This window comes from Ovis aries, chromosome 14 (genome assembly GCF_016772045.2).
Source record: "Ovis aries strain OAR_USU_Benz2616 breed Rambouillet chromosome 14, ARS-UI_Ramb_v3.0, whole genome shotgun sequence".
Taxonomy (NCBI): domain Eukaryota; kingdom Metazoa; phylum Chordata; class Mammalia; order Artiodactyla; family Bovidae; genus Ovis; species Ovis aries.
The window spans coordinates 64,410,592-64,693,488 of record NC_056067.1 but is presented as its reverse complement, the minus strand read 5'-3'; the positions used below and the strand labels follow the sequence as shown (position 1 = coordinate 64,693,488).

Sequence of the window (282,897 nt, the reverse complement as noted above, 5' to 3'; positions counted from 1 at the left end):
CCAGTCTTCTTGCCTGGAGAATCCCATGGACAGAGGAGCCTGGTTGCTACAGTCCAGGAGGTCTCAAAAAGTCAGAGGCCACTGAGCATGCCCTCACACACACACAGGAAGGAAACGGAAATCAACCATCCTCTGTAACATAGACAGGACTGAATTACAGATTACTATGGCTAGGCTCCTGAAAACCAAACAAAAACAGACAGACAAAACCACACATGCGTGATTTGTTCTCCCTGGAGGTCTGAAAATCTCATATCTGCAGAGGCTGGGCAAACACATCCAGTGAAGTATTTAGTGAATTATTTAGTGAATTAGTGAGTCCAGCCAGCTGACAGAATAGGGAGTGATGGGGGCTCTGGAAACGGAATCTGTTGGAATGAGGTGGCCGCTCCAAGCTCTCGCCAACTGTGGTGGTGGACCAAGCATTGCCAGATTCCCTGATACTTTTCAAGAGAACCTGGATTCCAGGTGGTGGTGGTTTGAATTTCTTGACTTGGCAGTTAATTCAGATATAAAGGGCTTCTCAGCTGGCGCTGGTGGTGAAGAGCCTGGCTGACAATGCAGGAAGACAAGAGAGGCTTGGGTTCAGTCCCTGGGTTGGGAAGATCCTAACCAGCCAGAGGGAAGAAGAAGCGGAAATGGCACTGTGCATGTCAAATGCCCCCCTCCACGGTTCAATCCTAGCCCAGCCGTGCCCCAGCTGTGTGACATTAGGCAAGTTGCTTGACCTCTCTGTGCTTTGGCTTCTGTATCTGAAACATGTCGGAATAACAATGTCCCCTCACCCACCATAGAATCATCATGAGGACTGAGTAAAGTTAGTACAGCTGTAACTGTGGGAAGTGCCTGGCATGTGGAACACTGTGTCTCTCACTGTTTTCTCCAAATGGGTGTGTCTGTGTTTCTCAGAACTGCGTGGTAAGACCTCTGCATGGATATAAAAAACAATACCACAAACATCGTAATCGGGGACTTCCCTGGGGGTCCAGTGGTTAAGAATCCGCCTGCCAATGCAGGGGACCCCTGCATTGGGTTCGATCCCTGGTCTGGGAAGATTCCACATGTTGTGGGGCAGCTGAGCCTGTGTGCGCCACGACTGCTGAGCCTGTATGCTGTAAACAAGCCTGTGCACCCTGGAGCCCGTGCTCTGCAACAAGAGTGAGTTGAGTGTGGATGAAGTCACTCAGTTGTGTCCGACTCTATGACCCCGTGACTGTAGCCTGCCACGCTCGTCCGTCCATGGGATGTTCCAGGCAAGAGTACTGCAGTGGGGCGCCATTGCCTTCTCCACTGCAACAAGAGAAGCTACCGCCATGAGAAAGCCACGTGTTGCAACCCTAGAGTAGCCCCCGTTCGCTGCAACTAGAGAAGGCCTGTGAGCAGCAAGAAAGACCCAGGGCAGCCAAAAGTAAATACATAACTTAAGAAACGTCATAATCTGAAGCAGTGGAGGGGAGCAGGCACCCTGGATTTGAGCCATTGGCCAATGCGAGACTTCAGCTTGGCTGCTGAGTGGCATGGAAGCGTCGCTTCAAGGGTAGAATGAGATTTTAGGAACTGCCTCTCCACAAGTGCTACCCACAGTATTTCCACCCCACCGTCTCATAGCTCTGGCTTACATGCCTCCACTCACGGTGATCTCACTTAGAGCAGTGGTTCTCAGACAAGGATGATCATGCCCCCCAAAGAAGGGGTCTGTGGCACCATCTGAGGACATTTTTGAGTAGAGACAGGACATTGGTGAACATCCTGCAATGCACAGGACCACCACCACAGCAAGACGGATCCGGCTCCCTAGCAACAGCAGCTTGACCAGGCTTACCACTTCGACTTCTCAGTCTTGAGTCCCTGATACTATGTCAGCAGAATGATAACTAGGATTTAAATATCGTTTCCTAAGACTTCCCTTTCCAATGCAAGGGGTGCAGGTTCGATCCCTGGTTGGTCAGATAAAATCCCACATGCCTTGTGGCCAAAAAGACCCCATAAAACAGAACCAATATTGTAAAAAAAAAAAAAATTCAATAAAAACTTTTAAAATGGTCCATATTTTTTAAAGTCTTTTTTAAAAGTTTTTTTAAATAATAAATTTATTTATTTTAATTGGAGGCTAATTGCTTTACAACATTGTATTGGTTTTGCCATGCATTGACTGAATCCACCACGGGTATACACGTGTTCCCCATCCTGAACCCCTCTCCCTCCTCCCTCCCCATCCCATCCCTCTGTGTCATCCCAGTGCACCAGCCCTAAGCACCCTGTCTCATGCATTGAACCTGGACTGGCAATCTGTTTCATATATGATAATGTACATGTTTCAATGCCATTCTCCCAAACCATCCCACCCTCGCCCTCTCCCACAGAGTCTAAAGACTGTTCTATACATCTGTGTCTCTTTTGCTGTCTCTCATACAGGGTTATTGTTACCATCTTTCTAAATTCCATATATATGTGTTAGTATACTGTATTGGTGTTTTTCTTTCTGGCTTACTTCTCTCTGTGTAATAGGCTCCAGTTTCATCCACCTCATTAGAACTGGTTCAAATGTATTCTTTTTAATGGCTGAGTAATATTCCATTGTGTATATGTACCACAGCTTTCTTATCCATTCGTCTGCTGATGGACATCTAGGTTGTTTCCATATCCTGGCTATTATAAACAGTGCTGCGATGAACATTGGGATAAACGTGTCTCTTTCAATTCTGGTTTCCTCGGTGTGTATGCCCAGCAGTGGGATTGCTGGGTCATATGGCAGTTCTATTTCCAGTTTTTTAAGGAATCTCCACACTGTTCTCCATAGTGGCTGTGCTAGTTTGCATTCCCACCAACAGTGTAAGAGGGTTCCATTTTCTCCACACCCTCTCCAGCATTTATTGCTTGTAGACTTTTGGATAGCAGCCATTCTAACTGGCATGAAATGGTACCTCATTGTAGTTTTGATTCACATTTCTCTGATAATGAGTGATGTTGAACATCTTTTCATGTGTGTGTTAGCCATCTGTATGACTTCTTTGGAGAAATGTCTGTTTAGTTCTTTGGCCCATTTTTTGATTGGGTCGTTTATTTTTCTGGAATTGAGCTGCATGAGCTGCTTGTATATTTTTGAGATTAATTCTTTGTCAGTTGCTTTGTTTGCTATTATTTTCTCCCATTCTGAAGGCTGTCTTTTCACCTTGATTATAGTTTCCTTTGTTGTGCAAAAGCTTTTAAGTTTAATTAGGTCCCATTTGTTTGTTTGTGCTTTTATTTCCAATATTCTGGGAGGTGGGTCATAGAGGATCCTGCTGTGATTTATGTTGGAGAGTGTTTTGCCTATGTTTTCCTCCAGGAGTTTTATAGTTTCTGGTCTTACATTTAGATCTTTAATCCATTTTGAGTTTATTTTTGTGTGTGGTGTTAGAAAGTGTTCTAGTTTCATTCTTTTACAAGTGGGTGACCAGTTTTCCTGGAACCACTTGTTAAAGAGATTGTCTTTACTCCATTGTATATTCTTGCCTCCTTTGTCAAAGATAAGGTGTCCATAGGTGCATAGATTTATCTCTGGGCTTTCTAGTTTGTTCCATTGATCTATATTTCTGTCTTTGTGCCAGTACCATACTGTCTTGATGACTGTGGCTTTGTAGTAGAGCCTGAAGTCAGCAGGTTGATTCCTCCAGTTCCATTCTTCTTTCTCAAGATTGCTTTGGCTCTTCGAGGTTTTTTGTATTTCCATACAAATTGTGAAATTATTTGTTCTAGTTTTGTGAAAAATACCTTTGGTAGCTTGATAGGGATTGCATTGAATCTATGGATTGCTTTGGGTAGTATATTCATTTTCACTATATTGATTCTTCTGATCTATGAACATGGTATATTTCTCTATTTATTTCTGTCATCTTTGATATCTTTCACCAGTGTTTTATAGTTTTCTATATGTAGGTCTTTTGTTTCTTTAGGTAGATATATTCCTAAGTATTTTATTATTTTCATTGCAATGGTGAATGGAATTGTTTCCTTAACTTCTCTTTCTGTTTTCTCATTGTTAGTGTATAGGAATGCAAGGGATTTGTGTGTTGATTTTATATCCTGAAACTTTACTATATTCATTGATTAGCTCTAGTAATTTTCTGGTAGAGTCTTTAGGGTTTTCTATGTAGAGGCAAATCTTTAAAAATAAGTATTGCTTCCTGAGAGACAGATACCAACCCAAGTGAGCGGTTTTGCATGTGACACAGTTAGTCCTCCTAACCACCCCAGGAGGCAGGTGCCATTTTATCATCCCCCCTTTCACAGATAGAAAAACTGAGGCACAGAGGTTAAACAATTTGCCGAGGTCTCATAGATGGTGCTGAAGAAGACTCTTGAGAGTCCCCTGGACAGCAAGGAGACCAAACCAGTCAATCCTAAAGGAAATCAATCCTGAATATTCACTGGGAGGACTGATGCTGAAGCTGAAGCTCCAATACTTTGGTCACCTGATGCGAAGAACTGACTCACTGAAAAAGACCTTGATTCTGGGAAGGATTGAGGGCAGGAGGAAAAGGGGATGACAGAGGATGAGATGGTTGGATGGCATCACTGACTCACTAGACACGAGTTTGAGCAAACTCCGGGAGTTGGTGATGGGCAGGGAGGCCTGGTGTGCTGCAGTCCATGGGGTCACAAAGAGTTGGACACGACTTAGCGACCGAACAACAGTGTAGAGAGTAAGTGGCAGTGGTGCAGTTCAAACCAGCTGACTATCCCTTATAACCACAGGTTCTAATCATTCTGCTGCCTCCAGTCACCCCAGGTATGAGATGCAACCCACTCAGAAACTTGGAGCAGCCTGACCTACCTAGCTGGGTGTCCTGACGGCTCCCCCCTGGGCATCAGGTGAGGCCGAGCCTCTTCTGGGTGCAGAGCTGGGCTGGTGGGAGGCCAGTTCTTCCAAGGGGATGAGGTGATAGAGAGGCGAGATGAATCCTGGCTCTGGGGTGGAGCCTGCGTTATGGAGCTGCGGGCACAGAAAGCAGGGGGGTGGGCCAGTGTTGTGGACTTATGTCGGCATGTGCTCTGGGACGCAGCACCTCCTGTTGCCTGTTTCCCGTTCGTCTTGGGAATTCATCCATCACCACCTCTGGGGACTTTCTGCCCCACAGGGGATGAGAATGAGGCTCTTTGACAAGTAGGGCATCAGTCATGCCTCCTGGTTACAAACCTTTCTAGAATGTTCTGGTAATATCAAAAGCCATGATAGTTAATGTTATTGAATACTATTAATACTGGTTATTATCAAGAATAATTTTTCTGCAATGTGCTTTTTTTTTTTTTTTTTTGCTTATCATGCTTTGGAGATATTCCCATTGAATAAACATGGATCACACAAAAACACGTCTTTCTTTTTGACTGCTGCATAGTACCCCATACTATGAACGAAAAGTCAGTGTAGTCATCCCTATGTTGGTGGACTTTAAGGTTGTTTTCAACACTTTTTTTTTTTTTGCCAAGATGAAGAACACTGCTGTTAGCATTCTTGTACTTTTCTCAGACATCTTACGTTTTTCAGAAAATCTTTTTTAAAAAAAAACTTTTTATTTTATATTGGCATATAGTCAAATGACAACGTTGTGACAGTTTTAGGTGAACAGCGAAGGGACTCAGTGATGAATATATATGTGTATCCATTCTCCTCCAAAACTCCACATGCATTCAGGCTGACACATAACACTGAGCAGAATTCCCTGTGCTATACAGTAGGTCCTTGTTGGTTATTCACTTTAAATGTAACCATGTGTGCATGTCCATCCCAGATTCCCAATCTGTCCCTCCCCCCACACGCAGTAACCGTAAGTTCGTTCTCTGAGTCTATGAGTCTCTTTCTGTTTTGCAGTTCACTTCATTTGTATAATTTCTTTTTAGATTCCACATGGAAGGGATATCACAGGAGATCTCGGTTTCTCTGTTTGACTTACTCCACTCAGTATGATCATCTCTAGGTCCAACCATGTTGCTGCAGATGGCACTATTTCTTTCTAGTGGCTGAGGGATATTCCACTGTATGTGTGTACCACATCTTTTTATCCATCCCTCTGTCAGTGAACATTTAGGTTGCTTCCATGTCTTGGCTATTGTAAAAATTGCTGCAGTGAACCCTGGGGTGCACGTGTCCTTTGGGGCCATGTTTTTCTCCAGATATATGCCCAGGAGTGGGATTGCAGGGTCATGTTAAATCTTTTAAAGTCATTTTGTTCATGAAGGTTTCTAAGTTCTCACCAAACACACAAAAATATAATTGTGAGAGATGATGGAGGTGTTAACGGACCTTGTTGTTATCACTTTGTAATGCATATGTATATACCTGATACACCTATATCACATATGCACATATGTGTACCAAATTACTATACGGTATACCTTTACATCACGAGCCAGATAATCATGATGGTGTGATCACTCATCTAGAGCCGGACATCCTGGAATGTGAAGTCAAGTGGACCTTAGAAAGCATCACTATGAACAAAGCTAGTGGAGGTGATGGAATTCCAGTTGAGCTATTTCAAATCCTGAAAGATGATGCTGTGAAAGTGCTGCACTCAATATGCCAGCAAATTTGGAAAACTCGGCAGTGGCCACAGCACTGGAAAAGGTAAATTTTCATTCCAATTCCAAAGAAAGCCAGTGCCAAAGAATGCTCAAACTACCGCACCATTGCACTCATCTCACATGCTAGTAAAGTAATGCTCAAAATTCTCCAAGCCAGGCTTCAGCAGTACGTGAACCGTGAACTTCCTGATGTTCAAGCTAGTTTTAGAAAAGGCAGAGGAGCCAGAGATCAAATTGCCAACATCCGCTGGATCATCGAAAAAGCAAGAGAGTTCCAGAAAAACATCTATTTCTGCTTTATTGACTATGCCAAAGCCTTTGACTGTGTGGATCACAATAAACTGTGGAAAATTCTGACAGAGATGGGAATACCAGACCACCTAACCTGCCTCTTGAGACATCTGTATGTAGGTCAGGGAGCAACAGTTAGAACTGGACATGGAACAACAGACTGGTTCCAAATAGGAAAAGGAGTACGTCAAGGCTGTATATTGTCACCCTGCTTATTTAACTTCTATGCAGAGGACATCATGAGAAACGCTGGGCTGGAAGAAACACAAGTTGAAAGCAAGATTGCCGGGAGAAATATCAATAACCTCAGGTATGCAGATGACACCACCCTTATGGCAGAAAGTGAAGAGGAACTAAAAAGCCTCTTGATGAAAGTGAAAGAGGAGAGTGAAAAAGTTGGCTTAAAGCTCAACATTCAGAAAATGAAGATCATGGCATATGGTCCCATCACTTCATGGGAAGTAGATGGGGAAAAAGTAGAAACAGTGTCAGACTTAATTTTGTGGGGCTCCAAAATCACCGCAGATGGTGACTGCAGCCATGAAATTAAAAGATGCTTACTCCTTGGAAGGAAAGTTATGACCAACCTAGATAGTATATTCAAAAGCAGAGACATTACTTTGCCGACTAAGGTCCATCTAGTCAAGGCTATGGTTTTCCAGTGGTCATGTATGGATGTGAGAGTTGGAGTGTGAAGAAGGCTGAGTGCCGAAGAATTGATGCTTGTGAACTGTGGTGTTGGAGAAGACTCTTGAGAGTCCTTGGACTGCAAGGAGATCCAACCAGTCCATTCTGAAGGAGATCAGCCCTGGGATTTCTTTGGAAGGAATGATGCTGAAGCTGAAATTCCAGTACTTTGGCCACCTCATGCCAAGAGTTGACTCATTGGAAAAGACCCTGATGCTGGGAGGGATTGGGGGCAGGAGGAGAAGGGGACGACAGAGGATGAGATGGCTGGATGGCATCACCGACTGGATGGACATGAGTCTGAGTGAACTCTGGGAGATGGTGACGGACAGGGAGGCCTGGCATGCTGCGATTCATGGGGTCACAAAGAGTCGGACACGACTGAGCGACTGAACTGAACTGAACTGAACTGAATGTTACATGTCAATTATATTGCAGGGTCTAGACATCCATCTATATCTCTCTCTATATATGGGAGTTTGTGGGAAGCTCCGTTACAACAGGAGAACTTGGTCCCCTTTGTCCAAGGCTCAGTGATGTAGTATCACCCTGAAACGAATGTCTCTGATTTCAGACTGCCTCCTGCAACAGAATCTTTGGTAACAAAGTGCCTGTGAAGCACAATTGTTCACTCATACATTCTCATGGACAAGTGGAGAGTGGGACATTTCTCTTTTGAAAACCAGCTTTCTTAGCTTTAAAAAACATGTTTAACTCCCATATCAACGTATTAAATTACTCAGCTATAAAAAGGAACACATTTGAATCAGTTATAATGAGGTAGATGAGCCTAGAGCCTATTATACAGTGTGAAGTAAGTCAGAAAGAGAAAAACAAATATTGTATATTAACGTGTGAAGTGAAGTGAAGTCGCTCAGTCGTGTCCGACTCTTTGCGACCCCATAGACTGCAGCCTGCCAGGCTCTTCTGTCCATAGGATTTTCCAGGCAATAATACTGGGGTGGATTGCCATTTCCTTCTCTAGGGGATCTTCCCAACCATATATATATATATATATATATGGGTCAGGCTTACCTGGTCCAGATGGTAAAGAGTCTGCCAGTAATGCAGGAGACCTGGGTTCGATCCCTGGGTGGGGAAGATCCCCTGGAGAAAGAGAATGGCAACCCACTGCAGTATTCTTGCCTGGAAAATCCCATGGACGGAGGAACCTGGTGGGCTACAGTCCATGGGGTCACAAAGAGTCAACCACGACTGAGCAACTAACACTGGCTCACCTTCTGAAGAGGGGGCATGTTTGGTCATATTTATACATATATATGTGTGTGTATATATATATATATATATATAGAGAGAGAGAGAGAGAGAGAGAGAGACAGAGAGAGAGACAGAGAGAGTCTAGAGAGATGGTCCTGATGAACCTATTTGCAGGACAACAAAGGAGACACAGACACAGTGAGCAGACCTGTGGGCGCAGTGGGGAAAGGAGCGGGCGGGACGATTGAGAGAGGAGCACGGAAGCTTGGGCACAGAAGTGAAATAGACAGCCAGTGAGGATTAGCTGTGTGAAGCAGGGAGCTCGACCCAGTGCTCCGTGATGACCTAGAGGGGTGGGATGTGGAGGGACGTGGGAGGGAGCTTCAAGGGGGAGGGCACGCGCGCGCGCGTGTGTGTGTGTGTGTGTGTGTGTGTGCATATGTCTGATTCATGTTAGTGTACGGCAGAAACCAAAACAACACTGTAAAGCAATCATCCGCCAAGTAAAAATTTGAAAGATATCGAGTTAGAGGAGATCTTATGGCAGCTGTTAGACGTGCAAGTGGAAGCCTGAGTCGGAGAGGGGCTGCGCGGCCCTGGGAGTTAGAGGGGAGGCCCTGGCTTGAGGCATACATTCTCGGGAGCCGTCAACATCTGAATGTCAGTTACAGCCACGGGTCTGGGGTCCTCACTCGGGAATTCATTTCCATTAGAGAGTGCACACCTTCAGCCTTGTTGTTTGAGCTGCATATTAAGTTCAGTGTCTACAGAGAGGTGATGTCACTCGGTTAAGAACACACAATAGAGGCTGATTCCAACGGACCTCAACCAACCTCCCTCTGCCAATCCTGGTGTCCAGTGAGACTGCGCTCGCGTGCTAACGTGAGTTGTAAATTCCGTCCGCCCCAAGTCAATTTAGCTCCTCATAACCACCTATCGTTTTACTGCTAAGAAAAGCCTCACGTAGTTTAAACCGGGGGGTCCCCAAGGATGAGAGCTCTGCTCACAGGCCCAGCGCTGGGAGAGGTCCCTGCATCCAGCCATGCGGGGCTGTGTCTGCAGCAGGAAGAGCCAGATGGGACTGCGGTAATTGGCCTCCATCTCACCTCTGGTGGCCGCTGAGGACCAGGGCCTCTGAGCTCGTTAGGAACAGAGGCGAGCAGAGAAGGGCCTGGGAGTTGCGAAGAAACTTTTTGATTTGTTGAGCTTGTTAGCAGAGAAGCTGAGGACTTGGCAGGCGCGTCTGCCCCAGGGGCAGCAGCTCTGCCTTTGTGTGAGAAAACACATCTCAGAGTTCGTGGACAGGAAGAGATCTCCCCCAACATGGCCCAGTGCTGCGGCTTTTTAATCAGAGATATTTAGTCTTTACAAGAAGTGATTCCCTTTGTAAAATGGACCCGTGGGTGAAGATGGAGTCTTGACTGTCTGGTTCCCTCTTTGCATCTTTCGCCACACACCCGATGAAAACTTGTTGAATGACAGTGCCTGAAATGCAGAACTTATTTCTTTTAACTTTTTTTTACGCAGCACAAACTGATTTATTTCTATAATATCCTAGAAATATTTTGTAGTATCTGCGTAGATACGGTTTTCAGTATTTCATGACAAATTACATTATTACAATTATCTATATCTATTGGTTCGATGTAGAACCTTCATGTATAACTTTTTTACCTTTTTATTTTATATTGGAGCACAGCTGATTAACAATGTTGTGATAGTTTCAGGAGAACAGCAAAGGGACCCAGCTGTACATATACGCGTGTCTATTCCCCCAACTCCCCTCCCATCCAGGCTCCTGCAGGACGCTGAGCAGAGTTCCGTGTGCTCTACAGTGGGGCCCTGTTGGCTAGCATTTTGAATACAGCCGCGTGTACGTGTCCATCCCGAGCCCCCTGACGGTCCCTTCCCCCCACCCTTCTCCCCTGGGAACTCTCAGTCTGTCCTCTAGGTCTGTGGGTCTGCTTCTGTTCTGTAATTAAGTTTCTGGAATGGTCTTACTCGTTTCTTTGCTGCAGCAGTTCTCAGTGAGCGGTGCCTCTGCTCCCCAGAGAACTCGGCAGTGTCGAGAGATGTTCTTTGTTGCCGCAGCTGGAAAGAGGGGTTGCTCCTGACCTCTAATGGGCAGAGACCAGGGCGGCCGCTCAACATCCTGCAACGCACAGGACAGCCCCACCACAACAAGAAATGACCCCACGGAGAATGTCAGTAGTGCTGAAGCTGAGAAGCTCTTGTTAGCTTGTCTGCATTCACCTCCCTCCATTGGAGAGTAAGGCCCAGGACTTTTGGCTCACCTGTTTGCTGATGCAGCTCCAGCAAGCAGAACCTCGTCTGAGAGAGCAGATGAGCCACTAACATTTACTGGATGGAATGAGTGATGATAACCTCTGCCCACCTGCTTCATGGCTTCACCCTCGCTTCTCCGCCTTCCAGACGTTCGCTGAGCGTTTACTCAAAGCAGGCCCTGGCAGTGCACTGGGCACCTCTGATGAGCTCGCCATGGCCTCTGCCCCGAAAAAGTCCTCTCTCTAGCAGGAACGACCTGACCCACACCCACCACACACGAGCTCTTTATTGGTAACAAGTGGCGTATCTCCTTTCAGAGAAGTGGAACTGGAGATAAAAATGCACCGCGTCCTGTGTCTCCAGGCATGATGCAACAAATATGCAGCGTCATTGCCAAAAATATATAACCCGAATCTGACAAAATTGATGAGATTCTTCAAAAAATAGACGAAATTCCTTAAAAACGAAATATTGCAGTCATGTTGTGGTATAGCGGAAACCAACACAACATTATAAGGCAATTACCCTTCACTTAAGAATACATTTTAATGTTATCTGCCAGCCTGATATCAGGGTGATGGGGAGGGGAGTTTGGGGGAGAATGGGTACGTGTATATGTATGGCTGAGTCCCCTCGCTGTTCACCCTGAACTATCACAACATTGTTAATCACCTATACCCCAACACAAAATAAAAAGTTTAACGTTTGAAATATATATATATATTTAAAAACATCATTTCTGTATTCACTCAACCAACAATCTATAAAACTACCTTGTAACTTAAAAAAAAAAATTACAAAACAAAAGCCATCTTAGATTCAGTTGAGTTCAGTTCAGTCGCTCAGTCGTGTCCGACTCTTTGAGACCCCATGAATCGCAGCACGCCAGGCCTCCCTGTCCATCACCAACTCCCGGAGTTCACTCAGACTCACGTCCATCGAGTCGGTGATGCCATCCAGCCATCTTATCCTCGGTCGTCCCCTTCTCCTCCTGCCCCCAATCCCTCCCAGCATCAGAGTGTTTTCCAATGAGTCAACTCTTTGCATGAGGTGCCCAAAGTACTGGAGCTTCAGCTTTAGCATCATTCCTTCCAAAGAAATCCCAGGGCTGGTCTCCTTCAGAATGGACTGGTTAGATCTCCTTGCAGTCCAAGGGACTCTCAAGAGTCTTCTCCAACACCACAGTTCAAAAGCATCAACTCTTTGGCGCTCAGCCTTCTTCACAGTCCAACTCTCACATCCATACATGACCACAGGAAAAACCATAGCCTTGACTAGACAGACCTTAGTCGGCAAAATAACGTCTCTGCTTTTGAATTTACTATCTAGGTTGGTCATAACTTTCCTTCCAAGGAGTAAGCGTCTTTTAATTTCATGGCTGCAGTCACCATCTGCGGTGACTTTGGAGCCCCCCAAAATAAAGTCTGACACTATTTCCACTGTATCCACTGTTTCCCATCTATTTCCCATGAAGTGATGGGACCAGATGCCATGATCTTCGTTTTCTGAATGTTGAGCTTTAAGCCAACTTTCTCACTCTCCTCTTTCACTTTCATCAAGAGGCTTTTTAGCTCCTCTTCACTTTCTGCCATAAGGGTGGTGTCATCTGCATATCTGAGGTTACTGATATTTCTCCCGGCAATCTTGATTCCAGCTTGTGCTTCTTCCAGCCCAGCGTTTCTCATGATGTACTCTGCATAGAAGTTAAATAAGCAGGGTGACAATATACAGCCTTGATGTACTCCTTGTCCTATTTGGAACCAGTCTGTTGTTCCATGTCCAGTTCTAACTTAAACCAAATTAACATGACAGTTGAATGCGATGTGGATCCTTGATCCTATTCTCGGTATTTCATTTTAAAAAATAGGTACAAAAACATGGGAACAACCAAAGAAATTTTAATATGGTATTAAAATAATACCACATTAGATGGTTGAACTGTGTAAATGTTAAGAAAGACGAGTGTGGTTATGAAAGAGGATGCCCTTGTTCTTGGGAGATGCCCACTGAAGTGTTTAAGAGCGAAGAGTCATGATACCTGCCACAATTTTCTGTTGGTTTACCAAAAGGGGACTGTGCCTGGAAGTGGAGTCTCTGGATCGTGGCGCTTCTGACGTTTGGACCGGGATGATTCTTGTCGCAGGGACTGTCTGTGCATTGTAGGGTATCCGGCTGTATCCCTGGCCTCCACCCACGAGAAGCAGGTCACACACTCCCCAACTTGTGAAGATAAAAACTGTTTCTTAAAGTTGTCAAGTGCCCTCCTACACGGTGGAGGGGACCCCATAGGGATCAACCTCAGCCAATCCGAATCAGAGAGACGTGGCTTCAGGCCAGAGTCAACTGAGGACCAGTGCTATGAAAGAAGGTAAAGAAAATGCAGGAAAGTGCTAACAGCTGGCAAACCGGTGAGAGCTGGACAGGTGCTTGTTGAACAATTCTTGCGATGTGTTTGCAAGTTCAAACCTTTTAAATAGCTAAAGCATTGGTTAAGAGAAGTCTTGACTGAGGGTCAGCCCCTGATATTGGTTACCATCCTGAGGCAAATGTTTACTACAACACTCCCATTTGATCATGACACACTTCCACTCTCCTCTGCCTTAGGGATGACGTTTAAACTTGGAGTCAAGCCTCCCAGGCCCTCATTGCTGGGTCCTATTTATCCCCCACTTCAGCCCTATCTTCCTTCCTGAAACTGTTCTGCTCCTCTCTGGCTAATTGTCACTTAAAACCCGATCCCTTATGACCCAGCAATCCCACTACTGGGCATACACACCGAGGAAACCAGAACTGAAAGACACACGTGTATCCCAATGTTCATTGCAGCACTGTTTAGAATAGCCAGGACATGGAAGCAACCTAGATGTCCCTCAGCGGATGAATGGATAAGAAAGCTGTGGTACATATACACAATGGAGTATTACTCAGCCATTAAAAAGAATACATTTGAACCACTTCTAATGAGGTGGATGAAACTGGAGCCTATTATACAGAGTGAAGTAAGCCAGAAAGAAAAACACCAATACAGTATACTAACGCATATATATGGAATTTAGAAAGATGGTAACGATAACCCTGTATGCGAGACAGCAAAGAGACACAGATGTATAGAACAGTCTTTGGACTCTGTGGGAGAGGGCGAGGGTGGGATGATTGGGAAGAATGGCATTGAAACATGTATAATATCATATATGAAATGAATCGCCAGTCCAGGTTCAATGCAGGATACAGGATGCTTGGGGCTGGTGCACTGGGATGACCCACAGGGATGGTACGGGGAGGGAGGTGGGGGGGGGGTTCAGGATGGGGAACACGTGTATACCTGTGGTGGATTCATGTTGATGTATTGCAAAACCAATACAATATTATAAAGTAATTAGCCTCCAATTAAAATAAATAAAATTATATTTTAAAAAAAGAATACAAAAATAAATAAAACCCAATCCAACTGAGATATCCTCTGGAGGACTATACGCAAGTTTCCCACGATGAGTCATTAATGAAACCTTCTCGAGGCCCCCCACTCCACCCCTCCCTGTACCGTTTAATTCATGTTATACAGCAGATGGCTCGTCTTCCCCTTCTCGGGGGCTCCGCAAAGATTTCTCTTCTGCTGTTCACGACTCTGTCCTGAAGGGGGCGACAGAGGATGAGGTGGTTGGATGGCGTCATTGACTCAGTGCATGTCTGATAGTTGTCTGTGGTTGTTTAGGTCTCAGGCTTGGGGAACAAAACCAGTGACCCTACATTTTCTGGCTTTCACAGGTGGTCATTCCAAGAAGTACGTTGGCATACTTAGGACATGTAAAGGGCTTCTCAGGTGGCACTAGCAGCAAAGAACCTGCCTGCCAATGCAGGAGACATAAGAGACGTGGGTTCGATCCCTGGGTCAGGAAGATCCCCTGCGATCCCTGGGTCAGGAAGGTCCCCTGCAGGAGGGCATGGCAACCCACTCCAGTATTTTTTTGTTTTACTGAGGAGATATGCATCTTTTCTGGCTATTTTGAGTCTTTGCTGCCGTGTGGGGAATTCTCTCCAGCTGCGGTGTACAGGCCCCTCGCTGTGGCGGCCTCCCCAGCTGTGGGGCACAGAGTTCCAGGCACATGGGTTCAGCAGGTTCAGCTCAAGGGCCCCAGAGGGCAGGCTCTGTGCCTATGGCACATGGGCACAGCTGCTCCGCAGCACGTGGGACCCTCCTGGATCAGGGATAGAGCCAGCGGCCCCTGCAGTGCAAGGCGGACTCCCAACCACTGGACCCCCAAGGAAGTCCCCCGCTCTAGTACTCCTGCCTGGAGAACCCCACGGACAGGGGAGCCTGGTGGGCTATGGTCCATAGGATCAAAAAGAGTCAGACACGACTGAAGCGACATGGCAGGGATGCAGGGTGGCCTGTAAAGTGTGCCCACATACAAACCATGTAAGTTCTCACTCTCACAGTTTATCCATTCACTTACTGTTGCTGCTGTTCTGAATTTTTGTCATTCTAACAGGTGTGTATCTTGTTGTTTTAATGTGTATTTCCTTAAGACATATGATGTGGAGGATATCTTCATATGCTTATTTGGCATCTGAATGTCTTTGGTGAGATGTCTATTAAGCTCTTTTGCCTAGTTTTAAAATTGGGTGATGGTTTTCCTTATGGTTGAGGATGATGTGTTCGTTGTATATTTTGGATAGCAGTCCGGTACCAGCGGTGTCTTTTGAGGTATTCCCTTCCAGTCTGTGCCTTTTCTTATTCTATGACTCAGGCCACTTAAAAAAAATTATTTATTTGGCTGTGATAGGTCTTAGTTAAAGCATTCGAGATCTTTAGTTCTCTGATAAGGAATCAAACCCGGGCCCCCTGCATTGCGAGTGAGTAGTCACAGCCACTGGACCACAGGGGAGTCCCCAACTTATACCACTTTTAAGAGACATCTGACTTCTTGTAGCTGAATGCATTCGTACGGAGACAAGGAAGTATACTATGTAGGTGAGATATCCTACCGTGGCACCCTGTCCTCCTTTGGCCAGTGGGTGGCCAATTCCTTGTTCCTTCTTCTGCCTCAAGGATGCAAAATGTTCGAACTCAAGTCATTGGAAACATTCCTGAAGAGAGTCATTCAGTCTTGGGGTCCTTGGAGTTGCCGCCATTCTGTGTTTTCTGAGATATAATGATTTGGCTTTTCCATAGATTCGACCAGGCACCTCATAGACTTCCAATAGATTCAATACTTTTGCTGAAGTTAGATTAAGCAATTTACTAATTCCATCAACAACTCTTTATCTAGTGCCTACTGTGTGTCTTGAGAGTCCCTTGGATTGCAAGGAGATCCAACCAGTCCATTCTTTTTTTTTTTTTTTTAATATTTCATTGTATTTACTTTTCTTTCTTTCTTTCTTTCTTTTTTTTTTTTTTTTTACTTTATTTTAATTTACAATACTGTATTGGTTTTGCCACAACCAGTCCATTCTAAAGGTGATCAGCCCTGGGTGTTCTTTGGAAGGAATGATGCGAAAGCTGAAACTCCAGTACTTTTGGCCACCTCATGCGAAGAGTTGACTCATTGGAAAAGACTCTGATGCTGGGAGGGATTGAGGGCAGGAGGAAAAGGGGACGACCGAGGATGAGATGGCTGGATGGCATCACCGACTCGATGGACGTGAGTTTGAGTGAACTCCGGGAGTTGGTGATGGACAGGGAGGCCTGGCGTGCTGTGATTCATGGGGTCGCAGAGTCATACATGACTGAGCGACTGAACTGAGCTGTGTGCTAGGCACCGTTCTAAGCATTCGGTATACAGTAGTGAATGACATAAACCAAAGCCCTGTCCTCACGGAGCTTATTACACTATGATGGAAAAGTCAGACAATAAGCATGAAGTACGTGCAGGCTCAATGGTGTTCAGTGCAATGGAGGATGTGGTTGGCTTCAGGCATAGCTGAATCCAGCAGCTGCAGCAATGCTAGACTCTAAAACCTGGCAAGGGGATAGGGAATGCCTGGGTGTTTTGCCTGTCTGTTAGCCATGAAATCAAAAGATGCTTGCTCCTTGAAAGAAAAGCTATGACGAACCTAGACACTGTATTCAAAAGCAAAGATATCACTTTGCCAACAAAGTCTGATAGTCAAAGCAATGGTTTTTCCAGTAGTCATGTACAGATGTGAGAACTAGACCATAAAGAAAGCTGAGCGCCAAAGAACTGATGCTTCTGAACTGTGCTGTTGGAGAAAGCTCTTGAGAGTCCCTTGGACTGCAAGGAGATCCAACCAGTCCATCCTAAAGGAGATCAGTCCTGAATATTCATTGGAAGAACTGATGCTGAACCGGAAGCTCCAATGTTTTGGCCACCTGATGCAAAGAGCCAACTCATTGGAAAAGACCCTGATGCTGGGAAAGATTGAGGGCAGGAGGAGAAGGGGCAGCAGAGGATGAGATGGCTGGATGGCATCACCGACTCAGTGGACGTGAGGTTGAGCAAGCTCCAGGAAACAGTGAAGGAGGGGAGCCTGGCGTGCTGCCGTCCATGGGGTCGCAAAGAGTCAGACACGACTGAGTGACTGAACAGCAGCAACAAGAAGCACAGGTTGGGGAAGGGCTGAGAGTCCAAAGAATGCAGGATGGCCCAAGGGACCTGACGCTATATACTGAGTGGCGAAGGACCCAAGGGGCTGAGTCCTGGTGGTTTCCACACAGACAGCAACGGCAAGGGTGAGAGTGTTGGGCCGAGAGGAAAAGGGGGAGGACTTGGAAGGAGTATGTAGAGTTCAGGGGCCCCTCCAGACTTCTGCCAATTGAAGTGTGGAGGCCTGGGCTTCCTTTGCTCCCGACAGAGTCGATTTCTGTTGCTTAAAATCAAAGACTTCTAACTCACACACCACACACCACCCCTATGCTGTGCCAGGTTCTGCTAGACACAGAACTCAGAGAAAAATTAGGCACAGACCAGTTCCCAGAAAACTCCCAGCCTGTACGGGCAGCTAGACAGTAAGAAGTGCCCTGCAGTTTACAGGCACCCACTGGCATCCCAGGTAAAGGATCCGCCTGCAGTGCAGGAGACTCGGGTTCCATCCCTGGGAGGGGAAGACTCCCTGGAGGAGGGCATGGCAGCCCACTCCAGTCTTCCGGTCTGGAGAATTCTATGGACAGAGGAGCCTGGCGGGCTACAGTCCACAGGGTCGCAGAGAGTCGGACACAACTGAGGGACTAACACTTTCACTTCACTGTCAGGGGAGGTCAAGTTTTTATTTTTCCAGTTCAGTTCAGTCACTCAGTTGTGTCTGACTTTTTGCAGCACCATTGCCTGCAGCACGCCAGGCGTCCCTGTAAATCACCGGCTCCCGGAGTTTACCCAAACTCATGTCCATTGAGTCGATGATGCCATCCAACCACCTCATCCTATGTTGTTCTCTTCTCCTCCTGCCTTCAATCTTTCTCAGCATCAGGGTATTTTCAAATGAATTAACTCTTCTTATCAGGAGGCCAAAGTATTGGAGTTTCAGATTCAACATCAGTCCTTCCAATGAATATTCAGGACTGATCTCCTTTAGGATGGACTGGTTGGATCTCCTTGCAGTCAAGGGACTCTCAAGAGTCTTCTCCAACACCACAGTTCAAAAGCATCAATTCTTCGGTGCTCAGCCTTCTTTATAGTCCATCTCACATCCATACAGTTCAGTTAAGTTCAGTTCAGTTGCTCAGTCATGTCCAACTCTTTGCAACCCCATGAATCGCAGCACGCCAGGCCTCCCTGTTCATCACCAACTCCCGGAGTTCACTCAGTCACGTCCATCGAGTCCGTGATGCCATCCAGCCATCTAATCCTCGGTCGTCCCCTTCTCCTCCTGCCCCCAATCCCTCCCAGCATCAGAGTCTTTTCCAATGAGTCAACTCTTCGCATGAAGTGGCCAAAGTACTGGAATTTCAGCTTTAGCATCATTCCTTCCAAAGAAATACCAGGGCTGATCTCCTTTAGAATGGACTGGTTGGATCTCCTTGCAGTCCAAGGACTCTCAAGAGTCTTCTCCAACACCACAGTTCAAAAGCATCAATTCTCCGGTGCTCAGCCTTCTTCACAGTCCAACTCTCACATCCATACATGACCGCATGAAAAACCATAGCCTTGACTAGACAGACCTTTGTTGGCAAAGTAATGTCTCTGCTTTTGAATATGCTGTCTAGGTTGGTCATAACTTTCCTTCCAAGGAGTAAGCATCTCTTAATTTCATGGCTGCAGTCACCAATTGCAGTGATTTTGGAGCCCCCCAGAATAAAGTCTGACACTGTTTCCCCACCTATATCCAATGAACTGATGGGACCAGATGCCATAATCTTAGTCTTCTGAATATTGAGCTTTAAGCCAACTTTTTCACTCTCCTCTTTCACTTTCATCAAGAGGCTCTGTACTTCGTCTTCGCTTTCTGCCATAAGGGTAGTGGTATCTGCATACCTGAGGTTATTGATATTTCTCCTGGCAATCTTGATTCCAGCTTGTGCTTCTTCCAGCCCAGCGTTTCTCATGATGTACTCTGCATAGAAGTTAAATAAGCAGGGTGACAATATACAGCCTTGACGTACTCCTTTTCCTATTTGGAACCAGTCTGTTGTTCCATGTCCAGTTCTAACTGTTGCTTCCTCACCTGCATATAGGTTGCTCAAGAGACAGGTCAGGTGGTCTGGTATTCCCATCTCTCTCAGAATTTTCCACAGTTTATTGTGATCCACACAGTCAAAGGCTTTGGCATAGTCAATAAAGCAGAAATAGATGTTTTTCTGGAACTCTCTTGCTTTTTCGATGATCCAGCGGATGTTGGCAATTTGATCTCTGGCTCCTCTGCCTTTTCTAAAACTAGCTTGAACATCAGGAAGTTCACGGTTCACATATTGCTGAAGCCTGGCTTGGAGAATTTTTAACATTACTTTACTAGCATATGAGATGAGTGCAGTTGTGCGGTAGTTTGAGCATTCTTTGGCATTGGCTTTCTTTGGAATTGGAATGAAAACTGGCCTTTTCCAGTGCTGTGGCCACTGCTGAGTTTTCCAAATTTGCTGGCATTTTGAGTGCAGCACTTTCACAGCATCATCTTTCAGGATTTGAAATAGCTCAACTGGAATTCCATCACCTCCACTAGCTTTGTTCGTAGTGATGCTTTCTAAGGCCCACTTGACTTCACATTCCAGGATGTCTGGCTCTAGGTGAGTGATCACACCATCGTGATTACCTTGGTCGTGAAGATCTTTTTTGTATAGTTCTTCTGTGTATTCTTGCCACCTCTTCTTAATATCTTCTGCTTCTGTTAGGTCCATACCATTTCTGTCCTTTATCGGGCCCATCTTTGCATGAAATGTTCCCTTGGTATCTCTAATTTTCTTAAAGAGATCTCTAGTCTTTCCCATTCTGTTGTTTTCCTCTATTTCTTTGCATTGATCGCTGAGGATGGCTTTCTTATCTCTCCTTGCTGTTCTTTGGAACTCTGCATTCAGATACTTATATCTTTCCTTTTCTCCTTTGCTTTTCGCCTCTCTTCTTTTCACAGCTATTTGTAAGGCCTCCCCACACAGCCATTTTGCTTTTTTGCATTTCTTTTCCATGGGGATGGTCTTGATCCCTGTCTCCTGTACAATGTCATGAACCTCAGTCCATAGTTCATCAGGCACTCTATCTATCAGATCTAGGCCCTTAAATCTATTTCTCACTTCCACTGTATAATCATAAGGGATTTGATTTAGGTCATACCTGAATGGTCTAGTGGTTTCCTACTTTCTTCAATTTAAGTCTGAATTTGGCAACAAGGAGTTCATGGTCTGAGCCACAGTCCACTCCCGGTCTTGTTTTTGTTGACTGTATAGAGCTTCTCCATCTTTGGCTGCAAGGAATATAATCAGTCTGGTTTCTGTGTTGACCATCTGGTGATGTCCATGTGTACAGTCTTACCTTGTGTTGTTGGAAGAGGGTGTTTGCTATGACCAGTGAGTTCTCTTGGCAAAACTCTATTAGCCTTTGCCCTGCTCATTCCGTATTCCAAGGCAAAATTTGCCTGTTACTCCAGGTGTTTCTCGACTTCCTACTTTTGCATTCCAGTCCCCTGTAATGAAAAGGACATCTTTTTGGGTGTTAGTTCTAAAAGGGCTTGTAGGTCTTCATAGAACCGTTCAACTTCAGCTTCTTCAGCATTACTGGTTGGGGCATAGACTTGGATTACTGTGATATTGAATGGTTTGCCTTGGAGACGAACAGAGATCATTCTGTCGTTTTTGAGATTGCATCCAAGTACTGCATTTCGGACTCTTTTGTCGACCATGATGGCTACTCCATTTCTTCTGAGGGATTCCTGCCTGCAGTAGTAGATATAATGGTCATCTGAGTTAAATTCACCCATTCCAGTCCATTTTAGTTCGCTGGTTCCTAGAATGTCGACGTTCACCCTTGCCATCTCTTGTTTGACCACTTCCAATTTACCTTGATTCATGGACGTCACATTCCAGGTTCCTATGCAATGTTGCTCTTTACAGCATCGGACCTTGCTTCTGTCACCAGTCATATCCACAGCTGGGTATTGTTTTTGCTTTGGCTCCATCCCTTCATTCTTTCTGGAGTTATTTCTCCACTGATCTCCAGTAGCATATTGGGCACCTACCGACCTGGGGAGTTCCTCTTTCAGTATCCTATCATTTTGCCTTTTCATACTGTTCATGGGGTTCTCAGTATTGCAGTGGTTTGCCATCCCCTTCTCCAGTGGACCACATTCTGTCAGACCTCTCCACCATTACCTGCCCGTCTTGGGTGGCCCCACAGGACATGGCTTAGTTTCACTGAGTTAGACAAGGCTGTGGTCCATGTGATAAGACTGACTAGTTTTTTGTGATTATGGTCTCAGTGTGTCTGCCCTCTGATGCCCTCTCGCAACACCTACCATCTTACTTGGGTTTCTCTTACCTTGGACGTGGGGTATCTCTTCACGGCTGCTCCATCAAAACACAGCCACTGCTCCTTACCTTGGACAAGGGGTATGTCCTCACCGCTGCCTCTCCTGACCTTGAACGTGGAGTAGCTCCTCTCAGCCCTCCTGCACCCGCGCAGCCACCGCTTCTTGGACGCTCCACCACATCCATACATGACCACTGGAAAAACCATAGCCTTGATTAGATGGACCTTTGTTGGCAAAGTAATGTCTCTGCTTTTTAATATGCTGTCTAGATTGGTCATAACTTTCCTTCCAAGGATTAAGTGTCTTTTAATTTCATGGCTGCAGTCACCATCTGCAGTGATTTTGGAGCCCCAAAAAATAAAGTCTGACACTGTTTCCTCTGTTTCCCCGTCTATTTGCCATGAAGTGATGGGACCAGATGCCATGATTTTAGTTTTCTGAATGTTGAGCTTTATGCCAACTTTTTCACTCTCTTCTTCCACTTTCATCAAGAAGCTCTTTAGTTCTTCTTCACTTTCTGCCATATGGTTTCATAAGATTCAAACTTCTTATAAAAAGAAAATATTGGAAACTCCCTGGCAGTCTAGTGGTTAGGACTTGGCACTCTCATTGCCTTGGGCCTGAGTTCAATCCCTGGTCAGGGAGCTAAGATTTTGTAAGCTGTGGGCACGGCCCCACAACCCCCCCGCCCCCCGCCAAAAAAAAATTGCTTCATAATTGGAAGAATTAAAAGCTTCAAGTATTTTTGATACTTCTCCAACCTTTTTATATTGGTAGAAAATTCATACCAAGCCCTCAACTGTTAAAGCACAAGGGTATCACCTCGGTCTTCCCAGGTGGTGCTTGTGGGGAAGAGCCCACCTGTCAGTGCAGCAGATGTAAGAGACACAGGTTGGATCCCTGGGTCGGGAAGATCCCCTGGAGGAGGGAAACCCGCTCCAGTATTCTCGCCTGGACAATCCCAGGGACAGAGGAGCCTGGTGGGCTACAGTCCACGGGGTCGTAAAAATCAGACCTGAGAGTCAGACATGACTTAGCGACTAGCCACCACCACCAACGTCACTGAACTGTATGCTTATAACCTGGCTCAAATGGTAAATTATGTTAGGCATATTTTGCCAATTGAAATTCCATTAAGGAAAGAAAAGGGATGACTGGGGTCAGTGATAAAGGAGGCTAGTGGTAGATTTCCCAAATAATTCAGCCTCAAAAGGCGACTCAGAGGACATCCCTGGTGCTCCAGCAGTTGAGAACCCACGCTTTCATTGCAGAGGGTGCAGGTTCAACCCCTAGTTGGGAAGCTAAGCTCCTGCATGCTGCGAAGTGTGGTCAGACCAAACCAACATGAACAAACCAAAAAGAGAAGACTCGTATTTCTGCAGGAGGAAAGGAAACGGGAGAGTATTCCAAGTAAATGGATCAGAATAAGCCAAGATAACAGTTATGAAAGGAAACTAGGTGTTCCAGGCCTGAGGAGGCGTCCCAGACTATGGAAAGAGACGTATCTAGTTATGGGGACTTGTGCAGGGTCATAGCCTGGGCACATATAACGTAGGCTAAAATATGCTGAGAAATCCTAAGTTTATACAGAAGACAAAGAGGAGAGTGCTTAAAAGAATCTTACATGTGACCTACTGTGTGCCTGCCTTGCATAAAAAGTGTCTCATGACTTGTGCTGAGTGAAGGCAATCTTAGAAGTCTTTCTCAACCTTTAATTCAGTTACTACATTTTAAAGAAAATCTGCTGTAGTGTTTTTTTTAAGTGTTAGTCTCTCAATCATGTCTGACTCTTTGTGAAGCCAAAGGCTGTATAGCCCACCAGGCTCATCTGTCCATGGAATTCTCCAGACAAAAATACAGGAGTGGGTTGCCATTTCCTTCTCCAGGGGATCCTACCGACCCAGGGATCGAACCTGGTTCTCCTGCATTGGCAGGCAGATTCTTTACCTTCTGAGCCACCAAGGAAGCCCGAATTCCCCTACAAGTCCCCATTACTAGCCGAGTCTCCTTCCTTTCCACTTTGCCGAGCTCTGGTCCTCATCTAGATCCGTGCCTACCTCTACTACAGACCTTCGACAGAAGTGGAATCTGTTGGTTTTTGTGTTCCCGGCATACAGGTCACGTTCTAGCACACAGTAGGCTATGAATGCTTACTGATATGGCCTAAAGACGGATTGCAAATTAGGGGTGCTTTTGCCTACTTATCTCAAGTCCAGTTGAAATTTAGAGGGAAAAAAAAACAAACGTTCCCATCGGTTCTGTAATTCCACAGAGATCAGGGAAGGGAGGTGTCAGAGAGCCTCAGCTCTGGTTTAAGATGTTTTCCCTGCTGGTCGGCAGGGAGGACAAAGGCACCCTGTCAGTGTCTAGACACACGCAGTTTGGAGGATGCGGTGGGTCATGGTGTGCGGTGGGTCTGCTGGGAACTCCTGCTCAGGACCGAGGTCAGCTCCCCTCGCACTGGCGTGAATTCAAGGAGATGCCCTTGCCTTCTGATTGCTGAGCCCTCTGGCCCCTTCCTGAAAATCCTGTCCCCAAGTGGATGCTCCGGCCACCTCGTCACTGCGGCAGAGACACCAAGGAAGGAAGGGGACTCCACTGCGCGCCTTCTGACAGACTCATCTTGCTCGAGATTTTCAGGTAAGGGTGCTGGGGATTTCGTTTGCTGGGGAACAAAGTGAAGGAAATGTGAAGAAGGTAAGACAGGAAATGGTGCATGCAGGCCACTGCTCCGTGTCAGGGGCTTTGCTGAGTGGCTCCCCTGAATTATCTCCGTAAATTCTCTAAATAATCCTAGGATATACTTATAAAGAAGAATAAAGAGGCTCTTGATGAGAGTGAAAGAGGAGAGTGAAAAAGCTGGCTTAAAACTCAACATTCAAAAAACTAAGATCGTGGCATCTAGTCCCATCACTTCATTGCAAGGATATGGGGGGAAAGTGGAAATGGTGACAGACTGTTTTCTTGGGCTCCAAAATCACTGCAGATGGTGACTGCAGCCATGAAATGAAAAGACGCTTGCTCCTTTGAAGGAGAGCTATGACCAACGGAGACAGCATATTAAAAAGCAGAGACGTTACTTTGCCAACAAAGGTCCGTCTAGTCAAGGCTATGGTTTTTCCAGTGGTCATGTATGGATGTGAGAGTTGGACCATAAGGAAGGCTGTGTGTGTTAGTCATTCAGTCATGTCCAACTCTTTCTGACCCAATGGGCTGTAGCCCACCAGGCTCCCCCTGTCCATGGGATTTTCCAGGCAAGAATGCTAGAGTGGTTATCCCTTTCCTCCTCCAGAGGAATCTTCCCGACCCAGGGACTGAAACTGGGTTTCCTGCATTGCAGGCGGAGCTTTATTATCTGAGCTACTGGGTGCCAAAAAAAAAAAAACTGATGCTTTTGAACTGTGGTGTTGGAGAAATCCCTTGAGAGTCCTTTGGACTGCAAAGAGATCCAACCAGTCCATCCTAAAGGAGATCAGTCCAGAATATTCATTGGAAGGACTGATGCTGAAGCTGAATCTCCAGTACTTCAGCCACCTGATATGAAGAGCCAGCTCATTTGAAAAGACCCTGATGGTGGGAAAGATTGAAGGCAAAAGGAGAAAGTGGGTGACAGAGGATGAGATGGTTGGATGGCATCACCCACTCAACGGACATGAGTTTGAGCAAGCTCTGGGAGATAGTGAATGACAGAGAAGCCTGGAATGCTGCAGTCCATGAGGCTGCAAAGAGGCAGACATAACTTAGCAACTGAACAACCACAAACTTATAATAAATATGGTTCCTGTTTTATGAACGGAGAAACTGAAGTTCAGTAAGTAAAAATGCTTGATGTGATCCCAGTAAGTATAGAGAATTTGGAGCTGGACCTCAGGTCCACGTGATTCTGAAGCCTGATTTATTTCTGTTGTACCAAGATGTCACTCAGGCATGCTGGAAAAGGAACAGCTGGGCTGGGAGCTGAGAATCAGGGCTGAAGTTCCCACAAAGCTAAGTGACTTGGGTCCACGTCTGGTCACAGCTTTATGTCTCTGCTGGAGCTGTTCCTTCTCCCTGGGTTGCCCATCACTGTATCTGTTTTCTAACTTTCAGAACCCTTCAGGGCTCAGTTAAAATGTCAGAGGTTTCCCCAGCCCTTCCTCGTGCAAACAGATACCCCTTAATCAAATTTCTGCCCTCTCTTGCTGTGTGCACGAGTGCTTCCTCTGTGAGATGGGTTACATGAAGAAGCCAGGCCTGAAATCCGGTTTGGACAGGTTCAAGCACATGCGAGTCATTTCACGCGGAGAAGCGGCAGAGTCTAGAGGAGTGATCTCTGGCTGCAGGACTAGAGAGACCCAGGTGTGACCCTGAGCAGTCTCTTCACCACACAGCGCATAACACTTCACTCGCAGAATGGCCGCAGCCCGTGTTGATGGAATAACGTGCATCTGTGGAAATTGTTATTAATAATCATCAGGTATTATCCATTAATTATTATTATTCATTCATTCACTCAATCATTATTCATTAGTAATAATTAATGAGAGATGATACCTATATTTGGATGGTGTACTATTTATTTAGTTTTAATTTTTTGGGGGGGCCACACTGTATGCGGGATTTTAGTTCCCTGACCAGGGATCAAAGCCACACCCCCTTGCAGTGGAAGCATGCATGGACCACTGGACCACCAAGAAAGCCCCTGGCATACTGTTTAATATTAACAGATAACACTGGTCGTGTGCCCTGTGTCAGAGCCTTGATACACGGCAACCCTATGAGTACTCTGTAAGTACTAAAATTATCTCCAACTTGCATATGAGGTTTTACAAGAACCTATAGCTTGTCTAAATCTCACAGCTATTCAGTCATTGTCGTTCAGTTGCTAAGTCATGTCCAACTCTTTGCGACCAAATGGACACAGCTATTTAACGGAAGGTTGAATGTTCAGATCCAGGTCTATCTGACTTTAGTTAACGATGCAGATATTAGATCATCTGAGATGAAGCTAATTACATATATCTTCTTTTTTTCCCTTGAAAGTCTATTGAGGGTAGGACAGGTTAGGTAACTTGCCCAAGTTTAGCCAATAAGGGATACTTAGATGGAAAGCTGGGCTTCCCTGGTGGCTTAGCGTGAAAGAATCTGCCTGCGGTGCAGGAGACCTGGGTCCGAACCCTGGGTCGGGAAGATCCCTGCAGGAGGAAAAGGGCAATCCACTCCAGTATTCTGGGAAATCCCATGGACAGAGGAGCCTGGCGGGTATAGTCCACGGGATCACAAGGAGCTGGACACTACTGAGTGACTAACACACGCGCGCGCTCACACGCAGAGAGAACTCCTACTAGACAGGCCGCGCCTGTTCGTCTTCACGCCCACTCTGTACTGGGCGGAGCACGTGTCGATGCTCCCGAAACGTTTCCGGGATGACATGAGCAGACAAGGCGGGAATCCTGACTCAGGGTGTGTATTCTTCTGCCCACACTGTGTCAACTCCCTTCCAAATCAACAACCACCAGAACCTGAAGACACAGTCACCGAGGCCGAGATCAGGTGCTCCCAGCCACCACCCCCATCCTGGGCTTCTGCACCTCCTAGAAGATGTGGTGCCCTTAAATCCACCCTTGATCCGTCACACATTAAATAAACACGTACTGAGTACCTATAATGTACCGGGCGACGTGATCTTTTGCCAGGTCTCCAGGGTAGAGTTCTGAGTGAAATAGACCTAGCTCCTTCCCCCAGGCTTGCAACCCAGTTGGAGAGACACTGAATAACTGAACAAGCATACAAGTAATTTAAAATGATAACAGTTGGTTTGTAATATGTGGATAGAAAATAAAGACACACAGTTTGATAGAGAATTTTTTAAGGAAGGGTTATCTGGACTTCCCTGGTGGCTCAGACGGTAAAGCGTCTGCCTACAATGTGGAAGACCTGGGTTCAATCCTTGGGTCTGGAAGATCTCCAGGAGAAGGAAATGGCAACCCACTCCAGTATTCTTGCCTGGAAAATTCCATGGACAGAGAAGCCTGGTAGTCTACAGTCCATGGGGTCGCAAAGAGTCGGACACGACTGAGTGACTTCACTTTCCTTTCTTTTCCTATCTGAAGACAAGACATTGAAACATTATGCCAAAGATGTCTAGGATTCCCAGAAATGGGAAAAGCAAGAAGGGGGAGAAAGTATCCCAGACAAAAGGGACTACATGTGGGAATTCTTCAAGGCTGGCGGGACCTTGCAACATTTGAGGAAATGGAAGTGTCCCTGTAGGGCTTTGATAGATGGAAGAAGAGGAACCAGGACGTGAGTTAAAACTGATACAGCCACTGGGAGAACAGTATGGCGTTTCCTTAAAAAGCTAAAACTAGAGCTCCCATATGACCCAGCAATCCCACTCCTGGGCATACACCCAGAGGAAAACCTAATTCAGGATATGTGTGCACCCCCCCCCCCCCGCAGTGTCCATTGGAGCAACAGGCGCCACAGGGAAGCAGGCCAAGTGTCTGTCGACGGGGGATGGGTGAAGAAGGTGAGGCGCGCACGTGCAGATGGAATCGCACTCGGTCGTGACAAGCAGTGAGACAGGGCCACTTGTGGCGATGGGCCTAGAGACTGCTGCGCAGAGTGCAGCAAGCAGGACGGGAACAACAAGTATCGCATATTAACATGCGGACGTGGGATATAGGGAAGTGGCGCAGATGATCGTATTTGCAAAGCAGAAATAGAGACAGGCATAGAGCACAAACCTGTGCACCCCAAAGGGACGTGGAGTGGCGGGGCGGGAGGAATTGGGAGGCTGGGGCTGACACACGTCCACTGTTGGTACTGTGTGTGAGACAGACAAGCGAGGAGGACCCACTGTGTAGCGCAGGGAACTCCATCAGTGCTCTGCGGTGAGCTGACTGGGAGGGACGTCCAAGAGGAGGGAGGGTCTGTACACGCATGGCTGATTCACTTTGTTGGACGGTAGAAACTAACACGGCACTGTAAGGCGAGTCTACTCCAATAAAAGATTGATTTTGAAAAAGCCCTCTCCACCGCACCCCCTCCCCCCCCAAAAAACCCTGAAGCAACTGGCAAAGTTTGATGCGGAACATGAGGTTTATTCTAAGAATAACGGGGGAGAGATGAAAAGCTTTAAGCAGAGGAGCGACCCCAGAGACTGTGTTTCAAAGGCTCCATGAGCTACTTCTTGGAGGATTGTAGCAGCAAGAGTGGGATCAGGGAGGCCAGAGAAGAGGGTGTCTCATTTACACAAGTGGCGTGATGGCTTGGATCTGGCTGAGGCAAGGTGTACAGAGACACGTTTGTGAACTACTTTGCAGTGTGTTTGCGCTTAGATGGAGAGGTCCCTGGAGCTGGGCAACATGACGAGGGTCCAGGAATTCGTCTTGCTGGGCTTGTCCACGAGCCCAGAAACAAGGGGAGTCCTGTTTGCCGCCTTCCTGACCCTCTACCTGCTGACCCTCCTGGAGAACGCCCTCATCGTCTTCCTCGTCTGCAGCCACAGCGAGCTCCACAAGCCCATGTACTTCTTCCTGGGCAACCTGAGCTGCCTGGAGATGTGCTACGTGTCCGTGACCATGCCCAGCCTGCTCGAGGGGCTGTGGACGGGACCCTGCCACGTGCCCTTCCCAGCCTGCATGACCCAGCTCTTCTTCTTCATCGCCCTCATCTGCACAGAGTGTACCCTGCTGGCCTCCATGGCCTGTGACCGCTACGTGGCCATCTGCCGCCCACTGCACTACCCGCTGCTCATGCGGCCCCAGGTCTGCCTGGGCTTGGCCGGGACTTCGTGGCTTGGTGGGCTGCTGGTCTCGGTGGTCAAGACAGTGTGCATCGCCAGCCTGTCCTACTGTGGCCCCAATGTCCTCAACCACTTCTTCTGTGATGTCTCCCCACTTCTCAACCTGTCCTGCACCCACGTGGCCCTGACTGAGCTGGTGGACTTCCTCTCGGCCATCGTCATCCTCTGGGGCTCCCTGCTGGTGGCCACAGCCTCCTACGTGGCCATTGCCAGGGCTGTGCTCCGCATGCCTTCGGCCGCCGCCCGGCTCAAGGCCTTCTCCACCTGCGCCTCCCACCTGGTGGTGGTGGGCATCTTCTACTCGGCCACTCTCTTCATCTACGCCCGCCCCAGCCGCATGGAAGCCATGGACCTCAACAAGGTGCTGTCGGTCATCTACACGGTGGCCACGCCCATGTGCAACCCGGTCATCTACTGCCTGCGGAACAGGGAGGTCCAGGCAGCTTTCCGTAGAACTCTGCGTGGGTCCCGAGGCTGAGCAGCTAGGGGCACGGTGGAGAACTCGAGTTGTCAGCACTTGGTATTCACCCAGCATGCCCTTCGTCCTTTGAAAATGTGTGACTCAGTGCTATCTAGCACATTCGCAGCGTTGCGCAGCCAATACCATTATCTGACTCCAGGCGTTTCCGTCACCACCAAGACAAGAGGTGGATAAAGAAGATGTGGTGCAGGCGTGCCACGGGGTATTAGCCAGCCACGGAAAGGAACCAAACCAGGTCATTTGTCGTGATCTGGACGAGCCGAGAGTGTCGTACAGAGCGAAGTGAATCAGAAGAAGAGAAACAAATGTTGTGCATTAAGGCATGCATATGGAATCTAGGAAATGACGAACCTATTTCCAGCGGAGGAAGAGAGATGCAGACGTAGAGGACGGACTTGTGGGCACAGCGGGGCAAAGGGGAGGGTGGGATGAACGGAGAGAGCAGCGTGGACGTATACACAGCATCCTGAGCAGGACAGGTGCTGGTGCGGATGTGCTGTGTGGCGCAGGGAGCTCAGCTCCGTGCTCTGTGAGGACCTGGTGGAGCGGGATGCGAGGCGAGAGGCTCACGAGGGAGGTGATACGTGCGTACACTGGCTGATTCACACTGCTGTACAGCGGAAACTAACACAGCTTTGTAAAGCAATGATATTCCAATTTTTTAAACAAGAAATCTGTACACACCGGAAGTCACTCCCAATTCCCTATTCCACCCCCCAGCCCTAAGAAACCATTCATCTTTCTCTCTGTATGGACTTGCCTGATTAGACATTTTGCATAACTGAGATCAGATAACATGTGGACTTTTAAATGTGGCTTCTTTCATTTAGCGCAATGTTTTCGAGGTTTGCCGTGTTGCAGCACACTTGAGTACCTTATTCCTTTCTGGGGTTGCGTGATATCCCATCGTATTTAGTTTGCCCATTCCTCAGTTCAAAGACACTTGAGTTGTTTTCACTTTTTAGCTGTTAGGGATAGTGCTGCTGTAAACACTTTTATACCACCCTTTCTGTGGAAACACATTTTCTTTTCTCTTGGGAATATGCCCAGGAGTGGAGTTGCTGGGTTATATACTAATACTAGGAGCTTCCCAGGCGGTGCTAGTGGTAAAGAACCTGCTTGCCAGTGCAGGAAACCTAAGAGACATGGGGTCAATCCCTGGGCTGGAGATCCCCTGGAGGCGGAAGCGGCAACCACTCCAGCGTTCTTGCCTGGGAAATCCCATGGACAGAGGAGCCTGGTGGGCTACAGTCTATAGGATCACAAAGATTCAGACACAAATGAAGCAACTTAGCACGCAGCACACTTGCTAATGCTATACATGACTTTGTAAAGAACTGTCAACTCTTCAAAGGACCGATATTCTACTTTCAAAACATATGTATGTCAGGGAAAGCAGGGCGGTTATAAATGGCAATTTATAGATGAGATCATGCAAATGACCAATGAATCTGATACATCTTAATACTCAGCAAACACGCTAGTTATGAGGCTTTACCATCACTGTAGCAGGGCAGGAAAGATTCAGGAGGCTGTTAACACCTGAAGCTGAGCTGCGGTTGGGGTGTCCTTGGTGGCTCACATGGTAAAGGATCTGCCTACAGTGCGAGAGACCTGGGTTCCATCTCTGGGTTGGAAAAATCCCCTAGAGAAGGGAATGGCAACCCAATCCAGTATTCTAACTTGGAGAATTCCATGGGATTCCAGAGGAGCCTGGGATCCATGGAGGGTCGCAGAGTCAGACACGACTGAGCAACTAACAGCTGAGGTGGCTTTGAAACGCGGTAATTGCTGAAACCCTCGTGGAGAACAAACTGATATTTGAATTTTGCCTACACTTTGATGCAGAATCTCCGCTTCTGCAGATTTCTCACAGGAAGATTACACTGACCTATAAAGATACACATATGAAAATGATTCCGGTAGCATTCCAGATTAAAGTGCCAGGGATTAAGTGATTTGGTCTAGGACTGGCCACTCACATCATCCCACCCAGGCAGAAAGAGCCTGGAGGACAGAGGGCTGGAAATTTTGGCAAACAGAATCCAAGGCTATTCAAAATTCAGAGCATGAAGATAAAAACGGTAACAGCTATGTCAAAGTGCACGTGAATTCAAAATTTGATAAGTATTAGCAAATTGCTTTCCAGAAACAAAACTTCAGTCTACATGCCCACAGCTGTCTGGGAGGGTAACTTGCCCCCACGTCCAACACTGCGTTTTCTCAGAGGATTTCCTTTTAATGTTCTGTGAGCATATTAAAAGATGTTCCGCTACCAGCTTTCATGCCACTACTTTGGGTTTCATTTCTTTAGTAGAGTTGGAGGCGGAACATTATTCCACAGTTTATGGGCCATCTCTGCTGCCTTTTGAGGGATGAATTATTGAGTGGTAGGCTGCAGTCCATGGGGTCTCGAAGAGTCGGACACAACTGAGCGACTTCACTTTCACTTTTCACTTTCATGCACTGGAGAAGGAAATGGCAACCACAGTCCAGTGTTCTTGCCTGGAGAATCCCAGGGACGGTGGAGCCTGGAGGGCTGTCGTCTATGGGGTCGCACAGGGTCAGACACGACTGACGCGACTTAGCAGCAGCAGCATTGGGTTATTTGTGCACAGACAGTTTAGAACAGGTGACAGTGTAGGTCAACTTTTCAAAAATGTTTTCTTTAATGGCTGCTCCAGGTCTTGGCTGCAGCATGTGGGATCTAGTTCCCTGACCAGGGTTTCAACCCACGCCCCTTACATCGGGAGCATTGAGTCTTATCCACTGGACCACCAGAGAAAGCCCTGTAGTAGGTCAGGTTCGCCCATATCTTTCCCTTTCTTCTCCAGGATAAATTCCCAAAGTAGAGTTAATTAATGCAAGGCCATCCAGACTCTCAAGACTTTTTGTTATTTATTAGTAAACTGCCTTTCTAAAGCATACCGACATGAACTCTCACAAACCACACAAGAACATGATCAATTCTCTTGAGGCTCTGTCAGCATGAATTTTTATTCCTTAAAAATAAAAATATGCTAGTATGATGAGTAGGTCATTCTACAGAAGTTCATTCTTGGAATTTCTGTTTTCACTTATAATAGGCTTATTTTTTCAATTATAAAGGTAATCCTAGAAAATTGCAAAATATTCAAATGTATAAAATAGAAAATGCAAGTGCTCTGAGGCCTCTCGCCTGAAAACACACTAATGACTGGCAAACACCTTTTCGGACCCCTTTCTAGACACCCTCTAAGCCCCCGCGAGTGTGTTCAGTTGCGTCTGACTCTTTCGCAACCCCATGGACTGCAGCCCGCCGAGCTCCCCTGTCCGTGGGATTTCCCAGGCAAGAACACTGGAGTGGGTTTCCCGTTCCTTCTGCAAGGGATCTTCCCGATCCAGGGATTGCACCCACATCTCCTGTGCCTTCTGCACTGGCAGGCAGGCTCTCACCACTGAGGCCCTTTTTCTAGGCATTATTGTTTTGTTCAGCTGCTAAGTTATATCTGGCTCTTTGTGACCCCAGGGACTGCAGCACACCAGGCTTCCCTGTCCTTCACCATGTCCCAGAGAGTGCTCAAACTCATGTCCACTGAGTCAGTGACGCCATTCAGCCATCTCACCCTCTGCCACCCCCTTCTCCTCGTGCCTTCACTCTTTCCCCGCATCAGGGTCTTTTCCAGTGAGTCCACACTTCACATCAGATGGCCAAAGTATTGGAGCTTCAGCTTCAGCATCAGTCCTTCCAATGAATATGCAGGGTTGATTTCCTTTAGGATGGACTGGTTGGATCTCCTTGCAGTCCAAGGGACTCTCAAGAGTCTTCTCCAACACCACATTTCAAAAGCAACAATTCTTTGGCACTCAGCCTTCTTTATGGACCAACTTTCTAGGCAAATATTAACTTAAATAACTACTACAATTAGTCTACTTATTATTATTGTTTTACAAATCTTTGACATACTTTTATATTGCTTCTTTCATGTTTAACTCAACAACATACCATCTCCCCATGACAGTGTCTGGTTTAATCTCTTTAATGAATGCATGTGACTTCACACTGTATATATAACATCCTGGGCTTCCCTGGTAGCTCAGCTGGTAAAGAGTCTGCCTGCAGTGCAGGAGACCCTGGTTCGATTCCCGGGTCAGGAAGATCTCCTGGAGAAGGGACAGGCTACTCACCCCAGTATTCATGGGCTTTCCTGGGGGCTCAAACAGTAAAAAATCTACCTGCAATGTGGGAGACCTGGGTTTGATCCCTAGATTGGGAAGATCCCCTGGAGGCATGGCAACCCGCTCCAGTATTACTGTCTGAAGAATCCCCATGGACAGAGGAGCCTGGCAGGCTACAGTCCATGGGGTCGCAGAGAGCTGGACATGACTGAGCGACTAAACACAGCACAGCAGAGCATATAATGTAAGATTTAAATAATTCCATGTTGGTGGGCATTTGCATTATTTGCAAAATTTTTGAATAAAATAATGTTTATTCCAAATTTCACAACGTAACAATAAAAACTTGTACTTAAGTTTAAATATTACACAATTTTTTTTCAGTAGGCAAGGAGTAAATTTCCATTTCTTGGATTACTGGAGAGGATGTACATTTGAGGGGTAGGTTATCAGCCACCTACATGTTTCCTTCAAGAATCTGCTTGTTCATGACAATTTTCATTTTGTTTTTCTCTCGAGTCTTCATATGTTTCTCCTTTATTTAAAGAATCCTTGTATGCTATATTGCAAATACTTCCCTCTGGGTTTCTATTTGGCTTTGGAAGTTGCGTGTGTGTGTGTGTATGTGTGTGTGTGTGTGTGTGTGTGTGTGTTTTGGCAGTGCAAGTTTTCAAGTCAGGAGCGGGAGATGTCAGTTCTTGCTGAGGAGCCCTTGCGGGAATGGAGGGTTCTCCACAGGGCCGCATGGACCCCCCTGTTCCGCAGGCAGTAGACCACTGGGCTGCAGGCGGACGTGACCACCGTGTAGATGACCGACAGCAGCTTGTGGAGGTCAGTGGACTCGACGCGGCTGGGGCAGGAATACATGAAGAGGGCCACCGAGTAGAAGATGCCCACCACCACCAGGTGGGAGGCGCAGGTGGAGAAGGCCTTGCGCCGGGCAGCGGCTGAAGGCATGGGGACCACTGTCACCCCGATGGCCGAGTAGGAAGCCACGGCGACCAGCAACGTCCCACAGAAGGTGACGATGGCCGAGAGGAAGTCCACCAGCTCAGTCAGGGCCACATGGGTGCAGGACAGGTTGAGCAGTGGGGAGACGTCACAGAAGAAGTGGTTGAGGACGTTGGGGCCACAGTAGGACAGGCTGGCGATGCACACTGTCTTGACCACCGAGACCAGCAGCCCACCAAGCCACGAAGTCCCGGCCAAGCCCAGGCAGACCTGGGGCCGCATGAGCAGCGGGTAGTGCAGTGGGCGGCAGATGGCCACGTAGCGGTCACAGGCCATGGAGGCCAGCAGGGTACACTCTGTGCAGATGAGGGCGATGAAGAAGAAGAGCTGGGTCATGCAGGCTGGGAAGGGCACGTGGCAGGGTCCCGTCCACAGCCCCGCGAGCAGGCTGGGCATGGTCACGGACACGTAGCACATCTCCAGGCAGCTCAGGTTGCCCAGGAAGAAGTACATGGGCTTGTGGAGCTCGGTGTGGCTGCAGACGAGGAAGACGATGAGGGCGTTCTCCAGGAGGGTCAGCAGGTAGAGGGTCAGGAAGATGGCAAACACCATGACCCTCACGCCTTGCCTGGCAGACAGACCCAGCAGGATAAACTCTTGCACTCCGGACACATTGCCCAAATACAGAGCCCTCTCCATCTAAGTAAGGAAGAAACAGGCTCTTAGAGGCCGTAATCCATCAGAAATAAATTGGCCAGCAAGGAAGAGCATATGCCGTTAGGGGCTGTTGAGGCAAAGCTGCTTTGCTGGAGCCTGACCGTTGTCAGGAGCACAGCAAGGAGCAACTGGGAAACTGCAAAACTGGAAACAGGACGCTTAACACTGTACTTGCTACATCTGTAATCATAGAGGACACTCGTCCTGAATAAGCCTGTGTTATGTCATCTGTAAAATGGAGGTCAAAGCTATGGGACCCACAAAATCTTTGGTCCTTACGGATAACATGGAAGTAGATGAGAAAGAGCTTTTTAACGCAAGGCACAATTATCCCTTTACATTTGATGACCTTAAGTGGTGTTTTCTGGATTGGATTTCTTTCTTTTTGTTTTGAAAAATGTCCCAGGACCCCAGAAGTTGTCTGCACTATTTTCGGTAAAGGAAGACTCACAATTCCTTAATGTGAGACACTTCCTTCTCTAAAGTGGGTTGGATTTCTAGAGGAAATTTTTATTAGACAGAAGGTCCAGCAGTTTATTAGAGGTCACTGTTTATTAGAGAGAAGGTCCAGCAGTAATGGTTTCTTTTTTAAAAAAGGACCCATGGGATGGACTTCCCTGGTGGGCGAGTGGTTAAGAATGCGCCTGCCAAGGCAGGCGGGTTTGATCCCTGGTCTGGGAAGATTCCACATGCCCCCAGGCACCTAAGCCCATGGGCTGAAGCCTGCATGCCCTCGAGCGTGTGCGCTACGACACGGAAGCCACCGCGATGAGAAACCCGTGTCCTACAACTAGGCCGTAGCTCGCCACAGCTGCAGAAAGGCCCGCAGAGCAACAAAGACTCAGAGTGGCCAGACAGGAATTTAAAAAAGACCAATGGTGAGCTTTTCCCTGAATACGTCTAAAGAAGATCCCTTCCAGAAAGAGAGTGTCTCTCTTTCTAAGGAAAGAAACTAAATACGTGTGCTGAGAATCGCTTAGGCACTCCTCCACTGTGGCATTTTTTTGAACACATGGAGATCAATGGACTTTCATGACCCTTCACAAACAGGCATTATTCTACCAGTTCATATGCATAACTGAAACCCATAGGCAGTGTAACTTGCGCAACAGGATGGAGTTACAGAAATAAGGGGTCTTCGCCTCTACCATTAGTATTAGGAATTCACTTAGAGTTTTAGGTGACTGAGATATAGAGACGGTGTTATTTGGACTTATTTCTGACATCACTTATCATATGTTTGAAAAAAGTGTGAAAGTGTTAGTCACTCAGTTGCGTCTGACTCTTTGCTGCTCCATGGACTGCAGCCTGCCAGCCTCCTCTGTCAATGGAATTTTTTCCAGGCAAGAATACTGGAGTGGGTGCCATTCCCTCTGCCAGGGGATTTTCCTGACCCAGGAATCAAACCCAGGTCTCCTGCCTTGTAGGCGGATTCTTTACCGTCTGAGCCACCAGGGAACCCTATTCTTTGTATTCAGGAGCAAATATTGATTAAGTGTTTACTATACATGAGGGGCATGGAATCAACCAGTGAGCGTGTTCAAATTCTCATTCTAGGTAGTGAGGAGTAGAGGAGGCCCACAGGAGACAAATACAGAGTTTCAGCAGCTCCGTGCCAAGGAGAAAGCAAAGCAGAACGGTCCGCACGGTCTGAAGGAGATTATTTTAGGACAGGCAGTTGGAGGAAACTTCTTTGGGGTGGGTAGAGACGTCTGAGCTTGTTTCTGACTAATGGGAAAGGATGAGGGAGCATTGAGCTGGCAGAAGAGTGTTCGAAGTGGAACGAGAAAAAGCAGTTGCCAAAAACTTAGGTCAGGAAGGAGTTCAGGGTCTTCAAGGAAAAAAAGACAAGCCAGTGTGGCTGAAAGATAGAGAAGGAAGAGGAAGGGGAAGAAAACAGATTTCTCCCATCCATACGAGCAAAACCTGCTTCCCTGTAGCTTCGTCTCTCCCCAAGTCTTTCTAAGCGACTCGCAGTGTCCCCATGTCTGTGCTAAACGCTCCCAGTGAGGAGCTTCCTGGTGGCCCAGTGGTAAAGGTGTCTCCTCCCAACGCGAGGGGTGTGGGTTTGATCACTGGCCGGGGAGGTAAGATCCCACACGCCTCACAGCCAAAAAAACCAGAGCCTGAAACAGAAGCAGTATTGTAACACATTCCATAAAGACATTAAAATGGTCCCCATCAAAAAAAAAAAAAAAAAAACCTTTAAAAAATTCCCAATGAAAATTGTTTCAGAGGTAATCAGAATAGCAGAATGGAGTAAAACCCAGAAACACACCAAGCGTACATATAAACTTGATTGATGACGTAACTTTATTGCAGATAAGTGAGGAAAAGGATGTACTTGGCAAGAAATGGCTCTCAAACAATTAGTGTTTGGAAACTCAACTGGTGCTGTGTGACAACCTAGAGGGGTGGGCTGGGCTGGGAGGAAGGTTCCGGAGGAAGGGGGCGTACGTATACCTGTGGCTGATTGATGCTGGTGTGCAGCAAACCAACGCAACACTGTAAAGCAATTCACCTTCAGTTAAAACAAATACGTGTTTTTTAAAAAAGAAAAAGAGATTGGAACCCTGCATCACACGACACGTAAAAAATCCGTTTCAGGTGAGCTAAAAACACACATGTGAAGTGCGAACCTCTGAGATTTTAGAAAACAATGCAGCAGCGGGCCTTTACGACATCGCGTGGCAGCCACTCAGTCGTGTCCGACTCTTTGTGACCCCACGGACTGTAGCCCACCAGGCTCCTCTGTCCGTGGGATTCTCCAGGCAAGAACACTGGAGTGGGGTGCCATTCCCTTCTCCAGGGGATCTTCCCAAGCCAGAAATCGAACCCTGGTCTCCTGCATCGCAGGTAGAGTCTTTACCGTTTGAGCTACAAGGAGATCTCTTTTATGACACTGGGGGTTTAGACTACGATAAGAAGACAGTCAAAAACCTTACACTTTAAAATTTTTAAAAATTAGCAGCATTGAAAAATTCTGACCACCACAGACTATTAGAGGAAAATTCACAAGCTGGAAAAAATATACTTGCAGTATACGTAAGTGAGAAGGAAATGCCAGCTCACGCCAGTGTTCTTGCCTGGAGAATCCCAAGGAGAGAGGAGCCTGGTGGGCTACAGCCCATGGGTCACGAAGAGCTGGACATGACTGAGTGACTGATACCTTCACCGTCCTGCATAAGTTAGGACGGATCCTTGTGTAGGATATACAGAGAAATTGGTCAGTTAATATGCAAAGAAGTTTTTTAGCAGAAAATTGAGCAAAAGTTCTGAATGTATACCTCGCCAAAAAATATTAGTCACTCAAAACATAAAAAATATGCTCACCTGATTAGGAACCAAAGAAACAGAAATTAAAACCAAAATTAGGTACCACTTCATACCTGTGGAATTGGGAAAACTACAAACTTCTGAAAATATTAAGATTAACAATGAAAACTTACATATGCTGCCTCTGGGAGTCTGAATTGGTCTGATAGCTTCAGAAAACAATTTGTCATTATCAAGTAAATGTTAAGACATGACTATGCCCCAGAAATTCTGTTTCCAAGCATATATATATTTCCAGAGTAATGTTCATAGCAGCACAATTTTACTAGCAAAAAAAGAGAATGTAAACATTCCAAGTACCCAATAATAGAATTGAAAAGTGAATTGTGGTCTCTTTCTATAAAGGAGTGCGTGTGTGCGACGGTGTCCGACTCTTTGCGACCCCGTGGACTGTATCCTGCCAGGCTCCTCTGTCCATGGGATTTTCCAGGCAAGGACACTGGAGTGGGTTGCCATGCCCTCCTCCAGGGGATCTTCCCAGCCCAGGGCTCGAACTCATATCTCCTTATGCCTCTTGCACTGGCGGGCGGGCTCCTTACCCCTAGCGTCTCCTGAGAAGCCCCATGAAGGAGCATGATGTTGGATGTGCTGCTGATTCCCTGAGTGAAAGGACTCACTGCTTTGTCATTTTTATGCTCTACTCCTGGGTTGCATAGTTTCTTTTGCATCTACTCACTATTTATACGAAAGTCACGCAGAAAAAAGACCTTCTACTTGTGTTAAAATTCATGTGACTATACACCAAAATACCAGTTTTATGTATGTTAATTTTCACTGGAGCATGATTGCTTTACAATGCTGTGACCGTTTCTGCCGTACAACAGTGTGAACCAGTCGTCAGCGTACACACACGCTCCGCCCGGGGCCTCCTCCACCCCAGCCCCGTCCCGCCCGTGTCCCTGTGGCGCTCAGCGCCGGCCGCCAGCTGCCTGCTTTGCGCGTGGTAGTGTTAGCTCCCTCAGTGCTCCTCTCTCAGCCCCTCCCACCCTCTCCTGCCCCGCCGTGTCCACAAGCCTGCTCTCTCTGCGTCTCCACTGCTGCCTGCTGATAGGTTCATCAGCCATCTTTCTAGATTCCATATATATGCCTTAACATACGGTATTTGTTTTCTAATTTTGCCTAACTGTAAGGCTCTTAATCTCTCCAAGCCTGATTTACCTGTTGCTGCTGCTGTCGAGTGGCTCAGTTGTGTCCGACTCTTTCGACCCCATGGACCATAGCCCGCCAGGCTCCTCTGTCCATGGATTCCTCAAATAAGAATACTGGAGTGGGTTGCCATTCCCTTCTCCAGGGGAGCTTCCCGACCCAGGAACTGAACCCAGGTCTCCTGTGTTGCGGGTGGATTCTTTACCACTGAGCCACCTGGGAAGCCCCCAGCCTGCCTATTACTTAGGATAATAATACCTGCATCAGGAATGAAAGACATGCTGTATGATGTAGCTTTCATTTATCACCTGTCTGTGAAGCAATCTAGGTGCAGCATAATCTAGTGGTTTTACCATGGCCCGCAACAAGAAATACGTTTCACATGGTGCAACTCAAGTCAAAATCACAAACACAGACAGAGAGAAAGGGAGGGAAATTTAGCAGAAAACGCTTAGCCGTACTTTGAGTCCCTAGAGATTTTCTCTTGTGCTCTGTGCCATGCGTTTATTGCTAGCGTCAACCTAATACACTTACTTCGTGAGCCTCAGTAAATATACTGTTGTTCAGGTTAACAGAAGGGCGTTGGAATTAGAATCTCGGTGTAGCCCAGGCTCTCTGTGACTCAAGCTCTCTCTGACAAAAGCTCTGATGGTCTGAGCCTCATGTCTTTATCTTCAGTAGGGGGATAATAACCCTGACTCCTTCAGGCTGCCATGAGGATTAAGTCCAAAATAGTCTCCGAGGCACCCAGCCAGTGTCTTGCACCCCAAAGGAATCTTATTAAGGGGAAAGACTGTTTCTTCTGGTAGCAGGCTACTGTCCGTGGGATCCCAGAGCTGGCCGAGACTTGGCCACTGTTGTCGCTGTTGTTACTGTTGTTCAGCCCCCTGGACTGCAACCCCTCAGGCCCCTTGGTCCATGGGACTTCCGAGGCAAGAATGCTGGAGTGGGTTGCCATTTCTTTCTCTGGGGATCTTCCCAACCCTGGGATCCAACCCACGTCTCCTGCCCTGGCAGGCAGGTTCTTTACCTCTGAGCCACCTGGGAAGCCGCTATGCCTTTGACTCCCCGTCAAGTAGGTCTACTATCCATTCCTGGAATGAAGGGTGCATATTTGGAGGAAGTACTATCAATGTATTGTTTTTTTATTGTTTTTATTTTCCCCTTTTGTGCAATCAAATAAAATAGACTTAGAAGTAGTGTGTTCACAATTCTAGCAGAGCATTTTTTCATGAGTAGTAAGACCATCAGTCCACATTAAGCTGCAGTTGATAAGCAAGAATTGTTTACATTAGAGGATAATTGCTTTACAGTGTGGCGGTGGCCTCTGCAGTGTATCACCTAGAGTCAGTCCCAATTTTGTGTATATACACATATCTCCTCTCCCTCCTAAGCCTCTCTACTGCCCAAGAAATATTTGTGACAGGACTTCCCTGGTCCAGTGACTAAGACTCCAAGCTTCCAACAAAGGGGGCAGAAGTTTGTCCCCAGTTGGGGAACTAACATGCATTGCAGCCAAGAAAACCCAAAACATAAAGCAGAGGCAATATTCCATCAGATTCGATAAACACTTTAAAATGGTCCACATTTAAAAAATCTTCAAAATAAATAAATATTTGTATAGTTTCCAGTTGCTGCTGGTACAAACACTGTGGTCTGAAGAAGTCATCCACAAACAAGTGTCTCCTCTGGACTTGATTTTTTTTTTACTTAAAAAAATTAATTTATAATTGGAGGCTAATTACTTACAATATTGCAGTGGTTTTGCCATACATTTACATGAATCAGCCATGGGTGTACATGTGTTCCCCATCCTGAGCACCCCTCCCACCTCCCTCCCCATCCCATCCCTCAGGGTCATCCCAGTGCAACAGCCCTGAGTACCCTGTCTCATGCATCAAACCTGGTCTGGTGATCTATTTCACATAGGGTAATATACATGTTTCAATGCTATTCTCCCCAATCATCCCACCCTCGCCTTCTCCCACAGAGTCCAAAAGTCTGTTCTTTATATCTGTGTCTCTTTTGCTGTCTCGCATATAGAGTCATCGTTACCATCTTTCTAAATTCCATATATATGTGTTAATATACTGTACTGGTGTTTTTCTTTCTGACTTACTTCACTCTGTATAAGGCTCCAGTTTCATCTACCTCATTAGAACTGATTCAAATGCATTCTTTTTAATAGCTGAGTAATATCCCATTGTGTGTATGTACCACAGCTTTCTTATCCATTCATCTGACGATGGACATCTAGGTTGCTTCCATGTCTGGACTCCATTTATACAAAATTCTAGCACAGGTAAGAACTAATCAATGATTAAAAAAAAAAGTCAAAGTGATTACCTCTGGCAGAACTAACAGGAAAGGGGCACAAGGGACCTTTTTTGGGGGAAAATGCCCTTTATATTGATGGAGGTGGTGATATACACATTCGTCAAAAAAAAAAGATATTGACTTGAACATTTAATATTTGTGCATATCACTGTACATAAATTTTATATACAGACAACTGAAAACAAATATTAAGCACTAGTTACTAGAGTTGCTTTTCAAAGAGGTACGGGTTAGAAGTCAGTTAATTCCTCTGCTCCAGACTGCAAAATAATATCATTGTTCTTAGGAAATAAACACTAAAGCATATATAAGTAAAAGGGCACAATGTCTCTAAACCACGTTCAAATCATTGTCAAAGAAGTAAATGGAGGTGATGGGGGGAAAGAGGGGGTAAGCAAATGGAGGAATATACAATATGTGGCAACACCACATCAGATATGTCAGAGTGTTAAGCACCCTTGCAACTTTTCTGTAAGTCTGAAATGATATCAAAATAATGGTCCACAAACAAAAAATGAATGAAACCCATAGCTGTTTGTCATGATTTTCATTTAGCATATATATCTCAAAGATATATCAAAGATATATCTTTGCACATCAAAGATAAAAATCTATCTCTTGGGACTCCTTGGTAGTCCAGAGGTTAAGACTCTGTCTTCCAATGCAGTGGCCACAGGTTGGATCCCTGGTGAGGGCACTAAGGTCCCACCTACTGCAGAGTGCGGTCAAAAAAAATTTTTTTAAGAGAATATTGAAAACCCGTTTCTATTCATTTTACAGCCCAGTGTTCGCTTCAGATGAATGTAGTAGAATGTATTTTATCCATTCACTTTTGATGGACACTTAAGTTGTTTCTGTTTTTTTATGACAAAGATGTAAAGAACGCCATTGTATGTATTATCTGTTTCTACGTGTCGGAACACACCGAAAGACTGGGGAAATAGTTGTCAGTATTCTAGGAATAAGCTGATGGAGCTGTTAAACCTGCATTTCTCCCCTTGCTAGTCAATTTCAGTATCTAGTCGTGTGAGTTGCCAGTCAATTACAGCTCATCTTTGATGGCCTGCTTTCTTGTGGACATTGCTCCCTTTTCAAAGGGTAATTCAGAGTTTGCTATTGACTGCTACAATAGTCAATCCATAGCAATCAGTATATATTGACAAGTATATATTGATTGCTCGTGTCTACCAGGTGGGAAATCTATTTCTCCAGCATTTTACTTGCCTTTGATATTATAGCATTTGGAATCATGAAACATTTAAATTAAAACATGTTGTTGTTCAGTCCCTAAATTTGTTGGACTCTTTGAGACCCCACGGACTATAGCCCCCCAGGTTCCTCTGTCCTCCACTATCTTTCAGAGCTTGCTCAAATTCACGTCCATTGAGTGGGCGATGCTAGCTATCCATCTCCTCCTCTGGAGCCCCCTTCTCCTTTTGCCTGCAATCTTTCCCAGCCTCAGGGTCCTTTCCAGTGAGTCCACACTTCGCATCAGATGGTCAAAGTATTGGAGCTTCAGCTTCAGCTCCAGTCCTTCCAGTGAATTTTCAGGGTTGATTTCCTTTAGGATGGACTGGTTGGATCTCCTTGCAGTCCAAGGGACTGTCAGATGATACCACTCTAAGGGCAGAAAGTGAGGAGAACTAAAGAGCCTCTTGATGAGAGTGATAGAGGAGAGTGAAAGAGCTTTCTTTATTCAGGACATGAGGAGGGGTCTAACTTCCCAAGACCAGGATCAAGTCCAGCGGAGAGTTCTGAACAGGGCCGCGTGGACCTCTCTGTTCCGCAGGCAGTAGATGACCGGGTTGCACATGGGCGTGGCCACCGTGTAGATGACCGACAGCACCTTGTTGAGGTCCATGGATCTGATGCGGCTGGGGCGGCAGTAGATGAAGAGGGCTGCTGAGTAGAAGATGCCCACCACCACCAGGTGGGAGGCGCAGGTGGAGAAGGCCTTGCGCCGGGCGGCGGCTGAAGGCATGCGGAGCACCGTCGCCCCGATGGCCGAGTAGGAGGCCAGGGCGACCAGCAGCGTCCCGCAGAAGATGACGATGGCCGAGAGGAAGTCCACCAGCTCAGTCAGGGCCACGTGGGTGCAGGACAGGTTGAGCAGTGGGGAGACATCACAGAAAAATTGGTTGAGGATGTTGGGGCCACAGTACGACAGGCTGGCGATGCACGCTGTCTTGACCACCGAGACCAGCAGCCCACCAAGCCACGAAGTCCCGGCCAAGCCCAGGCAGACCTGGGGCCGCATGAGCAGCGGGTAGTGCAGTGGGCGGCAGATGGCCACGTAGCGGTCACAGGCCATGGAGGCCAGCAGGGTACACTCTGTGCAGATGAGGGCGATGAAGAAGAAGAGCTGGGTCATGCAGGCTGGGAAGGGCATGTGGCAGGGTCCCGTCCACAGCCCCGCGAGCAGGCTGGGCATGGTCACGGACACGTAGCACATCTCCAGGCAGCTCAGGTTGCCCAGGAAGAAGTACATGGGCTTGTGGAGCTCGCTGTGGCTGCAGACGAGGAAGACGATGAGGGCGTTCTCCAGGAGGGTCAGCAGGTAGAGGGTCAGGAAGACGGCAAACAGGACTTCCCTTGTTTCTGGGCTCGTGGACAAGCCCAGCAAGACGAATTCCTGGACCCTCGTCATGTTGCCCAGCTCCAGGGACCTCTCCATCTGCAGAGAGACAAAGTTTGTGGACATTCTGTTTTCTGCTTTCTGCAGAGGCACAATAGTAAAAAAAAAAAAAAAAAAAAATTAAAAAAAATAGATACACATGTTAGGAAGACGTTCACAGAGTGTCGGTGCCCTAGTGAACTGGCTGCCCAACTTCTCTTGGAAATTGACTGTTACAGAGAAAGACACTTTAGATCCATGAAAGCAGACATCTTGGGTACTCTGCTCTGTCGTGACTCTAGGTCCTAACACAAACTATGCCAACTGAAAACTGCAAAAATAACACTTGCCTCCAGTTGCTTGCATGCTAAGTCACTTCGGTCCTGACTGATTCTTTGCTACCCTATGGACGGCAGCCCACCAGACTCCTCTGTCCTTGGGATTCTCCAGGCAAGAATAAATACTGGAGTGGGTTGCCATTTCCTCCTCCAGGGGGCCTTCCCGACCCAGGGATCGAACCTGAATCCCCTGCAGATCCTGCATTGCAGGCAGATTCTTTACCACTGAGCCACCAGCAAAGCCAGTTAGGTTGTTACAATAAATTCAGTGAAGCAATTGAGAGCAAATTGGTGTATCAAATAAATTAGATTTTTTGTCATTTCTATCCCGAAAAAAAAATTCTCTCCAAATTAATTTTTCCATTCTCTTTACACACTGAACAGGAATTTGTTGCTATTGTTTAGTCACTAAGTCATGTCCAACTCTTCTGTGACCCCATAGACTGCAGCCCGCCAGGCTCCTCTGTCCATGGGATTCTCCAGGCAAGAATACTGGAGTGGGTTACCATTACCTTCTCCAGGGAATCTTCCAGACCCAGGGATTGAACTCATGTCTCCTACGCTGGCAGGCGGATTCTTTACCACTGAGCCACCAGGGAAACCCACACAGGAATTTAGAAGTATTCTAAATAAAAATCCAAGACAGTCAGTTCCCTCTTTCTGTAAAAATATCCCTCTACCTTTAATGTGATTTTATTTTATAGATTATATGACTCTCAATTACAGTGTTTAAGAAGGACAAAGGGGCAGCTTCCTGTCTGAATCACAGAAGGATTCCCACAAAAATGAATTGGCTTTTCAGCAGAAGGTGGAAAATGTAAGCTCTGTATTCAGTCAGTGATCATATGCAGACATGTGCAACACTTCCCCACCATTATACTTAAGGCACTTGAGGCTCACAGAGCAAACTACTGACATGAACTGGGGCACGCAGTCTAATCATGGAAACATCTATAGTTCCACCGAGCCCTTACTACAAGCCAGTACACTGCCAGAAACCATAGTTGTATTCTTCGTTCTGAAAGGCTGCCGCTGAAAGCTGTGTGTTATGCCAGGATTCGTGACTTCCGGAGGAGAGGATTGTGATCTGGGGTCAGAGCCGAGGCTTGACTACTTGGAGATTTTTGTGTGGCAAAGTTTTATTGAAGTATAACAGACAAAGGGAAAGCTTCTGAAACAGACATCAGAAGCGGACAGAAAGAGTGCCCGCTTGCTCGTTTTTAACAAAGCAGTTTATGTCTGTTGGCAAGCTTCTAATCAGGTGAAAGAAGCACCTCAAGGCTGAGGGCGTCTCACCAGGCCCCTCTCCCACAATATGCATTTTTGAGATGGAATGGCACGAGGTGTGTCATCCCTGGCCATAAGACAATTGACATGAGTACTGGTTTGTTGAGCTATTATCAGCCCAAGGTTTGAGAAAAGAAAAAAATAGCAGTCTCAGGCGGAGCCACTTTCATCAGCAGAAAAGGGGAAAAACATCTGCCCCTTGCAGTTTATTTCCTCCTGCTGCTTGGGGACCTCTGGCCTTCCTGCCTGTTACCCGCTCAGCTCTATGCCAGAATGCACGTGTGAGACCCAGACAGGTCAAAGCATTGCCCCAAGACCACACAGCCAGGGAGTGACAGCACCAGGGTCAGTCACAGCTGAGACAGACTTTGGTGCTGAATCACTTTATGTCAAACTGTCAGCCAGTCATTTAATCTTTTATTCCCTGATGGCTCATGGGTAAGGAATCTGCCTGCCAATGCGGAAGACGCAGGAGATGCTGGTTCTGTCACTGGGTCAGGAAGATCCCCTGGAGAAGGAAATGGCAACCCTCTCTAGTATTCTTGCCTGGAGAATCCCACGGACAGAGAAGCCTGGCAGGCTACAGTCCAAAGGGCTGCGAAGAGTCAGACGCCGCAGGGTGACGAAGCACACACACACGGCAACACGGACAATCAGTTATGCAGTGAAAATCATTGCGGCTAAAATGCTTGGGGGGGGGCAAAGATGTCCACAGCCAAGACGCTTCAGGAAAGTTTCTGGACACACTTTAAACCAGGCTCAGAGAACACGAAGAACAGAAAGAGATGAGGATGGATCGTGGGCCAAGGACTGGTCCACATGGAGCCCTGGCCGTATAAGAGCTTTGCAGTCATTTGCCACATGAACAATGCAGCAAAGATCGGAGTGTTTCCAAAGTCTCTGCTTTAACAGCATCCCAGGCACTGTGCTAGGAATTTTTCATGTTATTTTATTCATTTGCCTCAAAGAACCTGTGAGAACTGCTCTCATTATCTTATCTTTCAAGGGGGATCACTGAACTTCAGGGAGTGAAAGTGACTTGCCTAAAGTCATACGACCAACAAGGGAAAAGGAAAAAACTATAATATTTGTAATCCATGCACTCTATCCATGCGTCCTGGTTATTATAAACACTTAATGCTCATATTCCAGTTGGCACACAGTTGGTTACAACTGTAAATGTAGTAGCCAACATGATTGCTATATATTAAGCTCTTTCTATGTGCCAGGCAGCGGGCTCAGTGCTGCTCACAGCCTAAGTGGCAACAATTCTAATTTATTTGGTATTGCAATTTGCCATGAATTGCTTCACTTAATTTGTTCTAACAACCTAAGACTGAAATAACATCACCGACTCAATGGACATGAGTTTGAGCAAACTCCAGGGGATACTGAAGGGCAGGGAGCAGTCCATGGGATCACAAAGAGCCGGACACGACTTAGCGACTGAACAACAATGACGACACTGAGAAATTTCAGTGACTGAAAGTTACTTAATCCTTTAGCCTCCTTTCCCGTATCTGTAACACAGAGATTCCCTTAGAATTAATCAATTCCGCATAACAGTAGCTACTGTATACCTGATCTCTTGGGATGGTAAAGCATGGTGGTTGAAAACCACCTCAGAGCCAGACAGATGTGACTCTGAGGATATCTCTCCCTTACTAGATGGATTTTCTTCAAGAAGCTGCTTGACCTACTTGCCCAGAGAAGCCATGTCTGGTAGAACACGTCCATGCACTCTACAGAGACAGGTATAAATTATAGAGTTGGTACGAGGTACACCTTGGGTGTTCTATAAAGGAGCACGTCCTTCCATGGTTCCTTGTCCGAATCCATAAGGAGTTTGTTCCCTCACCTGATGGCTTAAAGACAGAAGGTACAGATCCCTTCTTGCTGATGCTGTACCCGAAGGAGGCTCTGGTGTTCAGGCAGGTTGGGCTCCTGCCCAGAGGAGGAGATGCCAACGAACAGAGGAATGACCTTTCAGTCCAGCTTGGAAGGATTTGCTCCTGGTCTTCAGCGAGGCACCCACCCCAACCAACCACCCCACCCTCGTTTCTCTCCGTTGTTCTAGATGGTCTGACTTGCTAAGGTGACTGCCCTCACAGCGAGAAGGAGGCGGGCTTAAGCTGGCGCTCTTGACCTCAGAGACTTCCCCGATCTCTGTGGATTCAGAGAAGAGGAATCTTTGTTTTTATATAACGTTTCAGAGGCTTAAGGGGAGGAGAGGACTTCCCAGGTGGCGCTGGTGGTAAAGAAGCCACCTGCTAGCATAGGAGATGTAAGAGACTCGGGTTAGATACCTGGGTCGGGAAGATCCCCTCAAGGATGGCATGGCAACCCCCTCCAGTATTCTTGCCTGGAGAACCCCATGGACAGAGGAACCTGGGGGCTACAGTCCATGGAATCGCAGGGGCAGACATGACTGGAGAGACTTAGTGCACACACACAAGAGGAGAGTCAGCCTCAGACCTGCCCTTAGTTGAGGCCATCGCGCATTCACAGATCCCTTCCCAAACGCCTAGCCCTGCGCCTGGATCCTGGAGAATAAAGATGGGTGAGAAGGGCGTCCCTGGCTGTGCAGTGGTTAAGACTCCGCCATCCAATGCAGGGAGCATGGGTTCCATTCCTCGTCTGGAAGCTAAGGTCCCTCACGCCATTGGATGCAGCCAAAAATTTTTAGAAAACAAAGATGAATGAGAAACTGCTCCTGCCTTCATTGAATCAATCCTAGGGTGCACGTTAGCATGGAAACACATGTTCACAACTTGCTCTGAGAAGCACCAAGGCATCTGAAGAGCAGAGAAAATGGTCTTCTGGTTCAACATACACTCGTAAACTTAAAAGTTAATTTTAAAAAATACAGAAGTATTTCACACTATATTTTATTTTTAACAACATATATATATGAACCAAATATCCATGTCAAAACATACAAATTGATTTCTTTTTAACAGCCTAATGCTTATCTTACAATGAATGTACTTATTTTTAATCTATGCACTGTATGGACATGTAGGCTGTGTCCTATTGCAAGCAAAGATCCAAGGAATGTCCTTGTACATATCTATTTCTACTTGTGGGGACATATAGACACATTTAGGAAATAAATATTCATCAATATTCCCTTAATAAAACTGATGAGATGGTTAAATTTACTTTCCTGGCTTACTCATAAAGTGAAGCATCTTGTCATGAGGGTCACCAGCCCTTATCAGTCATCTCTGATGATCTGCTTTCTTATAGACAATGTTCACATTTCTCTTGGGTAGCTACGATTCTGTTATGGATTGCTTCAAACTCGTATATATATTAAGGCTTCCTGGATAGCTTTAATATATATTAACAGTATAGAATCTGCCTGTAATGCAGGAGACCTGGATGTGATCCCTGGGTCAGGAAGCTCCCGTGGAGAAAGAAATGGCAACCCACTCCAGTATTCTTGCCTGGAGAATTCCATGGACAGAGAAGCCTGTCCAGGGGCTACACTCCGTGGGGTCACAAAGAGTCAGAGATGACTGAGCAGCTAACACTTTCACTTTCTTTGTGAGAAATAATGAGAAGTGAGAAATGTATTCCTTCAGTATGTAACTTTTTTTTTTCAATATCCCTTAAGTAAGTGTTTCAAGTTATGAGAAAATGTAAATTAGGAGGTATGGGGTTAATGTCCCAAGACCAGGATCAAGTCCAGTGGAGAGTTCTGAACAGGGCCTCGTGGACCTCTCTGTTCCGCAGGCAGTAGATGACCGGATTGCACATGGGCGTGGCCACCGTGTAGATGACCGACAGCACCTTGTTGAGGTCCATGGATCTGATGCGGCTGGGGCGGCAGTAGATGAAGAGGGCTGCCGAGTAGAAGATGCCCACCACCACCAGGTGGGAGGCGCAGGTGGAGAAGGCCTTGCGCCGGGTGGCAGCTGAAGGCATGCGGAGCACCGTCACCCCGATGGCCGAGTAGGAGGCCAGGGCGACCAGCAGCGTCCCGCAGAAGATGACGATGGCCGAGAGGAAGTCCACCAGCTCAGTCAGGGCCACGTGGGTGCAGGACAGGTTGAGCAGTGGGGAGACATCACAGAAAAATTGGTTGAGGACGTTGGGGCCACAGTAGGACAGGCTGGCGATGCATGTTGTCTTGGCTACTGAGACCAGCAGCCCACCAAGCCACGAAGTCCCGGCCAAGCCCAGGCAGACCTGGGGCCGCATGAGCAGCGGGTAGTGCAGTGGGCGGCAGATGGCCACGTAGCGGTCATAGGCCATGGAGGCCAGGAGGGTACACTCTGTGCAGATGAGGGCGATGAAGAAGAAGAGCTGGGTCATGCAGGCTGGGAAGGGCACGTGGCAGGGTCCCGTCCACAGCCCCGCGAGCAGGCTGGGCATGGTCACGGACACGTAGCACATCTCCAGGCAGCTCAGGTTGCCCAGGAAGAAGTACATGGGCTTGTGGAGCTCGGTGTGGCTGCAGACGAGGAAGACGATGAGGGCGTTCTCCAGGAGGGTCAGCAGGTAGAGGGTCAGGAAGACGGCAAACAGGACTTCCCTTGTTTCTGGGCTCGTGGACAAGCCCAGCAAGACGAATTCCTGGACCCTCGTCATGTTGCCCAACTCCAGGGATATCTCCATCTGTGGAGATAGCAAGTTTATCAACATCCTGAATTCCTGCAAAGACACGTAGTATGCAATATTGGGAATATGTTCCCAGTGTATTGGGAACTCAGACACTGGCAAACCCAAATTCTCTTGGAAATGGGTGTTATGAAGAGAGATGCTGTAGATTTGTGAACCAGAAAGCAGACTTAGAAGGAACACACCTCAACATAATAAAAGCCACATGTGATAAACCCACCGAAGACATTATCCTCAGTGGTGAAAACCTGAAAGCATTTCTCCTAAAGTCAGGAACAACAAGGGTGCCCACTTTCACCGCTACTATTCAACATAGTTTTGGAAGTTTTAGCCACAGCAATCAGAGAAGAAAGAGAAATAAAAGGAATCCAGATTGGAAAAGAAGTAAAACTCACTGTTTGCAGATGACATGATCCTCTGCATAGAAAACCGTAAAGACACCACCAGAAAATTACTGGAGCTAATCAATTAATATAGTAAACTTGCAGGATATAAAATTAGTACACAGAAATCCCTTGCATTCCTATACATTAACAGTGAGAAAACAGAAAGAGAAATTAAGGAAATAATTCCATTCACCATTGCTACAAAAAGGATAAAATACTTAGGAATAAATGTACCTAAAGAAACGAAAGACCTATATATAGAAAACTATAAAACACTGGTGAAAAAAATCAAAGATGACACAAATGATGGAGGACTATACCATGTTCATGGATCAGAAGAATCAATATAGTGAAAATGAATATACTACCCAAAGCAATCTATAGATTCAATGCAATCCCTATCAAGCTACCAATGTTATTTTTCACAGAACTAGAACAAATGATTTCACAATTTGTATGGAAATACAAAAAAACCTCGAATAGCCAAAGCAATCTTGAGAAAGAAGAATGGAACTGGAGGAATCAAACTGCCTGACTTCAGACTATACTACAAAGCTACAGTCATCAGGACAGTATGGTACTGGCACAAAGACAGAAATATAGATCAACGGAACAAAATAGAAAGCCCAGAGAAAAATCCAGGCACCTATAGACACCTTATCTTTGACAAAGGAGGTGAGAATATACAATGGAGAAAAGACAATCTCTTTAACAAGTGGTTCCGGGAAAACTGGTCAACCACTTGTAAAAGAATGAAACTAGAGCACTTTCTAACACCATATACAAAAATAAACTCAAAATGGATTAAATATCTAAATGTAAGACCAGAAATTATAAAACTCCTAGAGGAAAACATAGGCAAAACACTCTCCAACATAAATCACAGCAGGATCCTCTATGCCCACCTCCCAGAATATTGGAAATAAAAGCAAAAATAAACAAATAGGACCTAATTAAACTTAAAAGCTTTTGCACAACAAAGGAAACTATAATCAAGGTGAAAAGACAGCCTTCAGAATGGGAGAAAATAATAGCAAACAAAGCAACTGACAAAGAATTAATCTAAAAATGTACAAGCAGCTCATGCAGCTCAATTCCAGAAAAATAAACGACCCAATCAAAAAATGGGCCAAAGAACTAAACAGACATTTCTCCAAAGAAGACATACAGATGGCTAACACACACATGAAAAGATGTTCAACATCACTCATTATCAGAGAAATGTGAATCAAAACTACAATGAGATACCATGTCATGCTGGTCAGAATGGCTGCTATCCAAAAGTCTACAAACAATAAATGCTGGAGAGGGTGTGGAGAAAATGGAACCCTCTTACACTGTTGGTGGGAATGCAAACTAGCACAGCCACTATGGAGAACAGTGTGGAGATTCCTTAAAAAACTGGAGATAGAACTGCCATATGACCCAGCAATCCCACTGCTGAGCATACACACCAAGGAAACCAGAACTGAAAGAGACACGTGTACCCCAATGTTCATTGCAGCACCGTTTACAATAACCAGGACATGGAAGCAACCTAGATGTCCATCAGCAGATGAATGGATGAGAAAGCTGTAGTACATATAGACAATGGGAATATTACTCAGCTATTAAAAAGAACACATTTGAATCAGTTCTAATGAGGTGGATGAGACTGGAACCTATTATACAGAGTGAAGTAAGTCAGAAAGAAAAATACCAAAGCAGTATATTAACGCATATATATGGAGTTTAGAAAGATGGTAATGATGACCCTGTATGCAAGATAGCAAAAGAGATAAACAGATGTAAAGAACAGACTTTTGGACTCTGTGAGAGAAGGTGAGGGTGGGATGATCTGAGAGAATAGCATTGAGACATGTATATTATCATATATGAAACAGATCGCCAGTCCAGGTTTGATGCATGAGACAGGGTGCTCAGGGCTGGTGCACTGGGATAACCCTGAGGGATGGGATGGGGAGGGAGGTGGGGCAGGGGTTCAGAATGGCGAACACATGTACACCCATGGCTGATTCATGTCAACAGATGGCAAAAACCACTAGAATGTTGTAAAGTAATTAGCCTCCAATTAAAATAAATAAATCAATTTAAAAAATAAAATACTCTTTCCACCTTAAAAAAAAAGTCTACCAACAGTAAACAGTGGAGAAGTTTCGGGGAAAATGAATTCTCCTCTATTGATGCTGGCAATGTAAATTAACAGCCAGAACAGAGGACAGCATGGAGATTTCTTAAACAAGGGAAAAGTGAATAAAATTACGTCTCTCCCTAACCTTATACAGAAAAGAAACTCCAACTATATTAAAGAGCTAAATGGAGGAATGGATACTCTAAACTTCTTGAGGAAAATATGGTCAGAACAGGTTTTAAAATCAATCACAGCAACTTCTTGGTTTCACTCTTAGAAAAATGAAAAATAACAAAACTCAACAAAAGTAACCTCAAAAGATTTTGCACAGCAAGGGAAATTCTAAATGAAAGGAAAAGACAACCCTCAAATGGGGAAAAATGGTTATGATAAAATTTAAGAACAATTTATTCATCTCGAAACAAACAAATAGTTCAGCTTAGTATCATAAACCAATCAACTCAATAGAAAAACAGGCCAGAGATCTAAATAGACCTTTGTCTTAAAAAGGCATCCAAATGGCCACAAAGCCCATGAAAGATGCTCAGTCTCACTGTTAGAGAAATGCGGCGTTTCAGCTTACACTGTTCAGAATGGCCACCCTCCGAAAGATCTGCAAAGATTCAGTGCTGCCGAGGGTGAGGGGAACAGGGAATCTGCCTGCAGTGTGGGCGGGGAGGGAAATGGGCGGGTGCAGCCAGGAAGGAAAACAGTATGGGGACTCCTTAAGACAGTGAATGTAGAGCCACCATGTGATCTGGCAAGCCCACCCCTGCCTTAGATCCAGAGAAAAGCATAATGGAAAATGATCCTGGCAGCTCTATTTTCAAGGCAGCACTGCTGACAATATTTAATAGACAGCATCACCCAAAGTGTCCCTCAATAGAAAAATGAAGAATGACCAGTCCATCTACACACAGCCTTAGAAAACCCACTTATGATAATTAAAATAAAAGGCAGGGAAGGGAGACATTAAGAGGTTGGGATTGACACATACACACTATCTATTATCAAAGATAATCCAAAAGGACCTACTGAATAGCCCAAGGAAGTCTACTGAACACACTGAGAGAACCTATATGGGAAAAGACCCTGAAAAGAACAGAACAGATATACATCTGTGAGAACTGAATCAAGTTCCTATAAACCCCAAACAAACAGAACAACAGAAATCAAGTTTACTCCAAAGGGGAAAAAAAACTAAATCACTAAAAAAAAAAAAAAACACGTGGCACAAGAACTGAAAACATCTCTTAACTGGGCTCTTCATATTCACCAGCCAGGAGGGCAGAGGGAGAAAACAGTTGTCCTCAACAAAGATCCTCGGGTAGCGCCTGGAGAAAGATTCAAAACTGGGCAGACGGTAAAAGGCCACTTTGGAGAGGTCAGTTTTACTCACACTGCTTAAAAAAATTAGCAGAAAAATTTCACCTCCTGAAATCTTAAGAGAAATACAAATGAAAATTATAATGAGGCATCACCTCCCTCCGACCACCAACCAGAAACACTAAATACAGAGTCACTACCTGTCCAACCAGCCCACTCCTTGCCTTAGATCCCAAGAAAATCTTAATTTTAAATGAAACTTGCACCCCTATTTCCAGGGCAGCACTACTGACAATGTCCACAGTATCAGCCAATTTTAGCTGAAAATGACACCTAAAAGCTGAAGCCTCAAAACCTCTGTCTCCAGACTGAGCAGTCCCCATGGCTTGGTTTTCTAAATTTATCTGGTTCCTTAGTCTCCCTGCTGGCTCAGATGGTAAAGTATCTGCCTGCAGTGCAGGAGACCGGGGTTTGATCCCTGGGTCAGGAAGATCCCCTGGAGGAGGAAGTGGCAACCCACTCCAGGATTTTTGCCTGGAGAATTCCATGGACAGGGAAGCCTGGCAGACTACAGACAATGAGGATCGCACAAAGTCAGACGTGCCTGAGCAGCTAACACTTTCAAGAATACACGAGTGAAGAAGAAAGATACAGTCCGTATCTGCAGTGTGCTGACTTGTGAGAAAAATAGATAATGAAGAAAAAAGCCAATAAAAGGCAAGGCCATTTTGAAGGGATTAAGGTTGTGGTGAAGCGCATGAAGGGCCCTGAGATAAGGCACTGGGGATTATAAAAGCTAAAATGGTCGACGGTGTAACACATGAGCTGAGAGAGCCCCACATGGGGAAAGATCGGGACGGCATTCTGAGCAAAGGAACCGCAATTGCAAATGTGAAGGATCTCATGTCCTTCAACCCCTTGCCGTGGACCAAGCCTTCCCAGCCCTTCTCCACAGTGACCACTGTTTTTCACGACACTAAGTGATCCCGTCCACAGAAGACGGTGTGCAAGGAGCCACTTGGCCATTCTCTCTTGGACCAACACCAGCCAGATGATGTTCAAAACTGCAGCTGCCATGTTTGGTCCCAAGCCCTTATGTGGTCTGACCACCGTCACTTCAGTGTTCTTACCTGAGATCAGAGGCAGTCTCTCTCCACTCTCATTAGTGATAGGCATTGTATTTTACCATTTACTCTTATAAGATAATACATCTCAAGGTTAAAAAATTCAAGTCAATGTCACTGTAACTGCTGACACCTTGTCCTTAGAGCTCTTTTGAGGCGAGTACCTGACCAGTCTCCTGGGGGATCCTCCAGAAATAGACCTTGCTTCGGTTTTGTTGTCCTTGTTTGGCTGTGCTAGGTCTTTGCTGTGGCATGCAGGCTTCTCTTGCTGTGGAGCTTGGGCTTCCTGGCCCCGAGTCATGCGAGATCTTAGTTTCCCAACCAGGAACTGAACCCACGTCCCCTACGTTGGAAAGCAGATTCTTTACCACTGGACCACCGGAGAGGTCCCAAGAAATAGATCTTGTCATCACCATCATTTGTAGGTGCGTGGGCCCCATAAACATGAAGAGCAACATACGAGACATACGTTCTGCATCCTGAATGTTCGCTAATAACATGTCTTGAAGCTGATTCTGTATCAGCATGGAGCTGACCTCATCCCTTGAAAAGCTGCAGGACAGTTTCTGGTGTGGCGGCATCGTAACCACCAGTTCCACAGGAGGTATCTTCCAAGCTGTCCCAAGACATCGTGAAGATCCTGATGAGAGCAGGTCTGATCTGTCTGTTCAGTCCTCAGATCCCAGCACAGCGTCTGGGGGTGACGCCTGTGGTGTGATGAAGATGAATGAACCCACAGAGAATGCTAACAGGTAGCTTGAGTGCAAAGACGACAGTGCGTTTGGGCTTCACCCTCTAGGTAACGTGCATGCGGGGAGAAGAAACCTCTGGTGGAGGTTTTGGGTTTATTTAGCAAACACTGGGGCTTCCCTGATGGCGCGGCAGTAAAGAACCTGCCTGCAGATGCAGAAGATGCGGGTTTGATCCCTGCTCTGGGAAGATCCCACCTGCCACAGAGCAACTAAACAAACGTCCCAGGGATGGAACCTGTGCTCTAGAGCCCGGGAACTGCAGACTACCGAAGCCCCAGCACCCTCGGGCCCATGCTCTGTGACAGGAGAAGCCTTGCAGTGAGAAGCCGTGCACCGCACCTAGAGAGTAGCCCCCGCTCGTCGCAACTCCAGGAAGTCCGAGCGCAGCACCAAAGAGCCAGCACAGCCGAACTTAAAGGATGAACTGTTTAAGAAACGCCGATGCTGATGGACACGGTCCCGCATTTATTGAGTGCCACCTGTATGCCAGCCCCAGCAGCTGGAACATCCGAGTGTTAACTCGTGTATTCTTCACAAAGCCCCGCAGGATTGAGAACTTCTAACAGTACCTGATGGGAAAAGATTGCATCGGGCCCTAGAAGGGAATGGGTCTATTTCAGTGGGCTTCAGAGTTATAGGTGGAAACAGACTTTACTAAGCAAAGTCTGAATTCCAAGATAACTTCCGAGAATTAGATGGCGGGCAGGTAATGTGGCTACATTAGTTCTGACTATGAGGGATGCGACCCTAGAAGACACTGTTTGAACAGAGACGTAGAGGGTGCGAGGATCCGCGCGTGCACAGAGCCGAGGGGAGCAGCCCTCCGGGCAGAAAGGACAGCGAGTGCCAAGAGCCTAGGACGAGAGAGATGTCTGTTATCACGGGGCCTGAGGAGGTCTCTGAAGCTGGGCTCAGTGGGCAAATATTCTACAGGGATGTAAGGTACAGAGCTCAAAGTTTCACATGTATGTAGACCTAACTTATGTCAGTCAGGGTACATCTGGCAATCTTAGCGGCTGGACAAGGATTCCGTAGCCATCATGAAGGTTACAATTAGCTGGGTTGTGGTGGTTGATTGCGGATGTATCACGCCCATTTATTCACACTTCCTGTAGCTCTTATGTTTATGCTCAACAAATGTTGTTGTTGAGTCGCTCAGTCACATACAACTGTTTTGGGACCCCATGGACTGTAGCCCCCCAGGCTCCTCTGTCCATGAGATTCTCCAGGCAAGAATACTGGAGTGGGTAGCCATTCTCTTCTCCAGGGCATCTACCTGACCCAGCGATCAAACCCACGTCTCCTACATTGTAGGCAGATTCTTTACCACTGAGCCGCCTGAGAAGCCCACGCTCAATGAATAGCACTGTTTATAATTGTTCATAGAGCCATTAGGCTTCATAAATTGTACGTGCGTGTGCAATCTGTTTGTCTAGGAAGAAAACACATTGAAATATAACTGGAAGCACATTTGAGGCTATTTGCATTAACTCTTTTTAGGAAGAGTTCAGAGTATATTAAGACACTGACATTTAGAATGCATGAGTTTCCATGTAAGAAGCTTCATCTTTGTCTCCTGAGGCTTCTGTTTATCTCTGAAGACAACAGAAATGTTGCATTTGCTAACTGAATCTACTAAAGGAATATCATGTCTTCAGGGTAACTCAGACTTATAAGTTGTGGTGATTATCAACAAAATAAACGAATCCACTTTAGACCACGACAAAGAGGAGCAGAAGATGAGGGTGGAGAGGCAGGGAAGGAGCGGTCAGCATGAAACCTTAGGAAATCAGGCTTTCACAGTCGTCTGTCATGAGTGACCCTGCAGCAGCGGTCAGTCATCCTCCCTAACCTAGGACTTCAGGTTGACCACGCCCACGGATGCTTTATAGGAAAACTATAAACACGCCTGACAGAGCCTCACGTTAGTATCCTGAATCCCGGAACTAGGGTATTCAGAGGTGATCCCATCCCCCACATATTTTTATTCATGAATTGTTTTTCACATCTATGCTAGTTTTGAGGGAAACAACGTTGAATAAGAACTCACTCTCAGAAGAATTCAGGCCACAGTGTTTTCTGCCTCCATTGCCTCCTTGCGTATTCTACCTAACCTCTTCAAGCCTGTTTTATGTTATTCAAATTAAAAGTAACCACTGACCCCCTTGGACAATATAATGTCTATGCTGTAGAAAAAGGAGCAGTACTGTGTGGCCGTTAAGCTTGGCCTCAGAGTTTAAACCCAGAACTGTTTCAAATTCTATTGTCCTGAAGGAAACTTGGACTTTCTCTCATTGGAAAGCTCTTTTTCTACTTTTTTAGCCATGCCACATGGCACGTGGGATCTTAGTGCCCCAACCAGGGATCAAACCCAGGCCCCCTACAGTGGAAGTGTGTTGTCTTAACCACTGGACCACCAAGGACATCACATAAAACTGACTCTTGACTGGTAGACATTTTTTGATTTCTTTTTTTTTTTTTTTTTTTACTTTTTGCTATGTATTGGGGTAGAGTCGATTAACAGGGTTGTAGTCTCAGGTGAACAGCAAAGAGACTCAACCATACAAATATATGTATCTATTCTCCCCCCAAAAAGCCCCTTCCCTCTTGATAGGATTTCATTCCGCTTCACTTTATGAATATTTATTAAGTAAAGGCTTTGTGCAGAGAAGCAGTGCAGCATGAGTGGCAGACGTAAGGACAGGAATGAACCTGGGTTTTAGCCTCAAAGCGTTTGAGAAATTTCCATCATGTAACTCTAGACATGTCGCTTCATCCATTAACCCCGCCTCTGTAATGTGGGAGCTATGGTCTCTCCCTTATCATCAATACATTATATACGCTAGTAGACACTACATGCAAGGCCTCTGGGGATGGCAGCACATGGTGGTAGGAGCCAGGACTTTGAAGTCAGACAGACATGAGTAACAAGATATCTCTTGGTCTCTGCTGGTGGCTCAGTGGTAAAGAATCCGCCTGTCAGTGCCGGAGACAGGGGTTCGATCCCCGGTCCGGGAAGTTCCCACGTGCCGTGGGGCAGCTAAGCCCATGAGCCACAGCTACGGAGCCTGTGCTCAGCGCCCCAGAACCGCAGTGAGAGAAGCCTGGGCGCCGTGACTAGAGGGTGGCCCCCGCTCGCCACAGCCAGGGGAAAAGCCCTCCAAGCAGTGGAGACCCAGCACGGCCAAAAAGAGACAGGGAAACCCAGGACATCTCTCTATACTAATGGTCTCGTCTTCAACAAGCCAGCGGACCCGTCTGTGCCTTGTGAATTAATATGCGGTATGGAGGTAGCCCCTGAGCGAGGGTTACATCAGTTAACACGTCTTAAGTATCTCAAGTCAGTACCTGGTACAGCTTGGGTGTTCTACAAGAGAAAGTTTCTTTCCGGGATCTCTTCTCCTCACCCCCAAAGGATCGCATGGGGTCTCTTCACTTGATGGCTGAAGGATAAAGAGGTCCAGACTCCTTCTTGCTGATGCTGAACCTGGAGGAGGCTCTGGTTCCAGGCGGACCGGGCTCCTGCCCAGAGGAGGAGACGCCGGGACTGGAGGAAGTGCTGCTCAGGCCATCACAGGAGGACCTGGTCCTCAGCAAGGCACCCACCGCTTCCGCCCTTGCTTGTCTCTGCAGGTCTGGCTGCTCTGAGCTGCTGGCACGGTGAGAGGGAGGCAGGCTTAACCTGGAGCTCTGGACCGCAGAGACCTTCCACGGTCTCGGTGGATTTGGAGGAGACACAGAGTGGAGAATGCTTTTTACAGACGCTCCGAGAGGCTTGAAGGGAGGAGGAGCAAAGGAGAGTCAGCCTCAGAGCCTCCATGAGTCCAGGCCGCTGGGCCCAGACTCACGTCTTCCCAGATGCCAGTCCCTTTGCTTAGATCCTGGGGTGCAGAGACGAGAGAGAAGCTCTTCCTTCTATAAAACTAGAGCCCATCAATGGTCGTCTACGAGCTGAAAACTTCTCTGATATGCCTATTTATATTTTTTAAAATCCCTTTTAAACTGATACTTTAGTTTTTATTTATTGATTTTGGCCACACCGAGAAGCATGAGGGATCTTAGTCCCCAGACCAGGGATCAAATCCCGGCCCCAGGTGGTGGGAGCAAGGGGTCCTAACCACTGGGCTTCTAGCAAGTTCCCCATATTTTAATAAAATTCTTAATGAGCTTGAGAGAAGAAATAAAGTAACTCACATGTTAGTTATTGGAAATGAAATCAGTAAATAAGGTCACTAAAAGAGACCAAACATCAACCCAAAGTGGGTTCAGTGAAAAGGGAATTTATTGGTTCAGTAAGAGGAATTCCCAAGGGTGGAACAGCCTCCAGGCATGCCTGGACCCCGAAACTCAACAAAGTCAGTAGCTCCGCAGCTTTCTCCTCCCTGCCATTGATTCTGACTTTCTTTGCATTGAGTTCATCATCAAGAAGGGACTCGCCCATTAAAGAGTAGGTAGTGGCTGACATCTTCAAGCTTACAGCTTTTTGAAAATGTTTTATTGATGTTTTTCATACTTTTCTAAAATTAATTTCTTTTAGTTAGAGGATGATTACTTGGCAATATTCTGATGGTTTTTGCTGTACATGGGTCGTACATCCACATGGGTCGGCCACGGGCATGCATGTGTCCCCTCCCTCCTGAGCCCCCTCCCACCGCCCTCCCCGCCCCATCTCTCCAGCCTGTCACGGAGCGCGGGCTCTGGGTTCCCCGCATCATGCATCAAACTCCCCCTGGCTGGCTATCTTACATATAGTCTGTACATGCTTCAGCGTTCCTCTCTCAAACCGTCCCACCCTCTCCTTCTCCCACTGTGTCCGAAAGTCTGATCTTTATGTCTGTGTTCCCTTTGCTGCCCTGCAGGTAGGACCATCGGTAATTCTTTAAAAACAAATTATTGGGGTGTGTGCGTGTGTGTGTGTGCGCGCACGCTTGGGCTTCCCACGTGCTGCTAGTGATAAAGCACTCACCTGCCAATGCGGGAGACACAGGAGACTCGGATTCAATGCCTGGGTCAGGGAGATTCCCTGGAGGAGGGCATGGCAACGCAGTCCAGTGTTCTTGCCTGGAGAATCTTATGGACAGAGACACCTGGCGGGATACAGTCCACAGGGTTGCAAAGAGTTGCACACGACCAAAGCCACTTAGCACACAGGCACGAGTGTGTGCTGAGTCGTGTCCAACTCTCTGTCAAAACTCGACCCCATGGACTGGAGCCCGACAGGCTCCTGTATCCATGGGATTCTCCAGGCGAGAACGCTGGGGTGGGTCGCCATTTCCTCCTCCAGGGCATCTTCCTGACCCAGGGACTGAAGCCTCATCTCTTGCGCTGGCAAGTGGGTCCCTTACTGGGGTGGGGCTGGTGTGCTGTGTCAGCAATCCTGACTTGGTTTCAGGTGTGCCGCCAAGTGAGTCAATTATACACGTCCATAGACCCACTCTTTCAGGGATTCCTTCCCCACCTAGGCCGTTAGAGTGTTGAGTAGAGGTCCCCGTGCTCTACGGTGGGAAGGAACTTATTAGTTCTCATTAGTTACACAAACTTACATCTTCACCCTCCAAGTCTCTGAGTAAAGAGGAGTTTGAATAAAAGTCTCACTGTCGGGCTCTCCTGCACAATGTCAGGAACCTCCGTCCATAGTTCATCAGGCACTCTGTCTATCAGATCTAGTCCCTTAAATCCATTTCTCACTTCCACTGTATAATCACAAGGGATTTGATCTAGGTCATACCTGAATGGTCTAGTGGTTTTCCCCACTTTCTTCAATTTAAGTCTGAATTTGGCAATAAGGAGTTCATGATCTGAGCCCCAGTCAGCTCCCAGTCTTCTTTTTGCTGACTGTATAGAGCTTCTCCACCTTTGGCTGCAAAGAATATAATCAAAGAATATAAGAAGTGAAGCGAAAAGCAAAAGAGAAAAGGAAAGATATACCCATTTGAATGCAGAGTTCCGAAGAATAGCAAGAAGAGATAAGAAAGCCTTCCTCAGTGATCAGTGAAAAGAAATAGAGGAAAACAATAGAATGGGAAAGACTAGAGATCTCTTCAAGACAATTAGAGATACCAAGGGAACATTTCATGCAAAGATGGGCTCGATAAAGGACGGAAATGGTATGGACCTAACAGAAGCAGAAGATATTAAGCAGAAGATATTAAGAAGAGGTGGCAAGAATACACAGAAGAACTGTACAAAAAGATCTTCACAACCAAGGTAATCACGATGGTGTGATCACTCACCTAGAGCCAGACATCCTGGAATGTGAACAAAGCTAGTGGAGGTGATGGAATTCCAGTTGAGCTGTTTCAAATCCTGAAAGATGATGCTGTGAAAGTGCTGCACTCAATATGCCAGCAAATTTGGAAAACTCAGCAGTGGCCACAGGACTGGAAAAGGCCAGTTTTCATTCCAATCCCAAAGAAAGGGGGGGCTCCAAAATCACCGCAGATGGTGACTGCAGCCATGAAATTAAAAGAGGCTTACTCCTTGGAAGACAAGTTATGACCAACCTAGATAGCATATTCAAAAGCAGAGACATTACTTTGCCAACAAATGTCCATCTAGTTAAGGCTATGGTTTTTCCAGTGGTCATGTATGGATGTGAGAGTTGGACCATAAAGAAAGCTGAGCACAGAAGAGTTGATGCTTTTGAACTGTGGTGTTGGAGAAGACTCTTGAGAGTCCCTTGGACTGCAAGGAGATCCAACCAGTCCACCCTAAAGGAGATCAGTCCTGGGTGTTCATTGGAAGGACTGATGCTGAAGCTGAAACTCCAGTACTTTGGCCACCTGATACGAAGAGCTGACTCATTGGATAAGACCCTGATGCTGGGAAAGACTGAAGGCAGGAGAAGGGGACGACAGAGGATGAGATGGCTGGATGGCATCACCGACTCGATGGGCATGAGTTTGAGTAAACTCCAGGACTTGGTGATGGACAGGGAGGCCTGGCGTGCTGCAGTCCGTGGGACTGCAAAGAGTCAGACTCGAGTGAGCGACTGAACTGAACTGAACTGTGGGGCTCTCTGAAGTAGATTCTAATGCTCCCAGTTCCTCACTCTTCCCTATATCGAGGTTATTTGTCCAAGTAACTTCACTGTGTTCCCCCATGAATCTGACTTTGGCAATGGTACCTGCAAGGAGATCACACCAGTCAATCCTAAAGGAAATCAATCCTCACTGTTCATTGGAAGGAGTGATGCTGAAGCTGAAGCTCCAATACTTTGGCCACCTGATGCGAGGAACCTACTCTTTGGAAAAGACCCTGATGCTGGGAAAGATTGAAGGCAGGGGGAGAAGAGGCTGACAGAGGACGAGATGCTTGGATGGCATCACCAACTCGATGGACACGAATCTGAGCAAATCCTGGGAGACAGTGGAGGACAGAGGAGCCTGGCGTGCTACGGTCCACGGGGTCACAAAGAGTGGGACACAACTTAGCAACCGAACAACAATGTGACCTTAGCAACGCTTTGAAATTCCATCCCCCAGTTGGGACCTTCTCACTCAGCTACTGAAATGAGAAAACTCATGCTTGAGCTAGTCTTCTGGTCCTAGAATATGGATGGAAAGCGTAAAGCAGTGTCTCTAACAAGCCACACCCACTCAGTCAGCACTCATTCGTTTGCACAAGCAAGCGTAACCAAGACCAGAAGAACCATTCAAATAACCCCACAAGACATTAGCTAACCCCCCAGCTGACTGAAGACTCTTGAGGACAAATGACTGTTTTAAGACACTACATTTTTAGGGTGGTTTGTTACACAGCAGTTTTGTGCCAGTCACTGACTGATACACTCTAGTTGACCCAAATTAGTTTCATTTGCCCACCACTAGCAAATATCGTGAGCACTCGGTCATGTGTCTTTTCTTGGACAGAAAGGTGAAATCAGCACCGTTATGACTTTGAGGAAAAGTCACACTTCCCAGAAAAAAAAAAAAATCAGAGTGCAACACATATCTGTACACAGATTGTCAGCAAAGTCAGACATCGACAATTCCTGACTCTGAAATGTGGCCCTGAAAAGGTCACTCCTGGAATCTAGACCCCTGGTAAGGACAGCACACTCGCCCCAGGGCAGCCTTCACCTCCTTGTTCCGAAGGCTGTAGATGAGGACATGTGGTCACCAGGGTGGAGGAACGGGACACCACTTGCTTGCTCTCTGGGGAGCAGCTGGCCCTGGGTCGTGGGTGGATGACCCCTGTCGTGCCGTGAGACAGAACTGCTGCAACGAGGTGGGAGGCACACGTGGACAGGGCCGCTGGCCTCGGAGCACCGTGGCCAGAATCTTGGTGGCGGATGCGTCTATCAGAAAGCAGGGAACTGTGGTGACCAGCACTGCGGCCACCAGTGCATCGTCCTGGAAGACTCTGGCGTCTGCACACCCCGGGCTCCGCAGACGGGCCGTCACAGCGGGAGTGGACACCGGGGGCTCGCTGAGGGGGAGCCGACAGCTGGATGGTGAGGACCAGCGAGGCGGGGACTCCGGCCAGCCAGCAGGCAGAGCCGTGGGCCTGCGATGGCCCCAGAGTGCGGGTGCCTGCAGACAGCCGCGCAGCACCCCCAGGCCACAGGGGGCAGGAGGCCCTCGCCCAAGACACAGGACAGCACTGGAGCAGCTACAGGGCACCGCCACGGGGGACACGCCACCCCGGGCCGCAGCAGGGCCGCAGCAGCCGGGGTGTGACGTCCAGCAGAGGCAGGTCTCCAGCAGGGCCGGCTGGCGCAGCAAGAAGGACCAGGGTGCCCGCAGGGCGGGGAGCACAGGTGCCCAGCAGTGTGAGCAGGGACGCAAGTGGGGAGAGCGCGGCGAGCAGCAGGGCCAGCGTGGGCACGTGAACAGAGCCCGGCAGGGTGATGTTGCTGGCACCGCCCTGGTTGGCACGGTGGTCATGGGGTGGGTGGGGAGGGGGAGCCCAGGCGGCTGGCACGGACCCAGGGGAATGAAGGGGCCCGGGGGGAGTGGAAGAGGTGAGGAAAAACTGTAGTCCCTTCAGTCGTGTCCGCCTCTCTGCGACCCAGTGGGCTGTAGCCCGCCAGGCTCCTCCGTCCATGGGATTCTCCAGGCAAGAATCCCAGAGTGGGTTGCCATTTCCACCTCTGGGGGATCGTCCCCACCCAGGGATCGAACCTGCATCTCTTATGTCTCCTGCATTGGCAGGGGGGTTCTTTACCACTGGTGCCAACTGGGAAACCCAGGGAGAGGGTCCTACTAAAGGGGAAATCTGACTAGACAGGTTAGTAGACAGAACAGGGTCGGCTGTTTTGTTGTTATTGAGATTCAATCCTTTTGTTTTAATAACAGACTCCTACCTCTTTTATATTCGTTTTTAAAGATAATATAATGGATCAAACTTCCAAATTGTACATTTGAGCCAAACTGAAATTTTTTTGCTTAAGGTGACAGTAAGTTTTATTGTTCTCTATGAGCTGACATCCCGGGTGTTGTTAGAATTTCAAAGCATTCTGCGACTTCAAAGAGGTCAGACTGGTAAACTGGATGCTCGCACTCCCACAAGCAGGCCCCGCCTTGCAGGCTCGGTGAATGTAGGGTGAGACCCAAGGGCCTTACCTGGCTGGCCTGGGTGCACACCTCTCGGACTCTGCACCCCTGAGCTCCACCCTCAGTGCCTGGTCGGGCTTCAGGGCCTTTGCACGGCTGTCCTGCCAGTGAAACACCCTTCCCCTGGTGCGTGCACCGTGCGTCCATGCTAAGTCCTTTCAGTCGTGTCCGACTCTGCAACCCCATGGACTGTAGCCCGCAGGCTCCTCTGTCCACGGGCGTCTCCAGGCAAGAATCCTGGAGTGGGTTGCCATGCCCTCCGCCAGGGGATCTTCCGCACCCAGGGACAGAACCCGCCTCTCTCCTCGCCTGCACTGGCAGAGGGGTTCTTTACCGCGAGCGCCACCTGGTGTTCGCACCGCTGCCTCCCTTGTACAGGGTGCTTGTGAAGCGGTTCGTGGCCGCCTCTCCAGCACCACCTCCCTCTGGTCTTGTTCTCTAAGTCCAGCTTCAGAGACTTCATGAGCCAGGAACTTACCTTTCCTGCTCACCTCAGGGCCGTTGCACTTGCTCTTCCCTCCGTTTGAGGCACTGCTCCCTTTTTTTGTTATTTGTTTTTACTTTGTTTTATTTTCCGTGCTGCACAGCCATGCAAGACCTTAGTTCCCCTACCAGGGATCGAACCTGTGCAGAAGCTGGGAGTCCTAACCCCTGGGTGGCCATGGAAGTCCCTGGGTCAGTCTTTTATCCTATGTCAAGGGGCAGCGAACTGTGGCCCTTTGCCCACTGTCTACTGTCCTCAAGACAAAAAAAAAAAATGATCTTCACATTATTAAATGATTGGAAACAAAATTAGAACAAGAGTAATAGTTTGTGAACGGTGAGCATTTATATCAAATCCAAATTTCGACATCCCTAAAGAGCTTTTAAAGGGGGCAACAGAAGATGAGATAGTCGGATGGCATCACTGATGGACATGAGTTTGAGCAAACTCTGGGAGATGGTGACGAACACGGAAGCCTGGTGCCGCAGGCCATGGGGTCGCAAAGAGTCCGACGGCCTAGCGACCCAATTACATCAGAGTTTTTGGCGAACACAGTCCTATTCACCCGTGGGTCGTCTGTGGCTTCCAGGCACTGATGGCAGAGCTGAGCAGTAGCAACAGAGAACAGACAGCTGGCAAGGCTGCAAATGTTTCCTCTCTGGCCCTCTATAAATGTTGGTGGGCCCCTGACCTGTGCCCAGCGGGTCCCTCGAGGCTGAACGCACCAAAACGCGCAGAGATTAGGAGGGACGGAGCGGCGGCGCGCAAGATCACAGAGCCTCGCGTCGGAGCGAGGAGGGGGCTCCCGGCTCGGTGTCCGTGTCCCCGGGGTCGGCCCCGCGCAGTGCCCGGCCCCCGGAGCCCGGCCAGGGCAGAGCGGGCCGCCGCGTGGACCTCGCGGTTCCGAAGGCTGTCGATGAGCTGGTTCAGGACGGGCGTGACGACGAGACAGAGAACAGCCACCCGCTCGGGGCGCTCGGCGGGGCGCGCGGGAGCCCTGGGGCGCGCGGCCAGGTGGGCACCGCGCGGGTACAACGCCTGGAGGCGGCTCTGGACGGAGGGCAGGCGGCCCACGGCCGCCGGGATCGAGGCGCAGGAGGCGAGGACGAAGGCCAAAGGGCCCGCGGGGATGGGCGCGCGCAGGCCGGAGACCAGCATGCGGCCGGCCGCGGAGTCGCGCCCGCGGTCCTCGGCGCGGCGGGCAGCGCGCAGAAGCAGCGGCCCACCGGGCGCCGCCCGGGGCAGACGCGCCATCCCGGCCGGAGGGGGGCCTCGCAGCGGCCCGGGGAGAGGCCCACGCGGAGCTGCGCCCCGCCGCGCCCGGGGGCAGGGCGGCCGGCCGGCCCGCACGTGCGCCCGAGCCTGCGGGAGCCCGGCGCTCACCCCGGCCGCCGCCGGCCGCGCCAGGCGGGCGGGCGGCCCACGGGCCGGTGCGGCCGCTGGTCCGGGCCGATGAGCCCCAGCAGGGCGCCGCCGCCCAGCGCCGCGGCCCGGCAGGCCGCCAGGAGTGCGGTGCGAAGTCCGAGGCCCCCGCCTGGTTCCCGGCGGCCGGGCCCACCCTGGGGGAGGCCCGGGACCGCAAGGCTCCCCGCGGCGCCCGGAGGGGCTGAGGCGCTGGGCGCCGGGCTCTGCCTTTCCGCCGCCGCACTCCTCTCCCGCCCCGACCGCTCCCCTGCTCTTTCTGGCGCTGACTGCCCACCGCATCTCCCGCTGCGGGTCCTCTCCCGATCGCTGGCTTCCCCCCTCGCTCTCTCCTCTTCCTTCCCGCCTTGACTTCTCTCCGTTTCTCTGCCCTCCCCTGTCTTCCGGCTCCCCGGATTTATTCATCTCTCTGCCTCTCTCCTGCGCAAGCCTTATAAGAACGAGGGCTGACAGTCACGTTTAAGAAGGTGACCCGCACGTGTCGCCCCCCTTTCTCTCCCGCACGCACAGTCGCCGCTCTTCTCGACTTCCTTCTCTCCCTGCGGGCCTCTCCGTCTCCCGGGCTCTGCCGGCACCCTCATTCCTTCCCCTCCGTCTTCCTCGGTTTCTCTCCCCTTCCTCTCTCATCATCCTTCCAGACTTTTCCTCTGGCTCCGCCCCCCTCTGTAGGAGCAGCTGAGGTCCCGCCATGGTGGAGGCAGCGAAGCCCAGAACTCTTCCTCCTCCTCCAGCACCAGGGCAGGGAATGGTCGGGCCCGGGGTGGATAGTGAGCAGAGGAGACAGCTGGCCCGTCTCTCCTGCAGGACGTCGGCAACTCTCACGCCCTGCAGAGGAGGCGGATCCTTGCCCTAACTGTCTGGGGACTGAGCGTTGGAGGCAGGGAGCACAGCAAGGGCAAAGCTCCCAGAGGCAGAAATGCGCTTGTTGGGCCGCTTGGTGGGCGGAACAGACAGGATACTGGTGGCTGAGTGTTGTCAGTAGAGGGAAGGGCGACGGGAACCCAGATGGAAGGTGGGCCCGGGAGGGATGACCAGACCATGCACAGAGGCGACCAGTGCGCGCAAGACCTAAGGCAGCTGGAGAAGAGTTGCGTGACCCCCTGGGCTGTAGCCCGCCAGGCTCCTCTGTCCATGGGATTTTTCAGGCAAGAGCACTGGAGTGGGTTGCCCTTCCTTTCTCCAGGGAATGGCCCCCGCCCAGGGACAGAAACTGGGTCTCCTGCACTGCAGGCAGATTCTTTACCAGCTGAGCCACAAGGGAAGTCCAGTATACGTGCTGCTGCTGCTGCTGCTGAGTCGCTTCACTCGTGTCCGACTCTGTGCGACCCCGTAGACGGCAGCCCACCAGGCTCCCCCGTCCCTGGGATTCTCCGGGCGAGAACACTGGAGTGGGTTGCCATTTCCTTCTCCAGTGCGTGAAAGTGAAGTCGCTTCAGTCGTGTCCGACTCTGTGCAACCCCACAGATGGCAGCCCACCAGGCTCCTCCGTCCATGGGATTGTCCAGGCAAGAGCACTGGAGTGGGCTGCCATCGACTACCGTGTGTCAAATAGACAGCTAGTGGGACGTTGCTGTACGGCACAGGGGCTCAGCTCGGTGCTCTGTGATGACTTAGAGGCGTGGGAGGAGGTTCAAGAGGGAGGGGACGCATGTATACCTGTGGCTGCTTTGCGTTGTTGCACGGCAGAAACTAACGCAACGCTGTAAAGCGATTGTGTGTGCTTAGTCGCTCAGTCGTGTCCGACTCTGTGCGACCCCTGGACTGCAGCCCGCCAGGCTCCTCTGTCCCTGGGATTCTCCAGGCAAGAAGACTGAGTGGGTTGCCATTTCCTCCTCCAGGGGATCTTTACCGTCTGAGCCACCAGGGAAGCCCGAAGCCATTATACTCCAATTCAAAAAGAGAAGAAAGAAACCCTGTTCTCCAAGCAGTCCCAAATTTTGGAAGGGAACTTGGTACTTTAGACTTACTGTGTTTTTAGGCGTTTGGGAGTCCAAAAAAAGAAAAGACTGTTTCAAACAGGCAGTCGTGTACCTGATTCTGGAGTTTGGGAAAGTTAACTAGTGGAGACTGAGGCTCGAGACGGTCAGACGCCCTCACATCTGACGACCTGCTGAAGCCGTAGGTGCAGTGCGTCCTGCAGGAGAGGCGCGTGCCGGCGTGTGTGCCTCCGGTGTCGTGAGAGGCTTCACAGAGGGGACGCTGCCCGCCAGCGCTGCCCTCCCGCACACACTCACACCGTTTTGCGTATCAGGGTCTCTGGAGCACAAAGCCCCGTGCTGCCGACCTGTGAGTCCCCCAAACTCTGCAGCCTCCCACACACCCCACTCCTTCCTCCTGAGGCAGCATTGCAGCTCCAAGTCCCCACCGCAGGGCAGGCCTCCGGTTCCTAGGACCAAGGATGGCCCGTGCGTCTGGGTTCCTGGTGCCCGAGCTCAGACGCTGAGGAAGGTGGCCAGACGTCCAGACCGGCCTCCTCGCAGGAAGAATTAAAGCGCGCTGACTAGCTCCTCAGAGAACCTGGTCGCCTGAGACTGGAGGAAGCACAGACTCGCTGTGCCCAGCCACTGGGCAGGGCTCTGGGCAGCACCCTTGACCCCCATAGCCCCCTTGGTACTGGCCATCGCTCCCGATGCTTCCGGGGGAGACCTCAGCACAAGAGCACCGGCTCCCCTGGGCTCTGTGGGGAACCCCGCCTGCCCTCCCTGGAGGTGAGGATGGAAGGCAAAGGGGTGTGGAGGAGCTGTGCTTATTTCTTTGTCTTTTGTAATCCACCCCCTCCTTGCTCAGCTCTCTAAATACCTCTCAGACCGTTTCTGCAGACGTCCCCGTCTCCCTACCCCTGGGCCCCGATCAGTTCAGTTTCTCACCCTCCTCTGTCTATCTCTGCCTTTTTCACTTCGTCGTTCTCTGTTGCCGTCTCTGCAAAGTCTCTACCGGTCTCCCGGCCACTTCCTTCCTGCCTTTCACTCCGTTTCATTTCTCGTCGTCTCTCTGATGCATGTGGTCAATGCCTGCCTCTCTGTGGGTGTCTTCTACCCCCCGGCTCTCTCCAGCATCCTCCGTGTGCTTGTCCCTTTCTCTCCTAGAATTTCCTTCCTTCTGAACGTGCTGGCCTTCCGTTCTCTGACCTTCTCTCCCACTGTATCTTCTCTTCCTCCCATGTCGTCCTCTGTTTTCCTTTTCCCAGCCTTCAAAATAATATGATATTTTCTCAGAGTTGCCAAAGCCAATTTTGTAGGCACGCTTTGCATCCAGGAACTGTTCTAAATTGGGGAGACGAGCACGTGAATGTTGTAAAAAGCCACCGCCGTACCCACAGGCACACCCTAAACACCCATAATGCATGGTGAATTCAGGAATCAGAGATGCTGGGTTTGGGGAGGAAACGAGGACTCGTAGCTGCATTCTCTCTGCCCTGTTGCTCCAGAACCAGCTCGGGGCCTGTCACGTGGCCTGTGCTTAGTGACTGTTGAGGCTGGAATAAGGCCATAAGCGGACTTCACGTGTGGCTGAAGTCACAGCATGTCCCCAGTTGGGACCTTTTCTCTTTTTTTATAAAAACAATGGGTCCTGACTTCACTTTATTCCATAAATATGTTTCAAGGTCCCCTTGGCACAAGTCGGTTAGCATCGCCCGCCTCCCTTAGCTGTCATGGAATCCACAATCTCAATGTCGTTTCCTCGCCAGGGACAGATTTTAGTCAATGGCGGGGCTGGGCAGATAACGGGACGAGATTTGACCAGAGAAATATTTGCCTGCGTTACGGGTGTGATGTGTTCATCTTCACTACAGAGCTTATAGCTTATGGACAAAGAAACAAAACAGTAACGTGGAGAGTTAGAGACACATCAGTGGTTAAATATGCCAGCTATGACCATGAATTTCACAGCCCTTTACAAAATGGGGGAAGTGACACCGCCGGCCTAGGGGACGAGTCAGCCAGGTCAGGCTAGAAGGAGACCACAGGCAGCGGGCGACTGGCCGCCCGCCTTTTCCTCGCATTGCGCAGCAGGGGGTCACATCGGGGGTGCTGCTCCCCGTCTTGCTAAGTACCCAGTACTTAGCACCGGTCTCAGGTCGCGGGTCTCGGGGCTAGTCGCTGTCAAATTTCCGCTTTTACCAAATGGGGCCACAAGAGCAAGTACCAGAGAGGAGGGGGCGACGCTGGGAAAATCTCCGCTAGGTCCGGTGCACAGTCTTCCGGGGTAGGCCAGACAGCGAGCTGACTTCTCCCTCCCCGGGTCGCTTCCCAGGGATGCGTGTGCGAGGAGAAAGCTGGCAGAAGCAGAAGAACGTTTCCTGCACGCGGAGCAAACTTCCTTCCGTCGCCCAGAAAAGCAGCGGGTCCTTGCAGCCCCGTGTTCCTCTCCTGTTTCACAACCACCGAACGCGCAGGTCTCCCTAATGAGCTCTCTGTGGCCGTCTCTCTGACACTCAGGGCGTGGATAACCGAGGCAAACAAGCGCGAAGCGTTTGGGTCTGCTTCAGCCGTGACTAACAGAGTCCTTGGTCTCTGACTCAGAACCTGATGTCTTTTGAGGGGGAGGCCCTGCCGCACAGCATGTGGGATCTCTGTTCCCCAGACCAGGGACCGAACCGCCGCCCCGGCATTGGAAGCACGGAGTCTCAGCCACCCCCGGACCCCTGAGAAGTCCCGCCTCGTGTTTGTTTTCCAGCATCCATTTAATAGACTAGTTTGTAAGTGGGTCAAATCCAAACCTTTCGCACTTCCTTTTTTTAAAAAAATGTCTTGGCATATGGTTGATTTAAACTGCTGCGGGAGTTTCCGGTGCACAGTCTTTCGTAGGCACGCTTTAGTTCATTTTCAGGCTCTCCTCTCCTACAGGTTATCACAGAATGTTGGTAGAGGGCCTGTTCTAGGATAGGTCCTTGCTGGTCATCTGTCTCATATATAGTGGTGTGCGTAAGTTAATCCCACCTTCCTGATTTATCCCTGCCCTTCCCACACTGTTCTCGACAGAGACAGTGTCCAGGCTGTACAAGCGGGCAGGGACCACGAGGGCGGTAACCCCAGTGCCTCTGAAATACACACGTCACTTTCAGCTTCTGGAGGGAGGCGCTGAGGCAGCTGATGAGGCTGGGGTCAGTCTTGCTGGGGGCGGGCCGCTGGGCCCTGAAAGTAGCTGTGGGAGTAGGTCAGCACGGGATGAGACCACCTGTTCACCCCTCCTCCCTCCAGCCACTCAGAATTTCTGGGACAGTCCCTTTCTCATCCACACCACACACACACACACACACACACGCACACGCACACATGGAACCTAGGCTCTATCCTTTGTACTGCTTAACTGGGTCTTGGGTTCCCTGGTAACTCAGTGGGAAATGATCCGCCCACCAATGCAGGAGGCTTGGGTTCCACCTGTGGGTCGGGAAGATCCCCTGGAGGAGGGCTTGGCAAGCCACTCAAGTGTTCCTGCCTGGAGAATCCCACGGACAGAGGAGCCTGGCGGGCTACAGTCCGTGGGGTCGTAGAGTCGGAAATGACTTAAGGACTAACCAACAATTGCCTCCTGCTTCACTTCCTCAGAGGAAATAGTAGGAAATAGAGGAAATGATTGCTTTTTAAAAATAAGTTTGGTGTGTTTGAGCTTGTGTGTACGTGTGTGTGTGTAACACACCATCCATAGAATTATTGCAAGACAGAGTCCACAGCCTAGATTAAGCGATCCATTGTATTGACTTATTTCCTCTCCCTTCGACGCCGCATCTCAGAGGTCAGGCCTTTCCCCGGACTGTCCCGAGGCCCCTTCAGGTCGTTGTTGCACAGGCTGCAGATGAGGGCCTCACCGTGGGGATGAGGACACCACGGGCCGTGGAGATGACCTGGTCTTGGTCGCGGATGGTCCTGGTTTGGGGCATCACGTCCATGGAGATGGCCGTGCTGGGGAGCAGAGCCACCACCTCGAGGTGTGACCCCCCCCGTGGGGAACACCTGCGTCTGCAGCACGGCCACGGGGATCATCCCAGAGGAGGCCGCGACGGGCAGAAGGAGCCCGCAAGTTCGGACACTGGTGCCCAGCACGGGCGGCTCGTCGGTCAGAGCAGGCATGCTTCGGCAGGGCCGGGCGCTCACATGAGAAGCAATGACGCCAAGGGCGGGGTCGTCACGGGGACCACGGTCCATAGGAAGGCTGCGGTCCATGGGGTCCCGGCCAACAGGGCGACACCCACGGCCACAGCGCAGTCACCGGCCACGGTGGCCAGCGGGAGGCACGCCACAAGCCCCAGACACAGCCCCGCGGCCACCTGGCCAAGCGCTGTCCTGGAGAGGTGACGGGGACGGCCACCCAGCGCCTCGCCAGACCCGGGGCACTCTGGACGCGGAGGCACACGTGTCCAGGAAGGGCAGGTTGCTGAGGAAGAAGCACACGGGCGTGTGGATGAGGCTGGTAGCCGACCAGCGTAGGACGAGGCTGTCCCCGAGGAGGGTGACCACGCAGGTCCAGAGGAGCGGGCAGCGGGAGACGGTCTGCGCTTGTGGGCGCCGGGACAGCCCGAGCAGGCCGAAGGGGGCCTCGCCCACGCTGTTCAGGATGTCCGTGCTCCTTCTGAAACCCCGGGTGGGTGGGAGAGTGCGGTCAGCTTGGTGAGTCGTTCAGACCCTGACAGCTTCCTATAAACATGGCTTGACTCTTTGAAGGCACCAGCCCTAGGGGTTCCTTGGCACCGCGGCTCAGATCACTATTCCTGTGCCCCTGCGTTGCTAAATGTTGCTTAATGTAATAGGTGAGGGGAAATGGAAACAGAGACAGACTTTATTTTCTTGGGCTCCAAAATCACTGCAGATGGTGACTGCAGCCACAAAATTAAAAGACGCTTACTCCTTGAAAGGAAAGCTATGACCAACCTAGACAGCGTATTAAAAGCAGAGATGTCACTAGACAAAGACCTGTCTAGTCAAAGCTATGATTTCTCCAGTAGTCATGTATGGATGTGAGAGTTGGACTGTAAAGAAGGCTGAGTGCTCAAAAATTGATTCTTATGAATTGTGGTGTTGAAGACTCTTGAGAGTCCCCTGGACTGCCAGAAGATCAAACCAGTCCATCCTAAAGGAAATCAGTCCTGGGTGTTCATTGGAAGGACTGATGCTGAAACTGAAACTTCAATACTTGGGCCACCTGATGCAAAGAGCTGACTCATTTGAAAAGACCCCGATGCTGGGAAAGATTGAAGGTGGGAGGAGAAGGGGACGACAGAGGATGAGATGGTTGGATGGCATCCTTTACCCAATGGACATGAGTTTGAGCAAGCTCTGGGAGTTGGTGATGGACAGGGAGGCCTGGCGTGCTGCAGTCCATGGGGTCCCAAAGAGTCGAACACGACCGAGAGACTGAAAAACAACAAGGTTTGTCATAGCTTTTCTTCCAAGGAGCAAGCGTCTGTTAATTTCATAGCTGCAGTCATATTAGTCTATACTTTGTGCCATCCCAGTGAAAATCCCAAGAGGGTGTGCGTGTGTGTGAAGCTAGGCAAGCCAAATCTAACAGTTACGTCGGAAGATAAAGGACCTGCTCTAGTGGAAAGCAATGCTTATCTCGAAGCTACAGAAATTAAATTAGAATTAAAGTGTCAATTAAAATAAACATTTTAATTTCAATTAAATTAAAACTTAAAATTAAACTGTTAATTAAATGAAAAGCTTCAATTAAAATTAAAATGTCAATTAAACTAAAATTAAGGAAATCTGGCCGATGAGCTAGCAAAGATAGCAAAGAACTGAGCCAACACTCAAACGTTTATTTAATTTATAGGGAAAAACAGCACTGCAGGGACGTGAAGAAAGTAAAGGCATTTCAATAAATGGCCTTAGACCGATTCTCCGCTATTAGGAGAGAATGTGAAATTTTCTCGAGCCCAAATAATCCTTAAAATTATGTTCCCTCTATATATAAACAAAATCTAAACTAACACAACATAGTAAGTCAACTGTATGCCAAGAAAATTTAAACGGCAAAAGACAAAAAGTAAGAAGGAAAAGTAGATTCAAAACCAATAAAACTCATAGAAGATAGTGAGCAGACACATTTCCCTGAGGTCTGTTTAGACTGCTAAACCAGAGCCGTTGTTCTGACTACATTAAAACTAAGCACTCTGTTAATCGAACACACACAGGACGAAAGGGATGGAATATCAGGCTATAATGTGGGAAATGACCTGCAACACCTATCTTTGAACATATGCTCAAGTCTTAAACATGGAAATAACTTCTATGAAGCCGAAAGAAGAGGAAAAAATGTCAGAAGAAAACGTTGGGGAAGAAACTTACACTAGCCCATCGGAAAGAAGAATATTGAACTGCCATTCAGTAGATGAAAAAGAATCCACCAACTGGTTAGCAATCAGGAAAATGCAAAAGAAAAACACAATGAGATAGGACTGCGAACCCGCGTATACGGCCGGCAGCAGACAGAGCCTCCTGCCACGCTTTCCAGTGGAAGATGCATGGGAATACCCATCCACTATTGCTGAGGCCGTCACAATAAATTTGGCAGAATCCACTGAAGTTGAACATACACAGATTCATGGCAAAGCAGTTCCACTCTGGCGTGTGTATTTGACGGTGATGCACTGAGCACCCAGACATGTGTAAGAATCTCTAGCAGTGTCAAACCGGAAACCACACGGATGCCCATTAACATCCAAATATAGGGAAAACTTAACACCCGCAAAAAAAAAAAATGAAAAAAGAAAAATATAACATTCTGGAGATAAAATTTCACCGTAAACAAAATGGACCTAAATTAAAAAAAAAAAAAAACCAACCCTATTAAAATGACCAAATGAGAACTTCCCTGGTGATCCAGTGGCTAAGACTGAGCTCCCAGTGCAGGGGAGCGCCGGTTCGATCCCCAGTCAAGGACCTAGATCCCACGTGCCACAACTTAAGATCCTGCGTGCCACAACTAACACTCCTGTGCAGCCAAATACATAAATAAATACTTTTAAAAATGACACCCACATGCACCAACGTAGTTCAGTCTCTCAAATGTGTTAAACAAGATGCGTGAATGCGTGCTAAATCCCTTCAGCCACGTCTGCCTCTTTGGGACCCCACGGACTGTAGCCCACCAGGCTCCTCTGTCCATGGGATTCTCCAGGCAAGAACACTGGAGCGGGTTGCTGTGCCCTCCTCCAGGGGATCTTCCCGACCTGGGGATGGAACCCATGTCTCTTACGTCTCCGGTATCGGCAGGTGGGTTCTTTACCACTGGGAAGCACCAGACGGGAAGTCCCTTTGACCATGATTTCCAGGACCGTGTAGCACATGAATTAATATATGTAAAGTCCAACCACAGCCAAAGCAAAATGATACTGTCAGACATCAGTACTGTATCAACACTCCTGTCTAGAGGAGGGCCAGAGGGTGGTGAGGAAAGGAAACAAGAAAAAAAAATCTTTGGGAATAACAAAAGTTATGCTTTTACTAAGAAGGGGGTATGGTTATCTGTGATTACTGTTGAATTTTACTGTATTGTAAAATCTTGGCCTGTGTACTTTTCTACATGCGTTACATTTCACAATAGGGAGAAAAAATATTGTTTTTCATGGAAAAACTTTTTCACGATTCAAGGGCGCCATCTAGTGGTCATAGAGGTACTTTATGAACTCAGTGAGTGAGTTGCTCAGTCCTGTCCGCCTCTTTGTGACCCCATGGACTGTAGCCAGGCTCCTCTGTCCATGGAATTCTCCAGGCCAGGATGCTGGAGTGGGCTGCCATTTCCTCCTCCAGGGGATCTTCCCAACCCAGGGACTGAACCCGGGTCTCCTGCATTGCAGGCAGATTCTTTGCCGTCTGAGCCACCGTCCCAGCCTGCATGAACTCAGAGGCATTCCCTTAAATCGAAACAGAAAATAAGTGAGATACTTTTGTCACTGAGTATTGTCCAGTTAAAATCAAATCAAAAAAGCACAACAGGAAAGTCTCGAGTTAATTTTTATTTGGGTTAAAATGAGGACTGCAACCCAGGAGACAGCACCTCAGGTAGCCCTGAGAAACTGCTCAGAGGTGGGGGTAAGGTCAGTACAGGTGTGGTTTTGGTGGAGGGGGAACACATGCAATCAGGCAGACGTTTTCCCAGAAGGCTTCCGCTAGTCTGATGAGGCTTTCTGTTAGTTACGAGGAGCAGAGCTTAGCACTTCTCTAGGTACGAGGACGTGCAAGAACTGGGCTCGTAAACTCAGCTCCTGAGTGCACCTAACTATCTGAAGGCCTGTCCGGCCAGTTTTTCCCAGGGCGCAGAGCGCCTCGTTTCTCCCCCTCACCCTGCACTCCTTTCGGGGGCTGCTGAAGGTCAGCAGCTGCAGCAGCACCCGATTCAATCCTTGCGGAGGTGGGAGGCGAGCGCCCACGGCAAGTGCTGATCTGTATTGATAGCTGACAGTGGAAAACCACAAGACGCCTGTGCATGGAGATTACGTCTAACGCGAAGCGAGCTCGTTCTGTGCAGGCTCGGGCAGCAACAGCCACCCCGGGAATGCCTGTAGGGAATTTCACCTTGAAACTCACCCCAGCTACAGAGGAGGGTTAGGGATCCCTGACCTGAGGGCTTCCCCGGTAAAGAACCTGCCTGGCCGTGCAGGAGACGCAAGAGACGCAGGTTCGGTCCCTGGGTCGGGAAGATCCCCTGGAGAAGGACGTGGAAACCCTCTCCAGTATTCTTGCCTGGAGAATCCCATGCACAGAGGAGCCTGGTGGGCTACAGTCCATAAGGTCGCAGAGAGTCGGACACGCCTGAAGCGACATAGCGTGGCGTGAGCTGCAGGAGAGGGGACTGATCTAACTACCGCCCCCCACCACCACCAAGAAATAAATCGCTGTGTACATTCTTTCTCTTGATTTCTGAATTCCTTTCTCTGATTGAGTGGCACTTCCGGCTGCAGGTTACCATGGCAACAAGGACCTTCCATCCTCTTAAAGCCGTCTCTGATCCACTTGTCTGATAGCCTGGGAAAGGCGAAATTATAGAGACGGCAACCAGATTGGCTGTTGACAGGGGCTGGGGGACGAGGCAGGAAGCGATTATAAAAGCGGGAAACAGGAGGGCTTGAGGGTGGTGGAACCCTTCTGCACCTTGATTGTGGTGGTGACAGTGGTATTGAATGAACCTATGTGGGTGTTAAATATAGTAACAGCGAATAAAGTCAACATTTTTAGAAAGTGCTGGCCCCAACACTGGCAGGAAAAAAAGCCTGAATGAGAACAAAAAATAGTTCTTGCTACGTGTTGTCAAAGGATAAAAAGCACGATTACCAAGCCTTGTACACCATATAACCTCTTTGCATGCGTGCTAAGTCACTTCATTTGTGTCCGACTCTTCACAACACCATGGACCGTACCTGCCAGGCTCCTCTCTCCATGGGATTTCCCAGACAAGAATACCGGAGTGGGTTGCCATTCCCATCTCCATATAATCTCTTTACATGCCGAGAATACATATTTGGGAGGGGAATATACCAATGGTTCCCAAACTGTGCACCAAGGCACCTGGCTATTTCATTTTGTTTTGTAATTAATTTTTATTGGAGTGCAGTTGCTTTACGGGGTTGTGGTCATTTCTGCGATACAGCAAAGTGAGTCGGCCATACCTGGACACATCGGTGCATCCTCTCTCTTTCGGACTGCCCTCCCCTTGGATCACCGCAGCGCGGTAAGCAGCGTTCTGTGCTGCACAGTAGGTCCTCCTTAGTTACCGGGTTTATACATAGGGGGTGTGTGCGTCAATTCCAAGCTCCCGGTTCATCCCAGCCCGCCTTCCCCCCTTGGTATCCATTCTCTATGCCTGTGTCTCTCTTTCTGCTTTGCCAATAGGATTATCTTTATCACTTTTCACCCAGATATTTTAAATCTGAGAGACACACGGCAATATTCAACATCTGTCTGACACCCCAGGAGCTCCCAGTTCCAGCGGATCACATTTTCAACAGCCGCTCTCTCTACATTCCCTTCTCTGACAGAAGATCTTTGTGAGGCTCGGTTGTCAGTAATTGCTGTAAAGAAGCAAGTGGCCTGTAAAAATCACCTTGGAGTAGGAAATTCGGGGGATGGGGAGACGGTCCAGTCTGACGCCCAGGCCTGAGAACTTGGGCAGTGCCCAACACGCACACACAGCCCGTTACTAAGTAAGCGTCATGGTTGCGGGGTGAAGGAAATCTCCCTGACCTTTGGAGGGCCTGATCTCCCCCCAGCGATCTCGTCCAGCAAAGGGCCTCAGCTGCTTGTCCTCAGGTCACCTCCTAGACCTTGACGAGCCCTTCTCTCCACAACTTGAGCCCCCAGACCTTTGACCCCACTGGTGCCCCAGCTGCACTGGTCCCTCCACTGTTTAAAAGAGTTTTATTGAAGTACAATTACTTTACAATGTTGGGTTAATTTCTGCTGTACAACAGCATGTTCACCTGAGACGATCACAGCATGGCCTGTTAAACAGCTATACCCTGATACAAAATAAAAAGTTTTAAAATAAAAAAGCCTAGGAAAGGTTTGGGATGAAGAAACCCCAGTTTCTATTCTGTATTTTCTATAATTATGAATGTGTTTATAATGCGATATAAATATATATGGGCTTCCCACGTGGTACAGTGCTAAAGAATATGCCTGCCAACGTATGAGATGCAAGATTGGCAGGCGTGACCCCTGGGTCGGGAAGATCCCTTGGAGGAGGAAATGGCAACCCACTCCAGTATTCTTGCCTAGAGAATCCCCTGGACAGAGGAGCCTGGCGGGCTACAGTCCACGTATGGGGTCACAAAGAGTCAGACTTAGGGACTAGACAACAATAGCCTGGTAAATTAACACTGTCACTTTTCTGTTACGCTAATATGTTAGGAGGAGTAAGTACTTAAGACATCTGGCTTTTTCTCCCGAAGGCGTCACAAATTTAATTCATTTGCTCCTCTCCACAAGCTAATTTGCCCATTTCGCAGACGAGGCACAGATCAGTCGCTCAGTTGTGTCCGACTCTTTGTGACCCCATGGACTGCAGCACTCCAAGCTTCCCTGTCCATCACCAACGCCCAGAGCTTGCTCAGACTCAGGCATCATCGAGTCCGTGATGCCATCCAGCCTCTCATCCTCTGTCGTCCCCTTCTCCTCCTGCCCCCAACCCCTCCCTTGCAGTCCAAGGGACTCTCAAGAGTCTTCCCCAGCACCACAGTTCAAACGCATCAATTCTTCGGCGCTCAGCCTTCTTCACAGTCCAACTCTCACATCCATACATGACCGCAGGAAAAACCATAGCCTTGACTAGATGGACCTTTGTTGGTAAAGTAATGTCTGCTTTTGAATATGCTATCTAGGTTGGTCATAACTTTCCTTCCAAGGAGTAAGCATCTTTTAATTTCATGGCTGCAATCACCAACAGCAGTGATTTTGGAGCCCCCCAAAATAAAGTCTGACACTGTTTCCCCATCTATTTCCCATGAAGTGATGGGACCAGATGCCATGATGTTCGTTTTCTGAATGTTGAGCTTTAAGCCAACTTTTTCACTCTCCTCTTTCACTTTCATCAAGAGGCTTTTAGTTCCTCTTCACTTTCTGCCTCCCAAGGAGCAAGAGTCTTTTAATTTCATGGCTGCAGTCACCATCTGTGATACTAGGCACAAGGAGGTTAAATAACTTGCCCCAGGACGGTCAGCTAGGAGGTAGTGGAATCAGGATTTGAACCCGGGTCCCACCCAAGGCAAGTGCGTGGACGTGGACTCCAAACCACCAGGCGCCGCGGCAGCTTCATCATCACCCAGTCAACCCCGCGCTGCGAGGGTTAGAGACAACATCGCGTCGGTACCAGTCCCCCCGTCGGCATGACAACCTTTATCTCCTCTCCCACCCCACACGCTTGGACCCAGGCCCTGGGAAGGAGGGGCGACAGGAACGTGGTGAGTTTTGAAGATCGTATCCCTTTTCTTACAAATCTGAGTTCGGAAAAACGTGCCCATTTCAAGTGTATTCCTTGCTCTTCCACGAGCCCCCTTTGCAAGGATTATTCCCGGGGCGGGGTGCTAACATCGCATCTCTTGGCCTAAGGGGCAGAGGACCCCAATCTAGCTTAGAGTGACTTCTTTGCCTCTCCTCCCCTAGCCCTTGACCTCAGAGCCTTCCACGGAAATCTTTTATCCTTCCTAAATCTGGGGGGAAAAGAAAACGGTTTCGCTTGAGCGGATTTAGTCTTCTTTCTGCGGAGCCACAGCGCCCTCAAGTGTTCACGAAGGCTTGGCGCCACCTCTTTTGAGAAACGCGTGTAGGTGTGTCTAGGTAGTGTCTCCGCAGGGGCTTGAGAACAAACCGTATTCACCCTGGCCTACGTTTGGCTTGTTTTCCTTTATTTTTTTTTTAATTTTAAGGCTTATTGATGACTTTTCTAACTATCCTGAGGGCTGACTGATCTCATCTCTCTTTCTCCTTCAGTTCTCTGCACACTCCTCACCCACTTTCCCTGGGAGAATTCCTGGGATGGTTACTTTCAGCTTGGCCAGGCTCTGGTGCCCAGCGACTGGCTCAGACTCATGTCTCTGTGAAGTTATTCGGTAGCTGTGGTCAACAGCTAACGTCAGTCTGCTTTCTTCCCCCGCCATTCCGCACAGCTTGTGGGATCTCAGTCCCACCACCAGGGTTCGGATCCGTGCCCCCTTGCAGTGGCCGTGCAGAGCCTTAGCCACTGGCCCTCCAGGGAAGCCCCTTGGGGAGAGTCCTTCAGGCCAGCAGCACCCTGAATCACCTGGCCGACCCCTTCGGCCTCGTCTCTGGGCCCTGCCTCTGTCTCAGTCAGTTTATTGCCCATAAACTGCCGTGTATAATGAGTCACCCCTCCACTCAGGGCCTCTCAGTCGTGTCTGACCCTTTGTGACCCCGTGAACTGCAGCACGCCAGGCTTCCCTGTCCTTCACCATCTCCCAGATTTGCTCAGACTCATGTCCATCAAGTTGGTGCTGCCATCCAGCCATGCCGTCCTCTGTCGCCCCCTTCTCCTCCTGCCTTCAATCTTTCCCAGCATCGGGCTTTTCCAGTGAGTCATTTGTTCACATCAGTGGCTTGCTTCTGGTTTATGCAGTTCCCACTGAAGCCGTAAAGCACACCACACAAGAAACGCTGCTGTTCTGAGTCCAGCATGTTGTGAGGAGGCCCAAGCGGGCCACATGGAGGTGTCGGACCAGTCCCAACAGCCACGACGTGGCGAAGAGCCAGGCCCCAGACGTCTGGGCCAACCAAGTCAGCCCCAGCCGCCCCAGCCCTTCACATGCGCCCCCTCCAAGCGTCCATGGGGGTGGAGAGGCTGCCCTCCCTTCGTGGCCTGCCCCACTGTCTACTCATAGGCTGATGACAAGCATGGAATAATGAGCATAAGAAAATGTTTTTCTTCATGATACTTCCACACCGTGTGCTTGAAGAGAAAGGTCCTTTCTTGTATTGGATTAATTCCAACTTTTTTTTTAAACAGGGGATTGGGGGGAAGTTTTTTGGCGATTAGAAAAAAATGCTTGTCTTCTGAGCTCTCTCCCATAAACCTGTATGGTTTATGGAATGTGTAAGAGGGGTTTTTTAAATCTTCAAATGTAAAATTAAACCAGAAAAAAAAAAAAAAAAAGACTTGGTGGCTTAAGAGAACAATCCTTTAATCTCATGCTCCCAAGTCTGTAGGCTGGAGAGAGGTTCTGCTCCTTGAGGCCCAGGCTGGGAGGGGCACTGGCCATATTCTTACCATACGGAGCTGGAAGGTTCCAGAAGGACAGGGAAAACCCACAATGCCTGTGGAGGTCTACATACGAAATAAAAAATTGAAGGGTAAAGACAGCATGTCCAGCAGAGACAGGGAAGGTGGAAGGCATAAAATAGGAGTATGGGCTTAAGAAACACAAATTACTACGTATAAAATAAGCTACAAGCACATATTGTGCTAAATACAAAATATAGCTAATATTTTATACTAACTATAAATGGAGTGTAACCTTTAAAAATCGTGAATCGCCATGCTGTATACCTGAAACTTATAATAATGTACAGCGACTATACTTCAGTTTAATAATACAAGCAGGTGTTAAACGGTTTAACAGGCAGCCTTGGGAGAACAGAAAGTAATATGGTGCCTCACAGGGCTTTGCGATTCCGGTGACATACATTTATCGTGTCATACATGATTGTACGTTCACACGTTTCTCTGCCTTCCCAACTATCTAAAATTGAGCTTGTGCCCATTTCTCTAATAGCCAAGTGAATGATTTACGAAGGCTCACCCTATGAAGAGAATAATTCAGGAAGTCTAATTCTATGGAGAAGCACTTCACGGTAACGGCAGGCCAATAATGGCTCCTATTTCAAGTCCTCCGCTATAATCATCCGCCAACGTCAGCGAGTTTTCCACTTTCTCTGGTCTCAGCTGGAACTACAGCAATCGTCTGAGACAAATGACTTCCACTGCTTAATGGTGAACTGTGGCATGCAAACCACAGTGCTGTGTGACCTGGGGTGACTGACTTAGCCTCTCTGATCCTCAGTCTTTTGAGGCTCTGCGGACTCCGCCCCCGGCCCCGCCCTCCTCGGGCTCCCGGAGAGGCTGGCTGAGCGTCTTCTTTCCACAGCGTGCAGACGCTGGGCCTTCTGGGAGTTGTAGTTTCGGTGACGCCGGCACGGGGGGCCTCAGTCGCTGTGTGGGCGCAGAGCGGCGCCTTCTGGGAGTTGTAGTTCTTGGGAGCCCCAAACGGGCCGCAGGTCTCCCGGCGCGCGTGCACACAGCGGGTCGGCCCGGCGCTTGGGCCCGACTGTGGAGGCTGCTGCCTTGCTTCGTGAGGCCTGCATGTCCGCGCCACCGCGGGACGAGGGGCCGCACGGGGTCCGCGGGGACCAGGTAGGGCCAGAGACGGTGGAGAAACTGACTCGAACCCGCCACGCTTGGCGGGAGCCGCCGAGGCCTTCGAAGCTGGTCCCGAGGCGAGGGCGCCGGGGTGCGGTGTGCGCACGCGCGGGTGTCGTGCGCGTGCCCGTCGTGCGCGTGCCCCTCTGTCTGTGTGTCCCCGGTACGTCCTCCCCCGCCCCGCGTGCCACTCGGGGCAGCTTGTCTCGGTGCAGACGTGTTCTGCAGGTGTCACCGTGCGTGTGAGCGCCTGTCACACCAGAACTTTGTGCCCGTGCACCTGTGCGCGTGACTTCGTGAGTCCGTCCCCAAGGGTCACCGTCGGTTGGCACGTGCCTGACCCTCGGGGCCTTTGCCCGAAAATTCGAGCACGTGGGGACGTCTGTCTTTGTGTGACTTGGAGCATGTGTGGAATGTGTTCTCCTGGGTAGGTGTGAGGTATATAATTCCACAGTTCTGGGTCTGCACCTGTGTGGGAAGGCTCCGCAGGTGCGTCTGCCAGCCTGGAGCCAGATGGTCTGTGTGTGCCCGAGCGTGCCTGCGTGTGGAGGGCCGTGCCTGGGGTGTTTATGAGAGACCTCAGGAGCGTGGAGTTGTGTGTGTGTGCCCGTGGGGGAGACCTTGCACGCCTGTGACTCGGCCTGTGTGAAGCTCTGCCCACCACGTGACTGCATGTGATGGGTGTGCCACTGTGGGCGGTTGGGCAGCTGCCACGTGTGACTTACCGTGTGTGTAGCCGTGTGTGTGCGTGGGCAGGCGTGACCGCAGGTGCACTTGGAGTTGTGCACGTGTGTGAGATGGCCAGCCTTCTTGTCACCCACAGCATATGGGAGTGTAAGGGCTTCCGAGTGCCCAGGGAGGGATGCTGTTAACCACCTCCCTCCCCCAGTACGGTCACGTGCCACCCCTGTGTGTGTCTGTGGGTGATGTGACTGCCTCTGAGCGTGTCTGTGTCTCCCCTTTTGCCTGTTTGTGTACCTGCCCGGCCCAGGTCCACCCCGCCCTGACTCCACCTACCGTCCCCACACGCACACGGCGGGGACACCCTGTGACCGGTGTCTGCCCAGGCATCTGCCTTCACGTCCCTGCTGCTTTCTTGCACAGACATCAGCTGGACCCACGCGGGAGGCGCGTGCAGCTGGGACATGCGCCACAGCCCAAGAGACGTGGACGGGACCCAGTGCTCCCAAACCCACGAGGTGGGTACCACTACCTGCTCTGGGGACCCAGCCAGGCCCTGCTCAAGCCTGGGGGCTGCCAGAGGGGTGACCCCACACTGGGACTGGCCCAGCCTGGGTCCCGCGGCAGAGCTCTCACCCTGCACGAAGACCCTGCGTCACCTGCCCTCACCGCATTGTACCGAGTCTCCCTGCTCTCTGCCCGGGTCACGCTTCTGCCCTCGCCCCGCGCTCAGCCCCTTTACTTGTCCTCTGACATCCTGGTTGTGGTCCCACCGTAGACCCTTTGTACTTGGCGGTGCTCACAGCCCAGAATGCTCACGCCGTCACTTCCTCAGTGAGGCCTGCACTGGGGGAAGAGCCTTCCAGGCAGCTGGAACGGCCAGTGAAAAGGCCCTGTGGCAGGAGCATGCCCGGAGTCGTTTGTGGAACAAGGAGGAGGCCTTTGGCTGGAGAAGGGCAAGCTCAGAGCAGGGGAGGGTGGGGTAGAGGCTGAAGTTGGGCAGCTGCTGTGCGGCCATGGAGAGGAGTGAGGCTTTCATGGAGCCATTGGTGACTTTAAGTGGAGGGGGGAGAGGAAGGGGGAAAAGCTCTGGAGCCCTGGCATCGCCACTTCCAGCAGCCTCACTGTGGAATAAAGAGCTAATACGTGGCAAGAGCTTAAAGCAGCAGGCCCCAGCCTTTTTGGCACCAGGGACCAGTTTCATGGAAGACAGTTTCCAGGGAGGCTCAGGCCCAGGGGGCAGACACACGACTGTCTGGATCCACGGCCTTTCAGGGAAGGGTGTGTTCAGGGGGTGATGCCATCACCTCCAGCATGGCCCCCCACTCACCCGCTCCCCCGCAGGGGGCTGCCCCCAGTGGCAGATACTGATCGCTGTACACGCGTGAGCACGTTTGCACACACGAGTGAGGGCTTAGGTATACATTTTGCGTGGACGCAGTTGAATCCCTAGCAGCAGGGTTTAGAGACTTGGTTGCCGCACCTGGCGGGTATGGGGGTGCTCCTGGCTTCGGAGAGTTGTGTCCAGGGATCCTGTTCAATGTCCTGTTGAACAGACGCACAAGGTGGCCCCAGGACACCGGTCTGACCCAGGCGGCCGGTAGACAGCCCCCGCGCAGACCCTTTCCCAGCCCGAGACAGACCAGTTTGGTTCTCCGTTGTTTCCTTTCCTTCCTTCCTTCTCTCTCCCGCTTCTCCTCCCCTACTTTTCCCATAACAAAGGTGTGAAATCGAGGCAGCAGCTCGGCAAGCCGGGATGGAAGCACTCCTGGAGGGCGCCGCTCCCCAGAGCTCCAAGTTGGGAGAAACCCCCAAACCCGAGGGCGGGTCCAAGGCCGGGCCAGAGAAGGCAGAAGCCTGTTTGAAGCAGGAGGCCCGCAAGGAAGACCCCACTGGGGACGGGGTGCCCGAGCAGGGTGAGCTCGCCGCCGGAACCCCCGAGACCCGCTGCAGCCCCCCGACTCCCCAGGCCGACCACCGGCCCCGGAGGCGCGGCGCTCCAAGAAAGCGCAGGACCCTGAAGAAGGCAGCCGCCAGCACGGAGCCGGAGCCGGAGGAGGTGGCGGAGCGAGGGGGCGGTGGCCCCAGCAAGCCGTGGAAGTGTGGGGACTGCGGCAAGGCCTTCCGCTACTGCTCGGCCTTCACGCTGCACCAGAGGACGCACACCGGCGAGAAGCCTTTCCCCTGTGCGGACTGTGGCCGCGCCTTCAGCCAGAGTGCGCACCTGGCGCAGCACCGGCGTGTGCACACGGGCGAGCGGCCCTACGCCTGTGCCGAGTGCGGCAAGGCCTTCAGCCAGGGCTCCTATCTGGCGGCGCACGGGCGCGTGCACACGGGCGAGCGGCCCCACCGCTGCGCCGACTGCGGCAAGGCCTTCGCGCGCCCCACGCACCTGGCGCAGCACCGGCGCGTGCACACGGGCGAGCGGCCCTTCGCCTGCGGCCAGTGCGCCAAGGCCTTCCGCAGCCGCTCGTCGCTGCGGGAGCACCAGCGCATCCACACGGGCGAGAAGCCCTTCGCCTGCGCGCGCTGCGACAAGGCCTTCCGCTTCTCCTCGGCGCTGCTCCGCCACCAGCGCACGCACACGGCCCAGCGGCCCTACACGTGCGGCCAGTGCGCCAAGGCCTTCACGCAGGCCGCGCACCTGGCGCAGCACCGCGGCGTGCACACGGGCGAGAAGCCCTTCGCCTGCGCCGAGTGCGGCGCGCGCTTCAGCCAGAGCGCCTCGCTCACCGAGCACCGGCGCATCCACACGGGCGAGAAGCCCTTCGCCTGCGCGCAGTGCGGCAAGGCCTTCACGCAGGTGTCGCACCTGAGCCGCCACCGGCGCACGCACACCGGCGAGCGGCCCTACGCGTGCGGGGCCTGCGGCCGCGCCTTCAGCAACCGCTCGCAGCTGGTGCAGCACCGCCTGGCGCACACGGGCGCGCGGCCCTACAAGTGCCCGGAGTGCGGCGCCGCCTTCGGCCACGCGTCCTCCCTGCTCGAGCACCAGAAGGTGCACACGGGCGAGAAGCCCTTCCGCTGCGGCGACTGCGGCCGCGCCTTCAGCCACGGCTCGTCGCTGACGCTGCACCGGCGGACGCACACGGGCGAGCGGCCCTACGCCTGCCCCGAGTGCGGCAAGGCCTTCAGCAACCGCGCCTATCTGGTCCAGCACCACATCGTGCACACCGGCGAGAAGCCCTACGAGTGCGGCGGCTGCGGCAAGGCCTTCAGCTTCTCCTCCGCGCTCATCCGGCACCAGAAGACGCATGCCGCGGGCAAGAAGGCGGGGGCACCGCTCGGCCCCGCGGCCGCCGCTGCCTCCACACCCGAGCTCCCGGCGGGAGGAGGACCCTGCTGACGTGACAGCGGGGAGCCTGCAGACACTTCGGTGCTGGTGGTGGCTGCTGTTCAGCCTCTCAGTCTCGCCCACCTCTGGGCGACCCCGTGGACTGCAGCATGCCAGGCTTCCCTGTCCTTCAGTATCTCCCGGAGGTCACAAACTCAAGTCCACTGAGTCGGTGATGCTGTCTAACCATGTGATCCTCATCCTGTGTACATGGTACAACACATAACCTTGGTGGACCAGCCCAAGCACGAAGGCTGAGGTCTACGGGGACCTCCTATAGGTGGGGGCTCACTGAACCTTCGCTACCTCGTGCTCAGGCCCTTGGTGCTGGCCAGGAGACACACCACCACCCTGGTGATGCACTTGCGGAAACCGAGGCTCTGAGAGGCTCCGTGAGGTTCCCTCCTCACTCGAGGCTGACATCACAGTGCCAGGATCAAGCCCACATCTGCCAGTCTCCCTGGTTCAAAATCAGAGAGAGAATTGTGTGTGTGTGTTGGGGGAGGGGGTCACTCCGTCGTGTCCGACTCTTTGCGATCCCATGGAGCCTGCGAGGATCCACTGTCCATGGGAGTTTTCAGGCAAGAATACTGGAGTGGGTTGCCATTTCCTCCTCCAGGGGATCTTCCCGACGACCCAGGGATCAAACCCCCAACTCCTGCATTGCAGGCGGATGCTTTACAACTGAGCCACCAGGGAAGCCCATAAAAAGGTCAGCTAACTCAGATAATGATAAATGTTATGGACAGGATTTTAAAAGATATGGGGAAGTCATTCTGCCTTATACGTGAGTTAATTTTAATTTTACGCTAACTAAAATCCTCCAATAATTTGGCCACCTGATGTGAAGAACTGAGTCATTGGAAAAGACCCTGATGCTGGGAAAGATTGAAGGCTGGAGAAAAAGGGGATGAGATGGCTGGATGGCATCACTGACTCAATGGACGTGAGTTTGAGCAAGCGCTGGGAGTTGGTGATGGACAGGGAAGTCTGGCCTGGTGCACGTGGGTTCGCAAAGAGTCTGACATGACTGAGTGACTGAACTGAACTAAAATAGCTTGTTTGTGGCCTATCAAACACGCATTGTACATCTGCTTTAATTAGAAAAGGGCACATGGACCAGAAGTGATGCTTGTGCTGCTTCCCTTCCTGGGATGCCAGTGCTGGTACTCCGTCCATAATACTTCCTTCCCAGGTGCCAAGGCCAACTGCCGAGGCATCGTGTATGCATGGCGGTCCGTTTGTTTTGAAAACTTGAAGAAACCTATCCCTGACCTGTTTAACGTTTTGTTCCTACAATACGTAAAACTGTTGAAAACGATGCTTCTCTGGAGCAATTTCTCAGAATGATCTGGGAGGCTGTCTTCTGGGCTGTAGTGCTCAGTTTGACTCAAATAAAACTCTTTTCTATTTTTATTATACAGTATTCATCTATTATTTTCATTGACAGGGAATTGGTGGTATTTACAAGGCTGGGCATATCACTCCCGGGGGATGGCAAGCGAATGAAAGAAAGGAGCCAACCCAGAGAGAAGTTTGGGGAAAGACTGCTTGGACCCGCCGGCCGCTGAGGCCTGGCATTTGGAGGAGGGGGCTGACAGATGAGGGAGACTCCTTGTAACAGGAGAGGGGACCCGCCTGAGGTCAAGGGGGAATGCAGACCGGACACCCCATCACAATCATGTCTCGACCCTGCCCGGGCCCAGTACTGCCCGTCTGTTTGCGCGTCCCCCAGTTCTGATGGGTGGCACCCCGCAAGGACCGCGCCGCCTGTCCTGCCCACCGTATCATTTTCCGATCCCCGCGGCCCCGCCCCTCGCCGCAGGCTCCACCCCTCTGCAACTGCGCCTGCGCGCTCCGAGGCCGGCACGACTCCCAGAAGCCCTTGGGGTACGCTTCTGTCTTGGAGGCAGCCTGTACCCCGCCAGCCCCGATGCTTGTGGGGGCCGCCGCGGGCCGGAAGGGCCGGGAGCGGCTGACCTGGGGCGGGGCTGCCGGGCCCTGGCCTCGCCGCTGCCCGAGCGACCCTTGGCGCCTCCGCGCCGCCGGCCGGGACTCCGTTTCCCAGAGGGCGCCGCGGCGGTGGACACGCCCCTTCCGGCGGCGGCGCGCGGCCCGGCTCCCAGCGGGCCCGGCGGGGCGGTGGGCTCGGCTGCCGGCGGCGCGCGGGGCGGGGCGGGGCGGGCCGGCGGCCGGGCGCGCTCGGCGCCGACATGCGGGGGGCGGTGAGCGCGGCGCCCCGCGGGCTGGGGTCGCCGCCGCGGCGAGGCGCCCCCCGCACCAAGGCCAGGACGGGCCGAGGCCGGAGCGCGGGGACCCCGGTCGCCTTCGCCCGCCCGGCCCGGGGAAGGCCGCGCTCAAGGAGTGGCCCCACGTCTAAGGGCCGGCGAGGAGCGGCGACCGCGGGACCTGAGGACAGAGGTGGGGGTGGCGAGCGGACGGGACGAACCCATCCTGTCAGGGTGAGGGGAGCGTGGGGTCTGGGGCAGAAGCCTTCCTGGGGCCCGGGTGCTGGTGAATGGCGTCCCTGGGCTGAGGGGGGTGAGGGGACGGGCAGCCAAAGCTTGGAAACAGCCTGAGAGCGTCGGTCGGGGTCGCCCTCGCCGGGCACCCCTCTGTTCGGTGCTCCCAGAAACCCGCCTCCGCACCGTGGTTGCCCCTCGAGGCTAGTGACCTTATTCCGGCTGCCCCTTCAAAATTGGCCCCTGGCCGCTCATCCTGGAGCGTTTGATTCTCCACCTGTTGAATCCGTTTCGTATTTGTGGCCGTTGTTTAAGACGCGGCAGGAAGGGAGCCAGATGGAGACCTGGCCTCTAGCTGCTGCTTTCTCTTCCCCCAGCTCTGCCTTCCAGGGACACGGCCGCCCTCCGGGAGAGGAGGCCCCAGCAGGAGGCGGCCGGGACAGGAATTGAACGGCAAGCCACGTCCCAGGTGAGGGGGCGTTCCCTCTTCTCCTCTCTGAAAGGCAAGCTTGCCTTTCAGGGCTTAATGACGCTTATTTTCTTTTAGAAGTTTTCAGTGTAAGAGACCTGTCGGGGGAGCTGGTTCCCATTTGCCCACATTCTGGTGAGTGGTGGGCTACAGGGGCAGCCCAGGGCCTCCCCCCCTGCTTCCTCTCCATGTCTTCCTCTGTTTGTCCGTCACTGAAGGACTGAGTCAGCCCTTCCCTAGAGCAGAAAGGTGCTGCTCAGCACAGACAGGACAGCCCCTTGTGTTGAACCTGGTTTGTCTGATGTTGTCTTTGAGCCAGCCCCTGGAGAGACAGATGGCTGAGCCCTGGCCCCTGCCCTCTGGGAGCTCACAGCCTGTTAGTGGAAAGTCGTGGAAGCATACAAGGTTCTGAATGTGAGTTCTAGCATGGTGAGAGTGGGCTGGAGGAACTCTCGGCATCTCGGCACCTGTCGGGGAAGGGTAGGGAGGTGATCTCTGAGCCCCATTCAGTATTTTTCTTTGGCTGTGCTTGGGTCTTCATTGCAGCGTATGGACTTTGTGTGGTTACACTGCAAGAGCTTCTCCTGGTGGCACGCGGCTCTCCAGTTGCTTAGCTGCCCTGCGGCATGTGGGATCTTTGTTCCCCGACCAGGGATCGAACCTGCGTCTCCTGCACTGCTAGGCCGATTCTTAAGCACTGGATCACCAGGGAAGTCCCAGGCCTCCTGTTTTGCAGGAAGAGGAGAGGTTTGGCAGACAGAGGAGGGAAGGGCAGCCCTGGTGCAGTGTGTAAGGCCGCCTTTTCCCCACTTGGTTGTGTTGCTTCTCAGAATGTTGATAAATTGTCTCTGTCCGCTGTGTGTCCTGCGTGTCCTCACCAGCTCATCCATGTGTGAGCCAGGGTCAGTCGCCCACTGGGCTCCATCCACGTTGCCAAAGGCAGCCCTCGGGTCTTGGTCTTTCTTGACTGTTGCTGGCACCTGAGGTCGTTCAGGGTTGGCAGGCTGTCACTGTGAAGGGCCAGGTAGTAAATATTTGGGGCTCTGCAGGCTGTGAGGTCTCTGCTGCAGCTGCTCCCCTCTGCCTTCTAGAAGCAGTCAGGGAGCATACCTAAGTGATTGGGCGGGGCATTGTTCCAGTGAAACCTGATTGACAGAAACGGGTAGCGGCCACCCCTGAAAGAGCTCACGGGGCGCGCCCCCCTTCCTGACTCCGCTGCCGCAGCTCTTCATCATCCTGAGCTGCAGCTGTCGCTGGGCCTCCGGGCCCTGTACTAGGCTCTCTGTTCTTGTCTGTCTGCCCGCCTTCCCCTGTTTTCGCCTGTATGGACCAGCCACACGCCAGCTTCTCCAGGTCCACCTTTCCGGCCCAGTCCTCTCTCTGCGCCCCAGGCCTCGGTGTCCAGCCGCGTGTCCAGTAGGGAGCTCACAGCGGACGCATCCAGCCCCAGGCGCCTGGGGTCCTCCCGTGAACCAGCCCCTGCCCGCATCTTGTCTCTGCCCGGCTGCGGCAGTTTCCTACCCCAGTTCCTCAGGCCAAAGCTGGCGTCAGTCCTTGTCTCCGCTGCTGGCCTCACCTCCCGTATTTGGCCCATTGGCAGATCCTGTCAGCGCTGTTTCCACGGTGTGCCCACAAGCTGACAGCTGTCACCGCCTCCGCACCGCCGCCTCGGTCCTCATTATCTTACCGCTGGCCGCCTCCGCTCGTGCCCCCGTGGTCCCTGCCCAGCGCCGCAGCCAGAGAAGTTTCTGCGGCCGAGGTCTGCTCAGACGCTCGTGTGGCTTCCCCTTCTCGGGGCTGAAGGGCTCCCCGCCACCCGGCCCCACCTCTGACGTGGACCGCACGCCCCCGTCACGCACTTTGCCTTCCAAAAGTTGCCTTCTCCTTTCCCTGCGCTATCTACAACTTCAGAGCCTCCCACCCGAATTCCTCACATCCCTCTTCCCTGCTTTACTTGTTAAAGACTCTTAGCACTTTTCAGCATTCCATATACTTAATTTACGTGCTTTTCTCTTGCCTGATCCTCTTACCACAAAGTACATTTGACACAGGCAGGAGTTTTCGGTGGCTTTGCCCCAGTGCCTGATGCAGCAAACACATGGCGGGTGAATATGTGAACGGAGTCTGACTGAAGTGCTCTTGGGAGCCAGAGTTTCACTATTTAATACAGCGTCACAACGGTCATGCTGAGAATGTGCGGTGTCTCCGATTTTTTCCCGTGAGCATGTTCCCAGAAGTTTTCTTACCTTGTGGATTAAGTTCACCAAACCTACATGAAAGCAAAATACTTTAAAAATTATATGTGGGTGAAAGAGCAGTATGGACTCAAAAGCTAGAATTCTAGTTTTTACTTTTTTACTAAAAAAAAAAAGTAAATGTCACCAAAATAATTTATTACAAGCTTTTCATTTGTGCACTTGAAAAATTACCTGAATTGAATTGAACAACAACAGCAACAACAACAAAACCCTGTTTACTGTATTTTTTCCTGTATTATTTTCTATTCATCTTTCCCTGTAAAATGTTAGCACAGTATTTTTCTGTGAGGATAAGCTTGCTCTGTAGTTTTTATTTCTTTGTTTTTGAAGCCCATCTCATCTTTATTATGACAGTGCTAAGGCACCAGGTCACATTCTTCTATGAGGCACAGATTCTATAGCTGTGTCTTTCCTCAGTCACAGGTGGGACTCTGTGACACCGCTTTGAAAATCTACACATCTCAAGAGAAATGAGGACAGGACCTGCACATTCTCACTGTGTCCTCACACGGAGGAAGGGGCTGGGGAGCTCTCTGGGGCCTCTTGTAGAAGGACACTCATCCCATTCATGGGCAGGCGTTGGTGGGTGGTTTCCCACAGTCCCTGTCTCCAAATAATACCATCACACGGGGTGTTGGGATCTCAGCATGTGATGGGTAGGGGGACAGAAACATTCAGAGAAGTAACCAAAGTCGATAGTTCAGTGTACGAGGAGCTGTCTGTAGAAATTGGGAAAACAGCTTCCAAGGATGTGGACTCACTCTGACATGGGGCCGCTCTGGAATACGGGGTTAGAGAGGTGGGGAAGGGGCGTTTCTCATCAAGGAAAAACATGAAGCCAGAAAAACCCAGCTGCCAAGTGCAAGAAAATATTTGAACTTGTATTCTTCTCCTTCAGGGCCCCACAAGTTCCAGTTTTACCAACGTAGTGACAGATGCTAGAAAAACAGGCAACGTTTCCTCTGGCTCCAGCTTGAAAGTTACTGTAAAGGTGCAGTAGTATACGCGTCTGTAGTGTATACAGCGTGTGCTGTATAAAGATACAGTAATTTGTATACAGTTGATATGCTACGTATGCTGTATATGTTTTGCTTCATTTGGTAAGGAATATCTGAAAGCTGTTTGAATTTTGGGGGAAATAAAGCCTGAGGCTTGCCAGCCAAGGAGCAGGAAGACTTAGAATGGAAGCTGGGAATCTGCAAAAACCCGTCTTTTAGAACTGGGTCAGAAAAGAAGCAGAAAAGTAGCCCCTGTCTGAGCACCTGTGCCTTTGAACGCAGTTGAAAATATCTGCCCAAAAATATCTGCATTGAAATGTTTTGTTCAGTAGTTTGTTTCTAAACCACTTTATTGAGGCAAGATTGACGCGTAGCTGCACATTTTTAACATGTACGACTCAGTGAATATGAGGATAAATACACACTCCCAGCCCTTGTGACCCGTCTACACAGTTCGGTTAAAGACGTCTTCAAAGTCTGTGCGAGCTAAGGTACATGTGACTGTATGCTGTTCAGCAGATACCGAACTTCCCCGGGGCTCTCTGCGCCCAGTGAAACGGTGTCAGTCTTTAAGTGGGAAGGCGGGGCCTTGGTCAGCGTCCACAGTGCTTCTGAAGCACCTCACATGCTGAGTGCCATGCTCATGACGTGGGTCACGTGGGTTTATTTCCCCATTCCTTTTTCTCTTTTTTTCCCCCAGAGAGGAAAGAGGACTTGTTATTACCTGCAGGAAGTCGGAAACACTGGGGATTCTTCCCAGAGCATGTCTCTGTGTCCCCATTCTTGTGTTGATCCAGACCACTTGACTGTCCTCACAGTAGAAAAGGCTCTGGTACCGGTTGTGCATGGGACAACTGAGCCTCCCTTGTTCATTGTTTGAATTGATCTCCTGTGTCTCACTTGTGTACCCCCGTCACCTGCACGAAATTGCCACTTCTCCAAGGGTAGGGGCCCTCTCTCTCTCTTCTTTGAAGTTTATGACTGAATGAGGCCCAATCATTAACTGGACTTCCACATTATCAGACATTACTCTCTACACATAAAATCTAGCCAACATGGAGAGGAAGTAACTCTTAGCCCCTCTGTTAGTCTGCGAGGGCTGCCGCAACAGAACTCCGCAGGGTGGGCAGCTTCAGCGACACAGTGATTTTTCACAGTTCTGGGGGCCAGAAGTCCGAGACCGAGGGGTCAGCAGAGGTGCTTTCCCCCGAGGTCTCCCTCTGTGCCCACCACCCCTGGTTGCTTCCTCCTCTTACGAGAGCGGGGTCTCCTCTCTGAAGTCCAGCCACAGTTGGGGTATGGGGCCTGGGGGGGCCGTGAGCTCTGGTCCAGCGCGCCCGCGGTCGTGTCGCCCCAGAGCCCACTGACGTTCGGCGACGTGGCGGTGGAGTTCTCCGGGGAGGAGTGGGCCTGGCTGGACTCGGCCCAGAGGAGCCTGCACCGGAGCGTGATGCTGGAGAACTACAGGAACCTGGCCTCGCTGGGTAAGGGCCAGCTGGCCGCCCCGCCCCGCCCGCCCCCAGGACCGACCTGTGCGTGACCGCTCGCCCCGTCTTACTCATTTAGGGCTTTGCCTGTCTAAGCCCGAGATGATCTCGTCGTTGGAACAGAGGAAGGAACCCTGGGCTGTAAAGAGAAAGTCGACTGGTGGCGAGTGCGCAGGTGAGCATTGGGGGCGGGGCGGGGGGAGGAACCCACAGCTCCGCGCCCTCAGACGCCTGGGACCACCACCAGACTTCGGAAGTGCCCCCCCCCCCCCCCCCCCCCCGCGAGGGAAAATCAAAGAATCGCGGCCTGGGCTTTGTACGTTTCCTTTTCCCTGCCTCTTCTCTCCATCTGCGCTCCCCTCCCTCCACACACCACCCTGGTCTGCTCTCTGGACCTCATCTGTCTCCAGCTCCTCTGACCTTCCGTCACTCAGGCTTACACAGGCATCTCTGCTCTTCACGAGGCTGATGCTGGTGTAGTTCTGTCTTATTTCCCTTTGATGAAATGACTGGCACTCAGGGTCTTCCTCTGACTGATTTGCCCTGTGTCAGCTTTGAGGGAGGCCGCAGGTGCTGGCTGGGAAGCCGAGGGGGAGCCCTCAGAGAAGTCACCCTCCCGGGGGCGAGACAACACGTCTCTGCACAGAAATGCAATAGAAAGGGCTGTCTCACGTGTGACAAGTGTAAATAGGGACTCGCGGGAGAAAAAGGTTCATTCTCAGTTTCACGCCAGGGGAACAAGGCTGGAGCATAGAGCCTCGAGGAGAAAGGTGAAAAGGAGAGGACAGGTCGGTAGGTCTGGAGGCGATCTGGGCTGGGCCGTGATCCGTCTGGGATCCGGGTGGACGTCTGTGTGCAGACCAGCCATGCAGGCAGGCGACTGGCTCTCAGGAGAGGACTCTGATCCTGATCCGATGTTCGTGCAGGTGTTGTGCTGGTGTTTAAACCACAGGGAGTGCAGAGATTTCAGTCACAGCGTTATTTCCGGGACATCAGGTTAATCACAAGGACTCAGAAGTACAGATTCCTCATGGTGGCTCCCATAATAGGAAATGACTATCGTCCCTAAAGAGTTGAGAATCTTGTAAGACCCCTTTGTTCAAACCATACTTCGGAGGAAAGTTTATATCCATAGAACAGTTATCAACTGCACCAACTCCCATGGTTCATCATACTCCCAAGGTCATTGTACACCCAGGAGAACTGGAACGGTGTTTTGGGGGAAAGTTTTCCTCTTATCTTCGAACTCGGTGGCTTTCTCTGAGCTGGTTTCCTGAGACAGAACTGGCCTTTTCCCCTTCTGCTGATGCTTTCTCTCTTTCTCATCTAGAATCTCTAGTTGATGTTGAAGACTGGCACATACAGCCAGGATCTGAACATTGGTTAGTTAGCATCATCATCATCTTTTTTAAAGTTTACATTGTAAACGTAATGTAAACAAGCGGAGCAAGCGAAGAAACCTTTGCTAAATAGAATGGAGAAAGATTCACAGAGAGACTTAATAAGCATTTCCTTCTGTGGCCTCTGCCCGCTCTTTGTTCCGGCCACATTTCATCTTCGATTTAAATCTCTGTGAACTCTCTCATCTCCTGCACTTGGATCTCTTTCTCTAGTCTCCTGCCAAAAATATAACATGCAGCACTCGCTCAACACCTAGGTGTGAAAACTCGCATTGTGTGTGGTAGTATTAAAGCCACACAAGTTTGGGATCAGAAGGCCAACGGGTTGTGTAGAAAGCTTTCAAAACGATATGTATTTTCTGAGAATCTTTTTCCATCTGGTTCCATTTGGGAAAATGTCTTCATACTAACATGTAGTAAAAGAGATACCTTCTTAAAACTATCCTTTAGACTCGCAGACTCTGCTGAAGACCCAGGAGTTGCCTTCAGAGAAGAACTTAAGTGAAGAGGCGTTGTCCCAGGAGCAGCGCACGGAGAGACCCCCAGAGCGCGCTGTTCTCGGGGAAGGCTGGGCTTACGCCGCTGTGTGTGAGGGGCAGTCGGTGAGTCGGGCACCAACAGAAAACTGGCAGGAGGCAGGGTTTGCGGGGTTCCAGAGGCTTCTGTGCTTCAGCAGGACAGAGCAGGTGGGAGACACAGTCTCCTTCACAAAGATGCAGCTTCAGAGAGTGATCTTGTCTACAGCAAGTGTGGGCGGATTTCCATTTGAATGCAGGACTTCTTACACAGTGTTCCCCCGCAAGAGAGAGCAGCTGCAGTCAGACACACGCGAGGGGGAGCACTGCGTCCCAGCGAGTCGTAGAGACGTGTTTAAATCTGGGTCCTTCCACATGTCTTGGGTGTGAGAGAGCTCTGAGCAGGATCTCAGCCCTTCCTTGTCATCAGAGATTTCATACCAGAGGAAAACCCTCTGCAGGATTAAGTGAACCCCGTGTGTCAGATGTGGGGAAGCCTCCAGTGAGCTCTAGAAAGTCCGCACGCTGTGGACAGTCACTCTGCACCATGTTGCAAGTTCTCCGTGGAGGAAACAGTTTCCCCGATGTTTCAGTCCTCCCCCCGCTGCCTCCCGCAGACAAATGACATAAGCGGCTCCATCGTTACATGACAGGGATCACTCAGAACTAGTGAGAATTCCGTACCCAGTGCCTCTCATGGCGTGTGGACATGGCCATCCCAGAGCCGTCTCAGGGTCATGAACACTGCTCGGTGGAAATGCGTGTCTGCCATTGCAGGGCTTGGTGGCCGTCACGGCTGTGGCCACAGACGTCTCGCAGCAGCCAGACCCCGCTGGGCAGAGTTTCTGTAGGAGCATGGTGTGGGCGGACCGCCATCCGGGGACAGGAGGTAAGGCCCTTCCTCTCCCAGACCTGACTCTTCAGGAGCCCCCGTGCCTGTTCCTCGGTTGTGAATTGTGTGTGTTGGGGGTGCCGGGCAAGGGGAGCCGCCTTCTAAAGTGTGGCTTGAAATCTTACTCCTGCTTCGCAAGAGTGTGATGTTTACAGAGTTGAAAGTTTACAGACGAGAAAGTGGGACAGCTTTCTCCGTCATAGATGCTCTTCACTTTTCCTCCTGGGACTTGCTGGAGTGAGACACTCCTCTATCCAAGCCAGGGAGCTGGTTGTCCATCCGAGAACGCCCAGGGTGTGACAGAGCTCCTGTCTTTTCCTGTGTGCAGGACACTGTGCGTCTCAGCCAGACCTGGTCTCTTTGCTGGAGCGCAGGAAGGCGCCTTGGACGGTGGATGGAGAGCTGGTCAGAGCCCCGTGCTCAGGTGAGCCGGGCGGCCGGGTGGAGACGCCCCTGCGGGGCGGGGGGCCCATGCTTCTGGGGCTTGTTTGATAGCCCTTGTTTCCATCCATGAACACGGTTAGGTCTTCTATCCAAGAACACAGGATGTCTTTCCGTTTATCTAGGTCGTCTTCACCTTACTCATCAACACTGGTAGTTTCCAGTTTACAGTCTAGCAGCTTTTTAGGTAACTTTATTCCTAAATAATTTATTCTTTCAGTGCTGTATTTCAAGGAATTATTTTCACAGTTCCTTTTCAGACTGTTCATTCCTAGTGTCTGGAAATGCAGCTGATTTTTGTGTGTTGATCCTGTATTCTGCAGTTCTGGTGACTTGATATATTAGCCCTCATACTCTTCTTATGGATGGTGTAGGGTTTTCTATATAGGAGATCACATCGTCTGCAAATACAGTTTTATCTCTTCCTTTCTAACTTGGATGCCTTTTATTCCTGTGTCTTCTCACTCTGGCTGGAACTTCCCAGGCATCCTTGTCTTGTCACCAACCTAAGAAGAAAAGTCTTCAGTGTTTATCTGGCATTTTTAAAAGAGCTTGTATTTTCCCTTTTTTAAGATCTTCTTTTCCCAGACAACTGACTCTCTGCATCATCTCTCTCCCCAGCACAACTTTTATCTCCATATATTTATTGCAATATAACTGCTTGCACAATTTTTGGTTCGTGCTAAGTGATTTAGCAAAAGGATTTCAGGTATATTCACTCTGTCCTGCAAGTTTATAGTCTGAGATAAGACCTGTACTTATTCTGAGGTATGTTAGAGGTAATTAGATATAATGTCAGCACTCACTGTTTCTATAAAAGCAGTCTCTGCAGAATGACAAGTTACATCGCAAGGCCTTCTCGGTTAATAAAGGGCCAGAGAGCAATGGAGGGTTCTGTCTGGCTGGCAGCAGCAGACAGGTCGATGTAAAGTGGTTTCTACCTGAGTGCCAGGCTCCCGCCATCAGCAGACTCTGCTGCAATTAATCAAATGAGACACAGTTGACAGAAACACCATTTCTGGTTGTGCAGGGGCCGCCAGGGTTTCAGGCTTCCGAATGAATACTCAGCAATAAAGAGTCCACTTGCAATGCAGGAGACAAAGGTTTGATCCCTGGCTTGGGAAGATCCCCTGGAGTAGGGAATGGCAACCCACTCCAGTAATCGTGCCTGGAGAATCCCACGGAGAGAGGAGCCTGGTGAGCCCCAGTCCACGGGGTCGCAAAGAGCCTGACCCAACTGAGTGACTATAACACAGCAACGAATGTTACAGAAAGGCTGACGTTCTGTGTTAGGCCCACTCCTGGGACCAGCGCCAGGGACGCGATGATGCCCCGGTGTCGATGCTGCACAGCCAGGGGTGAGGGGACGGGGGTCGTCGCCTGCATTTACGTGGCGTGACTGCGGAACAGTTCTCCAGCTCCTCATGCTTCTGACATGGAACCGGTTCAACAGATGCTGACTTTATTTAAACTTTCTCTCTTGGCTTCTGCTGGGTCCCTGTACGAATCTGGTCTGGAGTCATCTTGCATATTAGAGACTGCACGTCCCCTGTGTCAGAGGGGCACCGTCTATGGTTTCTTGAGGGTCTCATTCAGCACTGAGTGCACTTGCCCGTGTGTCAGAGGAGCATGGTTTATTGGATCTATCAGGGTTTCATTCGGCAGTGAGTCCACTTTCCCTTGTGACAGAGGTAAAGTCATGCTCAACATTCTCCAAGCCAGGCTTCAGCAATACGTGAACCGTGAACTCCCTGATGTTCAAGCTGGTTTTAGAAAAGGCAGAGGAACCAGAGATCAAATTGCCAATATCTGCTGGATAATGGAAAAAGCAAGAGAGTTCCAGAAAACATCTATTTCTGCTTTACTGACTATGCCAAAGCCTTAGACTGTGTGGATCACAAGAAACTGTGGAAAATTCTGAAAGAGATGGGAATACCAGACCACCTAACCTGCCTCTTGAGAAATCTGTATGCAGGTCAGGAAGCAACAGTTAGAACTAGGCATGGAACAACAGACTGGTTCCAAATAGGAAAAGGAGTACGTCAAGGCTGTATATTTTCACCCTGCTTATTTAACTCATATGCAGAGTACATCATGAGAAACGCTGGACTGGAAGAAACACAAGCTGGAATCAAGATTGCCAGGAGAAATATCAATAACCTTAGATATGCAGATGACACCACCCTTATGGCACAAAGTAAAGAGGAACTGAAAAGCCTGTTGATGAAAGTGAAAGAGAGTGGAAAAGTTGGCTTAAAGCTCAACATTCAGAAAACAAAGATCATGGCATCTGGTCCCATCATTTCATGGGAAATAGATGGGGAAACGGTGGAAACAGTGTCAGACTTTATTTTTGGGGGCTCCAAAATCACTGCAGATGGTGACTGCAGCCATGAAATTAAAAGATGCTTACTCCTTGGAAGAAAAGTTATGACCAACCTAGATAGCATATTCAAAAGCAGAGACATTACTTTGCCAACAAAGCTCCGTCGAGTCAAGGCTATTGTTTTTCCTGTGGTCATGTATGGATGTGAGAGTTGGACTGTGAAGAAGGCTGAGCGCCGAAGAATTGATGCGTTTGAACTGTGGTGTTGGAGAAGACTCTTGAGGGTCCCTTGGACTGCAAGAAGATCCAACCAGTCCATTCTGAAGGAGATCAACGCTGGGATGTCTTTGGAAGGAATGATGTTAAAGCTGAAGCTTCCAGTACTTTGGCCACCTCATGCGAAGAGTTGACTCATTGCAAAAGACTCAACTGGGAGAGATTGGGGGCAGCAGGAGAAAGGGACGACCCAGGATGAGATGGCTGGATGGCATCACGGACTCGATGGACGTGAGCCTGAATGAACTCCAGGAGATGGTGATGGACAGGGAGGCCTGGCGTATTCGATTCATGGGGTCACAAAGTGTCAGGCACGACTGAGCGATTGACGTGAACTGAACTGTGAGAGAGGTGCACAGTTTATTGGGTTCATCAGGGTTTCATTCACGAGTGAGTCCACTTTGCCGAGTGTCAGAGGTGCACAGTTTATTGATTTCATGAGTGTTTCATTCAGCAGTGTGCTTCCTTCCCGAGTGTCAGAGTTGCACAGTTTATTGATTTTATCAGGGTTTCATTCAGCAGTGAGTTCACTTTCCCGAGAGTGAGAGGTGCACAGTTAATTGTTTTCATCAGGGTTTCATTGAACAGTGAGTTCACTTTCCTGAGTGTCGGAGGTGCACAGTTTATTGATTTGAGCAGGGTTTCATTCAGCAGTGAGTTCACTTTCCCGATTGTCACAGGCGCACAGTTTATTGATTTCATCAGGGTTTCATTGAGCAGTGAGCTAATTTTCCCGAGTGTGAGAGGTGCACAGTTTATTGATTTCATCAGGACTTCATTGAGCCGTGAGTTCAGTTTCCTGAGCGGCAGAGGTGCACACATTATTGATTTCATCAGGGTTTCTTTCTCCGGTGAGTTCACTTTCCCAAGTGTCAGAAGTTCACAGTTTATTGTTTTCATCAGGGTTTCATTGAGCAGTGAGTTCACTTTCCCGGTGTGAGAGGTACACAGTTTATTGATTCCATCAGCTTTTCATTGAGCAGTGAGTTCACTTTCCCCAGTGTCAGAGGTGCACAGTTTATTGATTTCTTCAGGGTTTCATTCTCTGGTGAGTTCCCTTTCCCGAGCGTCAGAGGTGCACAGTTTATTGAATTAATCAGGGTTTAATTCACCAATGAGTTCACTTTCCTGAATGTCAGAGGTGCCCAGTTTACTGATTTCATCAGGGTTTTCGATTCAGCACTGAGTACACTTTCCTGAATGTGTGTGCTGCACAGTTTACTGTTTTCATCAGGATTTCATTAAGCAGTGTGTTCACTTCCCCGAGTGTCAGAGGTGCACATTTTATTGATTTCATCACAGTTTCTTTCAGCTGTGAGCTCTCTTTCCTGACTGTCAGAGGTGCACAGTTTATTGCTTGCATTCCAGGTTTGATGGAGCAGTGAGTTAACTTTTCTGAGTATCGAGCTGCAGACTTTATTGCTTTCAGTCATGGTTTCCATCAGCAGTGAGTTTACTTTCCTGCGTGTCAGAGGTACACACTTTATTGATTCATTCTGCGTTTCTTTGAGCAGTGAGTTCACTTTCTAAAGTATCAGAGTTGCTCAGTTTATTCATTTCAAACAGGGTTTCGTTCAGCAGTGAGTTCACTTTCCCGAGTGTCAGAGGTGCACAGTTTATTGATTCTTAAGGGTTTCTCTTTCCGGTGAGTTCACTTACCCGATTTTCCGAGGTGCACAGTATATTCATTTCATCAGGGTTTCGTTCAGCAGTGACTTCACTTTCCCGAGTGTCGGAGGTGTACGGTTCATTGATTCTGAAGGGTTTCATTCTCCGGTGAGTTCACTTTCCTGAGTGTTAGAGGTGCACAGTGTATTGATTCTTCAGTGTTTCATTGAGCAGTGAGTTCACTTTCCCCAGTGTCAGAGGTCCACAGTTTATTGATTCCATCAGGGTTTCATGCAGCAGTGAGTTCACTTTCCCAAGGGTCAGCGTTGCACACTTTATTGATTTCATTCAGGGTTTCATTCAGCAGTGAGTTCACCTTCCCAAGGGTCAGCGTTGCACAGTTTATTGATTTCATTCAGGGTTTCGTTCAGCAGTGAGTTCACTATCCCGCGTGTTAGAGGTGTACAGTTGATTGTTTCCTCACGGTTTCCTTCAGCAGTGAGTTCACTTTCTCGAGTGTCAGAGGTGCACAGCTTATTGATTTCATTCAGGGTTTCGTTCGGCAGTGAGTTCAGTTTCCCGAGGTTCAGAGGTGCACAGTTTATTAATTTATCAGGGTATCATTCAGCAATGAGTTCACGTTCCCGAGTGTCAGAGGTGCACCGTTTATTGCTTCGATCACGGTTTCATTCAGCAGTGAGTTCACTTTCCGGAGTGTCAGAGGTGCACAGCTTATTGATTTCCTCAGGGTTGCCTTCTCCGGTGAGTTCCCTTTCCCGAGCGTCAGAGGTGCACAGTTTATTGATTCCATCAGGGTTCGGTTCGGCAGTGAGTTCACATGCCCGAGTGTCAGAGGTGCGCAGTTTATCGTTTTCATCAGGGTTTCGTTCAACAATGAGTTCGCTTTCCCGCGTGTCAGAGTTGCACAGTTTGTTGATTTCATCAGGGTGTCTTTCTCCGGTGAGTTCACTTTCCCGATTGTCAGAGGTGCACAGTTTCATTCAGAGGTGAGTTCCCTTTCCCAAGTGTCAGACTTGCACAGTTGATTGATTTCATCTCGGTTTCATTCGGCAGTGAGTTCACATTCCCGAGTGTCAGAGGTGCACAGTTTATCGTTTTCATCCGGGTTTCTTTCAGCAGTGAGTTCACGTTCTCGAGTGTCAGAGGTGCACACTTTATTGATTTCCTCGCGGTTTCGTTCAGCAGTGAGTTCACTCTCCCGAGTGTCAGAGGTGCACAGTTTACTGGTTCCGTTACAGTTTCATTTAGCAGTGAGTTCACTTTCTCTCGTGTCAGAGGTGCACACTTTATTGATTTCATCAGGGTTTCTGTCTCCGGTGACTTAACTTTCCCGAGTGTCAGAGGTGCACAGTGTGGTGTTTTCATCTGGGCTTCATTGAGCCGTGAGTTCACTTTCCTGATGGCAGAGGTGCACGGTTTCTTGATTTCCTCAGGGTTCCATTCATCAGTGAGCTCACTTTCCCGAGCGTGAGAGGTGCACAGTTTATGTTTTCATCACGGTTTCATTCAGCTGTGAGTTCACTTTCCCGAGCGTGAGAGGTGCACAGTTCATTGTTTCATCAGAGTTTCATTCTGCGGCGAGTTCACTGTCCGGACTGTGAGAGGTGCACAGTTTATTCTTTCCTCACGGTTTCTTTTTCCGGTGAGTTCACTTACCCGATTTTCCGAGGTGCACAGTATATTGATTCCATCAGGGTTTCATGCAGCAGTGAGTTCACTTTCCCAAGGGTCAGCGTTGCACAGTTTATTGATTTCATTCAGGGTTTCGTTCAGCAGTGAGTTCACTATCCCGAGTGTGAGAGGTGTACAGTTGATTGTTTCCTCACGGTTTCCTTCAGCAGTGAGTTCACTTTCCGCGTGTCAGAGTTACCCAGTTTATTGATGTCATCTCTGTTTCATTCAGCAGTGAGTTCACTTTCCGGAGTGTCAGAGGTGCACAGCTTATTGATTTCTTCAGGGTTGCAGTCTCCGGTGAGTTCCCTTTCCCGAGCGTCAGAGGTGCACAGTTTATTGATTCCCTCAGGGTTCGATGCGGCAGTGAGTTCACATTCCCGAGTGTCAGAGGTGCACAGTTTATCGTTTTCATCCGGGTTTCTTTCAGCAGTGAGTTCCCTTTCCCGAGTGTGAGAGGTTCCCATTTTCCTGATTTCATCCGGGTTTGTGATTCAGCACTGAGTACACTGTCTTGATTGTGTGTGCTGCTCAGTTGATGGTTTCATCATGGGTTCATTGAGCAGTGAGTTCACTTTCCTGAGTGTCAGAGGTGCACACTTGATTGATGTCTTCAGGTTTTCTTTCAGCAGTGAGTTCCCTTTCCCGCGTGTCAGAATTGCACAGTTTATTGATGTCATCAGGGTTTCTCTCTCTGGTGAGTTCAGTTTCCCGCGTGTCAGAGTGGCACTGTTCATTGATTTCGTCAGGGTGTCTTTCTCCGGTGAGTTCACTTTCCCGATTGTCAGAGGTGCACAGTTTCATTCAGAGGTGAGTTCACTTTCCCAGGTGTCAGAGTTGCACAGTTGATTGATTTCATTCCCGGTTTCGTTCAGCAATGAGTTCACTTTCCCGTGTGTCAGAGGTACCCCGTGTACTGATTTGATCAGGGTTTTTGTTTCCGCTTTGAGTACACTTTCCTGAGTGTGTGTGCTGCACAGTTTATTGTTTTCATCAGGGTTTCATTGAGCAGTGAGTTCACTTTTCTGAGTGTCAGACGTGCACACTTTATTGATTTCTTTAGGGTTTCTTTCAGCAGTGAGTTCACTTTCTCGAGTGTCAGAGGTGCACAGCTTATTGATTTCATTCAGGGTTTCGTTCGGCAGTGAGTTCAGTTTCCCGAGTGTCAGAGGTGCACAGTTTATTAATTTATCAGGGTATCATTCAGCAATGAGTTCACGTTCCCGAGTGTCAGAGGTGCACCGTTTATTGCTTCAATCACGGTTTCATTCAGCAGTGAGTTCACTTTCCGGAGTGTCAGAGGTGCACAGCTTATTGATTTCCTCAGGGTTGCCTTCTCCGGTGAGTTCCCTTTCCCGAGCGTCAGAGGTGCACAGTTTATTGATTCCATCAGGGTTCGGTTCGGCAGTGAGTTCACATGCCCGAGTGTCAGAGGTGCGCAGTTTATCGTTTTCATCAGGGTTTCGTTCAACAATGAGTTCGCTTTCCCGCGTGTCAGATTTGCACAGTTTGTTGATTTCGTCAGGGTGTCTTTCTCCGGTGAGTTCACTTTCCCGATTGTCAGAGGTGCACAGTTTCATTCAGAGGTGAGTTCCCTTTCCCAAGTGTCAGACTTGCACAGTTGATTGATTTCATCTCGGTTTCATTCGGCAGTGAGTTCACATTCCCGAGTGTCAGAGGTGCACAGTTTATCGTTTTCATCCGGGTTTCTTTCAGCAGTGAGTTCACGTTCTCGAGTGTCAGAGGTGCACACTTTATTGATTTCCTCGCGGTTTCGTTCAGCAGTGAGTTCACTCTCCCGCGTGTCAGAGGTGCACAGTTTACTGGTTCCGTTACAGTTTCATTTAGCAGTGAGTTCACTTTCTCTCGTGTCAGAGGTGCACACTTTATTGATTTCATCAGGGTTTCTGTCTCCGGTGACTTAACTTTCCCGAGTGTCAGAGGTGCACAGTGTGGTGTTTTCATCTGGGCTTCATTGAGCCGTGAGTTCACTTTCCTGATGGCAGAGGTGCACGGTTTCTTGATTTCCTCAGGGTTCCATTCATCAGTGAGCTCACTTTCCCGAGCGTGAGAGGTGCACAGTTTATGTTTTCATCACGGTTTCATTCAGCTGTGAGTTCACTTTCCCGAGCGTGAGAGGTGCACAGTTCATTGTTTCATCAGAGTTTCATTCTGCGGCGAGTTCACTGTCCGGACTGTGAGAGGTGCACAGTTTATTCTTTCCTCACGGTTTCTTTTCCGGTGAGTTCACTTACCCGATTTTCCGAGGTGCACAGTATATTGATTCCATCAGGGTTTCATGCAGCAGTGAGTTCACTTTCCCAAGGGTCAGCGTTGCACAGTTTATTGATTTCATTCAGGGTTTCGTTCAGCAGTGAGTTCACTATCCCGAGTGTGAGAGGTGTACAGTTGATTGTTTCCTCACGGTTTCCTTCAGCAGTGAGTTCACTTTCCCGCGTGTCAGAGTTACCCAGTTTATTGATGTCATCTCTGTTTCATTCAGCAGTGAGTTCACTTTCCGGAGTGTCAGAGGTGCACAGCTTATTGATTTCTTCAGGGTTGCAGTCTCCGGTGAGTTCCCTTTCCGAGCGTCAGAGGTGCACAGTTTATTGATTCCCTCAGGGTTCGATGCGGCAGTGAGTTCACATTCCCGAGTGTCAGAGGTGCACAGTTTATCGTTTTCATCCGGGTTTCTTTCAGCAGTGAGTTCCCTTTCCCGAGTGTGAGAGGTTCCCATTTTCCTGATTTCATCCGGGTTTGTGATTCAGCACTGAGTACACTGTCTTGATTGTGTGTGCTGCTCAGTTGATGGTTTCATCATGGGTTCATTGAGCAGTGAGTTCACTTTCCTGAGTGTCAGAGGTGCACACTTGATTGATGTCTTCAGGTTTTCTTTCAGCAGTGAGTTCCCTTTCCCGCGTGTCAGAATTGCACAGTTTATTGATGTCATCAGGGTTTCTCTCTCTGGTGAGTTCAGTTTCCCGCGTGTCAGAGTGGCACTGTTCATTGATTTCGTCAGGGTGTCTTTCTCCGGTGAGTTCACTTTCCCGATTGTCAGAGGTGCACAGTTTCATTCAGAGGTGAGTTCACTTTCCCAGGTGTCAGAGTTGCACAGTTGATTGATTTCATTCCCGGTTTCGTTCAGCAATGAGTTCACTTTCCGTGTGTCAGAGGTACCCCGTGTACTGATTTGATCAGGGTTTTGTTTCCGCTTTGAGTACACTTTCCTGAGTGTGTGTGCTGCACAGTTTATTGTTTTCATCAGGGTTTCATTGAGCAGTGAGTTCACTTTTCTGAGTGTCAGACGTGCACACTTTATTGATTTCTTTAGGGTTTCTTTCAGCAGTGAGTTCACTTTCTCGAGTGTCAGAGGTGCACAGCTTATTGATTTCATTCAGGGTTTCGTTCAGCAGTGAGTTCAGTTTCCCGAGTGTCAGAGGTGCACAGTTTATTAATTTATCAGGGTATCATTCAGCAATGAGTTCACGTTCCCGAGTGTCAGAGGTGCACCGTTTATTGCTTCGATCACGGTTTCATTCAGCAGTGAGTTCACTTTCCGGAGTGTCAGAGGTGCACAGCTTATTGATTTCCTCAGGGTTGCCTTCTCCGGTGAGTTCCCTTTCCCGAGCGTCAGAGGTGCACAGTTTATTGATTCCATCAGGGTTCGGTTCGGCAGTGAGTTCACATGCCCGAGTGTCAGAGGTGCGCAGTTTATCGTTTTCATCAGGGTTTCGTTCAACAATGAGTTCGCTTTCCCGCGTGTCAGATTTGCACAGTTTGTTGATTTCGTCAGGGTGTCTTTTCTCCGGTGAGTTCACTTTCCCGATTGTCAGAGGTGCACAGTTTCATTCAGAGGTGAGTTCCCTTTCCCAAGTGTCAGACTTGCACAGTTGATTGATTTCATCTCGGTTTCATTCGGCAGTGAGTTCACATTCCCGAGTGTCAGAGGTGCACAGTTTATCGTTTTCATCCGGGTTTCTTTCAGCAGTGAGTTCACGTTCTCGAGTGTCAGAGGTGCACACTTTATTGATTTCCCTCGCGGTTTCGTTCAGCAGTGAGTTCACTCTCCCGAGTGTCAGAGGTGCACAGTTTACTGGTTCCGTTACAGTTTCATTTAGCAGTGAGTTCACTTTCTCTCGTGTCAGAGGTGCACACTTTATTGATTTCATCAGGGTTTCTGTCTCCGGTGACTTAACTTTCCCGAGTGTCAGAGGTGCACAGTGTGGTGTTTTCATCTGGGCTTCATTGAGCCGTGAGTTCACTTTCCTGATGGCAGAGGTGCACGGTTTCTTGATTTCCTCAGGGTTCCATTCATCAGTGAGCTCACTTTCCCGAGCGTGAGAGGTGCACAGTTTATGTTTTCATCACGGTTTCATTCAGCTGTGAGTTCACTTTCCCGAGCGTGAGAGGTGCACAGTTCATTGTTTCATCAGAGTTTCATTCTGCGGCGAGTTCACTGTCCGGACTGTGAGAGGTGCACAGTTTATTCTTTCCTCACGGTTTCTTTTTCCGGTGAGTTCACTTACCCGATTTTCCGAGGTGCACAGTATATTGATTCCATCAGGGTTTCATGCAGCAGTGAGTTCACTTTCCCAAGGGTCAGCGTTGCACAGTTTATTGATTTCCTTCAGGGTTTCGTTCAGCAGTGAGTTCACTATCCCGAGTGTGAGAGGTGTACAGTTGATTGTTTCCTCACGGTTTCCTTCAGCAGTGAGTTCACTTTCCCGCGTGTCAGAGTTACCCAGTTTATTGATGTCATCTCTGTTTCATTCAGCAGTGAGTTCACTTTCCGGAGTGTCAGAGGTGCACAGCTTATTGATTTCTTCAGGGTTGCAGTCTCCGGTGAGTTCCCTTTCCCGAGCGTCAGAGGTGCACAGTTTATTGATTCCCTCAGGGTTCGATGCGGCAGTGAGTTCACATTCCCGAGTGTCAGAGGTGCACAGTTTATCGTTTTCATCCGGGTTTCTTTCAGCAGTGAGTTCCCTTTCCCGAGTGTGAGAGGTTCCCATTTTCCTGATTTCATCCGGGTTTGTGATTCAGCACTGAGTACACTGTCTTGATTGTGTGTGCTGCTCAGTTGATGGTTTCATCATGGGTTCATTGAGCAGTGAGTTCACTTTCCTGAGTGTCAGAGGTGCACACTTGATTGATGTCTTCAGGTTTTCTTTCAGCAGTGAGTTCCCTTTCCGCGTGTCAGAATTGCACAGTTTATTGATGTCATCAGGGTTTCTCTCTCTGGTGAGTTCAGTTTCCGCGTGTCAGAGTGGCACTGTTCATTGATTTCGTCAGGGTGTCTTTCTCCGGTGAGTTCACTTTCCCGATTGTCAGAGGTGCACAGTTTCATTCAGAGGTGAGTTCACTTTCCCAGGTGTCAGAGTTGCACAGTTGATTGATTTCATTCCCGGTTTCGTTCAGCAATGAGTTCACTTTCCCGTGTGTCAGAGGTACCCCGTGTACTGATTTGATCAGGGTTTTTGTTTCCGCTTTGAGTACACTTTCCTGAGTGTGTGTGCTGCACAGTTTATTGTTTTCATCAGGGTTTCATTGAGCAGTGAGTTCACTTTTCTGAGTGTCAGACGTGCACACTTTATTGATTTCTTTAGGGTTTCTTTCAGCAGTGAGTTCACTTTCTCGAGTGTCAGAGGTGCACAGCTTATTGATTTCATTCAGGGTTTCGTTCGGCAGTGAGTTCAGTTTCCCGAGTGTCAGAGGTGCACAGTTTATTAATTTATCAGGGTATCATTCAGCAATGAGTTCACGTTCCCGAGTGTCAGAGGTGCACCGTTTATTGCTTCGATCACGGTTTCATTCAGCAGTGAGTTCACTTTCCGGAGTGTCAGAGGTGCACAGCTTATTGATTTCCTCAGGGTTGCCTTCTCCGGTGAGTTCCCTTTCCCGAGCGTCAGAGGTGCACAGTTTATTGATTCCATCAGGGTTCGGTTCGGCAGTGAGTTCACATGCCCGAGTGTCAGAGGTGCGCAGTTTATCGTTTTCATCAGGGTTTCGTTCAACAATGAGTTCGCTTTCCGCGTGTCAGATTTGCACAGTTTGTTGATTTCGTCAGGGTGTCTTTCTCCGGTGAGTTCACTTTCCCGATTGTCAGAGGTGCACAGTTTCATTCAGAGGTGAGTTCCCTTTCCCAAGTGTCAGACTTGCACAGTTGATTGATTTCATCTCGGTTTCATTCGGCAGTGAGTTCACATTCCCGAGTGTCAGAGGTGCACAGTTTATCGTTTTCATCCGGGTTTCTTTCAGCAGTGAGTTCACGTTCTCGAGTGTCAGAGGTGCACACTTTATTGATTTCCTCGCGGTTTCGTTCAGCAGTGAGTTCACTCTCCCGCGTGTCAGAGGTGCACAGTTTACTGGTTCCGTTACAGTTTCATTTAGCAGTGAGTTCACTTTCTCTCGTGTCAGAGGTGCACACTTTATTGATTTCATCAGGGTTTCTGTCTCCGGTGACTTAACTTTCCCGAGTGTCAGAGGTGCACAGTGTGGTGTTTTCATCTGGGCTTCATTGAGCCGTGAGTTCACTTTCCTGATGGCAGAGGTGCACGGTTTCTTGATTTCCTCAGGGTTCCATTCATCAGTGAGCTCACTTTCCCGAGCGTGAGAGGTGCACAGTTTATGTTTTCATCACGGTTTCATTCAGCTGTGAGTTCACTTTCCCGAGCGTGAGAGGTGCACAGTTCATTGTTTCATCAGAGTTTCATTCTGCGGCGAGTTCACTGTCCGGACTGTGAGAGGTGCACAGTTTATTCTTTCTTCACGGTTTCTTTTTCCGGTGAGTTCACTTACCCGATTTTCCGAGGTGCACAGTATATTGATTCCATCAGGGTTTCATGCAGCAGTGAGTTCACTTTCCCAAGGGTCAGCGTTGCACAGTTTATTGATTTCATTCAGGGTTTCGTTCAGCAGTGAGTTCACTATCCCGAGTGTGAGAGGTGTACAGTTGATTGTTTCCTCACGGTTTCCTTCAGCAGTGAGTTCACTTTCCCGCGTGTCAGAGTTACCCAGTTTATTGATGTCATCTCTGTTTCATTCAGCAGTGAGTTCACTTTCCGGAGTGTCAGAGGTGCACAGCTTATTGATTTCTTCAGGGTTGCAGTCTCCGGTGAGTTCCCTTTCCCGAGCGTCAGAGGTGCACAGTTTATTGATTCCCTCAGGGTTCGATGCGGCAGTGAGTTCACATTCCCGAGTGTCAGAGGTGCACAGTTTATCGTTTTCATCCGGGTTTCTTTCAGCAGTGAGTTCCCTTTCCCGAGTGTGAGAGGTTCCCATTTTCCTGATTTCATCCGGGTTTGTGATTCAGCACTGAGTACACTGTCTTGATTGTGTGTGCTGCTCAGTTGATGGTTTCATCATGGGTTCATTGAGCAGTGAGTTCACTTTCCTGAGTGTCAGAGGTGCACACTTGATTGATGTCTTCAGGTTTTCTTTCAGCAGTGAGTTCCCTTTCCGCGTGTCAGAATTGCACAGTTTATTGATGTCATCAGGGTTTCTCTCTCTGGTGAGTTCAGTTTCCCGCGTGTCAGAGTGGCACTGTTCATTGATTTCGTCAGGGTGTCTTTCTCCGGTGAGTTCACTTTCCCGATTGTCAGAGGTGCACAGTTTCATTCAGAGGTGAGTTCACTTTCCCAGGTGTCAGAGTTGCACAGTTGATTGATTTCATTCCCGGTTTCGTTCAGCAATGAGTTCACTTTCCCGTGTGTCAGAGGTACCCCGTGTACTGATTTGATCAGGGTTTTTGTTTCCGCTTTGAGTACACTTTCCTGAGTGTGTGTGCTGCACAGTTTATTGTTTTCATCAGGGTTTCATTGAGCAGTGAGTTCACTTTTCTGAGTGTCAGACGTGCACACTTTATTGATTTCTTTAGGGTTTCTTTCAGCAGTGAGTTCACTTTCTCGAGTGTCAGAGGTGCACAGCTTATTGATTTCATTCAGGGTTTCGTTCAGCAGTGAGTTCAGTTTCCCGAGTGTCAGAGGTGCACAGTTTATTAATTTATCAGGGTATCATTCAGCAATGAGTTCACGTTCCCGAGTGTCAGAGGTGCACCGTTTATTGCTTCGATCACGGTTTCATTCAGCAGTGAGTTCACTTTCCGGAGTGTCAGAGGTGCACAGCTTATTGATTTCCTCAGGGTTGCCTTCTCCGGTGAGTTCCCTTTCCCGAGCGTCAGAGGTGCACAGTTTATTGATTCCATCAGGGTTCGGTTCGGCAGTGAGTTCACATGCCCGAGTGTCAGAGGTGCGCAGTTTATCGTTTTCATCAGGGTTTCGTTCAACAATGAGTTCGCTTTCCGCGTGTCAGATTTGCACAGTTTGTTGATTTCGTCAGGGTGTCTTTCTCCGGTGAGTTCACTTTCCCGATTGTCAGAGGTGCACAGTTTCATTCAGAGGTGAGTTCCCTTTCCCAAGTGTCAGACTTGCACAGTTGATTGATTTCATCTCGGTTTCATTCGGCAGTGAGTTCACATTCCCGAGTGTCAGAGGTGCACAGTTTATCGTTTTCATCCGGGTTTCTTTCAGCAGTGAGTTCACGTTCTCGAGTGTCAGAGGTGCACACTTTATTGATTTCCCTCGCGGTTTCGTTCAGCAGTGAGTTCACTCTCCCGAGTGTCAGAGGTGCACAGTTTACTGGTTCCGTTACAGTTTCATTTAGCAGTGAGTTCACTTTCTCTCGTGTCAGAGGTGCACACTTTATTGATTTCATCAGGGTTTCTGTCTCCGGTGACTTAACTTTCCCGAGTGTCAGAGGTGCACAGTGTGGTGTTTTCATCTGGGCTTCATTGAGCCGTGAGTTCACTTTCCTGATGGCAGAGGTGCACGGTTTCTTGATTTCCTCAGGGTTCCATTCATCAGTGAGCTCACTTTCCCGAGCGTGAGAGGTGCACAGTTTATGTTTTCATCACGGTTTCATTCAGCTGTGAGTTCACTTTCCCGAGCGTGAGAGGTGCACAGTTCATTGTTTCATCAGAGTTTCATTCTGCGGCGAGTTCACTGTCCGGACTGTGAGAGGTGCACAGTTTATTCTTTCCTCACGGTTTCTTTTTCCGGTGAGTTCACTTACCCGATTTTCCGAGGTGCACAGTATATTGATTCCATCAGGGTTTCATGCAGCAGTGAGTTCACTTTCCCAAGGGTCAGCGTTGCACACTTTATTGATTTCATTCAGGGTTTCATGCAGCAGTGAGTTCACTATCCCGAGTGTGAGAGGTGTACAGTTGATTGTTTCCTCACGGTTTCCTTCAGCAGTGAGTTCACTTTCCCGCGTGTCAGAGTTACCCAGTTTATTGATGTCATCTCTGTTTCATTCAGCAGTGAGTTCACTTTCCGGAGTGTCAGAGGTGCACAGCTTATTGATTTCTTCAGGGTTGCAGTCTCCGGTGAGTTCCCTTTCCCGAGCGTCAGAGGTGCACAGTTTATTGATTCCCTCAGGGTTCGATGCGGCAGTGAGTTCACATTCCCGAGTGTCAGAGGTGCACAGTTTATCGTTTTCATCCGGGTTTCTTTCAGCAGTGAGTTCCCTTTCCCGAGTGTGAGAAGTTCCCATTTTCCTGATTTCATCCGGGTTTGTGATTCAGCACTGAGTACACTGTCTTGATTGTGTGTGCTGCTCAGTTGATGGTTTCATCATGGTTTCATTGAGCAGTGAGTTCACTTTCCTGAGTGTCAGAGGTGCACACTTGATTGATGTCTTCAGGTTTTCTTTCAGCAGTGAGTTCCCTTTCCGCGTGTCAGAATTGCACAGTTTATTGATGTCATCAGGGTTTCTCTCTGGTGAGTTCAGTTTCCCCCGTGTCAGAGTGGCACTGTTCATTGATTTCGTCAGGGTGTCTTTCTCCGGTGAGTTCACTTTCCCGATTGTCAGAGGTGCACAGTTTCATTCAGAGGTGAGTTCACTTTCCCAGGTGTCAGAGTTGCACAGTTGATTGATTTCATTCCCGGTTTCGTTCAGCAATGAGTTCACTTTCCCGTGTGTCAGAGGTACCCCGTGTACTCACTTGATCAGGGTTTTTGTTTCCGCTTTGAGTACACTTTCCTGAGTGTGTGTGCTGCACAGTTTATTGTTTTCATCAGGGTTTCATTGAGCAGTGAGTTCACTTTTCTGAGTGTCAGACGTGCACACTTTATTGATTTCTTTAGGGTTTCCTTCAGCAGTGAGTTCACTTTCTCGAGTGTCAGAGGTGCACAGCTTATTGATTTCATTCAGGGTTTCGTTCAGCAGTGAGTTCAGTTTCCCGAGTGTCAGAGGTGCACAGTTTATTAATTTATCAGGGTATCATTCAGCAAGGAGTTCACGTTCCCGAGTGTCAGAGGTGCACCGTTTATTGCTTCGATCACGGTTTCATTCAGCAGTGAGTTCACTTTCCGGAGTGTCAGAGGTGCACAGCTTATTGATTTCCTCAGGGTTGCCTTCTCCGGTGAGTTCCCTTTCCCGAGCGTCAGAGGTGCACAGTTTATTGATTCCATCAGGGTTCGGTTCGGCAGTGAGTTCACATGCCCGAGTGTCAGAGGTGCGCAGTTTATCGTTTTCATCAGGGTTTCGTTCAACAATGAGTTCGCTTTCCCGCGTGTCAGATTTGCACAGTTTGTTGATTTCGTCAGGGTGTCTTTCTCCGGTGAGTTCACTTTCCCGATTGTCAGAGGTGCACAGTTTCATTCAGAGGTGAGTTCCCTTTCCCAAGTGTCAGACTTGCACAGTTGATTGATTTCATCTCGGTTTCATTCGGCAGTGAGTTCACATTCCCGAGTGTCAGAGGTGCACAGTTTATCGTTTTCATCCGGGTTTCTTTCAGCAGTGAGTTCACGTTCTCGAGTGTCAGAGGTGCACACTTTATTGATTTCCTCGCGGTTTCGTTCAGCAGTGAGTTCACTCTCCCGCGTGTCAGAGGTGCACAGTTTACTGGTTCCGTTACAGTTTCATTTAGCAGTGAGTTCACTTTCTCTCGTGTCAGAGGTGCACACTTTATTGATTTCATCAGGGTTTCTGTCTCCGGTGACTTAACTTTCCCGAGTGTCAGAGGTGCACAGTGTGGTGTTTTCATCTGGGCTTCATTGAGCCGTGAGTTCACTTTCCTGATGGCAGAGGTGCACGGTTTCTTGATTTCCTCAGGGTTCCATTCATCAGTGAGCTCACTTTCCCGAGCGTGAGAGGTGCACAGTTTATGTTTTCATCACGGTTTCATTCAGCTGTGAGTTCACTTTCCCGAGCGTGAGAGGTGCACAGTTCATTGTTTCATCAGAGTTTCATTCTGCGGCGAGTTCGCTGTCCGGACTGTGAGAGGTGCACAGTTTATTCTTTCCTCACGGTTTCTTTTTCCGGTGAGTTCACTTACCCGATTTTCCGAGGTGCACAGTATATTGATTCCATCAGGGTTTCATGCAGCAGTGAGTTCACTTTCCCAAGGGTCAGCGTTGCACAGTTTATTGATTTCATTCAGGGTTTCGTTCAGCAGTGAGTTCACTATCCCGAGTGTGAGAGGTGTACAGTTGATTGTTTCCTCACGGTTTCCTTCAGCAGTGAGTTCACTTTCCCGCGTGTCAGAGTTACCCAGTTTATTGATGTCATCTCTGTTTCATTCAGCAGTGAGTTCACTTTCCGGAGTGTCAGAGGTGCACAGCTTATTGATTTCTTCAGGGTTGCAGTCTCCGGTGAGTTCCCTTTCCCGAGCGTCAGAGGTGCACAGTTTATTGATTCCCTCAGGGTTCGATGCGGCAGTGAGTTCACATTCCCGAGTGTCAGAGGTGCACAGTTTATCGTTTTCATCCGGGTTTCTTTCAGCAGTGAGTTCCCTTTCCCGAGTGTGAGAGGTTCCCATTTTCCTGATTTCATCCGGGTTTGTGATTCAGCGCTGAGTACACTGTCTTGATTGTGTGTGCTGCTCAGTTGATGGTTTCATCATGGTTTCATTGAGCAGTGAGTTCACTTTCCTGAGTGTCAGAGGTGCACACTTGATTGATGTCTTCAGGTTTTCTTTCAGCAGTGAGTTCCCTTTCCCGCGTGTCAGAATTGCACAGTTTATTGATGTCATCAGGGTTTCTCTCTCTGGTGAGTTCAGTTTCCCGCGTGTCAGAGTGGCACTGTTCATTGATTTCGTCAGGGTGTCTTTCTCCGGTGAGTTCACTTTCCCGATTGTCAGAGGTGCACAGTTTCATTCAGAGGTGAGTTCACTTTCCCAGGTGTCAGAGTTGCACAGTTGATTGATTTCATTCCCGGTTTCGTTCAGCAATGAGTTCACTTTCCCGTGTGTCAGAGGTACCCCGTGTACTCACTTGATCAGGGTTTTTGTTTCCGCTTTGAGTACACTTTCCTGAGTGTGTGTGCTGCACAGTTTATTGTTTTCATCAGGGTTTCATTGAGCAGTGAGTTCACTTTTCTGAGTGTCAGACGTGCACACTTTATTGATTTCTTTAGGGTTTCCTTCAGCAGTGAGTTCACTTTCTCGAGTGTCAGAGGTGCACAGCTTATTGATTTCATTCAGGGTTTCGTTCAGCAGTGAGTTCAGTTTCCCGAGGTTCAGAGGTGCACAGTTTATTAATTTATCAGGGTATCATTCAGCAATGAGTTCACGTTCCGAGTGTCAGAGGTGCACCGTTTATTGCTTCGATCACGGTTTCATTCAGCAGTGAGTTCACTTTCCGGAGTGTCAGAGGTGCACAGCTTATTGATTTCCTCAGGGTTGCCTTCTCCGGTGAGTTCCCTTTCCCGAGCGTCAGAGGTGCACAGTTTATTGATTCCATCAGGGTTCGGTTCGGCAGTGAGTTCACATGCCCGAGTGTCAGAGGTGCGCAGTTTATCGTTTTCATCAGGGTTTCGTTCAACAATGAGTTCGCTTTCCCGCGTGTCAGAGTTGCACAGTTTGTTGATTTCATCAGGGTGTCTTTCTCCGGTGAGTTCACTTTCCCGATTGTCAGAGGTGCACAGTTTCATTCAGAGGTGAGTTCCCTTTCCCAAGTGTCAGACTTGCACAGTTGATTGATTTCATCTCGGTTTCATTCGGCAGTGAGTTCACATTCCCGAGTGTCAGAGGTGCACAGTTTATCGTTTTCATCCGGGTTTCTTTCAGCAGTGAGTTCACGTTCTCGAGTGTCAGAGGTGCACACTTTATTGATTTCCCTCACGGTTTCGTTCAGCAGTGAGTTCACTCTCCCGAGTGTCAGAGGTGCACAGTTTACTGGTTCCGTTACAGTTTCATTTAGCAGTGAGTTCACTTTCTCTCGTGTCAGAGGTGCACACTTTATTGATTTCATCAGGGTTTCTGTCTCCGGTGACTTAACTTTCCCGAGTGTCAGAGGTGCACAGTGTGGTGTTTTCATCTGGGCTTCATTGAGCCGTGAGTTCACTTTCCTGATGGCAGAGGTGCACGGTTTCTTGATTTCCTCAGGGTTCCATTCATCAGTGAGCTCACTTTCCCGAGCGTGAGAGGTGCACAGTTTATGTTTTCATCACGGTTTCATTCAGCTGTGAGTTCACTTTCCCGAGCGTGAGAGGTGCACAGTTCATTGTTTCATCAGAGTTTCATTCTGCGGCGAGTTCACTGTCCGGACTGTGAGAGGTGCACAGTTTATTCTTTCCTCACGGTTTCTTTTTCCGGTGAGTTCACTTACCCGATTTTCCGAGGTGCACAGTATATTGATTCCATCAGGGTTTCATGCAGCAGTGAGTTCACTTTCCCAAGGGTCAGCGTTGCACAGTTTATTGATTTCATTCAGGGTTTCGTTCAGCAGTGAGTTCACTATCCCGAGTGTGAGAGGTGTACAGTTGATTGTTTCCTCACGGTTTCCTTCAGCAGGGAGTTCACTTTCCCGCGTGTCAGAGTTACCCAGTTTATTGATGTCATCTCTGTTTCATTCAGCAGTGAGTTCACTTTCCGGAGTGTCAGAGGTGCACAGCTTATTGATTTCTTCAGGGTTGCAGTCTCCGGTGAGTTCCCTTTCCCGAGCGTCAGAGGTGCACAGTTTATTGATTCCCTCAGGGTTCGATGCGGCAGTGAGTTCACATTCCCGAGTGTCAGAGGTGCACAGTTTATCGTTTTCATCCGGGTTTCTTTCAGCAGTGAGTTCCCTTTCCCGAGTGTGAGAGGTTCCCATTTTCCTGATTTCATCCGGGTTTGTGATTCAGCGCTGAGTACACTGTCTTGATTGTGTGTGCTGCTCAGTTGATGGTTTCATCATGGTTTCATTGAGCAGTGAGTTCACTTTCCTGAGTGTCAGAGGTGCACACTTGATTGATGTCTTCAGGTTTTCTTTCAGCAGTGAGTTCCCTTTCCCGCGTGTCAGAATTGCACAGTTTATTGATGTCATCAGGGTTTCTCTCTCTGGTGAGTTCAGTTTCCCGCGTGTCAGAGTGGCACTGTTCATTGATTTCGTCAGGGTGTCTTTCTCCGGTGAGTTCACTTTCCCGATTGTCAGAGGTGCACAGTTTCATTCAGAGGTGAGTTCACTTTCCCAGGTGTCAGAGTTGCACCGTTGATTGATTTCATTCCCGGTTTCGTTCAGCAATGAGTTCACTTTCCCGTGTGTCAGAGGTACCCCGTGTACTCACTTGATCAGGGTTTTTGTTTCCGCTTTGAGTACACTTTCCTGAGTGTGTGTGCTGCACAGTTTATTGTTTTCATCAGGGTTTCATTGAGCAGTGAGTTCACTTTTCTGAGTGTCAGACGTGCACACTTTATTGATTTCTTTAGGGTTTCCTTCAGCAGTGAGTTCACTTTCTCGAGTGTCAGAGGTGCACAGCTTATTGATTTCATTCAGGGTTTCGTTCAGCAGTGAGTTCAGTTTCCCGAGGTTCAGAGGTGCACAGTTTATTAATTTATCAGGGTATCATTCAGCAATGAGTTCACGTTCCGAGTGTCAGAGGTGCACCGTTTATTGCTTCGATCACGGTTTCATTCAGCAGTGAGTTCACTTTCCGGAGTGTCAGAGGTGCACAGCTTATTGATTTCCTCAGGGTTGCCTTCTCCGGTGAGTTCCCTTTCCCGAGCGTCAGAGGTGCACAGTTTATTGATTCCATCAGGGTTCGGTTCGGCAGTGAGTTCACATGCCCGAGTGTCAGAGGTGCGCAGTTTATCGTTTTCATCAGGGTTTCGTTCAACAATGAGTTCGCTTTCCCGCGTGTCAGAGTTGCACAGTTTGTTGATTTCATCAGGGTGTCTTTCTCCGGTGAGTTCACTTTCCCGATTGTCAGAGGTGCACAGTTTCATTCAGAGGTGAGTTCCCTTTCCCAAGTGTCAGACTTGCACAGTTGATTGATTTCATCTCGGTTTCATTCGGCAGTGAGTTCACATTCCCGAGTGTCAGAGGTGCACAGTTTATCGTTTTCATCCGGGTTTCTTTCAGCAGTGAGTTCACGTTCTCGAGTGTCAGAGGTGCACACTTTATTGATTTCCCTCGCGGTTTCGTTCAGCAGTGAGTTCACTCTCCCGAGTGTCAGAGGTGCACAGTTTACTGGTTCCGTTACAGTTTCATTTAGCAGTGAGTTCACTTTCTCTCGTGTCAGAGGTGCACACTTTATTGATTTCATCAGGGTTTCTGTCTCCGGTGACTTAACTTTCCCGAGTGTCAGAGGTGCACAGTGTGGTGTTTTCATCTGGGCTTCATTGAGCCGTGAGTTCACTTTCCTGATGGCAGAGGTGCACGGTTTCTTGATTTCCTCAGGGTTCCATTCATCAGTGAGCTCACTTTCCCGAGCGTGAGAGGTGCACAGTTTATGTTTTCATCACGGTTTCATTCAGCTGTGAGTTCACTTTCCCGAGCGTGAGAGGTGCACAGTTCATTGTTTCATCAGAGTTTCATTCTGCGGCGAGTTCACTGTCCGGACTGTGAGAGGTGCACAGTTTATTCTTTCCTCACGGTTTCTTTTTCCGGTGAGTTCACTTACCCGATTTTCCGAGGTGCACAGTATATTGATTCCATCAGGGTTTCATGCAGCAGTGAGTTCACTTTCCCAAGGGTCAGCGTTGCACAGTTTATTGATTTCATTCAGGGTTTCGTTCAGCAGTGAGTTCACTATCCCGAGTGTGAGAGGTGTACAGTTGATTGTTTCCTCACGGTTTCCTTCAGCAGGAGTTCACTTTCCCGCGTGTCAGAGTTACCCAGTTTATTGATGTCATCTCTGTTTCATTCAGCAGTGAGTTCACTTTCCGGAGTGTCAGAGGTGCACAGCTTATTGATTTCTTCAGGGTTGCAGTCTCCGGTGAGTTCCCTTTCCCGAGCGTCAGAGGTGCACAGTTTATTGATTCCCTCAGGGTTCGATGCGGCAGTGAGTTCACATTCCCGAGTGTCAGAGGTGCACAGTTTATCGTTTTCATCCGGGTTTCTTTCAGCAGTGAGTTCCCTTTCCCGAGTGTGAGAGGTTCCCATTTTCCTGATTTCATCCGGGTTTGTGATTCAGCGCTGAGTACACTGTCTTGATTGTGTGTGCTGCTCAGTTGATGGTTTCATCATGGTTTCATTGAGCAGTGAGTTCACTTTCCTGAGTGTCAGAGGTGCACACTTGATTGATGTCTTCAGGTTTTCTTTCAGCAGTGAGTTCCCTTTCCCGCGTGTCAGAATTGCACAGTTTATTGATGTCATCAGGGTTTCTCTCTCTGGTGAGTTCAGTTTCCCGCGTGTCAGAGTGGCACTGTTCATTGATTTCGTCAGGGTGTCTTTCTCCGGTGAGTTCACTTTCCCGATTGTCAGAGGTGCACAGTTTCATTCAGAGGTGAGTTCACTTTCCCAGGTGTCAGAGTTGCACCGTTGATTGATTTCATTCCCGGTTTCGTTCAGCAATGAGTTCACTTTCCCGTGTGTCAGAGGTACCCGTGTACTCACTTGATCAGGGTTTTTGTTTCCGCTTTGAGTACACTTTCCTGAGTGTGTGTGCTGCACAGTTTATTGTTTTCATCAGGGTTTCATTGAGCAGTGAGTTCACTTTTCTGAGTGTCAGACGTGCACACTTTATTGATTTCTTTAGGGTTTCCTTCAGCAGTGAGTTCACTTTCTCGAGTGTCAGAGGTGCACAGGTTATTGATTTCATTCAGGGTTTCGTTCAGCAGTGAGTTCAGTTTCCCGAGGTTCAGAGGTGCACAGTTTATTAATTTATCAGGGTATCATTCAGCAATGAGTTCACGTTCCCGAGTGTCAGAGGTGCACCGTTTATTGCTTCGATCACGGTTTCATTCAGCAGTGAGTTCACTTTCCGGAGTGTCAGAGGTGCACAGCTTATTGATTTCCTCAGGGTTGCCTTCTCCGGTGAGTTCCCTTTCCCGAGCGTCAGAGGTGCACAGTTTATTGATTCCATCAGGGTTCGGTTCGGCAGTGAGTTCACATGCCCGAGTGTCAGAGGTGCGCAGTTTATCGTTTTCATCAGGGTTTCGTTCAACAATGAGTTCGCTTTCCCGCGTGTCAGAGTTGCACAGTTTGTTGATTTCATCAGGGTGTCTTTCTCCGGTGAGTTCACTTTCCCGATTGTCAGAGGTGCACAGTTTCATTCAGAGGTGAGTTCCCTTTCCCAAGTGTCAGACTTGCACAGTTGATTGATTTCATCTCGGTTTCATTCGGCAGTGAGTTCACATTCCCGAGTGTCAGAGGTGCACAGTTTATCGTTTTCATCCGGGTTTCTTTCAGCAGTGAGTTCACGTTCTCGAGTGTCAGAGGTGCACACTTTATTGATTTCCCTCGCGGTTTCGTTCAGCAGTGAGTTCACTCTCCCGAGTGTCAGAGGTGCACAGTTTACTGGTTCCGTTACAGTTTCATTTAGCAGTGAGTTCACTTTCTCTCGTGTCAGAGGTGCACACTTTATTGATTTCATCAGGGTTTCTGTCTCCGGTGACTTAACTTTCCCGAGTGTCAGAGGTGCACAGTGTGGTGTTTTCATCTGGGCTTCATTGAGCCGTGAGTTCACTTTCCTGATGGCAGAGGTGCACGGTTTCTTGATTTCCTCAGGGTTCCATTCATCAGTGAGCTCACTTTCCCGAGCGTGAGAGGTGCACAGTTTATGTTTTCATCACGGTTTCATTCAGCTGTGAGTTCACTTTCCCGAGCGTGAGAGGTGCACAGTTCATTGTTTCATCAGAGTTTCATTCTGCGGCGAGTTCACTGTCCGGACTGTGAGAGGTGCACAGTTTATTCTTTCCTCACGGTTTCTTTTTCCGGTGAGTTCACTTACCCGATTTTCCGAGGTGCACAGTATATTGATTCCATCAGGGTTTCATGCAGCAGTGAGTTCACTTTCCCAAGGGTCAGCGTTGCACAGTTTATTGATTTCATTCAGGGTTTCGTTCAGCAGTGAGTTCACTATCCCGAGTGTGAGAGGTGTACAGTTGATTGTTTCCTCACGGTTTCCTTCAGCAGGAGTTCACTTTCCCGCGTGTCAGAGTTACCCAGTTTATTGATGTCATCTCTGTTTCATTCAGCAGTGAGTTCACTTTCCGGAGTGTCAGAGGTGCACAGCTTATTGATTTCTTCAGGGTTGCAGTCTCCGGTGAGTTCCCTTTCCCGAGCGTCAGAGGTGCACAGTTTATTGATTCCCTCAGGGTTCGATGCGGCAGTGAGTTCACATTCCCGAGTGTCAGAGGTGCACAGTTTATCGTTTTCATCCGGGTTTCTTTCAGCAGTGAGTTCCCTTTCCCGAGTGTGAGAGGTTCCCATTTTCCTGATTTCATCCGGGTTTGTGATTCAGCGCTGAGTACACTGTCTTGATTGTGTGTGCTGCTCAGTTGATGGTTTATCATGGTTTCATTGAGCAGTGAGTTCACTTTCCTGAGTGTCAGAGGTGCACACTTGATTGATGTCTTCAGGTTTTCTTTCAGCAGTGAGTTCCCTTTCCCGCGTGTCAGAATTGCACAGTTTATTGATGTCATCAGGGTTTCTCTCTCTGGTGAGTTCAGTTTCCCGCGTGTCAGAGTGGCACTGTTCATTGATTTCGTCAGGGTGTCTTTCTCCGGTGAGTTCACTTTCCCGATTGTCAGAGGTGCACAGTTTCATTCAGAGGTGAGTTCACTTTCCCAGGTGTCAGAGTTGCACAGTTGATTGATTTCATTCCCGGTTTCGTTCAGCAATGAGTTCACTTTCCCGTGTGTCAGAGGTACCCCGTGTACTCACTTGATCAGGGTTTTGTTTCCGCTTTGAGTACACTTTCCTGAGTGTGTGTGCTGCACAGTTTATTGTTTTCATCAGGGTTTCATTGAGCAGTGAGTTCACTTTTCTGAGTGTCAGACGTGCACACTTTATTGATTTCTTTAGGGTTTCCTTCAGCAGTGAGTTCACTTTCTCGAGTGTCAGAGGTGCACAGCTTATTGATTTCATTCAGGGTTTCGTTCAGCAGTGAGTTCAGTTTCCCGAGGTTCAGAGGTGCACAGTTTATTAATTTATCAGGGTATCATTCAGCAATGAGTTCACGTTCCCGAGTGTCAGAGGTGCACCGTTTATTGCTTCGATCACGGTTTCATTCAGCAGTGAGTTCACTTTCCGGAGTGTCAGAGGTGCACAGCTTATTGATTTCCTCAGGGTTGCCTTCTCCGGTGAGTTCCCTTTCCCGAGCGTCAGAGGTGCACAGTTTATTGATTCCATCAGGGTTCGGTTCGGCAGTGAGTTCACATGCCCGAGTGTCAGAGGTGCGCAGTTTATCGTTTTCATCAGGGTTTCGTTCAACAATGAGTTCGCTTTCCCGCGTGTCAGAGTTGCACAGTTTGTTGATTTCATCAGGGTGTCTTTCTCCGGTGAGTTCACTTTCCCGATTGTCAGAGGTGCACAGTTTCATTCAGAGGTGAGTTCCCTTTCCCAAGTGTCAGACTTGCACAGTTGATTGATTTCATCTCGGTTTCATTCGGCAGTGAGTTCACATTCCCGAGTGTCAGAGGTGCACAGTTTATCGTTTTCATCCGGGTTTCTTTCAGCAGTGAGTTCACGTTCTCGAGTGTCAGAGGTGCACACTTTATTGATTTCCCTCGCGGTTTCGTTCAGCAGTGAGTTCACTCTCCCGAGTGTCAGAGGTGCACAGTTTACTGGTTCCGTTACAGTTTCATTTAGCAGTGAGTTCACTTTCTCTCGTGTCAGAGGTGCACACTTTATTGATTTCATCAGGGTTTCTGTCTCCGGTGACTTAACTTTCCCGAGTGTCAGAGGTGCACAGTGTGGTGTTTTCATCTGGGCTTCATTAAGCCGTGAGTTCACTTTCCTGATGGCAGAGGTGCACGGTTTCTTGATTTCCTCAGGGTTCCATTCATCAGTGAGCTCACTTTCCCGAGCGTGAGAGGTGCACAGTTTATGTTTTCATCACGGTTTCATTCAGCTGTGAGTTCACTTTCCCGAGCGTGAGAGGTGCACAGTTCATTGTTTCATCAGAGTTTCATTCTGCGGCGAGTTCACTGTCCGGACTGTGAGAGGTGCACAGTTTATTCTTTCCTCACGGTTTCTTTTTCCGGTGAGTTCACTTACCCGATTTTCCGAGGTGCACAGTATATTGATTCCATCAGGGTTTCATGCAGCAGTGAGTTCACTTTCCCAAGGGTCAGCGTTGCACAGTTTATTGATTTCATTCAGGGTTTCGTTCAGCAGTGAGTTCACTATCCCGAGTGTGAGAGGTGTACAGTTGATTGTTTCCTCACGGTTTCCTTCAGCAGGAGTTCACTTTCCCGCGTGTCAGAGTTACCCAGTTTATTGATGTCATCTCTGTTTCATTCAGCAGTGAGTTCACTTTCCGGAGTGTCAGAGGTGCACAGCTTATTGATTTCTTCAGGGTTGCAGTCTCCGGTGAGTTCCCTTTCCCGAGCGTCAGAGGTGCACAGTTTATTGATTCCCTCAGGGTTCGATGCGGCAGTGAGTTCACATTCCCGAGTGTCAGAGGTGCACAGTTTATCGTTTTCATCCGGGTTTCTTTCAGCAGTGAGTTCCCTTTCCCGAGTGTGAGAGGTTCCCATTTTCCTGATTTCATCCGGGTTTGTGATTCAGCGCTGAGTACACTGTCTTGATTGTGTGTGCTGCTCAGTTGATGGTTTCATCCTGGGTTCATTGAGCAGTGAGTTCACTTTCCTGAGTGTCAGAGGTGCACACTTGATTGATGTCTTCAGGTTTTCTTTCAGCAGTGAGTTCCCTTTCCCGCGTGTCAGAATTGCACAGTTTATTGATGTCATCAGGGTTTCTCTCTCTGGTGAGTTCAGTTTCCCGCGTGTCAGAGTGGCACTGTTCATTGATTTCGTCAGGGTGTCTTTCTCCGGTGAGTTCACTTTCCCGATTGTCAGAGGTGCACAGTTTCATTCAGAGGTGAGTTCACTTTCCCAGGTGTCAGAGTTGCACAGTTGATTGATTTCATTCCCGGTTTCGTTCAGCAATGAGTTCACTTTCCCGTGTGTCAGAGGTACCCGTGTACTCACTTGATCAGGGTTTTTGTTTCCGCTTTGAGTACACTTTCCTGAGTGTGTGTGCTGCACAGTTTATTGTTTTCATCAGGGTTTCATTGAGCAGTGAGTTCACTTTTCTGAGTGTCAGACGTGCACACTTTATTGATTTCTTTAGGGTTTCCTTCAGCAGTGAGTTCACTTTCTCGAGTGTCAGAGGTGCACAGCTTATTGATTTCATTCAGGGTTTCGTTCAGCAGTGAGTTCAGTTTCCCGAGGTTCAGAGGTGCACAGTTTATTAATTTATCAGGGTATCATTCAGCAATGAGTTCACGTTCCCGAGTGTCAGAGGTGCACCGTTTATTGCTTCGATCACGGTTTCATTCAGCAGTGAGTTCACTTTCCGGAGTGTCAGAGGTGCACAGCTTATTGATTTCCTCAGGGTTGCCTTCTCCGGTGAGTTCCCTTTCCCGAGCGTCAGAGGTGCACAGTTTATTGATTCCATCAGGGTTCGGTTCGGCAGTGAGTTCACATGCCCGAGTGTCAGAGGTGCGCAGTTTATCGTTTTCATCAGGGTTTCGTTCAACAATGAGTTCGCTTTCCCGCGTGTCAGAGTTGCACAGTTTGTTGATTTCATCAGGGTGTCTTTCTCCGGTGAGTTCACTTTCCCGATTGTCAGAGGTGCACAGTTTCATTCAGAGGTGAGTTCCCTTTCCCAAGTGTCAGACTTGCACAGTTGATTGATTTCATCTCGGTTTCATTCGGCAGTGAGTTCACATTCCCGAGTGTCAGAGGTGCACAGTTTATCGTTTTCATCCGGGTTTCTTTCAGCAGTGAGTTCACGTTCTCGAGTGTCAGAGGTGCACACTTTATTGATTTCCCTCGCGGTTTCGTTCAGCAGTGAGTTCACTCTCCCGAGTGTCAGAGGTGCACAGTTTACTGGTTCCGTTACAGTTTCATTTAGCAGTGAGTTCACTTTCTCTCGTGTCAGAGGTGCACACTTTATTGATTTCATCAGGGTTTCTGTCTCCGGTGACTTAACTTTCCCGAGTGTCAGAGGTGCACAGTGTGGTGTTTTCATCTGGGCTTCATTGAGCCGTGAGTTCACTTTCCTGATGGCAGAGGTGCACGGTTTCTTGATTTCCTCAGGGTTCCATTCATCAGTGAGCTCACTTTCCCGAGCGTGAGAGGTGCACAGTTTATGTTTTCATCACGGTTTCATTCAGCTGTGAGTTCACTTTCCCGAGCGTGAGAGGTGCACAGTTCATTGTTTCATCAGAGTTTCATTCTGCGGCGAGTTCACTGTCCGGACTGTGAGAGGTGCACAGTTTATTCTTTCCTCACGGTTTCTTTTTCCGGTGAGTTCACTTACCCGATTTTCCGAGGTGCACAGTATATTGATTCCATCAGGGTTTCATGCAGCAGTGAGTTCACTTTCCCAAGGGTCAGCGTTGCACAGTTTATTGATTTCATTCAGGGTTTCGTTCAGCAGTGAGTTCACTATCCCGAGTGTGAGAGGTGTACAGTTGATTGTTTCCTCACGGTTTCCTTCAGCAGGGAGTTCACTTTCCCGCGTGTCAGAGTTACCCAGTTTATTGATGTCATCTCTGTTTCATTCAGCAGTGAGTTCACTTTCCGGAGTGTCAGAGGTGCACAGCTTATTGATTTCTTCAGGGTTGCAGTCTCCGGTGAGTTCCCTTTCCCGAGCGTCAGAGGTGCACAGTTTATTGATTCCCTCAGGGTTCGATGCGGCAGTGAGTTCACATTCCCGAGTGTCAGAGGTGCACAGTTTATCGTTTTCATCCGGGTTTCTTTCAGCAGTGAGTTCCCTTTCCCGAGTGTGAGAGGTTCCCATTTTCCTGATTTCATCCGGGTTTGTGATTCAGCGCTGAGTACACTGTCTTGATTGTGTGTGCTGCTCAGTTGATGGTTTCATCCTGGGTTCATTGAGCAGTGAGTTCACTTTCCTGAGTGTCAGAGGTGCACACTTGATTGATGTCTTCAGGTTTTCTTTCAGCAGTGAGTTCCCTTTCCCGCGTGTCAGAATTGCACAGTTTATTGATGTCATCAGGGTTTCTCTCTCTGGTGAGTTCAGTTTCCCGCGTGTCAGAGTGGCACTGTTCATTGATTTCGTCAGGGTGTCTTTCTCCGGTGAGTTCACTTTCCCGATTGTCAGAGGTGCACAGTTTCATTCAGAGGTGAGTTCACTTTCCCAGGTGTCAGAGTTGCACCGTTGATTGATTTCATTCCCGGTTTCGTTCAGCAATGAGTTCACTTTCCCGTGTGTCAGAGGTACCCCGTGTACTCACTTGATCAGGGTTTTTGTTTCCGCTTTGAGTACACTTTCCTGAGTGTGTGTGCTGCACAGTTTATTGTTTTCATCAGGGTTTCATTGAGCAGTGAGTTCACTTTTCTGAGTGTCAGACGTGCACACTTTATTGATTTCTTTAGGGTTTCCTTCAGCAGTGAGTTCACTTTCTCGAGTGTCAGAGGTGCACAGCTTATTGATTTCATTCAGGGTTTCGTTCAGCAGTGAGTTCAGTTTCCCGAGGTTCAGAGGTGCACAGTTTATTAATTTATCAGGGTATCATTCAGCAATGAGTTCACGTTCCCGAGTGTCAGAGGTGCACCGTTTATTGCTTCGATCACGGTTTCATTCAGCAGTGAGTTCACTTTCCGGAGTGTCAGAGGTGCACAGCTTATTGATTTCCTCAGGGTTGCCTTCTCCGGTGAGTTCCCTTTCCCGAGCGTCAGAGGTGCACAGTTTATTGATTCCATCAGGGTTCGGTTCGGCAGTGAGTTCACATGCCCGAGTGTCAGAGGTGCGCAGTTTATCGTTTTCATCAGGGTTTCGTTCAACAATGAGTTCGCTTTCCCGCGTGTCAGAGTTGCACAGTTTGTTGATTTCATCAGGGTGTCTTTCTCCGGTGAGTTCACTTTCCCGATTGTCAGAGGTGCACAGTTTCATTCAGAGGTGAGTTCCCTTTCCCAAGTGTCAGACTTGCACAGTTGATTGATTTCATCTCGGTTTCATTCGGCAGTGAGTTCACATTCCCGAGTGTCAGAGGTGCACAGTTTATCGTTTTCATCCGGGTTTCTTTCAGCAGTGAGTTCACGTTCTCGAGTGTCAGAGGTGCACACTTTATTGATTTCCCTCGCGGTTTCGTTCAGCAGTGAGTTCACTCTCCCGAGTGTCAGAGGTGCACAGTTTACTGGTTCCGTTACAGTTTCATTTAGCAGTGAGTTCACTTTCTCTCGTGTCAGAGGTGCACACTTTATTGATTTCATCAGGGTTTCTGTCTCCGGTGACTTAACTTTCCCGAGTGTCAGAGGTGCACAGTGTGGTGTTTTCATCTGGGCTTCATTGAGCCGTGAGTTCACTTTCCTGATGGCAGAGGTGCACGGTTTCTTGATTTCCTCAGGGTTCCATTCATCAGTGAGCTCACTTTCCCGAGCGTGAGAGGTGCACAGTTTATGTTTTCATCACGGTTTCATTCAGCTGTGAGTTCACTTTCCCGAGCGTGAGAGGTGCACAGTTCATTGTTTCATCAGAGTTTCATTCTGCGGCGAGTTCACTGTCCGGACTGTGAGAGGTGCACAGTTTATTCTTTCCTCACGGTTTCTTTTTCCGGTGAGTTCACTTACCCGATTTTCCGAGGTGCACAGTATATTGATTCCATCAGGGTTTCATGCAGCAGTGAGTTCACTTTCCCAAGGGTCAGCGTTGCACAGTTTATTGATTTCATTCAGGGTTTCGTTCAGCAGTGAGTTCACTATCCCGAGTGTGAGAGGTGTACAGTTGATTGTTTCCTCACGGTTTCCTTCAGCAGTGAGTTCACTTTCCCGCGTGTCAGAGTTACCCAGTTTATTGATGTCATCTCTGTTTCATTCAGCAGTGAGTTCACTTTCCGGAGTGTCAGAGGTGCACAGCTTATTGATTTCTTCAGGGTTGCAGTCTCCGGTGAGTTCCCTTTCCCGAGCGTCAGAGGTGCACAGTTTATTGATTCCCTCAGGGTTCGATGCGGCAGTGAGTTCACATTCCCGAGTGTCAGAGGTGCACAGTTTATCGTTTTCATCCGGGTTTCTTTCAGCAGTGAGTTCCCTTTCCCGAGTGTGAGAGGTTCCCATTTTCCTGATTTCATCCGGGTTTGTGATTCAGCGCTGAGTACACTGTCTTGATTGTGTGTGCTGCTCAGTTGATGGTTTCATCATGGTTTCATTGAGCAGTGAGTTCACTTTCCTGAGTGTCAGAGGTGCACACTTGATTGATGTCTTCAGGTTTTCTTTCAGCAGTGAGTTCCCTTTCCCGCGTGTCAGAATTGCACAGTTTATTGATGTCATCAGGGTTTCTCTCTCTGGTGAGTTCAGTTTCCCGCGTGTCAGAGTGGCACTGTTCATTGATTTCGTCAGGGTGTCTTTCTCCGGTGAGTTCACTTTCCCGATTGTCAGAGGTGCACAGTTTCATTCAGAGGTGAGTTCACTTTCCCAGGTGTCAGAGTTGCACCGTTGATTGATTTCATTCCCGGTTTCGTTCAGCAATGAGTTCACTTTCCCGTGTGTCAGAGGTACCCCGTGTACTCACTTGATCAGGGTTTTTGTTTCCGCTTTGAGTACACTTTCCTGAGTGTGTGTGCTGCACAGTTTATTGTTTTCATCAGGGTTTCATTGAGCAGTGAGTTCACTTTTCTGAGTGTCAGACGTGCACACTTTATTGATTTCTTTAGGGTTTCCTTCAGCAGTGAGTTCACTTTCTCGAGTGTCAGAGGTGCACAGCTTATTGATTTCATTCAGGGTTTCGTTCAGCAGTGAGTTCAGTTTCCCGAGGTTCAGAGGTGCACAGTTTATTAATTTATCAGGGTATCATTCAGCAATGAGTTCACGTTCCCGAGTGTCAGAGGTGCACCGTTTATTGCTTCGATCACGGTTTCATTCAGCAGTGAGTTCACTTTCCGGAGTGTCAGAGGTGCACAGCTTATTGATTTCCTCAGGGTTGCCTTCTCCGGTGAGTTCCCTTTCCCGAGCGTCAGAGGTGCACAGTTTATTGATTCCATCAGGGTTCGGTTCGGCAGTGAGTTCACATGCCCGAGTGTCAGAGGTGCGCAGTTTATCGTTTTCATCAGGGTTTCGTTCAACAATGAGTTCGCTTTCCCGCGTGTCAGAGTTGCACAGTTTGTTGATTTCATCAGGGTGTCTTTCTCCGGTGAGTTCACTTTCCCGATTGTCAGAGGTGCACAGTTTCATTCAGAGGTGAGTTCCCTTTCCCAAGTGTCAGACTTGCACAGTTGATTGATTTCATCTCGGTTTCATTCGGCAGTGAGTTCACATTCCCGAGTGTCAGAGGTGCACAGTTTATCGTTTTCATCCGGGTTTCTTTCAGCAGTGAGTTCACGTTCTCGAGTGTCAGAGGTGCACACTTTATTGATTTCCCTCGCGGTTTCGTTCAGCAGTGAGTTCACTCTCCCGAGTGTCAGAGGTGCACAGTTTACTGGTTCCGTTACAGTTTCATTTAGCAGTGAGTTCACTTTCTCTCGTGTCAGAGGTGCACACTTTATTGATTTCATCAGGGTTTCTGTCTCCGGTGACTTAACTTTCCCGAGTGTCAGAGGTGCACAGTGTGGTGTTTTCATCTGGGCTTCATTAAGCCGTGAGTTCACTTTCCTGATGGCAGAGGTGCACGGTTTCTTGATTTCCTCAGGGTTCCATTCATCAGTGAGCTCACTTTCCCGAGCGTGAGAGGTGCACAGTTTATGTTTTCATCACGGTTTCATTCAGCTGTGAGTTCACTTTCCCGAGCGTGAGAGGTGCACAGTTCATTGTTTCATCAGAGTTTCATTCTGCGGCGAGTTCACTGTCCGGACTGTGAGAGGTGCACAGTTTATTCTTTCCTCACGGTTTCTTTTTCCGGTGAGTTCACTTACCCGATTTTCCGAGGTGCACAGTATATTGATTCCATCAGGGTTTCATGCAGCAGTGAGTTCACTTTCCCAAGGGTCAGCGTTGCACAGTTTATTGATTTCATTCAGGGTTTCGTTCAGCAGTGAGTTCACTATCCCGAGTGTGAGAGGTGTACAGTTGATTGTTTCCTCACGGTTTCCTTCAGCAGGGAGTTCACTTTCCCGCGTGTCAGAGTTACCCAGTTTATTGATGTCATCTCTGTTTCATTCAGCAGTGAGTTCACTTTCCGGAGTGTCAGAGGTGCACAGCTTATTGATTTCTTCAGGGTTGCAGTCTCCGGTGAGTTCCCTTTCCCGAGCGTCAGAGGTGCACAGTTTATTGATTCCCTCAGGGTTCGATGCGGCAGTGAGTTCACATTCCCGAGTGTCAGAGGTGCACAGTTTATCGTTTTCATCCGGGTTTCTTTCAGCAGTGAGTTCCCTTTCCCGAGTGTGAGAGGTTCCCATTTTCCTGATTTCATCCGGGTTTGTGATTCAGCGCTGAGTACACTGTCTTGATTGTGTGTGCTGCTCAGTTGATGGTTTCATCCTGGGTTCATTGAGCAGTGAGTTCACTTTCCTGAGTGTCAGAGGTGCACACTTGATTGATGTCTTCAGGTTTTCTTTCAGCAGTGAGTTCCCTTTCCCGCGTGTCAGAATTGCACAGTTTATTGATGTCATCAGGGTTTCTCTCTCTGGTGAGTTCAGTTTCCCGCGTGTCAGAGTGGCACTGTTCATTGATTTCGTCAGGGTGTCTTTCTCCGGTGAGTTCACTTTCCCGATTGTCAGAGGTGCACAGTTTCATTCAGAGGTGAGTTCACTTTCCCAGGTGTCAGAGTTGCACAGTTGATTGATTTCATTCCCGGTTTCGTTCAGCAATGAGTTCACTTTCCCGTGTGTCAGAGGTACCCCGTGTACTCACTTGATCAGGGTTTTTGTTTCCGCTTTGAGTACACTTTCCTGAGTGTGTGTGCTGCACAGTTTATTGTTTTCATCAGGGTTTCATTGAGCAGTGAGTTCACTTTTCTGAGTGTCAGACGTGCACACTTTATTGATTTCTTTAGGGTTTCCTTCAGCAGTGAGTTCACTTTCTCGAGTGTCAGAGGTGCACAGCTTATTGATTTCATTCAGGGTTTCGTTCAGCAGTGAGTTCAGTTTCCCGAGGTTCAGAGGTGCACAGTTTATTAATTTATCAGGGTATCATTCAGCAATGAGTTCACGTTCCCGAGTGTCAGAGGTGCACCGTTTATTGCTTCGATCACGGTTTCATTCAGCAGTGAGTTCACTTTCCGGAGTGTCAGAGGTGCACAGCTTATTGATTTCCTCAGGGTTGCCTTCTCCGGTGAGTTCCCTTTCCCGAGCGTCAGAGGTGCACAGTTTATTGATTCCATCAGGGTTCGGTTCGGCAGTGAGTTCACATGCCCGAGTGTCAGAGGTGCGCAGTTTATCGTTTTCATCAGGGTTTCGTTCAACAATGAGTTCGCTTTCCCGCGTGTCAGAGTTGCACAGTTTGTTGATTTCATCAGGGTGTCTTTCTCCGGTGAGTTCACTTTCCCGATTGTCAGAGGTGCACAGTTTCATTCAGAGGTGAGTTCCCTTTCCCAAGTGTCAGACTTGCACAGTTGATTGATTTCATCTCGGTTTCATTCGGCAGTGAGTTCACATTCCCGAGTGTCAGAGGTGCACAGTTTATCGTTTTCATCCGGGTTTCTTTCAGCAGTGAGTTCACGTTCTCGAGTGTCAGAGGTGCACACTTTATTGATTTCCCTCGCGGTTTCGTTCAGCAGTGAGTTCACTCTCCCGAGTGTCAGAGGTGCACAGTTTACTGGTTCCGTTACAGTTTCATTTAGCAGTGAGTTCACTTTCTCTCGTGTCAGAGGTGCACACTTTATTGATTTCATCAGGGTTTCTGTCTCCGGTGACTTAACTTTCCCGAGTGTCAGAGGTGCACAGTGTGGTGTTTTCATCTGGGCTTCATTGAGCCGTGAGTTCACTTTCCTGATGGCAGAGGTGCACGGTTTCTTGATTTCCTCAGGGTTCCATTCATCAGTGAGCTCACTTTCCCGAGCGTGAGAGGTGCACAGTTTATGTTTTCATCACGGTTTCATTCAGCTGTGAGTTCACTTTCCCGAGCGTGAGAGGTGCACAGTTCATTGTTTCATCAGAGTTTCATTCTGCGGCGAGTTCACTGTCCGGACTGTGAGAGGTGCACAGTTTATTCTTTCCTCACGGTTTCTTTTTCCGGTGAGTTCACTTACCCGATTTTCCGAGGTGCACAGTATATTGATTCCATCAGGGTTTCATGCAGCAGTGAGTTCACTTTCCCAAGGGTCAGCGTTGCACAGTTTATTGATTTCATTCAGGGTTTCGTTCAGCAGTGAGTTCACTATCCCGAGTGTGAGAGGTGTACAGTTGATTGTTTCCTCACGGTTTCCTTCAGCAGGGAGTTCACTTTCCCGCGTGTCAGAGTTACCCAGTTTATTGATGTCATCTCTGTTTCATTCAGCAGTGAGTTCACTTTCCGGAGTGTCAGAGGTGCACAGCTTATTGATTTCTTCAGGGTTGCAGTCTCCGGTGAGTTCCCTTTCCCGAGCGTCAGAGGTGCACAGTTTATTGATTCCCTCAGGGTTCGATGCGGCAGTGAGTTCACATTCCCGAGTGTCAGAGGTGCACAGTTTATCGTTTTCATCCGGGTTTCTTTCAGCAGTGAGTTCCCTTTCCCGAGTGTGAGAGGTTCCCATTTTCCTGATTTCATCCGGGTTTGTGATTCAGCGCTGAGTACACTGTCTTGATTGTGTGTGCTGCTCAGTTGATGGTTTCATCATGGTTTCATTGAGCAGTGAGTTCACTTTCCTGAGTGTCAGAGGTGCACACTTGATTGATGTCTTCAGGTTTTCTTTCAGCAGTGAGTTCCCTTTCCCGCGTGTCAGAATTGCACAGTTTATTGATGTCATCAGGGTTTCTCTCTCTGGTGAGTTCAGTTTCCCGCGTGTCAGAGTGGCACTGTTCATTGATTTCGTCAGGGTGTCTTTCTCCGGTGAGTTCACTTTCCCGATTGTCAGAGGTGCACAGTTTCATTCAGAGGTGAGTTCACTTTCCCAGGTGTCAGAGTTGCACAGTTGATTGATTTCATTCCCGGTTTCGTTCAGCAATGAGTTCACTTTCCCGTGTGTCAGAGGTACCCCGTGTACTCACTTGATCAGGGTTTTGTTTCCGCTTTGAGTACACTTTCCTGAGTGTGTGTGCTGCACAGTTTATTGTTTTCATCAGGGTTTCATTGAGCAGTGAGTTCACTTTTCTGAGTGTCAGACGTGCACACTTTATTGATTTCTTTAGGGTTTCCTTCAGCAGTGAGTTCACTTTCTCGAGTGTCAGAGGTGCACAGCTTATTGATTTCATTCAGGGTTTCGTTCAGCAGTGAGTTCAGTTTCCCGAGGTTCAGAGGTGCACAGTTTATTAATTTATCAGGGTATCATTCAGCAATGAGTTCACGTTCCCGAGTGTCAGAGGTGCACCGTTTATTGCTTCGATCACGGTTTCATTCAGCAGTGAGTTCACTTTCCGGAGTGTCAGAGGTGCACAGCTTATTGATTTCCTCAGGGTTGCCTTCTCCGGTGAGTTCCCTTTCCCGAGCGTCAGAGGTGCACAGTTTATTGATTCCATCAGGGTTCGGTTCGGCAGTGAGTTCACATGCCCGAGTGTCAGAGGTGCGCAGTTTATCGTTTTCATCAGGGTTTCGTTCAACAATGAGTTCGCTTTCCCGCGTGTCAGAGTTGCACAGTTTGTTGATTTCATCAGGGTGTCTTTCTCCGGTGAGTTCACTTTCCCGATTGTCAGAGGTGCACAGTTTCATTCAGAGGTGAGTTCCCTTTCCCAAGTGTCAGACTTGCACAGTTGATTGATTTCATCTCGGTTTCATTCGGCAGTGAGTTCACATTCCCGAGTGTCAGAGGTGCACAGTTTATCGTTTTCATCCGGGTTTCTTTCAGCAGTGAGTTCACGTTCTCGAGTGTCAGAGGTGCACACTTTATTGATTTCCCTCGCGGTTTCGTTCAGCAGTGAGTTCACTCTCCCGAGTGTCAGAGGTGCACAGTTTACTGGTTCCGTTACAGTTTCATTTAGCAGTGAGTTCACTTTCTCTCGTGTCAGAGGTGCACACTTTATTGATTTCATCAGGGTTTCTGTCTCCGGTGACTTAACTTTCCCGAGTGTCAGAGGTGCACAGTGTGGTGTTTTCATCTGGGCTTCATTGAGCCGTGAGTTCACTTTCCTGATGGCAGAGGTGCACGGTTTCTTGATTTCCTCAGGGTTCCATTCATCAGTGAGCTCACTTTCCCGAGCGTGAGAGGTGCACAGTTTATGTTTTCATCACGGTTTCATTCAGCTGTGAGTTCACTTTCCCGAGCGTGAGAGGTGCACAGTTCATTGTTTCATCAGAGTTTCATTCTGCGGCGAGTTCACTGTCCGGACTGTGAGAGGTGCACAGTTTATTCTTTCCTCACGGTTTCTTTTTCCGGTGAGTTCACTTACCCGATTTTCCGAGGTGCACAGTATATTGATTCCATCAGGGTTTCATGCAGCAGTGAGTTCACTTTCCCAAGGGTCAGCGTTGCACAGTTTATTGATTTCATTCAGGGTTTCGTTCAGCAGTGAGTTCACTATCCCGAGTGTGAGAGGTGTACAGTTGATTGTTTCCTCACGGTTTCCTTCAGCAGGGAGTTCACTTTCCCGCGTGTCAGAGTTACCCAGTTTATTGATGTCATCTCTGTTTCATTCAGCAGTGAGTTCACTTTCCGGAGTGTCAGAGGTGCACAGCTTATTGATTTCTTCAGGGTTGCAGTCTCCGGTGAGTTCCCTTTCCCGAGCGTCAGAGGTGCACAGTTTATTGATTCCCTCAGGGTTCGATGCGGCAGTGAGTTCACATTCCCGAGTGTCAGAGGTGCACAGTTTATCGTTTTCATCCGGGTTTCTTTCAGCAGTGAGTTCCCTTTCCCGAGTGTGAGAGGTTCCCATTTTCCTGATTTCATCCGGGTTTGTGATTCAGCGCTGAGTACACTGTCTTGATTGTGTGTGCTGCTCAGTTGATGGTTTCATCATGGTTTCATTGAGCAGTGAGTTCACTTTCCTGAGTGTCAGAGGTGCACACTTGATTGATGTCTTCAGGTTTTCTTTCAGCAGTGAGTTCCCTTTCCGCGTGTCAGAATTGCACAGTTTATTGATGTCATCAGGGTTTCTCTCTCTGGTGAGTTCAGTTTCCCGCGTGTCAGAGTGGCACTGTTCATTGATTTCGTCAGGGTGTCTTTCTCCGGTGAGTTCACTTTCCCGATTGTCAGAGGTGCACAGTTTCATTCAGAGGTGAGTTCACTTTCCCAGGTGTCAGAGTTGCACCGTTGATTGATTTCATTCCCGGTTTCGTTCAGCAATGAGTTCACTTTCCCGTGTGTCAGAGGTACCCCGTGTACTCACTTGATCAGGGTTTTGTTTCCGCTTTGAGTACACTTTCCTGAGTGTGTGTGCTGCACAGTTTATTGTTTTCATCAGGGTTTCATTGAGCAGTGAGTTCACTTTTCTGAGTGTCAGACGTGCACACTTTATTGATTTCTTTAGGGTTTCCTTCAGCAGTGAGTTCACTTTCTCGAGTGTCAGAGGTGCACAGCTTATTGATTTCATTCAGGGTTTCGTTCAGCAGTGAGTTCAGTTTCCCGAGGTTCAGAGGTGCACAGTTTATTAATTTATCAGGGTATCATTCAGCAATGAGTTCACGTTCCCGAGTGTCAGAGGTGCACCGTTTATTGCTTCGATCACGGTTTCATTCAGCAGTGAGTTCACTTTCCGGAGTGTCAGAGGTGCACAGCTTATTGATTTCCTCAGGGTTGCCTTCTCCGGTGAGTTCCCTTTCCCGAGCGTCAGAGGTGCACAGTTTATTGATTCCATCAGGGTTCGGTTCGGCAGTGAGTTCACATGCCCGAGTGTCAGAGGTGCGCAGTTTATCGTTTTCATCAGGGTTTCGTTCAACAATGAGTTCGCTTTCCCGCGTGTCAGAGTTGCACAGTTTGTTGATTTCATCAGGGTGTCTTTCTCCGGTGAGTTCACTTTCCCGATTGTCAGAGGTGCACAGTTTCATTCAGAGGTGAGTTCCCTTTCCCAAGTGTCAGACTTGCACAGTTGATTGATTTCATCTCGGTTTCATTCGGCAGTGAGTTCACATTCCCGAGTGTCAGAGGTGCACAGTTTATCGTTTTCATCCAGGTTTCTTTCAGCAGTGAGTTCACGTTCTCGAGTGTCAGAGGTGCACACTTTATTGATTTCCTCGCGGTTTCGTTCAGCAGTGAGTTCACTCTCCCGAGTGTCAGAGGTGCACAGTTTACTGGTTCCGTTACAGTTTCATTTAGCAGTGAGTTCACTTTCTCTCGTGTCAGAGGTGCACACTTTATTGATTTCATCAGGGTTTCTGTCTCCGGTGACTTAACTTTCCCGAGTGTCAGAGGTGCACAGTGTGGTGTTTTCATCTGGGCTTCATTGAGCCGTGAGTTCACTTTCCTGATGGCAGAGGTGCACGGTTTCTTGATTTCCTCAGGGTTCCATTCATCAGTGAGCTCACTTTCCCGAGCGTGAGAGGTGCACAGTTTATGTTTTCATCACGGTTTCATTCAGCTGTGAGTTCACTTTCCCGAGCGTGAGAGGTGCACAGTTCATTGTTTCATCAGAGTTTCATTCTGCGGCGAGTTCACTGTCCGGACTGTGAGAGGTGCACAGTTTATTCTTTCCTCACGGTTTCTTTTTCCGGTGAGTTCACTTACCCGATTTTCCGAGGTGCACAGTATATTGATTCCATCAGGGTTTCATGCAGCAGTGAGTTCACTTTCCCAAGGGTCAGCGTTGCACAGTTTATTGATTTCATTCAGGGTTTCGTTCAGCAGTGAGTTCACTATCCCGAGTGTGAGAGGTGTACAGTTGATTGTTTCCTCACGGTTTCCTTCAGCAGGGAGTTCACTTTCCCGCGTGTCAGAGTTACCCAGTTTATTGATGTCATCTCTGTTTCATTCAGCAGTGAGTTCACTTTCCGGAGTGTCAGAGGTGCACAGCTTATTGATTTCTTCAGGGTTGCAGTCTCCGGTGAGTTCCCCTTTCCCGAGCGTCAGAGGTGCACAGTTTATTGATTCCCTCAGGGTTCGATGCGGCAGTGAGTTCACATTCCCGAGTGTCAGAGGTGCACAGTTTATCGTTTTCATCCGGGTTTCTTTCAGCAGTGAGTTCCCTTTCCCGAGTGTGAGAGGTTCCCATTTTCCTGATTTCATCCGGGTTTGTGATTCAGCGCTGAGTACACTGTCTTGATTGTGTGTGCTGCTCAGTTGATGGTTTCATCCTGGGTTCATTGAGCAGTGAGTTCACTTTCCTGAGTGTCAGAGGTGCACACTTGATTGATGTCTTCAGGTTTTCTTTCAGCAGTGAGTTCCCTTTCCCGCGTGTCAGAATTGCACAGTTTATTGATGTCATCAGGGTTTCTCTCTCTGGTGAGTTCAGTTTCCCGCGTGTCAGAGTGGCACTGTTCATTGATTTCGTCAGGGTGTCTTTCTCCGGTGAGTTCACTTTCCCGATTGTCAGAGGTGCACAGTTTCATTCAGAGGTGAGTTCACTTTCCCAGGTGTCAGAGTTGCACAGTTGATTGATTTCATTCCCGGTTTCGTTCAGCAATGAGTTCACTTTCCCGTGTGTCAGAGGTACCCGTGTACTCACTTGATCAGGGTTTTTGTTTCCGCTTTGAGTACACTTTCCTGAGTGTGTGTGCTGCACAGTTTATTGTTTTCATCAGGGTTTCATTGAGCAGTGAGTTCACTTTTCTGAGTGTCAGACGTGCACACTTTATTGATTTCTTTAGGGTTTCCTTCAGCAGTGAGTTCACTTTCTCGAGTGTCAGAGGTGCACAGCTTATTGATTTCATTCAGGGTTTCGTTCAGCAGTGAGTTCAGTTTCCCGAGGTTCAGAGGTGCACAGTTTATTAATTTATCAGGGTATCATTCAGCAATGAGTTCACGTTCCCGAGTGTCAGAGGTGCACCGTTTATTGCTTCGATCACGGTTTCATTCAGCAGTGAGTTCACTTTCCGGAGTGTCAGAGGTGCACAGCTTATTGATTTCCTCAGGGTTGCCTTCTCCGGTGAGTTCCCTTTCCCGAGCGTCAGAGGTGCACAGTTTATTGATTCCATCAGGGTTCGGTTCGGCAGTGAGTTCACATGCCCGAGTGTCAGAGGTGCGCAGTTTATCGTTTTCATCAGGGTTTCGTTCAACAATGAGTTCGCTTTCCCGCGTGTCAGAGTTGCACAGTTTGTTGATTTCATCAGGGTGTCTTTCTCCGGTGAGTTCACTTTCCCGATTGTCAGAGGTGCACAGTTTCATTCAGAGGTGAGTTCCCTTTCCCAAGTGTCAGACTTGCACAGTTGATTGATTTCATCTCGGTTTCATTCGGCAGTGAGTTCACATTCCCGAGTGTCAGAGGTGCACAGTTTATCGTTTTCATCCGGGTTTCTTTCAGCAGTGAGTTCACGTTCTCGAGTGTCAGAGGTGCACACTTTATTGATTTCCCTCGCGGTTTCGTTCAGCAGTGAGTTCACTCTCCCGAGTGTCAGAGGTGCACAGTTTACTGGTTCCGTTACAGTTTCATTTAGCAGTGAGTTCACTTTCTCTCGTGTCAGAGGTGCACACTTTATTGATTTCATCAGGGTTTCTGTCTCCGGTGACTTAACTTTCCCGAGTGTCAGAGGTGCACAGTGTGGTGTTTTCATCTGGGCTTCATTGAGCCGTGAGTTCACTTTCCTGATGGCAGAGGTGCACGGTTTCTTGATTTCCTCAGGGTTCCATTCATCAGTGAGCTCACTTTCCCGAGCGTGAGAGGTGCACAGTTTATGTTTTCATCACGGTTTCATTCAGCTGTGAGTTCACTTTCCCGAGCGTGAGAGGTGCACAGTTCATTGTTTCATCAGAGTTTCATTCTGCGGCGAGTTCACTGTCCGGACTGTGAGAGGTGCACAGTTTATTCTTTCCTCACGGTTTCTTTTTCCGGTGAGTTCACTTACCCGATTTTCCGAGGTGCACAGTATATTGATTCCATCAGGGTTTCATGCAGCAGTGAGTTCACTTTCCCAAGGGTCAGCGTTGCACAGTTTATTGATTTCATTCAGGGTTTCGTTCAGCAGTGAGTTCACTATCCCGAGTGTGAGAGGTGTACAGTTGATTGTTTCCTCACGGTTTCCTTCAGCAGTGAGTTCACTTTCCCGCGTGTCAGAGTTACCCAGTTTATTGATGTCATCTCTGTTTCATTCAGCAGTGAGTTCACTTTCCGGAGTGTCAGAGGTGCACAGCTTATTGATTTCTTCAGGGTTGCAGTCTCCGGTGAGTTCCCTTTCCGAGTGTCAGAGGTGCACAGTTTATTGATTCCCTCAGGGTTTCGATGCGGCAGTGAGTTCACATTCCCGAGTGTCAGAGGTGCACAGTTTATCGTTTTCATCCGGGTTTCTTTCAGCAGTGAGTTCCCTTTCCCGAGTGTGAGAGGTTCCCATTTTCCTGATTTCATCCGGGTTTTGTGATTCAGCGCTGAGTACACTGTCTTGATTGTGTGTGCTGCTCAGTTGATGGTTTCATCATGGGTTCATTGAGCAGTGAGTTCACTTTCCTGAGTGTCAGAGGTGCACACTTGATTGATTTCTTCAGGTTTTCTTTCAGCAGTGAGTTCCCTTTCCGCGTGTCAGTATTGCACAGTTTATTGATCTCATCAGGGTTTTCTCTCTCTGGTGAGTTCAGTTTCCCGCGTGTCAGAGTGGCACTGTTCATTGATTTCGTCAGGGTGTCTTTCTCCGGTGAGTTCACTTTCCCGATTGTCAGAGGTGCACAGTTTCATTCAGAGGTGAGTTCACTTTCCCAGGTGTCAGAGTTGCACAGTTGATTGATTTCATTCCCGGTTTCGTTCAGCAATGAGTTCACTTTCCCGTGTGTCAGAGGTACCCCGTGTACTCACTTGATCAGGGTTTTTGTTTCCGCTTTGAGTACACTTTCCTGAGTGTGTGTGCTGCACAGTTTATTGTTTTCATCAGGGTTTCATTGAGCAGTGAGTTCACTTTTCTGAGTGTCAGACGTGCACACTTTATTGATTTCTTTAGGGTTTCCTTTCAGCAGTGAGTTCACTTTCTCGAGTGTCAGAGGTGCACAGCTTATTGATTTCATTCAGGGTTTCGTTCAGCAGTGAGTTCAGTTTCCCGAGGTTCAGAGGTGCACAGTTTATTAATTTATCAGGGTATCATTCAGCAATGAGTTCACGTTCCCAGTGTCAGAGGTGCACCGTTTATTGCTTCGATCACGGTTTCATTCAGCAGTGAGTTCACTTTCTGGAGTGTCAGAGGTGCACAGCTTATTGATTTCCTCAGGGTTGCCTTCTCCGGTGAGTTTCCTTTCCCGAGCGTCAGAGGTGCACAGTTTATTGATTCCATCAGGGTTCGGTTCGGCAGTGAGTTCACATGCCCGAGTGTCAGAGGTGCGCAGTTTATCGTTTTCATCAGGGTTTCGTTCAACAATGAGTTCGCTTTCCCGCGTGTCAGAGTTGCACAGTTTGTTGATTTCATCAGGGTGTCTTTCTCCGGTGAGTTCACTTTCCCGATTGTCAGAGGTGCACAGTTTCATTCAGAGGTGAGTTCCCTTTCCCAAGTGTCAGACTTGCACAGTTGATTGATTTCATCTCGGTTTCATTCGGCAGTGAGTTCACATTCCCGAGTGTCAGAGGTGCACAGTTTATCGTTTTCATCCGGGTTTCTTTCAGCAGTGAGTTCACGTTCTCGAGTGTCAGAGGTGCACACTTTATTGATTTCCCTCGCGGTTTCGTTCAGCAGTGAGTTCACTCTCCCGAGTGTCAGAGGTGCACAGTTTACTGGTTCCGTTACAGTTTCATTTAGCAGTGAGTTCACTTTCTCTCGTGTCAGAGGTGCACACTTTATTGATTTCATCAGGGTTTCTGTCTCCGGTGACTTAACTTTCCCGAGTGTCAGAGGTGCACAGTGTGGTGTTTTCATCTGGGCTTCATTGAGCCGTGAGTTCACTTTCCTGATGGCAGAGGTGCACGGTTTCTTGATTTCCTCAGGGTTCCATTCATCAGTGAGCTCACTTTCCCGAGCGTGAGAGGTGCACAGTTTATGTTTTCATCACGGTTTCATTCAGCTGTGAGTTCACTTTCCCGAGCGTGAGAGGTGCACAGTTCATTGTTTCATCAGAGTTTCATTCTGCGGCGAGTTCACTGTCCGGACTGTGAGAGGTGCACAGTTTATTCTTTCCTCACGGTTTCTTTTTCCGGTGAGTTCACTTACCCGATTTTCCGAGGTGCACAGTATATTGATTCCATCAGGGTTTCATGCAGCAGTGAGTTCACTTTCCCAAGGGTCAGCGTTGCACAGTTTATTGATTTCATTCAGGGTTTCGTTCAGCAGTGAGTTCACTATCCCGAGTGTGAGAGGTGTACAGTTGATTGTTTCCTCACGGTTTCCTTCAGCAGTGAGTTCACTTTCCCGCGTGTCAGAGTTACCCAGTTTATTGATGTCATCTCTGTTTCATTCAGCAGTGAGTTCACTTTCCGGAGTGTCAGAGGTGCACAGCTTATTGATTTCTTCAGGGTTGCAGTCTCCGGTGAGTTCCCTTTCCCGAGCGTCAGAGGTGCACAGTTTATTGATTCCCTCAGGGTTCGATGCGGCAGTGAGTTCACATTCCCGAGTGTCAGAGGTGCACAGTTTATCGTTTTCATCCGGGTTTCTTTCAGCAGTGAGTTCCCTTTCCGAGTGTGAGAGGTTCCCATTTTCCTGATTTCATCCGGGTTTGTGATTCAGCGCTGAGTACACTGTCTTGATTGTGTGTGCTGCTCAGTTGATGGTTTCATCATGGTTTCATTGAGCAGTGAGTTCACTTTCCTGAGTGTCAGAGGTGCACACTTGATTGATGTCTTCAGGTTTTCTTTCAGCAGTGAGTTCCCTTTCCGCGTGTCAGAATTGCACAGTTTATTGATGTCATCAGGGTTTCTCTCTCTGGTGAGTTCAGTTTCCCGCGTGTCAGAGTGGCACTGTTCATTGATTTCGTCAGGGTGTCTTTCTCCGGTGAGTTCACTTTCCCGATTGTCAGAGGTGCACAGTTTCATTCAGAGGTGAGTTCACTTTCCCAGGTGTCAGAGTTGCACCGTTGATTGATTTCATTCCCGGTTTCGTTCAGCAATGAGTTCACTTTCCCGTGTGTCAGAGGTACCCCGTGTACTCACTTGATCAGGGTTTTTGTTTCCGCTTTGAGTACACTTTCCTGAGTGTGTGTGCTGCACAGTTTATTGTTTTCATCAGGGTTTCATTGAGCAGTGAGTTCACTTTTCTGAGTGTCAGACGTGCACACTTTATTGATTTCTTTAGGGTTTCTTTCAGCAGTGAGTTCACTTTCTCGAGTGTCAGAGGTGCACAGCTTATTGATTTCATTCAGGGTTTCGTTCAGCAGTGAGTTCAGTTTCCCGAGTGTCAGAGGTGCACCGTTTATTGCTTCGATCACGGTTTCATTCAGCAGTGAGTTCACTTTCTGGAGTGTCAGAGGTGCACAGCTTATTGATTTCCTCAGGGTTGCCTTCTCCGGTGAGTTCCCTTTCCCGAGCGTCAGAGGTGCACAGTTTATTGATTCCATCAGGGTTCGGTTCGGCAGTGAGTTCACATGCCCGAGTGTCAGAGGTGCGCAGTTTATCGTTTTCATCAGGGTTTCGTTCAACAATGAGTTCGCTTTCCGCGTGTCAGAGTTGCACAGTTTGTTGATTTCATCAGGGTGTCTTTCTCCGGTGAGTTCACTTTCCCGATTGTCAGAGGTGCACAGTTTCATTCAGAGGTGAGTTCCCTTTCCCAAGTGTCAGACTTGCACAGTTGATTGATTTCATCTCGGTTTCATTCGGCAGTGAGTTCACATTCCCGAGTGTCAGAGGTGCACAGTTTATCGTTTTCATCCGGGTTTCTTTCAGCAGTGAGTTCACGTTCTCGAGTGTCAGAGGTGCACACTTTATTGATTTCCCTCGAGGTTTCATTCAGCAGTGAGTTCACTCTCCCGAGTGTCAGAGGTGCACAGTTTACTGGTTCCGTTACAGTTTCATTTAGCAGTGAGTTCACTTTCTCTCGTGTCAGAGGTGCACACTTTATTGATTTCATCAGGGTTTCTGTCTCCGGTGACTTAACTTTCCCGAGTGTCAGAGGTGCACAGTGTGGTGTTTTCATCTGGGCTTCATTGAGCCGTGAGTTCACTTTCCTGATGGCAGAGGTGCACGGTTTCTTGATTTCCTCAGGGTTCCATTCATCAGTGAGCTCACTTTCCCGAGCGTGAGAGGTGCAGAGTTCATTGTTTCATCAGAGTTTCATTCTGCGGCGAGTTCACTGTCCGGACTGTGAGAGGTGCACAGTTCATTGTTTCATCAGAGTTTCATTCTGCGTGAGTTCACTGTCCGGACTGTGAGTGCACAGTTTATTCTTTCCTCACGGTTTCTTTTTCCGGTGAGTTCACTTACCCGATTTTCAAGGTGCACAGTATATTGATTCCATCAGGGTTTCATGCAGCAGTGAGTTCACCTTCCCAAGGGTCAGTGTTGCACAGTTTATTGATTTCATTCAGGGTTTCGTTCAGCAGTGAGTTCACTATCCCGAGTGTGAGAGGTGTACAGTTGATTGTTTCCTCACGGTTTCCTTCAGCAGTGAGTTCACTTTCCCGCGTGTCAGAGTTACCCAGTTTATTGATGTCATCTCTGTTTCATTCAGCAGTGAGTTCACTTTCCGGAGTGTCAGAGGTGCACAGCTTATTGATTTCTTCAGGGTTGCAGTCTCCGGTGAGTTCCCTTTCCGAGCGTCAGAGGTGCACAGTTTATTGATTCCCTCAGGGTTCGATGCGGCAGTGAGTTCACATTCCCGAGTGTCAGAGGTGCACAGTTTATCGTTTTCATCCGGGTTTCTTTCAGCAGTGAGTTCCCTTTCGCGAGTGTGAGAAGTTCCCATTTTCCTGATTTCATCCGGGTTTGTGATTCAGCGCTGAGTACACTGTCTTGATTGTGTGTGCTGCTCAGTTGATGGTTTCATCCTGGGTTCATTGAGCAGTGAGTTCACTTTCCTGAGTGTCAGAGGTGCACACTTGATTGATGTCTTCAGGTTTTCTTTCAGCAGTGAGTTCCCTTTCCGCGTGTCAGAATTGCACAGTTTATTGATGTCATCAGGGTTTCTCTCTCTGGTGAGTTCAGTTTCCCGCGTGTCAGAGTGGCACTGTTCATTGATTTCGTCAGGGTGTCTTTCTCCGGTGAGTTCACTTTCCCGATTGTCAGAGGTGCACAGTTTCATTCAGAGGTGAGTTCACTTTCCCAGGTGTCAGAGTTGCACAGTTGATTGATTTCATTCCCGGTTTCGTTCAGCAATGAGTTCACTTTCCCGTGTGTCAGAGGTACCCCGTGTACTGATTTGATCAGGGTTTTTGTTTCCGCTTTGAGTACACTTTCCTGAGTGTGTGTGCTGCACAGTTTATTGTTTTCATCAGGGTTTCATTGAGCAGTGAGTTCACTTTTCTGAGTGTCAGACGTGCACACTTTATTGATTTCTTTAGGGTTTCCTTCAGCAGTGAGTTCACTTTCTCGAGTGTCAGAGGTGCACAGCTTATTGATTTCATTCAGGGTTTCGTTCAGCAGTGAGTTCAGTTTCCCGAGGTTCAGAGGTGCACAGTTTATTAATTTATCAGGGTATCATTCAGCAATGAGTTCACGTTCCCCGAGTGTCAGAGGTGCACCGTTTATTGCTTCGATCACGGTTTCATTCAGCAGTGAGTTCACTTTCCGGAGTGTCAGAGGTGCACAGCTTATTGATTTCCTCAGGGTTGCCTTCTCCGGTGAGTTCCCTTTCCCGAGCGTCAGAGGTGCACAGTTTATTGATTCCATCAGGGTTCGGTTCGGCAGTGAGTTCACATGCCCGAGTGTCAGAGGTGCGCAGTTTATCGTTTTCATCAGGGTTTCGTTCAACAATGAGTTCGCTTTCCCGCGTGTCAGAGTTGCACAGTTTGTTGATTTCATCAGGGTGTCTTTCTCCGGTGAGTTCACTTTCCCGATTGTCAGAGGTGCACAGTTTCATTCAGAGGTGAGTTCCCTTTCCCAAGTGTCAGACTTGCACAGTTGATTGATTTCATCTCGGTTTCATTCGGCAGTGAGTTCACATTCCCGAGTGTCAGAGGTGCACAGTTTATCGTTTTCATCCGGGTTTCTTTCAGCAGTGAGTTCACGTTCTCGAGTGTCAGAGGTGCACACTTTATTGATTTCCCTCGCGGTTTCGTTCAGCAGTGAGTTCACTCTCCCGAGTGTCAGAGGTGCACAGTTTACTGGTTCCGTTACAGTTTCATTTAGCAGTGAGTTCACTTTCTCTCGTGTCAGAGGTGCACACTTTATTGATTTCATCAGGGTTTCTGTCTCCGGTGACTTAACTTTCCCGAGTGTCAGAGGTGCACAGTGTGGTGTTTTCATCTGGGCTTCATTGAGCCGTGAGTTCACTTTCCTGATGGCAGAGGTGCACGGTTTCTTGATTTCCTCAGGGTTCCATTCATCAGTGAGCTCACTTTCCCGAGCGTGAGAGGTGCACAGTTTATGTTTTCATCACGGTTTCATTCAGCTGTGAGTTCACTTTCCCGAGCGTGAGAGGTGCACAGTTCATTGTTTCATCAGAGTTTCATTCTGCGGCGAGTTCACTGTCCGGACTGTGAGAGGTGCACAGTTTATTCTTTCCTCACGGTTTCTTTTTCCGGTGAGTTCACTTACCCGATTTTCCGAGGTGCACAGTATATTGATTCCATCAGGGTTTCATTCAGCAGTGAGTTCACTTTCCCAAGGGTCAGCGTTGCACAGTTTATTGATTTCGTTCAGGGTTTTGTTGAGCAGTGAGTTCACTTTCCCGCGTGTCAGAGTTACCCAGTTTATTGATGTCATCTCTGTTTCATTCAGCAGTGAGTTCACTTTCCGGAGTGTCAGAGGTGCACAGCTTATTGATTTCTTCAGGGTTGCAGTCTCCGGTGAGTTCCCTTTCCCGAGCGTCAGAGGTGCACAGTTTATTGATTCCCTCAGGGTTCGATGCGGCAGTGAGTTCACATTCCCGAGTGTCAGAGGTGCACAGTTTATCGTTTTCATCCGGGTTTCTTTCAGCAGTGAGTTCCCTTTCGCGAGTGTGAGAAGTTCCCATTTTCCTGATTTCATCCGGGTTTGTGATTCAGCGCTGAGTACACTGTCTTGATTGTGTGTGCTGCTCAGTTGATGGTTTCATCATGGGTTCATTGAGCAGTGAGTTCACTTTCCTGAGTGTCAGAGGTGCACACTTGATTGATGTCTTCAGGTTTTCTTTCAGCAGTGAGTTCCCTTTCCCGAGTGTCAGAATTGCACAGTTTATTGATGTCATCAGGGTTTCTCTCTCTGGTGAGTTCAGTTTCCCGCGTGTCAGAGTGGCACTGTTCATTGATTTCGTCAGGGTGTCTTTCTCTGGTGAGTTCCCTTTCCCGATTGTCAGAGGTGCACAGTTTCATTCAGAGGTGAGTTCACTTTCCCAGGTGTCAGAGTTGCACAGTTGATTGATTTCATTCCCGGTTTCGTTCAGCAATGAGTTCACTTTCCCGTGTGTCAGAGGTACCCCGTGTACTCACTTGATCAGGGTTTTGTTTCCGCTTTGAGTACACTTTCCTGAGTGTGTGTGCTGCACAGTTTATTGTTTTCATCAGGGTTTCATTGAGCAGTGAGTTCACTTTTCTGAGTGTCAGACGTGCACACTTTATTGATTTCTTTAGGGTTTCCTTCAGCAGTGAGTTCACTTTCTCGAGTGTCAGAGGTGCACAGCTTATTGATTTCATTCAGGGTTTCGTTCAGCAGTGAGTTCAGTTTCCCGAGGTTCAGAGGTGCACAGTTTATTAATTTATCAGGGTATCATTCAGCAATGAGTTCACGTTCCCGAGTGTCAGAGGTGCACCGTTTATTGCTTCGATCACGGTTTCATTCAGCAGTGAGTTCACTTTCCGGAGTGTCAGAGGTGCACAGCTTATTGATTTCCTCAGGGTTGCCTTCTCCGGTGAGTTCCCTTTCCCGAGCGTCAGAGGTGCACAGTTTATTGATTCCATCAGGGTTCGGTTCGGCAGTGAGTTCACATGCCCGAGTGTCAGAGGTGCGCAGTTTATCGTTTTCATCAGGGTTTCGTTCAACAATGAGTTCGCTTTCCCGCGTGTCAGAGTTGCACAGTTTGTTGATTTCATCAGGGTGTCTTTCTCCGGTGAGTTCACTTTCCCGATTGTCAGAGGTGCACAGTTTCATTCAGAGGTGAGTTCCCTTTCCCAAGTGTCAGACTTGCACAGTTGATTGATTTCATCTCGGTTTCATTCGGCAGTGAGTTCACATTCCCGAGTGTCAGAGGTGCACAGTTTATCGTTTTCATCCGGGTTTCTTTCAGCAGTGAGTTCACGTTCTCGAGTGTCAGAGGTGCACACTTTATTGATTTCCCTCGCGGTTTCGTTCAGCAGTGAGTTCACTCTCCCGAGTGTCAGAGGTGCACAGTTTACTGGTTCCGTTACAGTTTCATTTAGCAGTGAGTTCACTTTCTCTCGTGTCAGAGGTGCACACTTTATTGATTTCATCAGGGTTTCTGTCTCCGGTGACTTAACTTTCCCGAGTGTCAGAGGTGCACAGTGTGGTGTTTTCATCTGGGCTTCATTGAGCCGTGAGTTCACTTTCCTGATGGCAGAGGTGCACGGTTTCTTGATTTCCTCAGGGTTCCATTCATCAGTGAGCTCACTTTCCCGAGCGTGAGAGGTGCACAGTTTATGTTTTCATCACGGTTTCATTCAGCTGTGAGTTCACTTTCCCGAGCGTGAGAGGTGCACAGTTCATTGTTTCATCAGAGTTTCATTCTGCGGCGAGTTCACTGTCCGGACTGTGAGAGGTGCACAGTTTATTCTTTCCTCACGGTTTCTTTTTCCAGTGAGTTCACTTACCCGATTTTCCGAGGTGCACAGTATATTGATTCCATCAGGGTTTCATGCAGCAGTGAGTTCACTTTCCCAAGGGTCAGCGTTGCGCAGTTTATTGATTTCATTCAGGGTTTCGTTCAGCAGTGAGTTCACTATCCCGAGTGTGAGAGGTGTACAGTTGATTGTTTCCTCACGGTTTCCTTCAGCAGTGAGTTCACTTTCCCGCGTGTCAGAGTTACCCAGTTTATTGATGTCATCTCTGTTTCATTCAGCAGTGAGTTCACTTTCCGGAGTGTCAGAGGTGCACAGCTTATTGATTTCTTCAGGGTTGCAGTCTCCGGTGAGTTCCCTTTCCCGAGCGTCAGAGGTGCACAGTTTATTGATTCCCTCAGGGTTCGATGCGGCAGTGAGTTCACATTCCCGAGTGTCAGGGGTGCACAGTTTATCGTTTTCATCCGGGTTTCTTTCAGCAGTGAGTTCCCTTTCCCGAGTGTGAGAGGTTCCCATTTTCCTGATTTCATCCGGGTTTGTGATTCAGCGCTGAGTACACTGTCTTGATTGTGTGTGCTGCTCAGTTGATGGTTTCATCCTGGGTTCATTGAGCAGTGAGTTCACTTTCCTGAGTGTCAGAGGTGCACACTTGATTGATGTCTTCAGGTTTTCTTTCAGCAGTGAGTTCCCTTTCCCGCGTGTCAGAATTGCACAGTTTATTGATGTCATCAGGGTTTCTCTCTCTGGTGAGTTCAGTTTCCCGCGTGTCAGAGTGGCACTGTTCATTGATTTCGTCAGGGTGTCTTTCTCCGGTGAGTTCACTTTCCCGATTGTCAGAGGTGCACAGTTTCATTCAGAGGTGAGTTCACTTTCCCAGGTGTCAGAGTTGCACAGTTGATTGATTTCATTCCCGGTTTCGTTCAGCAATGAGTTCACTTTCCCGTGTGTCAGAGGTACCCCGTGTACTCACTTGATCAGGGTTTTTGTTTCCGCTTTGAGTACACTTTCCTGAGTGTGTGTGCTGCACAGTTTATTGTTTTCATCAGGGTTTCATTGAGCAGTGAGTTCACTTTTCTGAGTGTCAGACGTGCACACTTTATTGATTTCTTTAGGGTTTCTTTCAGCAGTGAGTTCACTTTCTCGAGTGTCAGAGGTGCACAGCTTATTGATTTCATTCAGGGTTTCGTTCAGCAGTGAGTTCAGTTTCCCGAGGTTCAGAGGTGCACAGTTTATTAATTTATCAGGGTATCATTCAGCAATGAGTTCACGTTCCCGAGTGTCAGAGGTGCACCGTTTATTGCTTCGATCACGGTTTCATTCAGCAGTGAGTTCACTTTCCGGAGTGTCAGAGGTGCACAGCTTATTGATTTCCTCAGGGTTGCCTTCTCCGGTGAGTTCCCTTTCCGAGCGTCAGAGGTGCACAGTTTATTGATTCCATCAGGGTTCGGTTCGGCAGTGAGTTCACATGCCCGAGTGTCAGAGGTGCGCAGTTTATCGTTTTCATCAGGGTTTCGTTCAACAATGAGTTCGCTTTCCCGCGTGTCAGAGTTGCACAGTTTGTTGATTTCATCAGGGTGTCTTTCTCCGGTGAGTTCACTTTCCCGATTGTCAGAGGTGCACAGTTTCATTCAGAGGTGAGTTCCCTTTCCCAAGTGTCAGACTTGCACAGTTGATTGATTTCATCTCGGTTTCATTCGGCAGTGAGTTCACATTCCCGAGTGTCAGAGGTGCACAGTTTATCGTTTTCATCCGGGTTTCTTTCAGCAGTGAGTTCACGTTCTCGAGTGTCAGAGGTGCACACTTTATTGATTTCCCTCGCGGTTTCGTTCAGCAGTGAGTTCACTCTCCCGAGTGTCAGAGGTGCACAGTTTACTGGTTCCGTTACAGTTTCATTTAGCAGTGAGTTCACTTTCTCTCGTGTCAGAGGTGCACACTTTATTGATTTCATCAGGGTTTCTGTCTCCGGTGACTTAACTTTCCCGAGTGTCAGAGGTGCACAGTGTGGTGTTTTCATCTGGGCTTCATTGAGCCGTGAGTTCACTTTCCTGATGGCAGAGGTGCACGGTTTCTTGATTTCCTCAGGGTTCCATTCATCAGTGAGCTCACTTTCCCGAGCGTGAGAGGTGCACAGTTTATGTTTTCATCACGGTTTCATTCAGCTGTGAGTTCACTTTCCCGAGCGTGAGAGGTGCACAGTTCATTGTTTCATCAGAGTTTCATTCTGCGGCGAGTTCACTGTCCGGACTGTGAGAGGTGCACAGTTTATTCTTTCCTCACGGTTTCTTTTTCCGGTGAGTTCACTTACCCGATTTTCCGAGGTGCACAGTATATTGATTCCATCAGGGTTTCATGCAGCAGTGAGTTCACTTTCCCAAGGGTCAGCGTTGCACAGTTTATTGATTTCCTTCAGGGTTTCGTTCAGCAGTGAGTTCACTATCCCGAGTGTGAGAGGTGTACAGTTGATTGTTTCCTCACGGTTTCCTTCAGCAGTGAGTTCACTTTCCCGCGTGTCAGAGTTACCCAGTTTATTGATGTCATCTCTGTTTCATTCAGCAGTGAGTTCACTTTCCGGAGTGTCAGAGGTGCACAGCTTATTGATTTCTTCAGGGTTGCAGTCTCCGGTGAGTTCCCTTTCCCGAGCGTCAGAGGTGCACAGTTTATTGATTCCCTCAGGGTTCGATGCGGCAGTGAGTTCACATTCCCGAGTGTCAGAGGTGCACAGTTTATCGTTTTCATCCGGGTTTCTTTCAGCAGTGAGTTCCCTTTCCCGAGTGTGAGAGGTTCCCATTTTCCTGATTTCATCCGGGTTTGTGATTCAGCGCTGAGTACACTGTCTTGATTGTGTGTGCTGCTCAGTTGATGGTTTCATCCTGGGTTCATTGAGCAGTGAGTTCACTTTCCTGAGTGTCAGAGGTGCACACTTGATTGATGTCTTCAGGTTTTCTTTCAGCAGTGAGTTCCCTTTCCCGCGTGTCAGAATTGCACAGTTTATTGATGTCATCAGGGTTTCTCTCTCTGGTGAGTTCAGTTTCCCGCGTGTCAGAGTGGCACTGTTCATTGATTTCGTCAGGGTGTCTTTCTCCGGTGAGTTCACTTTCCCGATTGTCAGAGGTGCACAGTTTCATTCAGAGGTGAGTTCACTTTCCCAGGTGTCAGAGTTGCACCGTTGATTGATTTCATTCCCGGTTTCGTTCAGCAATGAGTTCACTTTCCCGTGTGTCAGAGGTACCCGTGTACTCACTTGATCAGGGTTTTTGTTTCCGCTTTGAGTACACTTTCCTGAGTGTGTGTGCTGCACAGTTTATTGTTTTCATCAGGGTTTCATTGAGCAGTGAGTTCACTTTTCTGAGTGTCAGACGTGCACACTTTATTGATTTCTTTAGGGTTTCCTTCAGCAGTGAGTTCACTTTCTCGAGTGTCAGAGGTGCACAGCTTATTGATTTCATTCAGGGTTTCGTTCAGCAGTGAGTTCAGTTTCCCGAGGTTCAGAGGTGCACAGTTTATTAATTTATCAGGGTATCATTCAGCAATGAGTTCACGTTCCCGAGTGTCAGAGGTGCACCGTTTATTGCTTCGATCACGGTTTCATTCAGCAGTGAGTTCACTTTCCGGAGTGTCAGAGGTGCACAGCTTATTGATTTCCTCAGGGTTGCCTTCTCCGGTGAGTTCCCTTTCCCGAGCGTCAGAGGTGCACAGTTTATTGATTCCATCAGGGTTTTCGGTTCGGCAGTGAGTTCACATGCCCGAGTGTCAGAGGTGCGCAGTTTATCGTTTTCATCAGGGTTTCGTTCAACAATGAGTTCGCTTTCCCGCGTGTCAGAGTTGCACAGTTTGTTGATTTCATCAGGGTGTCTTTCTCCGGTGAGTTCACTTTCCCGATTGTCAGAGGTGCACAGTTTCATTCAGAGGTGAGTTCCCTTTCCCAAGTGTCAGACTTGCACAGTTGATTGATTTCATCTCGGTTTCATTCGGCAGTGAGTTCACATTCCCGAGTGTCACAGGTGCACAGTTTATCGTTTTCATCCGGGTTTCTTTCAGCAGTGAGTTCACGTTCTCGAGTGTCAGAGGTGCACACTTTATTGATTTCCCTCGGTTTCGTTCAGCAGTGAGTTCACTCTCCCGAGTGTCAGAGGTGCACAGTTTACTGGTTCCGTTACAGTTTCATTTAGCAGTGAGTTCACTTTCTCTCGTGTCAGAGGTGCACACTTTATTGATTTCATCAGGGTTTCTGTCTCCGGTGACTTAACTTTCCCGAGTGTCAGAGGTGCACAGTGTGGTGTTTTCATCTGGGCTTCATTGAGCCGTGAGTTCACTTTCCTGATGGCAGAGGTGCACGGTTTCTTGATTTCCTCAGGGTTCCATTCATCAGTGAGCTCACTTTCCCGAGCGTGAGAGGTGCACAGTTTATGTTTTCATCACGGTTTCATTCAGCTGTGAGTTCACTTTCCCGAGCGTGAGAGGTGCACAGTTCATTGTTTCATCAGAGTTTCATTCTGCGGCGAGTTCACTGTCCGGACTGTGAGAGGTGCACAGTTTATTCTTTCCTCACGGTTTCTTTTTCCGGTGAGTTCACTTACCCGATTTTCCGAGGTGCACAGTATATTGATTCCATCAGGGTTTCATGCAGCAGTGAGTTCACTTTCCCAAGGGTCAGCGTTGCACAGTTTATTGATTTCCTTCAGGGTTTCGTTCAGCAGTGAGTTCACTATCCCGAGTGTGAGAGGTGTACAGTTGATTGTTTCCTCACGGTTTCCTTCAGCAGTGAGTTCACTTTCCCGCGTGTCAGAGTTACCCAGTTTATTGATGTCATCTCTGTTTCATTCAGCAGTGAGTTCACTTTCCGGAGTGTCAGAGGTGCACAGCTTATTGATTTCTTCAGGGTTGCAGTCTCCGGTGAGTTCCCTTTCCGAGCGTCAGAGGTGCACAGTTTATTGATTCCCTCAGGGTTCGATGCGGCAGTGAGTTCACATTCCCGAGTGTCAGAGGTGCACAGTTTATCGTTTTCATCCGGGTTTCTTTCAGCAGTGAGTTCCCTTTCCCGAGTGTGAGAGGTTCCCATTTTCCTGATTTCATCCGGGTTTGTGATTCAGCGCTGAGTACACTGTCTTGATTGTGTGTGCTGCTCAGTTGATGGTTTCATCCTGGGTTCATTGAGCAGTGAGTTCACTTTCCTGAGTGTCAGAGGTGCACACTTGATTGATGTCTTCAGGTTTTCTTTCAGCAGTGAGTTCCCTTTCCCGCGTGTCAGAATTGCACAGTTTATTGATGTCATCAGGGTTTCTCTCTCTGGTGAGTTCAGTTTCCCGCGTGTCAGAGTGGCACTGTTCATTGATTTCGTCAGGGTGTCTTTCTCCGGTGAGTTCACTTTCCCGATTGTCAGAGGTGCACAGTTTCATTCAGAGGTGAGTTCACTTTCCCAGGTGTCAGAGTTGCACCGTTGATTGATTTCATTCCCGGTTTCGTTCAGCAATGAGTTCACTTTCCCGTGTGTCAGAGGTACCCGTGTACTCACTTGATCAGGGTTTTTGTTTCCGCTTTGAGTACACTTTCCTGAGTGTGTGTGCTGCACAGTTTATTGTTTTCATCAGGGTTTCATTGAGCAGTGAGTTCACTTTTCTGAGTGTCAGACGTGCACACTTTATTGATTTCTTTAGGGTTTCCTTCAGCAGTGAGTTCACTTTCTCGAGTGTCAGAGGTGCACAGCTTATTGATTTCATTCAGGGTTTCGTTCAGCAGTGAGTTCAGTTTCCCGAGGTTCAGAGGTGCACAGTTTATTAATTTATCAGGGTATCATTCAGCAATGAGTTCCACGTTCCCGAGTGTCAGAGGTGCACCGTTTATTGCTTCGATCACGGTTTCATTCAGCAGTGAGTTCACTTTCCGGAGTGTCAGAGGTGCACAGCTTATTGATTTCCTCAGGGTTGCCTTCTCCGGTGAGTTCCCTTTCCCGAGCGTCAGAGGTGCACAGTTTATTGATTCCATCAGGGTTCGGTTCGGCAGTGAGTTCACATGCCCGAGTGTCAGAGGTGCGCAGTTTATCGTTTTCATCAGGGTTTCGTTCAACAATGAGTTCGCTTTCCCGCGTGTCAGAGTTGCACAGTTTGTTGATTTCATCAGGGTGTCTTTCTCCGGTGAGTTCACTTTCCCGATTGTCAGAGGTGCACAGTTTCATTCAGAGGTGAGTTCCCTTTCCCAAGTGTCAGACTTGCACAGTTGATTGATTTCATCTCGGTTTCATTCGGCAGTGAGTTCACATTCCCGAGTGTCAGAGGTGCACAGTTTATCGTTTTCATCCGGGTTTCTTTCAGCAGTGAGTTCACGTTCTCGAGTGTCAGAGGTGCACACTTTATTGATTTCCCTCGCGGTTTCGTTCAGCAGTGAGTTCACTCTCCCGAGTGTCAGAGGTGCACAGTTTACTGGTTCCGTTACAGTTTCATTTAGCAGTGAGTTCACTTTCTCTCGTGTCAGAGGTGCACACTTTATTGATTTCATCAGGGTTTCTGTCTCCGGTGACTTAACTTTCCCGAGTGTCAGAGGTGCACAGTGTGGTGTTTTCATCTGGGCTTCATTGAGCCGTGAGTTCACTTTCCTGATGGCAGAGGTGCACGGTTTCTTGATTTCCTCAGGGTTCCATTCATCAGTGAGCTCACTTTCCCGAGCGTGAGAGGTGCACAGTTTATGTTTTCATCACGGTTTCATTCAGCTGTGAGTTCACTTTCCCGAGCGTGAGAGGTGCACAGTTCATTGTTTCATCAGAGTTTCATTCTGCGGCGAGTTCACTGTCCGGACTGTGAGAGGTGCACAGTTTATTCTTTCCTCACGGTTTCTTTTTCCGGTGAGTTCACTTACCCGATTTTCCGAGGTGCACAGTATATTGATTCCATCAGGGTTTCATGCAGCAGTGAGTTCACCTTCCCAAGGGTCAGCGTTGCACAGTTTATTGATTTCATTCAGGGTTTCGTTCAGCAGTGAGTTCACTATCCCGAGTGTGAGAGGTGTACAGTTGATTGTTTCCTCACGGTTTCCTTCAGCAGTGAGTTCACTTTCCGCGTGTCAGAGTTACCCAGTTTATTGATGTCATCTCTGTTTCATTCAGCAGTGAGTTCACTTTCCGGAGTGTCAGAGGTGCACAGCTTATTGATTTCTTCAGGGTTGCAGTCTCCGGTGAGTTCCCTTTCCCGAGCGTCAGAGGTGCACAGTTTATTGATTCCCTCAGGGTTCGATGCGGCAGTGAGTTCACATTCCCGAGTGTCAGAGGTGCACAGTTTATCGTTTTCATCCGGGTTTCTTTCAGCAGTGAGTTCCCTTTCCGAGTGTGAGAGGTTCCCATTTTCCTGATTTCATCCGGGTTTTGTGATTCAGCGCTGAGTACACTGTCTTGATTGTGTGTGCTGCTCAGTTGATGGTTTCATCCTGGGTTCATTGAGCAGTGAGTTCACTTTCCTGAGTGTCAGAGGTGCACACTTGATTGATGTCTTCAGGTTTTCTTTCAGCAGTGAGTTCCCTTTCCGCGTGTCAGAATTGCACAGTTTATTGATGTCATCAGGGTTTCTCTCTGGTGAGTTCAGTTTCCGCGTGTCAGAGTGGCACTGTTCATTGATTTCGTCAGGTGTCTTTCTCCGGTGAGTTCACTTTCCCGATTGTCAGAGGTGCACAGTTTCATTCAGAGGTGAGTTCACTTTCCCAGGTGTCAGAGTTGCACAGTTGATTGATTTCATTCCCGGTTTCGTTCAGCAATGAGTTCACTTTCCCGTGTGTCAGAGGTACCCCGTGTACTCACTTGATCAGGGTTTTGTTTCCGCTTTGAGTACACTTTCCTGAGTGTGTGTGCTGCACAGTTTATTGTTTTCATCAGGGTTTCATTGAGCAGTGAGTTCACTTTTCTGAGTGTCAGACGTGCACACTTTATTGATTTCTTTAGGGTTTCCTTCAGCAGTGAGTTCACTTTCTCGAGTGTCAGAGGTGCACAGCTTATTGATTTCATTCAGGGTTTCGTTCAGCAGTGAGTTCAGTTTCCGAGGTTCAGAGGTGCACAGTTTATTAATTTATCAGGGTATCATTCAGCAATGAGTTCACGTTCCCGAGTGTCAGAGGTGCACCGTTTATTGCTTCGATCACGGTTTCATTCAGCAGTGAGTTCACTTTCCGGAGTGTCAGAGGTGCACAGCTTATTGATTTCCTCAGGGTTGCCTTCTCCGGTGAGTTCCCTTTCCCGAGCGTCAGAGGTGCACAGTTTATTGATTCCATCAGGGTTCGGTTCGGCAGTGAGTTCACATGCCCGAGTGTCAGAGGTGCGCAGTTTATCGTTTTCATCAGGGTTTCGTTCAACAATGAGTTCGCTTTCCCGCGTGTCAGAGTTGCACAGTTTGTTGATTTCATCAGGGTGTCTTTCTCCGGTGAGTTCACTTTCCCGATTGTCAGAGGTGCACAGTTTCATTCAGAGGTGAGTTCCCTTTCCCAAGTGTCAGACTTGCACAGTTGATTGATTTCATCTCGGTTTCATTCGGCAGTGAGTTCACATTCCCGAGTGTCAGAGGTGCACAGTTTATCGTTTTCATCCGGGTTTCTTTCAGCAGTGAGTTCACGTTCTCGAGTGTCAGAGGTGCACACTTTATTGATTTCCCTCGCGGTTTCGTTCAGCAGTGAGTTCACTCTCCCGAGTGTCAGAGGTGCACAGTTTACTGGTTCCGTTACAGTTTCATTTAGCAGTGAGTTCACTTTCTCTCGTGTCAGAGGTGCACACTTTATTGATTTCATCAGGGTTTCTGTCTCCGGTGACTTAACTTTCCCGAGTGTCAGAGGTGCACAGTGTGGTGTTTTCATCTGGGCTTCATTGAGCCGTGAGTTCACTTTCCTGATGGCAGAGGTGCACGGTTTCTTGATTTCCTCAGGGTTCCATTCATCAGTGAGCTCACTTTCCCGAGCGTGAGAGGTGCACAGTTTATGTTTTCATCACGGTTTCATTCAGCTGTGAGTTCACTTTCCCGAGCGTGAGAGGTGCACAGTTCATTGTTTCATCAGAGTTTCATTCTGCGAGTTCACTGTCCGGACTGTGAGAGGTGCACAGTTTATTCTTTCCTCACGGTTTCTTTCCGGTGAGTTCACTTACCCGATTTTCCGAGGTGCACAGTATATTGATTCCATCAGGGTTTCATGCAGCAGTGAGTTCACTTTCCCAAGGGTCAGCGTTGCACAGTTTATTGATTTCCTTCAGGGTTTCGTTCAGCAGTGAGTTCACTATCCCGAGTGTGAGAGGTGTACAGTTGATTGTTTCCTCACGGTTTCCTTCAGCAGTGAGTTCACTTTCCCGCGTGTCAGAGTTACCCAGTTTATTGATGTCATCTCTGTTTCATTCAGCAGTGAGTTCACTTTCCGGAGTGTCAGAGGTGCACAGCTTATTGATTTCTTCAGGGTTGCAGTCTCCGGTGAGTTCCCTTTCCCGAGCGTCAGAGGTGCACAGTTTATTGATTCCCTCAGGGTTCGATGCGGCAGTGAGTTCACATTCCCGAGTGTCAGAGGTGCACAGTTTATCGTTTTCATCCGGGTTTCTTTCAGCAGTGAGTTCCCTTTCCCGAGTGTGAGAGGTTCCCATTTTCCTGATTTCATCCGGGTTTGTGATTCAGCGCTGAGTACACTGTCTTGATTGTGTGTGCTGCTCAGTTGATGGTTTCATCCTGGGTTCATTGAGCAGTGAGTTCACTTTCCTGAGTGTCAGAGGTGCACACTTGATTGATGTCTTCAGGTTTTCTTTCAGCAGTGAGTTCCCTTTCCGCGTGTCAGAATTGCACAGTTTATTGATGTCATCAGGGTTTCTCTCTCTGGTGAGTTCAGTTTCCGCGTGTCAGAGTGGCACTGTTCATTGATTTCGTCAGGGTGTCTTTCTCCGGTGAGTTCACTTTCCCGATTGTCAGAGGTGCACAGTTTCATTCAGAGGTGAGTTCACTTTCCCAGGTGTCAGAGTTGCACCGTTGATTGATTTCATTCCCGGTTTCGTTCAGCAATGAGTTCACTTTCCCGTGTGTCAGAGGTACCCCGTGTACTCACTTGATCAGGGTTTTGTTTCCGCTTTGAGTACACTTTCCTGAGTGTGTGTGCTGCACAGTTTATTGTTTTCATCAGGGTTTCATTGAGCAGTGAGTTCACTTTTCTGAGTGTCAGACGTGCACACTTTATTGATTTCTTTAGGGTTTCCTTCAGCAGTGAGTTCACTTTCTCGAGTGTCAGAGGTGCACAGCTTATTGATTTCATTCAGGGTTTCGTTCAGCAGTGAGTTCAGTTTCCCGAGGTTCAGAGGTGCACAGTTTATTAATTTATCAGGGTATCATTCAGCAATGAGTTCACGTTCCCGAGTGTCAGAGGTGCACCGTTTATTGCTTCGATCACGGTTTCATTCAGCAGTGAGTTCACTTTCCGGAGTGTCAGAGGTGCACAGCTTATTGATTTCCTCAGGGTTGCCTTCTCCGGTGAGTTCCCTTTCCCGAGCGTCAGAGGTGCACAGTTTATTGATTCCATCAGGGTTTTCGGTTCGGCAGTGAGTTCACATGCCCGAGTGTCAGAGGTGCGCAGTTTATCGTTTTCATCAGGGTTTCGTTCAACAATGAGTTCGCTTTCCCGCGTGTCAGAGTTGCACAGTTTGTTGATTTCATCAGGGTGTCTTTCTCCGGTGAGTTCACTTTCCCGATTGTCAGAGGTGCACAGTTTCATTCAGAGGTGAGTTCCCTTTCCCAATGTCAGACTTGCACAGTTGATTGATTTCATCTCGGTTTCATTCGGCAGTGAGTTCACATTCCCGAGTGTCACAGGTGCACAGTTTATCGTTTTCATCCGGGTTTCTTTCAGCAGTGAGTTCACGTTCTCGAGTGTCAGAGGTGCACACTTTATTGATTTCCCTCGCGGTTTCGTTCAGCAGTGAGTTCACTCTCCCGAGTGTCAGAGGTGCACAGTTTACTGGTTCCGTTACAGTTTCATTTAGCAGTGAGTTCACTTTCTCTCGTGTCAGAGGTGCACACTTTATTGATTTCATCAGGGTTTCTGTCTCCGGTGACTTAACTTTCCCGAGTGTCAGAGGTGCACAGTGTGGTGTTTTCATCTGGGCTTCATTGAGCCGTGAGTTCACTTTCCTGATGGCAGAGGTGCACGGTTTCTTGATTTCCTCAGGGTTCCATTCATCAGTGAGCTCACTTTCCCGAGCGTGAGAGGTGCACAGTTTATGTTTTCATCACGGTTTCATTCAGCTGTGAGTTCACTTTCCCGAGCGTGAGAGGTGCACAGTTCATTGTTTCATCAGAGTTTCATTCTGCGGCGAGTTCACTGTCCGGACTGTGAGAGGTGCACAGTTTATTCTTTCCTCACGGTTTCTTTTTCCGGTGAGTTCACTTACCCGATTTTCCGAGGTGCACAGTATATTGATTCCATCAGGGTTTCATGCAGCAGTGAGTTCACCTTCCCAAGGGTCAGCGTTGCACAGTTTATTGATTTCATTCAGGGTTTCGTTCAGCAGTGAGTTCACTATCCCGAGTGTGAGAGGTGTACAGTTGATTGTTTCCTCACGGTTTCCTTCAGCAGTGAGTTCACTTTCCCGCGTGTCAGAGTTACCCAGTTTATTGATGTCATCTCTGTTTCATTCAGCAGTGAGTTCACTTTCCGGAGTGTCAGAGGTGCACAGCTTATTGATTTCTTCAGGGTTGCAGTCTCCGGTGAGTTCCCTTTCCCGAGCGTCAGAGGTGCACAGTTTATTGATTCCCTCAGGGTTCGATGCGGCAGTGAGTTCACATTCCGAGTGTCAGAGGTGCACAGTTTATCGTTTTCATCCGGGTTTCTTTCAGCAGTGAGTTCCCTTTCCCGAGTGTGAGAGGTTCCCATTTTCCTGATTTCATCCGGGTTTGTGATTCAGCGCTGAGTACACTGTCTTGATTGTGTGTGCTGCTCAGTTGATGGTTTCATCCTGGGTTCATTGAGCAGTGAGTTCACTTTCCTGAGTGTCAGAGGTGCACACTTGATTGATGTCTTCAGGTTTTCTTTCAGCAGTGAGTTCCCTTTCCCGCGTGTCAGAATTGCACAGTTTATTGATGTCATCAGGGTTTCTCTCTGGTGAGTTCAGTTTCCCGCGTGTCAGAGTGGCACTGTTCATTGATTTCGTCAGGGTGTCTTTCTCCGGTGAGTTCACTTTCCCGATTGTCAGAGGTGCACAGTTTCATTCAGAGGTGAGTTCACTTTCCCAGGTGTCAGAGTTGCACAGTTGATTGATTTCATTCCCGGTTTCGTTCAGCAATGAGTTCACTTTCCGTGTGTCAGAGGTACCCCGTGTACTCACTTGATCAGGGTTTTTGTTTCCGCTTTGAGTACACTTTCCTGAGTGTGTGTGCTGCACAGTTTATTGTTTTCATCAGGGTTTCATTGAGCAGTGAGTTCACTTTTCTGAGTGTCAGACGTGCACACTTTATTGATTTCTTTAGGGTTTCCTTCAGCAGTGAGTTCACTTTCTCGAGTGTCAGAGGTGCACAGCTTATTGATTTCATTCAGGGTTTCGTTCAGCAGTGAGTTCAGTTTCCCGAGGTTCAGAGGTGCACAGTTTATTAATTTATCAGGGTATCATTCAGCAATGAGTTCACGTTCCCGAGTGTCAGAGGTGCACCGTTTATTGCTTCGATCACGGTTTCATTCAGCAGTGAGTTCACTTTCCGGAGTGTCAGAGGTGCACAGCTTATTGATTTCCTCAGGGTTGCCTTCTCCGGTGAGTTCCCTTTCCCGAGCGTCAGAGGTGCACAGTTTATTGATTCCATCAGGGTTCGGTTCGGCAGTGAGTTCACATGCCCGAGTGTCAGAGGTGCGCAGTTTATCGTTTTCATCAGGGTTTCGTTCAACAATGAGTTCGCTTTCCCGCGTGTCAGAGTTGCACAGTTTGTTGATTTCATCAGGGTGTCTTTCTCCGGTGAGTTCACTTTCCCGATTGTCAGAGGTGCACAGTTTCATTCAGAGGTGAGTTCCCTTTCCCAAGTGTCAGACTTGCACAGTTGATTGATTTCATCTCGGTTTCATTCGGCAGTGAGTTCACATTCCCGAGTGTCAGAGGTGCACAGTTTATCGTTTTCATCCGGGTTTCTTTCAGCAGTGAGTTCACGTTCTCGAGTGTCAGAGGTGCACACTTTATTGATTTCCTCGCGGTTTCGTTCAGCAGTGAGTTCACTCTCCCGAGTGTCAGAGGTGCACAGTTTACTGGTTCCGTTACAGTTTCATTTAGCAGTGAGTTCACTTTCTCTCGTGTCAGAGGTGCACACTTTATTGATTTCATCAGGGTTTCTGTCTCCGGTGACTTAACTTTCCCGAGTGTCAGAGGTGCACAGTGTGGTGTTTTCATCTGGGCTTCATTGAGCCGTGAGTTCACTTTCCTGATGGCAGAGGTGCACGGTTTCTTGATTTCCTCAGGGTTCCATTCATCAGTGAGCTCACTTTCCCGAGCGTGAGAGGTGCACAGTTTATGTTTTCATCACGGTTTCATTCAGCTGTGAGTTCACTTTCCCGAGCGTGAGAGGTGCACAGTTCATTGTTTCATCAGAGTTTCATTCTGCGGCGAGTTCACTGTCCGGACTGTGAGAGGTGCACAGTTTATTCTTTCCTCACGGTTTCTTTTTCCGGTGAGTTCACTTACCCGATTTTCCGAGGTGCACAGTATATTGATTCCATCAGGGTTTCATGCAGCAGTGAGTTCACCTTCCCAAGGGTCAGCGTTGCACAGTTTATTGATTTCCTTCAGGGTTTCGTTCAGCAGTGAGTTCACTATCCCGAGTGTGAGAGGTGTACAGTTGATTGTTTCCTCACGGTTTCCTTCAGCAGTGAGTTCACTTTCCCGCGTGTCAGAGTTACCCAGTTTATTGATGTCATCTCTGTTTCATTCAGCAGTGAGTTCACTTTCCGGAGTGTCAGAGGTGCACAGCTTATTGATTTCTTCAGGGTTGCAGTCTCCGGTGAGTTCCCTTTCCCGAGCGTCAGAGGTGCACAATTTATTGATTCCCTCAGGGTTCGATGCGGCAGTGAGTTCACATTCCCGAGTGTCAGAGGTGCACAGTTTATCGTTTTCATCCGGGTTTCTTTCAGCAGTGAGTTCCCTTTCCCGAGTGTGAGAGGTTCCCATTTTCCTGATTTCATCCGGGTTTGTGATTCAGCGCTGAGTACACTGTCTTGATTGTGTGTGCTGCTCAGTTGATGGTTTCATCATGGTTTCATTGAGCAGTGAGTTCACTTTCCTGAGTGTCAGAGGTGCACACTTGATTGATGTCTTCAGGTTTTCTTTCAGCAGTGAGTTCCCTTTCCCGCGTGTCAGAATTGCACAGTTTATTGATGTCATCAGGGTTTCTCTCTCTGGTGAGTTCAGTTTCCCGCGTGTCAGAGTGGCACTGTTCATTGATTTCGTCAGGGTGTCTTTCTCCAGTGAGTTCACTTTCCCGATTGTCAGAGGTGCACAGTTTCATTCAGAGGTGAGTTCACTTTCCCAGGTGTCAGAGTTGCACAGTTGATTGATTTCATTCCCGGTTTCGTTCAGCAATGAGTTCACTTTCCCGTGTGTCAGAGGTACCCGTGTACTCACTTGATCAGGGTTTTTGTTTCCGCTTTGAGTACACTTTCCTGAGTGTGTGTGCTGCACAGTTTATTGTTTTCATCAGGGTTTCATTGAGCAGTGAGTTCACTTTTCTGAGTGTCAGACGTGCACACTTTATTGATTTCTTTAGGGTTTCCTTCAGCAGTGAGTTCACTTTCTCGAGTGTCAGAGGTGCACAGCTTATTGATTTCATTCAGGGTTTCGTTCAGCAGTGAGTTCAGTTTCCCGAGGTTCAGAGGTGCACAGTTTATTAATTTATCAGGGTATCATTCAGCAATGAGTTCACGTTCCCGAGTGTCAGAGGTGCACCGTTTATTGCTTCGATCACGGTTTCATTCAGCAGTGAGTTCACTTTCCGGAGTGTCAGAGGTGCACAGCTTATTGATTTCCTCAGGGTTGCCTTCTCCGGTGAGTTCCCTTTCCCGAGCGTCAGAGGTGCACAGTTTATTGATTCCATCAGGGTTCGGTTCGGCAGTGAGTTCACATGCCCGAGTGTCAGAGGTGCGCAGTTTATCGTTTTCATCAGGGTTTCGTTCAACAATGAGTTCGCTTTCCCGCGTGTCAGAGTTGCACAGTTTGTTGATTTCATCAGGGTGTCTTTCTCCGGTGAGTTCACTTTCCCGATTGTCAGAGGTGCACAGTTTCATTCAGAGGTGAGTTCCCTTTCCCAAGTGTCAGACTTGCACAGTTGATTGATTTCATCTCGGTTTCATTCGGCAGTGAGTTCACATTCCCGAGTGTCAGAGGTGCACAGTTTATCGTTTTCATCCGGGTTTCTTTCAGCAGTGAGTTCACGTTCTCGAGTGTCAGAGGTGCACACTTTATTGATTTCCTCGCGGTTTCGTTCAGCAGTGAGTTCACTCTCCCGAGTGTCAGAGGTGCACAGTTTACTGGTTCCGTTACAGTTTCATTTAGCAGTGAGTTCACTTTCTCTCGTGTCAGAGGTGCACACTTTATTGATTTCATCAGGGTTTCTGTCTCCGGTGACTTAACTTTCCCGAGTGTCAGAGGTGCACAGTGTGGTGTTTTCATCTGGGCTTCATTGAGCCGTGAGTTCACTTTCCTGATGGCAGAGGTGCACGGTTTCTTGATTTCCTCAGGGTTCCATTCATCAGTGAGCTCACTTTCCCGAGCGTGAGAGGTGCACAGTTTATGTTTTCATCACGGTTTCATTCAGCTGTGAGTTCACTTTCCCGAGCGTGAGAGGTGCACAGTTCATTGTTTCATCAGAGTTTCATTCTGCGGCGAGTTCACTGTCCGGACTGTGAGAGGTGCACAGTTTATTCTTTCCTCACGGTTTCTTTTTCCGGTGAGTTCACTTACCCGATTTTCCGAGGTGCACAGTATATTGATTCCATCAGGGTTTCATGCAGCAGTGAGTTCACTTTCCCAAGGGTCAGCGTTGCACAGTTTATTGATTTCCTTCAGGGTTTCGTTCAGCAGTGAGTTCACTATCCCGAGTGTGAGAGGTGTACAGTTGATTGTTTCCTCACGGTTTCCTTCAGCAGTGAGTTCACTTTCCCGCGTGTCAGAGTTACCCAGTTTATTGATGTCATCTCTGTTTCATTCAGCAGTGAGTTCACTTTCCGGAGTGTCAGAGGTGCACAGCTTATTGATTTCTTCAGGGTTGCAGTCTCCGGTGAGTTCCCTTTCCCGAGCGTCAGAGGTGCACAGTTTATTGATTCCCTCAGGGTTCGATGCGGCAGTGAGTTCACATTCCCGAGTGTCAGAGGTGCACAGTTTATCGTTTTCATCCGGGTTTCTTTCAGCAATGAGTTCCCTTTCCCGAGTGTGAGAGGTTCCCATTTTCCTGATTTCATCCGGGTTTTGTGATTCAGCGCTGAGTACACTGTCTTGATTGTGTGTGCTGCTCAGTTGATGGTTTCATCCTGGGTTCATTGAGCAGTGACTTCACTTTCCTGAGTGTCAGAGGTGCACACTTGATTGATGTCTTCAGGTTTTCTTTCAGCAGTGAGTTCCCTTTCCCGCGTGTCAGAATTGCACAGTTTATTGATGTCATCAGGGTTTCTCTCTCTGGTGAGTTCAGTTTCCCGCGTGTCAGAGTGGCACTGTTCATTGATTTCGTCAGGGTGTCTTTCTCCGGTGAGTTCACTTTCCCGATTGTCAGAGGTGCACAGTTTCATTCAGAGGTGAGTTCACTTTCCCAGGTGTCAGAGTTGCACAGTTGATTGATTTCATTCCCGGTTTCGTTCAGCAATGAGTTCACTTTCCCGTGTGTCAGAGGTACCCCGTGTACTCACTTGATCAGGGTTTTTGTTTCCGCTTTGAGTACACTTTCCTGAGTGTGTGTGCTGCACAGTTTATTGTTTTCATCAGGGTTTCATTGAGCAGTGAGTTCACTTTTCTGAGTGTCAGACGTGCACACTTTATTGATTTCTTTAGGGTTTCTTTCAGCAGTGAGTTCACTTTCTCGAGTGTCAGAGGTGCACAGCTTATTGATTTCATTCAGGGTTTCGTTCAGCAGTGAGTTCAGTTTCCCGAGTGTCAGAGGTGCACCGTTTATTGCTTCGATCACGGTTTCATTCAGCAGTGAGTTCACTTTCCGGAGTGTCAGAGGTGCACAGCTTATTGATTTCCTCAGGGTTGCCTTCTCCGGTGAGTTCCCTTTCCCGAGCGTCAGAGGTGCACAGTTTATTGATTCCATCAGGGTTCGGTTCGGCAGTGAGTTCACATGCCCGAGTGTCAGAGGTGCGCAGTTTATCGTTTTCATCAGGGTTTCGTTCAACAATGAGTTCGCTTTCCCGCGTGTCAGAGTTGCACAGTTTGTTGATTTCATCAGGGTGTCTTTCTCCGGTGAGTTCACTTTCCCGATTGTCAGAGGTGCACAGTTTCATTCAGAGGTGAGTTCCCTTTCCCAAGTGTCAGACTTGCACAGTTGATTGATTTCATCTCGGTTTCATTCGGCAGTGAGTTCACATTCCCGAGTGTCAGAGGTGCACAGTTTATCGTTTTCATCCGGGTTTCTTTCAGCAGTGAGTTCACGTTCTCGAGTGTCAGAGGTGCACACTTTATTGATTTCCCTCGCGGTTTCGTTCAGCAGTGAGTTCACTCTCCCGAGTGTCAGAGGTGCACAGTTTACTGGTTCCGTTACAGTTTCATTTAGCAGTGAGTTCACTTTCTCTCGTGTCAGAGGTGCACACTTTATTGATTTCATCAGGGTTTCTGTCTCCGGTGACTTAACTTTCCCGAGTGTCAGAGGTGCACAGTGTGGTGTTTTCATCTGGGCTTCATTGAGCCGTGAGTTCACTTTCCTGATGGCAGAGGTGCACGGTTTCTTGATTTCCTCAGGGTTCCATTCATCAGTGAGCTCACTTTCCCGAGCGTGAGAGGTGCACAGTTTATGTTTTCATCACGGTTTCATTCAGCTGTGAGTTCACTTTCCCGAGCGTGAGAGGTGCACAGTTCATTGTTTCATCAGAGTTTCATTCTGCGGCGAGTTCACTGTCCGGACTGTGAGAGGTGCACAGTTTATTCTTTCCTCACGGTTTCTTTTTCCGGTGAGTTCACTTACCCGATTTTCCGAGGTGCACAGTATATTGATTCCATCAGGGTTTCATGCAGCAGTGAGTTCACTTTCCCAAGGGTCAGCGTTGCACAGTTTATTGATTTCATTCAGGGTTTCGTTCAGCAGTGAGTTCACTATCCCGAGTGTGAGAGGTGTACAGTTGATTGTTTCCTCACGGTTTCCTTCAGCAGGAGTTCACTTTCCCGCGTGTCAGAGTTACCCAGTTTATTGATGTCATCTCTGTTTCATTCAGCAGTGAGTTCACTTTCCGGAGTGTCAGAGGTGCACAGCTTATTGATTTCTTCAGGGTTGCAGTCTCCGGTGAGTTCCCTTTCCCGAGCGTCAGAGGTGCACAGTTTATTGATCCCCTCAGGGTTCGATGCGGCAGTGAGTTCACATTCCCGAGTGTCAGAGGTGCACAGTTTATCGTTTTCATCCGGGTTTCTTTCAGCAGTGAGTTCCCTTTCCCGAGTGTGAGAGGTTCCCATTTTCCTGATTTCATCCGGGTTTGTGATTCAGCGCTGAGTACACTGTCTTGATTGTGTGTGCTGCTCAGTTGATGGTTTCATCATGGTTTCATTGAGCAGTGAGTTCACTTTCCTGAGTGTCAGAGGTGCACACTTGATTGATGTCTTCAGGTTTTCTTTCAGCAGTGAGTTCCCTTTCCCGCGTGTCAGAATTGCACAGTTTATTGATGTCATCAGGGTTTCTCTCTCTGGTGAGTTCAGTTTCCCGCGTGTCAGAGTGGCACTGTTCATTGATTTCGTCAGGGTGTCTTTCTCCGGTGAGTTCACTTTCCCGATTGTCAGAGGTGCACAGTTTCATTCAGAGGTGAGTTCACTTTCCCAGGTGTCAGAGTTGCACCGTTGATTGATTTCATTCCCGGTTTCGTTCAGCAATGAGTTCACTTTCCCGTGTGTCAGAGGTACCCCGTGTACTCACTTGATCAGGGTTTTTGTTTCCGCTTTGAGTACACTTTCCTGAGTGTGTGTGCTGCACAGTTTATTGTTTTCATCAGGGTTTCATTGAGCAGTGAGTTCACTTTTCTGAGTGTCAGACGTGCACACTTTATTGATTTCTTTAGGGTTTCCTTCAGCAGTGAGTTCACTTTCTCGAGTGTCAGAGGTGCACAGCTTATTGATTTCATTCAGGGTTTCGTTCAGCAGTGAGTTCAGTTTCCCGAGGTTCAGAGGTGCACAGTTTATTAATTTATCAGGGTATCATTCAGCAATGAGTTCACGTTCCCGAGTGTCAGAGGTGCACCGTTTATTGCTTCGATCACGGTTTCATTCAGCAGTGAGTTCACTTTCCGGAGTGTCAGAGGTGCACAGCTTATTGATTTCCTCAGGGTTGCCTTCTCCGGTGAGTTCCCTTTCCCGAGCGTCAGAGGTGCACAGTTTATTGATTCCATCAGGGTTCGGTTCGGCAGTGAGTTCACATGCCCGAGTGTCAGAGGTGCGCAGTTTATCGTTTTCATCAGGGTTTCGTTCAACAATGAGTTCGCTTTCCCGCGTGTCAGAGTTGCACAGTTTGTTGATTTCATCAGGGTGTCTTTCTCCGGTGAGTTCACTTTCCCGATTGTCAGAGGTGCACAGTTTCATTCAGAGGTGAGTTCCCTTTCCCAAGTGTCAGACTTGCACAGTTGATTGATTTCATCTCGGTTTCATTCGGCAGTGAGTTCACATTCCCGAGTGTCAGAGGTGCACAGTTTATCGTTTTCATCCGGGTTTCTTTCAGCAGTGAGTTCACGTTCTCGAGTGTCAGAGGTGCACACTTTATTGATTTCCCTCGCGGTTTCGTTCAGCAGTGAGTTCACTCTCCCGAGTGTCAGAGGTGCACAGTTTACTGGTTCCGTTACAGTTTCATTTAGCAGTGAGTTCACTTTCTCTCGTGTCAGAGGTGCACACTTTATTGATTTCATCAGGGTTTCTGTCTCCGGTGACTTAACTTTCCCGAGTGTCAGAGGTGCACAGTGTGGTGTTTTCATCTGGGCTTCATTGAGCCGTGAGTTCACTTTCCTGATGGCAGAGGTGCACGGTTTCTTGATTTCCTCAGGGTTCCATTCATCAGTGAGCTCACTTTCCCGAGCGTGAGAGGTGCACAGTTTATGTTTTCATCACGGTTTCATTCAGCTGTGAGTTCACTTTCCCGAGCGTGAGAGGTGCACAGTTCATTGTTTCATCAGAGTTTCATTCTGCGGCGAGTTCACTGTCCGGACTGTGAGAGGTGCACAGTTTATTCTTTCCTCACGGTTTCTTTTTCCGGTGAGTTCACTTACCCGATTTTCCGAGGTGCACAGTATATTGATTCCATCAGGGTTTCATGCAGCAGTGAGTTCACTTTCCCAAGGGTCAGCGTTGCACAGTTTATTGATTTCATTCAGGGTTTCGTTCAGCAGTGAGTTCACTATCCCGAGTGTGAGAGGTGTACAGTTGATTGTTTCCTCACGGTTTCCTTCAGCAGGGAGTTCACTTTCCCGCGTGTCAGAGTTACCCAGTTTATTGATGTCATCTCTGTTTCATTCAGCAGTGAGTTCACTTTCCGGAGTGTCAGAGGTGCACAGCTTATTGATTTCTTCAGGGTTGCAGTCTCCGGTGAGTTCCCTTTCCCGAGCGTCAGAGGTGCACAGTTTATTGATTCCCTCAGGGTTCGATGCGGCAGTGAGTTCACATTCCCGAGTGTCAGAGGTGCACAGTTTATCGTTTTCATCCGGGTTTCTTTCAGCAGTGAGTTCCCTTTCCCGAGTGTGAGAAGTTCCCATTTTCCTGATTTCATCCGGGTTTGTGATTCAGCACTGAGTACACTGTCTTGATTGTGTGTGCTGCTCAGTTGATGGTTTCATCATGGTTTCATTGAGCAGTGAGTTTACTTTCCTGCGTGTCAGAGGTGCACACTTGATTGATGTCTTCAGGTTTTCTTTCAGCAGTGAGTTCCCCTTCCCGCATGTCAGAATTGCACAGTTTATTGATGTCATCAGGGTTTCTCTCTCTGGTGAGTTCAGTTTCCCGCGTGTCAGAGTGGCACTGTTCATTGATTTCGTCAGGGTGTCTTTCTCCGGTGAGTTCACTTTCCCGATTGTCAGAGGTGCACAGTTTCATTCAGAGGTGAGTTCACTTTCCCAGGTGTCAGAGTTGCACAGTTGATTGATTTCATTCCCGGTTTCGTTCAGCAATGAGTTCACTTTCCCGTGTGTCAGAGGTACCCCGTGTACTGATTTGATCAGGGTTTTTGTTTCCGCTTTGAGTACACTTTCCTGAGTGTGTGTGCTGCACAGTTTATTGTTTTCATCAGGGTTTCATTGAGCAGTGAGTTCACTTTTCTGAGTGTCAGACGTGCACACTTTATTGATTTCTTTAGGGTTTCCTTCAGCAGTGAGTTCACTTTCTCGAGTGTCAGAGGTGCACAGCTTGTTGATTTCATTCAGGGTTTCGTTCAGCAGTGAGTTCAGTTTCCCGAGTGTCAGAGGTGCACAGTTTATTAATTTATCAGGGTATCATTCAGCAATGAGTTCACGTTCCCGAGTGTCAGAGGTGCACCGTTTATTGCTTCGATCACGGTTTCATTCAGCAGTGAGTTCACTTTCCCGCGTGTCAGAGTTGCACCGTTGATGGATTTCATCTCGATTGCATTCAGCAGTGAGTTCACTTTCCGGAGTGTCAGAGGTGCACAGCTTATTGATTTCCTCAGGGTTGCCTTCTCTGGTGAGTTCCCTTTCCCGAGCGTCAGAGGTGCACAGTTTATCGTTTTCTTGAGGGTTCCTTTCAACAATGAGTTCACTTTCCCGCCTGTCAGTGTTGCACAGTTTATTGTTTTCATCAGGGTTTTATTCAGCATTGAGTTCACTTTCCCGAGTGTGATAGGTTCCCTTTTTACTAATTTTATCCGGGTTTGATTCATCGCTGAGTAGACTTTCTTGCTTGTATGTGGTGCACAGTTTTTGTTTTCATCATGGTTTCATTCAGCAGTGAGTTCACTTTCCTGAGTGTCAGAGGTGCACATTTTTTTGATTCCATCGGGTTTGTATTCGGCAGTGAGTTCATAATCCCGAGTTGTAGAGGCGCACAGTTTATCGTTTTCATCCGGGTTTCATTCAGCAGTGAGTTCCCTTTCCCGAGTGTCAGATTTTCCCATTTTACTGATTTCATCTGAGTTTTTGAATCAGTTCTGAGTACACTTTCCTGAGTGTGTGTGCTGCACAGTTTATGTTTTCTTATTATTATATTATTATTATTTTAATTTTAAAATCTTTAATTCTTACATGTGTTCCCAAACATGACCCCCCCTCCCACCTCCCTCCCCACAACATCTCTCTGGGTCATCCCCATGCACCAGCTCCAAGCATGGTGCACCCTACGTCAGACATGGACTGGCGATTCAATTCTTACATGATAGTATACATGTTAGAATTCCCATTCTCCCAAATCATCCCACCCTTTCCCTCTCCCTCTGAGTCCAAAAGTCCGTTATACACATCTGTGTCTTTTTTGCTGTCTTGCATACAGGGTCGTCATTGCCATCTTCCTAAATTCCATATATATGTGTTAGTATACTGTATTGGTGTTTTTCCTTCTGGCTTACTTTACTTTGTATTATTGGCTCCAGTTTCATCCATCTCATCAGAACTGATTCAAATGAATTCTTTTTAAAGGCTGAGTAATACTCCATAGTTTATGTTTTCATCATGGTTTCATTGAACAGTGAGTTCACTTTCCTGAGTGTCAGCGTTGGACAGTTTATTGATTGATTTCATCAGGCTTTCTGTCTGTTGTGAGTTCCCTTTCCTGAGCGTCAGAGGTGCACAGTTTATTGATTTCTTCAGGGTATCATTCAGCAGTGAGTTCACTTTCCCTCGTGTCAAGTTGCACAGTTTATTAATTTCATCAGTGTTTTATTCTCCGCTGAGTTCCCTTTCCTACGTGTCAGAGTTGCACTGTTTATTGATTTCGTCAGGGTGTTTTTTTCCGGTGAGTTCACTTTTCCGATTGTCGGAAATACAGAGTTTCATTTAGAGATGAGTTCATTTTCCCATGTGTCCGAGTTGCACAGTTTATTGATTTCATCTCGGTTTCATTCAGCAGTGAGTACACTTTCCGGAGTGTCAGAGGTGCACATTTTATTGATTTCATCAGGGTTTAATTCACCAATGAGCTCACTTTCCCGAGTGTCAGTGATGCACAGTTTATTGATTTCATTCCCGGTTTCGTTCAGCAATGAGTTCACTTTCCCGTGTGTCAGAGGTACCTAGTTTACTGATTTGATCAGGGTTTTTGTTTCAGCATTGAGTACACTTTCCTGAGAGTGTGTGCTGCACAGTTTATTGTTTTCATCAGGGTTTCATTGAGCAGTGAGTTCACTTTCCTGAGTGTCAAACGTGCACACTTTATTGATTTCTTTAGGGTTTCTTTCAGCAGTGAGTTCACTTTCTCGAATATCAGAGATGCACTGTTTACTGATTTCATTCAGTGTTTCGTTCAGCAGTGAGTTGACTTTCCCAAGTCTCAGAGGTGCACAGTTTATTGATTCAATCAGGGGTCAATTCGGCATGAGTTCCCATTCCCGAGTGTCAGAGGAGCACAGTTTATCGTTTTCATCTGGGTTTCAGTCAGCAGTGAGTTTACTTTCTGGAGTGTGAGAGGTGCACATTTTATTGATTTCATTTTTGGTTTCGTTCAGCAGTGAGTTCACTTTCCCGAGTGTCAGAGGTGCACAGTTTATTGATTTCATCAGGGTTTTATTCAGCAGCAAGTTCACTTTCCCGAGTGTGAGAGGTTCACATTTTATTGATTTCATCTGGTTTTTTGAGTCAGCACTGAGTACACTATCCTGAGTGTGTGTGCTGCACAGTTTATGTTTTCATCACGGTTTTAGTGAGCAGTGAGTTCAGTTTCCCAGTGTCAGAGGTCACCGTTTATTGATTCGATCATGGTTTCATTCAGCAGTGTGTTCACTTTCCCGCGTTTCAGAGTTGCAGAGTTTATTGATTTCATCTGGTGTTCTTTCTGCAGTGAGTCCACTTCACCGACTGTCAGAGATGCACAGTTTCCTTCAGACGTGTGTTCACTTTCCCACATGTCAGAGGTGCACAGTTTCTTTTGTTCATCTCGGTTTCATTGAGCAGTGTGTTCACTCTCCGGAGTGTCAGAGGTGCACACTTTATTGATTTCTTCAGGGTTTCTTTCAGCAGTGAGTTCACTTTCCCGAGTGTCAGAGGTGCACAGTTTATTGATTTCATCAGAGTTTCATTCAGCAGTGAGTTCACTTTCCTGCGTGTAGAGGTGCACCGTTTTGTGAATTTATATGGGATTCATTCACAAGTGAGTTCACTATTCACTATTGTTTGTGAGTAGTGGGGTTTAGTTATTTCATCCGGGTTTAACTCGTCAGTGAGTTTCTCCACAGTTTCCGTTTTCGCAGATTCTGCTTTTCCGCAGCGTTCCGTAAAGGAAGTGTTTTCTGTTGTGTGTCTTCCTTTTATCTTTCAGGCCAGCAGTGTGTACAGGAAACTCAGGAGTTACTTTCAAAGCAGAGTTCCTTTGCTGAAGTGGTAACAGACAGAATTTCAGACATTAACGTAGAGTGTTCCTCGCTCAGAGAAAGGTGGGACGCTGACCGTTTGTTTGCAAGGAAGCTGGCAGGTCAGGAGACAAGACTCGGGCAGGAGGCAGTCGCTCTCCACAACACCTTCTCTGAAGAGAGAGTGTGTCGGTATAACAAACCAGGTAGGTGGCTCCACCTGGACATCTCGGAAGAGGGGGGCCACCGCCCTGAGTCGGTTAAGAAAGCTTTGCCCCCAAACTCAGTGCTGATAAAAGATGCGGGAATCTACACAGGGAAAAAACTCTTCAAATGTCAGGAATGCAAGAAAACCTTCACGCAGAGCTCGTCGCTCACCGTCCACCAGAGGATCCACACGGGCGAGAAGCCGTACAAGTGTAAGGAGTGCGGCAAGGCCTTCAGCGACGGCTCTTCCTTCGCGCGCCACCAGCGGTGCCACACGGGCAAGAAGCCCTACGAGTGCCTGGACTGCGGGAAGGCCTTCATCCAGAACACGTCGCTCGTCCGCCACTGGAGGTACTACCACACTGGGGAGAAGCCCTTCGACTGCCTGGACTGCGGGAAAGCCTTCAGCGACCACATCGGGCTGAACCAGCACCGGCGGATCCACACCGGGGAGAAGCCGTACAAGTGCGAGGCGTGCGGCAAGTGCTTCCGCTACGGCTCGTCGCTGACCGTGCACCAGCGCGTCCATACCGGGGAGAAGCCCTACGCGTGCGAGGTGTGTCGCAAGGCCTTCAGCCACCACGCCTCCCTCACGCAGCACCAGCGCGTGCACTCGGGGGAGAAGCCCTTCCGGTGCAAGGAGTGCGGCAAGGCCTTCAGGCAGAACATCCACCTGGCCAGCCACCTGCGGATCCACACCGGGGAGAAGCCCTTCGCGTGCGCGGACTGCGGCAAGGCCTTCAGCATCAGCTCGCAGCTGGCCACCCACCAGCGGATCCACACCGGGGAGAAGCCCTACGCGTGCAAGGTGTGCAGCAAGGCCTTCACCCAGAAGGCCCACCTGGCCCAGCATCAGAAGACGCACACGGGGGAGAAGCCCCACGCGTGCAAGGAGTGCGGGAAGGCCTTCAGCCAGACCACGCACCTGGTGCAGCACCAGCGCGTCCACACCGGGGAGAAGCCCTACAAGTGCCTGCAGTGCGGGAAGGCCTTCGGCGACAACTCGTCCTGCACGCAGCACCAGCGGCTGCACACGGGCCAGAGGCCCCACGGCTGCGCCGAGTGCGGGAAGGCCTTCAAGACCAAGTCGTCCCTCACCTGCCACCGCCGGAGCCACACCGGCGAGAAGCCGTACGAGTGCAGCGCCTGCGGCAAGGCCTTCAGCCACCGGCAGTCCCTGAGCGTCCACCAGAGGATCCACTCCGGGAAGAAGCCCTACGAGTGCAAGGAGTGCCGGAAGACCTTCATCCAGATCGGCCACCTCAACCAGCACAAGAGGGTGCACTCGGGGGAGCGGCCGCCCGGCCCCAGGCGGAGCCGCAGAGCCTTCCGGCAGGGCGCGCACTTTGCGCAGGCGCGGACGCACCCGGGAGAGGCGCCCGCGCACCCCGCTCCCGCGGCGAGCCCCGCGGACCTCTTACCCACGTTCCTCTGGAGCCCGCCCTCACTGCCATCCCTGCCGTCCTGAGACGCCGCTCTGCAGGCCGCCGATGGCCGCGCTGCAAACCCCGTCTCCCTCTTGCTTGGGTACTGCCCCATTCTTGTCCTGTTTCCTCTTCAGGTTGCCAGTTGAACTGAACGCGGAATTCGTTTACGCCTCACGTAAAAATCGGTGATGCGATCCTTCAGATCGGTGAATATGTAAGATGTTATTTAGCAGGACGAGTGGTCCATACCAAGGGATGAGTGATGTTAGCTCTTTATAGAACATTAGTTTTGGACACAGAAAAGTTACCATTGGCAACTGACAAAACGATGCACAGAACGAAGCTAAGGATTTTAGATCAGGAATGGGTGATTCAAGATAGTGAGACTTTTCCGGTTTTGGTTTAAAACTCAATTCCATAATACTGAGTACTGGGCCTTTTCATGTATCTGCCTGTGGGAGGTGCTGTGACCTTGTTGGTGAGAGAATTACTTAACACTCTGCAAGACTTGATCATTTAAAGTCACTTGGGTAAAGTCAAGTCACTCAGTCGTGTCCGACTCTTTGCGACCCCGTGAACTGCAGCCCACCAGGCTCCTCAGTCCATGGGGTTCTCCAGGCAAGAATACTGGAGTGGGTTACCATTTCCTTCTCCAGGGGATCTTCCTGACCCAGGGATCGAACCTGGGTCTCCCGCATTGGAGGTGGACGCTCTAACCTCTGAGCCACCAGGGCTTATGAGTAAATTCCATTAAACTTAAGGAACCACTCACCTTCAGGCAAATTGATCTGGACTATGTGACTCACGGCCCAAGTTTCACTGACTGTGTTCAAACAGCCCGTGGCCTAATCTTTTTAAATCATTTTAATGGAAAAACAGTGGAAAGAATAATAGTTTATGACAGCATGACAATGACATGGAATTTAAATTTCAGAGCCCATAAGTAAAGCCTGATTGGCCCACAGCCGTGGCTCACAGTATGGGCACATGCTGCCTGGGGCAGCTGTCAGGCCGCAACAGCAGAGCTGAGAAGCTGCAGCAGAGACACTGTCATCTGTAAAACCGCAAGCATTTACTTACTAGCTTGCCACCTCTTGGTCCCCTGCAGAGAGAAAAAAAGTATAGAAAAGGTTCTAAGTATTTGTCTGAGAATAATACAACTATCCCATTAAAAATAAGAAAAACTCTAAAGCAATTTTTGAACAGAGGTGAAAGGACATTATTAAAGCATCAAACAATAGGGAATATGAGGAAATAATGTCCACAAAAGGAGAAATAACGATATTTTTCTAGATGAAGTACTACCATTAAAATGTTTGTAAATTGCCGTTCACAACAGGGTCCCAGTAGGATGTGTTTGCTCTGACAGTTTTAGTGGAAAACACGGAAGGATGATTTGTCAAACATAGCAGGACATTTAAAAAATGTTTTGGTTTATAATCAGATTGGCTTCCATGGGTGTAAAGAATCCAGCTGCCAGTGCAAGAGATGCAGGTTCAAACCCTGAGTGGGAAAGATCCCCAGGAGAAGGAAATGGCAACCCACTCCAGTATCCTTGCCTGGAGAATCCCACTGACAGGAGCCTGGCTGCTAACAGTCCACGGGGTCCCAAAGAGTCAGACGCAAGTTAGCAACTAAACAACCACCTATATTTAAGATTAGGTTTTCATCATTGGGGAAATGATGTTTTAACAATCAGTTATCCAGTTTCCAAAACAACATACCTAGACCTTACAAAGAAATATGAGACAATTGTATTTAGCAGCTCTAATTATGACATAAATGGCAGGCAACCCACTCCAGTATTCTTGCCTGGAGACTCCCATGGACAGAGGAGCCTGGCGGGCTACAGTCCATGGGGTCGCAAGAGTCGGACACAGCTTAGCAACTAAACCACCACCACCAAACACAGAAAGGAGAGAGGCTTTACTGAGTAGGACGTGGAGCCCTGGAAGACATCGAGACAATAAGCCAGCCCATACAAAGACTTAAATCGACTTTGGCATGGCAGAAGGTGCCAAAAAGATGTAATAGAAAACTGGCAGAAAATAACCACGTGTACGAATAAACGTGTCATTTAAGAACAGTGCTGTGACACACAGAGCGGGGAAATGGGCGGTGCACGCCGACAGGTGCGTCACGCTCGGAGAGCTCAAAGAGCGCGCGTGAGGTCCTTAAGCCCATTGGTCGGGAAGTTACGAATTTAGTGCCAGTCTTGGCTGTCAGACGGCTTAACGTCTAGCCTGGTTAATATGCTGTGCCTGTATCAGTGTGGAAAACAGGAGGCTGCTCACCATTACCCTCGTCAACGCGCCTGCTCTGGTTTGGGGCGGCAACGTGGCATGACCTGTCCGCTTCATAAACATGCGTTCCTTTTGAAACAGAAACTCGAGATCTACGAGTTTCGTCCCACTGGAATAAATATATAAGTAGAAATAACGTTTATTGCAAAGTTTTAATTACGGCACAGATCGATGACATTGTGATTATTCAATACAGTATTGTCCAGTTACTATAAAGATGAAACTCTGTGTTTGCTCCTATGGAGTATTGTCGTACAGAATATATTAAATATGTGATTTGCAGAACCTTATGTGTAAAATGATCTTGTAGTCATATAGAGTCAAAGTATTTAATATACGTGTGTGCGCATGTGTGTCTATATATGAGTTGGCTAAAAAGTTGATTCAGGTTTTCCATGTTAAAACCCAAATTAAGGTTTTGACCAACCCAATATGTGTATTTTTTCAATATATATTGAAATCTGTTTTTGTCTTTAACACGTTAGCCCTTTGTTGGCACTTTGTCTTTCTTCACTTTTTATTGTTCTGTTGGACAGTACAACAACCCAGTCAGATTTTTCATTCTTTGTATTTTGATTGGAAACTCAGGGCCAATATTAGGCTTCATATATGGGTTTCCCTTATGGCTCAACTGGTAAAGAATCCTCCTGCAATGTGGGAGACTTGGGTTCAATCCCTGGGTTGGGAAGTTCCCCTGGAGAAGGGAACGGCTGCCCTCCTCAGTATTCTGGCCTGGAGAATTCCACGGAATGTATAGTCCATGGGGTCGCAAAGAGTCGGGACGTGACTGAGAAACTTTCACTTTCACAGGCCATAAGGGATGTTTTCTTTTAGTTCACTCTTCAGCTTGGTTGGCTCTGCCCCTCCTTGTGCTAGCTGTTAAGGATGTGGAATGCCACTCCTGGACTACAGATAGGTGGAACTGAGTCAGCCTTTGGAAGCACCTAAATATTTCTGCGTCTCTACCTGTCTGATGCATTTAAATGATTCCTGCTTCCCCACATCCTAGTTTTGTTAAGTTCTTTAGATCTTCAAGGCCCCTGGTATCTTTCCAATACTGTAACTTCGAAGTTAAAGTCATCTTTTATGCTCATGTAGAAACTGGTGATTCTAGAGGGTGATTCTCAGAACTACGGAGAAGCTGTATATTGAGGACTGGTTGAAAGAGATCAAAAGAGAAACGAAACCCCATGTTTTATTAGCAAGGAATACTCATGATACAGCAGGATCACAAGCCCACTGCGCACAGGGGCTGGAGAGCTCTTAGCAAAAACTAACGGCGATGAGAAATGCTGGCTTCAAGGGTAAATGTGATGCTCTTTTACAAGTGAATCAGATAATTAAAGTGAAACGTCAGTTCTTCGACCTGTGCGGGCTAAGTCGCTTCCGTCGTGTCCGAATCTATGCGACCTTATGGACTGTGGCCTGCCAGGCTCCTCTGTCCATGGAATTCTCCAGGCAAGAATAGTGGAGTGGGTTCCCCCAGGGGATCTTCCCATTCCAGGGATCCGACCGGTGTCTCTTAAGTCTCATGCACTGGTAGGCGGGTTCTTTACCACTAGCGCCCCTTGGGAAGCCCTCTTCAATCGGCAGACTTTTGGAAATTACCTGCCTCCCCTTGCCCCCGATCCCAGCCACCACATATGTACACACAGTCATAAAGCACCAGGAGAAATCCGAAATCTCCAACCTCTGTCTATCCTGGAGGCTCCGCCCACTTCCCAGACCATCCTCGGGCTCCATGCGCCTGCGCGCTCCACGCGCCCTGTGACCCCGCCCACTATCGGCCGCAGCTACCCGGGTCTCAGCTCGCTGAGCCTAACAGCTGCGCCTGCGCAGTGCGAGCCCGGAGACGGCTCCCAGAAGCCCCCGGGAGGTAGCCCGGGCTTCCTGGACCCAGAGTCGGGGCTGTGAGGCTTCCAGACCGCGCCACTCCGGAAGGGGAGGCAGCGAGGAGTTACCGAGGGCGGCGGTCACCAGGCAGCGGAGAGGAGCCCTGCCTTAGCAGCCTGCTCGCCCGGCTTCAAATGCCGGCGTCCCTGTTGGGACTAAGTTGCCCAGGGGCCCTTGTGCTGTGAGGACTCGCCCACTTCTGGCAAGGGGTTGGAGCCCGGACCGAGTCTGGCCGGTTCTGAGGAGAGAGTCCGGTCCGGGTGGCGACCGCTGCTGAGCCGGGCCCAGGCAGGCGCCACAGGGTCGGCGTTTCGGTCGGCGGGAGGGCGGGGGTCGTGATCGTGCGCGCGTGACTTGGCGACCGTGACCCACAGTGCGTGGAGGGTGTGACCGGGGAGAGGCGGCGGGCACGTGTGTGAATGGAGGGTGTGTACGCGCAGGTGTGACGCGACTAGCGGGCGGGCGGCGGAGGAGGCTGGTGTGTGACTGGGGCTCGTGTTTCTGCGCGTGTCGCTTGTGCACTTTGTCCGTCCCAGCGGCGTGTATTGGAACGAGTGAAGGATTTTACGTGGCTGAGAGCTGAAAACACCCCCGGAGGAGACCACCCCACTCGAGTCCAGCACCCCCGACTCCCCCACCGAAAGTTCGGTGTGGCCCAAAGCCTTGGAATCTTGGGAAGGTGCCTGGTCGGGGTGGGGCGGCTAAAGCCTTTCTTGCCTGCCCGCCTGGAAGATGTAGAAGTCGGGACACCAGACATGTCCACAGGCCTGAGTATGGAGGTGAGTGGAAATTGGGGTTGGGGGTACTGCTCGTGGGCCCAGGGACTGGAGGATGATGGCCCTGGCCTCAGACTCTGGTGGACGCATAAGTTCAAAGATTTAAACGGTCACCTAGGACCAGAGTATGGAGCTGAATTCAGGGACTGGACTTGACTTGCCCTCCCCTTACAGGTCTGTGTGGGTGTCTCCAACGACCCAGGGGAGAGAGCCTTCAGGATTAGAACATTACCTCTGAGTGCTCTGCTGCTCTTCAAAGAGGACCTCAGTATTTAATTTTTTTTTTAATCTGTTAGTGTTAGAATATTCAGTTCGGTTCAGTTGCTCAGTCGTGTCCTACTGCGACCCCATGAACTGCAGCACGCCAGGCTTCCCTATCCATCAGCAACTCCCAGAATTTACCCAAACTCATGTCCATCGCGTCGGTGATGCCATCCAACCATCTCATCCTCTGTGGTCCCCTTCTCCTCCCACCTTCCATCTTTCCCAGCATCAGGGTGTTTTCCAATGAGTCAGTTCTTTGCATCAGGTGGCCAAAGTATTAGAGTTTCAGCTTCAGCATGAGTCCTTCCAGTGAATATTCAGGGTTGATTTCCTTTAGGATGGACTGGTTGGATCTCCTTGCAGTCAGTCCAAGGGACTCTCAAGAGTCTTCTTCAACATCACAGTTCAAAAGCATCAATTCTTTCTCACTCAGCTTTCTTAATAGTCCAACTCTCACATCCATACATGACTACTGGAAAAACCATAGCTTTGACTAGATGGCCCTTTGTTGGTAAAGTAATGTCTCTGCTTTTTAATATGCTCTCTTGGTTTGTCATAGGTTTTCTTCCAAGGAGTAAGTGTCTTTTAATTTTATGGCTGCACTCACCATCTGCAGTGATTTTGGAGCCCCCAAAATTTCACTGTTTCCATTGTTTCCCCGTCTATTTGCCATGAAGTAATGGGACTGGGTACCATGATCTTAGTTTTCTGAATGTTGAGTTTTAAGCCAACTTTTTTACTCTCCTCTTTCACTTTCATCAAGAGGCTTGTTAGTTCTTCACTTTCTGCCATAAGGGTGGTGTCATCTGCATATCTGAGGTTATTGATATTTCTCCTGGCAATCTTGATTCCAGCTTGTGCTTCTTCCAGTTTCATGATGTACTCTGCATATAAGCTAAATAAGCAGGGTGACAATATACAGCCTTGATGTACTCCTTTTCCTATTTGGAACCAGTCTGTTGTTCCATGTCCAGTTCTAACTGTTGCTTTTTGACCTGCATACAGATTTCTCAGGAGGCAGGGCAGGTGGTCTGATATTCCCATGTCTTGAAGAATTATCCACAGTTTGTTGTGATCCATATGTCAAAGACTTTGGCATAGTCAGTAAAGCAAAAGTACATGTTTTTCTGGCACTCTCTTGCTTTTTCGATGATCCAACAGATGTTGGCAATTTGATCCCTGGTTCCTCTGCCTTTTCTAAATCCAGCTTGAACATCTGAAAGTTCATGGTTCACATATTGTTGAAGCTTGGCTTGGAGAATTTTGAGCATTATTTTGCTAGTGTGTGAGATGAGCACAATTGTACAGAAGTTTGAACATTCTTTGGCATTGCCTTTCTTTGGGATTGGAATGAAAACTGACCTTTTCAGTCCTGTGGCCACTGCTGAGTTTTCCAGATTCGCTGGCATACTGAGTGCAGCACTTTGACAGCATCATCATTTACGATTTGAAACAGCTCAACTGGAATTCCATCACCTCCACTAGCTTTGTTTATAGTGATGCTTCCTATGGCCCACTTGACTTCACATTCTAGGATGTCTGGCTTTAAGTAAGTGACCACATCATTGTGGTTTCTGGGTCATGAAGATCTTTTTTGTATAGTTCTGTGTATTCTTGCCACCTCTTCTTAATATCTTTTGTTTCTGTTAGGTCCATACCATTTCCTTTATTGTGTTCACCTTTGCATGAAATATTTTCTCGGTATCTCTAGTTTTCTTGAAGAGATCTCTAGTCTTTCCCATTTTATTGTTTTCCTCTATTTATTTGCATTGATTGCTGAGGAAGGCTTTCTTGTCTCTCCTTGCTATTCTTTGGAACTCTGCATTCAAATGGGTGTATCTTTCCATTTCTCCTTTGCTTTTCGCTTCTCTTCTTTTCACAGCTATTTGTAAGGCCTCCTCAGACAGCCGTTTTGCTTTTTTGCATTTCTTTTTCTTGGGGATGGTCTTGATCACTGCCTCCTGTACAAAGTCACAAACCTCTGTCCATAATTCTTCAGGCACTCTGTCTATCAGATCTAATCCCCTGAATCTATTTGTCACTTTCACTGCATAATCGTAAGGGATTTGATACTCAGCCATAAAAAAGAACGGAGAAGGGAATGGCAACCCACTCCAATGTTCTTGCTTGGAGAATCCCAGGCACAGAGGAGCCTGGTGTGCTGCTGTCTATGGAGTCACACAGATTCGGACACAACTAAAGTGACTTAGCAGCAGCAGCATAAAAAGGAACTCATTTGAATCAGTTCTAATGAGGTGGATGAACCTGGGCCCTGTTTCAGAGTGAAGTGAGTCAGAAAGAAAAACAAATCTCGTATATTAACACATACATATGGAATATGGAAAAGTGATACTGATGATCCTGGTATGCCTGGTAGCAGCAGAGATGCAGCCCTAGAGGATAGATTTGTGGACACAGCTGGGGAAAGAGAGGCTGGGGAATTGAGAGAGTACCACGGAAACATGTATTGCCATGTGTAAAACAGATATCCAGTGGGAATTTGCTGTATGATGCAGGGTGCTGAAACCTGGCACTCTAAGGACCTAGATGGGTAGGAGGGAGGTTCAAGATAGAGGGGACATGTGTATACTTAGGGCTGATTCATGTTGATATGTTATAAATCAATACAACATTGTAAAGCAATAATCCTCCAATTAAAAATTAATGAATTTAAAAATCTGTTAGCGTCCTGTCCCATTTATCACTGGGATGAGACGTGGGAGGAAGGCGAGATTCACAGCTTCATTTGGAAGTGCTGAGGGATCCCTGCCTTTCCGTGGCTTAGCCACTTTGTTGTAGGTGAACAGAAATATTCCCCCATTCCTGCCTCACACTGCTTTGTCTCCAGCCGCACCCCTTCACAGCCAGAGTGAGTAAAGAGGGGGGGAAGAAACACTGCCCATAGCCTTACTGAAATATTCCCCCATTCCTGCCTCACAGCCGCACCCCTTCACAGCCAGAGTGAGTAAAGAGCAGGGGGAGAAACACTGCCCATAGCCTTACTGTTCTTCACTTGTTTTTCTGCATGCAGTAATGGCAGCTCATGTTTACTGAGTGCTTTCTCTAGGCCAGACACGGTTCTAAGACCTTCAGGGGATATTAACACCAAAGCTGAAAACAGTATGAACTGGAAGCTATCTTATCTCCTCTTTACAGAGGAGGATACTGAGGCATAGAAAGGACAAGTAATCACTAGTAAGTAGAGGAGCCAGGATTCACATCCGAGACAGGCTGAGTCTAGAGTCCCCCTCATTCTGGGTCTCATGTAAGCCCTTCAACGTCTGCTTGGGCTGACATTCTTAACCACCTTTGACACTTCAGAAACTGACCCTGAGAAGGTTAAATAAGTTCAAGAGTTCAGATCCCAAGACCTCCACTGCAGGAGTTTTCTTCTTTAAACTTTCAGACCCAGCTTTTGTTATGTAAAATGAGGACGATATTATATATACTGTTATAAGGATTAAGTGAGCTCATACCTGTGAAGTACATGGTGTAGTCCCTACCACATAATAACCAGTGCTTAATAAGTGTTCATTCTTTTAATCATCATTATAATGCTTTGAAAAAGCACTGGAGTTTAGAAGAAAGAAACCAGAATCAAGTCAGTTTATCCTCTTCCTGATTGAAGAAACTTACCTTAGGGGACAGGGGACTACTTCAGAACTAACTAGTTTGTCACAAAGCATAATGGGAACCTGAGTCTCCTGACAGGTTTTTGGTCCAGCTATCTGCAAGCCACGTGGACTCTGTTGTAACCAAGGTGGTAATACTTCTTTCTCGGGAAGATGGCTTTTTTCAAGTCTCATAGACTCTTTGCAAATCCTTAGTAGTTACTTGCACATGGGGGATTTTTTTCTGTTATATTCTGGTGTCTGCTTGAGTAAATAACTTGGGTGGAAGTCAGGCAAATCTACTTTAGTGACTAGGCTCCACTGTTTACAAGCTTGTGACTTGTGCAAAATACTTTATTTCCCAGAGCTTTCATATGTGAAACTGTGACAAGATTCCCCATTTTTTGTTGAAGATTCTGAAGGTCAAATTAGAGTTTTAATATATACAGCATGCCTCATACATCTCTATTGTTAATGAAAGGGTGGATTTGGGCAAGAGAGCGATTGTGCTCAGCCTGGAAATCCAGAGCAGAGCAGAACCCCAGCAGTAAACTAAAGGTCTCCCAGCGACTTCCTGGACTGTGAGAGGAGGGTGCAGCAGGAATGGAGCATGGAGTAGAGAACAGGCGGGGCTTAAGGGCGATGCTTCTGGGCTGTGACTGTCAGAGCTGCTCAGTTTCACATCATTCCTTTCTCCTCCTCCCAGCTCTGCCCTCTCGGGGTAAAGCCCTTCTCCACATGAGGAGCCAGGAAGAAGAGGTGATGGGAATTGAACTTCTTAAAGCCATGTCCCTGGTTAGTATTCCCTTTTTTCTCCTAAAGTACTAGCTTGCTTTCCAGGACTTTGGCAAGCTTGTTTCCTTCTAAAAATTGGAACATTGGGATTTAAGGAAGCGCAGTGGAAATGGTAGGTCAGTTCAGTTCAGTTGCTCACTCGTGTCTGACTCTTTGCGACCCCAAGGACTGCAGCATGCCAGACTTCCCTGTCCATCACCAACTCCCGGAGCTCGCTCAAACTCAGTGTCCATCTAGTCAGAGAGATTTCTATGTAATGCAATCGACTATTCTTTTGAATTTAAAATATCTTAAGTGGTTGAAAACAAAACTAACAGCTTAGGTTTGCTGAGCAGAACGGACTTGAACATAGGTGTTCTGGCTTCAGAGACCGTGTGTGGGAGGATATACTTTGTAGTCTTCATATATGCTCTGCTGTCTTGCAGCTGTGTTCTTTCTTGTGCCCATAAGACGGATATTTGGCTGACATACCAGCCCACTGCAGATACTGTTCTGCACACAGAACAAGTCCTTATGAATCCCATGTGATCCTTCGCTGACTTCAGAGAAGTAGTGTACACGCTCATTCCATTTCCCTCATATGTTTGCCTTTGTGCTTGATTTCTGGTTTTTGTCATGCTCCTCTGAGCTGTCAGATAAGCTTCTGATAAATATGCTCTCAGCAGTGTCCTCAGGCAGTTGCTCTTCCACGAACTCTCCCTCCACTGTCTCTCATAATCCTGTGTGTTTATGAGAATTATTTCTGTGTGACACCACCACAGCCATGTTCTTAACTACCATAACATACTGAAGTTAGTAAAGTGAAATGTAAGTAAAGCTTTTATTGAAATATTAAACCAAATGTTTCACCTCTTTCTGGGCTCCTCTTCTTTTATTCCCATCTTTCCTTCATCATTATCATAGATAACAATTCTTGAGTACTTAGCCTGTACTGTGCCTATTGCTTCATTTAATTCTCACCGTGCTGCTCTAAGGTAGGTACTGAAATTATTCTCATTTTTTTTAGGAAGGAAATCTTGAAGCACAAAGGAGTTGATCGACTTGGCAAAGATCACCCAGCTAGCCAGTGCTAGAGTCTGAACTCTTTGGAATAATCTGACCTTTTTCTCTGGTCTTACTCAAGACTGCTGTATATTCAAAACTCATTTCTTAGATATTTATGGAAATGATTCTTAGATATTAATATAAATGAAATCACAAAAAGAGGAACGGAAAATCTCCCATCAGCCCTAGAACCAGCCTCACTTCATGGTTGGTTATAAATTCAGTTCATGTAACAAGACACGGGTTGCTTGTCATGTGCTTATCTCGTATGATCTCTCCTGACACTTCTCAGCAGCTTATCAAAAACCAGTGTGCCAAATGAGTTCTCTCCTAATCCAAATATATTTGTCTTTCGAAAGAGAATAGTACTGCTAGGCAGTTTTTCTTTCATGTTTTAGGCATACCTCGGTATCTCAAGAACACTAAGGTTTCTTAGCATGTACTGTGGAGCTTGAAGTCATGCTCATCAGGTCAGCCTCTTTCCTTGAAACTTTCTATTGCAGTCCCAGAGCTCTTTAGATTCTCCTTGTAGAAAAGTGAGCTAACTCCTAACATAGAAAATAATTCACCGCTTTGTAATATTCTAGGGGTTTTGTCTGTTTTGTTGTGGCGTGTTTTTGGCTGCACTGCAAGGCATGCAAGATCTTAGGGGTTGAGCCCATGTCCCCTGCAGTGGGAGGGAGCATAGCATCTTAACGACTGGACTGCCAGGGAAATTCCCATGATTATTGCTGTTGTTCAGTCACTAAGTTGTGCCCTGCTCTTTGTGACCCCATGGACTGCAGCATACCAGGCTTCCTTGTCCTTCACTATCTCCCGGAGTTTGCTCAAATTCATGTGAATTGAGTCAGTGATGCTTTCTAGCCATCTCATCCTCTGCCACCCCCTTCTCCTTCTGCCGTCAATCTTTCCCAACATTAACGTCTTTTCCAATGAGTTGGCTCTTTGCATCAGGTAACCAAAATTCTGATGACACTCAGTTTTTAATGCAGTCAACATTTTTTCATGTGAGAATATCTCCTCACACCATAAAATGCTTTAAGAGCAGAGAGCATCTCTGTATTTTTCTTCTTCCTAATATGTAAAGTGTAACTAGGCAGAAAAGTTGTTCAGTTCAACTAACTACTTGATCTCTATCATTTAGACAGCCCACTGCAATTACTCACCCAGTTTTTTTTCCCTAACTTATAACCCTAGAGCCAGCTAAGTCAGGGGATGAATGCTAATTGTGCAAGAGGACATTTGTGTAATTTCAGGATGCAGTGACTTTCATGGATGTAGCCGTCGACTTCTCCCAAGATGAGTGGGAATGGCTGACTCTTGCTCAGAGGACTTTGTACAAGAAAGTGATGTTAGAGAACTACAGCAACCTGGCTTCGCTGGGTGAGAGCGTTTGCCGCCTTCTGTCTCCCCTTCGGAGTCTTTCCACCTCAGTAGTCTGTCATATCTTATCAGCATTTTCCTGCGATGTTTCTCTTTCTCAGGACCACTTAGCTCTGGAATATCCACAGCATAGGTAATGTTCTTGTTTTCTCTTACATACAGGTCTTTGCATTTCAAAACCAGATGTGATCTCTTTCCTGGAGCAAGATAAAGAGCCCTGGATGATGAAAGGAGAGTTGACCAGAGGCCTGTGCCCAGGTAAATGCGGGATGGCTACAGCTGGGAAAACAATTCTAAAGGGGTTTCTTCCCTCTGACACTTGTTGGAAAACACCTCTCCAAGTCCTTCCCAAATTGAAACCTTTTCTTCTACATTTTTTTTTTTTTTTTTGGTACCATTTTAAATGTTATGGACAGAGGAGCCTGTCGGGCTACAACTGAGCAGTTGCGCACACACATATACACAACCTTTTATTTAATTATTTTTGGCTGTCCTGGTTCTTTGTTGCCGCGCCACAGACTTTCTCTAGTTGCAGTGAGCAGGGCGACCCTTCATTGCAGTGCACGGGCTTCTCCCTGGGGTGGCTTCTCTTGTTGCAGAGCACGGGCTCTGGGTGAGCAGGCTTCAGTAGTCACGGGACGTGGGCATAGTAGTTGTGGTGTACAGGCTTAGCTGCCCGGCAGCATGTGGGATTTTCCCAGACCAGGGATCAAACCCATGTCCCCTGCATTGGCAGGCCAACTGTAAACCACTGGACTACCAGGGAACTTCCTCTACCAGTATTTTGTAAGTGGGTCTTTTCTTCTTTTCCCCACTGGTACAACATACAACCTTTACTGACTTTCTACCAATACCAGTCTGTTTCTGAACTCTGTTGTGTTCCAGTGATGTTTACCTAGTTCTGCTCAAGTACTATATTTTATAATTATTCCTGATTTTGAGCCATTTTTTTAATTCTTTAGGCAGGTTTGTGTCCAATTTTTCAAACTTGTTTAAATGTTTCCTTTCTTTAAAATGTGACTTATCAAGTTAACCAGTATATAACTATGTTTTTCTCTCTGCTTTTAATCATTTTTCTCTTTATTGTTGTTGTTTCTTTTTGTTTTGTTGTCTGTGCTTTTTCTTTAATCCCCCTTCACATCATCCCACCCCTTGAATTAAAACACTTTAGTTCTAAAAGTTGTTAACTTTATGACTTCATGTATTTTTTAATTTGCATTTTAAAACTCATCCACTTGAGATTCAAAATAACATCTTTTGATACCCATATGAAAGATGAAGAAAGTAACTCACTAATGTTACCTATTTCCTTCTTCTTTGTCTGTCTTCTCCCTTTTATTGTACTCACTAGGAGTTTTTGGCTTAGGTTACTTTCTTCAGTTTATTAGTTTTTTCAGCCTGTCCTGCTTAAAAGATTTTTTTTCTGGTTTCGAGCAATAGATGAGAGCCTGTGGACATATACTGCAGGGAGATGAGCTTCAAGTGAGGAGGTTAGTTTATTCTGAGGCTTGCTGTGTGGCCTTTTCCTGCTTTCAGTTCTCAAAGTTTCAAGAAGTGGATGTTGGTAGGTCACTAACACTGTATGTTAATAAACAATAAATAATTTTTAAATAAATTAAGCATCCAACTCAAGATATTAGAAAAAAACAATGAATCTCAGGAAAACTGAAATAAGTTACACATAGTGATTTATATTGCTAGAGATAAAAGTATATAAACTGTCAGGACAAATGAGAGAAGACACAAGGAAAGAAATAATGGTAAATGATGCCTAAGTACTTAAAAGAATGATATGAATCCATTTTTGAAACTCAACTATTTGTAAACAATTTGAAAATCTGAATGAAGTGGATGATACTTTATGAGACTGTAATTACCAGAACTGACACCAGAGATAGAAAATTTGAACAGACCAGGTACCACTGAAAACATGTAGGAAGTCGTTTAAGAACTGCTTCCTCCCCAAAAAGAAGCAATTAACCCCAAATAGTTTCACACAGTAATTATATAAAGCTTGTAAAGAAAAAAATCATTGTTTGAAGTTTTCCTTGACAGAGAATAAAAAGGAGAACTATTTTAAAATGTTATTGTGAAGATAGTGTAACATTCGATACCAAAAGAGCATCCCCAAAAAGGGAATTATTAATGCAATAATAAATATTAGTACAATATCTTAAATAAAAAGTCATGTTGAAATAATATACCATAGCCAAGGAGGGTTTATTCTAGAAATGCAAAGATGGTCACATCACCTAACTTGAAGAACTGTCAAAAACATGTCCCTTTATAGGCTTCAGCAACTGCTGTGATTCACATGGTTTTGTTTTGTAAGTTTCTGTTCTTCTAGCATTAAATAAAGGAGATATTTGCTTTCTTAATATCTTTCAGGCTTGGAGTATGTGTGGATGAAAAAGGAATTATCTCTAAACCAGGACATCTATGAGGAAAAGTTATCTCAGGCAATGATAATGGAAAGACTTACAAGCTATGACCTTGAATGTTCCACATTAGGGGAAAACTGGAAGTGTGAAGACCTGTTTGAGAGGGAGCTGGTAAGTCCAAAGACACATTTTAGGCAAGAGACAGTCAGTCACATAGATACCCTTATTGAGAAAGGAGACCACTTTAACAAATCTGGGACAATTTTTCATCTGAATACATTATGTTATATAAAACAGGTATTTCCCATCAAAGAGAGAATATATCATTTTGACACAGATAAGAAAAGCTTACAGACACATCCCTTTGTGAAAAAAGACAAGCAGGTCTATGGAGAAAAGAAACTTTTGAAATGTAACAACTGTGAGAAAACTTTCAGCAAAATCTCAACTCTTACTCTTCATCAGAGAATTCATACTGGAGAGAAACCCTATGAATGTCTCGAATGCGGAAAAGCCTTTAGCCAGAGTGCCCACCTTGCTCAACATCAGAGAATCCACACAGGAGAAAAACCCTTCAAATGTACTGAGTGTGGAAAAGCATTCAGCCAGAATGCTCATCTCATTCAACACCAGAGAGTTCACACTGGAGAAAAACCTTATCAGTGTGAGCAGTGTGACAAAGCCTTCAGCCAGCTTGCGTATCTTGCCCAACACCAGAGAGCTCACACTGGAGAGAAACCCTACGAATGTATCGAATGTGGGAAGGCCTTTAGTTATTGTTCATCTCTGGCTCATCACCGAAGGATTCACACTGGAAAGAGGCCCTACAAATGCACTGACTGTAGGAAAGCCTTCCAGCAGAACGCTTCTCTTACACGCCATCGAAGGTACTGTCACACTGGAGAAAAGCCCTTCGATTGTATCGACTGTGGGAAAGCCTTCACTGACCACATAGGACTTATTCAGCACAAGAGAATCCATACTGGAGAGAGACCCTATAAATGTAAGGTGTGTGGAAAGGCTTTTAGCCATGGCTCCTCCCTGACCGTCCATCAGAGAATTCATACAGGAGAGAAACCCTATGAATGTAGTATCTGTGAGAAAGCCTTTAGCCATCGTGGCTCGCTCACTCTTCATCAGAGAGTCCATACTGGAGAGAAACCCTATGAATGTAAGGAATGTGGGAAAGCTTTCCGGCAGAGCACGCACCTCGCCCACCATCAGAGAACTCATACTGGGGAGAAGGCTTACTAATGTAGGGACTGCAGCAAAACCTTCAGCCAGAGTGCTCATCTTGCACAGCGTCAGAAGATACACACTGGAGAGAAACCACATGAATGGAAGGAGTGGTAAGGCCTTCAGTCAGATTGCTCACCTTATTCAGCACCAGGGAGTTCACACCGGTGAGAAGCCTTATGAATGTTTTCAATGTGGGAAGGCCTTCAGTGGTGGCACCTATCTTGCTCAACATCAGAGACTTCCCACTGGCAAAAGACCCTACGCGTGTCTCGAATGTGGGAAGGCGTTCAGACAGAGGGCATCCCTGATCTGTCACCAAAGGCGTCACATGGGCGAGAAAACTTACAAACGCAGCATCCGTGGAAAAGCCTTTAGTCATCGTAAATCCCTTACTCTGCATCAGAGAATTCACACAGGAGAGAAACCTTACTAGTGTAAGGAATGCAACGAGGCCTCCAGCCAGACTGCCCATCTGGCACTGCACAGGAGAGTTCACACTGGAGAAAGGCCGTATAGGTGTAAAGCATGTGGAAAAGCGTTTAGGCAGACTGTACATCTTGCTCACCATCAGCGAATTCATGCTGGAGACTCGTCCTCGGTGACTGCCTCCTCTTCCTACCACCACGTCCTCTAGTTTCAATCTTCTAAACATTTCTAGAATCAATCACTTTTTTTCTAGCTCAGCGTGTCATTAGCACAGTTCAAGATGCAGCCATCTCATTTGGATTTCTGCATAGCGTTACAACCATATTTCCTCTTGCTCCCCTCAAGTGTATTTTTTAACACTGTAGCCAACTGAATCTTTTAAAAATAAAGAATTTATTCATGTTACTTTTCCATTTAAAGCACTTATTTTGAAAAATATGTTAGGTAATCCACTTAAAGCATTTAGCATGCTATCATAGACTTATAATTAGTGCCATTAAGGTAGAATTTTCCTTACAGTGATGTTAAGCTACAAGTATAATGAGCCAGTAGGTCAAGACTAAGCCTAAAATTTTAGAGTAAACAGAGAACTCTTTACTCTCCTTGTAGGTTGGAAAGATGAACACATTCAGAATTGAAAGATTCTATGATATCCAGGGTAACATGGTGGCTTGCTCTTCCCTCTGTATGAATAAAAAGACATCTACTGGAGGAGGAAATGGCAACCCAATCCATATTGTTGCCTGGGAAATCCCATGGACAGAGGAGCCTGCTGGGATACAATCCACGCGGTCGCAAAAGAGTCAGACACTACACAGCGACTAAACAACAACAACGTTGAGCAGAATGAGGCTTAAAAAAAGGAGACATCTAGCATCATTGGTGAGGAAATCTCACCTCACCTGGCACTTAGGAGTGAGACTAGGCCAGTTAGAACAAAAGCATTGCGCAGAATGTGGGACTTACCAGGGGAAAGTATTAAAAGTAAACTAAAATGAACCGGCTAGAAAACTTGAGTAGGTTAATAGCCATGAAATAAACTACAAAAGATAGTTCAACACTTTAACTGTGGGAAAGTACCACAGACAGCTCCTGTGATACTGAATTATTCTAGCATATAAAATAAATACAGTAAAGCTTCCCATCTTGTTCTGTGAGACGGACAAGACAAATACCAAAACAGGAAAACATACATACTGCAGCTGGCTTTTGAATGTAGATGTTAAATATTTTTTAAATATTAAAACGCAGAGGAAATGAAAAGCTAGACATGTCTCTGTATAGACATACTCAGTCTGGCAAAGACATTTCTCCCCAAGTTAAATACGTGAATTCACTGGTACTCCAGTAGAAGTCCCAGTGTGTAAGTTGACAAGCTCATTTTGACCATCCATATGGTATTGTGATATAACAAGGAGTATAGTACGGTAATACTCATTAAATTAAGATTAGTTGAACATTTACTAATGTTCCAGGCACTGTTTTAGGTACTGGGGATGCAGCAAGGTGTTATATGTACTGAAAAAAGTTTGATCTTGCAGATCTAGTGGGAAAAGACAAACTCAAATTTGAAATGCAATACTATATAGTCAGTATGTGACATGTACCATGATGTGAAACAATCTAAAGAGGGATCCAGGGGGGTCCAGGGTGCTGGCAGGGGATGCCTTACACCCCCCAGAACATATGGGCATTAGAGCCAAGGGGTGAGGGAAGAACTAGAAAAAGCTGTCAGCCATAAAGGACATAATAAGAATAACTGTGATAGTCTCAAAGTGGATAATTACGATGCTTTGAGTGTTTCAGGGAGAACTGATGGTTTAACAAGGTTCATGAGAGTTCTTGTCACCCTTTGTGAATTGTGATTTAGAGGCTGTTAGAGATTTTTGTTTTTTGTGCTGGGTCTTAGTTACAGCATGCAGAATCCGTAGTTGCGGCATAAGGGATCTAGTTCCCTGACCAGGGATCAAATGTTTCATTTTGTTTTGGCAGCAGTCTTACTGAGCTATAACTCACCCACTTAAAGTATATGATTCAAGGAATTCCCTGGCAGTCCAGTGGTTAGGACTCAGCACTTTCACTGCTGAGAGGTGCGTGCATGTGTGTGTGTCTGTGTGTGCTCAGTGGTGTCTGACTCTGTGATGTCCTGGACTGTAACCCATCAGGCTCCTCTTTCCATGGAACATTCCAGGCAAGAATACTGGAGTGGGTTCCCATTTCCTCCTTCAGTGTTCCTTCCTGACCCAGGGATGGAAACCGAGTCTCTTGTGTCTCCTATGTTAGCAGGAGGATTCTTTACACTTAGGAAGCCATATATATATATAATTCAGTGACTTTTAGTATGTTCAGGGTTGTGTAACCATCACCACATTTAATTTTAGAATATTTTCATCATCTAAAAAGAGATCCCCTGCCCTCTAGTAGATACTCTTACTCCTGGTGGAGAACACTTATACCTGGAGCACTTCATACACCTGGAGGTACCTGGAGCATCCCGAGCTCTCCAGTTTCCTCTTGGCTGCTACATAAGGCCATGTGAGGGGAGTTCATATCGAGAGGACACAAGCACTGGAAAATGGCGTTTGGGGCTTCCTCTTTACTTTGGCATAGAGGCTTGGAGATAGGTGGTCTTATCAAGAGCATGCGGAGATTTTTGATTGCCCTTATATATGATAAAAAGGATTTTTCATTTCAGTGGGGCGAAGGCAGATTGATCAGATGGCCTTGGGACAGTTAGCTCTCTGGAAAGACATAGATGTATGCTTTGCCCCGATGAAGTTTTGACAGAGCGCTAAATCTACAATACTAAAGTACAAGAAAAACAGAATATTTCTGTAACCTTGGCTTGAGGCACACTTTCTTAAGCAGTACACATAACGCAGGAGGTGACATTAAACTGAGTAACACTTCTGTGTGAAAGCATCAGTTAAGAGATAAATGAGAGACTGAAAGAAATGTCTGCAACAAATATGACAAAGGGCAGTACTCCCTGATATTAAAAGTACTCAGGAAAATGGACAGTGCTAACAGCAACGCACACCAGTACTCTTGCCTGGGAAATCCCATGGACAAGAGGCTGGCAGGCCACAGACCATGGGGTAGCAGAGTCAGACATGACTTAGCAACTAGACAACAACAGCGGCCACTTTAAAGAAAATGAAATGAAAACAGCAAAAGAAAATTACCCACTATCATTAGTAGTCAAGGCAATGCAAAATAAAGTGATAATATAATCTACTTTTTTTTTCCCCAGTAGATTGATTTAAACCATAGAAGAGTGATAATAATCCAGTTTTGGTGAATGTGTGAAAAATAAGGCAAATCCATTTCCCATTATATAAATTGCTATATAGATATAGACCATTTGAATCAATATTCCTCAGAAGCCAAAGTGTACAAAGGTAGGTAAATGCATAATGGGAAAACTTTTTAATGAAAAACTCTTAGCAGTGTACGGTCATGGGCAAAGGGGTAAGTTAATTACACTCAATTCATTCAATAGAATTATATGCAACTGTTGAAAAGTGTATATAGCCATAAAAGATAGTTGTGCTATATTAAGCGAAAAGCATTTTTTTAGACCTGTAATCTATTGTGAACTCATAATATCAAAAATAAGCCCCTAAATACATGTTTTTCTGTTTTTCTCTGCCCAGTTTTCCTTGCCTTCTTTTGACTGTAATCTCCTTTTCCTTTGAGTAGCTGGCCATACCCTGTGTTACAGTTGAGTACATGAGGAAGCATGTCACTCAGACAGGCCTGCACAGAACACAGATTGTCTCACTTTCTCCCACCTCCAGTACCTTTCCCCATCCCTAAGACCATTCTGCTGCTTTAACCCGAAATATCTCCAGCCCCTCCCCTCAGGGAGGCAGGTGAGATGTTCTCCCACCTCCTTGCTTGGCTGCCTAGGATTAAACCTTTTCCTTGTTGCAAACGTTGTCTTTCTTGCTGTGCCTTGGGCAAATGAACCTGGTTAGGTAACAACAGATATCATCCTTACAGGAACCAGATAAACGGTACACTGGACCTCTATGATTTCTGTTTTTTTTTCACAGCTGCATGTGTATATCTACATTTGTCAAAATATTTAATGGAAGTCATTAATGACTACCTAAGACTAGCTGACTCTTCACATTTCTGTGGCCACCCAGACATTTCAGCAAATGCTCTTGTGCTTGGCTTTGTGATTTATGGTGTAAGAGGCCCAGCCGGAAGGCCTGGTTCCCACCCCAGCCCGCCATGGTCCTCCTGTGCCGCCTCTCGTCTGTACCACTGTCTCACCTGGAAGCTTGGTTGTGAGGATTAAACACGTTCTTAAGTCATAAAACGCCAACAACAGAAGCTGGCATATAAGTTGAGTTGCTTAGTCACATCTGACTCTGCGGCTCCATGGACTATACATACACAGTTCATGGAGTTCTCCAGGCCAGAATACTCGAGTGGGTGGCCTTTCCCTTCTCCAGGGGATCTTCCCAACCAGGGATCGAACCCAGGTCTCTCGCATTGCACACAGATTCTTTACCAGCTGAACCATAAGAGAAGCCCAAGAATACTGGAGTGGGTAGCCTATCCCCTTCTCCAGCAGATCTTCCTGACCCAGGAATCGAACCTGGGGGGCTTCCTGCATTTCAGGTGGATTCTTTCCCAACTGAGCTATGAGGGAAGCCACGATAAAAAGGGTGAATACTGTGTTTTTATGATCGTTTGCTACTTTGCATCTCTGTATGTTTCACAAATTTTCTATAATTCAGCTATTTTGTATAACCTCACGCTGAAGTTAGCTGCCCAGAAGCATCCCTCAGTCCAGCCCAGGAGATGGGTGGACCTGGCACCCTCCTTTTCTGGAATTTTCTCTCCCCCCCTCTTCCTCTCTAAGCAAACCCTCTCCTCTCCACTCGTCTGCCCTTCCCTCCCCCATCTCCCTCCACGCTCCGTTTTTCTTCTCTCATTCCAGCCCTCGATTCCTCCCCTCTTTACCCAACTTCTTTGGCCGCGGCTCCGGTGCCGCGCGGGCCTCTGGGAGTGGAGGGGCGCGGTCGGGTCTCGGGTGGGTCCCGCTCCGCGCGCGGGCTTCTGGGAAGTGTGGGCGGGCCGACCGCGCAGGCGCCGCGCGGCCTGGCGCGCCCAGGGCGGTGGTCATCGTCCAGACCGAGCGGCGTGGGTGAGTCCGGGGGTGGCCGGGGTAGGGGCGGGAGGAGAGGGAGAGTGGGCGGCTCGGTCCCGAGAAGAGGTGTGCGGGCTGAAGCGGGGGCGCCAGGGCCCCAGTGGGAACTGCGGGCTGAGGGGAGGGTGTGCCGCCGGGGAGGGCCCAGCTGGGAACTGAGGGCTGAGCGGAGGCGGGCGCGCTGAGGGGAAGGTGTGAGGACTGAAGCAGGAGGGTGTGCGGGCTCAGCGAGAGGCGGGGCAGAAGCCTGGAGTCAGGAAGCCGTTACCAAGTACCTGGTCTGATGGGATGGGGAAGGAGGCGAATCCCTGTCTGCGTGCGAGTGTGTGGCTGTACGCACATCGGTGTCTGCGTGGGTGTCCCCTTTGTCTAGTCTTTGGCTGTCCCTGTTGGGGGATATCCCTGGGTGACCACCCGTGTCCACACCGTTAGCTGTGTGTCCGCCTTTATTTCTGTCCATGGTGTCTTTGTGAGAGTGTCATCCAGGTGTCCACCTGTCTCATCTGTCACTTTTCCAAGGGGTTGCAAAGAGTCAGACGTGACTTAGCGACTAAACAACAAGCTGGATGCCAGAATCGCAATCCACATATGATCATTTCTGCATCCCAGGGGCTTTCATTCTTGGGGAGGGAAGACAGATGATAAGCTTGAAAATAACTTTTTAAAGAGACAGTTGTCAGCAATGATGCGGGCTATAAGAAGATGGCAGAGGGTGAGGGGTGGTTGCTATTAATGCTTGAGCTTGGGGCCCTGGGAATGGGAAACTTCTCCACGGAGGTGACATTTGAATTGACGGTGAGAGGGAGCCAGCCAAGGCAAGAGCATTTCTGACAGCGGGAACAGCAGCTGCGAAGGCCAGTGCACCTGCGGCCAAGTGTTTGAGAGGAGGAGTAGAGTGGGAGACAGAAGGTCCTCAGGGCAGACCATAAGGGCCACGTGGGCAGGGGTGAAGACTCCTAATTTCTAATGCCTGTGGGAAGCCATAGAAGAATTTTAAGCTAGAGGACGTTTTTGCTGAGGGCTTGCCCAGGCATTAGTGTGTGCAAGGCATGGTGCTCTGAGGTTTGTGGAAGACACCAGTCTGTGTGTTTATGATCCTTTGTGATGTACAGTGGGGCTTTAAAAAAAATAATAATTATATTGCTTTTTTATTTGAAATTTCACTGTTTAAAATTTATGGGGACCAACATTCAAATTGATAATGTTCTCTTTTTTACTGAAGTACAGTGGATTTACAATGTTGTGTTAATTTCTGCTGCACATCAAAGCAGTTTAGTTACGCGTTTATGTGCTTTTTCATGTCCTTTTCCATTATGGTTTGTCACAGGATGTTGAATGTGAGTCCCTGGGCTGCACAGTGGGGCCTTGCTGTTTCTCCGTTCTATACAATAGTCGGCACCTGCTAACCCCAGGCCCCCAGCCCACCTTCCCTGACGCCCCCGCTCCTCCCTGCAACCGCAGGTCTGCTCTGCAAGTCTGTGTCGTCAACGTGCGTTTCTGTCGTACTTTAGATTCCACATACAGATATCATACGGTGAAACGGGGTGGGTGGACATAGTGCCCACCTTTCAGGGGTATAAGGAGGATTAAGTGAGAGGTATTGGTCCAGTGCTTGGCAGGTGGCAAGCACCTGAGTGTTTGCTATTAACGTGTGTGTGTGTGTGTGTGTGTGTGTGTGTGTCCCTCCCTCCTGCCTCTCTGGGGCAAGTGTGTGTTTGTCCTGTCTGCACTGTGAGGCGGATCTAGGCCTGGCCTCTCACCGTGCCTCCCTTTCTCTCCCCAGACTGTTAGGGGCCAAACCCCGGCTATGACAAGCTCAGCGAGGTACACTAAGCCCAGGACCTGAGTTATGTTTCCTTAACAGTGTTATGCACCGAGCCTGTATCTCCGAACCGACCGAGAGAGCAAGTCCACCACAGTAATGCAAAGGCAAGAAGGGAGTTTGTTTATTCCTAGCTCGCGAGGGCCCAAGTCTCATCCCGCACAAGGGAATCCGACAAGAACCCCGAACAAAGGGGTATGGCGGCTTATATACAGGCAGGTCTTTGTCTCAGTTACAGGAGTAGCTGGCGTTACATGATTGGCCAGGCAGGATGAGCGCATATCCTGTCTCTTTCTGGTAAACATGACTCAGGCCCTAGAGCCCGTCGTTTGGTCCCTAACATTCCCCCCTGTCCTTAGATCATATAGAGGAATCTTCCTCTCGGTCCTGAGACACAGTTTGATATTGTTGTCGAAGCACAAACAGCTGTACGGTATTTATGCGTTCCTTCACAAAGGCTACAAGTCTATTGATAATGCATGGGCCGAAGGTAAGCATCAGAAGTATTAGCAGGGGTCCCAGCAAGGTGGAGATTAAGGCGGTCAACCAAGGGGATTGTTGAAACCAAGACTCAAACCATCCTTGTTGAGCCTCACATTCTCGTTTACGTTGGGCTAGTCCCTCTCTTATTTTGGCCATAGATTTTTTAACTATTTTTGTGTGATCAGCATAAAAATAACACTCTTTTTTTAGGGCAGCACAGAGTCTCCCCTGTATCTCCCCACAGATCTTTCAGTTATGCCTGGGCGCACCTGGACATGCCCAGAATGCATGATTTCGGAGCTTGCCCCTCTTCCAGGGTATATTTACCACTGGCTTAAGGTCAAAGTATAAGTCTGGCCACCAAGTATTTGGTGGATGTATTGCGGTGGTGGAGTTAAGCATCTCATGCGTTAGTCTATTTTGCAGTTTTTAGGTGATTTTGACGGGTTGGTGGGGTTCATGCTGGCAGCTTTGGAGCAGAGTAACATGGTCATCCATAAGATGGTCCAGACGAGTTGTCTTGGTCCTGTCGACGACGCCGGAGCTTTAGCCTCAGGGGGTTAGACGGGTGCAGAGACGCTTTTTATTTATTTTTTTTTTTAGCGTCTTCCTGCTCTGCTGAAGCAGCTGGGCGTACGTCGTTGCAATGCACCCAAGGCCCGATACCGTCGACCTGGCCTTACCTCGGTGAAATCTATTTTCCATTGTTGACCTGGTCCTTCTCCCCGATACCTCAGTCCTGCATGTTGTCCTTTTTCTGGCCTCATCTGTTGACACACCTTACAAGCATGCACTATGTTCCTTACAATTGTCTGGTGCTGGGGAAATCGCAGGCACACAGTTTGAAAGAGCATCAGAGTCTTTTTTTTCCCAGATGAGTAGACAAGTGTAAATGCTCACATAGTTGCCGTCCCAACTGAGCAGGGAGTATCAAGTAGCTGTCTGAGTCTCGGTACCATCTATCTTTACCTTTTTGAAGGTTGGTGTGTTCTTGGATCTAAGCAAGGTCTGTGGATGAATACTCAGGGGTTGGGGGCAGAGTTCCCATACCTGGAGGTGGAAGTCCGATCGCCAACACAGGGGTGATGAAATCTTCATCAGCTACTTTTCGAGCTGCCAGGTCTGCGGCACGTTCCCTCGTGCCGTGGGGCTGTCACCCTTCTGATGTCCAGGTACGTGTACTATTGACACAGCCTGAGGCATCTGTACAGCCTCTAAAAGTCTACGGATTTCAGGGAAGTTTTTAATTTTTTTTCTTCAGCTGTCAAAAACCCCCGTTCCCGATATATCGGGCCCTGGATGTGTACCGTGCCAAAAGCATAGCAACTGTCAGTGAAAATAGTTTTTTTTTTTTTTTTTTGGCTCTCTCTAATGCTTGAATCAGGGCAATTAACTCTGCCTTTTGTGCTGAGGTATCCGGGGGAAGGGCCTCTGCCATATCATCTGTCCAGAGTCATCTACTACTGCGGCTCTCGCCCGTCTCTGTCTATCTTTCACATAACTGCTGCCATCTGTGAACCATCTTAGCTCACTGTTATCCAGTGGAGTATCGGTTAAGTCCTTTCACATTGCTGTTACCCCGGCCAGTATCTCATCTCAATCATGGAGGGGGCTATTTTTTTCTGGATTGGGCAAAAGAGTGGCTGGATTTAGAGTGCAGGGCGTTTGGAAATGAATCCGTGGGGTGTCAAGTAGCAAGGCCTGGTAGTGCGTCAAGCGGGCATTAGAAATCCATTTACCTGGGGGTTGCTTTAAAACTCTCTCTATGGCATGAGGAGTGTAGACCAAGAGTCTCTGTCCATAAGTCAGTTTATCAGTATCGTGGACTAAGAGAGCGGTGGCCGCGATGATACGGAGGCAAGGTGGCCATCCGGCTGCCACTGGGTCCAGCCTCTTGGAAAGGTAAGCTACAGGTTACTTCCATGGTCCCCATCTCTGTGTTAGTACCCCTTTTTTTTAATCTCCTGCTTTTTATCTACAAATAATTGGAAAGGCTTAGATGGATCAGGGAGGGCAAGGGCAGAAGCTTCTAGCAAGGCTCGCCTGAGCTCTTGGAAGGCCTTCTTCATTGGCTCAGTCCATTTCCAGTCCTTGTTTTTTTTGGTCCCTTTATATAGGGGCCTGGCCTTTTTTGCAAACCCCAAGACCCACAACCGGCAATATCCCACAGTTCCCAGAAATTTTTTTACTTGTCTAGGGTTAGCCAGCTCAGGGATCTGGAGGATGGTTTCTTTTATAGCCTGTGTTAGCCACCTCTGGCCCTGCTTTATCTTATAACCGAGGTATGTAACCTCTTGCTTGGCAATCTGGGCCTTTTTGGCACTGGCCCTGTAACCTAAAGTCCCCAAGGTTTGGAGAAGGTCACCTGTTGCCTCTTGGCACTCTTTTTTTTGTAGCCACTGCCAGCATAAGGTCATCAACATATTGTAATAAAACAATGGTAGGGTGCTCAACCTGATACGGAGGTCTTCGTCCAGGGCCTCATTAAATAACATGGGCGAGTTTTTGAAACCCTGTGGTAAGCGAGTCCATGTCAGCTGTACAGGGGTCTGGCCACCGTCTTCCTGCCATTCGAAGGCAAAGATCTCTTGGCTTGTGGGGGCAAGAGGCAAATGAAAAAGGCATCTTTTAAATCTAAAACAGTATACCAAATGTAGTTTGGAGGCAAGTTGCTTAGCAATGTATAAGGGTTAGGAACCGTAGGATGAATATCACTCATCCGTTTGTTGACTTCTCGTAGATCTTGAACCGGTCTAAAATCAGTTCCCCCAGGCTTTTTTACAGGCAACAGGGGAGTGTTCCATGGGGACCGGCACCTTTTCAGGACCCCAGCGTCTATGAGGCGTTGTATGTGAGGAGTAATTTTTTGTCGAGCCTCTTGACTCATGGGAGACTGCCGTACCCTCACCGGGGAAGCACTGGCTTTCAGTTCCACAATGGTAGGGGGCCTCTGTTTGGCTAGTCCCATTCCTGCTGTTTCAGCCCAGGCCTGAGGGTATCTTTGAACCCATGGTTGTACTTTGGGGCTTATTGTCGCTGGGGCCTCTGGCAAGTAGAGTCTGTATTTATCTTTTAATGCCAGAGACAGGACCTGAAGAGGATGCCCAGTCCCATCTAGAACCGACACTTGTCCGTGGTCAAAATGAATTTGGGCATTCACTTTAAACAGTAAATCCCTTTCCAACAAGGGCGCTGGACACTCAGGTATCACCAGAAAAGAATGGGTCACCTGGTGGGCCCCCAAGTTCACATGCCGTTTTGTAGTCCATCCATATCGTTTAGTCCCGGTTCCTCCCTGCACCCAGCTACTTTTCTTAGACATGGGTCCATCTTTTTGGTTTAAGACTGAGTATTGGGCTCCCGTGTCCACCATGAAGCCAACCAGTGTTTTGTTTTTTTTTTTAATGCGGTCCTCTCTCTCTTTTGGGGTCTCTCTATGATTAAAAACTCGGCTGCCCTCCCTAGATCTTGGCAAGGATTGTTTATTTAACTTTTTTATCTTTTGTAACTTTTTTTAATATTGGGGGCTGCTTGATTTACAAATGTTAACATAACTGCCGCTTGTGACTCATCTGCCTGTGGGTCCATAGGGGTATACTGTCTAAAAGCTTTTATTATCCTTTCAAAGAAGGCTGCTGGGCTCTCATTTGGTTCCTGCCTCACTGAGTTTATTTTGGCCAAATTAGTTGGCTTCTTGGCGGCAGCTCTAAGGCCGGCCATAAGAGTCCGGCGGTACACTCGGAGATGCCCCCCCCCCGAAAAGACACCCACCCCCACCCCCACCCCCACCCCCGCCCCGCGCAGCCCCCCGCGGGGAGGGGGCGCTGGGAAGGGGGAGAGCGCGGCGACGAGGGCTGGCTCCCTTGGCCCCAGGAGTTGGCGAGCGCTGCTGTTGGGGGGCTATAACACTCCGGGAGGGTGAACCCTCCACCACGAGACGGCGGGGTGCCCCACCCTCCCCAGCCACCTTTTCCGCCGGACCTTTTTAGCCATCCCGGAGCCGGTTGCGGCTCACCGAAGCGGTGGAAATGCACCCAGTGGCACCTGGTTGCCAGCCGGGGCCGCGGGGTTGAATCTTCCGGGCGGACTGCGAGGACCCCACCCATTTACCTCTTAATGGTTTTACGCCCTCTTGAACTCTCTTTAAAGTTTTTTTTTTAACTTTTTTTTACGGTACTTGTTGACTATCGGTCTCGTGCCGGTATTTAGCCTTAGATGGAGTTTACCACCCGCTTTGGGCTGCATTCCCAAGCAACCTGACTCCGGGAAGACCCGGGCCCGGCGCGCTGGGGGCTGCTACCGGCCTCATACCGTCCATGGGCTTGGCTTTTGTGCGAGCCCTTTACTCGAGCACGTGTTAGACTCCTTGGTCTGTGTTTTAAGACGGGTCGGGTGGGTGGCCGACATCGCTGCGGACCCCGTGCGCTCGCTTGGCGTTTGTTTCCCGAGTTCCCTGGGCGGGGCCCCCTTTTCTGGGAGGAGCTGAAGGCTTGGTGTTTTTTTTTCTGGCTTCTCCCGATGAAACCTGTGGAACCTGTGGGAGCAAGGGCGGGGAAGAGGGAAGGGAAGTGAGGGGCTGAAAAACAAAAGGTTTTAGCCAGGCCAGGGGGTTTTCCACCAGGTCCTGTCAGACCAAAATGTATGGAGTTTGGTCTGGCTGGGTGCCCCAAAGGGTAGGGGGCGAACACCTTCTCTCTGACCGCTCGAATAGTAGGCAGGCTGAAGGTGCCTTCTTGTGGCCAGCTGACATCAAAAGCAGGCCACTCAGCAGAACAAAAAGTTACTAACTTGCTTTTCTTCACCAGCAATGATAGATTCTGAGCTCTAGACTTGAAATCAGAGAAGTGGTTAATCATAAGAGATAAAGGAGTAGAAGTTGTTTGTCCCATGATCACAGAAAAGTACACTGGGAGCCAACAGAGCACACAAAGAGCAGCGCAGATACCACAAATAGACAAACAGATAACAAACACAAGGTGGCCACCGACAATGCACTCAATCTTACCTGCAGGATGTTCACAGAGCCAGCCGCCTCCCCAGCACGAAACCGGGCCCCGGCCTTACGCTGGACTTAATCCAGTATCAGGGCCAGCTGCCTCCCTAGCACAAAACCGGGCCCCGGCCTTACGCTGGGCTTAATCCAGTAACCAGAGCCAGCTGCCTCCCCAGCATGAAACCGGGCCCCGGCCTTACGCTGACTTAATCCAGTAACCAGAGCCAGCTGCCTCCCCAGCATGAAACCGGGCCCCGGCCTTACACTGACTTAATCCAGTATCAGAGCCAGCTGCCTCCCCAGCACGAAACCAGGCCCCGGCCTTATGCTGACTTAATCCAGTATGCCAGCTCCTCCAGTATGAAACCGGGCCCTGCTGACTTAATCTGGCCTGCACGACCAGTTACGCTGACCGTATCAGTGCCTCAGCTTATGGGCTTAATCCAGTAAGTTGACTCCCTTCTGACTTAATCAGTATCAGAGCCAGCTGCCTCCCAGCACGAAACCAGGCCCGGCCTTACGCTGACTTAATCCAGTATCAGGGCCAGCTGCAGCATGAGCCTAATCCAGTAACCAGAGCCAGAGCACGAAACTGCAATGCTCTTGCCTCTGCACACATCCAGATGCAATGAAGCAAATCTGAAGGGAGTTTGAGGTTTTATTGTCCTCAGGACTTTATGCACTGAGCCCCATAGAGAGCCACCAGTAATGCAAAGCAAGAATTTTGTTTATGAGCCCCTCAATACAAAGGGGTATGGCGGCTTATATACAGGCAGGTCTTTGTCTCAGTTACAGGAGTAGCTGGCGTTACATGATTGGCCAGGCAGGATGAGCGCATATCCTGTCTCTTTCTGGTAAACATGACTCAGGCCCTAGAGCCCGTCGTTTGGTCCCTAACAAACAGAACATTCCTTGACCAAATTAGGAAGACTTCCCGTACACACGAACCAGAAAGAGACAGGACATGTGCTCATCCTGCCTGGCCAATCATGTAATGCCAGCTACTCCTGTAACTGAGACAAAGAGCTGCCTATATATAAGCCGCCATACCCCTTTGTTTGGGGCTCTTGTCGGATTCCACTGTGCTGGATGAGACTTGGGCCTTAGCGCGCTAGAAATAAACTCCCTTCTTGCCTTTGCATTACTATGGTGGACTTGTTCTCTCGGTCGGTTAGGAGATACGGGCTCGGTGTATAACATTTGGGGGCTTGTCCAGGATCTCCATCCAACCGGGGAGAACAACTCTCCTGGTAGAAGGGGGTAACCTCGTTAGGAGATATGAGCTCTGAGCACCAGTGTTAACGCTGTAAAGGCCCAGACTAAGTCCAGGGCCCAGTATCGTACTGGGGAGGCATCTGGGTATAGGTGCAGAGGCAAGTCCAGCGTGAGGCCGAGTTCCCGGTAGCGTACCGGGAGGGCAGCTGGCACTGAGGACGTCCTGACGGTAAGACACTTGCAAGTAGAGAAGGGGTTTCTGGCGGTGTAAGAGGACCAAAGCATGCTGGGATTGGGTACCTGTTTGTTGTGCAGTTCCTGTGTCTCTGTGTGCCGGCATGTCGTCGTGAGTCTCATTGTTATTCGTGTTCTCTGTACCCATGGGGCAAACTACTTCTACTCCGTTGTCTCTGATGACTGACCACTTCTCTGATTTCAAGTCTAGAGCTCAGAATCTATCATTACTGGTGAAGAAGAGCCAACTGGTGACTTTCTGTTCCGCCGAGTGGCCTACCTTTGATGTCGGGCGGCCACGAGATGGAACCTTCAATCCACAAATTATCCAGGCAGTTAAAGAGAGGGTGCTCACTCCTGGTCCTGCCGGGCACCCAGACCAGACTCCCTATATTCTGGCCTGGCAAGATCTAGTGAGAAACCCACTGGAATGGCTTAAACCCTTTGTTCTCGCTCCTGCTAAACCTCCCCGTCCCTCTTCCCCAGCTCTAACCTCGCCAAACCCACAGGTGCTAGTCATGAAGGCTTCCAAAGAAAAGGAAAAAAAAGGATGAGACTCGACCGAAACCGGTCTTCCAGGAATCTTCTCTGTACCCTAATCTGATAGACCTGGAGACCGAGTTGTCCCCACCCCCGTATGCGGATCCACATCTGCCCCTGCTTCCACAGGTTCCACAGGTTTCATCGGGAGAAGCCCGGAGGGGAACTGAGCCTTCAGCTCCTCCCCGAGAAGGGGGCCCCGCCCGGGGAACTCGGGGAAGGACAAGGGGAATGGCCAGCGTGGCGGAGGAAGAAGATCCAGGAGTTCCCTCCTCCACCGTTCACGTGTTTCCGGTCCGGGCGGGGCCAGCCAGAGAGGGTGGAGAGCGGACATATCAGTATTGGCCCTTCTCCACTAGTGATCTTTACAATTGGAAAACCCAGACTCCCTCATTTTCTGAAAAACCGCAGGGTCTTGTTGATCTTTTAGCGTCTATCCTTTTCACTCACAACCCCACTTGGGATGATTGTCAGCAACTGTTACAGGTGTTTTTTACTATAGAGGAACACGAACGGATCCTGTCAGAAGCTTGGAAGAATGTGCCAGGGGTGGATGGGAGGCCCACGATACAGCCTAACCTTATTGAGGAAGGGTTCCCTTTGGTGCAACCCAGCTGGGACCTCAAACGCGCTGAAGGTAGGGAGCGTCTCCGGGTGTACTGCCAGACACTTATGGCCGGCCTTAGAGCGACCGCCAGGAAGCCAACAAATTTGGCCAAAATAAATTCAGTGAGGCGGGAGCCAAATGAGAGCCCAGCAGCCTTCCTTGAAAGGATAATGGAAGCCTTTAGACAGTATACCCCTATGGACCCACAGGCAGATGAGTCACGAGCGGCAGTTATGTTAGCATTTGTAAATCAAGCAGCCCCCGATATTAGAAGAAAGTTACAAAAGATAGAGAGGTTAAGTGAACAATCCCTGCAGGGTCTAGTGAGGGCAGCTGAGAGAGTTTTTAATCATAGAGAGACCCCAGAGGAGAGAGAGGACCGCATTAGAAGAGAAGAAAGAGAATTTAGAGCTGAAGAAAACCGTACAAATCAAAAGGAACTGGCCCAGGTATTTTTTGCTGGGGTTGAAAACAAAAACATGTTCCAAAAAGGAAAAAAATTGGACTCAAAAATTGAAGAGAAAACAACAAGGCGTAAGCTTGAGAAAAACCAGTGTGCATTTTGTAAAGAGTTTTGGACATTGGAAAGATAAATGCCCCAAGAAAAATCTAAAAGAGAGGCCCAGAACCCCCAAGAACGAGACCCCTTCTCCAGAAAGTCCTGTACGCGGGAGAGGATAGCGACTGGGGGGGGTCAGGGCTCGACACCCCTCCCCGAGTCCTGGGTAACCATAAATGTGGTGGGGAAACCGGTTGGCTTCATGGTAGACACGGGAGCCCAATACTCAGTCTTGAACCAAAAAGATGGACCTATGTCTAAAAAAAGTAGCTGGGTACAGGGAGCAACCGGGACTAAATGATATGGATGGACCACAAAACGGCATGTGAACTTGGGGGCCCACCAGGTAACCCACTCTTTCCTGGTGATACCCGAGTGTCCAGCACCCTTGCTAGGAAGAGATTTACTGTCTAAAGTGAATACCCAAATTCATTTCGACCACAGACAAGTGTCGGTCTTAGATGGGACTGGACATCCTCTTCAAGTTCTGTCTCTTGCATTGAAAGATGAATACAGACTATATTTGCCAGAGGCCCCAGCGACAATAAGCCCCGAAGTACAACCATGGGTTCAAAAATACCCTCAGGCCTGGGCTGAAACGGCAGGAATGGGACTAGCCAAACAGAGGCCCCCTATCACTGCGGAACTAAAGGCCAATGCTCTCCCGGTGAGGGTAAGGCAGTATCCCATGAGTCAAGAGGCTCGACAAGGAATTACACCTCATATACAATGCCTCATAGACGCTGGGGTCCTAAAAAGGTGCCAGTCCCCATGGAACACTCCCCTGTTGCCTGTGAAAAAGCCTGGGGGAACTGATTTTAGACCGGTTCAAGAGCTACGAAAAGTCAACAAACGGGTGAGTGATATTCATCCTACGGTTCCTAACCTTATACACTACTAAGCAACTTGCCTCCAAACTATATTTGGTATACTGTTTTAGATTTAAAAGATGCCTTTTTCAGTTTGCCTCTTGCCCCCACGAGCCAAGAGATCTTTGCCTTCGAATGGCAAGAAGACGGTGGCCAGACCCCTATGCAGCTGACATGGACTCGCTTACCACAGGGCTTCAAAAATTCGCCCACGTTATTTAATGAGGCCCTGGACGAAGACCTCCATGAGTATCAGGTTGAGCACCCTACCATTGTTTTATTACAATATGTTGATGACCTCATGCTGGCAGCAGCTACAGAGAAAAATTGCCAAGAGGCAACAGGTGACCTTCTCCAAACCTTGGGGACTTTGGGTTACAGGGCCAGTGCCAAAAAGGTCCAGATTGCCAAGCAAGAGGTTACATACCTCGGTTATAAGATAAAACAGGGCCAGAGATGGCTAACACAGGCCATGAAAGAAACCATCCTCCAGATCCCTGAGCCGGCTAACCCTAGACAAGTGAGAGAATTTCTGGGAACTGTGGGATATTGCCGGTTGTGGGTCTTGGGGTTTGCAGAAAAGGCCAGGCCCCTATATGAAGGGAGCAAAGAAAACAAGGACTGGAAATGGACTGAGCCAATGAAGGAGGCCTTCCAAGAGCTCAGGTGAGCCTTGCTGGAAGCTCCTGCCCTTGCCCTCCCTGATCCATCTAAGCCTTTCCAATTATTTGTAGATGAAAAGCGGGGAATAGGAAAAGGGGTACTAACACAGAAATGGGGACCATGGAAGCGACCTGTAGCTTACCTTTCCAAGAGGCTGGACCCAGTAGCAGTCGGATGGCCACCTTGCCTCCGTATCATCGCGGCCACCGTGCTCTTAGTCCATGATGCTGATAAACTGACTTATGGACAGAGACTCTTGGTCTACACTCCTCATGCCATAGAGAGAGTTTTAAAGCAACCCCCAGGTAAATGGATTTCTAATGCCCGCTTGATGCACTATCAGCTCTTTGTTGCTTGACACCTCACGGATACATTTCCAAACGTCCTGTGCTCTAAATCCGGCTACTCTTTTGCCCAATCTGGAGGGAGATAGCCCCCTCCACGATTGTGATGAAACACTGGCCAGGGTAACAGCAATACGAAAAGACTTAACCGATACGCCACTGGATAACAGTGAGCTAATATGGTTTACAGATGGAAGCAGTTATGTAAAAGATGGACAGAGACGGGCGGGAGCCACAGTAGGAGATGACTCTGGACAGATGATATGGGCAGAGGCCCTTCCCCCAGATAGCTCCGCACAAAAGGCAGAATTAATTGCCTTGATTCAAGCATCAGAGAGAGCCAAAGGAAGGAGAATAACCATTTTCACTGACAGTCGCTATGCCTTTGGCACGGTACACATCCAGGGCCCAGTATATCAGGAACGGGGGTTTTTGACAGCTGAAGGGAAAGAAATTAAAAATTTGCCTGAAATCTGTAGACTTTTGGAGGCTGTACAGATGCCTCGGGCTGTGTCAATAGTACACGTACCTGGACATCAGAAGGGTGACAGCCCCACGGCAGGAGGGAATCATGCCGCAGACCTGGCAGCTCGAAAGGTAGCTGATGAAGATTTCATCACCCCTGTGTTGGCGATCGGACTTCCACCTCCAGGTATGGGAACTTTGCCCCCGACCCCTGAGTATTCATCCTCAGATCTTGCTTGGATTCGGGAAAACACCAACCCTCAAAAAGGTGAAGATGGATGGTACCGAGACTCAGACGGCTACTTGATACTCCCCACTCATTTGGGACGGCAACTATGTGAACATTTACACTTGACTACTCATCTGGGAGAAAAGACTCTGATGCTCTTTCAAACTGCATGCCTGCAATTCCCCCGGCACCAGACAACTGTGAGGAACATAGTCCATGCTTGTAAGGCATGCCAACAAATGAGACCAGGGAAAGGACAACACGCAGGACTGAGGTATCGGGGAGAAGGACCAGGGCAACACTGGGAAATAGATTTCACCGAGGTAAGGCCAGGCAAGTATGGTTACCGGTACTTGTTAGTCTTGGTAGATACCTTCTCAGGGTGGGCAGAGGCTTTTCCTACAAAGGGAGAAACCGCGATGATAGTGGCAAAAAGATTTTAGAAGAAATAGTTCCCAGGTTTGGCCTGCCGGTGACCATCGGCTCTGATAATGGACCTGCTTTCGTGAGTCAAATAGTTCAGAGCCTTGCCCTAGCCCTGGGGACCAAATGGAAGTTACATTGTGAATACGGTCCACAGAGCTCAGGGCAAGTTGAAAGAATGAATCGGACCCTAAAAGAAACTTTAACTAAATTGGCTATAGAGACTGGCGGGGACTGGGTGACCCTCCTTCCCTTCGCCCTCTTCCGTGCGCGTAATACTCCTTATCAACTTAATCTGACCCCATTTGAGATTCTGTATGGGAGACCTCCCCCTGTATGTCCAATCTTTGAAGGAAAAAAACTACTGCCTCCCACGTTGGGACAATTCCAAGAGGCCTTGATGGCCTTAAGTAAGGTGCATTCCCGTGTTTGGAAACTGCTCCGAGAACTACATGTAGGTCAAAATAAGGGAACTGTCCCCTCACATAACACTGGCCCAGGAGATTGGGTATGGGTCAAAAGGCACCAAACCCAGGCACTAGAACCCAGATGGAAGGGTCCTTATGTTGTTCTTCTTACCACCCCAACTGCCCTAAAGGTCGACGGTATCGGGCCTTGGGTGCATTGCAACCACGTACGCCAAGCCACCTCAGCGGAACAATAAAATGCCAAGAAAGAATGGGAAACATCTCTACACCCGTCCAACCCCCTGAAGCTGAAGCTCCGTCACCGACAGGACCAAGACAAATAAATCATCTGGACCATCTTATGGATGACCATGTTACTCTGCTCCAAAGCTGCCAATGTAAGCTCGCACCAACCCGTCAGAATCACCTGGAAACTGCAAAATGGACTAACACGTGAGATGCTTAACTCATCCACCGCAATACATCCACCAAATACTTGGTGGCCAGACTTATACTTTGACCTTAAGCCGGTGGTAAGTGTACCTTGGAAGAGGGGCTACCTCCGGAATCATGCATTCTGGGCATGTCCAGGTGCACCCAGGCACAACTGGAAGATCTGTGGGGGGATACAGGACTCTTATTGTAAATCTTGGGACTGCGTAACTTCCAATGATGGGTCGGAGGCTCCAGGGTATAGACAGTGGGATGTAGGAAATCGGGACTTGCTTAACTTCTCGTTTGCCGGACCCATACCTCCGTACTCTGATTGGGAAAAGGATCATAACTTTGCCCAGGTAAAGATAAGGTTTAACATTGACAAAGCAAAAAAAGAGAAGGCCTGGGTCAATGGGATATCATGGGGACTTCAGACCAGAAATGACCTGACTACTTATAATGGGATCATTGTTGTGAGTCAAGTTTTAGAGCCGGTACAAATGTATAGTATCGGTCCAAACCCCGTTGAACAGGTCCACGTAACTCCCTACCCGACAACCTCCCTACCTACATCACAGAGACCAACAAAAGACCCAGAGGCGGGCCCCCTTGTTAAACTTGGACATACAGATCCACTATGGAAATTGGTAAAGGCAGCTTATGCTACCTTAAATCAGACCCATCCTGAGGCAACTAAATCCTGTTAGTTATGTTACAACTTAATTCCCCCTTACTATGAGGCAATAGGCCTCAACGCCTCTTACGACCTGGCCAACGGCACCGACCCTCCCCAGTGTCGATGGGGAGACCGAAAAGTAGGCCTTACAATGAGAGAGGTGTGGGGAAAAGGGTTATGTATGGGCAAGGTATCATCAGGGAGGTCTCCACTGTGTGCGCAGGTCATTGAGCCTACGGACTTGCCCATAGCCAGGTGGCTAATACCACAGATGGGAGGGTGGTGGGTCTGTTCACACACGGGCTGACTCCATGGTTACACAGCTCAATCTTTGACCCCAAAGAGGAATTCTGTGTTATGGTAGCGGTCGTGCCAAAAATTCTGTACCGGCCAGAAGAAACAATATATGATTACTGGGCCCAAAGGCTGACCTTAAGTTCTCAAGAAGGGACTTACAGAGTTAAGAGAGAGCCTATTACTGCCCTAACTATAGCAACTATGTTCGGTCTTGGAATAGCCGAGGCCAGAACAGGAATAACAGCCCTGTCCCTGCAAAGCCAGGGATTCAACTCCCTGAGAGCGGCCATAGATGAAGACATCACCCGTATAGAGCAATCTATTAGTCATTTGGAATCGTCTTTAACTTCCCTATCTGAAGTAGTTCTGCAAAATAGAAGAGGATTAGATCTGCTTTTTCTACAACAAGGGGGACTCTGTGCTGCCCTAGGAGAAGAATGGTGTTTCTATGCTGATCACACAGGAATAGTCAGAGAATCTATGGCCAAAGTGAGAGAGGGACTAGCCCAACGCAAAAGGGAACGTGAGGCCCAACAGGGGTGGTTCGAGTCCTGGTTTCAGTGGTCCCCTTGGTTGACCACTCTAATCTCCGCGTTGCTGGGGCCCCTGCTAGTGCTTCTGCTGATGCTTGCTTTTGGTCCCTGTATTATCAATAGACTTATAGCCTTTGTAAAAGAACATATAAACACAGTACAGCTGTTTGTGCTTCGGCAACAATATCAAACTGTGTCTCAAAACCAAGAGGAATATTCCTCTATATGATCTAAGGACGGGGGAATGTCAGGGGCCAAACCCCGGCTATGACAAGCTCAGCGAGGTACACTAAGCCCAGGACCTGAGTTATGTTTCCTTAACAGAACATTCCTTGACCAAATTAGGAAGACTTCCTGTACACATGAACCAGAAAGAGACAGGACATGCACTCATCCTGCCTGGCCAATCATGTAACGCCAGCTACCCCTGTAACAGACAAAGAGCTACCTGTATATAAGCTGCCATACCCCTTTGTTCGGGGCTCTTGTCGGATTCCACTGTGCTGGATGAGACTTGGGCCCTAGCGCGCTAGAAATAAACTCCCTTCTTGCCCTTGCATTACTGTGGTGGACTTGTTCTCTCGGTCGGTTAGGAGATATGGGCTCGGTGTATAACACAGACCACAGCCTGCCGTTCGGTCACTGTGGGCAGTGGAGGGGTGGCCACCCAGCTGCTGACTGATGAGGCCCTGGTGAGTCCTGCTGCCTGCCTCTCCTCTCCAGAGGCTCAGCCCACAGGTTTGGGCTTCTGCCCAGGAATGACCCTCTGACCCCCAGGCCTGCCCAGGGCCTGTGTCCTTACCTCCTGGGGGCTCTGCCCACCTGGTGCTCAGGAGTGATGCTTCCGTCCACTCTGCCCCCTTCAAACCCCGAAGCCTCTTGCCTGCCCTTGACACTGGCTTTGGTCAACCAAGGAGGTCAGGACAGTTGGGGAGTGACCGGTTCTGCCCTGGGGGCCCTTAGGAGATGCAGGAGGGCACCTGGAAAGGGAAGGTTTAAATGTGTACAAGGCTCGCTGGAACAAGACCCACACCTTTCAGCCAGCAGTCACCCAACGGGAAGGGAGGACATCCTGGGTGCCGCACACAGGCGGGCGTCCCCGCTCTCAGTGTAAAGTTTCCTGATATTTTAATGGGTGGTACATATATGGCTGTATATTGAACTTTTCACTAAACTTGCCTTTATTCCAGAAATATCTCAATATAAAAATATGTAAATACTGTTTATAGAAAATAGGGAAAATCCAGTAACCTGTAGGTGCCTGAACCCAGAGATAACTACGTGGATTATTTGTGTATCACTCATTGTCTTCTCTGATGATTGGTTTTTTAAATTGACCCAGAACTGGCTCTGCTATTTTTATTTTGGAGTTTTGTTGTTTTCATCCCACTTTAATCAGTAATGATTTCCCCAACCTTTGAAAACTTTACAGATATCACTTGTGTGGGTGCAAAATCAGTGCATCTCAGGTCCATCTGGTATGGGTGGATTTGACTTCTTAAAAGTCATTTTTCAATGCTGTAAGTAATGTATCATAAAAGAAAACTCCCCAAAGGCTAGGAAATACGTGACCCTCACAGAAAGCTTGGAGAATCCAGGACTTCCCCGGCGGCCCAGTGGTTAGGATTCTGTGCCCCCAGTGCAGGGCGCGTGAGCTCGGTCCCTGGTTGGGGAAGATCCTGCACGCCATGTGGTGGAGCCAAAAAAGAAAAAACTTAGAAAATCCAGAAGAGTATAGCAGGCAGGATCAGAATTACCCTGGATTTCATCCCAGGAGGTAACCACCCTCGAATGCTGTGTCTTTCTCTCTCTGGAAACATATTGTTTCGCAAAAATATGAGTCACCCCAGCTGAGCAATTTTTTTTTCCTGCTCTTTCATCAAAGACTTCTTCCTGAACGTTTCTCTACGTTGTTAAAAACTCTTTGGTAGAATCTGTCTTAATGACTCCATAGAAGTCTTGTCCTGGGGCTCTACCTGGCTTACCTAATCGTCCCCACTGTTGGACATTGATTTGTCTCCAGTTTTTAATGGCTGTTGGGTATCTATTGTGCATGTGTGTGCGTGCTCAGCCGTGTCTGATTCTGCAACCCCATGGACTGCAGCCCACCAGGCTCGTCTATTCATGGAATTTTCCAGGCAAGAATACTGGAGTGTGTTGCCATTGCCTTCTCCAGGGGAGCTGCCCAACCCAGGGATTGAACCCTCATTCTCTGCATTGGCAGGCACAGAGCCACTGCAAGTTGGATATAAGTGATTAATGGACGTATGGATAAATGGATTTAAGTGACAAATGATATAAGCTTTGAGCATGATAGATGAGAAATGGTGTCACAAGATCTTTTTCTGAGTAAGATTATATGTATATTAGTGAGGTTTGATTTTTTTTAAATGTTTATTAGCCATTTCTGTTGGGAGTTAAATGATCTATCCTGTGCTTTCCCAGTCTCCAGGAATCCTAGTATCCTTGAAGATTTTAAAGAAGTGTGTGTGAAAATATCTGTGGCAAATATACTTCCCAGCTTTGCTTTTCATTTCTTATTTTATATTTTTTGTGCCCGAAAGCATTTCTGATTTTCAGAATTGAGTCTCTCTCCTCCTCTGGTGCCTTCCACTGTTTTTAAGCTGTGAAAGGGTTTCTCCAACCAATGCAGGTCACACACCACTTGTATTTTGTTTCTTTTTTCCTCGTTTATCATTTTGATGTTAACCGTGAACTTCTGAATCCACCTGGAATTTATTTCAGTGTCTAAATGTGTCAGTTCACTTACCTGTACGTTCTGCTGTGTTGTGCCTTAATACTCCTGTATCAATACACACCCCACATACCACAGAATGTACAGTTCTTTGGTTTATTGTATACTCACATAGTTGTGCAGCCATTACCACAGTCAATTTTAGAACACTTTCATCAGCCCAAATGGAAAGGTGTCCCCGTTGGCACTCACTCCCATCCCCTCCGTTGACCAGCCCCTGGCAACCAGTCATTTACTTTTTGCCTCTGGATTTGCTCTGAAGTTCATCCACATTTCAATATATGTCAGTGCCTCATTCCTTTTAATGGCTGGATAATATTCCACTGTGTGGTTAGACCACGTATTGTTTATCCATTCACTGGTTGTCTCCACTTGTTGGTTATTAGGGATGCTGCAGTTCAGACATTAGTTTGAACACATGTTCTCAGTTCTCTGGGGTGTATATTTAGGAGTGGAATTGCTGGGTTGTGATGTAACTCTGTTTAACCGTCTAAGGAGCTATCAGAATATTTTCCAAAGCAACTGCACCATGATGTCTTCGTTTTCCACTTGTCTGTGATTATTGTCTTGATTCCTTCTTTTACCTGCATAATTTAGGACTTGTCAACTGTTTTTGTTTCAGGATAGCGGGGCTTTTTTCTTACAGTGTTCTTTCTTCCCTAATCACATCTCCTGTAATTCTGATTTTCTTAAAAATAGAGCCTGTCTTCAGCTCTGGAACTTGGGGAGGTTTTCCTGGTGGTGAATTGGTTTGTGCTGTTAGACAGGAAACCAAGACAGAGGAAGCACTGGAATGAGTGCCTTGGACGTGCACGTGCAGACATCTCAGGTTCGACGCCTTTGGGGCTGAACTTTACTTCCAGGGAAGGCTCCTCAGCCGCCAGAGGAAAGTGGCCCCTGCTGTCTGCCCTGCAGCCCCCTTCGCTGTCAGGTGTTGGCTCTGAGACTTCCAGGACTGCCCGGCGTGCATCCAGTGGACACCTCCACCCCCGCCCCACAGCCCAAACAAAGCATGCAGGCTGCTCATAAGTACGTTATGTAGTGAGCGAGCTCGCTGAGGGGGGCATCCTAAGAGAGGACTCTCTGAAGACATGACTGTATTTTAAAAACTAAAGTAAATTAAAAAACAAAGGGGGCGGGAGGAAACTCTTGGAGGTGATGGATAAGCTTATGGCCTCAATTGTGGTGATGTTCCATGGGTGTACCTTTCCAAACTTATCAAGTTGTATTAACTAAATAAGTACAGATTTTCTATGTCAATCATACCTCATAAAGTGTTTTTTAAAAAAGAATTATTAGCAGGACTGGCCAAAGGATATATGGGCCAAAGAATCAAATAATAACATCATATAATAATAATAACTGACAACTAATACATATATAAAATATACAAATCAAATGTCAAAATTAATGAAATCTGATTGTTGGCAGTCACTGAGAACCTCCTCCAGCCACACCAGACCCTGTGCTGGAACCACGTATGCATTCCCCCTCCCACCCCATGATGACTACGGAGGTGGACATGGTTTTTATGAAGTCCATTGAGCAAAAGAAGCTCGGAGAGGTTGAGGCCTTTGCCCAAGGAAGCACTGCCATTGAGGCGTAGAGCCAGGATTTCATTGCAGGCTTCCAGGCTCCCTAGCCCACACTTTCAGCCACTGCCTGGTACTGCTGCTTTATCCAGTAGGAGTGACCCATGAGGCCGAGGGGCCCCGTATGAGCCCAGAGGCCCTGGGCGGGCACATGGATCCATGACAGGACTGGCCAGGAGGCGAGGCCTCCTCTCAGGAGGTTAAGTCAGCTCAGGGTCCACAGGGTGGGGGGCTTAGAGCACTCGGGAGAGCCAGGGACCTGTGCAGTGGGTGGCAGTAACAGTAGCTGATGGTAATTAAGCACCTCCTGTATGCTGGGCATCAAACATGGATTAACTCATTTAATCCTCATGGCCTCCTTACCCATAGATCCATTCAAGAACTGTTCATTGAGGGGCTTCCCTGGTGGCCCACTGGCTAAGACTCTGCATTCCCAAGGCAGGGGGCCTGGGTCCATTCCCTGGTCAGGGAACTAGCGCCTGCATGCCTCAGCTAAGAGTCTGCATGCCACAACTAAAGATCTCACACACCACAACAAAGACTGAAGACCCAACACGCCCCAACTAAGACCCCACGCAGCCAAATAAAGAAAGAAATACAGACTTTAAAAAAAAAAACTATTAATTGAGTGCCTGCTATATGCCAGACGTTGTACCAGCCACTGGGGAAATAGTAATGAGCAGGGCAGATGTATTGGTTTGCTATGGCTGCCATAGCAAAGTGTCATGGAGAGGGAGGCTTCAACAACAAATGTTTTCTCACAGTTCTGGAGGCTGGAAGTCCAAAATCAAGGTGTTGGGGGACTTTCCTGGTGGTCCAATGATTAAGAGTCCACCTTCCAATGCAGGGGATGTGGGCGTGATCCCTGGCTGGGGAACTAGGATCCCACACGCCTGGGGTCTACTAAGCCCAGGCGCCACAGCTAGAGACGCTTATGCACCACGACAAAGAGCCCACGTGCCGCGGCGAAGACCCAGTGCAGCCAAACGGACAGACGGGAATAAAATAAAATTGAGGTGTTGGTGGGGCCGCGCGCCTGCAGAAGGCTCTGGAGGAGGGTCCGTTTTAGGCCTTTCTCCCACCTTGCAGTAGTTCCTGGGCTGTGGCACCACAATCCCAGTTTTCACACCGTGTTCTCCATGTGGGTGTGTCTCTGTGCCCACATTTCCCCTTTTGATAAAGGCACCAGTCAGATTAGGGCCCACCTGCTCCAGTAGGACCTCATCTTAACCAGTGGCCCTGTTTGCAAAGAAGGTCCCATTCTCAGGTGCTGGGGGGTAGACTTCAACACATGGATTTGGCGGGGAGGGCGCATAATTCACCCTATAACAAACACTTAGAGTAGTACCTGGGGTGGGAAGAATAGTGCCTGGCACATAGCAACTGCCTATGAAGTGGTAGGTGTGACGTGGTGACCTACAATTGACGTCACCGTCATCATCACTACTATTATTATTACCACAGCCATCATCGTCATCACCACCATTCCCATCCTCATCACCACCGCCAGCATCACGTCATCATCTACCCTGCTCAGCCACATTCATTTCATCCCCAGGGCTGTCAGCTCAGTCATAAAGGCGCTTAGGTTTCCACCTCATGAACTCCTCACCACTCCTCAATGGTCTAATCTGCCTTTCAAGCCTCAGGTCCCGGCCCAAGCTCTTCCTCCCCCCAGAATCTCCCCCAAGGCCCTGACCGCTGAGCCTCCCCCACAGACTACACTCAGTGCCACCTTTCCAAAGTCTTCCCAGATGCCCCCTGAAGCTGCCATTGCTCAGAAACTTGGAGAATTTTGTGGTACCTTCATGACAGTATTGACCAGATTGTGGGTCACTTACCGGTGTTCTCACCTGCTGCTCCTGTGAAGAACTGGTTCTTAAAGCTCCCATGCCTGTCTCCCAGCACCTCACTCAGTGCCTACAGCTTGGTAGAGGCCCAGGCATCCTTGGAGAATGACTGGATTCCATCCAGCTTTCTGCCTTGGCTGGGGCTTCCCTGGTGACCCAGATGGTAAAGACTCTGCCTGCAATGCTGGAGACCTGGGTTCAATTCCCGGGTTGGGAAGATCTCCGGGAGAAGGGAATGGCTACCCACTCCAGTGTTCTTGCCTGGAGAATTCCACGGACAGAGGAGCCTGGCGGGCTACAGCCCTTGGGGTCGCAAAGAGTCGGACACGACTGAGTGACCAACACACACACAACAATGAATATGTTGATTCACTGGGTTATGATCATTTTGCCTTTGATTCCTTCTCTGTCACTCAAGTCTGTGCCTTTCTGCTCTAAACAGCCTCACATTTGTTTTATTTCTCTGTGAGAGGGCCATCCCCAGATAATGAGGCATGCAGAAAACGGAGGGGCAGGTCCTTGTTGAAATGACTTCAGATATTCCTGTGTGCCTTTCCTAAACCCTCCCGGCTTTTCCATCCATTCCTCCACACCTCTGTAAGGAGGGCCCTGTGGCGAGTGGTTGTGGGTTTCTTCTTGCATGAGTCAGTGATATTCAGGGATGTGACTGTGGGCCTCACCCAAGAGGAGTGGCACCAGCTGGAGCCTGCCCAGAAGGGACGTGATGCTGGAGAGCCTCCAGAACCTGGTCTCACTGGGTGAGGGGCCGCTTCGCTGAGTTACCTGCCATCAGCCTGTCACGTGAGGACTACAAAGATAAAAGATGGACAGGTGTGATGACACAGAAATCACTCTACTCGAAGCAAAAACTAAAGTTGATAGATGGTGAAATGGGGAATAATATTTACCACATGGATAGCCGTCAAAGGATTGAAAGTAAAAGTGTTAGTCACTCAGTCACGTCCAACTCTCTGACCACATGGGCTGTAGCCCACCAGGCTCCTCTCACCATGGGATTCTCCAGGCAAGAATACTGGAGTGGGTTGCCTATCCTTTCTCCAGGGGATATTCCCAACCCAGGGATTGAACCCAGGTCTTCCCACATTGCAGGCGGATTCTTTATCATCTGAGCCACCAGGGAAGCTCAAAGTGAAGGTGATAGTAGCTCAATCATGTCCGACTTTGTAGCCTGCCAGGTTCCTCTGTCCATGTAATTCTCCAGGCAAGAATACTGGAGTGGGTTTCCATTCCCTTCTCCAGGAGTTCTTCTCGACCCAGGGATCGAGCCCAGGTCTCACATATTGCTAGGAGATTCTTGACTGTCTGAGTCACCCGAGAAACCCTAACCTTGAGAGGATTATAATTATATAAAGAACTCCTAAGAATAAATATGAAAAAGGCTGAATGCAATTCATAGATGTGGAAATACATGGGATCACACTTTATAAAAGATTTTTAAACCTTGTGCTTAGTTGCTCAGTCATGTCTGACTCTTTGTGATTCCATGGACTGTAGCCCACCAGGCTCCTCTGTCCATGGAATTCTTCAGACAAGAATACTGGAGTGGTTGCCATTTCCTTCTCCAGGCGATCTTCCCAGCCCAGTTATCGAACCCATGTATCCTGTGTCTTCTGCACTGCCGGTGGATTGTTTACCTGCTGAGCCATCGGGCAAGCCTCTTCACACCTTACTAGTAGTCAAAGAACTATTCATATAAACTGAGGCAAAGAAATAGTTTTTGCTCATGTGGTACACAGAGATGGTAAAGAACAATAGCCTGAATTATGAAGTTATCAGAAAGGGACTCTGTCCTTTTAGGGGTATAATGTTGGGACAACTCTTTTGGAGGACAGCTTGGCATTATCAGCCAAATTTTCAACTATTCCATTGTTAGAGATCTATCCTTTAAGAAATCTTTCTCTGAGTGTGCAAAGTTTTCCATGGGGGAGGGGGGAAAGAAATGACCTAAATGCCCACCTATACAAGACTGACTAACGTATCAAGGTGTGGCCATATGATAGAAACCATGTTTTTCAAAGATGAGCACTCTGTAGGCAGTGACATGGAACAGTGTCCCTGCTACGTTGTATTTGGCTCTTTGCAACCCCATGGACCACAGGAAACCAGGCTTCCGTGTCCTTCACTGTCTCTCGGAGTTTGCTCAAACTCATGTCCATCGAGTTGGTGATGCCATCCAACCATCTCATCCTCTGTCATCCCCTTCTCCTCCTGCCCCCAATCTTTACCAGCATCAGGGTCTTTTCCAGTGATTTGGCTTTTCGCATTAGGTGGCCAAAGTATTAGAGCTTCAGTTTCAGCATCAGTTCAGTCGCTCAGTCGTGTCCGACTCTTTGCGACCCCATGAATCACAGCACGCCAGGCCTCCCTGTCCATCACCAACTCCCGGAGTTCACTCAGACTCGTGTCCATTGAGTCCGTGATGCCATCCAGCCATCTCATCCTCTGTCGTCCTCTTCTTCTGCCCCCAATCTGTCCCAGCATCAGAGTCTTTGCCAATGAGTCAACTCTTCGCATGAGGTGGCCAAAGTACTGGAGTTTCAGCTTTAGCATCATTCCTTCCAAAGAAATCCCAGGGCTGATCTCCTTCAGAATGGACTGGTTGGATCTCCTTGCAGTCCAAGGGACTCTCAAGAGTCTTCTCCAACACCACAGTTCAAAAGCATCAATTCTTCGGCGCTCAGCCTTCTTCACAGTCCAACTCTCACATCCATACCTGACTACAGGGAAAACCATAGCCTTGACTAGACGGACCTTAATCGGCAAAGTAATGTCTCTGCTTTTGAATATGCTATCTAGGCTGGTCATAACTTTTCTTCAGTCCTTCCAATGAATATTCACGGATTGATTCCCATTAGAATTGACTGGGTTGATCTCGTTGAAGTCCAAGGGACTCTCAAGAGTTTGAGGGGGAGGGGTGGCACATAGCCTTGAGAGGCATCAGCATACAGAAGATACTGAACCAACATAATATTGTAAAGCAGTTATCCTCCAATTAAAAATAAGTACATTTTTTAAAAAGAAGAAGCTACTTAAGTCCAGACCATGAAGGTCTGGCCTCACTTAGCCAAGGGGTTCTAAAATTCCAGTACTGGTGAAGTCAGGTGGGGATTTATATGCTTTTTATTGCCTCATAGAAATAAGGGCTTTCAGTGACTGTATCCTCACACTTTTCATGACGTTGCGTAAGATCTCAGTTTTTAAATGTCAGGAATGGGGCCATTACGTCTAGGATACAGAGTTCCCACTAATGGAACTCAGACTGGAAATAGAAATGAACAGGATACCTGTAGGAGGGGGTTGGGGACTCGCCTTGGCCGTGATTTGCAAGGAAGGATGGATGTGTGAAAAGAAGAGGTCTGGAGCCAGCCCACAGGGGTACCTGTGCCCCAGAACTGGGCCTCTGAGGATGGGAGTGAGGCCCCCCCCCCCCGCCACGCCGGGCGCGGTGGGGAGGGATGGAGCTGGAAGACGGGGTAACCTTCACGCGCCACCAACCGCAGCTGTATTGGTATCCTTTCTAATAAGAGCTGATACTCCCAGAAGCCTAACCGGTAGGGGATGTTAAGGATGGACCTTGCAGTAACCCCTTACCCGGGTTACTTGCGAGCCTTCTGGCCCGCCCCGTGCCCTCCTCCGAGCTCCCAAAGGAACACCCCTTGTCAGCTCCCCTCCTCCGTCGATTCTGCCCGCTCGAGCCGCGTGTCCCGCCAGCGTATTGCTATGCTTTTAGAGTCTCCGTCTGTGCCCCGCGGTTTATCTATCCCCGGGTTTGGGAAATCCCTTCCTTCCAGTACTAACCCCGCGTGTTTCCTCCTCTCCTCCTTCTCCCCATCCAGACGTGGACACTTGGCCCGCAGTGAAAGAAGCGGGCCCGAAGGAGGAGATTTCGGAAGACGGACCATCCGCAGAAGGGCCCGTGAGGCACGGGGCCGGGGGTGCCGCCCTGGGCGGAGCGCGCATGCAGGGTGACCGCGTGGACACGCCGCGGGGGAGCGCTCGGACCCGTCAGGGACGGCGGGGAACCTCCCGGGAACCGGCCCCCGAGTGCCCCCCAGCGCCCCCCGGGTCGGCCATGCGGGGAAAGGGCCTCGCAGGTCACTCGGAGCTCGGGAATCCCTCCAGGCCGGACGCGGAGAAGAGCGCGTACGGCTGCAGCGAGTGCGGCAAGGCCTTCGGCCGCAGCTCGTCGCTGACGAAGCACCAGCGCATCCACACCGGCGAGAAGCCCTTCCGGTGCGACGCGTGCGGGAAGCAGTTCCTGGAGCGCTCGTCGCTGACCATCCACCTGCGCGTGCACACGGGCGAGAAGCCGTACGCCTGCGGGGACTGCGGCAAGGCCTTCAGCCAGCGCATGAACCTGGCGGTGCACCAGCGCACGCACACCGGCGAGAAGCCCTACGCGTGCGGCGCTTGCGGCAAGGCCTTCCGGAAGACCTCGTCCCTCGCCCAGCACGAGCGGGTGCACACGGGCGAGAAGCCGTTCGCGTGCGGGGACTGCGGCAAGGCCTTCAGCCAGAGCATGCACTTGCTGGTGCACCGGCGCACGCACACGGGCGAGAAGCCGTACGCGTGCGGGGAGTGCGGGCGCGCCTTCAGCCAGCGCATGCACCTCACGGAGCACCGGCGCACGCACACGGGCGAGAAGCCCTACGCCTGCGGGGACTGCGGCCGCGCCTTCAACAAGAGCTCGTCGCTGACGCTGCACCGGCGCAACCACACGGGCGAGAAGCCGTACGCGTGCGGCGAGTGTGGCAAGGCCTTCAGCCAGAGCTCCTACCTGATCCAGCACCAGCGGCTGCACATCGGCGTGAAGCCCTTCGAGTGCGGCCGCTGCGGCAAGGCCTTCAGCAAGAACTCGGCCCTGACGCAGCACCAGCGCCTGCACACGGGCGAGAAGCCCTACGCCTGCCCCGTCTGCAAGAAGCACTTCACGGGCCGCTCGTCGCTGGTGGTGCACCAGGCGGGCCACACCGGCGAGAAGCCCTACGCCTGCGGCGAGTGCGGGAAGGCCTTCGGCCAGAGCGCCTACCTCATCGAGCACCAGCGCATCCACACGGGCGAGAAGCCCTACCGATGCGCGCAGTGCGGCAAGGCCTTCATCAAGAACTCCTCGCTCACCGTGCACCAGAGGATCCACACCGGGGAGAAGCCCTACGCGTGCGGCGAGTGCGGGAAGACCTTCAGCCGGAGCACCAACCTCACGCGGCACCTGAGGGTCCACGTCTAGGGAGGCTGGGCGCCCCCCAGTCTGCACCAGGTGAACGGGGTCCTAGGCTCGGAGTCCCCCCCCAGATGGGCGGGGTCCTCTGCGCGGAGTCTCCACCAGGTGGGTGGGGTCCTTAGCGTGAACCTCCACCAAGTGGGCGGGCCCTTACCTCGGCTGTAAGCGGGGGCGCTACGACTTGGGGGCCCAGGGTGGCACAGCCCCACACAATATTAGAATGTGGGGGTCCAGGACCGGCTCCCGCTTTACGCGCGCTCCTTGGCCCGGCGTCCTCACCTCCGGACCAGAAGGCAAGCTCCTCCGTGCCCAGTGTACTGGGAACGCTGCGAAGCTGAATGTGGCTGGAAACCCAGGGGAGCACCAGGAACCCAGGGGGCCAGGGTTCCGATCCGAGCTCTCAGTAGATAAGCGCCGGGCTGGAGCGTTTCCAGCTTCCGGTCTTCCTTGGGTAGGGGCGTGGAGGAGGTGTCTGGATGAGAGCGTGGGGACATTTCTCCTCTTGGCACACACACCCGCGGTCTAGTCCTAACAAGGTGGTCACTGTCTGTGAGCTCCCGAAGATCTAGAGGGGGACCCTTCATCTTTCCACATCCCAGCCCCGCTGCAGTCTCGCTAAACTGTTCCCGAAGAGCTCACCCCACCCTAAGCTAATAAGCGGTAGAAGTTGGCAAGTTATCTGTGAGGGGGGAAATTTTTTTTTTCGAGGTAGCAATAACAGTAATTGCTTCAGATGCCGAAGTTTCTCATGGTGGTCTGTTCAAATTTTTTTTAATAAAACTTCACGAAGGAAGTCCAACGTCATTTTAAAGTCATCAGACGAGAAAGAAATGGACCGTGTGTTCCGTCAAAGTCGGTTTCAGTGCTTGTGGGAGAAGGTGGGGGAGCGAGTAGCAGCAGGCCTAATACTCAGGGTTAAATACTGGAGTTAGCTTGCGCGCTGGAGTCTCTTTTCATAGTTGTTTTTGCAGTTAAACTTGAAGGAATGTCCTCAGCTTGACCTGAAGCTTTGTGTACACAGAGTTCCCCGAGTCCCCTCTTTCTGGGGCCTGTTTTGTTTAGTTGGTTGGTTTGGGGTTGTTTGGTTGGTTGGTTGGTTGGTTGGTTTTGCTGCAGGCTTGCAGGATCTCATTTCCTCAAGCAAAGACCGAACCCAGGTTAAGGCAGTGAAAACCCAGAGCCCTAACCACTAGACCTCCAGGGAACACCAGGGCCTTTTCCACCGCTTTTGTTATTTTAATGCTCAGTGCTACTGGTCACAAATATCCTGGTGTGTCTGAATGTCCCACACTTCCTGACACCAGTGTTCATGAAGAATAAATAATTCATTCTAAGCAACCACTTAGATCCGCTGGAGAAGGGGTAGGCTACCCACTCCAGTATTCTTGGGCTTCCCTTGTGGCTCAGCTGGTGAAGAATCCGCCTGCAATGCGGGAGACCTGGGTTCGATCCCTGGGTTGGGAAGATCCCCTGGAGAGGGGAAAGGCTGGAGAGGGGAAAGGCTACCCACTCCAGAATTCTAGCTTAGAGAATTCCATGGACTGTATGTCCACGGGGTCGCAAAGAGTCGGACATGACTGAGGAACTTTCACTTTCACTTTTTACATATCAGTAAGTGCACTTCATGTTGCAGGTCAAAAGAGCAGCCGCTCAGCCATGTGTAAACATGAATAGGTTTTGAAGGTCTGGCAGGGTGTGGGCATCAGGGTGGGCTTGGTCCAGGTGCCCTGACTTGCTTCGCCCACTGGCCTCCTCCTCAGACTGGCTTCCCTCACGGCTTCATGTGGTTTCCAACAGCTCCTCTTGACACATTTCCTCAGAAACATCCAGCTGGAGACAGGCCTCTTCCAGTCATTGGCAGAACAACAACAACAACACTTAAGTTCCTTTCAGTTGTACTCACCAGGAACTGATTATTCTGAGGAGAGGAACGCCATGTGCTGCTTGGCTTAGATCTGGGTCTCGCCCTCATCCCCGAAATAGTAGCTGGGGAAGGGGAATGAGTAGGAGTGACTGCCCAGATCAGCCTGAAACCACCGGGGTCTGTCCACCCACGTCCCGCTCAGGGAGAAGCGGGCGGCTTGCGGAAGCCAGCCCCAAGGCCACCACGCTGCTGGAGGCTAATGTTTGAAGTCGGATGGCCCCTCTGGCTTTTGCCATGACTGTGGGGTTCCGCTGCACCACAAATGTCTGTTCTGACATTTTCTTTGGAAAGCCCGCTCACTGCTGCGGTCACCGGGAGGGCCCTCAGTCCTGTCTGTCCTCTGGGCTCTCTTGACCCCGGGATGGGGGTGGAGCCCAAGAGGCTCCAGGTCACATCTCTTTGCTCTGACTTTGGTCTCCATCGGCAAGACCAGATGTCACGTGACCAGGTTTCCTGCTCGGGGCTGGGGGGTGGTGTGTGGCCAGGAGAGTGACTTGACCCCCAGAGCAAGTGTGAGCCCCGGGCGGGCACAGGCGGGTGAGCACCTGCCGTGACTCAGCAGGCTCCTTGTAGCCCTCTGTGCCATAGTTCACTGTACTTTAAAATGGAGGTAGTGGGTGTCTCTGGGCTGCCCAGCTGGCTCAGTGGTAAAGAACCCTCCTGCCAATTTAGGAGACACAGGTTCTATCCCTGGTTCGAGAAGATCCCCTGGAGGAAGTAAAGGCAGCCCACTCCAGTATTCTTGCCTGGAGAACCCCTGGACAGAGGAGCCTGGCGGGCTACGGTCCGTGGGGTCGCAGAGGAATAGGACATAGCTGAGCGACTCAATGAGTAGGCATCTCTGGAGCCGACAGTAGGGCAGTCGGGTGCAGCTAAGCGGCAGGCCCCGGCAACACAGAGCTGCAGACAGCAGAGCCCCTGCCCTCACACTCCGTCTCTCTCCCGCTCCCTCAACTGTGTTTCAGACCAAAACACCCACATAGTCCCACTTCTTGTGGTCATTTGGGACCTCCATCCCTGGGGACGCAGGGCTGGTCAGAGCCGGCTGCCAGCCCATGAGCATTCCAGCCTGGAGGAGGTGAGTGTGATCCACGTCTCAGCACCTGGAGGAGAAGCAGCCCAGTGTTGTCCCCTCATGTGCCTCGTGGTTCACAGCTGGCTCCCCTCAGACCTACGTGGTGGCTGGGAGATGTTGTCCAGGGGCACGTCCAGGACGAAGTGGAGATGACCATCCCTTGGGCTGCATTTGACAGCCTGTCCAGGCAGATCGTGTAGTCAGTCCCCCCCCACCACTCACCTCCAGTCCCCAGCTTCTGGAGATGCCCTGGGGGTTGGCATACAGGTAGTGTCTGGGGAAAGGCAGCTGGCCGAGGCCTAGGCTTTCCTGGATACAGCAGTCTCAGCACCTCCCACTGGAGGGGTTCATGCCCCCTCCTGGTTACAAGTGGGAAATGCGATCTCTGGCAGGACTGACTCAGCAGCAGGAAGGAAAGTGAAGAGGGGATGGGGGGAGGAGGGGCCGCTGTCTCCCCTGCACCCCAAAATGCAAAGCGAGTGCTCACGCTCGCCAGTACCAGGGAGACAGCAGCCGCGGTTATGAAAGGCTCAGTTTCTAGCCATCTGGAGATGCTGTAGATTGCACATGTTCCCCTGAAATTCGAATGCTGAGACCTTAGCACCCAGTGACTTCAGAACATGGCTGCATTGAAGATAAATAGGACTCTACGAGGTCATATGGCTGGGTGCTGAAACAAGGCCTTGTGTCCTCCTGAGAGAGAAACATGAGGCCGCACAGAGGCAGAGCGACAGACGCATGAAGAGGCCGCAGGAGGACCACCATCTGCAAGCCAAGGAGAGAGGCCTCCAGAGAAACCAGCCCTGCCCACACCCTGTCACAGTGTGCCATAGTCAGGAAGGAAAGTTAGTTTGCACCCTTACTCCTGATGCCCAAATAAGAAAACGCTTCCTGTGAACCTGGAATGCAGGCGAAACCAGCTTTATCCCTGAGTTTTGCCACACTGAGGTCTGAGGGTCTTGGGGCTTCCCTGGTGGCCCCGTGGTCAAGACTCCATGCTGCCACTGCAGTTGGCGAAGATTCAGTCCCTGGTCGGGGAACTAAGACACCGCAGTCAGAGGAGAGAGCGATCTGATGATCTGTCACGAACTTTTGACCTTGTTAATCACTTTAACAAAATTAGTAGGTTTTTGGCTCTTCCCTGATGGTTCAGTGGTTAAGACTTCATGCTTCCAGTGCAGGGGACGTGGGTTTGGTCCACGGTCAGGGAACTAAGATCCCACGTGCCCTGTGGCATGGCAAAAAAAAAAAAATTTTTTTCTTTTTTTAATCTTACCCAATTCAAATACCACATAATTTGAGTCTAATCCTAATGAAAGATGGTTGGCACGTTTATTCACCAACTAAAATGATACAAAAATAACAGTTTACACAATCATTTGCAAGTATGGATTTTTGAGGTTTTTTAAATTGCAACAGGCTCTTTGTCATTTCAAAAAGTGCCACTAAAAAGGTCCTGATTTCAAATGTTTATAATTCAAGGTAGCATAAAATATACCCCTGATGTGTTTATATAAATTACAATAATATCCTTCTTGCAGTTCCCACATCACAAGATCAAAACGAAGCCTCGTCAGTAAGTTACATATACTTATATAGGGGCTTTCCTGATGGCTCAGCAGTAAAGAATCCACCTGCAGTGCAGAAGATATGGTTTCGATCCCTGGTTCTGGAAGATCCCCTGGAGAAGGAAATGGTAACCCACTCCAGTATCCTTGCCTGGGAAATCCCATGAACAGAGGAGCTTGACGAGCTACGGTCCATGGGGTCACAGAGAATCAGACACGACTTAGCGACTGAGTGCGCGCATACGTGCACACACACACACACACGTACTCACACACGCACACACATGTACTCACGCCTGTGCGTACACACACACACACACACGTACTCATCGAGCATTCCGCATCTCATTTCCCTGCTGCCCCCAATCCAACGTAACCAACAACCTGAGTCCTGGCACATCTTTCCCTTGTTTGCCTCTTTATACATTTGTACGTTTCTCTATCACAGATGCTGTGAAAACTTTGTGTCAGTAATTCCAGTAAGTAATAGCCAGGTCCTGCCGTCCTAAGAACCAAAATGACTCTGCAGTTTCTTCGTTTGTTTTTCGCTCTTTTGCATTCATTCCATGCTCCCCAGAGCCCAGAGAGCTTTTTTCCAGGCACCAGCAGGGTCAGGAGGATGGGTACTTTGAAAAGTGACAGAGAAGGAGGAAGGGAGAGAGGAGGAAGAGAGAATCTCCAGCTCGTTTGCCTAGAGGTTCAGTACCACGGACAGCGCACACGCAGCCGGTTCAGCACCACGGATAGGTCCACCTGAAGGGTTTCAGCACCACGGACAGAGCAGGAAACCTACTTTCCCCCATTGGCCTCTGCGGGATGCAGAACTTCCTGGTGGTTCAGCCATAAAGAATCCGCCTGCATTCCAAGAGACCAGCGTTCGATCCCTGGGTCGGTAAGATCCCCTGGAGAAGGAAATGGCAACCTACTCCAGTGTTCTTGGAATTCCAAGAATTCCATGGACAGAAGAGCCTGGTGGGCTGCAGTCTATGGGGTTGCAGAATTGGAGATGACTTAGCGACTGAACCAGCACCACCTGCTGGATGCATGTCCTTTTTGAGCAGAGTTTGGAGCCCACCACCCAACCCTCACCCACAGGGTCCTTGAATGCTGATATCTGAGTAATCCAGTCTCTCCCAGTGCTGATCTCAGAAACTCGGGCATTGAACATTTAACATGCACCAAACGGAATTTGGATTTTCTCCACACACACACAAAAACGTGTTCCTACTTAGTGCACCACAGGGCACTCAACTGGCCAGGTTCAAAGCTCAAAAGTCTTTCCCCTCCTCTCATTCCACCCATGCTTGAGGACTCTCAGCTTCAACTCTAAACTATTCATTGAATCTGTCTACTGTTTTCCACATACACTGTCACCACCTCACTCCATCATTTCTCACCTGGTTCACTGCAGCAACTTAACTGACCCTCCCACTGTGCCTGTGATGATGAAGACCAGTGAGCGCTCAGTCGTGTCCAACTCTTCGTGCCCCCATGGACTGTAGCCCGCCAGGCTCCTCTGTCTATGGGATTCTCCAGGCAAGAATACTGGAGTGGGTTGTCATTGCCTCCTCCAGGGGATTTCCCTATCCAGGGATGGAACCCACATCTCTTATTGGCAGCTGGGTTCTTTACTGCTGCACCACCTTGGGAAGCCACCAAACCTATAGCCCCTTCTATATCATTTCTTGTATAATTTAGTGATGCTTTGACATTTTAAATCGTATTATATCACACCCTTCCATGGATTCCCAGCACACCCACAATAACATTCAAAGATGTTACTGTGGCTTTCAAAACCCTGGATGCCTCTCTGACATCCCCCGTCACTCTCTCCCTTGCCTGACCACTCTGGTCACGTTGGCCTCCCTTTTGTCCCTCGGGACCTTTGTGCATGCTATTCTCCCTGCCACAAAGTCTTGCGTAACTGGCTCCTCGCCACCTTTCAGGGATAAGCTCAAAATGCTGCCGCCGCTGCTTAAAAAAGATCACCTCCCAGGCTTCTCTAGTGATCCAGTGGTTACAATTCCACACGTCCGCTGCAGGGGGCGCAGGTTTGATCCCTGGTCAGAAAGCTAGGATCCCCGTGCCTTGAAGTGTGGCCAAAAAAGCAACTCCCATCTAAAGTGGCCTCACCATTACTATCCCATCGATTACATCGCATACTTCATAGAATTAGCGCAAACTATATTTTGTTGTTTTTTTTTAATTTATTTGCCTTTTGTCTAACATCATTACTAGCATGTAAACTTTATTAAGCCATATATCTTGACTGGCCTGGTCAGCCAAAACAAGCATGAAGCACATAGCAGCTGTTTCATAATTATTTGTCGAATGAATGAGTTTTCAGCTAGTCATGGGGCCCTGAAGAGATGTCAACAGCACTCGACTTCTGCCAGAACGGTGGTCATATGTGCTGGCCCAAGTTGTTTTTGTTTTTTGTTGGTTTGGCTGTGCTGGGTCTTCACTCCTGCACGGGTTTTCTCTCACTGTGGCAGGCAGGGGCTCTTCCAAGAGTTTGTACGTCACAACAAGACCTGGTGCAGCCAAATAAGTAAAGGATTTTTTTAAAAAGGAAAATAAGACTCTAAAGGAAGGCTGTTTCCACCCTCCCCAACTATGACTTTGTCAAAAATTATAAGTTTTGATACAGCCTCCAGGAGAGCGATTTGGCAGAGTTCATTGTATTGTATTATTGATAATAATAGCAGCTAACAGCTAAAAGGGGCTTCCCTGGTGGCTCAGTGGTAAGAATCCGCTTGCCAGTGCAGGAGACTAGGGTTCGATCCCTGAGTTGGGAAGATCCCCTGACGAAAGAAATGGTAACCCACTCCAGTATTCCTTCCTGGGAAACCCCATGGACAGAGAAGCTTGGTGGGCCACAGTCCATGGGGTCACAAGGAGTCAGACATGACTGAGCAACTTAGCAACCACAGCTAATAGCTGTTAAGTGGAGTATATACCTTCTTTACTTTTTACTTTACTTTACTTTACTTTTTCAGCGCAGTGCTGGCAGGTGGTAAGCGTAATTCTTCCCACTTAACAGAATGGGAAACTGAGGCACTTAGGTGACAAGTGACACACCCAAGGACAAGCTAGTGGCAAAGGCAGCCTCTGACGGGAGGGGTCTGGCCTCAGAGTCCCTGCACTGTCACACCTTGCCCCATCTCCTCCCGCCTCCCCCCACCCCAGGTGCTGGTTGTAGACTAGGAGCCACCAAGGGGCCTGGGAAGTCGCTGGTCTCCGTGGGCGTCCGCACCCAGGCATGTGCCCGTCCGGCCGGGCTGGAAGGCTCGTTCCACTCTGGCCCCGGCTCACCGCGTGCGCAGCCCCACAGCCACACTGCTGACACGTGGTCGCCGTCGCCCCTCCGCTCTCCTCGGCTGTCCCTGCAGGCGCTGGCTCCCCGGAAGGTGGGGGCCGGAGGGGAGAAGGCCGCTCGCTCTCTGCAACTTCCCCGCCTCCCGCCCGCAGCCTCCGCGTCTGCGCAGCCGCGGTCCCTGCGGCGCCAGCTCTGCGGCGCTGCGCAGGGTGTGTTTAGGAAGGGTGAGTCCTCCGTGGGACCCCGCGGGCAGGAGCGGGGCAGGGAAAAGGGGCTGGGGGCTCGGACGGCGGGCCGGGGACGCGCGCGTGTGAGCGCGGATGCGTGCGAGTGGGGATGCGCGCGGGGTGAAGAAGAAAAGGCGCCCCAGGGGGTGTGGGTCTGGTTGGGGGGAGCGTCCAGGGCAATGGGCTGGGCTGGGGCTGCGGTTCGCCCGGTTTCTCCGTCCCGCCCTGTGTGCCCGCCTCCTGCGGGTCGCACGGGGTTTTTAGCCTCTTTGCGAGGAACCGGGAACCGCCCTGCCTGCCTGGCGCGCCAGCTGCGTGTGTGGGGTGCTCGGGTCTGGCGGGAGTCAGGTGTCTGAGCTCGCGGGACCCGCGTGGTAACCGCGTCGTACCTGTGTGCCCGCGCGTGCGCCCCCAAGCATGTGTGCGGCGTGTGCCTGCCTGGGCACGTGTGTGCCCCCTGCCCGGGCGAGGAGCGCGCGCGCTGGAGTTGGTCGGGTTTAGGGCCCCTGCCTGGCTCCCGTTAGCTGCGTGCCTTTGTTCAACGGCCTTCCCAGTCTATAACACACAGACTTGTGACAGTAGCTGCCGCGGAGAGTGGCCGGCGGCGAGGATGAGGTTATGGAAAGACGCCGAGTTCTCCGCAGTGCCTGACCCCGGGGTGCGCCAGGTGGGGGAGGTGGTGGTTACTGCGTTCCGTCCTCCTCCTCCTCTTTTCAGACATCCGTAGTTGATTGTTTCTTTAGTCCAAACACATTCAAAATGGAAATCGATACTTCCCACCTGAAACAAACTAGGTACTACCTCGTATATAATGCTTAACACATTGCAGCAAAAGAGACGACAATCCATTGTCCTATACACCTGCTAAAGCCAACAGATAATAACGATGACAATCCATTGTCCTATACACCTGCTAAAGCCAATAGTAGAGCCAATTTGTTTTGCAAAGCCAACAGTAATCGTGACAATCTTGTCCTGCAGAGTAGATGACCGTTACTATGATGACATCCATTGATACAGCTAATAGATGATAGAGGTCCTATACTTATGACGACAATCCACTTATACACTACCACCACAACACACTACTCTCTCACACACTGTCAGATTTCTCTCTGTCCTGTGCCCCTCCTCCCTCCTCCATGACTTGGGTCGGGGACTGTTGTCTCCTCCATCCCCCGCCCCCTCACCTGCATTCTCTCCACTTCCCAGGCCTTCTTACCCCTCAGCTAAAACACACGGCTCACTACTTGATAGCGGTCATTTACCTCGGGAGGCTAAAGCCGGCTTTATGTTCTTGTTCTAGGACGTTGCGTGTATTAGCCGCCTTGCATAATGTAACCCACTGAGTATACTCCTGAATAAGCGTTTAGAAAAAGAGTACAGGGGCTTCCGGGTGGTTCAGTGGCTAAGACACCATGTTCCCAATACAGAGGCACAGGTGCGATCCCTGATGCGGGAACTGAGATCCCGCATGCAGTTCAGCAGACAGTACAACAGGCTGAGTGTGAAACACTAAATCGAGAGCCCCCTTTCCCCTTCTGTCTTTGACTTTGACTCTTCTGAAAATGGAAACGAAATACAGGTCCAAGAAATTCTCTGTTGTAAGGAAAACATGAAGAGGTCTCAACGGAGGCGTGTGGGCGAGAGGAAACGCAGCAGCGGAGCTGCGGCAAAGGCGCTCCGGGGCTCTGTGTGGACAAGCCGCCCGGTTCCGCCCAGCCGCTGTTTACCCGTGAAGACGCGGGCCCAGTGGCCCCCATCCCTTGATTTCTTGAGGAAACACTGGAGATCTGTATTTTCAGTTGACATCGTCTGCATTTTAAAATGCCAATAATTATTTCAAACGCTTGAAAGGAAGACATCGTGTAAGCCAACTGCACAGGTGGTGGGGACAGGTTAGACCCGGGAGCTGCCCGTTTGCAACTGGGTTGTGGGCTGGGGAGTGTGGAGGGGGTGCGGAGAGGAGGCTGTGAGCACAGACAACATTTCCCAAGAAAACAAAAACAAAAGCTAGCCTTGGCGGGAAAGTAGCGAGACAGCCCCAGTAGGGAGTAGCGTTGACTGCCTTGGGCTGTTTAATTCTTGTTCCATATTGGGGTGCAGCTGTCCGTCTCAGGTCTTCAGGGAGGTGGGTCAGTTGCTCATGCACTTGCCTCTGCCCTTTTCCCGTTGGGCTTGTCACAGAACACTGACTCGAGTTCCCTGCGCCCTTCGGCAGGTCCTTGCTGACACTGTATTTTGGCTTTAGTATGCACTGTAATTAACCGTGTGTTTTAGCTGAAGGGTGAGAAGGCATGGAAAGTGGAGAGAATGCAGGTGAGGGGGCGGGGGACGGAGGAGACAAGAAAAAAAAATCTAGTTTAAAAGGAAATATTCTTTCATACTCTCATTTTATATCTTGCCAACTTGAAATTCAGGAGGCTGTCACTTGTCAAGTTGGCAGGATATAAAATGAGAGTATTAAAGAACATATCATTTTAAAGCATTTATTTATGTGTTTTTGGCTATGTCAGGCCTTAGTTACAGCGCTCAGGGCTTGCTTGCGGCATGCGGGATCTGTAGTTGTGGTATGTGGGTCAGTTCCCTGACCAGGGATGGAACCCAGGCTCCCTGTGTTGGGTCCTCGGAATCTTAGCCACTTAGTTGTGTCTAAATTAGACTTTTTAAATCCTTGTCTGTCAGATACTCCTCCTCCTACTACTTAATGATCACAGAGGAGAAAGTCAAGGCTGCAGGGGGCTCGAGGGAAGACGGGGGTCCTCCTTTTTGCAGCCAGAGAGGTTACTGGGAGTGGGGTACTCTCTTTTCCTAAAAGCTTCTGGGTCTGTGCTTTGGTTGTGGAGTGTGTGTGTGGAGTGTGTGTGTGTGTTTGTGTGCACACTTGCCTGAACCACCCTCTGGCCATCCTCTCTAAACTCCGTATCCCCTTTCTTGTTTTATTCGTCTCTAGAGTATTTTTCATCATTTGACATGTTGTCTGTCTGCCCCACTTCCTGCCGCTATAGAGCAAGTCCCAAGAGGGAAACTGTTCCGCTCAGCGCTGTGTCTCGGGGGTTGCTGTTCGGTTGCTCAGTTGTGTCTGACTCTTTGTGACCCCGTGGACTGCAGCCCACCAGTCTCCCCTGTCCTTCACTATCTCCGGAGTTTGCTGAGATTCATGTCCACTAGCCACTGATGCTATCTAATCTCCTTACCCTGTTTCCCTGGCGCCCAGGAATCGTCCTGGCTCAGGGCTGGCGCTAATCTCTGCATCCTGTTTCCCTGGCACCCAGGAATCATCCTGGCTCAGGGCTGGCGCTCTGTAAATGTTTGTCGAGTGACTGAATGTCTGTCAGTCCTCAGGCCCCAACTCCTGCTCCCTGGGGAGCTCAGCAGGCCCCTGGAACGGGGGGAGGAGAAGTAGCCTGTCTCTCAAGTTCCACGTAAGTTCCACGTTCTGAAGAGATGCAGAGTCTCAGACCTGAGCAGATCCGGGGGCTGCTGGAGCCCGAGAGGGCAAAGACGCTGCTGCCTCGGGAGAACAAGGCCTGGGAGAAGCGTGCCGCCTTCGCCGAGGACTGGGTGGCTGTGGAGGTTGGGGCCTCCGGCTGCGGCAGCAACAAGAGAGGTGACGGCCAGGGTCCCGTGGGAGGCGGGGGCCATGGCAGAGCCTGGGGAAAGGGGACTTCATCCTGCTGCTCCGTTCAGCACGTTTTTAAATGGAGCCTCGTGTCAGTCAGCTTTCTGCTGTGTAACAAGTCAGCCCAAAACTGAGTGGCTTAAAGCCAGTCTGTCTGTCGATGACTCTGCGGGTTGGCAGTGCATGTGGCCTCGGGATAGTCCTGCTGCCCTTGCCTGTGTTTGCTCCCGCTGAGCAGCCGCAGTGGATCGAAAGGCAGCTGGTTCATGTGAGACAGCCTTCCTGGGGTGTCTGGGTGGTTGGGTGGTGCTGACTTATGGCCATGTGTCTCCAGCAGGCTTGTCCAGGCTATTTCTCATTGGGGTGGTTGAAGGGTTCTTAGGACAAACAAGATGTGGAAGACCCCAGGTCACAGGCACTTTTTCAGCCTCTCCTGGCAACCTGGCAGCTCTTGGGTGTACAGAGAGCGGCGTCATTTGCTGAGATGGGGGCAACCCGTATGGCACCCCCATAGCAGAATGACAGCTGAACCTCCTACCAGGGAAGGGCTCTTCCTTCTTCCCCGGGAGATAAGCAGGCCTGCGACCCAGGTGTGGGGAACAGAAGCATCACTCCAGCAACGAGGAGGGGGTTTGGGGCTCCTGGCAGGACCTGGGTGCAAAAGAGTGGGAAATACCCATCTCTGGTCCCACCCCTGGTTCTCTCCAGTTGAGCGGTGACAAGAATGTTGAGATTCGAAGATGGGGAGATTCCTTCACTGGTGGCTGGAAGCTGGGGAAGCCTCCATCCTCCTGGCTTAACTCTGTGGCTTTTCTTCTGCTCCCTCACTCAGTTTTTGCCAGAGGGCTGTAGGAAAGGAACTATTGTACCCATTTACCAGGCAGTGGAATAGAGGCCCAGGTGGTGAGTCACAGCAGGTGGCTCCGTCCAAGTCTCCTGGGTAGTTAGTGGCAGAAATGGGATCAGAACTCAGGTCTCCTCTTCTCTCCACCCCACCTGAACCACGTACATGCACTGTGTATGTGTGTGTGTGTGTGTGTGTATGTGGTGTGTGTGTGTGTATGTGGTGTGTGTGCATGTCTGTGTGTGTGTCTGTGTCTCTGTGTGTGTGTATATGGTGTGTGTGTATCTGTGTATGTGTGTGTGTGGTGTATGTGGTGTGTGTGTCTGTGTCTGCATGTCTGTGTGTGTGTGACTGTGTGTGTGTCTGTGTGTGTGTGACTGTGTGTGTGTCTGTGTGTGTGTGACTGTGTGTGTCTGTCTGTGTCTGTGTGTGTGTGACTGTGTGTGACTGTGTGTGTCTGTGTGTGTGTCTGTGTCTGTGTGTATCTGTGTGTGTGTGGTGTCTGTGTGTCTGACTGTGTGTCTGTGTGTGTGTGTGACTGTGTGTGTGTGTCTGTGTATGTGTGTCTGTCTGTGTCTGTGTGTCTGTGTGTGTGTGACTGTGTGTGTCTTTGTGTGTCTGTGTGTGTGTCTGTGTCTGTGTGTGTGTATGTCTGTGTGTGTGTGTCTGTCTGTGTCTGTGTGTGTGTGACTGTGTGTGTCTTTGTGTGTCTGTGTGTGTGACTGTGTGTCTTTGTGTGTCTGTGTGTGTGTCTGTGTCTGTCTGTGTCTGTGTGTCTGTGTGTGTGACTGTGTGTGTCTTTGTGTGTCTGTGTGTGTGTCTGTGTCTGTGTGTGTGTATGTCTGTGTGTGTGTGTCTGTCTGTGTCTGTGTGTCTGTGTGTCTGTGTGTGTGTCAGGATTTCAGCAGGAGAGGTGCAGTGGGTGGGAAGAAAGCAGCACCCATCCAGCTGGCCTGCTCGCTCACTCATGTCTCCTTTCTCCTCCATTTCCGCCCTCGCCCAGACCTACCTTCTCCCGAGACCGTGGTTCCCCAGGAGTGGAGCTCGGTGGAGGAAGACGATGAGTCTGAGGATGCCCAGGTGAGCTGGGGATTCCTTCCTCTTTTGATGAGACCCCTCTCTGCAGTTCTCAGTGGACTGTCACGCTCCCTTCCTCAGCCTGGGATTTCCTGGCCCCACAAAAGTCTCTCTGGGGATGTGAGCCCCACGAGGTCTCTGGTGGGAAACAGGATGTGTTCCATAGTCGTCAGACGTGGAGTGGAGGGTATCAGGTGGTCGGTGTAACTCCATCCATGTATACCCTCCAACGCTTCACTCATAAATGCTTCATGAATTAACCGCTCATTCATCTGTCCCCTCATTTATTCACCCAAGCTTTCATCTGCCTCCTCGTCCACATACCCATTCCACCCATCCATCCATCACCCGTTCATCCCTCCAGCCATCCATTATCCATCCAGCCATCCATCACCCATCCATCCACCATCCCTCCATCCATCACCCGTTCATCCACCCATCCATCCATTATCCATCCACCCATCCATCACCCGTTCATCCCTCCAGCCATCATCACCCCTCCAGCCGTCATCATCCCGCCACCCATCACCCGTTCATCCACCATCCCTCCGTCATGCATCCATGCATCCATCTGAGGTCGTCCATCCACTTCTGCATCCATCCATCAACTCTCCCATCCACTCACCTTCTACCAATCCATCCATCCATCCACCCATTGGACACTCCATCCATCTGTCCTCTGATTCGTCCACCCAGCCTGCTCGTTCACACACACACTCCGTCAGTCCATAACGCAGCTATCTGTGTGCCCACTCATCCTTATCCATATGCCCTCACTCCATCCTTTCGGCCCACCCACTCACCCATCCTTCTCTCCACACATCTGTCTACTCACCCATCCATCCATCTACTTGGTGACTGTTGGAAGGATGTGCCTTCTTTCATCCACCCCTTTGCCTACTCATCCCTCCATCCCTCCAGCCACTAATTACTTACTGTGTTTTAATCCAAGTACTCTGAGTAAAACCAGAAAGAATGATTGAGCACTTTCCTTGCATTGGAAGACCTAATGTTTTCTTTGGGGGGGCATAAGACATCAATATGTGAAATAGTAACAGTGGTTCTTTTACTTACATATTTATTTTATGTATTAGAAAGAAAGCATATAATCACTCTTGGCAACATGTGAGGGTCCCCATCTGCCAATCAGATATCAGAAATCCAACTTGGACTGGCTCAAGCTAGAAAAAGGCTTTGTTGACCCAAGGTGGGAGGAGGCAAGCTGGACAACCAACCTTGGTAGTGTAGAAATAAGTGCTGGCTCCCAGTGGGATGGCTCAAGGGAAGAAAGTAATTCTGTGGGCCAGGAGGTTTATCCTTTCTTAAAAATGTTTATTTAGTTAGTCATGCCAGGTCTTAGCTGCGGCACGTGCGACCTAGTTCCTTGACCAGGGATTGAACCGGGGCCCCCAGCATTGGGAGCTCAGAATCTCAGGCACTGACACCAGTGAAGTCCCAGGAAGTTTATTCTTGAATATCCGAGAGAGGAAGAAACACCACACCTATGATTTTATTGTATTTCTGTTTTTTTTTTTTTCAAGCTTTAAGCTTTGTATTTTGTACTAAAGTATCGCTGATCAGCAGTGTTGTGGTGGTTTCAGGCGAACAGCAAAGGGACTCAGCCACACATATCCATTCTCCCCCAGCTCCCCTCCCATCCAGGTGTTTGCAGTTTTTCATTAAAACAGCTCTACAGCTGACAGGCTATTTCTTTTTCTTTTTAAAATTTTTCTTTATTTATTTGGCTGCACTGGGTCTTAGTTGAGGCATGTGGGATCTTTAGTTGCCTGTGTGAATTCTTGGTTGCTTCTTAGTTGTGGCGTGTTGGGATCCAGTTCCCTGACCAGGGGTCAAGCCTCAGCCACCTTCATCGGGAGCATGGAGTTTTAACCACTGGACCACCAGGGCAATCCCTGATACACTGTTTCTTTCCCAGTTCTGTAATCCCAGGTTTTTACAAGTGACAGTGGCGGCTCCCTCCCCCGCTGATACTTATACGTTTTCTTTGTTTCTGTTTCAGGGCTTTGTGGAGTGGTCCAAGGCTCCACAGCAAACGACCATAGTCTTGGTGGTGTGTGTGACCTTTCTGTTCCTGGTTTTAACTGGGATGCCCATGATGTTTCACATTTAACTATAAAGGTGGCTCTTGTTTTGAAATAGAGGCCTTGTGTCATGTTAAGGAAGAGCCCTGGTTTAAAAAATCAGGAATAGGTCTTGAATGTTATCAAATGCCTTTTACACACCCATTGAGATGACTTTTATGTTTCACCTTTTCACGTGCCGTTTCTGCATTACTGTATTTCGCTGAACGTAAGACATCTTCGATTGTAAGTGCGTATTATTTTGTGTACTCTTGAGAAGCAGAATGCTGCTTAAATGCAAGATGTCACCAAGTGGAAGATGCAGCGTGACTTCAGAGAAGGTGAAGACGTGTGCAACATACAAGCAATGAAATTGAGCCAATTTCTCAGTTGCATATCGCCTTTGCATTCTCAGGGTGGTGGCACACCTGGCTTCTCAGATACTGAATTCTGTTCCTTGACATTTTATGTAGGATTCTTGCCTCTATCTTCTTCCATAAGATTGGTGCTATCTTTGTTTCGTTTTGGTGTCGTGGCTAAGCTCGCATCATAGAAGGACTTGGGTAACGTTTGACCTTCTGCTGTGCTTTTGAATACTTGATCTGTAATTTAGGCTGTGCTCAGTCCTGTCTTGACTCTTTGTGACCCCCATGGGCTGTAGCCCACCAGGGTCCTCTGTCCGTGGGATTTCCCAGGCAAGGTTACTGGAGTGGGTTTCCATTTCCTCCTCCAGGGGATCTTCCCAACTCAGGGATAGAATCTGGGTCTCCTGTGTTGGCAGGCAGATTCTTTACCATTGAGCCATCAGGGAAATCCTTTCTTGTAGTGTAAAAAGTATCAATTCTTTGACGTGCGTAAAGAACTCAGGAAAGGGATCAGGTCCTAGAGCTATGGAAGGGAGGTTTCCGTGCGTTCTTAGATGGCTTCTCCGTTTCTTCTCTTGTTTTCAGCTCGTTAATACTTTTTAACTCCATTAATTTTGATGATTTATAGTACTCTTTTGTTCCTTAGGCTATTCTTCATTCCACTGAATATTTTCTTCCAGATGATTAGCTTACTTATGAACAGTATTTTTTGGCTTGAACTAAAAGTTCATTTGGGCTCTTCTGTAAGATGGTAGAGAGAAACTGGAATGAATTTTTTTGGTCAGCCCCAATATAATTAAACAAAATCTTCTCTTTATTCTGTCCCCATTCTGCCTTTGATTTGTCAAAGTTTTATCTAGTTATTATTCTTCTGAAGAACCAGCATTAGGACTTGTTTATGTCCATTATTTCTCTAGTTTATAATTATTTTTCCTTTAACGTGTATTGGGTTTATTTTTTTGTTGTTTCTATTCCTTGTCTCAATTTTTAGGTTGACCTCTTAATTTATTTATATTCTTTTTATAAAACTATTTGCTGTAATAGTGCATTTAATAATATAAATGTACTTCTGGTTATAGCCTTGGCCACATCTCAAAGAAGGATAATTCGTGTTCTTGTTTATCTTGTTGTTGCCTAAGTATTTTATTGCAGGGTTTCTAAAGAGTGATTGGAAACTCAGCGGCAAGGTCTATTTAAAAAGAGGTTTCTTCCCAGTTCACTGCGCTGTGAGCCGAGAGTGTGGGCCGTCACACGTCTGCTTTCAGGGCCTTTCAAGAAGCCTTTATCCTGGCCTAGAGCATATCCAGTGTCTGTGTGTGTTTCATGGACACTTAAGATGAATACATATTTTCTGTCAGTAGAATTCAAAACTACATGTCAGCTAGTCAACTTCGTCTTATCGATCACATTGTTCAGAGTCACATGCTATTTAGTTTTGTCCAAACCTACATGTCAAAAGCCAATAAGGCTGTGTAAAAATCTGTTAGTACTGATTACGTTTGTCAATCTGCTTTTATTAATATACACTGTGTATTTAGCAGCTGTGATCTGGTGCATATAATATACAGCATTGCTACGTCTTTGTCCACTGAGTAATACATGTGAAACACCCGGCACAGTGCCAAGTGTAGAGTGGGCACGCAGTAACTGTTGGTTAAACTCCGATTCTTAATCCTTTGCCCAATAGGAAATGATTGTCTTTAACTAAGGTAATCCCTTGCCTTCAGTTTTACCCTGTCTAATAGTGGTCGATATTTCCATCCTGCTGTTTAAACTCCCTGGGTATGTGTATTTCGACTCTCTGAGTCATTTTGTGTTAATAGGACTTTGAGTGGCCTCTTTTGAGTTTGTTGGAGACATTAGGGCAGGTAAAGTGTCGGCTTCTCTCCCTCTCCACTCCTGTCTCCGGCTGATTGTGTTCAACAAGCCGCAACTGGCCCTTAAAAGAAACACATGCCTCAGCTGTTCCATTCTTTGGGGTTTTATTGGTTGCAGACGGGAGAGTCTCATTTCATATGAACTCAAGCCAAAAAGGGGCTTCCCTCGTAGCTCAGTGGGTAAAGAATCTGCGTGCAGTGCAGGGAACCCGGGTTCGATTCCTGGGTTGGGAAGATCCCCTGGAGAAGGAAATGGCAACCCACTCCAGTATTCTTGCCTGGAGAATTCCATGGACAGAGGAGCCTGGCAGGCTACAGTCTATGGGTTGCAAAGAGTTGGACACGACTGAAGCAACTTAGCACATTTAGCAAGCTAAGAGATTCATTATAGATTCACTTTCACCAACGTTCAGGATGAAATTGGCTTCATTTAGAGTTGGAACAAACCGTCGTGACTGAAAATGTAAATGAGGATATACAAGCTATATTAAACATGTTATTTGTAAAAGGTGTTGACCAGTGCAGAAAATAAAATGAACCATCTTTTTCAACAATTACATTCTTGGAGATGTTGGGAAAAGATTCCTGGGTCTTGAAAGATAATTACTAGAAATATGCAGGGAGGTAGTACATATCACTATTTTTTTAGTGTGTTAAGTATTCCTGGAAAAACGGCTCAAGCAGTACAGTGGTAAAGAACCGACCTGCCAATACAGGAGACGCAGATTTCATCCTTAGGTCAGGAAGATCCCCTGGAGAAGGAAACGGCAACCCGATATAGTATTCTTGCCTGGAGAATCCCAAGGACAGAGGCGCCTGGCAGGCTACAGTCCCTGGGGTGGTCAAGAGGCAGATACGACTTAGCACGCACAAGCAAGTATTCCTGGAACAGAAGCAAAGAGTTGAAAGGGGAGACTTGTCCAGGTGAAAAATGGATTTATAAAGAAAAAAATTTAGAGCTGGTGTGTTGTTGTTGTTTTAGTCTCTAAGTCGTGTCCAACTCTTTGCAACCCTGTGGACTGTAGCCCACCAGGCTTCTCTGTCCAAGGTATTTCCCAGGTAAGAATACTGGAGTGGGTTGCCATTTCCTCCTCTAGGGGATCTTCCCGACCCAGGGATGGAACCGGCATCTCCTGCATTGCAGGTGGGTTCTTTACCACAGAGCCACCTGGGATAAACCATAGAGCAGTAGTTATTTATTTCAGCTCTGTCATGTGCCAGAACGCTCATTTCATGGATGATGGAGGTCCCCACCGGCACCCCGATGCTCCGTTCTTCACCCAAGAGCCAGGGAGATCCCATTAAACGTAATTAAGACCGTTCGTAATCCACCCACTTCAGGAAGTCAAAGGCAGAGTCCTCCCCCGGCCATCCAGCCCCACGCGGACTCGCCTGTGGCCTTCCCCACCCTGCCATGGCTCCCTTTTGTTCCCTGCCCTGCTCCAGCCACACTGGCCCATGGCTGTTTCGACAAGCCCGTCATGCCCCTGTCTCAGGACGTTGGCACTGGCTCTGGAGCGGACCTCTGCCTGCAGTGTTCTTCCCCACAGACGCCCCGGTGGCTCCCCTGGGCCTTCCCGGTAAGCCCTTCATCAGGACCTGCTGTGCTGTGGCCTGGGTGATGCCTTGAATACAGGCAAGACTCAGACACTGCGGTTCCTGACCCTGCAGGACACCAGCCGGCAGAGCGCTGTTCTCTCTGTGTGTTTATTTTCCGTTTTTGCTGTGCTGGGTCTTTGCGACTGTACGGCTTTCTCTAGCTGCAGTGAGCAGGGCCTCCTCTCCAGCTGTGCTCAGGCTTCTCATTGTGGGGGCTTCTCTGCTGTGGAGCACAGGCTCTAGGGGACTCGGCTTCAGTGGTCACAGCTCGTGGGCCGAGTGGTCGCGGCTCGTGGGCTCCAGCGCACAGGCTCAGTTGTGGCGCATGGGCTTAGTTGTGGTGCACAGGCTTAGTTGCTACGTGGGCTCTTCCCAGACTAGGGATTGAATCCGTGTCTCCTGCATTAGAAAGGCAGATTCTTTACCACTGGGCCGGCAAGGAAGGTTTTTCTCTTATTCATTCATTCGCCTGGCATTTCTTCACGACCCCTTGTGTGCCAAGCCCTGTGCAGAAAATGACAGGACAGGAAAAAAAAAAGCAGACAGATTCTCTCCTCCCAGGCCCTCCCTGGTTTCCTCTACAGGGCTGAGAACTGAGAGGCCAGGTGGGCAGGGAGGTGTGTGTCTCCACGTGTTGATCATTTGCTCCTCTCCACAAGCTAATATGCCCAGTTCACAGACAAGGCACAGTTCAGTTCAGTCGCTCAGTCGTGTCCGACTCTTTGCAACCCATGGACTGCAGCACGCCAGGCTTCCCTGTCCATCACCAACTTCCGGAGCTTGCTCAGACTCATGTCCATTGCGTTGGTGATGCCATCCAACCATCTCATCCTCTGTCGTTCCCTTCTCCCCCTGCCTGCAATCTTTCCCAGCATCAGGGTCTTTTCAAATGGGTTAGTTCTTGGCATCAGGTGGCCAAAGTGTTGGAGTTTCAGCTTCAACATCAGTCTGTCCAATGAATATTCAGGACTGATCTCCTTCAGAATGGACTGGTTGGATCTCCTTGCGGTCCAAGGGACTCTCCAGAGTCTTCTCCAACACCACAGTTCAAAAGCATCAATACTTCGGTGCTCAGCTTTCTCTGTAGTCCAACTCTGACATCCATACATGACCACTGGAAAACCATAGCCTTGACTAGACGACGTTTGTTGGCAAAATAATGTCTCTGCTTTTTAATGTGCTGTCGAAATCACATTAAATAGCTTTTCTTCCAGAGCAAGCATCTTTTAATTTCATGGCTGCAGTCGCCATCTGCAGTGATTTGGGCTTGACACATTAGTTTCTGATAAAATTAAATCACTTTTTCAACCTGTCTTGGTGGGAGAAGCAAGGAAATCTGAATATGGACTGATCAGTGATATTAAGAAATTATTCATTTCATTGTGTGAGAAGGATATTGTGGTTGTGTAGAAGATACTTTATTTTTCTTTCTGTTTAGTATAGGTTCTGCTGAAGTGAGTACAAATTGTTTTTTCCTTAGAGATGCAAGCTAAGGAAGTGAGAGCATGTCTGTAATTTACCTTAAAATTGACCTGGAAAATAGACATATAGACCGATTTTCACAACCTATTTTTAAAGCACATATATATTACAAAATATGGTGCATTTCCTTATTTTAAACGTACAGGTATCATATTTTCTTGTTACCAAAGTTATTTTTAAAAAATATTGAATATGGGCATGTACTATACTTTATACCTTTCTATATGATTGAAAATGTCATAGCAATTTGTTTTGTTTTGTTTTTAATGTTGACGTTCTCTTTTATGTAGAGAGGTCCTAGTTGCCCTACAACACAGGTCAAATTTGGAAGAAAGGCTTCACTCACAACTGAGATGGAGAAGGCAATGGCACCCCACTCCAGTCCTCTTGCCTGAACAATCCCATGGACGGAGGAGCCTGGTGGGCTGCAGTCCATGGGGTTGCTGCGAGTCGGACACGGCTGAGCGGCTTCGCTTTCACTTTTCACTTTCATGCCCTGGAGAAGGAAGTGGCACCCCACTCCAGTGTTCTGGCCTGGAGAATCCCAGGGACGGGGGAGCCTGGTCGGCTGCCATCTACGAGGTCGCACAGAGTCGGACACGACTGAAGTGACTTAGCAGCAGCAGCAGCAGCAGAGCACAATTGAGAAATATTTTTCAGCAATTTTTTTTTTCTGGAGCTAAACAAATCATAATGAGGTTTAAATAATCATAAGGGGTTCTTTATAATAAATCTTATTCCCCCTAAATAAATAAATATTTTTTTAAAAAAACAAAACAATTTAGAGAAAAAAAAAAAGATAAAAAATAGCTTATGCCCAAACTGTGTGAAATGGTAACATCCACCTGCCTGTCTAAGCACACAGAGGGTCTCAGATGACAATGAATAAAAGCAAGCTGGAAAACCATTCCATGCGGTACCATTTGGGTAGAAAGGAGCATTATATAACTTTTTAGAATATTTATGCATATAAACAAATATCCACGTAAAAATTTGCTTATGCATGCATAGAATATTCTGGAAAGATACGAGGCAACTGCTCTGAGCGGTTGCCTCGAGGGAGAGGAGCTTGCTGACTGGTGGGAAGGAGAATATAGAGGTAAGATGATTACTTTTCTTCTTTGTAACTTGTGTGTGTGCGTGTGCACGCAGTTGCATCTGACTGTAGCCCCATGGACTGTAGCCCTCCAGGCCCGTGTCCATGGGATTCTCCAAGCAAGAACCCTGGCGTGGGTTGCCAGTTCATCTTCCAGGGGATCTTCCTGTCCGAGGAATGGAATCTGAGTCTCTTTCGTCTCCTGCAGGGGCAGGTGGATTCTTCACCAGCTGAGCCACCAGGAAGCCCTTATAAATTACAGACCGTATGAATTACTTAGGATAAGCTTGCGGAGATCTTGCCGTCTGATTAGACCTTGTGTGTGTGTACGTCTCAGTTGTGTCCAACTCTTTGCGACCCCATAGGCTGTAGCCCACCAGGCTCCTCTGTCCGTGGAATTCTCCAGGCAAGAATACTGGAGCAGCTTGCCATTCTCTTCTCCAGGGCATCTTCCCAACCCAGGAATCGAACCCTGGTCTCCTAAACTAGACCTTGTAGTCCTCCGTAATTCCTGGTAATGCAGGCGGTCTGCACTAGTGATTGGCACATTTCACCCTTCCCTGTAGCCACACCCTCCAGTCAGCCCTTCCCACACCACCCCGGCCTTGGCTATGGGGCCTGCTTTGACCAGTGGAACCGGAAGCAAGCTTGGTGCCATGCCCATGTCTCCCTGCTGGAAGTCCCGGCTCCGGCCTTGAGGGCTCACCGAGCAGGACGGGAGTCAGCTGAGCCGTTCTGGAGCACCAGCCCACAGCCGACCACGGGAGCAAGGCTGAGCCCTTCGCGTGTCACAGTGGGGTTTCAGAGGCGCTGCCCCCGCCGGAGTACGCCGAGAATAAGGGTGCTGTGACTCCCCCCTCTAAGGGTGCTGTGACTACCCCCCCTCTTTCACGGGCCCTGAGAATAAGGGTGCTGACTCCCCCCCTTTCACGGGCCCTGAGAATAAGGGTGCTGTGACTCCCCCCCCCTTTCACGGGCCCTGAATGGCCCTCTGTCCCCATGGCATTCAGGTGTCTCCCCACACAGCCTTGGAAGCCTCCGGGGCTGGGGAGCGCAGTGACAGCGCTGACCTGGCGGGCCTCTCTCGGTTCTGCCTGCGGCTGTGCCCCCTCCCAGCTGCTGAAGCCCCCTCGCTCTCCCCCTGATCAGTGCCGGCGCTCCCCGAGGTGTGAGCACCTTCCCTCTTCACACCTCCCTCCCAGGGGCACACACATCCTGTCCTGCTTCCTGCTTTTCTTTCCTGGGCTGTTGCAGTCCATGGAGTCACAGGGTCAGACCTGACTTAGCGACTGAACAATAAAAGCTGTAAGAAGTCTTTCAATTATGTTACACGAATGACTTGGGTGCTACGTCATGCCTTAAAGCAAAAAAGTTTATTAAATAAGTCCTTTTACCCTCTTGCTTTCTGTTACCCAGTTCTGCTCTGAATAGGCATCATACATACTCCATGGACTGGCACCTTCTGTCCTCTTAATGCATCCAAGGAAAGAGCCATCCAGACCTCAGCTGACGAGCTGTCTTTCTGTTGCTATGAAGGCCTGTTACTTTCATGGCACAAAACAGGATTAGGTGCCTTGTACTGCTCTGCTCCATTTCACCCAATAGCCACACTTTAATCATAATTCCACACTTTCTAAGAATCTTTGGCCTGAAACCCACTCAGTGCTAACCAATTTCCATACTGGTTAGTTTTCCCTGATAGACAGCAAAAGAACTTAATCTTATTTTAAAATGAGAACAAAATGCTGGTGGGGGGACAACCTGGAAAGAACATGAAACATTTTAGTTCTAGGAAGCAGAGCAGTGGGAACTCAGGAAGCATCTTAAATGTTGTGGCCAAGAGATGATTCATATTCAGCTCCCACCTGAGTCCCGAGGAGAGAGTGTCTGATTGGACTAACGTGAACTGTGTACAAGCTGGTGACACAAAGAAAACCCCAGGGAATGACATCAGAGCAGCCCGACCAACAGGGAAGGAATCTGTGCATGCATGGTTTCTATTTGCATTGCAGACAAAACCAACATAGTTCACGTTAACTTTAAAGAGTTTATGTACTTGTAACTACGCCGTATTACAGTTACGAAAATTACATTCTCAATAAACTACAAGGCATAGTTTTGTGAGTATAGAGATCTTCCTCATTCTTTTCAGTTACTGCATAATAATCTACTGAACTGATTTTCCAAAATTAACTAATCAACTTACTACTGCTGGATACTTAAGCTGTTCCAAGTTTTTAAAAATTCTGTGGTAAATGTACGTCTATATTTTTGTGCCTGTGCTTTTTGAGATGACTCCCTAGAATTGCAGCAGTGATTAATTAATTACACTTTATATGTTGATACACAATACCATGTTAGTGTTAGTGTGCTAGGCATTCAGTCATGTCTGCTGCTTTGTGACCCCACGGACTGCAGCCCACCAGGCTCCTCTGTCCATGGGATTCTCCAAGCAAGAATACTGGAGTGGGTAGTGATTCCCATATTGCCTTCGAAAATGGCTTTCTACCTACTTACCCTCCCAACGTATAAAAATGTCACATCTGTAACAGTACTGGCTATTACCCATAATGTGTGTGCTGGTTTGTGCTGGTGGTGAGAACTTTTAAAATTTCCATTTATCTGATCATTAGTGCAATTAAGATTTTCCTTGACTGTTTTCATTTAGAGTTGCTGTCATACTGTGTATCTTACCTGATTTTGTCGGACTGGGTCTCTTACTTGCTGCTTTACAACAGCATTTAACTTTTTGTATTGTATTGGGGTATAGCCAGTTAACAATCTTATGACAGTTTCAGGTGGACAGCAAAGGGACTCAGCCACACATATACATGTATCCATTCTCCCCTGAACTCCCCTCCCATCCAGGCTGCCACATAAAGCAACAGCGCTTTTTATAAGGACTATACCCTTTGTAATATATATATAAAATATCAGTCGTGTGTCTTTTCACTTTGCATAGTATCTTATACCATGGAAAAGCTTAAATTTTTTACATGGTCTTACCTAATACTGTCCTTCTTCATAACTTCTGGACTCTGTGTCCTGCTTACTAAAGCCTACCTGAACTCAAGGGGATAGAAATATTCTACATTCTCTTCTCAGAAATTTAATATTGTGTTTCCTATTATATCTTTAATCTACACAGAATGAACGTCTCTGTAAGGGGTGAGATGTGGGTCTGACTTTATTTCCAGCTGGATAATTGTCGAGCACCATTTAAGTAATCTATCTCCCCCACTGACACATGAAAAATGATTACTTTTGCAAGCAAATTCATGGGGACACAATCATTTTTCAAAAATTTCCTTGTGATGCTTTCCTATTTACCATTCTACATTGATTTTCAGAACAAAATTGTCAGTGGAAAATTATCCTAAAAGAATTGTGACTGGAACTGACCAAATGTACAGACATGTTTACAGTACTAAAAGTTCCTTCTAGAAACATGGATCTCCATTTATTCATAACCTGTGTTCTCCTTAACAGAGGTTAGAAGTACTCCAAAATAGTCCATTTCAATTATTTTTTTCCTGTACTCTAGAACAGCTTAATTATGAGTCCTTGAAGGTTCAGCATTAATCTGTGAAACCAGGTGTCTTAAAAAAGGGCTAGACTATTCAAGTTCTCTGCTTCTTCCATTTTAAATATTAGGAATTTTTACTTTTTGCCTTTACTAAATAGTCTTGCATTATTCCCAGTTATTTTCTAATTCTTTTGTTCCAGTCTTATCCAGAGTTCTAGATACTTCCTAAAACATACTCTATGTATTAGGTCATGTTGAATTTTCTCACCAACAAAGGAATATAGTCATATATGTGGTTGTATAAAGCTTTAAACGTGTTAATGTTTAAGCTTTAACACATGCTAATCCTCATCATTCACATTGTTTCAGTTTAAAAAACTGTTATGATCTCCAAGTACATATACTGTCTTCCAGAGTTCACTGCTTAAAAACAGCTTTCAAGCAGACTCTGAAGGATACTAAGCTATCATTTAGAGCATTTAGTCTGGGTCAGGCACTATGCTAAGCACTTGGTATGCATCAAGTAGTTTAAATTTTCACACCGAGGGTTTTAAGAGAGTCATATAATTACATTTACACTTGAACAGACCACTGTGGAAGTAGTGTGAAGAATGAACTTGGAGGAGACAAAAGAGGATGCAGAGGGACCAGTGTTTAGACAATTGGAATAGTCCAGATGAGATGACTATGTTTTGGATTAGGGCAATGAGGATGGAAAGACGTGGATGAGTTCCAGAAATACTCAGCAGACACACCCCCAGGACTTGGTGACACGGGGGGTGGGGAAGAGCTCAGGGCTGGAGACGACGCCGCAGCATGGATTTTATGATGGTGAGCAAGGTGCACACTTTGTCTGAAGACTTCTCCGCATTCTTTACATTCGTAAGCTCTCTCTCCAGTGTGGATTCTTCTGTGTAGATTAAGGTGTCCAATCTGGCTGAAGGTTTTCCTACATTCCATACACTGATAGGGTTTTTCTCCGGAATGAATTCTCTGATGAACAGTAAGCGACTGTCGATGGCTAAAGGCTTTACCGCATGCACTACATTCGTAAGGCTTCTCCCCTGTGTGACATCTTTGATGACAAGTGAGTGATGACTTTGTTCTGAATGCCTTCTCACAGTCAACACATGCATAGGGCTTTTGGCCTGTGTGGAGTCTCAGATGCTGAGCACGGGACGAGCTGTCGCTAAAAGCCTTCCCACATTCAGTACACTCATAGGGTTTCTCTCCTGTGTGAACTCTCTGATGTTGGACAAGGCGGGTAGCCTGGCTGAAGGCTTTACCACATTCAGTACAATCGTAAGGTTTCTCTCCAGTATGGATTTTATGGTGCTGTGCGAGGTGTGCCCTCTGGTTGAAGGCTTTCCCGCATTCCTTACATTCATAAGGTTTCTCTCCAGTATGAATTCTCTGATGAGTAGCCAGCTGCGAACTGATGCTAAAAGCTTTTCCACATTCCTTACATTCATAGGGTTTTTCTCCAGTATGGATCCTCAGATGGCTAGCAAGGTGTATGCTCTGCCTGAAGGCTTTCCCACATTCTCTGCACTGGTAAGGCTTCTCTCCAGAATGCACTCTTTGGTGCTGGGTGAGTGAGGCATGATGGCTAAAGGCTTTCCCACAGATATCACATTCATATGGTTTCTCTCCTGTGTGAATTCTCTGATGCACAGTCAGGGATGAGCCATAGCTGAAGGTTTTCCCACACACGTTACATTTGTAGGGTTTCTCTCCAGTATGAATTCTCCTGTGCTGAATAAGTCCTATGTGATCGCTGAAGGCCTTGCCACAGTCGATGCAGTCAAAGGGTTTCTCCCCAGTGTGGTAATATCTCCAGTGACGGATAAGCGATGTGTTCTGCCTGAAAGCTTTCCCACATTCAATACATTCGTAGGGTCTTTTGCCGGTGTGACACCTCTGATGTCGGGCAAAGGAGGAGCCATCACTGAAGGCCTTGCCACATTCCTTACATTTATAAGGCTTCTCCCCAGTATGAATTCTCTGATGCTGAGCAAGGTGTGCAGGCTGGCTGAAGGCTTTTCTACACTCCTTACATTTATATGGTTTTTCTCCAGTATGAATTCTTTGATGTTGAATAAGATGTACATTTTGGCTGAAGGCTTTCCTACATTCCTTACATTCAAAGAGTTTCTCTCCAGTGTGTATTCTGTGGTGCTGGACAAGGTGTTGACTCTGGTTGAAGGCCTTCCCACAGTCCTTACACTCATATGGTTTCTCTCCAGTATGAATTCTCTGATGAACAGTAAGAGATGAGCTCTGGGTGAAGGTTTTCTCACATTCATTACATTTAAAAAGTTTCTTTCCTGCATAGACTTTCTTGTGTTTTAATACCATGGAATTTTTGGAAAAGTTTTTTTTATCTGACTTGTGATTATTATAAATATTCTCTTCTATACTGTGTAGAGGAACAAATTTCTCAGGTTTGTTATATCTGTGGTCTATTTCCACAGTGAAGGTTTCTTTAGGAGTGCTTCTTTCTTGCCTGATAAATGTCTCTTGGCTTAACAACCGCCTCTCAAAAAGATCTTCACATTTCCAATTTTCTCCAAGAGTAGGACATTCACGTTCATAGCTTGCAATTCTCTCCATTAACATATCATCACATACAAACTGCTTTAGAGGTAATTCTTGTGTCTCATGTATAGATTCCCAATCTGAAAGATTCAAAAAACCAAATGTTTCCTTTATCATGGGCTATAACAAAGGAAACATTTAACACAGAAAAGGTGATTTGAAAATAATGAACTCCACAAAATATATTATGCACAGGTATTTCAACTGAAAAAAATATGTAAGCAGACCCCAGAGAATGAGAGCTCATAGAAGAACATGGAAACGGTGATTTAGAAAATTAAATGTAGGATAACAGAGCCCTGAAGGTGCAGGCTGCAATGGCAGTAATATTTTATGCCTGTATTAACGTAACAGACTATACATCAAATTCTCTTCCTCTATTCTCTCCCTCGTCTAGGAGACTTGCATATACAGCCAGGCTAATTTTCTTAAAAAACCAATACTACCACTTAACTCTGCCACTCAAAAATCTCTGTAGATTCCCTGAAACCACAAATACCTTATGCTTTGTGACTTCTCTTGGAGTTTAGGCAAAATCCTAGAATCATGTCTTCATAATCAGAAAAAAGCATTCCCATAAGCCATTTCCATGTATTTTAATAAAGTAAATGCTCTTCATTTCTCATAGATCCCTGAACTTCAGAGTGGATATTAAGGGATTTTTCCATTCATCATCTTTCTTTCACCAGCCTAGGAAAACTATCACATCTTAATAGGGTTCTGCCAGGTGTCTTTTTGTGGAAACTAGTCTTACAGAGATATGCAGGTTGGTATCACTGTTATTAATTAAATTCTTATTTACTACCACATCACTACCTTTCCTACCTTGTGAGATAGAATATAAGCTTTCGGGAAGAAATAAATGAGCCTTATATATATACACTACTACTAAGTCACTTAATGTATATCACAGGAACTCAGGCACAAGGAAGAAATTCTTGATAAATCTATAAAGAAATGTGCATAGAAGAGGTGACACCAAGAGAAAGCTTTAGGGACGAGGTGACATCAAGAACTATGACAACAAATTACTGACTAGTCCAGTGCTCCCTAGTTTTCTACTACATGTCAAGCATGGGGAACACTAACGTAATTAAAGACAGTTGTTCTAGAGAAGTACAGAAAGTTATGAGGAAGACAAGACCAACAAAGCAAGTAATTTGAGAAGAAAATATAATATATCAAAAATGAATCCATGTGGTAAAAAAGGAAAACTAGTATAAAAGTTCAGAGATGGGAGGGATCAAATCTACCAAAGCAATTAAGAAATACTGAGATATTAACAGGCTTCCTCCCCATGTCATTCATGGTATCAGGAACACCCAAACTTCAATAATTCTAGAACTGGGTCCATGAGAACTCAAGAAACCAATTCCCCACGGTTTTTCTTACGTAGATGGACTGAAGGGAGCAATCCTAGAAAGAGAAAAGCAGGAAGATGACAGCGTCATCTGCTCTTCCCTCAAATTTACTTTGTTGTATGAAGGCTGTCTTCATTTCCGGCCTCCCGTGGAGAGCCATGGTTATCCCTTACCTTTTTGGCTTTTCTCAACATGGATGCCAAGCTGCCTTAATCACTGAATAATACCTAAAGCCATACTGTCACTCAGTGTCCCATCAGATTTACAATAGGCTTCTTTATCCCCTTTCCCTCTTCCTGTATCTGTTCTTCACATGCACAGTTATTACCTCTTATCAGGAAAGTTCCTCTTTCTGTTTTCCTCTTTAAAGCTGATAGTAGCTTCCTACATAACCAAACTATAAAGCGTGTCTAAACCGAGCTTATTTCCCTTCTAATATTTGGAGGATCCTAGAAGTATAGAGTCCACATCATCCCCAAATGTAAAGATCAAACACTGTTACAAAAGTGAAAGGAGAATTTCATAAAGGCATAATATCATATGCGATCCCAACATTCCCTTGTCTTTGTGAAATTTAGGTTCAGAGGGGGAGACAAAAAATAAGCACACACCCCCAAAACAAGTTAATTATGGGCTCTCCTGAGTGTTACAAAGAAACAGTGGCTTCACAGATTGTACATGGGTTGGAATAGGGAAATGTTCATTATATGAAGTGGTCAGGAAGGTGTCCAATGAGATGATTTTTGAGCTCTGGCCTGAAAGCCAGGCATAGACAGAAAGCCAAGAGAAGAGCATTCTAGGCAGAGAAAACAGGAAAAACAAAAGCCTGAGTGGGAAAGAGCTTGCGAGTTCAGAAAAGGCGACCTATGGGATAGAGCGGTGCTTTTCAACTGTACATCAGGCACTTGTTGAAAATGATAATCCTAAGACACTGCCTATGATCCAGAGGGAGTCAGACTTGAACTCAGACTGCCTCTAACCTCATCTAGTCTCTCACGGCTTAGAGACTCAGGATGCGGGAATACCTGTAACACATACGGAACATACCTTGATAACCTGCATCATGAAGAAAACTCTGGGCTAAAGTACAGTGAAAAAGCTAAAACATAACGGAAGATAAGGCTGGAAAATTAAGAAGGAGCTGGTAGGATCTGGATTTTTCCTATTTGTGACAGGAAAGCAAAAACTGATTTAAAGTAGCAGGGTATGTTATGATTTCCATGCAGCATCCAATTCTGGAGTTAAGATTTAAAAAACAGAGACGTTTATGTTAAGTCAGTATGTCAAAAGGAAAAGGGGATGGAAAGGAGCTGGATAAAGATTTTTGCAAAATGAGTTTTTAAAAGAGAGTTAAGATTGCCGGGAGAAATAACAATCTCAGATATGCCAGTGATACCACTGTAATGGCAGAAAGTGAAAAAACTTTAGATCATGGCATCCAGTCCCATCATTTCATGGCAAACAGAAGGGGGAAAAGTGGAAACAGTGACAGATTTTATTTCCTTGGACTCCAAAATCACTGCAGACTGTGACTGCAGCCATGAAATTAAAAGACATTTGCTCCTGGGAAGGAAAGTTATGCTAAACATAGACAGCATATTAAAAGGCAGAGACATCACTTTGCTGATAAAGGTCTGTATAATCCAAGCTATTGTTTTTCCAGTAGTCATGTTTGGATGTGAGAGCTGGACCATAAAGAAAGCTGAGGGCCGAAGAATTGATGCTTTTGAACTGTGGTGTTGGAGAAGACTTGAGAGTCCCTTGGACTGCAAGGAGATCCAACCAGTCAATCCTAAATGAAATCAATCCTGAATATTCAGTGGAAGGATTGATGCTGAAGCTGAAGCTCCAATACTTTGGCCACCTGATGCAAAGAGCCAACTCATTGGAAAAGACCCTGATGCTGGGAAAGATTGAAGGCAAAAGGAGAAGGGGGCAGCAGAGGATGAGATGGTTGGATGGCCTCACCAGCTCAGTGGCCGTGAATGGATCCAGCTCTAGGAGACAGTGAAGGACAGGGGAACCTGGCATGCTATAGGCCAGGGGTCAGAGTCAGAAAAGACTGAGCAACTGAAAAACAAGCAGAAGAGAAGATATCTGGGGAGCTCACGCTAAGAAGTCAACTTTCAGTCTCCCAGGTTTGGAAGGCTTGAGAAGAGCTTCTTTTTTTTTTTCTTTTAATTAATTTAATGGAAGGATAATTACTTGACAATATCGTGATGGTTTTTTGCCATACATCAACATGAACTGGCCACAGGTATGTGTAGGGAACTAGGTTTAAAGAAGGTTGAGAAGTGCTTGCAAACGAGACTCTCAACCAGGGCTGAGCATTCTTGCAAACGAGATGTTCAGCTAAGAATCCTATTTGTTCCCGTGGGAAAAGAACATTGCTTGCACACAAAGACGTTTCTCTGATTCCTCAAAAAAAACAGACCTTGAGACAAAACAGATTCTAAGTTAATAAAAAAGTTCCCCAAAACAAAGTCTTGGCTGCAGTAAATAAGCCAAGGTAAAGGTTATCTCGCCCTGCGCCTGCGCACTATATAGTCTCTAAATCATAGTGCTTGGCAGCTTGCCCTGTAGGTTGTTGTGCAAGAGATATAAAATTAAGCAGCTGTAAAAAGCAAGTGTTAAAATATAAAAATTTAAACCACTCTGCAGTATTGGTGTTTCATTCCGTCGCCGACAGTATGCACGTGTCCCCCTCATCCCGTTCCCCGCTCCCACTTCCCTTCGCACCCTAGGCCTCTGGGCTGTCCCAGGGCGCCAGCTCTGAATGCTTCTTTGAGAAGAGTTTCTAAGAAGCGTAAGAAAGGAGGAAAGACCACCTGTGCAAATGGCGGGGCCACTGCCTAGGAAGGACTCCCCCCTCCGGCTCTCCCACACTCACCTGGGAATGGGCTTCTCAGCTCATTCTCCATCATCATCCAGGGCTCTTTCCCTTGCTCCAGTAAGGAGATGACAGATGGCTTAGAGATACAAAGTCCTGCATACAGAAAAAGGTATGAAAATTGGTCATGTTTTGGACATTTCAGCTGGTCCCTCAATTCTGATGGAACGACATGATGGAAATGAATAATTCAAGGAGTGACAGCTATATAAAGCTTCTGGCATAGTTTAGTGGGGCTGCTAACAGCCAATCCTATCAAAGTGGAATCATTTTCTAAGAGACTGGAGGCAGAAATGCAGCCCAGCATTTTTAGAAGATCACTGGACAGCAGTAAGTGAGGTAATATAAAGGACCCCTAGAGACGGTTTGGAGATGGCTGGATGGCATCACCGACTCAATGGACATGGGTTTGGGTAGACTCCGGGAGTTGGTGATGGACAGGGAGGCCTGGCGTGCTGTGATTCATGGGGTCGCAAAGAGTTGGACATGACAGCGACTGAACTGAACTGAGAGACAGTCTGGAGTGTGAGTTAACTGTCTGATTGAAAAACAAAATCAATATTTTTCAAAGGAATGTAACAGAATCCTAAAACTCTATAATGTAGTATTTATAGTGTCCAGGAAAAAATCTAATTACTCCCTAAAAAGTGGAAAAAGTGAATCATACTCAGAAAAAAAGGCATTAATGGAGACCCAACCTGTGACAACACAGATGCTGGAATCAGTAGACTAGGATTTTAAAACAGATATTATATCCTATATTCGAGAATATAAAGGAAAATATGCTTGTAATACTCTTGGCAGCAAAATAGAAATTATAAAAAAGAACCAAGTAAAAAGTCTAGAATTGAAAAATACAGTATCTGAAATTTAAAAATTCACTAGATGGGCTTAACAAGACATTGAAGAGGACAAAGAAAGCGGCAGTGAACTTGAAAATGAATCAACAGAAATTATCTAAGCTGACGGAGAAAAAAGATTTTTAAAAGGGAACACATCCTTAGTTACCTAAGGCACAATATCCAAGATTCTAACATGTGTGCAACTGGAATCCCAGAAGAAGAGAGTAGAAAAAAATTAACGATCAAACATTTCTCAAATTTGGTCAAAGACATACATTGAGTTTCACAACATTTAGTGACCCACAAGCAAGCAGGAGGAAAGGGGCCTCCAGACAAGGCAAAGCTAAACTAGCCCCTGACATGGCCCTAGCGATGACAAGGGCGTTAGCCCCCTAAGAACATCTAAAGCAATTTTCAGCGTGTGCCTCGCTAGTTCACTTTCTGCAAGTTAATAAAGATATACAGATTTTAAAGCAGCATTCTGAATTCATAACGATCTGGCTCTATTCTTGGTGAACCCTGTTATGCTGGTAACACGACTACAGGACAGAGGAAACAGGCCAGCACAGGAGACCAGTGTGGGTCACAGCGTGCCGTGTGTTCCCAGCTGACCAAAAGGCACACTCACGAAATATCTGATACACACCCAGATCACCGACTCAACCTGAGATATTCACCAGTTCCTGAACATCCTCTTCATTGTCCAGAGTCAATTCTGATCGACACACAACAAATTTAAAAAAAAAAGTAAAGAGTCCCTGAGGGTAATTCTGAATTATACAGAGGGGGAAAAGATCCTCACCCAGTGAAACCAGGCTCTGATAGTTCTCCAGCATCATCCTCCTGTACAAACTCCTCTGAGCAGGGCTCAGCCATTGCCATTCCTCCTGGGAGAAGTCTACTGCCACATCCTTGAATGTCACCAGGTCCTGCAATAACACAAAGACCTTCTGGATCAAGCAATGCTCATGTCCACACGTGACTTCAAGCTTAAGCATTGAGTTGGCCCTACATTATGTGAGAAATAGCCCTTTGAGGAAAAAACCCTTAAACATATAATATTAAATAGTTCTTATTGAAGTTGCTAAATTGTACTGTATACAATGATGCGAATCCATTTCTCTGGTGTGTGTGAGTGTGTGCTCAGCTGCGTCTGACTCTTTGCCACTCCATGGACTACAGCCGACCAAGCTCCTCTGTCCACGGGAGCTTCCAGGCCTGGGGAAGTACGGACAGATGGCCACAGGGCGGTAGAGAAGGGCTTCAAGGAGGATGTGTGTCTATGGCTGAACCTTCAAAAACAACACAAAAGAATATTTAGGTTGATATTATGGAAACGGTACTCTATGGGATCCTAGTGCTTTAAGGAGAAGAGGCATTGAACTGACATGGCTGGGGGTTTTTTTGTTGACACAATAAAAAATATATTTAGAGTGCAGTTTTTTTTGTGTGTGGGGGGGGGCGGTGGGGGGGGGTGCTTGCCGAGCCTCAAGGCTCAAGGCTTGTGGGATCTTAGTTTCCTAACCAGGGATTGAACCCAGTCCCAGCAGTGAAAGCACTAACCACTGGAATGCTAGGGAATTCCCCTAGAATGCAACTGGTTTTTAATGCTGTGCCATTAAGAATTAATTAGCATGTCATGCCACACGTCAGTGACCCGAAGAGCAACCTGAGAAAGCACCCAGTGCAGGACTGCAACACAGCCACCTTGTGTACTAAATCTGAGTACAACAAGCCAGTATATATTTAGACAATGTCAAAATGAAACCAAAAATAGTTATTTTCAGTTTCTTAAAGACAATGCCCAGTTATAATCACCAGCAGATCAAGACAATTTTCTTTTTTTTGGTCAATTTTGAGAGATTCGCAGGTGTTTTTCTTTTGAATTGAGATATAGTTGACAAACAATATTATATAAGTTTCAGGTATACAATATAGTATTCACAATTTTTAAAGGTTATACTCCATTTATAGTTATTATAAGATATTGGCTATATTTACCTGTGTTCTACAATATATCCTTGTAGCTTATTTTATACATAATAGTTTATAGCTCTCAATTCCTTACCCCTATCTTGTCTCCTCCTTCCCCCTAGTAACCACTCCTTTGATTTCTATATCTGTGAGAGTTGTGAGAAATTTTTTAAAGTGTTACAGGCATTTTCATCTTCACATTTATTTCCAATGAAAATACTAAAAGTCTTTGTAATGCTCAGTGTTGTCATTTACCACAACATGGATGGAACAGAGGGCATTATCTCAGTGAAAGAAGTCATACAAAGACAGACAGACACTGTATGATCCCACTTAACTGCGGAATCTAAACAAACAAGACAGAAACTGACTGGACAGACACAGAGCTAGAACTGGTAGTTGCCAATGGAGAGGGGAGGACAGCGTGGACAAGTGGGGCAAAAAGGAGCAACTCACAGTGCAGAGACCTGGTAATGCCACCTCAACTAGGCTCTCAAAGTATAGTAGTGAGTCACCTTGATAGTGTGGACCCTGGATGTATGGTACATGAGGAAAATGGAACTCTGTGATCTTCCTTCTAAAAATACATTAGTCCAGTCGAATCAGAGGAAAAAACATCAGATTTCAGAGATGTTCTGCAAAATAACCTGAGAACCTCTCAAAACTGACAAGGTTTTCAAAAAGAAGGAAAGTATGAGAAACTGTCAGGTACAAGGAGACAGAACTACTACATGTAACGTGGCGCCCTGGCTAGGACCCTGGTACAGAAAAAGGACACTGAGTAAAAACGAAGGAAGTGTGAACAAAGCATGGACTTAGTAATAGTCTATCAACGTCGGCTCATTCAGGGCTTCCCTGGTAGCTCTGCTGGTAAAGAACCGCCTGCAGTGCGGGAGATCCTGGTTCAATTCCTCGGTCAGGAAGATCCCCTGGAGAAGGGACAGGCTACCCACTCCAGTATTCTTGGGCTTCCCTGGTGGTTCAGCTGGTAAAGAATCTACCTGCAATGCGGGAGACCTGGGTTTGATCCCTGGGACGGGAAGATCCCCTGGAGGAGGGCATGGCAACCCACTCCAGTATCCTTGCCTGGAGAATCCCCATGGACAGAGGAGCCTGGTGGGCTACAGTCCATGGGATCAAAAAGAGTCGGACACGACTGAGCGACCAAGCATAGCACTCACCAAACTTAATGTAAGATATCAGAAATTGGGGAAGCGGAGTGTGATGCGTATGCATACCGCCCCCCCCACCGCTATCTGCAAGGTTTCTATTGTAAAAAACTAAGGGGAGTGCTCCCTGGGAGAGGTGGGAGCCAGGCCCTCAGATAAGGCTGTTGTTGTTCTTGTTCAGACGCTGTCATGTCCAGCTCTTTGCCACTCCATGGACTGCAGCACACCAGGCTTCCGTGTCTTCACTGTCTCCCGGAGTTTTGCTCAAACTCATGTCCACTGAATAGATGATGCTACTAACCATCCCATCCTCTGCTGCCCCCTTCTCCTTTTGCCTTCAGTCTTTCCCAGCCTCAGGGTCTTTTCCAAAGACTGTTAGTCAAGGGACTTTCATAAAGAAAACAGCTTTACTAAGTCCTAAACAGTAAGGCTGCCTTTCGAGGAAGAGAAATGAAATAACTCACCTGGGGTATGGCTTTCACTAGCTCAACTGTCATTTTCACCTTCTTTTCCTGGCTTCTCTCTTGGAGAACAGCACTGTCCTGGGAGGGTAAGGCTGGAAGAAGAAAAAGGAGAGTGAGAAGGTGAGGGCCTCTCTGCACTCCCACGATCAGCAGCGTAAGAATTCTGTCTTCCCCGTCCTCCTCCCCGCCTTCTTTGGTTTCACTGCCCACATAACCAAGAGATTACAGGCAACCAGTGGTGATTGAGGGGTCTAACTTATGACTCTTTCTCTCAAGCTCGAGGTCCTAAATTTGATCTTTCCTAAAAGTTGCATTCCCATTTCCTGGTCTTATTATGAATAAAACTAACAAGATGCGCTAGATACTCTGCATACATTATCTTCTTTCACCTTATTTTAAAAATAATCCCATGAAATTGTTGCTTTCTCTGTAGGTAAAGGTGGACTCTTTCCTTCCCACATCTCCGCTTCATGCTTTGATACAGTCTACAGTTTGAAAATCGGACTCCTGAATGCCATCAGAGGACAGGGTTCTCCTCCTCCTCCTGCCAAACCTTTGCTTTCCTCCATGACAATGGATCCTTTAGCACCCAATTCTACCACCTTCCCTCTCATCTCTGTCCTCAACCCCTTGGTTTCCCCTCCTTTCTGTCACCCAGAACTGAGGGTGTCCCCTGCTCCAATCAGGAGCTCCAGGTACCCCACCTCTTGCTTCTCAGTGGAACTCTTGGGACTGGGAGCAGGGAATTCTACCCCAGCATTCTTATCCTGGCAAGACACAATTCCATAAATCAACATGTACAAGGCGGAAAGTTATCAACCTTCCAAGCAGTCTCCCCCAAACCAGCATAGTCACACAGGCGCTGTTACAACCACACAGGGTGATACACAGACACTGATACAAGGTCTCACATACCCCCTGATCACAGGAAGGACACAGTCACAAGCATCCAGTGGAAGGCACATCACTGCAGTCACACCACCGCCTCAGAGAGGTCATGTACAAACGCACATGGTGATCACAGACATCACACACACAACTCCAATTCAATCTCTCACACACCCACGGCCCCTCATCTCTGCCTCACTCACGCACACTCCACGACCGCACAGAGGCTGTATCTGCAAACCTCGGAGTGGCGAACCATGGTCCAGCCTCTCTCCTACTCACTTTGGTCTCAACACATTAGTTTTCCTCTCTCTCTCACACACACACATTCTCAAAGGTCGCGCATATAGATACATAAACACTGCAATTGCTACCTCTAACACACGCACACACAATACACACTGGTCTCCCTCACACAGGCACTGTCACACAATCTCACACGCCGGACACACCAATATGCTCGCGGTCTCACACACACACACACATCACCCCCCTTCTCCACGATCTCTCAGCCTCTCCCGGGGCCCCCCGCGCTGGCTGACCTCTCACACACCCGTTTCGAACACACACCAGCACACCCCGGTCGCACGCTCTGGACGTTCACAGCCCAGTCCTGCCTCTCGGACTCACACACCCCGATCCAGCCGCCCCAAACGCCGATCCCGCTACGAACCGCAGCCTCGGCGCACCCGCGCGGGCCTCTGGGAAATGTAGTCCGCCCGGCAGCGACCGCGCAGCGGCGCCCAGGCCGGGGCTCCACGGCCGGGCTCAGAGCCGCCCGCCTCGGCGGCCCTGCCTGGCCCTCGGGCTCAGACACTAGACCACCCTGACCAACCCACGAGCCTCCCCCTGGAAGCCAGCCGCCCTCACCCGAAGGACTTCGGCAGCCGACGCCCGGGAGACCAGCGCACGGCGCCGAACCGCCCCAGGTGGGCGAGCCGTCAGGCGCGAGGGGCGGAGATAGGGCGTGGCTTAGCCGAGGGGGCGTGTTCTTAGGCTGTTGAGACGGAGAGGCGGAACCTTAGCGTCAGAGCGGGAGTGCCTTTGCACGTACGTGATTACGCCCGAGGGCGGGGCCCAGGATAGCAGAGGCGTGGCTACGCCGGAAGGGCGGGGCCAGAAGGTTCAGGGCCGTGGCGCGGCTGGATGCGAGTGTACGCAGGCGCGGAGAATGAGAACTTCCCCCCTCCCCTCTCCTGGAAACCAGAAGCGTCCGTAGTTACGGGAACGGACAGTCCTCTGTGAGCTCTGGTGTGCACCTGTGATGTTCCGCTGTCTGTGTCCGTATGACCACGGTGTCGCTCGAGTGCGGTCCTTTGAGCCTGCCCATGGGAGAGTGATTTTCTGTGTTAAGTTTTGAGACCGAAGGATCAAATGAGGGAACCCCTGCTGGAATGACTTATTATACCAAATTAGTACATTTCTCACTTGCAGAATGGAAATGTCGTTATTATCACTCTTCAGAAAGTATTTTTTTTGGAACCTGCACTGGTGTTGAACCCCATTCTGCTTCTGATCACAGTGGAAATGGCCCATGGTATGAGATACTAAGAAAACAGTAAAAAAATTAGTAGCTGACTTGGAAATTGAAGCAAATAAGGAAAAGCTGCTGCTGCTGCTAAGTCGCTTCAGTCATGTCCGACTCTGTGCGACCCCATAGGTGGCAACCCACCAGGCTCCGCCGACTCTGGGATTCTCCAGGCAAGAACACTGGAGTGGGTTGCCATTGCCTTCTCCGAGACGAAAAGCCTAAAGGAAATCAATTCTCAATATTCATTAGAAGGACTGACGCTGAAGCTCCAATATTGTGGCCACTTGATGCAAAAAGCCAACTCGTTAGAAAGGGCCCTGATGCTGGGAAAGATTGACAGCAGGAGAAGGGCATGACAGAGGACAGAGGGTTGGATGTCATCACTGACTCAATGGATATGAGTTTGAGCAAGCTCCTGGAGATGGTGAAGGACAGGGAAGCCTGGTGTGGTACAGTCTATTGGGTCTAAAGAGTTGGACACGACTAAGCGACTGAACAACAAATGAAAAGCCATTCAGGGGGATACAGCAGAGAAAGAACCCACAAAACTCCCCACCCTCTAAGATCTTATTTTCAAGTGAATGGAAACAAACCACAAGAAAATGAGTGAAATAGTGTATTGAATGGTGAGAAAGGCTCTGGAGAAATAGAAAACAGGGAAGAGGAACACAGTAGAGAAAATGAGACTATTCACTGTTGAAAAATGAATAGTCAGGGCACTGAAGTCTTTAATCTTCATGCAGCTTTTCATCCTGAATTTCAATGTCGGCTCATTTAGGAGTAATTCCTTACATGGGATCTACTGTTATATTCTCAGTGGTAAAGAATCCGCCTGCCTAAGGAGATGTGGGTTTGATCCCTGGGTTGGGAAGATCCCCTGGAGGAGGAAATGACAACCCACTCCAGTATTCTTGCATGGGAAATCCCACGGAAGGAGGAAGCTGGCAGCTACAGTCCATGGGGTTTGAAAAAGAATCGGACATGACTTAAGAGGCTAAACAACAATGGGTATGTATTTTTCTTCTTTACACTGGTGCGTGCATTTTATAAATGCTTTTATATATGCACTGAAAAGAAAAAAAATCCTGCGTGCTCAGTTTAGGAATATCCCCTAACATCTATTAATATGATACCCCTTATATCCATCATAGTGCTATTCCTTTGTGTCAGCCTCTTGATTCTTGTTCAGAGGTGACAGGTGCAGTGATGAGATCGATCAAATACAGCAGCTGTAGGAGGGTGTGGGAGGAAATTCAGGAAAGCCTACTGGTCGGGTAATTCGAAGCTACATCTGTGACCAGATCTGGGCACCATTTTTCAGATGTAAAGTGTTAAGTCACGGCTGTTTGCTTTTTCACACTTTGCAGCATTCAAGCCCCACCCTGCCCCTTGCTAAAGATGTGAACTTGGTGGCATATGTGTCTCTCCCAGCAGGACAGAAGCAAAAGCCAAGAGGTGATCTCTTGGCCTCATCTTTGGCTGTCAGGACACCTGTGTTATAAACTTGGTTTCAGGGCATTAAATGTGAGGGTGCACAGACTCAGGGCCAGTAAAGTCATTTGTGCAGTGCTGTTGTTCATTAGTGATGGCAGCAGAGTAGGATTCAGGCAGGAGTAGGAGGCTAGAGTTCTCCAGACTGCAGGATAATGGTTTCATGTTCTGCTTTTAACTTGCTTTGCTTCTGCCCTGTCTTTAGTTATTCCATCCAAAGAGCTCTTTGAAAAATTGGTTTAATTGGAGTATAGTTGATTTACAATATTGTGTTGGTTTCAGGTATACAGCAAGGTGATTCAGTTATACACACACAAATATCCACTCTTTTTCAGATTCATTTCCCATTGTTGTTGTTCAGTCACTAAGTTGTGTTCCACTTTTTGAGACCCCATGGACTACAGCACACCAGGCTCCTCTGTCCTTCACTATTTCCGGGAGTTTGCTCAAATTCATGTCCATTGAGTCAGTGATACTATTCAACCATCTCATCCTCTGCTGCCCCCTTCTCCTCCTGCCCTCAATCTTTCCAGGTATCAGGGTCTTTTCCAAGGTATCAGCTTTTTGCATCAGGTGGCCAAAGTACTGGAGCTTCAGCATCAGTCCTTCCAGTGAATATTTGAGGGTGATTTCCTATAGGATTGACTGGTTTCATCTCCTTGCAGTCCAAGGGACTCTCAAGAGTCTTCTCCAACACCAGAATTAGAAAGCATCAATTCATCAATGCTCAGGCTTCCCCGGTGGTTCAGACAGTAAAGAATCTGTGTGCAATGCAGGAAACCCAGATGTGATCCCTGGGATGGGAAGATCCCCTGGAGAAGGGAATAGCTACCCAATCCAGTATTCTTGCCTGGGGAAGACTATAGACCAAGGACAGAATTCCATGGGCAGCCTTCTTTATGGTCCAAGTCTCACATCCATATACAACTACTGGAAAACCATAGCTGTATTTCCTTTGTAGCTTATTACAAAACATTGAGTATAGTTCCCTGTAGTATACAATAGGTCCTGGTTCATTATCTATTTTTCAGTGAGCTCCTGAGACCTTGAGAATAAGCTGCTTTTCTAAGAGTCAGAGTCAACTGAGGCTGCTTGTTTTCAAGATCTTGACTGATGGTTAGGTAACTGGAATAGTAACATTTTCAAGTCTAGTTGGCTTTGGTCAGTATTCTCCTGTATGAGTTTGCTGATGTCGACTAAGGTGTGACCTGCACCTGAAGGACTTCCCACATTTGTGGCAACTGTAGGGCTTTTCCCCAGTATGAATCCTCTTATGTTGACAGAGCGAGGAGGAAGTGCTGAAGGCCTTCCCACACGCATCGCACCTGAAGGGCTTCACTCCACTGTGAGTCCTGTCATGCGTCACCAGGGAGGAGTGATTGTTGAAGGTTTTCCGGCACACCTGACATTCATAGGGTCTCTCTCCTGTGTGACTCCGCCTGTGGACAGTGAAATGGGACCTGCAGGTGAAGGCCCGGCCGCATTCCTGACACGTGTAGGGCTTCTCACCAGTGTGGGTCCTCTGGTGCTGAGTGAGCTGCACGAGGCGGCAGAAGGCCTTCGGGCAGTCCTCACATTGATAGGGCTTCTCTCCGGTGTGAGTCCTCTGGTGCTCCGTCAGGGAAGAGAGACGGATGAAGGACTTGGGGCACTTGCTGCATCTGTAGGGCTTGTCTTCAGAGTGGATCTTCTGGTGTCTGAGGAGCTGGGCGCTCTGTGTGAAGGCTCTGCCGCAGGCCTTGCACTTGAAGGGTTTCTCTCCACTGTGGATTCTCTGGTGGTCCGCAAGGGCGGAGGGGCGGCTAAAGGCTTTCCCACACTCGCTGCAGCAATGGAACTTCTCTCCGGTGTGGATGATCTGGTGCTGGGTGAGGTGTGTCACCTGGCTGAAGGCCCGTGTGCACTGCCCGCAGGTGTAGGGCTTCTCGCCCGTGTGGGTGCGCTGGTGTTGGGCGAGGTGGGCCTTCTGGTTGAAGGCTTTGCTGCACTCGCTGCACTGATAGGGTCTCTCTCCCGTGTGGACCCTCTGATGCTGGATGAGAGTCGATCGGCGACAGAAGGATTTCCCACACTCGAAGCACTGGTAGCACTTCTCTTCCTTCTTCATCTTCTGATGGATGACGAGGTATGCCCTGGTGCTGGAGGCCTTTTCATAGTCTCTACCCGTGCTGCTCGTTTTTTTCATCACTCTCTCATGTTGGTGTGTTTCTCCTTTTATCCTCTTCCTTAAAGACAATTCCTTACTCTTCTGTGTTGACTCATTCTCTGAAAACAAACATATAAACACATTAATATAAATAAATGTACATATCCCCACTGTTAAGAATCTATCCTTACAAAAAGGTTCTAGTATTTAAGGATATATGTACAAGGACATTTATTGTCATACTCCACCAACAGAAAAAGCTAGAAACAAATACCTGTTTATTCCTATTTTTAATTAAAAAAATGTTTTTACTGTGGAAAAATACACAAAACATAAAATTTACCATTTTAACCAATTTTAAGGATGCAATTCAGTGGCATTAAATACATGCCAATGTTGTGCAACCTTATTATCCTTATTTTTAATTTGAAATGCATTTTAAGTTTTAAATTTAAAAAACTGAAGTATAATTGATTAATAAATATCCATTGAAATATTATTTAATCTCTCATGAATGGAATTAATGCCCTTCTAAAAGGGACACCTTCCACCACATGAGGGCACAGTGAGAAGATGGTCATCTGTGAACCAGGAAATGGCCCTGCCAGACACTGAATCTGCAGGCACCTTCATCTCCAGAACTGTGAGACATAAAGATCTGTTGTTTAAGCCACCTGGTCTGCGGTGTTTATGTTATAGCAGCTCAGACAGACTAAGACAGACATCAAGGGCTGACATGGCCCAGACCACCCACAAGAGCTGGGTACTGTCCACCCCACCAGTTCTCAGCTGGGGCATTCCCAGCAGCAGTCTTCCATGAGATGCAAGAAGTGCACCCAGGACTTGGCTTGAAAAGGTCTAGATGCTACACGTGAGCTGCACATACAAGTGGCCAGACCCCTGCACCATCCCCCACAGATGTGTTTATCTCTGGCCACTCTGCTGTGTGTGCAGTAACCACTGTATTTGAAATTATCCAATCTTGGTTCCTACTTTGCCAAGGTATCTAGGAACATCTCTTTTTAAAAACTGGAGCATAGCTGATTTACAATATTGTGTTAGTTTCAGGTGTACAGCAAAGTGACTGGATTCTACATACATATGTATACATCTGTATTCTTTTTAAATTTCCTTTTATATCCATTATAGGTTATTATAAGATATTGAATACATATAGTTCCCCGCGCTATGCAGCAAATCCTTGTTGCTTATCTATTATATACATAGTCGTTTGTGTCTGTGATTTCCATACTCCTCATTTATCCCTGCCCCCACCTTCCCCTTTGGTAACCATATGTTTATTTCTGCTAGTCCATTTCTGTTTTGTAAATAAGTTCTTTGTATCATTTTTTTTTTTTTAGATTCCACATATAAGTGATATCATATAATACCTGTCTTTCTTTGTCTGATTTACTTCACTTAGGATGATCATCGTCTTAGTATGATACTCTCAACCATCCATATTGCTGCAAATGGCATTGTTTCATTCTTTTTATGTCTGAGTAATATCCTACTGTATATGTATACATCTTTTTCATTCATCTGTCCACGGACATTAAGGTTGTTTCTACATCTTCAATATTGTAAATGGTGCTGAAGTGAACACTGAGGTTGCATGTATCTTTTCAAATTAGAAATCTCTCCAGCTATATGCCCAAGAATAGGACCACTGGATGATACAGCAACTTTATTTTTAGTTTTTTAAGGAATTTCTATACTGTTCTCTTCCAAGTCTCAGTGAACTCTGGGAGTTGGTGATGGACAGGGAGGCCTGGTGTGCTGCGATTCATGGGGTCGCAAAGAGTCGGACACGACTGAGCGACTGAACTGAACTGAACTGAACCTGTTCTCTATAGTGGCTGTTATCAGTTTACCTTCCCACCAACAGTGTAGGAGGGTTCCCTTTTCTCCACACTCTCTCCAGCATTTGTTTTGTAGACTTTTTGATGATGGTCATTCTAACCTGTGTGAAGTAATATGTCATTGTAGTTTTGACTTACATTTCTCTAACAATTAGCAAGGTTGGGCAGCTTTTCACGTGCCTGTTCTAAGAACATCTCTTACTTCCCCTTGTTAAATAGTAAATTCCTTGATGGGCTCTAGTCTCTTACAAAATTCCCTTTCTTGGCCAGAACTAGAGATTGAATATGTTTGTTAATGGAACAGTTCTTGGATGGATGCATTTATTCAATTTATCAGAGGTGAGAGTGAGAATTTTTTGGATACATAAAGAAAACACAAGTTTTGAGATATCTTTCTGAGGAAACAGTCTTATGAAATGAATGAAGGATAAAGTGGTGAAAAACAATCCAAAGAGTAAAGGTGGAGAGCTGATCACAAGCTTACATTTGGAGTCAATTATTTAAAAAGGTGGGTAAGTAGAATAGTGAATGGCGATGAGAGGTGGATCCACTGGGGACCTCAGACCAGAGGCCCTCTGAAGGAAGATGCCCAAAACTGTGGCCATCTCAGAAGGCAGCTGGCCTTTTGCACGTACATCCTTCCCTCAGCTTGGTCCCAGACTCACCTGCTCCTGGAGCTCCTGCATCCTCCTCCCTGATCACCCAGGGCTGTGGGCCTTGCTCCAGTAGGAAGGCTATGTTGGGCTCAGCAACAGATATGCCTTTGGAAAGAGAAAGAAATGGCAGTTGGTCATGCCGTTATCATCCAAGAATTCACCCCCTACCACGGAATCAGGATCAAAGCCCTTATAAGAATGGGCAGAAAAACAAAAGAACGGCCAGACAAGATTTGAAGGTTTCCGGAAGGACAGTAAGGAGGAAGTTGTCCATTCCTAACTATGCTCTTTATGGGACATGGAACAAAAAGTAAAGGTCACTGTAGGTCCCCAGAGATTTCCAACAGGAGGAGGAAGATAGAGCGGAAGGCAGATGTGAACAAAGGGCTGCGTGCACTTACCCAGCCAGACCAGGTTCTGGTAAGTCTCCAACATCACAGCTGTGTACAGTTCTCTCTGAGCGGGGTCCAGGAATCCCCACTCTTCTTGGGAAAAGTCGATGGCCACATCTCGGAATGTCAGTGATTGCTGAAAGGGCAAACACTTTCTTACCCACAAGGCCCGAGGGAGAGGGAAGTCTTGGCTGAAAAACAGCAGGTGGTGCATAGGCATTGTGGCGTGTACTGGAGGATCCAGGGTTTGTTGTTGTTGTTTTGGCCAAATACAGATACATATTATAGATAGTGAAAAACAACTCTTTGGGTAAGAAAAATTATCCTGTATTATCAACCAAAATGTTAAAACTGGTCATGGACCCTATTTGAGGAAAGCATTCCAGGAACTTATTTGGAAAACAAGGATTTTTGAGGAAAGCAGGAGCCATGGTGCCTCTACACCGAGTTTGTAGCCTGTGGTTCTAATCAACAGATCCTGGCCTCCAGCGGCAACATCCGACAGGGTCTCGTCTCTAGCCAGCAGTGCTCATGTCAGCCTGGCCCCCACATCTTTACTGGTAGGAAACTATTCTTTAATCTACTGTTTCTCCTACCAAATCGGGATTTTGTACAAGTTGGTGGTGTTTGTGGACTGACAAACACTCCTGAGTTTGTCTAAAGTCTGAAGACAAGGGAAGACTGTCAGAACCCAGGACCTCAGCTCAGTCCTGAATGGGTTTTTCCTCCAACTGCAGCCCAAAGCTTTACATATGTCTTCCTGTCCCTCCAGAGTTTACTAAATGTGCAAATATATGTAGATGGAATTTTACCACCTTCTAGATTCTCTAATTGTTTAATATATTCTATAATGTCTAATACATCACATCCTTAAAGTCATTTGTCCATTTTCTTCCATTTGTCCATTTATCTTAACATTTTTTAAAAAATCTGAATATAAGGTCAGCATATACTTATGCTCAGTATTTAATGGCGAAATTTACATGTACGTTCAATGAAATGTGAAAACTGTACACTTAAGTTAAATAAACTGGATTATAGATTTCTCTTTTGATAAGTACATTTGAACTGAAGTACATTTCATAATTTACTAGAATCCTGGAAAACCTATTTGTTTAAATATGTGTTTGTGTGAATTGGAAACTGTTCTCCAACTAGTAAGGAAAAGAAAATCTCACTTCTTTTTAAATTTGTCCTTGGATGTGGGATTAAAGCTCAGGGCACTTGATAACAGCAGTATTTATGAGAATTTCTGTTTTACTAGATGACTTTATTCTCTAGGGTTAGGGTTAATCTTTATTCTTTAGGGTGTCACTGTAAGAAAAAACAAACCATAACTCACCTGTGATGTGCCTTCCAGAGGTCCAGTGGCCGTGCTCCCCTTCATGAGGCCTTTCTCTTGAAGAAGAGAGTCCTGTGAATGTGGAGCTGAGGAGATGGAAGGAACTATTAAAAAAAAAAAAAAAGCATCAAATTTGTGTCATTATCTCTTATCTTCTACTACTAAGTCGCTTCAGTCCTGTCCGACTCTGTGTGACCCCATAGACGGCAGCCCACCAGGCTCCCCCGTCCCTGGGATTCTCCAGGCAAGAACACTGGAGTGGGTTGCCATTTCCTTCTCCAATGCATGAAAGTGAAAAGTGAAAGTGAAGTCGCTCAGTCCTGTCCGACTGCCAGCAACCTCATGGACTGCAGCCTACCAGGCTCCTCCGTCCATGGGATTTTCCAGGCGAGAGTATTGGAGTGGGGTGCCATTGCCTTCTCCTTATCTACCCTCCCTGTAAAACATCAAAACAGAGTAGTGCCCAATCACAACACCTTTTTTGAGATTTACTGGTTCTCCAAGTTGTGAGAGATTCTAGCGCGATGTCTTCACATCTGTTCTTCAAAATGGTCACTGATGAAAATGACCAACGACAGTTACTGTGTTGAGGGCTTTATATGTATTTCCTTCACACTCCGTCATGGCTGAGGCAGCCATTCCTGTCTAAATGTCTCTCCCTGAAAGTGCATGAGTGGGAAAACTGGTCAAATTAGAAAAAGGCCAACAGATGGGTTCACAGGATCTTGACTTCTTAAAATGAAAGTATACTTGACTTACAACATTGTGTTAATTTCAAGTGTACGACACTGATTCAGTTTTAGTTTTATAAATTCGTTTTCTTCAGGTTTTCTCCCTTATTGTTGTTTAGTTGGTATAAAAATTTAAACGAATAGTCACACAGCCTTCCTAGAGCTCAGAAGAGTCCTCAACAAACACCCACAGAAACCGTGAGGCAAATCCCACAACCACACGGAGAACAAGCGTGCAGGCGGACAGGACGCCCGACAAACCAACGCGGACACCCCGGGTACACACCCCCCCAGCGACCACCCCCGCCCCACCCTCCACAAAGCCCCTCCCCCCGCCCTCCAAGGCCGCCTAACCCACTCACCCGCCGCGCTTCCGCCCTCCAGAAATCGGCCGCGACTCTACGCGCCTGCGCAGCCGTCGCTCACCCGGCCCCCTTGGGCGCGAAACCACGGCCCCACGGGCGACCGCGCACCCGCGTGTCCGTTACTCTCGGGCACCTGGCCCCGCCTCCACGGGCGTCAGTACGCACGCGCGCTCCGTTTCCAAAGCGCCTCCCCGCCCCATCCCTGAGTCAAGCCCTGTGAAGAGGCGGGCACCCCCTGCCAGATAGAAGCAGTCCAGCTCGTCGCCACACCCAGACACTCCCGCTCCCGCACTCGGCCGTCGCTCCCCAAGCGCTAACCCCCAGCGGCCAGGGTCCCGCGGCCTCCCAGGCTCCCGGCCCCCGCGGGTGAGACGGCGCACGCGCACTCGGGCCGCGCGAACTCCCAGGAGCCACCGCGGCGCGCGGGCGCTGTTCTGGGGCGGGCGCTTCCGGTCGGGCCGGCGGCTGGGGCGTGCTTCGCGCTCGTGGCTGTTTCTGAGTTCTCGGGCCGTTTCCCTCTCGCTGCACGGGCTAGCGGCGCGTTCTCAGGCTAGGGTCCATGTTGGCAGCGGGGCGGCGGCCGCTGTTCGCAGCCGCTCGGGGGAGGGTGGCCCGGGCACTCGGCGCTGTGCGGGCCGGGCGTCTGGGTCTTCGGCTTGGGCTGCCGCCCGAATGGGCGAGTACAGTGTAGTGCGGGCGTTAGCAATATATTGGTGTTTATGAAAGAAGCTCGCGTGTGTGTGTGTACACGCATGCGTACGGGCTTGTATTATTAAAGTTATGTTACTTGTATTTTTGTTGTTCCGTCGCTAAGTCTTGTCCGACTCTTTGCGACTCCGTGGACTGCAGCACTCCAGGCCCTCCTGTCCTAAACAGTCTCCCGGAGTTTGCTCGGACTTATGTCCATTGAGTCGGCGATGCCCTCCGACCATTTCATCCTGTTGCCCCTTCTCCTCCTGCCTCAGTCTTTCCCAGCATCAGGATCTTGTTCAGTGAGTCACCTGTAACTAATTAATTCCATCCCTGATTAGGCGATTGAGGCATTGAAAAAAGCCCCGTTACATGCACTGCTCACTAAACAAAACTTGTATTTATTCATTGTGCCCACCCGGCACTGCTGCTTTTGGGATGGGATATTAGTTCTCCAATCAGGGATTGAACCCGTGCCTTCCACAGTGAAAGCCAGGAGTCCTAACCACTGGACCACCAGTAAATTCCCACAAAGTTGTTTTTGACGGTGAGACCTTTCCTGGCGTTTCTTCATAGTCGAATATGAGAGGCATTAGGTTCAAGATTACGATCTCTTGAAGTATACTTTCTCCTCAGCTCTGTGCATTCATGGTGTTACGGGAGAGGGAAGTGTCCCATTCTCGGACCGTCAGGAATTCTTAGGCTTGAGTGCCAAGTGAGGGTCCTTTGTTTCCTGCGGGAAAGAATTCAGACCGAGCCAAAGACAAGCAAAAGCTTATAAGGATAAGGACATTTACTAGGGCATTAGCAAAAGATGAAGTGTAGGATCGTGGGATGCAGTTTTGAGTTTTGATAGCTTAAGCAGGAGACAGGCTTCATCTGTGGAAATACCTCATCAGCTTTCTTTAAATGAGGAGCAAAACACTCATCTCCAAATAAGATTGGTGAGCAGGCTCTTTCCTGGAGGAGAGCCGTATGCAAGGTGGTTTCATGGGTCTGGATTTCTGTGTGGTGCAAGCAGATTTGATTCTTTCCCCTCTGAATGTTGATTCAGTTCAGTTCAGTTCAGTCGCTCAGTCGTGTCCGACTCTGCGACCCCATGAATCGCAGCACCCCAGGCCTCCCTGTCCATCACCATCTCCCGGAGTTCACTCAAGACTCACGTCCATTGAGTCAGTGATGCCATCAAGCCATCTCATCCTCTGTCGTCCCCTTCTCATGCCCCCAATCCTTCCCAGCATCAGAGTCTTTTCCAATGAGTCAACTCTTCGTATGAGGTGGCCAAAGTACTGGAGTTTCAGCTTTAGCATCATTCCTTCCAAAGAAATCCTAGGACTGATCTCCTTGCAGTCCAAGGGACTCTCAAGAGTCTTCTCCAACACCACAGTTCAAAAGCATCAATTCTTTGGCGCCCAGCCTTCTTCACAGTCCAACTGTCACATCCATACATGACCACAGGAAAAAACCATAGCCTTGACTAGACGGACCTTAGTCGGCAAAGTAACGTCTCTGCTTTTGAATGTTGATAGCAAGTCATTCTTATTTCGCATAACAGACTTTTCTTCTCAAAGAGAAAACTCCTGTTTTCTTTTTTTTAGGGAAAGAAGCAGTATTTTCTCTACATGTGCTATTAAGATGACTCATTCATGAAGTTGCTAAAGTGGATATAAAAAGTATAAAATATTTCAAGTCTTATACAGATATATATATACATGCATACATACACCATACATACAATTTCTTTAACCATTTTATTGTTTCTTTTCTGTGTTTTATTTTTTGTGTGTGTGTGTGTGTGTTTTATTTTAACCACATGAAATATTTATGCCTAAGGCTCTTTTGACCACAGCACTTTATTCCATTCATTCTATGCTACTCTTACTCTTTTGATATTCTTGTATTAAAGTTATCATTGTAATTGAAATACAACTTACAAATAATAAAACATGGATTAACTATGCAGTTTTGCTGTTGATTACAGCCCAATCAGTTCAGTTCAGTCAGTCAGTCGTGTCTGACTCTTTGCGACCCCATGAATTGCCACATGCCAGGGCTCCCTGTCCATCACCAACCCCCGGAGTTCACTCAGACTCATGTTCATCGAGTCGGTGATGCCATCCAGCATCTCATCCTCTGTCGTCCCCTTCTCCTCCTGCCCCCAATCCCTCCCAGCATCAGTCTTTTCCAGTGAGTCAACTCTTTGCATGAGGTGGCCAAAGTACTGGAGTTTCAGCTTTAGCATCAGTCCAATAACCACCACTAAAATCAAGATAGATTTCTGTCACTCCTGAAACTTCCTTCATGCCTGATTTCCTACCTTCACTCTCAGAGGAAACCACTTTGTTTTTGTGACAGTAGATTTGTTTTGCCTGCTTTTTAAATTTTTCTTTCATTTGACTTCATATAAATGGAACCAAGCAGTGCTTAAATTTTTGTGTGTCCAGCTTCAGTCATTCAGCATGTCTTTTTGAGACTCACTGATGATGTCTATTAGTAATTTATTTCCTACTGAGTAGTGTTCTCTTGTGTTACTATAGTACAATCAGTTTATCCATGTTCTTCTTGATAACATTTGGGATGTTTCTGGATTTGGGGGCTATTATGAATTAAAAGACGCTTAGTCCTTGGAAGAAAAGTTATGACCAACCTAGACAGCATATTAAAAAGCAGAGACACTACTTTGCCGACTAAGGTCCGTCTAGTTAAGGCTATGGTTTTTCCAGTGGTCATGTATGGATGTGAGAGTTGGACTGTGAAGAAGGCTGAGCGCAGAAGAATTGATGCTTTTGAACTGTGGTGTTGGAGAAGACTCTTGAGAGTCCCTTGGACTGCAAGGAGATCCAACCAGTCCATTCTGAAGGAGATCAGCCCTGGGATTTCTTTGGAAGGAATGATGCTAAAGCTGAAACTCCAGTACTTTGGCCACCTCATGCGAAGAGTTGACTCATTGGCAAAGATTCTGATACTGGGAGGGATTGAGGGCAGGAGGAGAAGGGGACGACAGAGGATGTGATGGCTGGATGGCATCACTGACTCGATGGACGTGAGTCTGAGTGAACTCCGGGAGATGGTGATGGACAGGGAGGCCTGGCGTGCTGTGATTCATGGGGTCGCAAAGAGTCGGACACGACTGAGCGACTGAACTGAACTGAATGAATAAAACTATGAATACTTTTATACATGTGTATTTGTAATGCTTTAGAAGAGATAATAGTTATGAAAAAATACTGGGGTTTAAAGAGTATCATGAAAGTCATCCACTGAAATAGCAGTTTATCTAATCTATGGTGAGATGTTTTCTGCTGGACAACATTAAGACTCAGTGCCTCTGGATTTTATTGGAGGCTAATTGCGAGGTACCTTCTGCCTAGTATATGTGGTGGTGGTGGCTTCATCGCTAACTTGTGTCCGACTCTTATGACCCCAGGGACTGTAGCCTGCCAGGCTCCTTTGTCTCTGAGATTTCCCAGACAAGAACACTGGAGTTGCCATGTCCTTCTCCTGCAGATCTTCCCGACCCAGGGATGGAACCCGTGTCTCTTCCATCTCCCGCACTGTAGGCGGACTCTTTACCGCTGAGCCACCAGGGAAGCCCCAACTTAGTATATGCCATATACTATATGCTTTTTAAATTTAAACTCACAATTAGCATGTAGAAACATGCCTGGCTTTCACAGGAGCTTCAGTGGTTAGGACTCTGAGCTGTCCCTGCTGAGGGCCTTGGTTTAATCATTCGTCAGGGAACTAAGATCCCATAGGTGTGGTAAAACAAAACACTTACGTGAATACCCTGTAAAATCTGTCCTCAGCTAGCATTTGGTCAACTCTGGAAACTTTAGTTTTTCCTTTTTAGGAGGTGAAGTTCATTTAAATTTGAAACTTTTATCAAAAATGTGAAGCGTTGAGCCTTACTTTGAATGCCTTTTATGTGTGTTAATACATCCTCATTTTTAGTACTGTAGAATGCTTTTACAAAATTGTTAACTGCTTATATTCTCTTTTGAAAGGAAAGGCATCAAGGTTAATAAAACCTCTGTTTAAATTTCAGTGAACTGTTTTCTTCTGTGTATTGGTAAGTTATGTTCATTTTCTAGCTTCTCAATAGGTCTCTGGTTCACTTACAGTTTTCTTGTCTATAAATGCATTTAAAGTAGTAACTTTGAGTATGTTTATGGCCCCACTCCACAGGTTTTGTTTTATACTGCTCTCATTCACTTCATTGTGCTCTTGTTGTTTCACTGAAGGAGAAAATACTAGGTAGTAAGTAACATAAATATTATTTTGTGAATGTCTAATTTATTATATTCTTATCTGAGCCACAGCCCTGTATGATTTGTCTGAAACTTCTCCATACCTTCCTCAACTTGATAAATGTTTAACTGTTGTTTAAAATGCCTGGTGTTTTATTCAGTGTGCATTTTCTGATGCATAATAAATGACGAATGGGGATTTTAAATGTACAATACGTTCTTCAAATATGAATTTTCTGATTAAAAGAGACTTATGACTAAAGAACTTCCCACACACCTAACATTCACAGGATTATTTTCTCTTATGCTTTCTTTAAGTTAGGATTAGCTTAGACTAACTTCCCTGGTGGCTCAGACAGTAAGCGTCTGCCTACAATGCGGGAGACCCTGTTTCAATCCCTGGGTAGGGAAGATCCCCTGGAGAAGGAAGTGGCAACGCACTCCAGTATTCTTGCCTGAAAAGTCCCATGGACGGAGGAGCCTGGCGGGCTACAGTCCATGGGATCGCAAAAGAGTCGGACACGACTGAGCAACTTCATTTTCACTTTCTAAGGGTTTCCAAGATTTCTCCACTTCTTTGGTTGCTAGCCAGACAGCATGAATTTTCCAGTTGCTAATGATTGATAGGTAGTGTCTAGAAGCTTGTCTACATTACTACATTAATAGGGTCTTTGATGAATGAATGAATGTGATGGTGATGATGCATATGCTGATAAATCTAACATGTAAACCAAAAAGCCTTTCCATATTTGACAAGGTTAAGAATGAGACAGGAGAAGTCTTTGCTTCTCTTATTTATAGGGATTTTCTATGGCATACGTCCTTTAAAGTTGAGAAGATGAGTGCCCGAAGTCCCTCCCACATTGCCTTCATTTACTGGGAATGAATTTTCTTGTGTTGAGTAAGCTGTGAGCACTGACTAATGGCTTCCCACATCCCTTGCATTCTATGAATGTGGCTTCTCACCGGTGTGAATTATCTGACGTAGTTTAAGCTGTGAGCCCTGCCTAAAGGCCTTCCCACATTCATTACATTTTTAGGGTTTCTCAGCGGTTTGGATCCTCTGATGTTGAGGAAGATGTGAACGATGGCCAAAGGCCTTTCCATATTCATTACATTTATATGACTTCTCACCACTGTGCATTCTTTGGTGTTCATTAAGCTGTGTGGTACCACTAAAGGCCTTTCCACATTCCTTACAGACACGGGGCTTTTCTCCAGTATGAATTCTCTGTTGTTTAGTAATCAGCGATAAGTAACTAAAAGCTTTTCCTTATTCAGTACATTGATAGTGTTTTTCACCAACATGAGTTCTACGATGGACACTGAGTTGTGAGAGCCGAACAGAGGTTTTCCCACATCCTCAGAGTCACAGTGTTTCTCACCAGTATGAATTCTCTGAGGTCTTGTAAAGAGTGAAACAGAACCAAAGGCCTTTCCACATTCTTCACATTCATAGGATTCTTCCCCACTATGAGTTCTCTGCTGAGGAGTATTGGGACCGTGATGGACAGCCTTCCCACAGTGCTGACATTCATAAGATTTCTCACCAGCGTGAATTTTCTGATGACTAAGAAGAGATTTCTTCTGCCGTGGCCTTTTCTACGTTCATTACACACGTAGGGTCTACTTCCAGGTGGAACTTTATGAAGCAGGTTACGGGATGTTTGCTGCCTCAAAATGTGTATTTCTTCATGGGTGATTACGACTTGATTGGAACTTTCTTTCTGATTTCCGTGATACATCTCAAATGTGCCTTTACATTCCCAGTCATCTTGGAAACTGGAATTCTCAAGATCTTTGTAAAATTTTCTGTTTTCTCCCATTTGGACACCTGATCTGAAAGATAATGAAAAAGCAGAGATACTTGTTTTAGTCCAAGGTCAGTTAGAGCTTCTTTAGTAGAAATAGTTTGAAACTGAAAATAATGCTTATGAAGAAGGCACACTCCCAATCAGAAATCCAGGAATTCCTGTTCTCCAAAACCCCCAGAGTAGCTGCTTCAGCAGGAAGGATCCAGCCAATCAGTGATTCATATCTGAAATATTGATGGGGATAGTCGGTGGGCTACTATTAAAAGGCGGTGGTAGTGACGGTGAGCCGGCCTTTACCCTGGAATTCGGTGTCCAGACATTTCTTGCAGCAGTGGTGGTGGTTTCCTCGTCTTAGTCTCTGAGCCCAGATCATGGCCGAGGCAGTGTGTACTTGGAGGCGCGTCTCTGCCCTAGTGTGGCTGAGGGGGCACCACTTCTGGCACCTTGCTGTTGCCACATTAGAGGCGGCATTTCTGGAGACCTGCCTTAGAGCCAGCTCCTGTAACCCTTCTAACAGTTTTATAAGCACCCATGTCCCATATTTTGAATCTTTAAATATAATCTTAATACTGACCTTAAGAAATTGGGGTTGGGGGGAAACACAGGATTTCAGAAGATAAACCAGGTTATTAGGAGCAACCCTTCCACTAAAAATGTGTTTTAAAAATAAAACTTACACCAAAAAATCTGTCAAAGGTTTGGGGGAAAAAAAAACAACTCAGAATTAACAGGCAAAAGTCTATGGAAACTTGAGCTCCAAGGCGCAAAGAGTACTGAAGCTGGTTTGCCCTGAGTACCAGCCCTAATTTTGTTCAGATGATCTCCTGTGTATATGTTGTGTGTCTTTTTTGCCCAAACACGTCACCTGGTATCTTGGTGCATTTGGGCTGCTAGAACAAAATATTAATGCCACAGACTGGGTTGCTTATGAACAAAAAATTTCTCACAGTTCTGGAAGCTGGGAAGAATTCTGAGATCAAGATGCTGACACTCAGCAACCAGGAGATAAATTCTTACATTGAGCCACCATATTTTGGAGTCTGATAACAGCAGCTTAGCTTAAGCCCTGAGACAAAGTCAGTCTAAAATCGTATGTGAAAGGAGCCTCA

General features: G+C 48.1%; 10 protein-coding genes and 1 pseudogene across 25 annotated transcripts; 6 read left to right on the top strand and 5 right to left on the bottom strand.

Moving 5' to 3' along the window:
• Nucleotides 1–29,276: 29,276 nt before the first annotated feature.
• Nucleotides 29,277–30,221, top strand: LOC101111741 (olfactory receptor 6Z7-like). Its single transcript, XM_004015920.5, has one exon. It carries the CDS (start codon nucleotides 29,277–29,279, stop codon nucleotides 30,219–30,221), a length of 945 nt encoding a protein of 314 aa, XP_004015969.3.
• Nucleotides 30,222–35,057: 4,836 nt separating this feature from the next.
• LOC101111484 (olfactory receptor 6Z7-like) lies at nucleotides 35,058–36,032 on the bottom strand. The gene has a single exon (XM_004015919.5). It carries the CDS (start codon nucleotides 36,030–36,032, stop codon nucleotides 35,058–35,060), a length of 975 nt encoding a protein of 324 aa, XP_004015968.3.
• Nucleotides 36,033–44,604: 8,572 nt separating this feature from the next.
• Nucleotides 44,605–45,543, bottom strand: LOC101111223 (olfactory receptor 6Z7-like). Its single transcript, XM_027978902.2, has one exon. It carries the CDS (start codon nucleotides 45,541–45,543, stop codon nucleotides 44,605–44,607), a length of 939 nt encoding a protein of 312 aa, XP_027834703.2.
• Nucleotides 45,544–50,792: 5,249 nt separating this feature from the next.
• On the bottom strand, nucleotides 50,793–51,731 carry LOC101107724 (olfactory receptor 6Z7-like). Its single transcript, XM_004015453.5, has one exon. It carries the CDS (start codon nucleotides 51,729–51,731, stop codon nucleotides 50,793–50,795), a length of 939 nt encoding a protein of 312 aa, XP_004015502.3.
• Nucleotides 51,732–85,627: 33,896 nt separating this feature from the next.
• On the top strand, nucleotides 85,628–91,216 carry ZNF835 (zinc finger protein 835). The gene is made up of 3 exons (XM_027978876.2): nucleotides 85,628–85,776; nucleotides 86,887–86,981; nucleotides 88,186–91,216. Exons 1-3 carry the CDS (start codon nucleotides 85,726–85,728, stop codon nucleotides 89,807–89,809), a joined length of 1,770 nt encoding a protein of 589 aa, XP_027834677.2. The 5' UTR covers nucleotides 85,628–85,725; the 3' UTR covers nucleotides 89,810–91,216.
• A 786-nt stretch (nucleotides 91,217–92,002) lies between these two features.
• On the top strand, nucleotides 92,003–194,655 carry LOC105602020 (zinc finger protein 28 homolog). The gene is given in 10 exon segments (XM_042231296.2): nucleotides 92,003–92,218; nucleotides 92,637–92,728; nucleotides 97,342–97,468; nucleotides 97,551–97,646; nucleotides 99,322–99,473; nucleotides 100,164–100,275; nucleotides 100,607–100,702; nucleotides 176,471–177,881; nucleotides 193,023–193,922; nucleotides 193,924–194,655. Coding segments are annotated over 10 exon segments (3,729 nt in total). The 5' UTR covers nucleotides 92,003–92,010; the 3' UTR covers nucleotides 194,459–194,655.
• A 4,695-nt stretch (nucleotides 194,656–199,350) lies between these two features.
• ZNF71 (zinc finger protein 71) lies at nucleotides 199,351–227,443 on the top strand. Of its 4 annotated transcripts, none has more exons than XR_006056011.1 (2): nucleotides 199,351–199,414; nucleotides 213,462–215,770. XR_006056011.1 is itself a non-coding variant. In XM_012095216.5 (2 exons), exon 2 carries the CDS (start codon nucleotides 225,388–225,390, stop codon nucleotides 226,654–226,656), a length of 1,269 nt encoding a protein of 422 aa, XP_011950606.3. In that variant the 5' UTR covers nucleotides 199,351–199,414; nucleotides 225,266–225,387; the 3' UTR covers nucleotides 226,657–227,443. The 4 variants fall into 4 exon arrangements, 1 of the variants encoding a protein (XP_011950606.3); XR_009596460.1 differs by having other exon boundaries at nucleotides 212,441–215,770; XR_003591636.2 differs by lacking the exon at nucleotides 213,462–215,770 and adding an exon at nucleotides 201,201–201,346.
• Nucleotides 207,479–215,770, top strand: LOC132657794 (uncharacterized; annotated as a pseudogene).
• A 7,273-nt stretch (nucleotides 227,444–234,716) lies between the features above and the next one.
• Nucleotides 234,717–258,944, top strand: SMIM17 (small integral membrane protein 17). The gene is made up of 4 exons (XM_042231291.2): nucleotides 234,717–234,760; nucleotides 238,102–238,373; nucleotides 240,233–240,309; nucleotides 242,327–258,944. The coding sequence occupies exons 2-4, from the start codon at nucleotides 238,211–238,213 to the stop codon at nucleotides 242,435–242,437; spliced, it is 351 nt and encodes a 116-aa protein (XP_042087225.1). The 5' UTR covers nucleotides 234,717–234,760; nucleotides 238,102–238,210; the 3' UTR covers nucleotides 242,438–258,944.
• ZNF471 (zinc finger protein 471) lies at nucleotides 250,840–265,461 on the bottom strand. 10 transcript variants are annotated; one of them, XM_042231240.1, is made up of 6 exons: nucleotides 265,389–265,461; nucleotides 264,335–264,397; nucleotides 263,631–263,722; nucleotides 260,826–260,952; nucleotides 259,182–259,277; nucleotides 250,840–255,010 (listed from the first exon to the last, which is right to left on the bottom strand). In XM_042231240.1, exons 3-6 carry the CDS (start codon nucleotides 263,661–263,663, stop codon nucleotides 252,987–252,989), a joined length of 2,280 nt encoding a protein of 759 aa, XP_042087174.1. In that variant the 5' UTR covers nucleotides 263,664–263,722; nucleotides 264,335–264,397; nucleotides 265,389–265,461; the 3' UTR covers nucleotides 250,840–252,986. The 10 variants fall into 10 exon arrangements, with proteins under 10 accessions (XP_042087174.1, XP_042087178.1, XP_060255134.1 ...); XM_042231244.1 differs by lacking the exon at nucleotides 264,335–264,397 and adding an exon at nucleotides 261,119–261,315; XM_060399151.1 differs by lacking the exon at nucleotides 265,389–265,461 and adding an exon at nucleotides 265,061–265,187.
• A 1,191-nt stretch (nucleotides 265,462–266,652) lies between these two features.
• LOC114118079 (zinc finger protein OZF-like) lies at nucleotides 266,653–275,416 on the bottom strand. 4 transcript variants are annotated; one of them, XM_060399158.1, is made up of 6 exons: nucleotides 275,353–275,416; nucleotides 274,415–274,597; nucleotides 273,939–274,042; nucleotides 272,606–272,732; nucleotides 272,214–272,309; nucleotides 266,653–269,805 (listed from the first exon to the last, which is right to left on the bottom strand). In XM_060399158.1, the coding sequence occupies exons 3-6, from the start codon at nucleotides 273,981–273,983 to the stop codon at nucleotides 268,703–268,705; spliced, it is 1,371 nt and encodes a 456-aa protein (XP_060255141.1). In that variant the 5' UTR covers nucleotides 273,984–274,042; nucleotides 274,415–274,597; nucleotides 275,353–275,416; the 3' UTR covers nucleotides 266,653–268,702. The 4 variants fall into 4 exon arrangements, with proteins under 4 accessions (XP_060255141.1, XP_027834687.1, XP_042087206.1 ...); XM_027978886.3 differs by lacking the exon at nucleotides 274,415–274,597 and having other exon boundaries at nucleotides 275,032–275,416; XM_042231272.2 differs by lacking the exon at nucleotides 274,415–274,597 and having other exon boundaries at nucleotides 273,939–274,024; nucleotides 275,032–275,416.
• Between the last annotated feature and the right edge of the window lie 7,481 nt (nucleotides 275,417–282,897).

Bases quoted from the DNA above. Each gene is read 5' to 3' on its own strand.
- ZNF835 (XM_027978876.2), top strand. From the start codon at position 85,726: ATGTCCGCGCCACCGCGGGACGAGGGGCCGCACGGGGTCCGCGGGGAC. The intron at 85,777-86,886 runs GTAGGGCCAGAG...TTTCTTGCACAG, and splicing joins ACGGGGTCCGCGGGGACCAG to ACATCAGCTGGACCCACGCG. The intron at 86,982-88,185 runs GTGGGTACCACT...CCCATAACAAAG, and splicing joins AGTGCTCCCAAACCCACGAG to GTGTGAAATCGAGGCAGCAG.
- LOC101107724 (XM_004015453.5), bottom strand. From the start codon at position 51,731: ATGGAGATATCCCTGGAGTTGGGCAACATGACGAGGGTCCAGGAATTC.
- LOC101111484 (XM_004015919.5), bottom strand. From the start codon at position 36,032: ATGGAGAGGGCTCTGTATTTGGGCAATGTGTCCGGAGTGCAAGAGTTT.
- LOC101111741 (XM_004015920.5), top strand. From the start codon at position 29,277: ATGGAGAGGTCCCTGGAGCTGGGCAACATGACGAGGGTCCAGGAATTC.
- ZNF471 (XM_042231238.2), bottom strand. From the start codon at position 261,021: ATGCTTAAGCTTGAAGTCACGTGTGGACATGAGCATTGCTTGATCCAG. The intron at 259,278-260,825 runs GTGAGGATCTTT...TTCTGTATGCAG, and splicing joins TCAGAGCCTGGTTTCACTGG to GACTTTGTATCTCTAAGCCA. The intron at 255,011-259,181 runs GTGAGTGTGGGA...TGAATCTTTCAG, and splicing joins GCTGAGAAGCCCATTCCCAG to ATTGGGAATCTATACATGAG.
- ZNF71 (XM_012095216.5), top strand. From the start codon at position 225,388: ATGCAGGGTGACCGCGTGGACACGCCGCGGGGGAGCGCTCGGACCCGT.
- SMIM17 (XM_042231291.2), top strand. From the start codon at position 238,211: ATGCAGAGTCTCAGACCTGAGCAGATCCGGGGGCTGCTGGAGCCCGAG. The intron at 238,374-240,232 runs GTGACGGCCAGG...GCCCTCGCCCAG, and splicing joins CTGCGGCAGCAACAAGAGAG to ACCTACCTTCTCCCGAGACC. The intron at 240,310-242,326 runs GTGAGCTGGGGA...TTTCTGTTTCAG, and splicing joins ATGAGTCTGAGGATGCCCAG to GGCTTTGTGGAGTGGTCCAA.
- LOC114118079 (XM_027978886.3), bottom strand. From the start codon at position 273,983: ATGAAGGGGAGCACGGCCACTGGACCTCTGGAAGGCACATCACAG. The intron at 272,733-273,938 runs GTGAGTTATGGT...TTGCCCTTTCAG, and splicing joins CTCTGGAAGGCACATCACAG to CAATCACTGACATTCCGAGA. The intron at 269,806-272,213 runs GTGAGTCTGGGA...GTTTGTTTTCAG, and splicing joins TGCAGGAGCTCCAGGAGCAG to AGAATGAGTCAACACAGAAG.
- LOC101111223 (XM_027978902.2), bottom strand. From the start codon at position 45,543: ATGGAGAGGTCCCTGGAGCTGGGCAACATGACGAGGGTCCAGGAATTC.